The 243,793-nt window shown below is 26.0% G+C and overlaps 1 protein-coding gene, 1 long non-coding RNA gene and 1 pseudogene across 4 annotated transcripts; 2 read left to right on the top strand and 1 right to left on the bottom strand.

The window, feature by feature from the left end:
• Positions 1–297: 297 nt before the first annotated feature.
• On the bottom strand, positions 298–36,722 carry LOC136975129 (uncharacterized). 2 transcript variants are annotated; one of them, XR_010880748.1, is made up of 5 exons: positions 36,483–36,722; positions 35,256–35,372; positions 21,757–21,896; positions 13,470–13,638; positions 298–617 (listed from the first exon to the last, which is right to left on the bottom strand). It is a non-coding gene; the product is annotated as an uncharacterized lncRNA (long non-coding RNA). The 2 variants fall into 2 exon arrangements; XR_010880747.1 differs by having other exon boundaries at positions 21,757–21,876.
• Positions 7,545–126,351, top strand: LOC136975127 (carbonic anhydrase-related protein 10-like). 2 transcript variants are annotated; one of them, XM_067270148.1, is made up of 11 exons: positions 7,545–7,993; positions 15,424–15,474; positions 75,661–75,797; positions 78,442–78,633; positions 93,486–93,581; positions 96,887–96,953; positions 100,966–101,120; positions 106,219–106,353; positions 111,993–112,035; positions 122,172–122,342; positions 125,293–126,351. In XM_067270148.1, the coding sequence occupies exons 1-10, from the start codon at positions 7,942–7,944 to the stop codon at positions 122,195–122,197; spliced, it is 954 nt and encodes a 317-aa protein (XP_067126249.1). In that variant the 5' UTR covers positions 7,545–7,941; the 3' UTR covers positions 122,198–122,342; positions 125,293–126,351. The 2 variants fall into 2 exon arrangements, with proteins under 2 accessions (XP_067126249.1, XP_067126250.1); XM_067270149.1 differs by lacking the exons at positions 7,545–7,993; positions 15,424–15,474 and adding an exon at positions 20,998–21,082.
• A 42,029-nt stretch (positions 126,352–168,380) lies between these two features.
• Positions 168,381–170,644, top strand: LOC136975210 (iduronate 2-sulfatase pseudogene; annotated as a pseudogene).
• The last annotated feature ends 73,149 nt before the right edge of the window (positions 170,645–243,793 follow it).

Raw genomic sequence — 243,793 nt, 5'->3', positions numbered from 1 at the left:
CCTGTTTTTTTTATTGTTATTAATTATCGTAATTATTTAAACCTTTTGTTTTTCTTTCTCCTTTTTATTTAAAAATTCGTATAAAAATTATTGCAAAAATTAATAATAATAAAATTCAATTACTCTTTTGAATATTTATATTTTAATTTATTTTTTTGGCACTTATTTATTTTTAGAAAAAGTTTAGTTAATGTTATGAAAAATGGAGTAGAGGATTATGATGTAAGTATGATAATAAAAAAAATAATAATAAGTTGATATCGTAATAAAACCCTTTAAAAAATAATATTAAAATAGCATAAAATTATTAAATAAAATTAATAACAGTATTATATTTAAATTCTATTCGTGTGTGAAATTTTTTCATTATTTCAGCTCATTCTTTATCATTAATTTAACTAAAGTCTTTGTAATGTTTCAAGCATTCGCCTCTAATTTAAATAAACGGTTGTTGCAGACTTAGCTTTTCAATTTGTTTTCTGTTTTGGATTTTTGTATATTAACCAGATGGCCAACTTGGCAAGAAAGCTTAAAGCTTTGTTAACTTCCATGATACGGATCTATTATAACTCTCAAGTTACCAACATTTCACGAAAAAAGCAGTTGTTGAGCATTATCTGTAAATAAAGAAACGAATTTGTTAAGATGTCAAGATTTGAAAAATTATTTGTGTAAGAAATTTTTATTAAACGTTGGTTTATATCGATACTTAGACAGTTTCCTTTGTTATATTGATCAATATTTCTAACCATTTTTAAAGAGATATTAATTATAAAAACAGTTAAATTTAACATAAATAAGATCATAGTATATTTGTACTGTATTTTTTCGATCACTTCAATATTTACTTTATAAATATATTAAATTAAATTTCATATTTGGTTTATGAATAATTAATGCTTATTTTAATATTTATATTGTGATATTTTTGACACTAATTTTCTTTCATTTACTTATTTTAGCGAATTTTACTTGTTTTATTTATTTATTTATTACTTCATACTTTTACATTAATTCTACTTTATATATTTGCTTTGACAAAATTTAGTAAATCAAATAAATTTTTAATATCCATAAAAAATATTTATTTTTTTATTAATAAATATTTTATAACTAATAACAACAACTTTTATAGTATAAAAAACAACATAAACATTATATAATACAGGTTATTATTTTTTGAAAAAGAAAATTATTATAATTTGAATGACAAAAAACGGATGTAATTGATCTAAAAAAAGTTTTATTTATTTTTTTTACATTAATTTTTTAATAGTAAATGCTATTTTAGGAAAGTGAAGAATTGGCATCAAGGCATTGAAAATTGAATTTTATATAATTAAGACTTTCCTTTTCAAATAAGTAATTAGGCCTATAATTACATTATGTTTCTATAAAATTAATTCTCTTTACTGTATTTATTCAAATATAGATATAATTTTTAAAAAAACATTTAATAAAACTTCTTTTGTTTTTGCATATTATAAAATCACTTAATTTACCTTCGATTCCTTTGAGATTTTACAGCCAATTTTTAAGATTAAAAAATACAAAAAAGTTTAAGATAAAAGGAAACTACTTATACTAAATTTTAAATGCAATTTAGTTTTTTTTATAAAAATTTTAAAGTATAAAGTTAATAAAAATTAACGTTAAATAAACTAAATTGTATTTTATAAAAAGAAACAAACTTATTTTATTTTATAATCTACATATTAATATTAATATTATATAAATTAGATTTAAGGAAAAAATTATATTTAAAATATTAATAAATGATACTATATAAGTCATTAAGTTTGATAAATTGGGGATTTAATCTGGTGTTGACCAGCTGTGAGGACCTGTTGCTTATTTTTTTTAAATAAAAATATACAAAAAAATAAAATTTTAAGTTTTGTATTTTTATCAAAATACAAAAATTAAATTTTATTACTTTTATGTTTTTTTTTTTTTTTTGTATTTTTATATAGAAAATGTACTTAAAAGCAATATTTATCTGTACTATTATGGCACCAGATCATCACAGTTTGGTCACTGGTTTTTGTTTATTTAATAATTGTATATTGTAAATTTAATTTAATTATTTGAATTTTGTATATAATTCTATTTTGATGTAATCCTATTCTATTATTTTGTACCCTGTATAAAGAGTGAAAAAACTTTGTAGTAATTTAAATAAATAAAATAATAAGTCAATAAATTTTTGAAAACTTATTCATATATGTAAACAGAATGTCTCTGTGTTCTCTGTACACTCCTAAACTCTCTGACTGATTTGCACTAAAATTTTCTCTCTAAGGAAAATATAGGCTATCATAAAGTTAAAAACCTCACTTTTTTCCCTGATTTCACCCTTCTATTAACTCCTAAACTCTGACCAACCTGGACCAAGTTTTTCAGAGTTACTCTCTAAGACCTTGTGGAAAATAAAGGCTATCATAAAACCTAAACATCCAACCCCTTCCCTGTACCCCTTGACACTTTGTGATAAACATAACAATGATAGGCTAAAATAATAATATAAAATAATTTCGTTTGTTTGTTCTTATTACTTTTTACCCCAGATAGCGCCTGGTGTATCTACCAGTTATTAATGATTAATAGACAAATATTATATTAACAGAACTGCAATAATAATAATAGTAATAGAGTAATAAATATTTTATATAACAGATAACTATTTAAAATTATAATATAAGATAAATTCTAATTAATGGACGTTTTGGAATTTAGAAATTTAAAATTGTCTATTAAAATAATAATACTACATTAAAAATCCATAAACATTTGTAAATATATAATACATCACAATTATGATTCATTTAGTAATACTAAACTTTATATTTTCATTGAAATTTAATTGCAAATTTATTAAATTTGCTTTAGGTTAATATTCCGGGTTAATTAATCAATCTCAAAAATTCATTTATAATTGATGTAAATGAATCAAATTCAAAACTGTAGATATCTGTTTAATAAGTAGTTTATAATGTTTCACTTCAGTTTCTGGATAATTTAAATGCAAACAGATACTTTTATCAACAATAAATTCGTCGGAAACATTATAAAGATACAGTAATTTTTTTCATTTTATTCATGTTTTGTATAGTATAAGGCTGTTCAATGAATAAAATTACTGAAAAGTATAATAAATTTCTAATTATATAATATAAAATGTAATTTAAAAATTAAGTCTCTAAGAAGAGAAATAATCAGTAATTATACCGGTATTTAAAAACTATGCATAAAAAGTTTAGTATAATCTAACTATAAATTGAGATTAATAATAAGAGTAGTTTAATATTTTCGTCGATTTTAATCTTTTTATTTTCCTTTACTTATGTGGAAATCAATTGGAAGTGATTTTTGTATGTTATAATCCATAAAAACACACAACTGATTGATGTTAGATGAACCATCCTATCAATGTAATGTTGAAATTGCTTAATTTTCTTGAGTAACGAGATGATGTTTTGTGATTTTGAAATTCTTTACACGTTTTATAAAATACAAAAAATAAATTTTGGTAATATAAATAAATTTCTGATAGATAAAATAAGCATTAAGAGAAATAAATCTGTGATAAATAGTCAAATGAATCTGCTTCAAACTGGCACTTATCCCGCCGAAGAGACCTGTTCTTAAGTACAGGTCTGTGTTCGTGATAGAAATACTATAGTTATCAATCAATCACGCTACTAGGTGAAGATATCACGTTTCGACTTTCCACCTTCTTGATAAAAACGGAAACTTAGCGGAAATATTTTCATCTTAAGAAGAACCTCGGAGTAGTTTCTGTAAATTTAATAACATTTTTTACTTTCATAAAAATTGAAAGTTAAGAATAGTAAGAGAGGAAATCGAGTTTTCGTCTAGATTGACAGAATTAATTTTCCTTTTGTTAAATTCTGAAATAGCTTTGTTGATGATGTTCAACCATTTGGAAGAATGAAGCGCTCTTCAAGAACTAACAATCCCGAAATTTCTATATTAGGAAAGTAAATCGAAAAACATTGTTGTGAGGAAATTAATGATGATTTTATATAGTCCGTATTAATACATTAAAATGAAATTATAAGCTTTTGTATACAGGATAATTTATTTATTCTATTAACTTTATGAAGTAAGCAGCAAAATTTTTTATCATCAATTTTTTAAAATCAATAAATTTTTATTGTTAAAGAAAAAATGTAAAGCTATTTCTACTTTGTTGATTTTGTCACGAATCGCTTTTTATACTATTAGTTTAGAGTATTGGCTTCCACAGCCGGAAGGTATTTCCGTGACTTTCATCTTTCACTTGGTGACCAGTTCTGACTAAAAATCCCAGAAACCTTGTTTTATATTGGCAGAATAGGCAATAATACATCCTTTTCTTCCGTATTATATAATGCAAAGACATATATTTTTTCTACGGATGATCGGAATCGATCTTATTGCGAATTTTTCTTATTATATTACGTTGTTTAGATGCAATGCCAGCGCTGATCTTTGCAAGCCTTTGATAAACTTGTAATAATAATAATATATATTACCAAGAAATTTTTCAAAAAGAACAAAGAAAAGACTATGTTAAAATACATTTCGGTCCAGTTACTTTTTTACCAAAAACGAAATGTTTCTATGAATCCAAACAATAAAAATATTGTTAATGATATATACAACAATTTGCATTGTATTGTGTACTAATCCCGGACGCCTTTATTTTTATCAATGTACATAAAAATTTAATTAAAGATGTTTATTTATCTTCCTGGTTATAGAAATATTGATAAATTTAAATACGAATGTTAGTGAATACTTCAATGAAGAATTTCAATAACAATATCATTGGAAGGAAAATTTATCAAAGTTTAATTAGCTTTATATTATGTTTCGTTAGTTTTAGTTAATGAGATATTTGAAACTACGGTACATGAATCTCGATAACAAATGATAAATATGCAACTATTATTTACAGACATCCACAAAAGCTGGAAGCTGTGAGTAAAGTACTCGAAAATCATTCTTTCTTCATTCATTACTATTATTGTTTAACGAAACTTTAATGAGAAGCTATGAAAGTAAACGTTTTTAATTGGATTATTCATTAAATGCAACAAATTTCCGCGTCACTTAACTAGAGATAAAAATGTTACCAATCTTTCAATCTGTTACCAAAGTAAACTCTACGACAAGATGACATTGTATCCTCGTCAATAGTAAGAACATTGTAGTGTTTTTTTCACTCCAGTTGATTCTGCTGACAAAATTAATATCCTTTCTCACGTCTCACTCCGTTCATTTCGACATCGTTTTTAAGAAAGAAAAGACAGCAACCAACATTATACAACAAACAGTCTTCGAAGCTCTGCAAACGACGACCTCAGGATGAACAAGGCCTCCAACTGGCGTGTAATGAATTCAGCCGAGTGCAAAATTGGTTCATCTTTGCTCAGTCGCTTGGACAGCAAAGAATGATAAAAGAAAAAAAAATCTTAAGTTACGCGTTCGTTCTTTTTCCCTTCTTAATTGGAAACTGGTTCGCATAGTCTTTACCTGCATCGAAAAACAAGTCTGTCAGATAATAAAGATTGGAATTCCCTTCATTTTCAGTTATTCACTGTGCATATTGATTAATCAGTCAATCGATTTAATTGTCATTCAAATATTAAAACAACTAAAATTATTTGACATAAGTAAATTTGCATTTTAATAATAATACGATATGTTTATTTATATAAATGGGATACATCGTTTTACCCCATACAGAAAAAAATGTTAAAGAAATTTCTTTTTTTTATATAATTAAACGCGGAATAAGGAAAATATTTTTTATAAAAATTAATATAGGAAGTTAAAATTATTTTAGCATATTAAACGATAAACACGCGATGACTTGCTACAGGCAACAGATTACAGTTAGCGTTATCTTAAATTTCTCATTTAACTATCCTTTTCTGAAGTTTGCACTCATATTTTTTAACGTTTCTACGTTCTTTAAGACAGCAAACTTATAGAATAATATATCGAAATTATATATTTCTTAAATCATTGGCATTTTTAACAAATGATATAAGTTTTCTATATACAGAAATATTAATATAAATGCTCTATTTTGATTTAAATCGACTAAGCCTAAGAAATTGTAATGATGTTATAGTGTGTTAAATTCATTTTATTTATATTTGATTTCAAATTAAAGTTATTACGAATAAAACATTTCTTAAAACATAAATTTAAATTTGTTTTTCATTATTTTCATAGCAGGAAATAATCTTTCAACAAACTGCAGGAGCATATTCATTCGTGACAGTTTGCTCTAAGTGAAGGTTACAGAATATTTTGAGGATTGAGAAGGCTTTACCTGATAATCCAGCATCAAATCTTATCACTAGAACGCTATCCAGGTACCTTAATAGTGTACGTTTAACAGACGATAAAAAGTAAAAGTGACATAGTCATATTGCTAGACGGAGTAATTAACGTCTCATGCTGCATTAATCTCAACGACATGTGCACATGTCAGATATGACAGTGCACAGATCATCTTACTTGCGGAACACATTGAACGTTCTGCTCTATTTTATCGCATTTGAGAGGATAGTGTTAAGATAGTTATCATTTTTGTGATGTTTTATTTTATGATTATGGAATTTTTACGATGAAAAAAAAAGCTTTGTCACTTCTCATAAAAGTTTAAACAGATGGAAGAAATTTAAAAGGTTCTGAAGTCAAGTAGCTTTTAAATGAATTTCTTTAAAAACAAAAATAAAAAAATATTAAAATAATATTTGTATTTTCTCGATTATTATTATTTTTCCATTACCTTTTCACAAATTGCGTATGATATTTTTATTGAAATAAGTCCTATGTAGATATCAAAATTTATATATATAAATATTTTTAAAAAACGATAGTATGACCAGATTCAATTTATCTGAACTGAATTTCAATTAAAGCAGAAGATAGAAAATATGGAAAGTATTACACATGTTATCGTGTTTCTCGAAACGAATTGGTTATAAAATCTAAACACAACTTATATCAAAATATATAGAATTTAAAATAGTATCCAAAAATATAGATTATTAAAAATATATTATGTAAATATAGATAACATAAATAAATCCATTATAAGCATAATGCAATATTAGTATGTCCTTATGTAAATATACTTCATTGCTTATTTACCCCATACTACTAATTCACGTAATAAAATCCAATACAAACTACATCTGATACTAACGTAGCTCAATACTAATAAAATCCATACAAATTTAGCCTATCATAAACATATTTCAATCCTAATAAATCCTATACAAATACACTCCTTTGCAAGTATACCCCGAGCAAACATACTTTCTTACATACGAACCCAAACATTGCCAGTATATTGAACTCAAATGAACGGAGCCAGTACAAAAGTATATTGATTTTTATAAGCGCAATATACCGTTTTTAGTAAAATGCATATTAGAAATTGCAGTTTGCACGTCTGGAGAAAAATTAATCCAAGAACTGAAGAGATCGAAACGGTTATTGGTTGTGACGTAGTAAACGGGTATCAATCGGAAGAGGACGTCCGAACGGAAGAGTTCTGATAGCCTTCGGCACCTTCGCCTGAATGGAGTCGATTGACCAACATATCCTCTTTATAACGGACTAAGAGAGGGCGCTGTGGGTATAGTCCAGGTATGCTGACTCTATCGATTCCCTGACGGGACTTGGTTGCCGACGTGTAAGCAGTTGTGTCACAATCGCTTCGTCGTTAGGATCGTACGGTACGGACTATGGCCAGACTAACCCTCGATACACACACTGTCCGTCGATGTCAACCCTTCGTAATGTAGCATACGGTCTAAACCATCTATTGGAATCCCATTGAATCGTATAGGGGATTACATTACCGCACAGACTTTGCAAGGAAACTTTATAAAAGAGATTTAGTACGGGAACATGAATGGTTTGCTGAGACTTATCGGCTTGCTTGTGTTTCTTCATATATTAGGTAAGCGGTTTGTAGTATTTTATTTTATCTTTTATATAGGAAAAAAAATATATACGTGTGATTTACGAGGAAGCTTCAAAAACACGAAAAAATACAGAAAGAAAAATTGAACAATTTTTACTTTACTACATCAGTTGAAAAATTACCGTCAATAACAAACTTACTTTTTAATTCTATAAAAATTTTAATCGAAAAAATTTTCTAATCACAGAAATTCCAATTGAAATTTTAATGTTTTGAAATATTTATTAAATACTTCTTTAATATTTATTTAAATATAAAAATTAGTAAAAAAATTTAAATCAAATTTCCTTTTTAGTTATTAGGAATTGAAAATTCTAATTAGCTTAACCTACAGAAGTATTTGAAAATTTTATTCTACAATAAAGTAGTTCATCTTATAGGTAACATACCCTCTCTAGCCATTCCCTATTCTTTCTTTTATTTTTCATTTTATAAGGTTTTCTAATTATTTAAATTATACATATATATGCAAAAGCGTATTACAATTAACCACATGGAGGGTTGACCGCATTTTATTAATTAACCATCAACAAAGAAGAACACAACTGACTAACAAATTTCCTGCAGTCAAAAAACATTAAAAATTTATAAAAAAAACTTCAGAATAAATTATATTTTAAGGAAATATAAATCTTTTTTATTCAAAACAATAAAAAAAATTTCCTGTATGAATTTATAAACAAGTCAACACGTTATATTAAAAAAAAATTAAAAAGTTTTGTAGCGAATAAGCCATCAAATACAACATTTTAAAATTGTTAGCAATGATATATTTTGTATATAGAAGTATTTCTTTGATAGTATAAAATTAGTTATACCGAACTAAAGAGAATTTTCAGGATAATCCAAACTTTTCTCTGCACCAGATCAATCAGAAATTGTGACAAAAACTCTTGGGCTTGCATTTATTCAGAGAATCGTTGAAAAGAGATAAATATGTGAAGGAAACGGTCGATTGTTTTGATTGTCCGATTCGTGACCTGCCAGTTTACATTAGATGCCACTTTGGATGTTGTATTTATCTCCTAGAAGTGCACAAGACGATTGTGTAAAGCGTTTACAGACTGATTTTGTGTTAGAGAAAATTCAATTTAGTGAAACTTTTTTCTATTACTTTTGATCTTTCAATTAAAAATTTACTAAAAATAATTGTTAAAAATAGTATAAATAGAAAAAATATTTTTCAATTCTGTTATAAATTTACATTGAAAATTAACTAATTAAATTGAACATAATAGATCCTTACAAATTTATCCCTTTTTTTTTAAATTTCTCTTATTATAACGTCAATGGAGAGAAGGAATATTGCTGTTTCGCTCGACATGCTTTAAACAAAATGATATAAAATTAACTTTCTTACAATAAAAAATAATCATTTTAATAAATTAAAATATAACAGAGCCAATTTATGCAATATCATATTTTATAATTAGAAAAGATTTTAAATTTTATATAAATATATTCGTAAACTTCTTCGAATCATTTTTAATAAGAACTCATGCATTTTTTATGTTTACTTTCTCGAATGCAACAATTAGTGTAATTATAAGAAGATTAATTAATATAAGATACGTAACGTTGCATTTATTGTAAAAATCATAACATTAACAACGTAATCTTCTTCATAATGTTACGTAAATTATGCAACATTAAATGAGACACGTATTGGATAAGCAGATAAATAAAGAAAAATGATTGTAGAATATTATAAAATATTCAAAATTTTATACCGTATACGGAAATAATACGGGTATTTATCTTCCGTTTTCACCTGAACTAGAAAATATTTATTCTTTACGCGAATTAACATTTTTCTACAAGTTTAAATTAGATAAAGTATATGATACTTGATTGTATGTGTGGGTTTTTACAATGCGTGCACCAGATATTCGGTTAACGCCCAGTTTTTAGAAGTGCATTCTTTTATCTTGGAAGAATACTATTTACTTGATTCATATCTATAACATTAATTATAGGGATTCTCAACCAGAAAAATCTTTGTTGATCGTTATCATTATTTATTTAATCTAGTATAGGAAATATATTTAAAAGAACGATAAAATTGCAGAAAATTTGAGTTAAATATCGGATTTTTGGCTAGAGGAAACGGCGTAAAAAGTTTCTTTTATATCTGACTACCGTTGGGTAACTATAAACAATAATTATTATATTCATGATTCCTCACAGATAACAAACCAAGAATATCCAAAAAGTTTATTTTAAAATTCTGGCGTGCAAAAAATGGGATATTGCCATGCGATAATATCTAATCAAATTTTGCGTGCATAATGCAAGCAAATTATAATCTAACTTCACGAAATGTGATTATAATATAATAGAAAACTTAAATCTAATTTCGTTACATATTGAATATTATATATCATAAAGAGATTATCTGATAATTGTCTTTAAAAATCATTATAAAATCGAAATTTTCCAATTATTATTATTATTTTTTTTCTATCTTTCCTAGAAAATTATTATTATTATTATTGCCATTTAAATTACGTTTTATAATATGAAATTTAAAATAATAATGCTATTGTATAACAGTCTAAATACTTATAAACTATTTTAATTTTTGTCTAACGAGACGTAATTTATAACTTTGTATATATTTAGTATGTATTTCCTTAAAAAGTGCAATTGAAAACGTTATCATGCTGCTTAAATCAGTTGAATAATCGAAATAATCTCTCGGTTAGCATCATTTTTTCGCAAATAAATGTTGTTTTTAGCTATTTTTGTTTTCCTTAATTATAGGAAATAGCTTACACTATTACTATAATTTTAAGAAAAGCATTATCACCATCTCCACGTTCTTTGTAATTACAAAAGTAGAAAGTTTACCCACTCAAAAACCTACACTTTTGCTTCTAAGTGTTTAGTTTTGTTTATAATTGCACAATTATTTAAAAAAGGAAACAAAACGAAATCGTTATGAAAACAAAGTTTATAATATTTACAAATGAGAGATCATTTTTTAAATTTGTTTATTGAATATAATATATATATATATAAAGTTGAGTTAAACATGGATAGACATAAATGAAAGTTTAATCATATGGTTAATAATATATTATATTTGTACAAGATAAAGAAAAAAAAAATAGCACTCAAAAAGTGCATTTAAAAATAAACGATTTATAAAATATTAATCAAACCTTTTGATTTTTTTGTTTGTACAATTTTTTATAGTTACGAAAAAAAATAATAATTTATATTTTTCAAACAAATTAGCTAATGAAACGTGTGTAACTCGAATATCGGTCAAAACTTCATGAGTTTTATTATTGATAAATGTTCCGATTTTCGACATTTTATCATCAAAAATATTTATATTTGTTATTTCGACATAAAGTAATTTATCCAGTAGATATTTCTGTAAGATTGACAACAACAATGTTTTGCTTTCAGTGCAGAGAAGAGTCTAGTAAATTGGAATGGTTCGTTGCTCGATCACTTACTTCTTTGCTTTATTAATTATTTTATTCATCAAACGAAAGAGGAAGCCAAGTTTTATTTTTTATTTTTTTTTCGGTTAGAAACTCTATGAATTTTAATACAGGTTGCATTTAACTTACCTTATCAAAACATACAAAAAGAAAGTTTTTGTAGATTCCATGTTATTTTACTGCTGTTTCTATATGTTCTAAAGGAAGAGATCTTACTTCTTAGACAGAATATTAAATAGTTTATATAATTTTTATGGAGATATGAGACGAAAATACATCGTGAACAAATTATTAGACTGATTAATTATTGCTTATGATTGTTATTAACTCCTTTATATCACATAATTACAGAAAATATTCAAATATTTAGTTTGGCTAAAGATATAAGAAAAAAATTATAATTATATTTCTTATATATAAATTCAAATATTTTCTATACAACTTACCAAATTATTATTGGAATTTTAAGCATTACTCAACTTCAATTTATATGATTTGTATCATTGAAAAAATTTTCCACGGTTTAAGGAAATTTTAATTAGATTCTGTAAATAAATAAATTTTTATTGTTTTTTTTTATATTCAACTAAAAATATATATTGTAAAGATAATGACTTTAATAGTTAATTAGTTTAAATTTGGCAACTTTCCTTGTAGGTTTAAACCATTAAAAAATCTTAATTTTTCTTTTTTATTTTATATTTTTAAGCGAAATAATTTCACTTTTTACAGCGAATAAATCATACTTTAGATATCGCATGAATTAATAAAAATAACTTCATTTGGATTAAATGTAACCTACGTTAAATATAATTTAGCCGTATGTCTTCCTGGTATTGACGTAAATAAATCTTTTAGCTATATTTAATTATGCTTGTAACATATTTTTGGTAATTTTTATTGCATTTTAACCTTTCGCTACAATTAGCATGCAGAAAGCATTTTCTAAAAATCAGCCATTTACTTATTTTACAGGTTTATTTAAAGGACTACTTGTGAAATCGCAGATGTTCTTTTTAAACAGTTAACAACCTTTAAAATTAATTTTCCTTTAAAGAAAAAAAATATATATATTTTTCTTTTTAGCACTATTAACTAAATTAATGAATATAATTAATTCACTTAAGTGTAATATATTAGTGATTTTTTATAAAATAAAATTTAGAAACAATGTAAAAAATAAGGTTTTATGTATGTATATATATATACACACAAAAGTAATATATATATATATATAAAACAGCTAAACAATAATTTAGGTGTTAAATTTCCGTGTTAAAGTATTGATTATTGTAGTTTATATATGACAATTAATAGTGTATAAAAAGTTAAATTAAATAAATTTTTCGAAAAATATATAGTAATTATAAAATGAAGCATTTTTTCCTTTAGATTTTAAAAATTTAATCCTCTGTGCTTTTTTTTTTGTTCAATCCAAAGAAATCTTTAAAAAATCTTTATTAAATTAACTCTGTAAATAAAATATTATAAGAGTATCGTCATCAAAAATTAAGCAACAGATTTTCTTTCTATTTTTTTCTTTACTCTATATAAAAGTTTTATAATTGAAATTTCGTTAGATCTTTATAAATATTTTAAATTACTTTCTCCGTTCAAATCCTTAATTGATTTAAAATGTTGCTTTTTAACAATTTAATAATACCTAAAAGACACATTTTATCTGTATAGAAATCTACCAAATTAATAATTATCTGTTATAGAAAATTTACAGGCAAAATTTATCTTCTTATTATTAAAAAATATTATTATTATTATTAAAATAATATAATAAAAGTTTAAAATATTAATAGACAAATAATCACTTGGATAAGAAAAAATAATTTCTTCTTTTTTTTTTTCCTGTTGAAAAATTAATAGATAAAGCGTTGATATATTTTTAATGAGTAAATTTTTATTTCTGAAATTTCTTAAATTAACTACAATGTGTACATTGATGTAGCACTTTGCGTGACTTACCGTATTTTAGTTCAACTTACCGTAAAAAAGATCGATTTATTGCTGATAGCATCTCGTATCCTGTCTGTATGAGAGAAGGTAAATAACGAGAGTTTGGTTTGGCGTCCATCCACTAATACTAACAAAGGAAATTTAGGGTCATGCAGTCAGATTGATTCTTCTCATATCATGCTACCGACTGGAATTTTTCTGGAATGAAGTAAAATATTCAGAATAGAAAATATAACATATCTGTATCAATATTATAATTTATTCTTCTTAGACACTACACAGGAATATTTTGAACTTTGAATCAAGAAGAGAATTGAAGTTAGAAATTTTCTTTAGTCGTGTTTCAGCTAAAGGAAAATTAAATTATAGTAGAAAAGATAAGAAATTGAATTTTATTTAAGACTTTTAACACTTAGGAAATAAAATAATAATAATAATAATAATATTTCTAAGTAATATTAGAAGGTGTTTAAATGTTATCGAGATTATCTATTTTTAAATTTATCATTGTGCCGTATCAATAACTACAAAGTGGGTTTTTAAGACGACAATGTATCGCTGACTATAGCAACAAAAGGTTTCAAAGGGAGATCACAACTACCCGTCAATAGTTAGCCAACAACGATAAAATGGGAACCAGTCGGCCATTGTCGCGCTGGCTACAACCCTCTTGTTTCGTACTTTAATCTCGTTTCCAAAGTGGCTAGCCACTTGGCTGAGACACTACAATTGATGGAATTGCAAGTACGCTCTATAAGCGCCAACTGGGTATATCCTTAACGCTCTTTTTCACTCTTTCGTCGCTTCTGTGATTTGCCAGACTGATTTTGGAGCCAATAATGGTCTAGTGGCACTTCAACAAAGTTTTGTGTGCAAAGTTTTCGTTATAAGATCTAATGCGTATCTTTACTAATCACTCATCCGAAATCTTTTTAGATTCTGTATCCTGTATCCTTTTCTCTCTATAGGCCTATTTATATACTTACACGTTTACCTTTTTTTTATTATTCTTAAATTTAACAAATTGAAATTCACAAATGACAAAATTTTTTATGGTCTAATTATATTATATTAGTAGCAAATCTACGACAGAATCCGTTAAAAAAACCCCAGACATTATAATAAATGACAACTCATTATTGAACAACTTTATTCGGTAACGAACACCTGAAACTTCCATATATTACCGTATGATGCATGATGCTTAATATTCCAATAAAGTAGGAAATATTATACAGTATAGATAGTTACTGTGTTATTTTGTAGACCAATAAACTGTTCAAATTTCAGCATTTGTATATTAGTAAATGTTTATTCAGCACATATATATATAATTACTATAATTGAATAATTCTGTCTCTACTATCAAATTAAGAATAAATTTAGAATACAGTAAATACTTTATAAATAGATGGCATAGAGTTCAATAGGAAAGCTGAATTTACGCAATACTCCTTTGATAATATACAATTCCCTGTTGTATAAATATTAAAATATTTTAGAACATTAATTTTATTACTAATATATATGTTTTCAATTTATTAGTTTACTAATTAATGTTATTCTATTCTGTAATATAGTGTATAAACTTATCCATTGTATTATAGAACTTTATCTTTCCCAACATCTCTTATTCTGAACAGCAATTTAAACAAATAACTTAGAATAAGGTTAATTTTCGTAGAAAGTTTCAGCTAATTTATTTTGCATTCTATTTCTTTCAGGCTATTTTATATTTAATACGAAAGAGCGCAAGAACTCATATTTCAGATGTAGTTTGAATATTTTATTATTGTTAGAAAATCATACATAAAATGTAACCTGTCTTTGTTTTAAGCCAGTGGAATGTTTACACAATTTAAATCTAAGACTACTTTTATATTTTTATAAGTCTATATTTGTTGTTAATATTTAGTTCTGTCTGATATATTTTATTTTATTTTTCTGATTAGATATATATATATATATATTTTTCTAATATAGGAAGTTCTTTTGGAAACTGGGAAGAATGGTGGACATATGAAGGTATTTCAGGTGAGGTATTTTATTTTTGCATATGACGCTTAATAATTCTGCATTCAATTATATAATCACACGATATTTAGCTGTGTTAATATGTTTTTAGTAGTAAAATAATGAATTTTTAAATAAATCAATATAAATTTAATTAATATTAAGAATAACTCAATTATTTCCTAGGGATAATTATTAATTTTTAAGAATTATTATTATTATTTTTAATTAGGAAGTAAAAATTCGGTCGATTTTATGTTATTTATTTATTTTTTTTACGTAAAAAATTTTAAATTTAAATATTTTTAGTAACGATTCTCAATAAATTATCAATTAATGGAATTAAATTTACATAACTTAAATTTTGTAATTTAATAATTAATGAAAAGAAATAAAAATATTAATTTATAAAACTATACATGCTAAAAAATGTTATTTTTATTTAAGTTTAATATTTAATTTACGCAACAATGTTAATCATTTTTGATTTTAGCAAACCTCACTGTTTTTACATGATAATTTAAAGAATTTATATTCATTTTAAATAAATAAATATCAAAATTTAATATACATATCTCTCATTGTTTTAAAAATCAGTAATAGTGGAAATATTTACAAATATTCAATAAATTAATTCAAAAGAATGCTCGAGATTCATCCTTACGAATGTATACGTATACATATTTAATACATTGAGAAACACAAACAATCATTACAAAAGTTTAAGCTAATTTTACTTAATTTTTAATATAATTTATACAAATATTTATAATAGAGACTATAAGTTACATAAGATAATTTATTTTAATTAATTAATTAAAATGGAGTATCCTAAAATTGATAAATATTTATAATTTGTAATAATTATCGCTACATTGAAGTATATAATACATAATTGAATATAATTTGGAGATTTACAAATACTTTAGATGTATTTGTATTTCTAGATTGTATGCACTTAATAATCGAGTGATAATAATTTAATTGATTATGATAATTTTATAATTCACACACGAATGAAAACATGAATTAAATAAAAAGACAGAAAAAAAAACTAAAAATTTTTGAAGTAATTTATAAAATAAATCGAAGAAACCATATATTTTAAGTGTGTAAGATGATTTAAATTGAGAACAGATGGTGAAAATGTATTAATTTTATATATAAAAAATTACTAAATTATAGTAAAGTGTTCTTTAATTATTATATAGAAGACTACACTTTAGTTTTTCAGGAATCATTTGGTCTATTTATATCAGAACCTTGTCGTTATAGATAAAGCTTACAGATTCTTCAATGATAACTTTCCTTTGATACCATTCATCTTAACTTCTCGTGTAGCAATTGTCATTATGACATTTATGTCAAAATAATATGATTGATTTTATATGTAATACCATTATAGACTTTATATTGCTATTATAATATTTAAAATTTACAATGATTCTTTAGATTTGTGACACATATTTTGTAAAATGCCCCTTTAGGAGCAATACAATTCCTTAGAAATACTATGCAATTTGTGTGAAGAGTAATCGGTTATAAGTATTATTTTCGCTTTTATTGTTGTAGAATTTCCTATATCTTATTCTTGAATTATGTAGTATAACATTAACATTAGAAAATTTAATAATATTACATTTGAAGAGTAAGGGATGACCAGTACGAATAATTAACTTGTTATATTAAAACTTATACCCGTAAATAATATGTTAGGGCTTATCAAACACAAGCAATCCAATAATATACCCAATGTGTATATGTGTATTTAAATATAAGGACAAAATGTTACCACGAGAAAGTGATCTCGTTGAACTGAAAACATATCACTTTAACAGCAACAGCGACCGATTATGCACCCCCGCATGAAATATATTCCCGTGTAAAGTCGATTAGTTAGAACGGAATTTTTTTTATATAACCTATTAAGCATAGTCTCTTTCGTCCGGTTGTACCTAACAACAAAACCTTCCAAAGATTAAAGTCAGGATATGGGAACCGGACACCGCTCGAGGTCAAGATCAGTTGACATTATCCGGAGACGACGGGACGTAGAAACCTAACATATCGAATTCAGAATTAAAAACTTTAGCTCCTTTAAACTGTAAAATAATTTGATTAATTTCAGTCCTGTAGCCAGGAATAAATCTTTTGGAGACTAAATTTATAAACGAAGGACAAACTGAAAAAGTAATGACTAGTATTTTTCTCTTTTCCTGCCTGCATTATGCCTATTAGCTACAGTCCACGTGTAAAAAAGTAAAAGTAGTCTAAGTTTATGTGATGAAAGAGAAATCATATATTATGTATACTGCATACGAAGACAGCTGAGTAAGCTGAGGGGGTTTAGCTATCTCATAGCTCCCATAGCTGCAGCTACGATTAATTTAAGATAAATTGTGTTCTAGAAAGTGAAACAACTTGTTAATACATAACTTCTCATTTAAAAGCCAAACTATTCTCGCATAATAATAAAAGTCAACCAAAGAACTGCTTCCGGTATCTATAATAAGCACATTTAATAATTATTTTAATGTTATGAATCAGAATTAGTTATGATAATTATATTTGTGATTTCCATAATATATTTTATTTTTAGAGTAAATAGTTTCTGAGAATTAGTTGGCTTTTCGATAAATTTGTTTAAATACTTTATTTTAAACATATTATTAGATCCACGAATATAAAACTTTAATCTAGACAGAGTTATAATTATAATTTTCTTTTACAGGCTATAAAATACATATGATATTCTATAATTTTACAGAAATATAATAATTATATAAAATTACTATTCTATAAATATAATTTAACTAAAATTTTAAGAATGAAACAAAGCAAAAAAATATATTTCAATTAAATATCGTCTTGATAGAAAAACCTGTTATATGTATATAAAATGTATACAAATGTATACAAAATATTTACATATAACCGGTTTTTTAATTATAATAATGATAATATATATATATATTAAGATTTGCTTTATTTTTATCTGAAAAATCCTAGTTAAGATCTGAGAATATTACGAAAAAAACCGGTTCACACAGAGATTTTTCACAAATGACCAAAATTATGATATTTGACCGATGCAACATTCAGAAATCTGATCCGAAAATCCATCATTGGCGCCACTCGATGCTTCTGAGAAGAGAAAATTAGAAAAAGAAGGGAAAAAACTGCCGTTCAAATAACAGGAAGTTGAGTCTATGATTTTTTTCCTACGAAAATTGAGAGTCTGATAAGTCAGCGTATTGGTCCATCCAAAATATATCAAAAATGAATTTCCTACTTGCTACGAACAGCAATGTTCCATTTTGCTTATCTAAATGGCGAAAAATCTCTAGCGATGTTATTTTCCTGTGATTTTTATATTTCATTCCTTTTCTGATAATCAGATCCGAAAGTAGGATAAGTGAAAAAAATTACGATATGTTTATAAAGAATTATTGTTTTATAATTTAAACATTAACGTAGAAGATGGCATTAAAATAATTTTGGAAGAAAATTTTAATTATTTATCAATTAATAAATGAAATTATTATTATTATAAAGTACATTTTAAAATTATGGAAATAAATGCTTATTTTGAGTTTTATATAGAAAATCTATTAATTATTGTCGTAACGGTAAATAATTAAAACTGTTTAATTGTAAAATACAAATATTTATCTTCTCTGTTGTTAGCCTTTGCTAATGGTTTAAAACAAATAAGATTAATTAGACTATGCTAAATTTGACCACTGTCAATTTTTCTTAGACTGTAACTTTAGGCTAAATTTTTGTACAATTTTAATGCTTTTCTATCAAATTAAAAGTTTAAAATTATACAAATGACTACATAAAAATTTTTATTTGTACAGTACATAATTTCGTAAACGAAACTCATTTTCTGATGCATTTTATCATTAAGATTTAAAAATACAGTAAAAATATTCAGACATAAGAATATTAGAAATTAGGAAATATTGCTTCGGAGAGGGGAAAAAATCTTTTGCTTATCAGTTTGTAGTAATTTCTCTGCTAATTATTATTATAACAACACGAAATTCTTTTAATTCTTCTGAAACTGTCGCAAATGTAAGGGCAGACAAATTTCAATTATAACGAGCATGTTCTTAACTCGTAATTAACTTTTCAAATGTAGGAATGACTACATTAGAAAATTATTCTTAATGTCAAGATCAAAATGAATGTTGTCACCCTGAAGATATTTACTAGCATGCAACTGCAAAAGACAAAATCTCTTATATCCGTAAACATTGACAGAAAGTATTATCTTCATGTAAATATTTCAACATTATAGGATTTATTGAGCAAACGTTTCCCAACACGCCTTAAACGGACAGATAAACAAGTATTAAAACATTATTGTTCGAATTGGCACCGTGCACATGTGTAGGAGGGAATGAAAAAAGAATTTTTACCATCCAAGACATTGGTAAGGATTTACTTTTATGGTGCCGAAGTGCATCGACTTGGACTATACTTTCTTTACGACGTTTATTAAATACGAAAGAAGATTCCTATTCTCTGTTGAGGTATCTTTATTTGTCGTTGAGACGAGTATCGAACAAAGCCAACAATAAATTACATAGACAAGTGACGGTATTCGGTTAGTCACATTCTTCATAAAACAGAAGCAATAAGACATGAAACAACAAATGCCCCCAAGCTCGCTTCTCTTGTCATATAAAACAAATTCGTAAGAATGTATCTCTTGGATTTAATGGCAGATTCAATTGATTCAGAAAGTAAAAGTACCTAGTCGATTTATGGAAGAACTTTCTGACATAACTGGAAGGAATAAAAGTTATATACGAACTTTATGCAAATTCCTATTCATTATTTTGATTTACAATAAAAGTTATTAAGCTTTCTGTGTAGGAAGAATTGTTCAAGAGAAAAAGAAGGATAAAGGAAAAGAATTAGAAATCGAGCACAGATTTATATATCAGAACGACTGGTCCATTAAATAAATGTAGAGTCAGGAACAAAAGTATATTTATAGTTCATGGAAATCTGATTCGATGCGCTAATGTTAACGATAGATTTCATATAAATTATGCAAATTACTAAATTAAACGATAAAAATTAAATTAATGAAATATTTATTTTAATACATCTCCCGACATTCTTTACGTCTCGGGCTAATAATAATAACAATATTTTATTCCATTTTTAATTTTATTTCGCCTATTTTTTTGTTTTTGCATTGTAAAATTCTTCACTCTCTTTAAGTTAATGTTTAATATTACGTAACATTCAGGAAGTCAAATTTTGGCAAAGGTCCATAAAAGAACAACATTTATCGATATTGGAAATTTGAAAATCCCAATTCGCTCTCATGAATATTTGTAAAAATTATCAATTAAATAAAATTAATTTTACCTTTTAAAAATGCAAATTTTACATTTAAATATATATATATATATATATATATTTTTATATTTTTTACAATAGAAATTATATTATTCTAGTGTTTTATTTCAACGTCTAACATGAGTTGAATCAGAACATTAGAAACATTCCTGTCATTTGTTAGTGCATTTGTCATTTATAGGATCGATGATTCTGAAGTCATCCGTGATTGATTAGGACAATGTTATCAATAGACAGATGTTGCAAGGTGTTCTAGATAAGTGTTATTATTATTATTTTTTTTTATTTTAACGTTTACGGCTAAAATCGAATAAAATTGATTTATAGAATTACATCTTGTATATAATATAGATAATAAAAACAATTTTAAATCTATTAAAACATCAAAATAATTGAATGTATGAGGACAAAATATACAATCTGATCGTATATATTAAATTTTAAAAAATATTTTAAAAATATATATATATATATTATAATGTTGCGCAAAGACTAAATTTTATTTACTGATGCTTTATTATATTTAAATTTATTTGATTTATAAATAAAATAAAATTTAAGATATCGTAAACAAATATAAGTGAAGGAGGAGTTTAAAAAAAAAAAATAGAAACATTTTATTTAAATCCAAAGCTGATGATTTTATTCAAGAATTTCTTTGAGTTCGAAAATTTCCAACGTCGTAAATGTATTCATATTATTGATTTTCCTAGGCCCGAATAATATTTTTATTGTAAGAAATGGAGACGGGTCTGAGGGGATTATAGTTGTCCAAGTAATCGATCTATGGTAATTTTTATCCAATGAATTTATTCTAGAAACGATTTTTTGCTTCGTCTGCATCTATTATATTAAAGATTTTGAATTGGCAGAGTTACCTTAACTTTCTGCACACAACAAGAAGCACAGGAGGAGAGTTACCTTCGGATTTCCACCTTAAGATGGTCGATAACTTCACGTCCGTAGAAGTATGTTCACTAGTACATCTTACCATGATCTGATTAGCGAGACGAGTTTTCTTTACTCTTCTTATTTCAGTTTCTGTAAGTCAAGAGTCCGATCTATAATAACGTATAGTGAAAAGGAATCAATAATATTACATTCAGCTACATTAGAAATTAACTGTATGATTTCAACAGCAGTTTTAGTTTCGACTCATTAAAATTAACTAATGAATTTTGCATAAAGTCTCTGTTCGGAAATTCATTAAAACTAGATAAATTACTTTATTCTAACTTTTTTTATCGTATAAATGCAAATAAAATTCTTAATTTTACATTGTGTTTTTCTTTTTAAAGTTCGTTAAACAATATTTATCTAGAGATCGATTATTTTGAAAGCTAATGATCCTATGGGTCTTTAACACCGTAAGAATCCAAAAATCTGTTAATGCAGCTAATTTTAAACGTGATTGGTTTTTCTAATATGCGTGATAAATATATACATAAAAAATAGTGTTAGCATAAAAATAAATGATTTATTCTGATTGAAACTTATCTGATAACGACAAAGCATTTAATCTTTCGAAGTAATACATAAGTATACCTTACGATACATCAGATAACAAAGAGTATGAAGCTGATAGTGTAGAAAATAATTTTGATATAATTCCAGTATATTTTTTACTAAACTATTTTAATTTAATTAAAATATTTTAACGAGTTTGTGTAAAAATTTTATATAAGACATATTCTTGTCAATCGTCAAAATATGTATTCATTCACATATATAAACTTTAATAAAATGTAAACAAAAGACATTTTGTGAATAAATTAAAACGTTACAGACTAAATTTAAATCTTAAACTAAAGTTAGATTTAATAAAGAAGTTTCGATCATTTATGTTAATGAATATCCGTCATATGAATGAATAATACAATATAAAGAGCTATTTTTGATCATTTATAAATCCCTCGAGTTTTGTATATTAGACGGCATTAGCATTCTGATTCATTAAGAATACTGCTTAATGATTATAGGCATGTTTCCCTATAGTGAATTAAATTTAATTTAAATCTCTCACTCACAAAACGCTACAACGTAGATTCAGGATTAGTTTCTGTTTAAGAAATTAAAATCCTTCTCAGTATAAAATTTTAACACGAACAGAGGATGAATTATTGCAGAAGGGAAAGAATAGTTCAGAAAAGCATAAGGTATAGCCACTGAAAATAATTGCATCGGATCAGCAATCAATTTTGTAACAATTTCCGCATGGAAAATTTCACTCAAATTGGCTCTTAGATTTAAAAAAAAAAATTCGAGAAGATGTACTAAAAAATGCATTCTCTACATTCTTAACGTTATTATATAAAAAATTTAAGGATAGATATTGGAAGTTGAAATAAGTGTGCATCGTTTAAGAAAATAAAATCATAAACAGATACTGTGTATTTGTAAATATAGTATCTACAAGACAGAAAATATAATTTAACGGCTATGTAATATAACGAAAAATATACGGATTATATCTATTTTTCCGTTGATAATATCTAGTAGGCTAATGTGTTCCATTTTCTAAGTTTCTCACGTCAACATTCAGAATTATATTATCTGTGAAGACAGTGTATACACATTTAAACAGTCGTTAAACTGATTTAATATGAAAATTGTAGTTTGAATTGGATTTTTGGCTGGTTTATTAGTTCATATTTCATAAAAATTGCGAAAAAACAGATTTAATACTACTACAGTAATATCTCATTATGTTATCGATTTTTCGGATGTAGAAATTTGATATTAGTAAAGTTTTGTATGATTACGGACGTTTAAGATAAAAATAGTATAATCACATAAAATTTAATGGAAAAACGTAATATATAAACATTAAAATTAATATTTATGGTTTTATGTTATAGATAAATAGGCACATTGTATTTGATCATGAATTATATACTGTTTACAAAATTAAAAGAATATAAATCTGAATGAAATCTAAATATCCAAAAATATATTTCGTGTAGTTAAGAATTCCAACGCAACTTATTCGATAGAATTTTTCAAAAATAAAACTTGCTCAAAACAAGAAGGAGAAATGATATGAATATAAATATATTTATTTTTGCGCGAAACTTTACATATAACTCACGAAAAAATTGAATTTTTATATTTACATAAGGTGAAAATATAAAAAATGTTGAATACATACAATGAAAAATATCTTAAAAATGTATACGTAATAATTATATATTATAAATATAAATATTGTATAAAATATATACATAAACATTTTATAAAGATGAATTTTTTCTGATATTATTGATCCTATTTAATGTCTTTAGAATAATAATGATAGATCTTTGTGCCTATTTATAATATGTCAAATGTTTCAGGAAAACTTTATAAACAGTTTCAGTTACAATAGGCACAATAGTATAAGTTTCTAACAAGTTGCACGCATATTGATGATGCCCTTGAATTTATGTATTGTTTGACTGGCATTGTATGCTATGCACACAAGTTTACAATAAACCTTTTTTTAAATCCACAGATCAATATATGTATTTATTTTCTATTTTTTAACCTGGTAAAATTTTAAATAAATAAATATATGATTTATATTAAGGGTTATATAAATATTAAAATTTTATTTAACTCGCTATATAATTTAAATATTTACGTAGCCTTTAATCTTTCTGGATTTTTGTATCGAATGTTCGAAAACAACATTTATTATTATAAATATTTATATGTATACTCCTACTATAGCAAGATATTTTATTCAGATTACACGAATCCAGTTTCTTCGCCTGCTATAATCAGTTATTGCACTTTAATAAAGTAAGGAAGACTGACCACAATAGCGATAAAAGACTAGCTAACAATACATTTAAACTTAATGCTTTCAACATTGCTACACTTTCATTCTATTTTTATTTGATTTAGCTGGACAGAGTTTCTGTTGATTAGTTCCAAGGCTGTAAGAAAAACGATAAAAAATCACCAATCCCACGGACATGTCCTTTCATCATTAGATCCTGCGTGACCATTCTAGTTTCTTCTGAACCAATCATCCCGTATGAACGTCAATAAAAATAAACGTTTGCACCTTGTACAGTAGACTCTTTGCACTCGTATCTAGAGATTGCTTCAGAAATTGGCATCTTTAAGAGCAGCATTGGACGATATGTCGTCTGCCATAATTTATTGACAGAGTATAGGGTTAGTATTGTTGCTTGTGTTCTGTTACCATTTCGGGAGATAAGTTACTCCTATTGATCCACAAAAAGAATATATCGACTAGAAAGTTTTTGTTTGATACTATACTTTGAAAATATTGATTTCACTATGAAAGGTATATCATGGCTGGTGATATTGCATTGTGAAACTTCGTATAAGCAGAAAAAAAGAAACTGGAACATTGCTTAATATCGGTTTTTCTTTATTTTGAGAGTTTTACATAAAAAGAATTCGTGTATGCTTGCGTTTTTGTTTATTAATTGTCTAAAATAAATGATAAATCATTAGTAAGATAATTCTTACAATATTCTATCTTTCATTTTATTAAAAAAAACTTATTATTATTACAAGTTATATAGTTTAAATAATTAAATAAAATAAGAAATAACATTAAAAATTTGGTAAATAATATTATTAATGTATATAATTTATTTTTTTAATTTTATATATTATCTAAAATAGTAATTTTTAAACAATAAATAAACTAAATTTTAAGTCTTAAATAACTATCATTTTTTTTATTAAATAAAAAGAGGAAAAAATACGTCGATGAAATAAATATAAGGACGAAAGATTGAATTTAAAAAATTCGAAAAATATAAAATAAAAACTCGGAATAAATCCGTTTAGTATGTTCGATTTGATAATACCAAATATCCATTTTATTCTAAAACTAGATCTGAAAATATTCCACAAACACATTCATAATGTGTTTGCAAAATATTAACAATCGTCTTTCTAAGTGTGAACTATCATTTAGAGATTTCTGTATCGTCTCTATGGATTTCCAGCTATTTTAGGAATCTCTAGAGATTTGAATGATGTAGTATGCAGATATTGTCCAGTCTATTATTCAAACTCGCTTCTGAATTTGTTTTACTCTAGAAAATGGAATTTTCTGTAGCGCAGTTACTATTTTTAAACGATACAGTATGTCTGAATTATTGAGATTTAAATTTTATTCGCTTTAATATTTACTAAATATATCATAAAATAAGAGATTTGAACGTATTTTCCTAATTATTCTTTATCGTTTATATAACTAATTGTTCTCTAGTTACACTTAATGATTGCATCTCTCTCCACTTAATTATTCTAAGGTTTCTTTACAACTAATAATTACTTGGTACTGTACAGTACCTAACTAATTGTTCTATAATTAGGAAAATGAACTGATATTTTTTTTATGCTATGTTAAATATATAATATCGCATAGTGAATATCAAAACGTTAATCTTTCTTTATTAAAATAAATTTGGAAAATTGATGAATGCGACTAGCTTTAATGCAATCAATCATTGTGACGAGTACAGCTACTATCTGATGGAATGCTATCTTTTTTCATTTTCCAATACATAGATTAAGAATTCGATTACATTTAAAATATGGAAGGAAACTTTTCTTGATTATAAAACATAGTCACGATTTTCAATAACATTATGCCTATCCCATCAAAACAGTCTTTATACCACAGACATTGATAAATATCGTTTAAATAAGTTATTTTTAGTAATATATTTAAAAAAAAACAATGTTAATAAAGCATTCCATTTTATGAAATATATTGGTAACCTCATATTTTCTACGTCTATTAAATTCGTTTTTCAATAATAATTTCTATTAAAAAAACATTTTTTTTAAAACTCTATTTATATTAAAGCCCTATATTAAAATATTAAAATGCAATCGTTCATACTTCATTTATTATTCAATAAACTTCTCAAGTTTTAAGTAAATTTTAAACTTTTTCATATTTAAATTTGCAATAAAAATTAAACATTTTAAATAAACTTTATAATATCTATTCATAAATATTTATTAAATTATAAGATATCAACTTTAGTCTACAAAGAATTCTATTTGAAATTTGCAATAATAACAAATAAGATTGAGTTACAAATTATAATTACAAATTTTTCTATTTTTTCAGATATTTTTTTTTCTCTTTTTTTGCTAGAAATTTTTCGAATATTTATAATTTATAAATATTTAATAATTCAATAAGAAGTATTTTGTAAGAGAAATAATGATATCAGCAAATTGTATTACATATGCATAGATGCAACCAACCGCGATCAGTTGTGACATACGTGTGGCGTGTAGTTCTTATACTTCTTATAATAAAGATCAATTTCTCTTTTTTCCTCTACAAAAAAATTAAAAATTTGTTTTCCTTTTCTCATTCAAAAATAGCAAAATAAGAAAGAAAAAAACTAACGTCGATACTATCGTAGATTATATTGTATTCACGGAGTAAGGAGTAATAAAATACTTTTAAAATTATGATTTATATATTTATAACGTTATAAACTAACGATATCACCTAATTTTTCATTTATAAAAAATTAAAAACGGTTATTTAATGCCTTTCTTACTTTTTTTTTATTAATAAAATGGGATATTAGCCGTTTGCAAATGATCAAGCATCGTATTTAACTTCTATAAAAAATAAAATAAATTATCTAGATACATAAATTATATCAAGAAAGTCAGTTTTAAACTCTCAGTATTAAAAATAATAAGTGAATAGCTGTTTAAATTTCAGATTTTATTAAATTTTTTACGAGAATAATAGAGTAATTGTTAAATTTATCGTAAAAGTAAAAACAAAAGTTTTAGTAAATAGCAAAATTATTATTTTTTCCCATTTGTTTTGTGTCAAAATCACCAAATATAAATATACAAAACAAATAAATCTATATTTAAATCTGTATAAAGCAACTCATTATGCATAACAACAAACGTTATTTGCATCATAAGGAGAATATCAAAGGATCTCATTAGCATCAGCTATTAACATCAGAAATATTACTTTGGGCTAATGTATGAGAAAAGAAAGTATTGGACCATACAAACGTTCATTTTCGCGTAAAATAATTTGAATAGAAGTAAAGTCATGGAGTGACAAATATTTATATTCTTAGTGAATTCAAATTGAATTCAATGCTGTTTGCAACATACCCGAGGCTAAATTATTATGTAAAAATGGTTTTAATATTATTAAGTAAACAGTATTCCATTATTGAAGTTATTTTTCTTCAAAACAGTTTTGTTTATGAAAATATTTTCCTCAAAAAAAAAAATTACATAATAAAAAATTGTTACTTTTTCTTCAATCTGGTTTCTAATGTACATAAAATAATGCATTGTTCGAAAATATTGAGATAATAACAGTAATAATAATAATAAATTTAAAATGATGATGAATATTTTTGAATTTTTCCAGTTTGTTAATTTAAGAGTATCTTAGTTTATTTTTACTTTGGTTATCTCTAAGGCAACCGTATTTTTTACTTTATCTTTTTCAACACTGAAAGGGCGTTCCTAAGACACGATAGGTAAAACTGAAAATAAACAGACATTCCTGTAACTGGGTGACAATAGAAATTGTTGGTCTATTGCGTGTTCAGTTCAATTAACTTTTTGGCTTAGAAATTCCACTAGTCTCTACATCTTCTTAATTTATAGTTCTGATACTTTTTCTATCTTTGTAAAAAGTAAAGAAAATTATCAATATATATATATATATGAAAAATAATATTTACATAGGTTTAATATATTATTTGAAAATATTTTATTATTAGTAATGAAAAACTAGATACAAAAACAACTTTTTTTAATTTTAAAATTCCTGTAAAGCTTGCTTAGTTAGTAATTAATGCTATGTCTATGTAAAAAATAAATTAATAAACATTTCTTATGTAAGAATTTCTATAATTGAAATAAATATCTACTAAATAAAAAAAAATTATGTTTATAAAATTTAAATTTATTAACATTTTAACTCTTTACTAATCAAAAAATAACTTACCTGATTTCCATTAATATTAAAATACAAATAAAATGAAACATTTAGATATACATTTTATTTCCTTTATCAACCTATGAATTTCTTTTCAATTTATTCTCTATAAAATTTTATCTCGGCGTTAGATTAGAATTATTAATTATGATTCGATTATTTTGTATAGGTATATGAAATTACCTTTTGATAATTCTTTTCGTATATTTCTCTGTTGTATGCCCTCCTAATTGACTATAAGAAGAGATACAAGCTTGGAACAAGCAACCACGCCTCACTAAAGATAGATCGGCTGCAATGCCCAATATGACAGTTAATGACATGAATAATAAAATACGGAATCTGTTTAACTTTGAAAATAGTCAAGGTTAACAAAATTGTTGATAATTATAATTTATATAGTGATGCTTTTTCTATTAATGTCAAATTTTTACGATCATGCAATAGAGCGTTTTATTACATTACTATTTGGAAATTTTGACGCTATCCTGTTTGCATTCCAGAAAAATTAGCTATAAAAGAACTTTCGTATTAAATTCTAAAAGTAAATAAATAAATTTCCTATAGAAAATCTGTATTGGATATAGAGCGAACTTTATATATATATATATATATATATTTTTTTTTTTCAATATAAAAAGTATTTGCATTTTATTGCTTTCTGTAACTATATAAAATTTCTTATCCCAGTTTAAAATTAATCGAGATGATCCAAATTATTTAAAAATTTCATTATATTAAAATATCAATATCTATCGAGTTTTCCCATTTATTATGCTTTAGAAAATAGCGTAACCCGGTATAACGACCACCTATTGCTTCTGATAAAAAATGGTCGTTTTTGCAGATACTTTTTCAAGAAAATAGAGATAAACTTTGCTAAAGTCCATTTACGCTTATATTGAAGAAGATTTTATATATTTTTCTCTTTCTCTTGAGAATTCTTAGAATTTCATAGAGCAGAGTATGTCAAACAGTGAGGATTAATAAAATAGTATTATTTATGCAAATACAATGGAAATTAAATTTAAGAAATGATTAACGTGTATTTAAAATGTGGGCTTTTTTAGCGTTAAATTAACAGCTAAATTTCTGAAATATAAAATATCGCCTCAAAATGTTACTTGAAGTTACGATCATAAAAAGAAAAACATAAAATTTGGATACTTTCAATTTAATCGTTATCCAGGGAAATCTGCTTTAAAATTTATGTTTAATCAATAATATTTAAAAATTAGTAGATCATTACTGTAGTTTTGCTTGAAGATTTAAAAATTTTTTAATGGGTGACAGTCTTATAAACCTAATTAACGGATAAAGTAATATTAAAATATATTACTCATAATTTGAAATTCTTTCTTGTAACAAGTATGCATTTTTTAAGTAATGCGTGAGATTTCCTAATATTAAAGAGACCATCAAATACTTCTTTAACTAAAGCTAAAAACACGAGTCAATGGAGATTATCATCATCTGGTTCTTCTTGAAAAAGAATAATCGATGATATACGATGCAATAACGATAATTAATCGAAGTAAGAAACATCACAGTTGACGCCCAATGTATGCAGTTTGTCATGTAATAACGTTGAAAGCTATTTATGCCGTGACTCCATTTATGCTACATTATGTCAGCTAAACTGAACTTCTAAAGCACTCTTATAAACTAATGTAATATTGATGATTTAGTTGTATAATTAAGTAACAAATTTTAATAAAAATTATTACATTTTAAACAAAGTAAGTAATAAAGAATAGCATAATCCAGATGAAGTCATTAATTGAATTGTTTGAATGCTTTTATTTTAATTGTGCTTTAAGAAGATTAGAAAATTTTCTCATATGAATCATTCTGTTAAATTACTGAGACTCAAAACTAAGTCAAGTAAGATTAAATTATACAACAGGTTTGAATATTCTTGGCAGTTCGATAAATCCAACTTCGCTATTAATCCTTAGTAATGATCAAGTGCTTTTAATTACAGAACCAATCAACCCGACTCTTTACCAACTTCTAGTTGCATCTTTTCAAACCTGTTAAATGCGCGAAATCCTGACTAATCAATGTTATTGAACAGCGAAAGATAATTGCTCGCCATATGCATTTGACAACGGTTCGAGGTACAAGAGTACTTGCAAAACTTCTTTACATTGTAAAAATTTAAATATCTCGAGATTAGAAAGTGAAATCCGGGATTTCTAGTTTAAGAACTGAACCTTTTCATTTTCATTTATTTTTAGAAAATGTCAATGATTTATGCTAATTATCTTTTTGTTAAAAGTCTTTTATATTTTGCTACTAATTTCAATTAGACTTTTGTTAAAATAATGAAAAATATCAAAGGTCTAATAAAGTACAAAGCGTAAATCATTAAAATTAGTTATTAGACTTGTTAAAAAATAACTTTTCGGGATTAATTATACCAATTTCTTGAAAAAATCTAAATAATTATTTTACAAAAATTGCAGTTACAGAGAGCAATAAAAAGTATTTTAAAAAAATTAGTAAAAATGACAATTAGTTTCTTAAAGAAAATGAAGTCGTTCAATGAATTATTTTCATACAATAATTCCAATTAATTTTTCTTCGAGAATTAAAAAATGCTATAATGATATTCGAAGTAATTAAATCATTTCTGTAGAACTATTTATTCTCTTTCTTTCTAAAGTTATTTTATTCAAATCTAGCTCAAAAGATTATGGAGCTGAGATTAAGATCTTATCAAGAATAATTCCAGGATTAAATTTGGATAATGTCGAAGTATGAGGATTTATAAATTACGGATTTAATATTTTAATTGGATTAATACGAAGACATTTAAAGTAATATGGAAGATAATCTCTAATATTTTTAGAGAAAAGGACATTTATTAGTTTTGTGTAATATTCTTCTATAAAATTGCTTTAAAGTAATAGCTACGTTAAAAATTAATATCAGAGATAAGAGATACAAAGAATAAAAATTTGTAATTTTCTTTATCTGCCGCTTTCTACTTATCATTCAAAGAATGATAAATGTTGAAAGTATTAGAAAACTCACCAAAGGAAGATAGGTGGGAGGAAATGGGGCCAGAACTTACGTCCTCATAAATCCCCTTCCGAGTGCTAACTACATGCCATCTGGCCACTGAAGAGAATCTCTACAACTCTATAATTATCTTAAATTTAGGTTTTAAAAATTAATTTTTGAAGATTTATGAAGTTTAATAATTTTTTATTACATTAAATTTAATAATCCAATTTATTTTTCTATCCGATTATAATATTAAAATCAAACTTGTAATCCTGTTGTAAAGATTAAATTAATTCTATAAACTATATAAAGTTTTATTTTATTTTTTTTAACTTTTAAATAGTATATAATCCATTTACGTTTAAATTTATTGAAGGAATAAAAGAAATTCGTTTTATATATTCAAAATTTAAAAATAAACCGACTAAAAATTGCAATTTCAAAATGTATACGCCTGTTATATTTCTTTTATGATTTCGTATATCTTAAGCAAACTTTTCATGTATTATGTTTTTAAAAAAGGTAAATCCTATGTAGATTAAAGTGCATTTTTTATAATCGAAAACAATAATAAATACTTTCTTTTACTCATTTATAAATTCTTGATAGAAATTCTTTTATATTAAATTACTTTTTCCTCTTGAAAGAATTTTCATAGTTTCAACGAAATCCCATATCATACTCGAAAACAAACTTTACAAAGAATTTTTGCTACAATTAAACTTAAATCCATACTTAATTCTACTATAAAATATTTTATTAAAAGTTGTCTTATATATTTTGTTATTTCTTTAAAGAAACAATAATTTTTTAAAAATTTTTCTTCTTTTTTAATTGTTTTTATTAGTGTTTAATTCTAAAAAAAGTGTATATAGTTAAAATTTATTAAACAGAACTTTCAACATTTTATCTCAAAAGCAGCTTGTGATTCTTCATGGTATCGGTCAATAAGGGAATTTGTGTATCTCTCCACCTGTGTCCCTATACTGGAAGCACTCTCTCTCCAGTAAAGGGTTTTTGGATTCAATTTCATTTGCCCTCGTCAAAAATCAATGGAGTCTTCCAAGCTTACGGCAAAAATGTATCTAGAATTGAATTGAAATGCAAAATTATTCTTTAACTTGACGGCTAAGGTATAGTTAAGAGAAAATGGAATCACTTCTTTTTTCACTATCTGTTTTCTATTTCGAAATGTTGATAAGAGAGATGAATGTTTGCCAAAGTTTGAAGCATAGTTTTGCATTAATTCTTTTATTAGTTTTTTGTGTGTGTGTGTGTGTATGTGTGTAAGGAATGCATTTATTTGTTTTATTTACTTTATACAAGAACTTGAAGATACAAACTTTGATCAGAAAATAAAAATTTTAACATCTAACGAACATATTAATACACGTTATAAATATTCGTATTATTTTCTATATATAACATTCTAACAAAAATATCTTCCAGTATATCAAATATTTGTTATGCATATCTTTACTTTTGCATAAAATAATGCAGTATGATCTTTCATCCACAAAATAAAAATTGGATTGAATTATTTTATGCAAAATAGCATAATTTAAATTTAATATATTGTAAGAATAGAGGCTTGAATTGAAATAAATAAAATATTTATGACATTTAAATAATTTTTATAAAATTTTGAACAAAATTAAAAGTTATTTTGAAATTTTTATCTTATTTCATCTGTAATAAATATTAGCATTAAAAACTTACTTAGTTTCAGATCATGTTTAATGGAATTTGAATTTTACTTTTATATATCAACCCTAAATTTAATATTAAATAAATATATTTAACGTTTTTACAATAAACTAAAGCAACTAGGCTATATATAATAAAGCTGATATTGATTGAACTTACTATTTTTTATTCTAATATTTTAAATGTATATCTTTAAAATGTTTGCAAATTCTTTGTCTAGCTTATGTTAATTACTTAATACTGTATAATTTTGTAATTACAGTATAACATTTTGTATTTCTAATCTTTCGTTTTTATTCTTTCTACGCCTTTATTGTTAAAGTTAATATTAAAAATTTTGTTTATATTTTTAAATTCGATACAATAGAAACAAATTGTAAAAAAAGTAAAGCATAATTAATAGTTTCTTTTATTTTCTTTAACATTTATTTTATACATTTTTCTAAACATCAAACACGTTGTTAAGTGAAGATAAACTAAAATAGCAAAGGAATGTCATTTAACATATATAACTATTCTTATTATTTTTAAGAACTTCGTAAATGTCAAAATAAACGAATGTCATAGTAAAAGACAATAAAAACGAATAAATGCTTTAAACTAAATAAATAGTTTAAATTTAGAAATATCCATTAAAAGCCAAATTTTCTGTTGTTGCTTGGGGAAGAATTCAATTGTTTGCCTAAAGGAGATAATAAAGCATATTTTTAACTAAAATCTTAGTAGAAAATATGGAAATTCTGTACTGAATCTTTTGGAAATTTTACCGGATTTTCCACTAACTTTACCATAGAGTATCTTAATTGATCCGGTTGTCAACTGATATATAATTAAAGGATATAATATTAGTCTTGATGTTTGATGGTGAATTTCTCTTTAGCGCGTATGGCACGTCCCCTTGATATATTACAGAAGAAATATTACTCCATAAGTTTATATAAATAGTAATATTCAATCTCCCAACTATGTAAGGCCATTATCCATAAGTGGCAAGTTGTGCATAAGTTGTTTAATACAAAATGGCTTAAATTTATAGCTTTGATGGATGCTGTTATTGGGTAAATTTTATCCCTAGATACGTGGAAATTTCAGACAAGTATAAACTTAAATATTGGGATATACTAGTTAATTTTATCCAAAATATAGGCCTACCAGTTTTTGTTACGCAATTTGTTTTACATATTTCAAATTGTTTGTATTAAATTGTCCGAATTTCATATTTTAATAATAATTTCATCGTAAAATATTAGCTCTGGGTATTTTAAATTCGTGATAGAAAACACCAATTTTTTTAACGAAAAGGTTTATTATTCATATCAGTTTTTTCGTGCTTTTTTCAAACATTAATGTATTTTAAATATTCATCATTTCTATTGCATTTAACAAGTTATATGTACTAATTGTGTTGTCATGTATTCGATTGACCACGTTAACATTAAATCTGGCGAAATATACTCGTAATAAAAGAAATTTTACCACTATTTTCAATACTTAATTCTGTGCAAGTAAATGAATATTTGAAATTCCAATAAAATTAAATTTAAAGAAAATTTTTTAAATTAAAAAAAAATAATAATAAAAATGTTTATCATCATCTGAATAATCTGGGAATAACGTAAACTGTATGTTATTTTTCAAATAACTTCCTACCAGTTATTCAGTTTACGAATAACTCAAGTGAAAATAAATAATTTTTATAATGATACAACAGCATATTTACTTTGGAGAATTAAATTTTTACATTTACATTCCGCCAGAAAGCTCTTCAAAGATCTCAAAGATCTATTTATGTTCGCATTCTTAGAGATAATATAAACTTCTTACCATTATATTCGAACTAGAAATTTGCAGTAAATAATTTATTTTAATAATTAAAAATATGAGATACAATTTTAAAATGAATGCAATAATAGATTTTTTTTAAACTGAACTGATTAAATGTTTAATCCATATACTTATTCATTATTGTTTTAATTTAATAATGAGAGAGAAATCCCTTATCAAACTAATATTACTTAGAATTTGAATCTTTTCTGATTTGGAAATCATCTTATTCTTTCTACTTGTCTCATATTATATGTCGCCGCTTAATAAGATTAATGGAAAGCAAAGCAAACCAAAAGCACTATTTAATAGACTGGAACGTCGAAGAGAGAGATTAGAGGGAAATCACCCCACCGTAGCGATTTTGAAAACTTCAAATACATTCGACTGATGGATGCTGTCTCAGATAAGATAATTTATTAACGATGGTTGTAAATGAAGCGGATTTTCCTGTCTACAATTGCTTGATGGTAATTAGAAAGAATTCGCTATAGCACTGAACCTACCGCATTTGATTAGTCGTACTGACTTCAAGAAGGAAGAAGTGATCAAAGAGAAACAACTACCTGTACATTGACATATTCTAATTGTACTGGCTTATCATAGGGGGAAAAAAGGCATATAAAGAAAGATATAAAAAAGTGTTTTTGTAAATAAAATAATTTAAATTCAAATATTAGAAAGAATTATTTTAAAAGTTATGCAGTTTTTTTTTTTATTATTTTTAAGAACTTCGTAAATGTCAAAATAAACGAATGTCATAGTAAAAGACAATAAAAACGAATAAATGCTTTAAACTAAATAAATAGTTTAAATTTAGAAATATCCATTAAAAGCCAAATTTTCTGTTGTTGCTTGGGGAAGAATTCAATTGTTTATACATTATTTCTTTTCCTATCCTTATTTAAATAAAGAAGTATTAAACCGAGATTATTTAATCGTGTCAATATTTATTAACAAAAATTAAAAAATAAAATATAAACGTTTTCAGAATCTGTAAAGGTATAACCCATTAAATATTTTCAAAATTATGTTAATGGTTTTTCTCAAGTATATGTACTAAAAGTCATTAAGCATTAATGGAAAAAATATATATATATATATATATATATATATATATTACTTCGTTTATTTTAAAGATGAATTCCAAAGAATAAACGAATAAATTCCATCAATTTTCAAATTATTCAAAAATTTGTGAAAGTGGATAGATGCAGAAGCATGTCAGTTTGCATTTGGAAGAATGAAAGGATTCTATTTGTGCAATTTCATATTGAATCTCATCAAAGCGAAAATAAGAGTAAAGGATTTATGCATAACTTATCTGAAATACAAAATAGAAAAAACAAAAAATTTTTTTATTCCTAAAAGTGATTTGATAAAACTCTAGCCATTGCTCGTACCATAAAGTGGGAATATCGATAATTGCATCAATGAATGTAAATGCAACAGTTGGAGAAAAATTCAAATAATAATAATAATAAAAAATTTTGAATAAATTTCAATTTTTTTATTTATAAAAAATATTTCTTAATGTTAAGAGATCAGCTTTTATGTTGTTACTTACATTCATTTAAATTAACGGAAGAAAATTGAATTACTTGTAAATTAAACAAGGAAAATGTTTATTAAAATTTAAAAATTACTTTTATTCGAATATTTTTATCACAAATATTGATTATAGAAAAATATATTAAAAACTTTAACAATGTAATGTAACTTATTTGGCTAAAACAGAAGAGAAATATCATGTAAAATTATATTTATATTTATTGTTATTATGATATGTGATACAGTTAATTAATTAATTATTAAGTTTTAATTGAAAAATTTAATTTTTGAACTTATAAAAATCAATTATTACAATAATACTTAACAGTTGTTTAGAGATCCTTACTTTATACTACAATTTATCGTAATACTTTATCAATTGTTTTAATTTAATACGATGATACTAAACTTTAACTATTATTTAAAATTACATTTATATTAATTAATCTGAACAATTTATAACTTATTTTTTATGATATATTTTAAATTCTCCACTTTCTAATTATCTGATTATCGATTCATAAGAAATTTTGTTTCTGTTTATATATTCAAATTAGATATTAATTATTTGAAAGCGAATATTCATTTAAACAAAATAAAATTTAGTATTTAGCGTTGGAAAATTTTAGGTAATAGAATAAATATGAGTTTATTTTAAAAAATAAGCATAAAAATTTTAAAAAATTTTAAAAATAACTTCATATATTAATATTATTACTTAAGAGTATAAGTGAAATTTTTTATAATGAGATTAATAAAAAGTTTTTTAAAAAAATATATTTAATTTCTTTCAAAATTGAAATTATATTTTTATACGAAAAACTTAAACTGTTTGTCAATGTATATATATGCATTTAAGCAAATTTATTCGCTGAATAAAATGAATAAAAATTATTAAACAAGACTTTTGTAATATTTACTCATTAAGAAAAATAATTTAAGATTCAAAATTTTTTAATCATATTTAATTTTATTATTTAAGTGTTACGTATAATTTAACGAACACTTTTATCACAAAAATCATTACTGTTAAAATCGTATAATTAATTGAATTTAACAGATCAAAACTTAATTCTTTTTAGTAGAATTTTGAAAATTTTGGTCAAATTTACTAAAAAGGCTTTATATATTTTTTAAACTCTGAAATGTTCCTTAAACCAAAAAGAATGTTGTATTTTATTTTACAAAAATGCTGCAGTTGTACTGTATAAGTTAATTCAATTAATTAAATGGTTGTTTGATTCATATTTCAATCATTTCTCTGGAATTATTTCAATGTTCATAGTTATTATAATGGTCATTCTATTCAATTATAATAGAAAAGTATATGCTATTACATTCGAACAATTTTGAATAATGTTTGTATACATTATTTCCTTTCCTATCCTTATTTAAATAAAAAAGTATTAAACCCACATTCTTTAATCATGTCAATATTTATTAATAAAAATTAAAAAATAAAATATAAACGTTCTCAGAATCTGTTTAAAAGATTTTATATTTATAATAGTTAGAGAATTTATATATTTTAATCTTCCCAAGAAAAATTTTTGATTAAATATTTTATTAAATTTTTATTAAATTATTATTTTATGACCAGATGGAAGTTTTCATTCTTAATAAACTAGCAAGCGCCCGGTGCAATCACGCCGCTAATATAGACATGGTACAGTCTGTATTAAACTCTTTCTGTTGCAATATGGATTCTATTTCTTTTCATTACGGTCTTACTTTGTGTGTTGTTCCTTGAGCTGAACACCTACAACTGCCCACGTGTAAATACAGTACTTAACTATGTAATAATATCGCTATGCAACCAAACGTTTGTCCCTGACTCTTATTTATAGACACTGTAAAGGCTAAGATCATTGGAAACTGAGAGCATTTTATTTGTAATACGAGTTCGTTATCTTTTGCAGAGATAGATCTAAATTTCCGAGAGCTTTTGCATGAAATTTTTGGGCCTCCCTTTAAAAGTTGGGGGCCCTGAGCAGCTCGAGCAAGCTGTATTAGCTCTTATATAGAACTGCCTCTGATCTTCTACCAATGTTATATCTACGGAATAGCTTTCAGCTCGAACAACTAAATAAGAAAGTAATTAGGAAAGAATTTAATAAATATATAACTGCTATCAAAATATTACGCGGATTATGACGATATTTTAAATGAAAATTTGCTGTATATACTTGAAATCCACCATCAAATCTTCGAAGCGTGAGAAATAATGGCGGCATTTCCGGTTTGCTGGGATGCGATGTTAAACTTGTACGATTGGCAAAATATAGATCACATGTCACAGACGAAACTCTTATTCTGATTGGCTATGTGCAATGCGTATTCCTTTAGATACAGTGTATTTAGAAAATAGAAATAGAATAGATGTATACTTTATAATTTAAAGCAGCATTTATAGCATGCTTAATATCTTTTAATAAAATTCAGTTTAATAATCATTAGGAGCTGATGTTTAATATGGTTACGTATATACAGTAGTGATACCGTAATTTTTACGAGTCATTAAGTATCGATGTTTAACCAAGCATTTAAAGTCCAACAGATCGCTCCCTTCTCGATATCCAACGACTTCCTGTAGGTTTGCTTGGATGAAGCATTGGATACAGTGAACTAGCAATCAATCAATCGCATAGACATGGCCGCAAATACGCCCACTGCTCTAGTTAGTCAGCTGTTGTTCAGGAATTTCACTGGGTTGAAGTTAAATCAGTGTAAATCGATTTGTCTCTTTTTTTTCCCCCTGCATACAGAACGAATCATTTTTATACAAGTATGAATGAACTTTTCCTATTTGTAGTTCTCAAATATATGTTTGATTTCTTTCATACAAAATTTTTTATATATAAGTTTTTTTTTAAGAAATTACAACAATATTGATTTAATTTTTTTAAAATTTTAAACGTAAAAATATATATTTTAAATAATAAACAAAAGTATTTAATACATAGAATAATTAAAATGAACTAATGAAACTACAATTTAAAATGTGTTTAAAGAAAGACAATTTTTGTCTTTCTCTACGTGATTAATAATTTATGATTATATGTAATATAATATATCATCTTTTTTTCTCTAAACTGAAAGCATTATCTAGCGGAACATTTGTTTTACTTGATAATGTCTTGGTTAAAAGATAATTGCCTTGGTTTCAAGATAAATTTCGTTGGATCGAAACCGAGCGGGAATGCTCGACTTCCACATAGTCTACTATAGAAAATGCCTTTAAGGTTACATTATCGAGTCAATTTTGATATATTATACCAAAAAAATCGGATACAGAAAATCTGATAAGCATTTAGATAGGAAATCTATCTATATAGTGTTTCATGATAATGGAAAAAATGACATATGACATGGATTCTTTAGTTTTTTAAAATTGGATGAAGTTATTAAAATAAAATTAGCAAACTAATTAAATAATTAAAGTAGCATGTAAAGTCAAGGATAACGACGAATTAAATAAAATAATTACCCAGTAAAAAATTATATATAATTATCACTAAAGCTATTAAATTAGAGCAACCACGCATAAAATCATATAGAAGCAACATAAATCATTTTCTACGTACATTATAACAGACATTCGATTTATTAAACGAAAGAAATTTACAATTGCTTTTTAATTTTTATCCATATGCTTCAATGCTCATCTAATCAACACTCTTTATATTAAAAGATCGTCTTTTATATAATCAATAATTTTAAAATAGAATACTTTTAAGATCCCAGAGGGGATCCTCCCCAAAATTCAATTGAATAAAGTGCGTTTTATATCAATTTTATTTATTTATTTATTTATTTTTATCGAACAAACCGTATTGACTACATTTACGAAAATTGATGTAACGAGTTCGCTTTGCAACACAAAACTCTTAATTGAATTGGAAAAAATTCAAGTAAAACTTAACTAGTTAATGTTTAAAATCAATAACGTAAATGAATTTTACTCCTTGCCAGATTTAATTATAAATTTAATAATAACTACTCTATAGATTCACAGTGTTCAAATTTTAAAGGCTTTAATAGCACGCACGTCTACACAATTCTGTTTATATAACTATATATATATATTGAGAAATTATTTCAACAGTTTAACTTGCCATAAAAATATATGATAAATGTAAAATATATACATAAATATACGTATTAAATCATTCACAAAAATACTGTTTCTATAATAAACAGTATTAAGATCTTTTAAAGGAAGCTTTTCCCAATTAAACTCTTTCGCATAATAAATTATTTATGCTTTAAATAAGTTACAACTTTCTCCCATTAAAAAGTTTAATTTTTAATAAAAATTGATTTTCTTAAAATAGCTTATATACGTGGAAAAAATAACCGTAGGAAAGATAAATATATATAAATAAATTATTTTAAAAATAACGAGTTGATTGTACTTTTATTACCGTTTTCACAGAATAAATATTATGTTTTTGTGTATATATACACACACACATGATTTTACTCATGTAATAAGCTTTTTTTCTTTGTTGTTTGATTGATCTTAACACGTAGATTTAATTTGTTGTAAAATAATTTTATTATTTATTAAATTATCTTTAAAAATAAATTTTAATTGAACGCTATGAATAATTTAATAACACGAGTTAAATTTATTTAAAAGATTATCTATATAAATAATATAATTGCATTTCCTAAAATTAAACATGAAATTAATGATATTATACGAAGCTTTCAAATTTCTAAATTTTAATAATATACGAATACATATAATCTTAATAACATACTCGCCTATTATTAAAATTTGGAAATTGTACTGTTGAAATTAGAAACTTGGAAACTATGCTTTATATGGTACTGTATATGTTTATATAATTCATATATTTATATTTGTCCGCGTGTGTCTGTGTTTGTTTGTATATCAGCAATCAACATAAAAAAACATAAAGTAAAATGGAAAAAGAGAAAATAAAAATAACAAAATATATTTTCTAAATATTAAATTGAAAATTTCAAATCAAGAATATGGTTTCTGGAAAAGTTAATATAAACGCAACTCTTTTCTTATTCAAAAATAATATTCTTCTAAATGTATAGAACAGAAGTTTTATTCTCATACTCAGAATTTAAAAGACTCCATATAAAGTTTCAATTTGTAAATATCTATAAAGATTGTCAAACGCTTGCTTTTTCTAATGTAAAATTTAAAACTTGGAGAAATTTTTCTTAATAGTTGTAGTATCTAATTCTATATAAATGAAGTGATTTTATAGCAATTGTTAACAATGAATGTACTTTATTATAGATAAATTGCCTGATAAAATATAGTTAGAAATTTTAAAATTTGAAGAAAAAGAAATAAAATATCTGAAAAGTTTTGATTTAATTAAATCTCTACTGGAATAAATATAGCAAAGGTCTATTTTACATCAAAGCATATAACGTTAGTTTTACTATTAAAAATAATCATTTTAAAAGCGTTTTAACATTAAAACATGGTAAATATTTGAACAGATAATTTAAATAGAGAATTTTTTAATGTTCTAATACAAACATTAATTCACATTATTGAATATAATTAAAAATCTTATAATTCTACATTATTTTTCTTCGATTCAGAGCTTGGAGAGAGAAATAATTTCTTATAAAATTTTATCATAAAATAGTCATTTAAATAATTAAATAAGATATAGCATAACGTCTAAATGTAACCGTCAAAATAGAAAAATTTAATCTTCTTACAGTATATTTATAGAAACGAGTTGGATTTTGACATATTTAATTCATACCATCATTATTTATTAAATAGCCTATATCTCGAAGATTAATTTAATTGTAAATGTGTATATTTTAATTTTGTTAGCAAAACATAGCACAATTAGACTTCCAGCTTATTTACATTAATATAACAAAAGAAATTGTTATTTATACTATACAAATTGTTAAAATATAAAAATGAGATAATGGGACGGTTTTATTCTTCATATACGGTGCTGCGATGCATCAAATACTTATTATCCTGGTGATTTGACAGAATTTCATCTACAGGTGTTGCTAGATTCTATTGTAAGTCGGGCAGGCTCACTCATAATGGATAAACAGATATCATTCACAAACCATATTATACGTTGGAACCTTGCAATAAAACTCAATCAAACGTTAATTAAATAAGCTATAGCGTAACGTCTAAAAAATTTCTTCTCTGTTAAATGTTTTAATTAATTATATCAAGAATGTCATTAAGATAACTTACGGAATAGGATCCTCTTATTATTATATCAGTTTATATTGATAAATATTCAATCTTCGAAGCGAAAATAAAATTAAGTATTTATGAATACATTAATAAAGAATACATTTTATAAATAATTCAAGTGTATTTTTTTTCTATTGCTTTTATTCTCATAGAAACTTTGTTTTTTTATTTGTAAAACAAGTGCGAAACACGTTTTTAATACAAAAACACATCTCACAATGTAAAATTTATGAAATTATTTATATATTAATACAATTTATATAAAATTCATTCACTCTGCGAATATTTCTCGGAGACATACTCAAATTTAACAGATCTCAACCTATATAACAATAAATCTTGGATAATTCATTATATCAAAAGCATTTCAACTTCAAAAATACATTCAGTTTCAAGCATTAAGATTATATTGCTTTACAAGTTTTAGCAAAATCTTTTCATTTCTTCTTTGAATTGATAGAATCCATTTATAAATTAAATTATCAGCAAGCGAATAATATATCTGATATATATATATATTTTTTTTATCTTAATTAACGTTAAGCTAACGTTTCACTCTAATTTTTTGTAAAATTTTATTAGTAATTGTTTAACAATTGACTATTATATTTTTATAAACTTTAGAAAATAATATAATAATTGTATAACTTATAATTTAGTATTTTAGCAATATATTTTATTTTGTTATTTATATATATATATATAATTATTATTATTATTATTATTTCAGAAGATATCAAGAATAAATATAATTAATTTTAAAATGGCAAATTACTTAGAGGCGCAGTAAAATAAAATAACTTCCATAATATTATTAAATTTAAAATTTAAACAATAAACTAATTATGTATATTGTTTAACATTACAAATATTTATCACAAATTGATGTAGATATCATTCTTATATATAATTCAAGGACTTGCATATAAGGATTTTGGGTTTTAACCCTTCTCGTTAAGCAATTCAAACAGGAAAATTTATTAATTAATAAAACAGTATATTATATATAACTTATACTGTGTGTTTGATCAATTTCTCCTGTTAGTTTACTGTATTGTATGCTTACATTGTAAAAATTAACAAACTAGATTACGTAAAACTAATGTGTTATTTAAAACTGCACCCTTTTGAAAATTCTGATAATTTTAAAATGAACAAATAAAGCACTCGCTCAAGCAATGCCAAAAATTTAAATAAGTAATACATAGTATCTGTACTATGCGGAATTGAAATTAATAAACAGTACGCTTAATGCATTAATTATATCACTATAAAGTGGCCTTAGATAAACATGTCGTAAGTCGTATATAATTAATTTATTCGGTTTGAATGTCATATATTATTAAATAACTTTTAGATAATAAAAACATCAAATTGTTCTTTATGTAAATATGTAGAAAGATAAAAATTAAAGCAGAAACGTGTTATTTCTCGCGTATAATCTGAGGTTTAACGTCGTAACACCATTTTACCAGATTATAGACCAGAAATAACACTCAAATTCTTAATAGACCTCTATTTTTTTTTAATTAATAGTTTCTTTTTAAAATTATAATTGTAATAAACTTATTTATTTTATTTTAAATTAATTAATAACATAGTACAAACTAATAACCAGGTGTTATATCTCTGCTTAATATTACATGCAAATTGTAAAATTATTCATTAAGACATTCCATCGTTATAGTATTTAAAATTTCAAATAAAAACTTATCGTTTATGAAGATAAGTAGATATTAATTGAAATTTTGGGGGCATATTTATATAAATGTTAATAATTTTAATGACGAATGAATAGATGAGTTAAAGAAAAATAAATAGCTTGTACATAATTCCTAAGAAAATTATCATTTAATTTATATTCTTTCAAAAAAATAGTGTTTTATAAAGAATAATAATAATAATGATAAATAAATGTATCAATCGATTTTAGAAGCAATTTAAATCAATTAACTATGCATAAGACTGAAGTTTTGATGTTTATTTAATTATGGTGAATGGATGAAGGAAATAAAAGCATAAGAAAGAATGAATATATTCTCATTCTCTTACAGACAACCTGAAATATATGTACAGATATGCCTAAGATGTCTACAGCTATTTTCCTGTTGCTTTTACAAACGATTAAGAAAATTCTGAAGAAGTTTTAACAAAAAACTACGACCATAACTATCATAGTTTTATTATTTATACGTAGTTATTATTATTCATCTTGTTGTTGATTACCAATCTCAACTCAGTTGTAATATTAAATATATTTTTGCTTGATCTTTTATTATTCGCTATCGATTTACCTAAAATTATTTAATATGCTAATAAAACTAATCTGTAATGTTTATTTTATTATTATTTTTTAATGAAGTAATATTTATCCAGTTATACAAACTGATTTATAAATTAATAATGAAGTTTATAAAACCAAAGAAATTCTTGTTTTAGATCGTTTTTATATTTAATAATTTTTAGTAATAAAGTATTAATTTTTTATAAGTTTTTCGTTGAATATTTACAGACTTAATATAATTTTTCACGTATACGATTATTAGAATTTTATTAAAAATTTAAAATACTAATTTTAATAGATGCAATATTAATTCCTTTTTAATAGAGTAAAAAAAAAAAATATATATATATATATAAATTAAAGAAAGTAAAAATTAATTTATTATTCTAATTTTCTTTAAGCACACAGCACAGAGCACAGTTTAAGATTAGAAAAAAATACTTTAAAAAATTTAATAATTTAGTTTTTTTTAGAATATGTAAATCATCAAATGAAGTATTAAGAAGAAGTAAAATCTTTGATTTTTTTAAAAATTTAAATATGTTAATCCATCTAATATTTCTTGAATTAATTAATGTTAAATAATTCTTTCTTTAAAATGCAACTAATCTTGTCTATTAAAAAATATTTAAAAATTAATTAAAAAAAAGTTAATAAAATATTCAAAACTTTGAAAATATCTAACATCCGCAATAAATGTTAATTTTAATTTAAGGCATGTAAAAACAAATAATAAAATAAATTTAAGAATTTTGTTAAATTGAATTTTATTTGAATATATTCTGTAGTATTTGTCTGGAGAACACTGGATAATAAAATTAAGAAAAAGTACATGTATAGTTTTAAATAGAAAACTTGATGATAATTTTGAATTAATGAGTTTTGTTTATATTTTCTACCGATAAATACGAGTGGAACGTTCGAATTTCAACAGCTTATAAAGTTTATTGATTGAAAATTTTCAAAGCTTTTATTTTTTTTTTATCACTTTTCTTTCTGGTTTGTGCTTAGACCTTTTTGTCCTAAGTCTTCGACCCGAAATAAGGAGTCAGCTTCTTAACTTCATGATGCTTTTATCTTTAACAAGCTCTATTGTAAAGTAGACTAAGTGGACCTTAGAGCCCTACTAAAACTTCTAGTGTTTAGATCGAAATCGAAATTTTAGAAAAGATCTATGGATGAAACTAGAAATAAGCCTATTCCAGAAGTACACCACATCATGTGCATAATTAAAAATGTAAAAACTTTAAAATAAAATACAACAAATAGACTAAAATATGCTTAATTAAAACGCAAAGTTAACATTCATACTTTTGTTAAATTACGCCGAAATATTCTGCATTGGAATTGTCCATTAATCATAAAATGGATCGGTGGATTTGTTCCATGTAATTGGAGCTAATTCATATATAAATTAAAATAAATATCATTAATTTTCTCTGATTTGTATTTAATATAGATAAAGAAAGTTTATGCAATAACATATAATCATTAACGAGCGATAAGTAGATTATAAAATGTTCTTAGAGGTTGTAAAATCGCTATGGTAAACCTACTTATTTGCTTTATGAGTAAATGACAGTTCAAAGTAAATGGTGCAGTAGCAATTTGTTTTAAGCTGTCTTAGAATGAGGGTAATGATCTGATAAAGTAATAATTCAGAATGAAGTTTATGCGGTCGTATACGGGATACGGGAATATATTATTGACAAATTTAACTTTATATTTCTCAACCATCTTTCTGAAATAGGCTCGTTTTATATTAGTATAAAATTATATTGGATGCAGTAATTAAAGATGTGATTTTTAATAAATTTATTGTATTTTTATGTTTACAAACACTTATAAATATTTCTTGTTTTTACTTATTGCGTAAAGATTCTGGACAATTTGGAAGGAACATTAAATTAAAATAAGTATATTTAGTTTATATGTTTATGTGTTTTAAGAAATTTATTTATTAAAGTATTATAATTTCGAAGTAAATAATATTACTTTTTTAAAATCTAGAATATAAAAAAAAACTATTTTAAACGTTATTTTTATTTTTTGGACAATGCATTCATGACAAAGTACACTTAGATGAAAAAATTTGAATATTTGTAAAAATTCTCTTGAAATATTCCACGACGTACTTTCTTTAAAAATGAGGAGTAAACACGATCCTTTTATAGAAATTTCATAATTCATAACGTTGAATAGAGAAACTTTACATGAAGAGATGAGATGGTGTCAAGTTTCTCTTTAAATCACTCTTCAACGAGTTTGTCTATTGTTTTAAGAAGATTCAATTTGTAAGATAACAGTTCAGATTTTTACAGAACCTTAAATCATTTTTAGCATAATGTACAGTACAGTACAGTACGTTCCATACGTGTTTTTTTCTCCTTTCCTAAGTAATGCGAGCTGAGATTTATAAATATTTACTACTATAAATAACTACTTTAATATAAAAATAATATTCTGTTTTCATGTGAATTTCGCAATCAATTCATAAAAAACACAACACGGGAAAGAAAACTTGAAAGTAGTCACGCTAATCAAACTTTATTTTTGTAGCGATTTTTCGATAGGGAGTAGTAAAAATATAGACGCATTTTCATGTTCATGTTCATGAGAACAGTCGAAGTAATTTATTTTAAATGTATTTCATCCCTTCGTAAAGAGTTTAAATGCATTAACATAAGAAATACAGATATAAATCTACGCGAATAATCAATTCTTGAATTGGTTATATATTAATCAATCTGGATTTATTAATTATTAAAGCTCCTTGTGACAATAATGTTATAGACTACTTTATGATAATTAGAAGTTAATTGATTACACAAATTTAGTATTGCTATAGTTATTAACATCGCTGTAATTTTAAATTTAGGTTAAATGCCTGAATACTATTAACGTTATCAATGATAAATTTTTTAAAATATAACAAGGCAGTGGGAATATTTAATTATCGTTAAATTATTCATTTTAGGAATTTTTGCTTGTCTTAGTTTTAACATAATAGAAGGCATATATATAGAAATTCATGAAAACACGCCCGTAATTGGAATTTATCTACGGAAGCATGACTGTAATAGAGAAGATATAAATGTGATTGATAAATTACGTAAAATCTATAGTGGGAGATAATAATTTATTGTGAAAAAATATTTGATGATAAAAGATAAAACGGTATAATTTTTTACCGTTTAATTTCCAAATAATTAAATATATGCAGAAAATATTTGAAAATTAATGTCGTTAGTTTGAATATTTTAAACATTAGGGCGGATCAGCTCCACCTGATCCCTCAGTTGTGGTCATGCATAAAAACCACAGATCATAAAATTGAATTTCATAGAAATAATTAATAACGTTCCTAACTCACTCGATATGAATATTAATCGGAAAAAAAACTATTCCTATAAGTTATTCGCAAACTTTATTTTCGGGAATGTAAACAAAATTTAAAGATAAATAAAAATATTATCGAATATGTTTATAAATTTATTCTGATTCATGCAAAAGTGGTGATATTTAAATTGTTTTTTTTTTAGTTCAATTCAAAATTCACGCAGCATGAAGTTTTTGAAAACTTGCACGTAAATTTATGTTAGGGTCAGATAATTCCTCGCAACTGTTTCACTGCTCAAAAGATTTGCACGAATGCTACTTCAGTTTAAAAAAAAAGAAATAAATAAACTGAATTAGTTTTTCTACTAGAAAGCACCACTATTGAAATATTTGAATGAGCGTGCTCTCTTCTAGGAATTTTTGAAAGCGGCTAAAATATGTAAATTGTTATTGTATATTTGTAGATATTCGAATAAGTTAATGAGTTCTTTAAAAACGAAAAAGTTATGATAATATTAAGATACGGTCATAAACATAATTGTTCATATAATGCAAATTAAACAAACAAAAAAAAAATATAATGGCTAGATCATTAAAATACAGAAGAAACAAATTTTTAAAGACACTTGCTGATGCCAAAAATGAAAAAAAACTTAAACGTTTTCTGTCTCTCCCACTATCTGACATTTCTAAATCCATTTATGTGATCACGGCAACAATCTAGTCTCTTCTTTCATTCTTAACCGCAAGACCAAAGACACGTAGTCACTAGTCACGCGTCCAAGTCACGTCACATTTTAGCACATGATCTTACAGGAAATGACGTCACGCGAGTACTGTTTATTACTAGCGGCTGTATTAAGATGAAGTCCAGTTTAAATGCTTGTTACGTGAATTTTTCTCGTGAAAAACTCAGTGGAAAACTTATTAATCTTTCAATTATCAGAGTTTTACACGTACATTTTAATTTCAAACGAAATTATTATTATTTTTTAATTGAAAATTTTCTCAGTAATTGATTCTATAATAATCTTATTGACAACGTGTAGAAATCGTAAACAACTTACTTTTACCTGGCAACGCTATTAACTTATGATTCAAATATTTTTAGTCAACATATTTATTATTGTATACCGTATTATTTATGTTTCTCTAGCTAAAAATTTCAGTTATTATTATAATATAATAAAGTATCTATATATATATTATTTTATTTTATTGAATTATTACTTGCTATGATTGGGAATAAACACTTCTAAATCAAATAAAACATAAGTCAGTATTCATTCAATTAATTTAGATTTACTATTTTATATCTCATTCAATCCTAATGTCAGTTCTAATGTTTCTTTCAGTAACTTTATGGTTTCTTCAAATTAGAAAGCATATAAGTTAAGCATATAAAAAATTGCAATTACATATGAAATTAATCTTCTCTGTAATTAAATAGTTATAATTATTATACTATTAGTTTTATAAATACAAGAAAAATCGTTCTTTATGAAAATAATAATAGTAATTAATCTCTAAAAGTGAATATTTTAATATTGGATTTAATTATTATTATTAACACTACTTTTGCTTTTGTACTTATTGATTGCTAATGCTATTCTGTTATGGTTATTTTGGTTTTATCGCAATAAATTTAAATAATAAAATAATTATCAGCACATATTATCATTGATTACTGTTTATTCTATTCATGTCTTATTTCTATTTATTCTTCCACTGTTTATATTATTACTATTATCATCATTTTATTATTATTCTGTGAATCTTTCATTATCTCATAATATTAAGGAATTATTTAAATGTGTGATTAAATAATGTCAAGAAATTAATTGTTGAATGAATTTACAGTTGTTATAGATGTAACGTAATGTTTATTTGAACATTAAATTTAAAAAATTAATGCTACTGTTATTAATAATGCTTTTACTTTTTAGTATTATTATTGCTATTATTAGTGTATTTACACTGTATTACAACTGAGTTATAATAATTTAAATTTTATAATAGCATTTTAATATTTAAAATATAATTAAAACAATAAACCTTTAATTTGTTTTAAGTTTATTCCCTTTAAATTTAATATGTTTTATTGTAGAAGTTCAATAATTTGATTCTTTTTTTAAAATGAATTATCTAGTACATGAAGTTATACATTTAATTAAATAAATTTAAACTTTTATGCGTTTTAAAGTAAATAATTTATTACATAAAAATTATATAACTTAAATATTTTTACATTTTGAAACAAGATTTGTAATTAACTTGTTTAATTAAAACAAGTTAATTAACATTATTTATTTAACATTGAATATATATACATTTTGAAAAAGATTTATAATTAAATTTTATATTTTAGTACATAAATAGGTTTTGAATTTAAAATACAAATTTTTTCTGAAGTTAAGACAATAGTTTTATCGAATTTTGATAAAATGTAATATAAAGAATTTTCGTTATATAAACATAAAAATTTATAATAAAAGTTTAAAAAAATACTTATACAAATTATTTAAATAGAAATATTTATAGAGGGGATTGCCCTTAAAATAATTGTATAAATTTTTCAAATTAAATTTATCAATATTACAATTTTTAGTGATAAAAATAGTTCATTTTGACAGATTATCTGCGATAATTACAATTATTACACGATATGATAAATATTTTTTATATTGCATTAAGAAATTTTTATGTAATATTTTCAGATATTAACATTTCTAATTTATTTGGAGCAAGAATTAGCTGAGTTTATAATTGAAATTTATCACCAATATAACTGTTTAAAAAGGGAATTTAATATTATTAAAGGAAGAAACCATTGATTTTGACGCATTTAAATTAAGAGGTGACAGTTACGTTTCGAAGTCGATATATTGATGACACGCTACTGTAGTCTATATAAAAATTTTGATTATGAATAATTACTAGAAGACAAGAGAAGACAGTGATATTATTCAACCTTTTAAGAAACTGTTGTATTTCGAGATGTCATAATCTGTTCGGGACCAACCACCAAGAAAGCTTCGAACCATTTGAATAAGTAGAGATAATTAAACCTCAACCAGTAGGAAACCTGTAACTTCCTTTAATGACTCACACTTTCCTGTCAGACTTCCAATTACAGATGCCATTTACATTCATAGTCAACAAGACAAATATAGCTTTGTATAATTGTACTCTCTACAAATATATTGTCTTTAGATAGATGTGTTGAGTAAAGGTTTATTTAGCAGGATTAATGGACTCTTTTAACGTTATTCAACACTAGAAATGTTCTATTTGTTTACGAAGATCTTTTAATAGAGAGAGAATAAAGTTACTATAATAAATTACGTGTGAGCAATCACTCTATATTCTACTATAAGTCATAAAGTTAACGATCTAATCAGCGTTATAATACAGTAAAATAGTAATAAGGCAGAGAATTTTAACTGCTGTTATAATAATTATCATTGAAAACCATTATATCGTTTTTAGTTTTATTAATTTACAACTCATTTTATATCTGTGTTGTAATTCTAATTTTCAATATAAATTAAAAGTATTTGTTGTGTGTATATACAGTATAAATATGGGGCTATTTAAAGCGTATAATAATCTTTCTAATTATACAAATATATATATTTTTATCTTGTAATTCTTTTAAAAATTCTTTATTCTTTTGGTTTCTTGGAATTATTTTCTTTTAAAAAGAAGGAAATAATAAGAAATAAAGCAGAAACGACAAGTGACATTGGGCATATACTTAATTACCGAAAGAAAAGTCAAGAAGGATTAGAGAAAACGATGAAGGATATAAAACTGTCAACTATTACGACATGAATCTGAACATAACGCATTTATATATATTTTTTCTGGTTATTTCTTCGATCGACGAAAGTTTCAGGTCTAAGAACGAAAAGCAATTTTTGGAACGCTTTGGGCTTATAATCTCCTTTAGTATCTTTCATTCACAGAAAGACATTAATTGGAAAGTGCAAGGGAGGAGGGAAGAAGAAAAAAAAAAGAAACTAGAATCCTAAAACCATTGTAGTGAAGTAAAGATCGGAAGAAAAACCTTTTTCGGTATTTACTATTAATCTCCTTTTCAACCGCAGACTAATTACATTTCTTCTGTAGACAGTGACAGAATTTCGTGAGCAAACTGTCATTATATAACAATTACTCAAAATGAAAATTTTCTTCGTCTTGGGAAATTATTAAAAGTAATTGCCATTTATTCTTTTCAAAAATCTTAAACTTTGCCTCCGTAGAATTGTTTACATTATCTTTATGTTCTATTCTCATTATTGATGATGAAAGGGAATTTAAATTTTTAATATAAACTTTCTCAATAAGATCGAATAAGCTCATTTTTTCCCTTCTTCCTCTTCCTTCAAAAAAGTATAAAAATAATCGCGACTTATAAAGAGAGATTAACTTTTATATGGACTGGATTTTAAGAAGCTTTAGAAGTTAACTAGATGGATTTAAATATGCCATAAAATAAAGATTACGAAATAATAAGAAAACACTAACAATTCCACTTAATTGAATACAATTCTCTAAATAACTATAAATAAGTTTCGTGTTCGTTAATTGATATTCTAGTTTCTTTAGATATGTTGAATGTCACGTAATTTAATTTCATGCAAAATTGTGTTAAAATAATAGTTAAATTTTTAAATATTCTCCTTCAAAATTTGAAATAAATATAAAACAAATTATTATTTAATAATATTTATTTTGAAATAGTAAACAATTTTCTCGAAAAATTATTTAAAGATAAGCAAATTCTATAATAAATAATAAAAATAATGTTTTAATTAAAAATATATTTCAAACTTCATAAAAGTTTTGATTTCGTCACATAAAATTTTTACTGCAATGAAAGTTTCTATTAAATGTATTTTTAATATTTTTCTGCTATAAGTATTTTAGATAGTGTCACTTTTGTTTGTACAGAAAAAGAAACGTAAGAAAATTGAGAAGTAACATAAGAATGACAGTTAGCGAATGTCTTTTCTGAGAAACTTCATATTTTTCCTTTATAAAAATCATCGTAAAAAAGAAAAAAAGATAAAGGAATGAGATGTTTCAGAAGAAAGTCTAAACATCTCAGGATTGACGGTTAGACTATAATACATCGTTTGGGATGACGTTGGACAGGCCCCATGACGAAACATGCTCCATTAACTGGAATGACTTTTCCTACATTGAACTGTCAGCCAAATCATCTCCCCAAATAAAATAATGCATGTTGTAATTTAACTGTACTGAAACAATACAAAAATGTTTTGTATTGGTTTCTTCTAGAATTTTATTGTATTTTCCAATAGAATTTCATCCTGAATATTTAAAAAATTGAAAATTATGAATTCATTTTCGTAAATTTTATACATTTCATTTATTAAATAATAAAATATTTGCTATATTTTACAAATAATCCAGCAGATAAAATAAATTTGCATTAACAAAGTAGTTTTATAATCGATATTCTTTAGGATCCAATAAATCTGGAAGTTTAAACTACTTATTATGATATCCTATAAAGTTCTAGATCTTTTTTCTTGATATCGTACTTATCAATATAACCTATTGACTTACACTATAAATGCAGCTTAATCAGAATCAATAGATTCTATAAAACTTATACTTTTATTCAGCTAACGAGATAAATATTTCGCATTTATTGAATGCTCATTGCATTATTTTAACGTCTAGACATAGAACAACAAAAACAATTTTTTTTTAGTATTATGGAAGCACAGATAAATGTTAATATTTATACAGTGAACATGATCTCACGAAAAATTTCGTTCGATCAGATGGAAACATCCAATCGTTGATCGCACAGACTGATAATATATATCATGTACTCTTGTCACGAAATATTCAGGAAAGATTTTTAAAAAGAAGAAGTCCTGCTATTTATTCTAGTCAGTATAGAATATATGAAGTGTTTTCGGGTGGAGTTGCTCGAATTTCTTCATACATGGCTTTATCAGTCATCCTAGTCAGTTCTTCAATGACAACCTTCGATGATTTGATATTCAATAATATGCAGATGTATTCATGGAACGAATTCAATTGCATGGAATTGCACAGAAAGAAAAAAAAATTAGGGATGCCTAAGCTAAGCATCACTTTAAAATTTTTCCTAGCTTTTCTAGACTTAACAATACTTTTTTAAACATAAATATTTTAAATTCCTTTTAACTTCAAAATCATACTTAAAATAAAATAAGTAAAATATATTTTTTCTTATCGGAGAAGACAGAGACATTTTTTTTAAATTAATGGAATGAACGTATACTGGGCATTTAAATATTTATCTATAATTTATCTCGATGTTGTTTTTTTTTGACAAACATTAAGGTTGCTTTTGGAAAATATTCTTTTATTTCTACTCAAAAGTTATACACTGTAATATTTTTGTCAATTTGTAAATCAATCGTAAATAGCTTTCGTGCTTAAACAGTTCATTTAGAGGCGTAGTAGCACGCTCAATAGCTGTTTTCACTCTACTTCAGGAAACATTTTATTCAATGTTTGTCAGTGCGTGATTGAATTTGAGATTTTGTTCCATTATTTTCCTATTAGAATACAGTAGTTATGATAATATAGACATTCCGAAATATTGAAAATTACACTAATTTTAGCTTAAAGATAAAAAATTTCATTTCTGTCTTTCAAATATTGGAACTTCTGTTTGAAATTGTAACATATTTTACTGATTACTTCGAGGAAATGTGCAAGTATTTTAAATTGTATAGGTTAAAATGAGAAACAAATAGCAAATTCCGAGATAGTAAAAAGAAACAATGGTAACCTATTGGCCATCTGTTCTTTGATGGACACGGTATTGGGAAGACAAATGATTTGTTCAGTCGGACATCAGCTTAGCAGACAATAGATCGTAGCCACTTGTCGAAGTTGACACCTACAATCTGTCCAACAGCTGGAGCAATCAATTGTTTCTGACATCACATCATCCACTTCCTGGCCTGCCTAAATGCTTTATAGATCCGCTTTATTCCTTGAGATATACGCAACTTTTGTGATATTTGTCATTTGTTGCTCTTGTAGTTTTTATGGTTGTTATTTGTCGCAAAGTCTGTTTATATCAATATATTCCGAAAACTTGAAGGTTTAGTAGAAATCTTATGTTACAAATTAAATAAATATATATTTCATTACTCATATTTGCAAAAACTAACTATTCATCTGAGGATCTTTCTACTATATTAGATATTTTTAAATAGATCTAATATAATAGAAAGATATATAAATCGTTTTCATACATAAAGTATGGCATTTTGATATTGAATTTCAATATTTATTCAATCTGTATGTTAATAAAATTATTAGCAATCGATCATTTTTTATTATAAAATGCTTATATTACTGTACTTCAAATTCGAATTAGTTTATTAAATATATTAGACATTTAACCATTGAATATATTTTAAATTCAATTATAGAATAAAAGCAATTTTCGTAATATATTAAAAATTATTTTAAATTCAAGTAAATATTATATTTAAAACGTTGAAACGTACAGTACATAACTCCTTTAGAGATATTATTAAACATTTATGCAAAACAAATTTATATTCAGTGAAATTTATATTCATCTAGTAAAGAAAAAAATATATAATTTTTTAAGCTACAAAATAGGTAATAAACTCTTAGTTTTTACTTTATGAAAGAAAAATGTCATATTTTCAATTTAAAGCAATCGAAGATCTCGGAATTAAGTCAAGTCAAGAGAAAAACATTTTAAATTGTTAGAGTAACAAAACAAACTTTATTACAACCCAATTTAATTTGAAGTTCACCGACTGTTTTAGATTAAAAAAAAGAAGAAGCTTTAACTTTTGAAAATTCCATTCTGATTATTTTACCGAATGAAATATTTTATACTGTTACTACAATATTTATTTAATGTAGCACCTCATTATTGTAGAGCGGTAGAGATTTAGGAAAAGTAATAAAAAGAGGCTTTTCTACCCGTATTTAATTTTGTTTTGATAGTTGAAATGACATTTAATTTTTAAAAAGTATCTTTTATGGAGCTGCATAAAGGTATTTTAAAAATTGATGAGTTTATAATAATCAATACATTTGGAGAATGAGTAATTACGCTTTGAGTAATAGTAATATCTAAATACGATTAGTCAACGTTAAAAAGAAAACTGTAGTAGATACGTCATTATAACAGTATCCCCACTAGACATTTTATGGCGTGACCTCCTCACTCATAACTCTTACTACAGTGTGCAATGAACTTCCATCTATTTATAATTCAATATGCATTCTCTGAATAAAACTAGTAACTATCGTGTCCATGTCGTATGGGATTAGTTGATGTATAGACGTTGTCTTTAATCACAACCATTGTCATCTAATTACGAATAGCTACTGCACTTCATCAAACAAACCTTTTCGACTCATTTTTGATTATTTTTTGCTATATTTACCTCCAGTCATTAATAAATTCATAATGTGTTAGATGAGTTCTTGAAAATCTCTAAAGTTATGGTTTATCTGTTTAAGAATCTGCTATATGCTATTTCAGTTTTAAAGATTTCTGTAAAATTCATTAAGAGAAACAGTGTAAAATTAAATTATAATACAGTATTTAGTTTTATTATTCTGTTAAAATTCGTATATACTTTCATAAAAATTTGTAAAATATTGATTTAAAAAATACAGTACTCATTTTTTGTTTTTCAAAAATTGTTGAATAACAATGTGCAGTACATGTTCTCTGCATAATAATATATTTGGCTTGTATTAAAAATGACAATCTGAAGCAAAATAAGGATCGTTTCCATGCTTCACACAATCTTTACAGGGACATAAAGTGTTTCGCATCCCTAAGAGAATTTTTGAATGTAGAAAAAGAAGCACTATTCTAATAACATACAAAGCGATTTGTCTAAACCTCATATATTATAAAAACTCTTTAGCATAAGCATTATTTCAAATAGTAAACCTTATCGGATAGCACTCACAAAATCCATTTTCTCTTATGAACAAAATTTTCTGCTTTTTGATCACTTCAACTTTCTCTCTTTATCATGAGCATCACGCGTAGTAAATGCGTTAATTCTCTATTTTTTGATTACTAAAATTCATTTTATTTAAATATTTAAAAACATCAAGACTAGAAGATAATTATTTCTTTATTTTTTAATCGTTTTGAATGCTATATTTCATGTGTTTACGGAGCAATATCTATATTTTCAATATTTTACTGAACATTTCGTGTAATGAGGTTTTAAAAATGACTTAATATTGCATGTCGTGACAGCAATGTTTCATTCTAAGTAACTTTTCCGACGTTATAAGTTACATTAGTAGTCCAAGTGAGCTCCATCTCCATTTTTATAAATTGATGTATGTAACAACGGCGCTCCCTTAAGCATGTACTACTATTACATTTGCGTCCTTTAACCTTTTGTTTGAAGTTAAAATAAATGATTTTTTTTCTTTTTGACCGATTCCCACTAAGATATATCAAACAATATACTCCAATATCGAACTTAAATTTAATATTTTATAGCTGTAAAATGCCTATATTTTACCAGAAGAATGTATAGAATGTGGGTTACAATGAAAAATAACTTAGTAAGTTACTTTTTGATATAAATAAAACTTTTCATAAATGAAAATAGTAATTATAATTAAAATTTGGTAAGGTTTAGAACACTAAAACAAAAAAAAATAATTTTAAAAATCATTAATCATTAAAATTACTTTTAAAAATAATTTGTAGGCACACTTTTGATTAAATTTTTTGTTGTAAACTTCTCAATAATTTAATTAATTTCTGAAATTTTCTAAATATTTATATATATATATAAGATGCTATAAGCATTATTGCAATATTTTATCAAAAATAATTAAATTTCGCTCATGTTTAGATATTGATATAAACATAGTTTAATGATTAGACGATATATTATGGAAAAGTGAATATATTTTATTATCTATTTCTTACTTTATATAAATTAATAATAGATTCATTCCTTTATATCTACAGAGTTATTCAGATTTATATTAAATAGTTTATATATAACTTGTAATAGTTTGGGAAATTTTTATATTCTCTATAGATAATAACATTTTTGATATTAATTATGCTTAAAGATACAAGGATTGAAAGTCTCATAATTTCAATCTACTACACCATCGTCACTATTTCACTGGATGTGATGCAGTGAGTAGAAGCATACATTCCAAAACGTGCTGTAAGATAAGTATCAAAACTCCCCGAGGAACTTTACTAGGAAATAAGACAAGCAGGTTGGGGGCTATATCTTTCTGGTTTTATTTGTTTAATAGCTTCTTCTTCGATGTTCGTAGTCAAAAAGTCAAGTAGAAAAAAAGAAAAAAAAAAAAAAAAACGTTTTCATCTAAAGTTGGAAATAAATTTCGATCTAAAAGAATATGCTTTTGATATTAGTTTTTTAAATTCTGATTTTAAATAAAGGTGATTTTGGTCTTTCTTGTAATTTTCTTGAATGCATTTCAATATCGAAGTTATTTAAATCGATGGATTCCACTTGGAAGGACTAATTTTCTTTGCGTGTATTTTAAAGAAAACAGTCGAATTATGCTTTTTCAATTTATTAATTTTATGAGATAAATAGCTTAATGATAATAATGTATTGTACTTTTTCATTAAAAAGGACTTTATATCGCATTTATTAATGTATCTTTGAACGACTAAATTCATAATTGAAAAAATTAGAGAAAGATTATATGTTATATTTACCAATATCTCATTTATGTACAATGTTAACACATTTTAATGTTATGCAGTACATAATCATAGCGTTATTATTAATGCTATCTACATATTAAATTAATTATCATTACTTATATTATTGTGTGTTAATATTGAATATAAACATATAGATAAATATTCTTCTTGCATATCTTGTATTTACATAAACGTATAATACAGTTGTACAATTTATACAATAATACAATAGTCATAAAGAAGCTATAGGCTAGACTATACAAAATGACTATTTTCTTTTATTTTAACATTAAGAATTAAAGTATTAAAACATAAAAATCCTTGAAAGAAATGAAATTTACTAATTTTAATATTTTGATAATGTATATAATATAATAAAAATTATAATAATGTATACATTATTATAATTTTTAATTTATTTATTCCCAAAAATGATATAATGTTTAACAAATAATAAAGATTTTCGTATATTTTTTCGTGAGTTTTAAAAATATGAATTAATAATATCATTATATATTTCTAAACTTTTATAATATATTAAAATAAAATTTATATCTATAAAATATTTTAAGTTAAAATAATTTTTACTTTAAGAAAAGCTATTTTTTGTTTCTTGATCAATTACACATGATCATCTGTACTATTTCCACTAAAGAAGCAAGGAGTTTCTTATAGTTTGCTTTTCATGATTGGATATGAAAATACAGTAGTTTTTATTATTTTTTTATAAAGAAAAACTTTCAGATTTATTCTTATATTCACAATCAATATTCTTTGACTTCTAATCGGACCAGTGAACAATTCTGTTGACGTTTGCAAAGTATTTCATTCGCCTCCTCTATTTTCCTATATTTAAAAATCTTCTTAGATGAGTTCTTTTCTATCCTTTCAAATCCAAAGATTAATTTCTTCTAAGCGTAAAATAAATATTTATATTAATATTAATTATTTAATATTATATAATAAAGGTTTATGTTAGAAAATACGAAACTTTCTGAATTATATTTTTATAACACATTTTCGAATAATTCTTTTTCTTGTGTAGGCCTACTTCAATCGCTGTAAGTACACAATAAAAATTTTATTGTAAACTTACATTGATCTAACTCAACATAAACAGTATATTCTACTCCATATTTATTATTAGAAACAATTGAAATAGTAATATTAATTAAAATAATTTTCTGCTATTCGAGACGATAAATGCCTACTATATTTCTAATTTATGTTTGTAGTTTTAGCTTGGCGATATAGAGAATGGGATGTTTTCACTTGATGTTGAGAGTGATGTTAGACGTTTCAGTGCTCGTGCAGAAAATAAATTACAAGGATCCAAACATATCGATTCTATGGAAGGTTGTGATAGGATCGATCCTTTAGTCACATTGAACCCTAAAGGAGAATAACAAGGTTGAACTAAAAGCATTGCGCCTTCTGATAAAATAGAAACATACAGGTCAGAGAAATCAGTCTGATAACTTCCATATGGTGAAGAGCAAATGGGACCGTTGGGAACTTGTCATCTCTGAGGAAATGCAATAGGCTCTACAACAAAAATGAAATAAAATGATAATGATCACGATCAGTAGCAGCTGATTTTGTCGCGTACGAGAATCAAATGGGTCTTGGGATAAGACAGTTTCGTGATAGTTTCCAAGAGAATAGTTTAATTTATTTATAATACAAAGATTAGTGGGTTTACTACGTATTCATACATTTTTAAATCTTTGTCAGATATATTTAAGTATATTTTACTCTAAATAACATAAATATAGCTTAATCAGATTACAACTTGTACAAATTATTAATGCGTATAGTTAATTATATAGCCTATTATTATCAAAACTTTGATTTGTACGTTTTAAACAATGCTACGTCAAAAATATTATTTAAATATCTTAATTTTTACTTCACTGTTTTAAATCTTCTTTTACATATTTACTAGTATTATTTTTTATTAATTATTTATAAATTTGTCATCATTATTAATGATAATATTTTTATATATAATAATTAGGGAATATTTTCAAAAGACAGTTATTAAGCTCTACTGGGAATGTATCGAATTTATGAAATATCGAACTTATCTGTTTATTCAAAATAACCATAATTTTATTACAAATTTTCCATAAAATCACTAAAAACTTTTGTCATAATAATTAGTCACTCTAATAAAAATCAAAATAATTAATATATATTAATAAATACTCATCAAAATTAGAGAAAAAAGCTAACGAATGTCTATTAAATAAAATGATAAATGGTCCTAAGTTAGATTTTTGTTTTAAAGACTATTTTGATTACTGAAAAATATCGTAATCTGTATACCTATATATAAAATTGAATTCACGTCTACCTTACTGTCTTCTGTCTGTTCTCTTTGTTAGAGTATCACGTGTAAACGACTGAACCGATTTCTATGAAACTTTGTACATACATTCAGGATAGACCTGGGAAGGATATAGGCTACTTTTGAATTCACGTCTCTCTGTCTGTCTATTCGAATATCACGTGAGAACGACTGAATGCTTCTCAGGCTATAGAATGTATTTACAGTAAATTTCGAAGTAAAATTGTTTTTGCTCACATCTATTATAAGTTTATTATAGGCTAAGTATATATTATTTTTACTTATATAAAGATACATACATATATAAATGTATATAAGTATATTACCTTTACTTAATATATCATTTTACTGAGTAAAACAGTACTTCAGCTTGTGATTTATAAACTGGAGATGAAAAATCTCTTTCATTTCCAGTTTATACATATTGTATTTGTAATAAATATACTTTACAAAAAGTTATGGAAAAATAATATAAAAGGTTAAAAGCTTTAAAAAAAAAGAATAAAAGAAAAAAATTCTGAACTTTTACTGACGAATCTTTTGCAACTAGTTTTATTGTCAAACGATACTCGGAATTTAAATAATAAGAAAAGAGATGCAAAAATATATTCTATTAAAATACAAATCATTTAATCGTAAATTCAATATCAGTTATTTGAAATTGTATTGAAGACACGTTAATAAATTATTATTATTCAACAAATAGTGAACAATTTTAATAAGTTTTTATGAACTTTATCCAAAAGAAGCAACTTTTTTTTTTTAAATTTGCGAAGATATTCTTTTTTATATCTAATTTAATAATCTTTAATTAATTATCGAAGCTAAATTCAAATTAAGGATATTTATCGAATGTGAGAAACAAATTATAAAGTTTATTAAGTGAATGCATTTCAATAAATTGTTTATTTTTGTGAAAAAGTTAATGCTGTTTCCTGAAAAAAGAAATAATCTTTCTAGTAAAAGTAGGAATTTTGAAATATTAAAAAAAAAATTTTTAAATATGTTATATTGCATTTTTAAATGAGGTAATGAAGCATAACTACAAATTTATTTCGATCAATTGTGATGATTAGATGTTATTTCCAACTTATAAATCATTTCTGGAAAATCATCGATTGAGCTTTGAATTCACAATTAAATGTTTTACCATATGATATGTAACCAGAAAAAATTCTATATTGAATTTATAAAATAAATATTTATTCTCTAATTAATTATATTTAAAAGTTAAATGAAACCTAAAATTAATAAAATATTTACCTAAGTTTTATTACTTGATAATAATTCATAATTTTCATATTATTTCGTGAGATATTTTACTACAGTTTTTATCTGTTTTTGAGTAAAATAATTAGTTTTAGAATGATTTTTTACAAGTTTATGTAAATTATATCTTTATGTTTATAGATAACAAAAATTAAATAAATATAATTTTCCATGCTTATTATTTTTTTTATTAATGAAATAATAAACATTACATATTTCGTATGTAAGCATACATTTATTTTTAAGCGTATTACATATATATATATTTCTATTTTAGTAAATCAAATCAGGCTTCAAACAATTTACGAATATTTTTTTAAAATTAAGAATACATCGGGTTACAGTTATAATTATGCAGAAAGGAAATATTATGAGAGTAAACATTTATAGAACTGATTAAATTAAGAATTAGACATTTGATTTAACAAGAGAAAGATAAAGAAAAACATCTTAAAGATATTTACTCTAAACAAAAAAAAAAAAAAAAAGAATTCAAACAACCAATAGATCAAGGAGTGGGTGCTAAACCTAAAACAAGTTCAGTAACATCTGTTGTAAAAGCTGGTTAGTGAAGATATTGATTATCTTTAATGTTTTATATATTTCTAATCTTTTTTTCCAGTAAAAATAGAAAAATAGCAAACAAATATAGATAGAAATAAACCTAGCAAAAGGATTAGTTCGAAATACCATTTCTTCGAAAGCATACATCAGTATTACACTAAAGAATAGGACGTCAGAAATATCTACTTTCTATTAGATATAATCTTTATCTTAACAACAATTTCAGGAGCTTTTCTGTGTTCGATGCCGAGGAAAGATCGAAAAGGTGTCGTCGACGCGAGTCTATGTAGACGAAAAGACATATGACCAGACACGAAGTCGAATGCATTGCTGCTATGTCGGTACACCGTTCGAACGGATCACTCGTGATGTATTGTAGAAACCTTTCTCTGAAAAGAGAATGGAATGTCAAGGTTTATTCTATTAAGGGACTTGGAATGTTTCTTTTGCAGATCATGCAACGGGTCAGTTAAAGTCAGATTATTATTTATTATTGTCGTTGAATAATATAATAACGCATTGATATGAGAGCTCGAATGATATACGTAATGTAAATAAAAATAGTGTTTTTTTTTTTTACCATTATCAGGTGAAATGAGAAATCAGTTTTTCGAGAATTTATCTTTCTTTGCTATGATTTTAGAAGGACACTTTGATCTACTTCAACACGAATACTTCAGCTCTGTTACTTTTTCTTCCTCGCTTCCTTCTTTATATAAACGGTACAATATTATACACAAGAATCGAAATTTCTGTTATACAACTTTGATATAATTATTTTGCATATTATCGTCTAAATGGATTGCCAATAATCTATTATAATTGTAAATTATTTGAGAAGAACTTAAGCTAGCTTTAAATAAAATTCACTCGAGACCTCAATTCTTCTTGTCTAGCAATCGCATAAAGAACTGGCATTATATGATAATCCATAACTTATTAGACCTTATAGTAAGTTTTACATTGAAATAGTCGTAAATGGAGGTGCAATTTATTCATTTAGATTAAGAATAAAATTGATTTTGAAATTTCATTCATTTCTAAAATTGTTTCTGAATAACCATAATTTTGATAATAACAATAAGAATATTTTTTCTATATAATTTTTATTATTAACATTTCGTTTTAAAAATACATTAAGTGTAGAAATTTAAGTCTATTTATGATAATATTAGTCCTTAGTTATTAACTTAATAAATAATAAGCGAAATATTTTAAACATTAACAAAATAAATACACAGAATTTATTTCAATTTTTAATACATTTTAAATTTAAAATATTTATTTAATCTGTGAAAGATTTTATTAAAAAGTTAATAAATATTTAATTTTAAAAACGTATATATAACATTCAAATGTTTTTAAACAAAATATTAGCAACTGAATAAGAGTTATACATATAAACATTGCTTTACTTGTTAATAAAGAAAATGTTTCTGAAGTATTTTAAATTTAAATTATCCCATTATAAATATTTTATTCTTTAAATTATGTATACTGTATATATAATTTAATTTATTCGATTTTATAATTTGATTAAATCATCGAAAATTTTTATTTTAAAATAATATATTAGCTAAGAAAACCTGATAAAAAGTTAATAAATTTAAATGAAAAACAAATAAAAAAGCATCAAAGTTATTTCAATATTAAATACAAGGAGAACACTTTCCGTATATTATTTTAAAATAAAAGTTAATTACTGTATTATAATAATTAATTTTAATGAAAAATATTACTTTTGGTATAATGAGGTTTTGAAATTTTTTATAATTAAATATAATTATAAAAAATTTTATACAATTATATATAATTAAACATTTGAATATTGAACAACTATATATTATTAGTTGAAAATTATAAAGGACTGAATTGCATTTAACCATTTTTATTTCCTTATTTAATTACTATTTACTATCATTTGCCTTAGTTTCATCATTTTACCTTCACTTAATGTACCTATTCCAGAATCTAGCATAATAAACTGAAGTTTTAAATCAATTTTTGTATTAGTTTACATTATTCTGATATTTAATTAGTTATTTCTCTTAGTATAAAAATAAATTATAAATTTATCTAGCTTAATCAAATCGACAATAACATCAATATTAACTGAAAAAATTTAATAAAATGAAAGTATTTATATAAAGAATTCTTTTAGAAATTACAATATTGATAAATTATTCATGTATTCTTGAAATTGTTATTAAAATATTTTTAATGCAGTTCGATCATTCGTGTTGGAAAAGTTCGGATAATTACTCGTATATCGTATGGAATACCGAAGGTAATAAATCTTCATCGTGTGATATAATCTAAAGATGAAAATATTATGTGATACATTAGTTAATCCTTGAAATGTGCACAGAATTCTATTCGGAGTTCAAATTAGTTAAACTACTTAAACAATAGAAGGGAAAGCGCAGAATGACCTACAATGGCAGAAAGTGCTTATTACAAACGGTGAGAAGGAATTACGTTTGAAACGCTTTGCAGTTAAATTAGTGAGTAATTTCATTTCATTAAGACACATAACGATGAGTAAAATGAAAATGATAGAGCACACTCGAATCCTTACCTTCACGGAATGCAAAGATGCCTCGGATTTATGGCATAGTTAATGAAATCTTTATATATTTAAACATCCTATGAGTAATAAATGTAAAGAATAAATATATTATATAATTTATTATTTTGATTGTAAAGAATGCAATTTTAAGTTGTTTAACAGTTGTCACAAACCTTGTCATACCAGTAAAATTTAAAGAAAAATAGAAAGCTGTTAGCAATTTTAAGAAAGAAAAAAATAATAAAATTAATAGTATTACAATCTTCTTACAATATTTAATTTTACTGTTGTTTTATTAGCTAAAAACAACAATGAAATTCGATGTTGTAAGAAGAGCTCTGTACAGTACATCAAGATGCAAAGAGTATCGAAAAATAAAATTAATTTGATTTACAATACGGGTAATGATTTTAAAAATAATGAAATTTAACTATTAAGATTTTAATGATGTAAGTTAAAATAAAAATAAAAATTTTAATACTGTAATAAAAGCAAAAAAAGAAAAAAAGTTAAATTTTCGATATTAACCTTGTTGTGATGTCGACACAAACAACGTTGCCTTACTATAACATAATTGTGTTAGTGGATATGAATAATAAATTTACCCTAAACATAACATTTAGCTTATTTTTAATTTAGAAAATTAATAATGGTTTTAAATACAGGCAACGAATAAATTTTCATTAAATTTTACACTATATTTAATGGAAGTAGAAAATTAAAATATAAGCCATACATTTTTGTGGGTTTTTAAATAATTTTATTTTATTCTTATCATAATTTCATATTTTTTGTTATGGAATTTTATTTTATAAATATAATAAATAGCCTTTATATATATATATTCAATTTACTTTTATTAATCTTTGAATATTGATTTTATAAAAATAAATGTAAATACGCATTTATATTTTAAATCCTTCGTAAAATAAAAGTAAGATTGATCCGAATTTACATTCCTTTATCCAGATGTTCAAATTAATTATCAGAAAAAATAAATCTTATTAGTATTCTTACCAATTTATTTTATATTAAAAAATTAATTACTCTGCAATCTTAGATGTCATAGTCGAATAAATTAATTATTTATAAATAAAGAAAAATAAGCATTAAATGAGATTTTATTATTGAAAACGTTTTACTTTATCGCTTCAATCACTTAATTTTAAAATCCAATTTATTTACATCCGTTGAAAAATAAGAAAAGAATAATTTACTAGTTTGGAATCTGATTACTCGAGAGGTTGCTTCTCGAATTACTTATGATTCTTGAAGGACTCATATATAACAGTTTCATGACATTTTGCTGTTTTACATTTAAAAAAATTACTGCTAAAATTGTTATTTTCCATGTTTTAGTATTAAATTTTTATCTTTTCGCAGTTTGTAAAATTAACTTCAAAATTTTCCTCAAGGAGCTTAAATTTCTTTCTCTGAATAAAAATTATTTTAAATTTTATTCAAAAAATAATAATTTTGTTTATGTCATAACAGGATATAAACAGTAAAAAATTCATTTCAATTTACTGTTTTTTTAAAAAAAAATTCACTAATTTCTTTCCACTGCTATTTAAGTCGCAAACGTTATGCTACGAGCTCTGATTGAACTTACGTGCTAATATTTGCCATTCACGGAATTTTAAGCAAAATTGAATAATTTAATTTACAGATGATCATTTTTCACGATGTTTTGGTTAGGAAAGAGGAAATACTTCCTGTAAGCATTAAATTTAATGAGAGCGTGGAGTAGCTAAGGAGAGAGAAATGATATTATTAATTAAATTAACATTCATGACATCTTATTAAATATGAAAAATTATAATATAATGATATCTAAAGTAATTAATATTCTTTTATTAAGTAATAAATTCTAATTTAGATCAATCAATTTAAATCATTAATAATTAATTATTTATAATCCCATCTTAAAATCTAAAAATTAACAAGATTTAAATACAAAATAAATCGTTTTCATTTATAAAAAATTCACTTTCGTATTTAAATTTAAACAATGCGAAATTACAGTTGAAGTGTATCGTGATATCACAAAATAAAATTAACACAAGTGATAATGTTTTAGGAATAATTTATATATAAGTGAATCCGTGACATTAGTAAATAAATTAACAATTTATGCGTTACATTGTAACTGGTAAACTGTTGCACAGTAACAACTACATTTATATAGACAATATTTTATTTAATATAACGAATAATAATAGTTTAAGCGAGTGAAAATCGATTATAGTGAAGTTATTCAAGTATTCTCAAATCGGCTGTCACTTCCTGTTGGGACTAATATTACATCTTAATTACCTGGTGGTAACAGATTACCTGCTATTCTCCCATGCTTGATTGACGGCAGACACAGTAGCGGTTAATATATGATTACTTAAACAATTTGGTTTTAAAACCCATTATCTGAAATGATTAGTGGTTTAAAATCTGAGTAGAAGTATTGCCAGTTCTTAGAATTTAATCTTGTTCGTTACGTATAATTCAGTTACGACTTATAATAAATAATTATAGAATTTTATTAGATTTAAATTTTCATTGTCACTTTTAAAATATCCTCTTAATAGTTTTATTTTTATATATTGAAATTTGTTGCTGACTTATTCTTCAAGGATAAATTGCTGACAGATTTTATAATGTATTAATATTATAAATAAATAAAATTATAAAAATATTAAGTATATTTCGTATTTAAATTGTCTTTGCTAATGTTAAATTTTATGAATAGGGAAAAGTTTTACTTGGTAAAAGCGTCTTGGAAGCATCTTATAATCTTGAAGTTTTGAATGTCTTGTGATATTCACATCAAGAGTCTTATCAACAGAAACAGCTGGTTCATATGTTTAAAGAATAAACGAGTCATGTAATTAATCTAAATATACAGTAATAATTAAGTGGGTCAGAAGTTGGGAAATGATCTCAGGCAATTTATGTCGTGACAATCCCTAACTTTCCAATGTTATTGCCAGGCAACAATATGAAAACATAATAATTCTCTAACACGTGTTCTATTTTCAGAAAGTAATTAATTTATTTTATGAAAAAGATAATCATTTTTATATTATTAATTATCGAAATAAATTAATCGATAATTAATTAAAACATAATCCATAACATTCAAATTAAAGTATTTTATTCAAAAGAGGATTAATTTATTGAAATTTTAACAATACGACAATTAAATTTTCTACTTTTAATTATATTTTGACTCTTGTTTACGAGAGAACTGCGACTAGAAAATTAGTTAAATTGATATTCCTAGCTTACAAAACGGCATAAAAATTTCTAAACTAGTTTAACTTTCAGTTTAATTGCATTTTGAATAATGAAACGGCTGGTAACTATTAATATAAAGATATATATGAATTTAATAACCAGAACAGGCATCCGGATAACCTATTAAATAATTACATAACATGATTTCTGACCTCTTATCAGGAGAGAAATCGCGTGAATATCTAGTGATGAAATAGTTGGGGACGTCGATTTGGTATCTCCCTTGGGGTGCCTCCAAAACTGTCCGAATACGACAATTAGTGATGACGACCAGTAAATCAGACGAGCAATTAAGGCCATTAATGGAGAGGACTCGAGTTAGCTACTGAAACACAAGGGACATATAAACAGAGTCTCGCCATACATCAACCGCTAGATAAGTATGAAGGAAAGTGACGTCACGGACTAATTGTATTTAGCGGACTTCCGGTGCTTGTGAGTTGATTTAGTACTAAAGGATTTCTCCCGTCATTGTTAACATTTCACTTCAAATGAATATATTCAACTGTTTCAATTAAAAATGATCAACGAATGAAATATCTTAAAGTGAGGTTAAAATAAATATTTTCCATTAAGAAAGATAGTAAAATTTTTATTTTTTCATCCTCTCTAGCTTGAAATAATTGTGATTTCTTTAAGGAATACTGATTCTTCTTAACACTCTCTGAACTTCCGGAAAATGGGAAGAAGTTTTCAAGCTAAAACCTCTTTGTAGCAGCGCAATAAAATTTTATAACCATTTTTTTCTATAAATTTAAGACTTTTATTATTTTAATACCATCTCAAATATGTGACGAAAATCTTTATACATCTTTTACAATTTTTATCAGATGGCGGGTCTATTATTTGACGCTAGAATCCCGTTATTTGCAGATGTATTATTCTTCTTAAATTAGCACACTTTTGGGAATTGTTAAATTAAATACGGGATTAAATGTAAGGAGGATAATGCAAATTTATTTCTAAAACAACTATTTCGAATAGGTTTAATCATAGAGAAAGTTGACTATCCATTAAACTTTAAGAATTGATGGTAAATCTATTGAATACAAACTTTTAGAACTATTGACAATGCAAATATATAGATAACTTTGCATATTGATCTAACATTCTTCTCTACAGTTGTAAGATTGTTTATTTAAAGAATTTAAATCACGAATGGTTTCTTGTGATACTTGAAATATTTTTAGAAAGTCAGTTTTATAAATGTTGTATATAAACAAATTATATTTCTTGTTAGACGTAAATAATTATACGAGTAATATCTATACAAATATATTACATAACTTGTAAGTTCTAACATATGGAAAATATCAAGAGAATCAATAAATTTCTTTTTCCTAATCTAAACAGTAGGAAGGATTAACGTAATGATAAACTGGTAGAATCCTCTTACTAATTGGACCTAATAAGAGATACTTTTCCATTTGTTGATTCTTTTCTGAAACTTATACTTAATAAAAAAAGAAAGAAAATGATTACATGGAACTTTCATAAATAAACTCTGAAACACATAAAATGTTTAACTCTTTTATGTGAATATCTCTAGAAAACTGCAAAAAAACTTACATAACTACAAAAAAAACTATATATTGATCATCATCTTTACAGTACTACCTTCTAAATATATAATATTTTCTTTATAACCTTATAGAAAGATAGTTTTTATGTCGTACACAAAACATTTCGTTTGACATCAGATAACCCTAAAATTAAATTTTGTTAATAATATAAATTTATTTTTATTCTTACCCGTAATAAATATTAAACATTTGCTACTCTACAGAATCAAAGTTTAAGGGAAATTAAATAGGAAAAAGCTTTAATGTATTTTAAGTTCATATAAAAAGTTGGCCCTAAAGAGATTGATAAAATGAGAAAAAATGGTAGAAAGAAAAAAAAATTGTTGGCATTTCACCAGATTTTTGTGACGTCATGAAGAGAGTGAAGCGGAAGAGTTTTGGGTAATTGCGCGTGGAAAATTGGGTGGAATGCTCAAAGTGAGTGAAGCCAGAAAAAAATGAGATTCGGAAGCGACCTAGTGTTTTTTTTATCGGTCAACCGCGGTGACCCTTGCCAACACCTCTCACAAATCGAGGGTGATTGATGATCCATGGTCTCTAGATGTCTTGAGCTAGCAGCCAGTTAGAGTTTTGTCTTTGGCATGACACGGGAATGTGTTCCAACTAGCTCGACAAGAATTGTTAGACCGAACAAAGTGGATATTGATAGTAACGTACTACATTCAATATATATATATATACATAGATATATTAAAACCATTAATAATCTTCGATTGGAATGCTCATAAAAAACTTTATAAAAATCTCTTTAAAATTGCATAATAATAAATTTAATAGTTGGCAGAATTTAATTTTGTTTAGTAAAATTTTTTATAGTTACATTAAAGTAAAAAAAACCGCTCATAAGCATTTTTCATAACGGTTCAACAAGCAAAATATTATGAATGAACTGAGTATCTTTATGTTAGAAAAACTTGTAAATTGAGCAAGAGTGAAACTTATTTACATAGTCGAGGATGGAAAAGAAATAAAGCTAAATTTGCAAACTAGACATGTGTTGCTAGGAATTTTACGTATCACTTAACACAGAAACGATTTTGTTATGTTCTTTCCTTAAGAGAATCCATATTTATTAGGAGTATCGATAGGTGGTTGGTGATAATTTGCAAATGTTGTATCCTCGCATGCAAATCTCTCCATCTATCATAACTTTCGATGTATCCATGTTATATACATGAGAATAGCAATATAGGAGAGAACAGTCACAGATGATTTGTATCCCTCTGTTAGAAACTACAAGAAAGATGTTTAGACTTTCTTGTAAATTGATTCAATAATGAAATCATTTTTCACTTTGAATTCTTTTTATAAAGTTAGTTTTAATATTTTTCGATGTTAAATTATATTTATATTTTTTACGTAGAACGAAGTAAACAGTAAACCGATTTATAACAGTAAATAATGTATAAAACTTGTTATAATAAATTTATTACATTTAATAAATTATATGTTCAGATTCATAACAAAAAAATAAATAACAACACAAAGATTGAATGTACAAAGTTCAAAGATGGCCGAGTATAAATTTAAAATAATTGATCAATTTTCGGGTCACATGTAGCGATAAATTACTAAAACATTGAAAGAATTTATCTTTTGAAAAATGTTTAATAATTTTAAGTAACTTCAAAGTAACAATACTAATATAAATAAGTAAAGAATTAATAATTTCCTCTTCAAAATTTGATATTTACATTTAAAAGAATAATTTATTAATACTTTACATGTTTATTACAGGTTTTATATTATGTTTATTATCTGGTTTTATATTTGACTTATTTTATTATTATTATTAAAATAAATTATTAAATAAATTGTTTGTTGATGATAAGAACATAATTGAATATATTAGAGTAAGATATTAAAATGTATTTAATATTAATGTAATTATTAAATAACATGATATGAATAAAATATGTGTAATTAATAGAATTTAGTTTGTCTTGGTGTCAACAAAATAGTTACCTTTATTCAATGATTGATGATACTGTAAAATTTTTTTACACAACATTGCTTAACATGATCTACAATCTATGTAGAGTTTAGTGAAAATGATATATTGCCACAAATAAATTCTTATATCTCTCTTGTTTATATTTTCTTCAAGAAATTGCATGACGTTTAAATTATTGGCATTGCTAACTGAGAAGAAATAATTTTTTTTTTAATAGTGTGACTTCGAAGTCTAGTATATAATAACACGAAAATATTTTATTCTTTTCTAGCTATTTATGTCTTTATAGAGAAAAACAATTTTGAATAATTTAGTGTCAAAGAATAAATCTAATTAACTTGTTTGAGACTTTATTATCACAAAATGATAGCTGATAATTAAGAAATCTGAGTAGACTTATTACTAAGATGAATAGAAATATGTTGTTATTATTATTTGCGTTATTTTGCATTAATTTTATTAAAAGGCGAAAAATTTGTTATCTTTTGACGATAATTGATGTTTAAAAAATTATATAAATAATCTAAAAATATAATTTTTATTAAATTTGAATTTTCTATAATCAATTCTTTATTATTTTTCCCTTTTTGTTTTTATAAAAATTAATAAATTTGATTTATTGCAACAGTTATTTCTTAAAAGTAATATCTTAAGGGTTTAAGTGCTTGATTTTCGTTCATTCGATTAAACATAATTAATCAATATTTGTAATGAAATATAATATAAATCTACTAAGCGATATTAATAGTAGTGAATAGTCCATTAATCTTTATTCTCATCCCGAGGAACCAAAATCCTATTTCGGAATGAAATAGTAATCGAGATTCTATTTTATGTATGAAGGTATTTCGTTGAGAAGATTTAAAAAATTATAACTTGTTATTAAATAGATTTAATAGTAAAGTAATTTACATTTGATGGTGATTGTTAATAAGGAGTTCCAGAAAGAAATTATAAACGTCATGTTATAAAATAATAATTATTATGTAAATTAATATAAAAATTTATTTATATATTTATCGAAATGAATTTTAAAAATTATAAAGGCTTGCTTATATATATCAAATATAACGTACTATATAAATTTACTATAAACATGTTATGATTAATTTAATTATAACTTAACATCCCAGTTTTATGAGATGAAAATTAATTTAGTTAAATATAATTAATTTATATAGCTTATAATTAAAATCATTGGTAATTAATAGAGAAAATTTACGTTTTATATTTGATTCAAAATAGCAGAAATTAATCACACCGCGATATTAATATAGGTACAATACAAATGTTCTGAACCATGTTACTCTGCTACTCCTTATAGTAATGCAGTTAGGACTTAGTATATATTTTTATTGTAAAATGTAGTTCGTCGCGGAGAACAAGTATAGTATTTTCCCTCTTTTCCAATAAATCTTTCGAAAAAGATTTCTAACAAACAAATACTTTTGGTGCCGGTAAATTTGCAACTGGTGTTCCCCATGGGTCAAAAGACTGAAGTCTGATTGATACAAGCTACGTACTTTTCTTGGAGAAAACAAGTCATTAATTTCCTACCGATCCCAGGGGAGTTTCACTTCTACTTTCTGATCGAACGTTTAGTTTAGACAGTGCAACTTAAAGCTCACACACATTTTATATTTGGAGTAACGAATAGTTTTATATAATCTATGCTACATTTTAGTTTCTATTTTTTTAAAAATAATATTAAAACATATATCCAAATAGAAAATCATTTAAATATATATTTTATTTTGATTTTACAGGAGTTATTACTCTAAACATTTAACGAAATATCTTGACAGGCATAAACTTACCGAATTATCCACAACAATACTTTACAATGACAATTATTAATATGCTTTAATTTAATAGACTAGACAATAGAGCACATTACAATAACCATAACTAAACTTACTAAAACAATATATCTCAATTGTGCTTATATTATGTATTAATTTCAACGTTGTCGCAGTGACTAAAATGACAAGAGATACTCCGAAATCGAACGCTATTCATCAAAATCTAATATCCCAATCGGGTAATTAAGTTAGACTTTAGTTTCCCTGGTAAGTTTGCTGCACGCTAGGAACTTAGCTGCGTGACATTATCTGATCCCAAGTAATAACAGGTGAGTACCGATATGGTGAATGGTTATTAGTTCAACAGCAATCATTAGACGAGTGTAGTGTGCCAATTATGATATAGTGTGAGCCATTACACTTTGTAACATGTATCAAAAAGAAGTTGACAGAAAACAAATTAACTAATTGTTCTACTTTATTATAACAATTTTTCTTAAATTACATAATTTTAAATTCGTATAAATTCAAAGGACAATGATTAATATTTGATAAATAACAATAAAACAAAGCAAAAAGTTCTTTGAGAATTTAACACACTCACATTTGATGATGGTAATAATTCATTAAGATATGATGCCAAATATATTTTCTTGTATTTTATTTTAAAAATTCAAAATATAATATTGACTGTTTTTCATAGTTTACAAATATTTGTTTTAAAAAAATCAAATATTATTTATAGGACCAGATTTTTGGGGACTTCTAAATCCCGATTGGAGTATGTGTAGTAAAGGTAGAAGACAATCACCTGTAAACATCAATCCTAATACACTTTTGTTTGATCCTAATCTCAGAGCTATACAGGTCGATAAACAGAGGGTAAGTTATGGCATTTAAATAATTTAATAATTTAATTTTGTACTTGTTTATGATTAATCTCAATAGACTACAAACTTTTTAAATTTGATAAATTAAATATTTAACGGTTATAATATAATTTACTACTTTAGACTAATAAAAAACTTCAAAAATTACTTATTAAATTTTAAATTTTAATTGATAAGATTTAAAAGATAATGTAAAGAATCAATCCAAAATAATCAGATAATATAATTACGATAAATGATAAAATAAGTAATATGTTTTTTTATTAACTGACCATATTTAAACACCGAATTCATTTATCTTTCACATAATATTGACTCAATTATAGATAATGTGATATAAAGGATACTTAATTTTTCCACTCAATTATTTTTAATTTATAAAACAAAATTTTAATAAAAATAAACTTAAAAAAATCAGAATAAAATGAACTTAGTTAAATAATTTATTAAGTAAAATATAGATGATTGAATTGACAAATATAATTTAATTTGAACGTTATTTTAATGTATAAAAGTGGATTTATATATTCGAGTTTTTTACTTAAAATTATTCCAAACTTATTAATGTAGAGTATAAATCAATTATAGTTATAAAAATATATAAACTACAGTAATTATTTAATGTAAATAATAATATTTTATTTATTTAATTGTTATATATATATATACATATAACGTACAGTACATATATATATTACGAATTAAGACATAATATCAATAACATTGTATCCTATTATTTTTATTACTTTAAAATTTAAAAAAATTTATTTATCTAATTATAAATTTCAGAAAAATCTAATTATAAAGTTATCGGATTCTTTTATTTTTTGCAATAAATTATTTCAAAACATTAATTTCTTCAATAAATCCAACTTGTCATAAATTATTTAATGATGCCACTAAAAAAATCCAAAAAAGTATATAATTTTGACAATTTTATGACAACTTGTTTAATTATATAATTAAAATCACATATTATATGTCAATTAATGAATATATAATTTTTTTACTGATTAAAATTAAATCAAGTTTTACATTTTAATAATCTTTATGAAATTATTGAAGAAATCGCTATCAATAAGAATTTCATAAGTGTTTAGTAGAGGTAAACTATTTAATTGCTAATAAATTTTTATTTTAGTATTTATTGTGAAAAAAATAAAATTTAAGATAAATATTTGCTATTACAAATGTATTTTATATATATATATATATATATATATATATATATATATATATATATATAAAACGTTCTTATAAACTTTATTGTTTTTTTTTATAATACAAACTTATAATTTTTAAATTGTTTTAATTTCATTAATATTTAAGCGTAAATAAAATTTTCAATCAGAATAGTAAACGATTCTATCCTTTTAAAATACAAGAGCACTTAATTTCAATAATAAATATCTTCTTGACTTCTGCTATGTTTTCTGGTTTCATGTATTATATATATAGTTGATTGGATACAAGCCATGCTGCAATTCAATTTGTGCTGCATTTGTGGCCATGAAACATAGGTTGTTGATCCCAAGAGAACCCGAAACAGTTTTCTTAAGAAACTTTCTCTCACTTTGCAGCTACAGAATTTACAGAAAATTGATCCATAAAATGACAATTTAGAAACATTGCTTTCGGTATATGGAAAGAATTTTGTTTAAAAAAGTACTTTTTATATTACATAAATGCAAATATAATTTATTAGGTAAATATTACTTTTAAAAGAATATATATCAAACACGTAATTTAATAAAATATAAAATTATTTATTACAAAAAGTTTGTTTTATTAAAATAAATTGAATAGCGTGTAAGTTGGTATGTTTAACATAAATCTTCTCGTAAAGCTGGTAGCCTTTTATAAATTTAAAATAATGGCGTATATAGTTTAAGTATTTATGTTAACAAATACTTTTCAGGTGTAAAAATAGTTCTTTTATGAATGTATTATTCGTCAATTAATAAATATATAATGAAAATATTAGATCAATAATATCTTTTAATATATATATATATATATATATATATATATATATATATATATTATTTAAAGTATGTCAATCAATATTGAAAATTTTCTCACTTATTTTATTTTAAAATAAAACTTTCATTCTAAAACATCTTTTTAAAATTCGAAAAAGATAAATAAGAGATTTGTTTGTACTGGAACATTGCTTATTTTATCCAAGAACAACTCAACAGACAATCTGACATTCTTTATACTGATTAAATGTTCTTTTCCCAGAAGAAAACATATCAAGTTTTTTTTTTTTTCCTCCTGTCCTCAATGCTAGAAAAAATATTTGTGTTTACATCATGCCAGAGGTGGAACGGTTCTAACAATTAAGGTAAAAGTGAAGATTCGACAACAGCTGTAATTTCGTCAATACATCTAGGCATTTACACACACCTGCGCCCTATACAGTGAATTTAACCATTGATATTCTATTGGCTCATCTTTTCAACTCTCGTGGTTTGTCCTTCTTCGAATATTATATTACTAGTATTATTTAAGGTATATATCAATATCTTAGCTGAGTTATTGTATAAATTACAAAGCATCAAGAGCTAATTTATTCAATACGAGAACAATTGCTAGCGCTTAATATATACTTTTTTTTTTTTTCCTCCCCGAAGGTAAATGGTGTAATCACCAACACGGGACACAGTGTCATCTTTAATGTTAATACAGAATTTTCTTCCGTCGTCAACATCAGTGGCGGTCCTTTATCGTATACCTATCGTTTTCAAGAGATTCATCTACATTACGGAAGGACTGATACTTACGGTTCGGAGCACACAGTTGGAGGGGATTCATTTCCAGCAGAGGTAAAGTAATATTATTATTATCTAACATTTTATCTAAATAGAATTTAAAGAAGCAAAAGTAACTACTTTTTTTTTGAGAAATTAGTTTGAAAGTAGATAGTGATCTTCTATAACAATTTAAGAATCGTTTCTGATGTATCGGCTTATATGATAAAATCCAGATGGTTGTACTCTGATGCCTTGAAAATTATTGCTAAAAGTACATTTTTCCTCTGAAAAATTGATTAGAAGGAAAATTAAAAATTGCAATTTTCTTAATAAACGAGCAATTAATTTTATCGGTTTACATTAAAATTGTTTAATGTTGAAGATAAATAAAGAAATATATATATATATTGTTTTGCTTTTAAATATCTTTTAAATAACCTTTTTACTAAATAAATTATTACAAATTTTTAAGATATTCTAATAAATAATTTATATTTAAAAGTTTTTATTAAATTTTTGAATAATATTTTCATTTATAAAAATTTTTTGAAAGCTACTTTAAATATTTTAAAAACAATTTAGTACAAATGTTAATTATTATCTTTTAAATAGATTATTTTTTCGTTAAAAAATCATAACTTTGTGATCATCGAACGAACAGAATTCCTTTATGTTAAATACAAGCAAAAGTATTTAAATGATAATTGCAGGTTTCTCTTTGAAGCATGATTTTTTGCGTAGGATCGTGGTGTAATAATAATAATATATATATATATATAAAACAGGAAAATTAGATAAGATTACCATTTTTTAAAAATTCATTTATAAGAGAGCAATCGCAAATTGGAAGCTCCTCTTTCTAATCAAAGAATCTATAATTTTTCATTTTAAAATAATTTATTTCTCTGCCAGATCCGGAGATCAAAACAATTTAAATTCGACTGCGTTATACTTCCTTCGTTAATCGTCATTCCGAATTAAATCGGATGAGTATAAACTTCTTAATGTCTTATTCACGGGTAATAACTTTCAAAGAACTTTATTAACCTTCTGATAATAAATTATGACAACAGAAAACATCTGTTCAGATCCTACTGTTTTACATCATTAGTTTTGCCTTTTTTTCATTCACTTTTACTAATTATACATAGATTACGAGTTTCTTTCTACGGTTTGTTATATGAAAAAAATTAATAAAAATCATAAATAACTTTGAATAATAAATTAAAAAGTAATGCAAAATCGAATTAAAATCATTGTGTAACGTTTTTCTGATGTAGATCTAAGAGCATTTCGGATATGCGAGAGTTTCGATTTCTTGAAAGCTTTCTCTGTGAAAGTTTCCATAGGTTTCTCTTTAAACTGGTCAATCGATTTGGTTGAATAATCTCTGATGTGACTGTAGATATTCGATTTTGTAGATCCGAGACCAAAATCGAACAACATAGCGGAATATGCTGAGAATTTTTATGTATATAGATTGAACATATTGTTAAGCGCACTTTGAACTCTAAATGACAAAATAAAAGAACAAATTGCAACGGAAAAGTTTGAAATAATATAAAATTAATAAAATAACATGCTTCATTGTTATATTTTAGATTAATTGTCATTTTAATTAAAATACAAGCATTTTATTTGATCTTGGAATTACTGAAACTCGATGAGGAAACTTAATACAAATTGTTTCCAGTCGATAGACTGAGGTAGATGACATGTTTCCATGACGACCAAAGGGGGAAGGAACTTACATCACCGGAAACGGAAATCGTACCGGAAGCGAGGCAGGAACACTCCCTCCTGTCCAATAGGGTGCAATTAGGTCAAGATTTACTTGCAACTAACGTATGTTCCTCGATATAGTTAATGGCAATCCAGGATATTGAAGGAAGTTTTCTAGAGTTTCCGGATCTTAATTCAAATATTTTAACAATGTTTCTTTTATGATTACGCTAATATTGATAGAATAACGGCAAGAATCGCTGAAAAGTATTATTCAAACTATATTCAGAAGACTGTATTTCGCAAAGCTAACAGAATAGATTTACTATAGTCATTGAAAGAGAGTTCTATGTCGTGGGTATATATATGAAAGCGGTCCTGAGATCATCAATCTATTTACAGAAACTTTTGACATTCCGATTTTCCGATATCATCGAACATTACATTATTGAGAGAGAAAAAAGATGATTTCAGGTTTTATACTGTCAGTTTATGATTTTTATTCCAATGAAAAATTGAAGAAATATTAGTCAATGTTATCACGGTATTGCAATGGATGCAGTTTACTGATAAAATGTTATGAGGTTTATGCTATATTTTATATGATTTATTGGAAGAATTTATTATTTTTAACCATAAAGAAGATCACGTAACGCATAAGCACAGTAATGGAGCCAACTTAACTTTGCTCAGCTATTTTCGTAAATCTATTTTCTCCGAATTATTATCTGCTTTATATTCTCTATTTTGTTTACATTTTATTTTTAGCTTCTTATATAAAAACTTTATATATTGCTACTAAGAATACTTTTGACTTAAAATATTTACTAGATTGAATTTTCCTTTTAAAATATACACAAACCTAGAATAATTTATTGAAGTATATTCTAATAAAATGTGCACAAAAGCATTATAAATGAATCAATCATAATAAAATTTAATAATTTAATATACTTTTTATATCTATTTAGTATTTAAATAATTAACATTTTAAATTATTTTTATGTTATAACTCATTCGAACGACAGAATATATAATTTACACGTAGAAAAATAATTTCTTTATTTCTAGCTTTCACAATCTAACGTGAAAGTTCTGTCTGTCTGTGTTGAAATAAAGATTAATCTTAGACTACAACTTTTAGAAAGAATTGACCTGGTAGTCTATCCAATCCTTTGGACAAGTACAGCTCACAAGAGCTTATCTTCAAAACACGATCTTTAGTCCTAGTGCAGTAGAATGGATAAAGGAATCCTAAAGTAGACCAACATGATCGCTTCATTTTGGCAAGGCAAAAAATTAGTTTCCTTATTCCTTTATCCACGATCTAAGACGGTTAATGTACAGAGCTCAAATGTCCAAGAAGCGCGCATTGAAGGTTAAATCTAATCCTGTAAAAGAACATCACACAAATATGTTTTATCTTATGTAACAAATAGCTAAAAAAATCATCAAATGTTTGTAATTTCTATCGGAATTATGTTTATATACAACCTTTTCAAAAATTCAAGTGTTAAGTTTATTTTTGTATGATCTTAAGTTTAGTAGATTGAATAGTTTTTTTTCCAATAATCTTTATTGAATAATATAAAATTTTAAAATACGTCACATGTAAGTTTTTATTTAATACTAAATATAACATTCCTGAAAAACTAAGACATTATTTTATCAAATACAAAGGAATACAAAAAATAGTAGAAGATATATTAGTTTATGAAATAAATTCGAAGATTTAAATTATTAAAACATTAAAACTTTTATTGAGACTAATTTAAAATTCTTATAAATTTATATTCAAAACATTTCTCGCTATAGACTATAAGCATTTTAAAAATATCAATAATGCAAAACATGGTTCTAAGAAAGAAAATTACAGAAAAATTATGAAAATTTCTAAAAATTTTCTAATTTTTACAATATTTTATAATTTATATAATCATATATTTTTATCCATTATATTTTGTTCATTTACGGTGTTTTATTATAATTATTATTTTTTAAATTTACTTCCTGTTTTTACTTACGCAGATATTATCTGTAATTTATATTATAAACTTCTTCCACGATTTTAATTAATAATTTTTAAATTTTTAACTCAATTGTTTGAATATTTTAGATAATTATTTGTAGAATAATATTTTTTACTTATTATTATTATTACATAACTATGTTTATGTTAAAATATATCTATAATAATTCACCACACCATGAATGAGAAAAAGCAAATGTAACACCTGAATTTTGTTGTTATTTTTCAACTTTATATCATGTTAGAACCAAATATCAGCTGTCAGGCTGTAAATATCATGATCTGGGTCTTATCACTGTTGAAGTTTAGGAGATTTTTCAGGATAATATTCTGCCGAATTTATGAGAAACCATAGAAATATTTATAATTTACTTGATAAAATTTTATATAAGGAGAAAAAAGATATCAAAATTTTATCATTTCTTCAAGTATAAATTCTCATAAAATGCATTAAATATTATACATTTAAAATAATTTACGTAACACGAAAAAACATTTTTCAAACATTTTTCTTTTGAATTTATTCATATTGATACATTTTAAATGATTTAAAGAAATAATTCAAGAATACTGAATATAATGCCAAAAGAAATGTAAACTTGTAACAGAAATTTATATGTATTTTCTCAGGATTTAACCTCTAATATGCAGATTTATACTTTTATGAGTTAAATTACAAACTTGTGTATTACAAGATAATTTAAATAGTGCTTTTTCGCATCATTTTCTTTTAAAAAGTTTTGAGAACGTTATTAATTACTTGAAATCTGTAGATTTAGAATACGATGACAAAAATAAACTTAATGTTTATGATGTTATCATTTTTAACTTTTAAGTTGGTCTAATTAAGCTGTTTTTCTAGATTTAGAAGGTTATTTCTCATCATCTATTTAGTGTTAAACGATTTCATTAAAAATCTCATCGTAACGGAGGTGGGATCTAAATCTTAAGACATTTCTTTTATTTTGATAATTTCCATGCAGTTTACTTGCCTTGAAAGGTATTATGCATAATAATTTTGGATTTAATCGAAATTTTCTCGCATCCTTTATGCTAACTTACAATGTATTGCTATATGAATTTTTTAAAGTAACATAGTTTCGAATACTAATATTCTGACGCTAATTTTTAGTAATGAATATTAATTAAATAAATTTTTGTAGATTTCATGAAAATAGATAAAAAGTAAATAGCAATTAACTGCAACATGAACGTCTATATGCTTTGAAATTTGCCTTGCAACTTAACACTTTACGTTATATAATACCATACAGATATGGTATATGATACTATACATAACCAGGATCGCGTAATAAATGATTTTTAAATCTATAACTGTATTAGAAAGTTAGGGAGCGATGAGTAAGGGAATAAATAAATGATGAAAAATAATTACTGTATATAATTGATAAGATTTATTAATTAAGCAAACTACAAACTGTACAAAATAAAAGTTACAAATTGTTATATTGTATTGTAACCCTTTACATTTAGTCTATATTGAAAAATCAAATGATATACAAATATCTTCAAAATTTTCAGCTTTTATTGTACAGTACAAATAGCTTCGTTAGATTTAGTCTACTAAGTTTTATTGAGGAATAATAATCATTACAGTAATAATATGTGATTACAATATGACGCTTAACTACATAGTTGTTGTAGATTACATATTACAATTATGATTTTCTTACGCTTGATGAGCTATTACTCGATTGTATTTTTCTACAAATTAAGATACATTTTTATATTTAAGAGTTTTCCTAATATCAAAGATTTTATTACCGGTTTTACTGATGCGAATATAAAATTCTATAACCGCTATTTGTTCAAATTTCAAATTTATGATCTATATAAACAGTATTGAGAAAATGTCAGTTAATGGACAGCTCAACAGTGTTAGATTCACACAAATTTATCTTCACACGCACAATGACCGAGCTAAAGCTTCAAACCATCAAAGCAGCAGATAGCAATTTGCGACTCTTCAAAGTGACGTCATTAATCCCATTACTTTAGGTATATTTCTCCTATGTTTAGAATATATACAATAGTTTATTCATGCATATATATATATGCAGAGCAAATATAATTACATTGATTATAACATTTTAACCTAAGGAATATCTCTTTATATTTTATTATAATCTCGGCTTGCACTTTCAATAAAGTATAGATAATAAATAAACACTAATGGCAACAATTATATAAAATAATAAACATTAAATAAATTTTACAATTTTTTTTCTTATACGATAGATAATATAATCACTACATAAATAGTATATATAAAGCAAACAACCATTCAAAATATAAATAAATGTATTTTAAAAAATGCATAAGTGCAACAGTATCATCTAATGAATTTATCTTCTCATTTTAAAGAATAAAGAGGGAAGTCTTTGATGTAATTAGTATTGTAATGTAATTATTGGAGCACTTATAGTTTAAGATATCTTTTTTTTTGTAATTTTACATGAAAACTGACCAGCAATTTCATACAAGTTAATAATACTCATACATCTATTATTAAAAAACATAATTTAATTTAAGTTTCACTGATGCAGATTATAGATTTTTCTCGGCATTGATCTTACTCATACTTTTTTAAGTAAAAAATACATAATAAAAATTTTACTTAACAAAATAATGAAAAGACTAGCAACAGGCATACTTAAAATATTAAATGTAATATATTGTTTAGATGAATCATTACAAATTGCTTATAATCCTTATTTTTGGCAAGTGAATTTTTTTTATATCTATATAAAGGAATTTTTTAGAATAACTAAACTAAATATTTTCTCAGATGATGTCAGGAATACAAACTTTTTTTAATAACATCGTTCGAGAACTACATTGTTTACCGAAAGATAACAAAAATGAGCTAAAACTAATGTTATATTTAGCTGATTTTTTTGCGCTTTTGATTTTAAAATTTTATGATTTCTAAATTTAAAATTCCTTAATCAAACAACTTTTCTTTCAGATATAATTTATTTCCATCTATTTTATTTAAAAATATTAAATAGTATTTGATTTTGCATACAACGCAATTATGAACCAAAAGCAGTAACGTTTTAGTTGATGCCAATCAATAAAATATCCTATCGTTTCCGTGAGAATTCAGGTTCGAATCAGATGTAAACCTTATCGATTTTTCATGTTATATTCGAATCCAGACACGTTATCCATTTCTCATCCTTGCTATTCGACCTCATTGCAGTTTAAGCGCTTGAAGCGCAAGTGAGACTAGTTACATAACCTATTAGGCTATGCATTAGTGTCGCATTACAAAACTGCTCAATATTAACCATACATACGATAGTATCTGCATGAGAGATTATCTCACATATTAAGATGAGATTTCATTTCTCAGATGCTGTATACACTTCAATCTCAAGAAACCTGTCATAGTAATTGCCGAACGGAATTGATAGTAATGTGTACTGTACAATTGTATGCAGTTATTATTAATGATGATGACGTATAGCGATTAATAGCAAAATGAAGCGATTATTAACTTTTGAGACAACTTTCGAAGCAAATAAATATGAAATATTTTGAATTTTGAACTTGACATTTTTGATGATTTTTAGCACAAAGTACCTGTTGGTTTGCTAATTAAAATGTTTATTGGGTTACAGAAGAATTGTAATTATATTTTTGATTCCAAATAAAACGAAAATTATTTTTTACTATTAATCAAAATCGAAGAATAGATTTTATAGATTTATAATAGATTTTCCGAAAAGACAATTTAGTCGAAGTAATTTTATAACTTTTTCTGAAATATAAAATATTCCAGGATATTTATTATAATATTAAAATTTGCATTACATATTTTAAAATTCTATACCACGTCTGTATAAGTCACCAAATATATTCCTATAACTGAATAATGCATTTTTAAAAAATGAATAATATGTATTATTCGTACTTAACTCGAGTTTTTAGCTTTCAATTAGAAACTATTTATGATTTTTATTTTATAAAATCTAAAATACAGTTTGAAAAATCTAACTTAATACTATAACACTAGTCTTTCAAGTAAAATTCTTTAAACTAGGTGTGCGCTCCTTCAAGGATTCTTCAACTCTCTTCCTTTTTTCTTTTGATAATACAGTCAATAATACTAATAATTAATTAATTAAATCCGTACACGTTTCCATAACGAAGATCTTAGTGTGAAAATTTACATCCTGATGCCCAATCGCCTCCCCAACTAATTTTTAACCCCCTGAAAATACCTTGATACCTTATTATACACTTTTTTGGAGCCTCCTGCTTTAAACAGTTAGGCTATACATAAAATTGTAATCAATTTGAATTTACTATAAAACAATTCTTCATGAATAAATTTTGGAAAAAATTTAGAAAGATACAATTTGTTATAAAATATGGTTTCAGAAGTGAGCAAAGTATTACACTACGTTGATCTATTACTATTCTACTTATAAAGAAACTTTGTATTTTATATGTAGGCTACTAAATATATAAAAATTAAATTAAATTTCTTTATTTAGATTTAATTTTTTACGCGCATTATAAACTCTGTAGCTGACATTAATTTTGTCGTTACGACGAACATAACCCGCAATGGAGACGGCGATGAAGGATTAGAATGAAGTTATAAACCAAATTACCCATGAAAAATCGCGAGAGTCAAGATCGAATTCAGATCTGATCCTAATAGGAGAATCTATTATTGTGAATTCACCTAATCGACTAACATGGAATTGAAATTTACATCCTGGATTATATTAATAAATGATTTGTTATATAATTCATTTAATTAGTTGAGAAGTTATGAATATTTTTCATTTAAAAATAAGGGAAAATAATTATTAATGATCAAGTAATAAATATATGTATGGCATTTCTCATTTCAGAATTATCTGCATTTAGTTTTCGAGTTATCTGATTTTATCAATTTTTAAAAATAAAGTGAAGATGTGTATATTTATTATACCATAATTTACACAATATCTATTATTAAATAGGAGTCTACAAATTTTATTAATATATACAGAGTAGCATCTTTACGGTATATGTTTTTTTTTTTTTTCATTTCATTTACAGCATCACATCCTCATTATCAACGGAAGTCGTTACGAGTTTCATCTACTATCTCCACCCCAAATCCAAGGCACACCCAAGTCTAAATATCTTTTAATGTCGTCAATATGGCCGCCTGGTCCCTTATGTATCTAAAGTATTTTGAATGAAAGGAAATGAAGATCTCTTGCTTCCTAAGCTAATGATCGTCTTAATAAATGCTTGCACGAGAAATATTTCGTTATTAGACCTATATTATTGCTACGATTGTGTAGTAATGGACACGTTACACAAAGATCCTTACTAAAATTTAATTGCTTCTGCTCAACAACAACTCGAACATTTAAATGATTAATTAATCACGATTTTCCGAGAAAGGTCTTTAACAAAGATCTTCCATATTTCCATGTTATGTTTGAATTACAGATTTTTATTTTTATATTCTAAAATATAGAAAATATATTTAAACGCATTAAATATAGTCTTGGTTTTTTCTCGGAGTATATCTTCTTTGCAAATCAACATCGATCATTTAAAAGTAAAAATGAGAAAATTTTCCACCTGCAAGAAACAGAAGTATCATAAACAATTTTAGAATACTTATCAATAATTAAGTAGAAAGAAAATTACTAGACTGATCTCAGCGTGCTCTTTACAGTTCGGATAGCGTAATGTGTAGAATTCGAGAAAACAGAAAATAGCAGTTGTACGTCAGATGCAGACTCCGATCTCCTAAAAGCCACTTTGTGCTCCGTACAGTCTCATTAATGTTTCAATACTCAATTAGCGAGTGTATAGAAGAGATGGTAGATTAGAGAGACGAAGGGTCGATCGTAGCAGGTGTTCGCATGACGTCATTCCAAAAGCTTATGATACCGAACAGGATCAGTCACGTGCTCAACGACTCTCTTCCAAAAAGACTTTTCTCGTATTAACGATAATCTTTGCAATATCCAAGAAAAAATGAAATCAGAATTGCTTAATTTGACAATTTTTTTTAAGATAAATCCGGTTAATAGTTCCAAAAATAAATGGCAAAAATCCATTTTTGTTTAATTATTAAGATACAACAATCGTCCTAGAAGTTTTTATTAAGAGTACGAAACTTTTAAAAAATATATTATTTTAAAAAAGCACTTAATCTGAAATGTAGAAATGATTAAAATAATATTCAGATTACGCTAATTTTTAATTCTTTATGTTCTGGTAAGAAAAGAGAACGCAGAAATTGTATATTTTTGTTAGAAGAATTAAAAATTAAACATGTTATCGCCATAGTAATAATAAATAGTTAAATAAAATTTCAGATTAATACGTAATGATAAATTTCGAGTGTGTTGGTTAGAAATAACATTATCGATTGTGCAACATAGACTTCAGAAAAAGATGTAATACAGGTATGCTTCTTGGAATTAGAGAGGAGAAATTACATGGTTCTAACGGAGTAATTTTATCGTGTCCTATATCCTATATTACATCATTATGTACTGTACGTTGTTTATTAATTATAAAAATCAATGTAGGAAATATTGTTGTAATTCGTATTAGAAATGCGATTAAATGGAGAAAATAATTCGGTTCGTATAAAATAAATCTTATCAAATCTGTAATTATTAAGTTATAAAGCAAATTTATAGATAATTACCGCAAAAGGTTGAAAAATATTTTAAAATACAAAAGATATGATAATCAGATTTTAAAATAGATGTGTTTCATCGGATTATTTACTAAATTTCATAAGTGAATTAGATTTTAGTTAAATTGATCATGCATATAATAAAGTCAAAATGCATAAAGTAAACGGATATAAGTAAGAATTTACATAGATACCCGCTGATTGTCGTTTATAATGTAGACTTACCCATTTACTTTAATTATTATTAAAGTAAATAATAGTTTATTAAAAAAGAATAACGTTTATTTAATATAATTATATTCTTTTTATCTGTAGAAAATGTAAGTTGAGGCTTACGTTTTTTAAAATCAATTTAATGAAAAATGAACTTTATTTAATTGGATTATTAATAAAATGTTATATGATCCTTAGGAATCGTATATAGTTTCTTCCAATGACTAAATTCAACGTTGAATCTTTCCAGTTGCTGCACAACATAACAATAATAATGATAGGAATTATATAATATATAAAAGTACATGTAGGAATATATAAATTTTGTTATTTTTATAATACATATATATATATTCAAATTAAGTCTCTACTGTCAATAATAAAAACATAATATACATGAAATATTTATTATCGACCAATTTGTATAATAAATAGCAAATTCACAATATTTCTTACGATTTTTTTAAGGTTAAAGTTATCTCTACATAAACATTTCTTTATAATTTGATCGAAATGCCTAATTTAATAAGTTTATCAATAAATTAAAGTAACAAATAAAAATGGAAATTTCAAAGATGAGCATAATAACTAGTAGAAGTTCTATCAAAAATTTTTCTATTTTGCTACAGTTAAGTCACATTAAAATAGCTTTATTTTACACAGAAGTAACAAAAAACTCTATGAATTTTAAAAGATAGTAAGAGTTTTTTTTTCTTAATTTTTGGCTTAGATTAGGTTAAAGTTGAACTTATTTTTATTTCTCCCCATCTGTCTTCACCCTCTATGACATCTTCCTAACAATGCAAAGAATTCTGGTTCAAATTCGATTTGATCTTTTGTGATTTTTCATAAACAGTTCGGGTCGAATGTGATTCTCATTTCTCTGCTATCTTATTGCAGACGGTGTGAGTTAGAATACGGGTGAGGTTACTACAATGGACAAAATCGAGATAGGATATAAAGCCTGTAGGGAGCTAGTGTCTCGCATCAACAAATTTAAATGTAATCGATACCTATCTCATAATTCTTTTTTCACATATATTATTTAAGAGAAACTTTTCCATTCGAATAGAATAGCACGTCTCAAAAGGATATTTCTTTTTGTATTATCTATATAGAAAATTAACCAAAAGTTTCATTTTTCCATTTTTATCTTCGACTAGCACTCCTCCTATTTATCTTATTTTTTTTTTAAATATCTGGTTCGTCATAAAATTGACATAACATTATTCTTTGCATGAAATTATCTCAATGTTCTATGTTATCAATCTAATATTTAAACTAGACTTGTTAGAAAATTTTCCTGTAAATAGGAGAAATGCTGAGCAGAAAATGGATAAAACACCGAGAAAAAGACAAAACTATAACATGAAATGTAAATAGATAATATTACAGAATATAACAATACGTTTAATAAAGTTGAGAGTTTTACATGGATAAAGTAAAAAGATTTTATAGACTACGTGAAGAGAGTTTGAATACTTGAAGTACTCATTCAAAGAAAAGTTGTATGTGAAGAATGGCAAAATAAACACAAATCAGAAGTTATTACGATTGATTTAGATGGACATCTAATAGAGAGAAATTGTTTAACTCTCAATTGCCTAATGTTGAATTTCAAATTATAATTGAAGTTAGTATATAATAGTAATGTTAAGCTATGAAAAATACTTTATCGTTTGTTATAGAAAGTTCTTATCCGTAATTGTTTATTCTTGTACGGTTTTCTTTATGATGAGATTATATTTTAAACTTCAAGCTATATTTAGCTAATAATAGAAAGATATTTATCATTTCTTCAAATATTTGAAGATAGCAACGACAGAAAGAAACCGAGTAATGTTTACTGTAAAGTTTTAAAAAGGTCATCGCTTTATTTAATTTCTTCTTGTTATTATTAACAAGAAAGTAACCAAGTTTTAAGTAATTGGGCTTCAATTTGAAAAAAAAATAGACCTATAAATTCCCGCTGCCTGTCCTTCCTTAATCTCGAGAACAGTCTTAGATAGATTAAAGTCGAGACCATATATAGAAAGCTTAGGGCAAAAGGCCCTAGACCAGAAGTTACGTGATTTTAATTAAAAAATTTTCTCCAGAATGTAGTTACATAAATGAGCGGCATCACTCTGTTGTTATGAGGAAAAGTATGATGTTCAGGGGCAAAGCCACTACTAATTTGAGGTAGAGGGCATATATTTTAAATTAAATTAATTAAAAATATGATTAAAAATTGCAGCCCGGCATTCTGACGATGTCACAATAATGTTTGCTCATTTCTCTTTCAATTTGTTTAGTAATTAAAGAAAATTGATAAGTAAATCTTAATTTCCATTCAAAACTTACATCGAGACATAAAATTAGCTAATTTTTTAAAAATTGTTGGACCTTGAATATTTTATTTCAGAAAAAAAATTCAAATTAGAATATCTTTCAATACAAAATTTATGTCTATTGAATGGAATAGTTTCTAAGCCATCTTGAAGTTTGACAGCTATGTTTTGTGGAAATAAGATAATCTCCATTTAATAATATAGAATATAGATAATCTCCATTTTATAGTATTAAGTTTCTTTGACATAGATATTGAATAAACCATTAAATGTGATATAAACTGTAGGTACAGTACTTATTTTGTAAAAAAAAATCCTATAACCTACCACGTAAAATTATTTTTAAAAATGTCAATTTTGTATCTACTTTGATACTAAATTGTTAAATATAGATAAATTTTATTAGCTATTTAAAAAAAAAGAATTTTAAATGGGATAATATCATAACTGGAATATTGTCTAATAAATTTGATAATTCGATAAGAATGACAGAGTAGCACTTTAAATGCAAAAAATAAAACCTGAAGTTATATTAAGGAACAATGAACATATTTATTTAATGACAGAGCTAAATAGATTATTCTGATACTTATAATTTTAAATGTTTGGAGTAGGCAGATTCAAATGTGAACAGATGGGATTTTCTCAGAGAAGATCAGAGAATATTTGTTCCTTGTTACAACACTTATTTATCAAATAATTTGTTGAAATAGTATAACAGATATTAAAATTCAAATCAGATGAAAATTTATAACGAAATAAATTATTGTAATTTTATTACTTTCCATTTATTAAATTTTCTCGTTAAAAATTTTCTCGTGTATGATTTAGAAATGGTTTTATAAAATAAAATTAGGCAATTAAGCGGGTAATTTTTGTTTAAATGTTTATATCTTTCTAGAACAGTAATATTTTCTTGGTACTTTTTTACAACTAAACTATATTGATATGGTTAAAAAAATATAAAATGCTTTGTAAATTAAATTAAATTTTGTTTCTATGCATTTAAAAATAAAAATAATTATAAAAATTCACTTTAATTCTTCATAATTTTCATTTAAATGTTCTTAATGAATACAGAGTAAGCGTTAATAATTTTGAATATTGAAAAATAGGCAAAAATCCTTCATTTTTCAAGTTTAATCCTTGGAAGTTTCCCTTAAAGGTTCTAAAAAAATTAATGAGAATAATGTTATCAGAAAAATATTTTTCGTTGTGATATAAGGAAAAGAATAGATCAGTATAGAGATAAAAGAACTTACAAATGATTGGTTTGATAATAAAAGACCATCCGATGACCATCTTGATCCATACGGTTGAAGATAATGGAATTGTTTGGTAAATCTTTTTGTCTGACCTTAATCACTTTGATGCCGCCCCAGGTGTGCCATGACGTCAAATTCTTGATATCTATCTTTACTTGTTTTATTTTTTTCCATTACTTTTTATTGAAAAAAGAAAGATAATTTGTCTCCAATCTTTGCAATATTCGTTATCGAATTATATAAGTTAGAGTTTACATCGTTGAAACTTACTTTATAAGTCTCATTAAATACAAAAATGCTTTACTCGATATGTATAATAATGCATCAAAGGTAAACCCAATTGAATTTCACCATGAATTTATTCAGTCCAATTATATTTTATCGATTTTATCTTCAAATCTGTTATCTTTTTGATAAACAAAAGAGTATTTTTTTAACATTTAAAACTAATTTTACGGATATTACTTGATTTTTAACGATTAATTTTATAGCAATTATAATAAAGTAAACTTTTGAAAAGTTAATTTTTAATAAACTTCCCTGAAAGAGAAAATAATTTAACTTTTAATTGATTTTCTGTTAATACTACATAATGCTATTTTAATTTCACATTTTCCTATTTTATTTTATACAAGTTAAGATAATTATATGCTATTTTTTACGCTATACAGATTCAAATTTTTGGATATAATTCCGATTTATATAATAATTTTACCGAAGCCATGTACAAAGCTCAAGGATTAGTTGGAATAGCTCTGTTAATCCAGGTAAGATGTATTATTTTTCTAAGTTTTCAAAATTAATCATTATATATTTAAACTGTTAATTTCCATTTATCAACCACTAGATAAAACGATTAAAATTGATTTGTGAATCGTTTCAGATTAAGTTTAGTTAATGGATGGATAATCAAACGTTAAATTATCCAAATCGTAAATCTCTATTGGATTAATAGAATTTACTGCGGTTTATGGTATTATTTGTAGAATAGATTTATACGTCTAATGTAAATAAAATATTAGTTTGAAAGTTATAAGAGTTTTTTTTTAAATAATTGAAAAGTTTTCAAGTTTTTTTTATTTATTTTTTAATGTAAATGCTACTACACTTTCTAGTATCAAAACATTACTAAAGAAAGCTTTTGAATTGTTATCATCAAATATAATCTTATGGAAAATTTACTTTTCACGAATAAAATTAAAAATGTTATTTAAAATTCCGGTAAAATCGAGTAGTGTTTAGTGAATGAAATGTTCATTAAACATTCATTTTCCTTCGATTGAACATACTTCAATCGAATGTTTGGCTTCAATGTTTGGCTTCAATGTTTAATCAATTAAAAAAAATACTGTATTGTAGAAAATGTTTATGAAAAGTAAGATTTAATATTAAATAAAAATTCAGGAAGACAATTACAATTAAAATTCACAAGTTCAGAAGAAACACTAAAATAAAGTAAAAGTGTCTTCACGATTCGTTCTATTTTACACCTCGGGATTAGAAAATGTAGTCTTATGAAATATACGGTGGTGTCGAACATTATTTGGAGGCTCTCGTCCTTCTCAATATGCAAAAGACACGTTAAAAATCCCTCTGGTGACGGCACAATTGTAAAATTATACAATAAATAATTTTACAATTGTGCCGTCACCAGAGGGATTTTTAACGTGTCTTTTGCATATTGAGAAGGACGAGAGCCTCCAAATAATGTTCGACACCACCGTATATTTCATAAGACTACATTTTCTAATCCCGAGGTGTAAAATAGAACGAATCGTGAAGACACTTTTACTTTATTTTAGTGTTTCTTCTGAACTTGTGAATTTTATTTAATAAAATTTAAAGTATTGCTAGTAAATTCGGTCCGAGAAACAAGAAAATTGTCATTTATTAACTACAATTTATTAAAAGTATTGAATAAATAATTATTTTAATATTAAAGTTCTAGATTAAACTTTAGTAATCGTCGACAAAATATACATACAGTAGAGCGTCGATAAGTGGAACGTCGGTAAGTGGAATGGCCGGAAAGTGGAACGATTTTCAGTCGGACTGTGTCGTGCTGAATCGAATGTTTTTGATACTAAATTTACTTCTAAAGTATAATTTTCATGTTTTTTATATTCTTTAATATATTTATTTTGTTTGTACAAAATGCAGAAATAATTTTTAACGATACGATAGCCTCGATGATTATTATAAAAATTTTCGTTAGGCTTAAAATCGACGAAAATTCAACAGGAAGCGACACGCAACGGAGAAAAATTTGAACATCGGACAGGTTAATGTATTTTTTCGTACAAAGTCGGAAACTGGAACAAATCATTAACTGGAAGGACCCCAGTCCCCAATTGGTTCCACTTATCGGCGCTCTACTGTATTCGTATTTTTTATCTATATTTTTATTCCAAATATTTATGATTGTACTTTACATTATCCACCTAAAAGTTACTTTAGAAAAGCTGAAAGTGTTATTATTAAGCCGTATTCAAACTGAGTTCAAGAAAACAATCAGATGCAATAATAAAAGTATCTTTATTCAATAAATGGTCAAAATTTTCTTTAAATTTATAACGTAAAATTCGATACAAAGACACACATTTTTTTCTATTAAAAGTTTTAAACTAAGAACACTTTAAGTATGAAACATAAATTTCACTTATAAATAGCATGTGAATTAAGTTGTTAAAAAATATCCACATTAGAAAGTATTCAGAAATCTTTCTAGAGTTTTGTCATAGATTGAATTACTAGAAGTTTTAATGGCCGATATAAAACTTTATTATCTTCTCAAAATGCAAAAGTATCAACTAAAGAGTTTTGTTAATGCATTTCGTAACAGAAGGAGCACGATAATAGTTTCCGTAAAACAGTATATAATGATGATGTCTTGATTACGAAATAAACCATCATTAATGTTCTAACGAAATAATGTAAGGACATATCTTTAATAACTAAAAAGCCTTTATCACGATAAACCAGCAAAATCTTAATAAATTGTAGGCTATATTAGTAACCGCAATTTGTTAAGATACCGTTTTAAGAATGTGAGAAGCTTTTAGAATAAGAAAATAATTCTTATAAAATACACTCTTTTTTTTAAATTGTCGTTTACTTCTGTTTTAAATATCTTTTATAAATAATTTTTTGTTTACTTTAACTTAATTAATATATTTAATTGTTTATTACTTATGAGTAATTGCAGAAAAATGAAAAAAAAAATATATTTCAAAAATCGAATAATTCTAACAAAATAATTGAATCTAATCTATTTAAAATCTGCCTAAAAACTCAATTTTAAGAGAAATTATTGCTTGCATAATAGGTTCATTTTGCTTAATCAATACTTTTGAGAGCCGTTATCAATGTATAAAAGTATTTACAATTGATAAAATAAGAAAAATATTCACTTTTAAGCTTTGTCTTTATAAAATAACATTTAAACAAATATAATTAATTTAAAAAAGTAATTAATTTGTAATAGTTTTATTAAGAATTTTATAAACTTAAGAAGTTTATTAATTTACTTTTTATGAATATATTATTTTTCCCATTTAAAATAGCCGAGAAGAAAAATTTAAAAATAGTGAAAAATTCGAAAGAAATATTTAATATGAAATTACACGTAATTTATTTTAAAAGAAATAAGTAATTTTAGCTTTAAGTATTTTTCATGAATCGATTTTTCGAGAGTTTTATGTAATTAATGGATATTGATTTTCGCATCATGATAATTATTTTATGATGATGTTAAAATGTAATATTCAGAAAGGAACGACTAATAATTACTATCAATAAGGCAAAATAAAAATAGGCCCGGTAAAGTAAAAAATAAAGAAAGAAAATTAGATCAGATATTGTATTAAAGTTTTTATTTTTTCTAAATTTAATATCACACTAATGATTCCCTTCAGTTTCTTTCCATCTTTTAAAATTAATAGGTTTATTATTATTAACACGTAATCTTTTAATTTTATTAACATCTTTTAAAATCTTTTATTAAAAAAAAATTCAATTAAATATAATTAACTATAAATGTTAATTAGGTATTACGTTTTATGGTTGTTTACAGATAGGAGAAATGACAAATATAGAACTTCGACTGCTCACCAGCCAACTACATCAAATCCTGTACAAAGGTGAGAGTCATTTGGGATTTATCAGATGGTGTGTAAAGTCCGATCTCAATTCCCATCTATGCAGTATTTGTTCTTGCTGGTCATTTAGCCAGAATAACAAAAGTTACTGCTCTTTTGAAATGTTTCCAGGAGAAACATTTAAGCAACCAACTTGTTAAATAATGGACGAAAGAACTTTCCCTTACACTGATATATGTTTGTGATGGGTTCAATTACTTTTTAAAGGAGGTGAAGAAGAATGAGTTGAGTGCTTTGGGATTTCCTATTCACTTTTGTGTTCATGAAGTAATCTGTGTTCAGCCGAAACAGAAGCGAATATAAATTGAATACGACATCGGCCGTAATGAATCATTTATGGATTAGTGATTATGGTGCGAAATGACTGATGGTTATAATTAATGTTGTTACAAACATATATGATTAAGTAAAGGCGAATGACCAAGTTGAACTATAAGGTTATATATTAAATCGATGATGGAAAATATTGGTAAATTATACTCAAATAATAAACTGGAAAGGTATTCAAAAGAAACTGTTTCTTCTTCTCGTCGTAATAAAAATAACTTTTAATGATTTGCTTACAATTTAAGTTAATTTTTAATTGATTGGCAGACTGTTAAATAAAGTTGCATAAGATATGCTGGCTATATGAATACAGTACTTCAAATAAATCAGAATACAATTTAGTAATGTAAAAATCAGAAAATAATTTTCTTTCTAGTTTTTTTCCTTCATGTTCAAATATTTAAACTGGTCAAAAGGCAAAGAACAATAATATTATGTAATAAACTTAAGTTCTAAATCAATAAATGCAGTTAAATCTACATTGAAAGTGAATTATAATTGAAATTCAATCTTTTATTCTCCTTTGTCTGTAATGCTTTAAAAATATTATTTTGTCAAACTTATATTGAAATTTAGAAATTAAACTTTTATTATTTTCTGAAAATAGTGATAAGTAGATTTTATGATCCAATAGATTCCGATTTATTTATCTTTTAAATGGGAGAATATCCAGTAAAGTACTAAGAGAAGGTCTATCTGATCGATAGAAAATTTATGTGAAAGAAAAATCGAATAAAAGGAGAATAGAAAGAAAATTGAGAAAAATAATACTTAAATGAAAACTGCAATTTTAATTTATTTATGTAAGAAGTAGACAATTTATCTGAACGTTTTCTCTTTCAATATTTATTATTTTAATATTAAATTTTAAATATATATATTTTTAAAACTTGCTTAAAACATTTCTATAAATTAACTAATAAAATTACTATTTAGTAAATGGTTTTACTGGTTAAAAATAAAAACTTATACATTCTATTCAATTTATCTTTAAATATTAAATTAGAAGTATGTATTTATATTCGTGAAAAGAAATTTATTATATATACATATAATTTTTTCATTGTGTGTGGTGTATATCAAACACTATATTATTCACAACAAATGCAAATTTATGGTAAAGAAAGCCTCTTAAGTGCTCCATCCCTAAGGAGAGAATGTGTTTAGGTGGTATTTGTGGTTACTTGAACCTCTGCGTATCTAAAACGTTCTGTTATAATTACAGTAGTTTCGCTTCATAAATTTCCTGAATTCTGTTGTAAAAGATTCTTAGTCACCTGACAGATTTATTATTTCGTTCCACTAATTATCGTTACTTCATTTCTCCAATACTGTCACGTTGCGTTTGCACCCGATTAGGATACACCCAATAGTCGTAAATTCTTCTCATCTAGTAACGTATTCATTGCTAACGAGCTAATAATGGAGTCAAAGAAGGGTGGAGATAGCTGCATATCTAAGATATTAAAATGTCTAGACAATGTCAATGCAGTCTACTTAAAGAAAAAAGGACACTTTTGTCTGTCGCCTTTTTTTTTCTTTTGTTCTGACACCCCTACTGTAGACTAAATTTTCGTACTGCCAACTTGCTGCTTATCAGGCGAAATTTGTATGCTATACAAGCTTGCCTTTTAAATCTATTAAAGTATAATATATTCGTGACAATTTTCTATGCTTAAAATAATTTTTTGAAAAGTTTTCCATAACTAATTTTCTAGGCAGTAATTTATTAAATGCTTAAAATAAACAAATTAAAATAACTTTATAACAAAAATAAATGGTCTAAATCACTTTTCATGTTGTCGAAACGTGAAATTCTTCAAAATATAAGATCTAAATTTACAAAATACTACTAAATAACGTGATTAAAAATTCATATAATAATCAATTTAATTTCCTTAAATATAAAAATATAATTGAATTAATTGTTATGTTTTGCCTTTTATTAAAGTCTAGAATATCAATATAAAAATTTAAAATATAATTAATTTTTTAATATTTAAAATAGAATAAAAAAATTAAATGACTTATAGCTATTTTATTTATATAAATTAACAATATTTTTTTTTCAAAATTCTTAAATATAGAAAATTAATAAATTTCATTATGCAATTTTAAGCAAAGAGCGATTTTCAAATTGATTAATTCATTATAAAGCAGTTCATTTAAAAATCCTTAAGGCATTTAGATTTAATCGTCTTATCGGTTAGAATAATGTTTGGTATAATTGAAATAATTTTCTAGACATCTATGTAATTGCTTAATGTCTTTTTGAATAAAATTTAAGAAAATTAATTTCCTTTGATATTACTATTTAATGTAAAACACATCCAATATTAAATATTCAATGAATTAATGCATCATTAGTGCATTAGTTAGTGGAATTTTCAATTTTCTATTCAAATGAATATATTATTACGTCTCTCATTTTTATGAAGTTGCAAAATTCAAAACCGTCCAAACATATGCATTCGCATTAAAATATGAAACAGCATTTAATTATACATATAAATCTAAGTTCATTTTGTCAAATTTCTAGCATTCATCTAGCATTGAATTTGTAAACATTTTTACTATTGTATGACACAAATTCTTAATTATAAAACAAAAATATAGGTATTAATTAATAAATTTCATTGAAAATTTAGTGTTCGATTATATAATATCTTAAAATATTTATTTCTGATTTATTTGCTTCTATTTGTTTCAAAAAGTATGAAAGAAAAATGTTTCATTATTTATTTTTATTAATAATAAGTATTAACTTTTATAAAAATCCGTATTATTTATTGAGTTCATTATTTAAACAAGTTTATTGTTAAAGTGTAAATTTAACTTTATATGGATACAGTTGTTATTGATCAGAATATTGATCGGTTGTGTGGTCGATTCCTCTTATCAATTGACTCGCATTTATTACAGTTAATATTTGAAATAGTATAACTTATAAATTAAATCGATTATACAATGAGTTATAATTTGAAATAATCATTATCTAATCACTGAAATTTGCCCAGCATAAAAAATATTATAATATAATATAATATATTTTATAATAGGAAAATATATATTACATCAATTCTTTGTTGTTTGTCGTGTTATGAAATTAATTTAGAATTAATTGCAACTACTTGAATTAATGAACGTACTAATTTGTAATTTAGAACGTTCGTAATTCAAATATAGTACAATAGTAAACTTGCCTCACTAACTCAAGATATTATAAATGATTTATATAATAAACAAACATCTTCAGGATTATTATTACAGCTTGATAATAAATCATTGTATTACGATTAAGCTTTAAAAAGTTATATCCTGCGGCGTCGTAACAATAATTTAATAATATAAAATTTTTTTACAACACACTTTATAAAATTTTAATCCACGTGGCGATAAAATAGGATCTGCTATTATAAATCATATTTTCCAAGTACTCATTTGAGAATGCTTTACTTTTACTGTGTAAATAATTAAACATGCGTATGTGAAAGTTTCTTCGTTAAGCAAGTGCATTAAATATTATTAATGAACTACGTGAGTTTAATATGAGACTCTTTCAATTTTTATAAGGTCAAAAATATTTTACAAAATAGTTTGAAGATTTTTGTCTATTAATTAATTTAGAATAAATATAATTAATTATTTTTTCCCGTGCCCGTTGCAGGGCAGGATGCATTTCTAAAGTCACTCTCTGTAAAAGAATTACTGCCAGATACTGAACATTATATGACATACGAAGGATCAACAACAATGCCTGGATGTCATGAAACAGTCTCCTGGATAGTAATGAATAGACCCCTTTATATAACAAGGCAGCAGGTAAGTCCTTCAAAACGAATAAATACAAATCAGTAGAAGAGAGTGTTTCTGATTTAACCCTTAACATTATTAACTCCTAATGAGATTATAAATATTTAGCTAAACTATAAAATATTATAAATAATTTTCTGTAGTTTTAATAAATAATAGCTTCGATAAATAAATTTTAATCAAACTTTCTGGGATTAATTTAACGTTTAATCATTCGGGAGAGTTTTTTCATTACTACTAATGAAACCATTTGTTGTAATGATTGATGTAAAATTAAACAATTTAAACTTCATTCTTAAGTGTTTAAATTTTAAATTCGAAGATTATATATTGAGAAGGAAATAGGAGATTTAATTTACTTATAAAAGAATTCTCTGTAAGAGAATGTTTTATTTAACATGTCATTCTAGAAATTTATATAAATTACAGAAGTAGAACGCTTATAGTTTATACAGATTAATTATAAATATAATCATGATTACTTTATTAAATGAAAATTAATAATTAAATTATGCATAGTAAATTAAGTAATAAAACTCAGTAGAAAATATCGACATTAAAAACAATTCTTATTAACAATATCAGTCATTTTTAAAATTTTAATTTAAAAAATTATCAGAAAAAGTTTTTAAAAATGTAAAAATTTAAAAATAATACTATGTAAGGTACTGTAAGACTATATAAACAATATATCGTTCATACAGTACCTTACAAATGAGCTTAAACTTATATAAAATGTTTCCAATTAAAGGATTATAAATATTTAAAACTTGTTTTAATATTTTCATAAAATAGCTTCTTAAACTCCATTACCATTTAAAAATATTTATTAATTATTTATTTATTTCAAGTAAAGATTTCTTGAAAGATTTTAATATTAAATATATTATTCTTAAGAATTTTAATTTATTTTTCATATTTTCCATAAATAATAATTTATTTTGCTGTAATTTATATAGATCATCCTAAAATGTTATTGCAAATTATAATTTAGATAATCGAATTAATTATAGTGTCGCTTCATAAAAAATAATATAATATATATATACCGATAAAGTGTTATTTATCTTATTCGTTTCATTATTTTAAAAAATATTAAAACAAATTTATTTTGATAAATTACTGTAGAAAATATATTTATGCTTATTTCTTTTCTTATGTTATTTTATATCTTTTTCTATTTCTGTCTTCGATTGCCATTCTTTTCTTTGTACTGTTTTATCCTTTGTGAGTAGTAAGAAGGGCAAACAGTTACTTATTGTTAGAATATTGATATTGGCCAGATTTGTGATAAGAATCGATCGACATAAATGAGGATTGAGAACCAAAATTTCGGTTCGTAATCATCATTGAAGAATTCGGAGATTTGGAGTAGATTCTTATCGTTTAACCATTCCATTAATATTCTGAATATCACAGAAATTACTGATAAATTCAATAATAATAAATAGATCTAAATTATTCTTACAAAAGTCATACATTAGAATGTACTGTACGATAATTAAATAAATCAATAACATTAAATTCTCGAATTTATTTCCTTTAAAATTAGAGACTTTGTCAATAATTATACAGTGTCAAAGCAGATGTCAATAGATTGATTAACCTGATACTATTTATACAGTATGCTTTATATAGAATAAATGAGCTCCAGCAAAGAGTAATCCAGACTGTCAAGGTATTAAGTTCTACTAAACATTGTAAATAACATTTGTAACTTTTAATAGACATGAAATATAAATTAGTTTCTAAGGTAAATTTAAGGTTACTTAAGTACATATTCCACCATCCTTAAATAATTTTTAGATAATTTTTTTCGCACTTTATATAATATATTTTAACTGAAAATGTATATTTTGTTCGGAGCAAAATTTATTTAACAGCAAAACTGTCTTTAAAAATTTATACATTTCCTGTAATGTTTCGAAAAAAATATTCTACCAAAGTTATTGCAAAAAAATTCCTTAAAATAATAAATATATTTAAATATTTTTCTTGAAAATTGTATATATTTTTTACATTCCTCCATTATAATATTCGAGGCTTATTTTCCAGGGGTATCCATAAAAAGAATTGATTTCACGGTTCCTTTCATACACACAAGAAAAATATTTTTATCTTTTGCCAAGGATTCTAAATATTTTATCATATATCGTGCTATATATGTGTATTTATTACATGATTTATAAATTATTAGTTACATTTCTTTAATAAAAAAAATTAAAATAAGAATAATTTTACCGATTTCTTTAGATTAAAAATTAAAACGTATAATGGACTGTTAATAAATAGTTGTAAGCAAATGGAGCATTTTTTTCATTAATCACTCGTAATAAAAATTCAGCCTTGTAATTTTAAGAAAGATTTACTAGTTAAAGAACTGTTATTTATACACATCATTACAAACTGCTTTAAATAATTATGTCGCAGCATGAAATGATAATTTTGACTCTATCTTAGCGAGAATTCAGCAATTAACAAGTTCTTTTGACGCTTATATCTACGTCCGATTATTCATCTTGTCACGAAAAACATTAAAGTGCTAATTTCTTCAACCTCCACATAGTTAATTACATCGAATTAGTTCGTTTGTCATTCAACTTCTATTAACTATTCTCTCTATTCGCTGAATCGGATACTTTGAAGAAGAAATATTGCTAAAATTGCGACTGCAAACTAATAATTGAAGCCATTTAAATCTTTAAAATATTCAAATGGTTCTCTTAAAAAAGAGGAACAATTTTAACTTTTAATTTTGAGTTTGCAGTTTCTTTTTTCCCCTTAATAAATACTTTCATTAAATAAGCCAGCAGATGATCTATTTATAACAGTTTTTCAGCGTTAAACTTTAAAGTAATGAATTAACAGAATTTCATAACGATTTCAGTCATTAAACATTAGAAAATTTTGTACTTAGTTTATATTCAATTTAATTAACGGTGATAAAATAATTTCAGAAATAAAATATTTCAGAAATGAAATAAAACAATTTCGTCATTAAACATCTTATCAATAATTTATTTATTATAATGTTTTATTATTACTTGTGTAAAACTAATTAGTTGATAGTAGAACATAATATATATGTACAATTGTTATGTTTGCAACGATTGGATATAAAAAAATAAAATAAATAAGTTTAATAATTACTTTTCATTCATCCATCTCTAGAGTTTTGAAAAGAAAGTATTTAATCAGTTGGAATATTTAATTAACAATAATTATTTAATATCTGAATACAGAGAATAATCAATTATTTAAAACTAAATAATTAAATTTAGATCAAAAGGGATAGATTTTTTCAATTTTTAATTTAAATGTGAAAAGATAAAGAGTAATGGTTTGTTGCCTTACATAGGAAATATATTTAATAAATTAAATCAATGTAAAGCAATTGCATTATGTAAAGTTTCATTATTAAAAGTTTGAATTTTAACTAGTAAAATATAAGAATCTAAACAAAAACATCTGAGATGTATAAAATTTCACCAAATAAAAACTTGGTGTAATTTAGATGACAGTCGAATATTTTTTTTGGTAAAGATAAGCTTGGTTCTTTAAACTGAAATGTAAAAAAACAATAATACAGGTAAGAATCTTGTGGGTATCACTTCAAAGCATCATCAAGCTTATCTTTACCAAAGAAAAACTTCTAAGAAAAAATTTGACTCTCATCTAAATTGTCATATGTTTTAACTTGGCGCAATTTCTTTACATTTCAAATGATTTTGTTTTGATATCAATTGTTTTTGTTAATGATTGCATTATTACATCAGGACACGTTCGGTCGGTGGCGTTTGCTGACCGAACGTTTTCAATACGCCGTTTAATAAAATCGTTATAAAAAAGTTTTAATTGGCATAAATTTGAGCTTTTTATTATTCTGGATAACATTTCGAATAAAAATTATTTGTTTAAGTGTAATTTTATCCTTACAAGCATAAAATTAAGCGATAAAAGTAAAATAGCTTTATGGGTAACTCCGTGAACTTTGACTTATCGATCTGGAAGTTTCGCCGGTACCTCACTAATAACAAGAAACGATTAAGTTTAGAATTTGACCTTTCTAAACCCAGTAGTTTTTTCTCTAGGACCGGATGAAGAAAAGAAAATACAGCTCTTTTGGAGAGTTTTGCACTTTTCGATTGCTTATATTTCAGCAATTTTTTAATAGAAACCTTGAACTTTTGCATACTACCTAAGAAAACAATTATCTTTCAAATGAGTTATTCAAAATTACTTTAGGCGTTTGGAGAATAGAGAAATAGACCACCGAAAACTTCTGACTCCTGTATATATATCTTTCTTATAGTCAATCAGTGACTTTTTACTTCATATTTTATAGAATGTATGCAATATATATAGTTTGAATAAGATAAACAATGTGATTTATTGAGAAAATATTTTAATATAATAATAATTAAATAAGATTTAAGTATCAGTTGAAATTAAATTCCAGAAAACGTTTAGTAAAATATAGAACCTAAATTATAAGTAGAGATTTTCAATAAACTGTTAAGAATCATCTTTAAGGATATTAAAGATTTAAATAAATATATGCTTATTTGTGATCACAAAAAATAAGAAAACTCAAAAAAAATTATTGTTTTTGCTTTAATTAATTAGTTAATTTTTATTAGCTATAAATACATATCAATTTACACCGGAGATCATTAAACTAAGTAATAAATAGAGTGTATTAATTACGATAGGCAAAATGTGTTTTTTAAAATAAAACTAAGTTTATCAAATTTGTATATAGAATTATTTAAAATCGAATAATAATAAATTTTCATTAGAATTTGTATAAAAAATCAAAGAAATAATCCGTAAAAAAACAATCGGTAAAAATAATAAAAATGCTTAAAAGAACGACTTTAAAATATTTTTAAAAAATGAGATGTAAATAAAAGATAACTTTAAATGTATATTTTTATATTTTTCTCCTCATTAAATATATGTAAGAATTTTTAAATACTGTTGCACGATTTCTATATTAACTTTAACATATTAAAGTAAAATTTCGAAGCTGACTAATTTGAATTAATAGGTTTATTTATTAAATTTATTTATTATTACACAATTAACTTATTTATGACGTTTTCAGTTATACGCCTTAAGGAAGCTAATGCAAGGAGATGTTGATTCACCAAAGGCCCCTTTAGGTAATAATTTCCGACCAGTACAACCTGTTCATCATAGAGCCATACGAACCAATATAGAACTTAACATTCGTGAACCGGTAAAAAAATTTTTCTCCTCATTAATTTTCTACAGTATTTTTCTTAAATAATTATTTAACATATTTATATCTTCAATTCTATTCAGTTTAAATTTTCCGTATAAAATTTCGGTGACGATAATGTATATTTTTATTATGTAAGTACAAGTGAAAGAAAACGAGAACAATTCAAAAAATTGCTATAGTTTAATGTTAGAATATGTTCTATATTTATTAGTAATTTTATTAAAAGTATATAAAGTAATGTATTAAAATTCTAGAAAATAATAGAAATATATTAGAATGAAAAAATAATATTTCTCACACAACACTATAAAATAAATTCCAGTAAATTTTGGTATTAAAGACAATTTCTCTGACAACGAAAGAAAATTTATCTGTCTTTATTCTCAGATTATCGCAAGAAATGACATTATTTCAACACTTAAATGAAATTTGGAAGGTTTTATTATTTATAAAGAAAAGAAATAAAATAATAGAAATACCCGAATTTCATTTAAGAAAGAAAAAATAATAATAATGAAGCGCTTCAATGTTTCTGTAACTTTTACGACTTTTTTCCGTTCGAATGCAGTCTAAAAATATTACATTTTTAAAGTCGTACATAATGTTTCTACGTTACAATCTTTACGTTATTATTTTTCTTTTCTTTTTTTCTTACTATTTTCTTTTGCTTTAATATTGGAAGAAAAAAAATTGAACGAAAAATTTCTCGAAAGATTATCAAAATTCAGTAAATGTCCCGAAAAGTAAGTTTATTGACAACATTATTTCTCGTTTACAACCTTAAATAGCCTAACGGACATTATATTATGCACTATAGTAATTCCATATTTCTGTCGATGACAGTAAAATTGCTAAGGCGATAGTAGCAAAGTTATAGTGTTTAAATGCGTGTGCTAATGGAAAACGTGCTGCGTGTGAGCAACCACAAGCACAAATTTCGGAGAAACACACTGCCTTGATGACTTAGTGCCAAGATTTCTAAATAATGTTTATAGACACAAATTCACCTCTTTTGTACAGTTCACTACTTATTGGGTCTATTTCTAAGAAATAAGAGTTTTCTGATGGTTATAACATGACCTATATTTCTCTTGTAAGTTATAATAGAAAACTATTTAGAAGTTTCTTTTCTGATACAGATTATAGTAGAATCGATTGTAGTAGCTGCTTTTTTTATGGAACTTTGTTTCAAAGAAGGGATAATACGAGCTCCATACCTTTATGTTTCCTCTTCGCTGCACTATGAAAATGATATCAAAGCATAACAAAAAAGCATCACCGAAATGGCTTTGTGTAACGTAAGACCATACAAAAGAGACATTGAATAATACAATATTGAATGTATCTATATGCATATTAATATTTAAAAAAGGTCTTCTTTTATAAAAAGAAAGTATACTCTTTTTAATTTTTAGAAATTATAAAAAAAATGTGGAAAATACTTTATGGCTATTATTATTATTATTATTTTCTTCTTTAGTTGGAAGATAAACTTTTATAACCCAGACATAAACCATTTTATCTATAAATCATAGTATTTTCTATAAACCGATATTTTGGTGGCATTTTCTACTAAAATCTAAAATATATCTAATTTTTTTTTAACTTGTTGTCGATTAAATTATAGATATAAAACGTTACAATCGAAAACACTTAAAGAAAATTAAACAAATGATAAATTCGCTTAAAAGGAAACGTAAAGGAACAAAAGGGAAGATAAAATATAAGGAAAATAATATTAAATTTCATTTTTCTTTTATACATGAAGCAGGCTTATTAAATTCAGAATTATAAAACAAGTTTTAAAATATAATCGAAATTATTATGCTTATTTAAAATTTTTATTTAAATAATAAACATATATTTTAATTACAATTTCAATTGAATTTAATTAAAGTAGAAAATATGTAAACTAGAAAGAATTTTAGATGATTATAATTAATATAATACCATATTATATATTTTATTATTATTTTAAATAGAATAAAAGTGTCTACGATGAAAATATTAAGATTGTTAAATAATAAAGTTATTATAACACGTTAGTTGCTCTTAAAACACATTAAGTTTTTTTTTTTTAACTTAAATTTATTATGAGTATTAAATTTGCTTATCCTTAATTAATTACAATTAATTGAATTAATAATGCTCAAATGTTAGAATTAGTTTACTAACAGCAATCTCATTTTTTAAAATTAAAATAAGCCTTTAATTTCATTTGAAGATTTTAATTAAAGTTTTACTTAAAAAGTTATAAATAAGCATGAATTGAATTAGGAATATATGGCAAATACCACAGTTCTTGTGAAGTTTTGTTTTAATTAAAGTGTTCAATTAAGTTTTTTTAATCGTTCTAATCTCTGAAATGAGTATTTTTACATACATCCAGAACTTTAGTCATTCTTTTATTAATTACTGTAGTAACAGAATTCTAATTTATCTCACTGTCAAATAATTATTAAAAAAAAATAATAATAACTATACGATAACTAATCTATGAATATTTTTAAAATGCTTTATTATACTTTACGAAAGAAATTTTCAAGACAAAAATTTATTCGAAGATAAACAAAACTCAATTACCTGCTTTTTTTAATTAAATCATTTTATAATGTAAATAATCTATTAATTAAAAAACAAATATTATTAAATAGTTTTATATTACTAATTAACTGTCATAAAAAGATTTATTTTAATTATTTAAAATTTTGATTTTATATACATTTAATTTAAATGTATATAAAATGTGCTGATTCTGTTTTATAATTTAATTATTTTATTTATTTCTTATTTCGCTGGTTAAAAATATTAAAAATGTAAATGTGACTTGCTTTTCTAAACGATAAATGGTTTATTTTTAAACGTCCTCTTAACAATTTTCTTTTTAAATTATTGTTTAGGTTAAATTCTATTCATTTTAAATTATTGATTTATAAATTTTACATCATATTTTTAGAAGATAAATTATTAAAGTTAAACGACTTCCCGCTCACATGATTTATTTTCTAAAATTACTTTGCTTTTTTTTATTTATTTATTATTCTTTTATAATGAAATCGCGTCATCTATTTTAATTTTCATAAATATTTAAAATTGAATGTGGTAATTTTTATTGACAAACTTCAGAATGTCAATAAAAAAAACAAGCCTTCGATATATTGTATCTTCTAAAAATAATCGAGTTACTTAATCTATATTCTCCTCTTGTATTTTAATAATATTTTCTCAAAACAGTCCACTGATGTTTATACGTTGTTTTACGAGATATTTTTTTTTTAATCATACTCTCTTGAACTATTCGAACGATTAATTTTATATGCTAATAATGCTTTACTCTTATAACCTATATTAAATATTTTCACAAGCACATTTATAATATTCCATAAATATATTTAAAATTAATTTAAATATTTTATTAGATATTAAAAAAAGATATAAATTTATTGAACATTTAATTTAATAAAATATATTGTAGGATTTTTTTACAGATTTATACAATTTTTATTAATTTTATACTTTTAAGAAGAGCCGCGGTATTTTTAATCATCGTCACACAAAGAGCATCATTATGACGAACACTTCTTAAAAAATAACAATTTACTTTTATTTTTTGTTAAAAATTGAACCACGTCAGTGTGTAAAAACTTATTTTATTTAAAAAAAAATAAAGAAAATTGCCGGTAAATTATTATTTTTGTGGGTTATATACGCGCATTAAAAGTGCACTCGATAACTCTTGAATATAAATGGTTGTTATTTTAAAATGATTAAATCATGATTAAATAAATAAAGACCGTAAATTAAATTGTTTTATTGATGCTTTATTGTAAATAAATGAATAAAACGAATAACAAATTTAAATACGTTTAAATTTAACTTTAAAAAGTGATAGTAAAGGTACGCTATATAATAAGAAATATTAATAATTCTAAAGAATTCAAGAAGTTGTTATAAATTCATAGTTGTAAATAAATGAGATATTAAATCCAAATTTTAATACTTGAAATTTAGTAGAGAGATGTCATCAAAAGAATGTGTCGAAGTATAAAAGAATCATGTTTAATCATCCAATGGCAATAACTCTTCGGTTCATCGAACATTTAAAAAAAATAATAATAAAAATAAAAAGAAGCGGCATGTTCATCCTTCAGGCTAAATTCGCCGTGAATAACTAGAAAACTACAGTTCATTTGCATAAGAAAGAACTAGAACTAAAGAATCGTTTCTTCAATATCTCAGTTGCTTCGAGCAATCCTACTAAAGATATTCAACCGGTATTGTTAACAGCAGAATTCGGTAAAGATCTGGAAAATTGAATTTTGCTTTAATGATGAGAATTTATTGAAATGTAAATTAACAGTTATATTTCCCATCTTTATCGAAACGTAAGTTTTTATTTTCTAGAATTTTTAAATAATATGTTCTGGATATAAATGCTTACACCTACATTATATTACTAGGGAGAAATCCCTAAAGTTTATAATAGAATAGCTACTTTGTAAAGCTAATTAAAATTAAAACGGCGAATGGACAATCTTTATTATACTACAAAATATGAAAATTTTACACGTAGTCGTAAATGCAAAGAATAACATTACCAAGTTTTATAATGTATAGTAAAAGGAAAGAAAATTTTGTTTGGTAGCGTATGGGTAAATACTCCCTTTACGATCCTATTCATCAGGTTGTCTTTAAAAAGCTTTAGCACTTACGTAGATTCTAGCAACATGCTCAATCTCGCTGTTAAGCAAAAGAGATTGAAGGATATATCCTCCATTATTCTACTTTGTCTTGTCTTCCAAACATCTACATCTCTACGACTCATTCTTTATCAGCCAAGCTATCTTGACGAATGATATTTTAAGCCAGAGATCATTACTGAAAGAAAAGAACTTGGAACAAAAGATAATATGTTAATAATGTCTCTACTAGGAACCATATAACTTGTTAAATTTAAATACTGTGGCGTGTGATGTCTATTTCCAAAGAGGCACTGAAGGGCTGTAAATATTTAATAATCGAAAATATATTTTCCCACGCTTTAATTTAAAGGTTACAAATCAACAATTTTACTTTATATTGGAATTTTCTACTATATTTTGAAGTGAAGAATTTTTAAATTTTATCATCTTTTGTCTGCGTATGTATGAAATTAAAAAAACAATATAAAAGTAAATTTTTCAATAAAATTTTTCATAAAAACTTGGTTTTAATAAATACGATCACTATTAATGCGCTTACTTGTTAAAAATGCAAAGTAATGCTGTTTATTGCTTTAATACATTATCATCCTTTTTCCAGTTAAACCATTATAAAGTTTAGTTATTTTCATCCCTATAAAAAATAAGTTTTTTTATATCAATTATAAAAATAACTGCAGGAGAAATTATTTTATATAGAGTCTAGACTAATAAATACAATTATTGCTTACAGTATTTATATTAATATTTTATAATAAAATATACTTTAAAGAAAATTGAATTTTGTTGTCGGGATAAAAGTAAATAATATTGAAGCGAAAAAATTGAAAATATTGATATAAAAATCTTATTATGAATAGAAAAGATAATAATTTATAAATATTTTTTGTACATTAGCAAATAGAATATTTTTGACACTGTATTTTCTTTCAGGGAGAAAATTGTCCTTCTATGCATAGAAAAATGTTTTATAAAGGTAAATATTTATTATAAATAATATAAATATGTATTCGAAATTTCAATAACAAGTTATTATTATTATTATTTTTTTATTTAAACAGATATCTAAAAGTAAATAGTTCAGATTTTTTATTTTATTATTTATACATCTACCTAGAAATTGGTATAACAAAAGCGTAATCATACATTGGAAATTTTTTCTTAGTAGTTTATATCAATTTTGCTATCAAATTGTTTTTTTTTCTATAAAAGTATACCAATATCTTAGACTAACATAATACTATAGGGAACAAGAATTTTCAGAATTGATACTACATTGGTAGAAGAAACCAGCAAATAGTGTATACATAGCGTATATCCTATAAGATGTTGGACATATAAGAGAGTTTCCATGCCATACGAATTGAATGACAAGCAGCAGAAAAGACAACATAGACTTTAAAGATGGAATCGAAACCACTTTTCTATATCTGCAGTGAACGCAAAAGAGGGTTAGAAAAAAGAATAAAGTTGTTTCCGGTCACGTGATTTAAAATAAAAATCAACGTTGCAACATGGAAAAGTTTCCCCCCATTTAAACAGTTATTGCTATTTTTCCTTCATCGGTTCGGAACGAGTAAAATTGTTTTTACTAGTTGGAAAGCATACGAAAGGTTTACTAAATTCATATATTATACATTTTACCCTAAAGCATATTTGGTAATTTAAGTTTAATGCTGATATAACTTATATATGGATACAGATACAGTAGTAAGCTTAAAGTAATAAACTTTAAGACAATGCTGTTATTATTTTTATAGTCTATAAATAAATATAACTTATGATAAGTATTAAGATTACTTTATGTGTTATTTGTAATCTTATTTTATTTCTGTTTCAATTACATTAATTATTATTATGTATTAAGAAAAACAATATTTTTTCACGAAAATTTTTTGTTTTATTAAAATACTTTTTTCCAGTAACGTTAATAATGAATGTTATTGAGAAAATAAAGTATTAATAAAATAGGATGTAAAAATTTTTTTTCTAGAAGTCAAAATTGATACAGCAATAAAAATAGAAAATTATTAAGTATAAAAATTTATTTCAGAAAAGATATATATTGAATTTTTTGTGTTTTAAATCTTTTCTTCGTAAAGGACAGTAAAATAAATATCTTCGTTTATCATTCTGAAGAGGAAAAATATTGAAGAAAAGATATATATATATAGTTCTTCGAATGGCTAGAGAAAAATTAAATAATAGTAAAAAAACAATAGAAAATTATGAACGTTTTTTTTATTTATATAATTTTATATTATTAATATTTCATATTCCTGCTGATTAAGTTATCCCTGCTTATATAATATTTTTTCTACACATTAAAAACATTTATTACAATGAAAAAATATAACCTTCGTTAAAGTAAATAGAACTCATTCCGTTTCTAAAAGTGAAGAATAGTAAGATGATATTGGTGTTGTAGGTAGATAAAAGTTAGAAAAGTGATAGTGCGAAGTTTGCGACACATAAAATGACAGGTGTAACTGTTCTCAGGTTAAGTCTACATAATTTTTGGATAGTTAATTTGTATGAAAATTATATAAAAAAGTAAAATAATGCTATAATAAAAAACACTATTAAAGCAATATTTCAATAATCTGTACCATTTTAATTTATTAAATTCTTTTCATATTAAATTTTTTACATACAAACCTATTGTATTTTGAAATTTCAATGCGACATTTTTCACAATATAATTTCACAATAAAGAAATATTGCTTTAAGATAAGTAATTAAATCATTTCTTATCGATTACTAGATTTTGAAGCTGAAAATCATAAGTGATGCGCTTTATTAGCATTAACCAATAAAATGAATTACTTAATAATGTTATATGAATGCTTAAAAATTATGTGAATTTAATTCAAAAAGATTCAAGTTATATTTACATACTTCATTATTAAATGTATATGAAAATAAAGATGCAAATATAAATGGCTTCAAAACAGTGTGCCATAGATCTTACGTTGATGGATAAAAAGAATTTTGACTGAGAAATTTATTATGTATACAAAACTTCGTTTAGAAACTTTAAAGTAATGAAAGTCAGTCCAGTAAAATAATCCAAAAGCCTCTTATGAAACTGATGCATCATATTACCCAATTTTATTTAAATTCGCCTTATTCTTTTGGTTTCAAGAAAATTATACATTTTTAATATATAAGATAGTCAGATAGTATGAAATATCAGAAACAATTTAAATAAACATTCTCAAATAAAGTAAAAATCTATATTTAAGTATACCTAATATATATATATAGGCATATATATATGAACTAGCAATATTTAAGCTATAATTTATACTTGATAGTCTACTCAAACAAAAAATAATCTGTACAAGAGAAAACAAGTTATATATAAATCTAGCAAACTAAATATTAATAATTTTAATCTTATTATTTTTTTCTTTTATAAAACAAACTTCCATATTAATGTTGAAAAATGGGAATTTTACTATACAATTTTTACTTTCAAAGTCTCCTGTTGTTTGTAGATTTACAGCTTCTACTGTGATTATATTGATAGATGTTTCAGCCATCTCAAACTTTTCAATAATAGATTAACACAGATCTACAAATGCATTCAATTTGAAAGCTTAGAAAATTTATCATCAATATTTATTATAACAGGAATATATTCATAGGTATCATTCAAATTTTCCAATATACAATTATATGACAAATAAGACCGAAAATAGATTTATAAAGCAGAAATTAGTATCTCATTTCATCATTAGCATTAATCAAATTGTCATAATCTTTAGATAGCTTTTATTTTTTTATTTAATAGAATAAATATCCCAAATGTGTTAGTTAAAATTTTTCTGCTTATTTAGCAGATATCAAAAATAAGGCTCATTATATTAAATATTGAAACAAAATAATTAATTGTAATTACGATAAAGCTACAGTTATCGAAATAATTCTGTTAATGATTACCGTTAACATTTTTATTTATATATATTTTAATAATATCGTACTGTAATAAGGAGCATGGATAGAAAAAAAATGTTTAGATTTTAATAAATATAGAATTGCAAATTTGAAAATGTGTGTATATCCATGTATTTAATGAATAATCTAATCTAGAAATATTACCTCAATAAATTTTGACTTAATTTCTAAAATAGGCAATTAACTTTGAACCGTTGAAAATAGGGAGAAATTTAAACTATAAAATTCTGTAGTGAAGTCAGTTATGCATAAAACAAATCTATAGAAACGATCGAGAAATTCAAACGAAAAGTACTTAGAAATAATTATGAATTTTTATTTCCTACTCACAACACAATGCCGACACGATTGATGTGTCGCCACCAAATTTACATTCTCCTTCAATTTAATTCTCATTTAGAATAATAATTGTAAATACTGTTCTGCATCACTTATATCTTAGTGAAACGGAGATTGTAAATAATAACTGTCGTTTAGGATATTTTAGTTTCATCCATATTGCACTTCGTCGCACAAGAAAAAAGTACAACATACGACACTATTATTTTCTTGCTCACTGAAACAGCGCATTGCGATACGTTAGTTGCGCCAATGTTATACTTGTCGCAGAAGATAAAATACGCCATTTCTCCACAGTTTTTGTCCTTAGATTTGAAACGAGAGCATAAAATACTTTTCTTCTACAACATTTTTAATTTGAATTTTCTAGCTTTAGTTATTACAAACTGTTACCAGCTTGACTTTCAAAAATTAAATTAAATTAATATGGATAATCATTATCGGATTAGGCTCTATTGATTTACAGTAATATATAGACAAACTCATATTTATACAGCTGTTTTTCTTAACATGATGGCTTCAAATAAATTTTTGATATAATTCTATAAATGCTAGTTTATATTACACAAAAATAAAATTGTAGATTATACGTGGGTTTATTTTTATCAATATTTATTTTCATTTTATTATTTATTAAAACAAAAATATAATTTAAACAGTTTCGTCCTTACCACCGTAACCGAGTTGCTACACGACCGGCAGTAGATACTAAATTCAATTATTTTTATTTTTTTATAATAGTTTTTCTAGTATTTCAATTTGTAAAGGGAACTGTAATAAATGTAAAATCATTTATTACGGAGTGCCCCACATGTGAATTGCTTTTATGAAGCCATTTTTACAATTTTTTCATTCAATTCAATTTATTCTTGTATTTTTTTTAATATTTTTTCCTTTTTACGTATTACTTATTGTTAAAATTTTCATTATTTTTTTATCAATCGAATTAAATCCCAAATAAATTTATTGTTTAAGGCTACTTTTTAGAATGCTTCTTGATTTTTAAATCGTTAAACATAATATCCTTATGTACTTTTTATTATTGATATCAAAATTTAACTATTTTCTATGCTGAAATAATAGGGGATGATTTTATTATATTATAGTTTAAAACAAAGTCTGATTTTTTTATTATTATAGATCATTGAAAGCTTAGTATTTTTTTCAATATCTAGAGCGGGGGTGGGGAATCTGTGGCCTTAAGGCCACATTCGGCATCGAACACGGCCTGATAAAATATAAAATGGTAAAATTCATGGCAGTAAAATTAAACGTATTTATTATGAAAATATGTATTCGGTCCATTTTCTCAATAAAGATATACTTCTAAGTACAATTTATATGTATTATTGATGCATATATACAAAATGCATAAATTTATTCAACTTGCAATATGCGGTCTTTCGAGTTTCTTCTGAAATTGGATGTTGTCTTTCGATTAATCGTCCCTCACCCTTTGGCGTAGAGAATAATAAATTAAGTATTAAGTAATTTAATAAATAAAACAAAAATCTTATAGTTTTATTATTTAATAATATTAAATTAGGTTATAATCTTGTTTTAATGCAAACATGTAAAATAATTTAATTTTTACACATATAATATTACTAAAAAATTAAAATTTTTATTAGTTTATTTATTTATTTCTTATAAACGATATACAGGACCAGATCTAACAATAAATCCGTGTCTTATAACATTAACATTTAACATTTTAACATTATTTGTAAATATATAAAACTTGACTGCAGAATGCATTCATATTATAATTTAAACTGTTTTCTTAAGGTCATTCTACTTTATTTTTTTCGAAAGAAAGTAATTTTAAATTTAAATATCTGTAGATTTATCAATCATCTTTCATTATTAAAGACATGAAGTAGTTTACATTATTAAATTTTGTAATTTAAATTAACTTGTATGTTTGACTTTACTTAATGTTTCATTAGAATGAATTGAATAAAAAAAATTCTTATCGAAGAATTGACAAATTGATTATATCAAAGTGTTCAAACAACAATGATTTTACTCTGAAAAGTTATTTTAAAATGTATTTGAGGAAAAATAATAACAATTTTGTTTTCTTTTACATCATAAAAATTGGATAAAGAATGAATGTTTAAAATTTTTAAATTTATAAATGTTGTAGACTTTTATATATTGTATAAATAGATTTTATATTTATAAAGTATTTACATACATACAATAATATTTACACATTTAACATTTTCTTTAAAACTCCTTCAAAACTTTAAAATTAAGGAAACACTTCATAATTCAAATTATTATAATATTTTCTTTTATTTTTATGTGAAAATCTCATTAAAATTTGTTATATAAATTTGTATTTTTATTTTCAAAATAACTCTTTAAAAAGAAAACACAACTCGTTTAAATTTAATATATTTTATATATTAAATAAAACTATATGTTATATAACATGTATCTATATATATATATTATAAATAAAATTTTTCATACATACATGAAAAAATCTTATCTACAAAATTCATACAATTTCTGATATTTTAAAATTTAAAATGACGTTAAAGTCACTATTCAATACAGTTTTGTGAATCTTATTATAAAATAATAAGCTTACTACGAGTATACTCCTACTATGATGCCTTTTATAAATCAAAATATTTTAATTGATTATTTATTATTATTATTATTCGAGTTTGTTTAGCAAGCGTTTTCCTTTAACTAAATATAATAAAAAACCAGGATAAATTCACAAGTTAGCGTTTTGAAATAAGGTGACTGTCATAGTGGTTATAAGACTATGATTAATTATAAATATACAAATTTCTATTCTTTACTATTTCGTTAATATTACATTATTGTGCTATAAAAATGACTAAAAAATATATTAATTTTTTTCATATTACACGCGAATCTCTAAATAAAATGAATAAATGTCTGCAAGAAATATTTTATCATCAAAAGTTACATATAAAAATCATTAAATTCATCTGAATATATGCAATTGTCGCAATTTTTACTCGTATATATCGAATAATTAGATACAGTTTTTATAACATCAATTTTATTTATGTAATTAATACTAGAATTATTTTATTTTTTACAATTATTTGTATTTAATTTTTAGTTCAAGAATACAGTTTTAATTATAGTCTGAGAATATATCTTTATTTAAATCTTGCTCTGATATAAGTATTTATATCTTCCTCTTACATTGAGGTGTGTATTATTTAATGAATGGTTAACTAATTGGAACGTTCCTGCTTTAAAAACAGGTATACCAAAATACCAAACAACACACAATAGCAGTTTACCTTATAAACAAACTAAATAGAGACTTTGAACTTAAAGTATCTCAAATACAAATAATTTTATTTATAGATATTAAATGAAACATTCAAGAGGCCCCGTATTACTCAGTACTTCAAATGTCCAAATAATATAGTTAGCCACTGAAAATACACGCTAAAATCTGAACAATGAGATACAGTATACACTTTCGATGTTAAAGTATAGTTCATAGGCCTATATAGAATTAATCTATTATTTTAAATATTATATATTTTTATGTTTCTTGATTATTTTGATAAATAATAAGTTTGCTAATTTCTAATTTACTATCTTAAATATATTTTTTGAAAACTGTGATACAAAAAATTTGATTATATTATCGTTCGAAAAGCATTACATTATCTAAAAAGTTACCTGAAAACGAGCAATTATTTATTGTGGCATCGTTACAATGCCGGGCTGTATTTTTTAAATCATATTTTTAATTTATTTAATTTAAAATATATTCTCTTCGCCTGAAATTAGTAGTGACTTGCCCCTGTAAATCATACTTTTTCGTTAGCAGTGGAGTCGTGCCGGTCATCTATTTTACTCCTTCCAGGGGAAACTTTTTGAATTGAAATAACGTGACTTCTGATTTGCATCGGAAGTTTGTATATAGTTAATTTCCTTTCCCTAAGCTTTCTATATCTGGTCTTGAATTTCATTTATCTAACATTGTTCTCGAGATTAAGGAAAGACAACAGACGAACGACAGGTGGAGAGCATATATTTTAAATTAAATAGATTTAAAATATAATTGAAAATTGCAGCCCTGCATTGTGACGATGTCACAATAAATAATTTCTCGTGTTTTTTTCCGGCTTTTATGTAGAGTTTTTTATGCTGTGAATTTTCAAAGCCATGTTACAATAAGGCATAGCATCTTGTTTCTTCAACTAAGAATCACAAAGTGTTAATACCATGAAATAAGAATATACATGAAGTTATTCAAAAATCTCAAATAATCCAATGCAATAAAAACAGATTTCTTTCCTCTAAACATTAAAGTATGTATTTCAGAAAAATATTTTTCAAAAAATGAAGGAAAAGTTTCATAAATGGATGTTGTTAGAAAATAAATCTAACAAATTTTAAAGTTCTATATGTAACATTATTTTTGTGGATATGCTTTAATGCAACTGATTTTTTATGATAGGCCTATATATGACAATTTACAATCTACCTCTTTTCGAATCAAATTAATAAAAAAACTTTAAATACATTTTACTCTTCAGCTTTCTTTTAGTGAAAACTTTAGTCCTTAATAGTGCTTGTATTGTGAATAATACGCCTTACGACTTAAACTTTCCTTTGGTTTTCATGTATCCCTTTACTTATAATATGCATTCAAAATTTGTTTAGATTAAAATATATAATAAAAACAATTTAACTCTAAGATGTTAGATCTATTTCAGGCAGAAAAGTTTAAGCCTTTTATTACTTTTATCAAACTTTTCATCAGCTGTATGTCGTCAGGCGTTTGTTCTTTCCTTTTCTATTTCTTCTCTCCTCTGCTTCTTGCTTCCAATCTTCTATTTTAAGGTCTTTGGGTCTTAGAAATCGCATAATGCGGAATTGGGTCAAGAATTCTATTTCAGGTCTGTTTTAATTGGACGTTACAAAAATCGTTTGTATTTCTCAATTCCCTAACATCTCTAGAGATAAAAGTTACTTTGTTTTATATAAATCATAAAGTTTAGTTTAAAACTAAGTCAATATTAGAAAATTTTGAAAAAAGTTTGTCATAAAATAATTTGAAATTAAAATCATTGGTGGTTCTTATTTTGTCGCAACGGTATATGTCAAATGTTAGGCCTATGTAGATTAAAATTCCTCAACTGTTTAAACGTGTAGTTATAATGTAAAAAAATTAATAATTAGCAAATAATAAAAGATAAGTGCCATAAAGTACTGTACATAAATTATATAAATATTAGCAAGGATGTGAAACACTATTTCAAAGATAAAGGACTTTATTTGTTATCATGCTATTTATTCCTCATTTTTTCTTTATCAAGCTGTTATTTTAAACAAAATTATGTCAAACTAACTTTTAATTTTTATAAAATAAAATAAGTTTATCATCATTAGGTTAAGATTAGCGTATAAATGTTTACATAATATTAAAGATACGTAAACTATACACGTAGTCTATATAAATTTCCATTCATTTAATTAATTTTTTAAAATAAACGTATAAAATAAATCTTACTTTAAATATTTTTCAGTTTTCTGAAGTAATTCTTATATTTTTAAAAGATAAATAAATTATAATTTCTTTTTTGTAAATAAATAGGCGACAATTTATATTAATCTTAAATGATTAACATTTGAATAGAGCTTTAAATCATTTAAAAATTTAGTTGTTTCAGTAAAATTGTTATTTATAACGCAAATATATATATGTATATATAAATATAAAATATTTGGATTATTAATGTTGTAACTTGGAAAAATTTACCAAAAAAAATCTCAAGGAATGCATATAATATTTTATTAAAAACTCTAGAACATATTTAAACAAGATGAAAGCAACAATATGAAAATAAATTTTCCTTTGGAATGAATCTTTAAAGTAAAATGATAGTCTACAGTAAAAAATAAGAAATAAAATAAAACTACTTCCCGACTTTATGAAGTTTTGTAATGAGTAAGAATTTTTGCAATTTCTAAATATTTTATATTATATTTAAAATGTATATTAATAAATAATGAATATGAATATTTATCAAAATATTTGTTAAATTTACAAAAATTCTTCGAACAAAATGATGATTAAAACAATGAAAATTATTTTATTATTCGTATTATATGTTTTTTTTAGTGAGCTATGTATGGTTTAATTATTAAATTTCATAAAATATTAAAATATTTTATGAAGTAATGGCAAGTATAATATTAAATATCAAAATATTTGAAAAATAATCTGAAAAATATTAATAAAATTCGATAATATGATGTATAATATAAAATTAAAAAGTTTATTAAAGTTTTAATGATGTATTAAATATTAAGTGTAATTTAATTGCATTTAATAACTTGTTTGCTATTATAGATAAATTTAATAAAATAATTAGACAATATTCAGAATTATTGCATTACTGTTTATATTGATAGATCTACACAAGGGTAAGTTTACGAAACAATCAAATAGTTGTTCTGATAAATTATAAACACATTAATTTCATAATAATGAATATTAATTACAATCTATCAATTGGAAATCGATGGGTAAAAAATAACTAACATTCTAAACAGGGAAACATTATTTGACTTCAATAGAATCGAATTTACTGCTATTTTTACGGTAGGATTAAACTTTCTTCTATTGAGCATTGTATATTCTTCTATTAAAAATGTTTGATATTTTTTACAGATATTCACAAATATTTAAAAAAATAATATTATTAATTTCAATTATTTGTATCGTAGGCTAAGTAATTATGCATGTAAGAAAAGGATTATAAATAGTTACTTTACAATTATTATTTTTAGCAAATACTTCAAACCGTCGTCTTTGACTGCAAGAGTTGCCTATATTTCATGGTTTTCAGTGCCTTCGATTGGGCATTGTACGTTCCAACGGCACAACCTCTTCAGTTCAGTTAGAGATTGTACTGTATTCGTCTTCCCTGCCAGCATTTGCCAGACATAACTCTCATCAAGGTAAATTACTAATTACGAAATTGCAAAAACACTACTTCGGCAGATAAATTATATTAACTTTTTAATCAATTTTAACAAGACTTAAATTCTAAACATAACGTTAAGACTATATTAGCTCGTCCGATATACACACATTCTGTGTGCGTATATATACAATTATATTTAGTATATTTTCATTATTTTCCTCTTTTAGAATAATTACATCAATAGTTTATTTATTTTTATCCTAAGGTATTAATTTTGCAAATAGAAACGTGAATATTAAATTAATAAAATATAATGCTTAGTGTATGATAATGTCTCTTTGGTATTTTTTGAACATTACTCATCACTCCCTAGAGGTCTTGAAAAGTTATAAAATTTAATAACTGGACCATTATTTTTTGTATAATTATTTTTTATAGATGTATATTCAAATATATTTTATATTATTAATTTATATATGTTTTAATTCCTTTTGAATTTTTCTTATTAAAATATTTTTTAAAAATTATAATAAAAACGATAATTATTATTACAAAAAAATTATAATTTTCTTAAAATAAATAAATAAATATATATATATTTTTATAGAATATGATTATCTTTCTAGCCAGTTCAATATTAAACCTGTTAATTTGTAACTTATATAATTAGTCCCACTAAAAATTCTGATAAGAAAATTACCGTATGAATATTAATTTAATTTAGGTTAAATTTTATACAGTTATTAAATCGAGACGGTAATAACATTAGATTTTTTAATACTTTTATTAAAGTCTACAGAACTATTAATGCAATAGAAAACTACTCAGCTATAGTAGCTGTTACATATTAATGTATTCACTAATTATCGAAAGATAAATATCTGCAATGCTACTGTCTAGTATATCAGATATTACTTTAACTTAATTGCGAAAATGAAAAAAAAAAGACAGAAAATTGCTAACCAATGCCATCAATTTTGTAAATAAATACAGTATAAGGAACTTTCTTTGAAAGATTTATCTTTAAAAAAAGTGTTAAATCAAAATAACAGTCGGGGATTTGAACAGTATTTGAACATTAAAAACAATAAAGTTTATAAAAAATTGGAAGTGTAAAAAATATCGAATCAAAGAAAAAGCTGAGAGATAGATGTTCCAATAGGGAACTTTAACTGTGTCTCCTTTTTCTAACAATAGATAGCACTTGGGATACTAAAGAGGAACGTGAAAAAAGCAGAATATATCACCCTTGGGGTCTACACTAGTGTGAACTGTAACTCTATTGGTAGACGAAATGCAGCCGTCTGAATTCAACAAAATAAGCAACTTTCCATCAAACAAACAGTTTTATTGATATAGTATTTTTAAAACTACACCATATTAATTTTTATTTTAATATTTTAATAATAGAATATATTACAAAATAATATTTAAAAAAATTTTCTGATAGAGGTAACAAGAATTCAATAAATTATAAACAAAATAATATTCATACATTAAACACTAATAATTTTATTTTATATTATTTTTAAGCTGTATTAAATTGCAAGATATTTTGATTTATTAATGAATGCTGTTTTTTATTTTAAAGCTGGCAATATAAATATATTTTATTTTCTATGTTAAATGATTAGAAAAAAAAAATATCTTGAAAAATATTTAAAATAATCGAAATAATATATTTTAAATGTAATTTTATTTTTTTTTTAAATATATGTAAAAATACCGCAGTTGCTAATTTTTACCATCTTCTATTATTTATGAAGAAAGTTACTAGTGCTTTAACCATAAAATTGAATAAAGAGTAATATTATTTGATAGAAAGTACTTAAAATACAATACTTATTAAAATTTCAGGTGAAATGTCTTCAAATATTTATAATAAAAGTGAATTACGATAAATATAGATAAGCTATTTCATATAGAAAACTCGAAAGTATCATAAATTCTAAAAAAGAGTTTAAAGTGACGTTTTTAAAATTTTAAGGAAATGATTTAGAACTTTCAAAAAAGGAAAAAAAATCATCACCGAAAATATTACCGATATTTGGAACTTCAAAAAGAATGCAGAAGCAAAATCTTAAAAGGAAAAATTTGTGTCGAAGAATGACGTCATTGCGCTTAAGTTGGTCACGTAATAAAACCGCAAAAAACTACTCTCTTGGAATACTAAAATATTTTTGGTATAAGGAGCAGTTTGTTTGTAGAGTTTAAATTTTTTTTAACTCTTTGGATAGAGTTTTAGCGACGAATACCGAAAAATCTGAAACGCCAGTTGGTTTATTCATAATTGCAAGTAATAAAAGTTTTTATAGCACTACCAGAGAATGCAGTAAGTTACATACATGTTATAAATATTACACGTTTTATATTTTTACATTTTATACACTCGCATTAACATTTGGAACGTCTTACATTTAATATTTTAATCTTTTTTTTATATATATAAAATTAATTTAAATGAACCTTTTCAAGAAGTATCATTTAATTTTTTTTTTTTTTTTAATCGAGTTTCATATTCGCGATTGTAAAATTTTATCTTAAACTTAAAACACTAAAAATAATGATAATAATAGAGAAAAATTAAGATGTGTTATAACATTTATTTATTATTATATTTAATTTATCTGAAGATTTTAACAATTATTGCATAAATTAAATCTAGTTACATATATTTGCAATTAATATTACCATAAATTTTGGAAGGGTTAACAAGACACTGTATTTTGTTATATTTCAATTTATATTATAGGCTAGAAAATATTGATTTATAGATCAAACATTTAAATTTTTATGTAAGGACTAAAGTTAACTAATATTCAGAAAAGTGCAAGGTTGAGACACTATGCCAACGCACGTATACTGAGTTTTCATATGCTCAACTTAAAAAAATATTTGGAGTACTTTTACTTTTTTTGTTTAACACTTACGTATCCTTTATACCAATAACTTAATTTATAATTTATATATATTTTTTATTCCAGTGACGTCAGAAAGTCACATGACACGCATGAAGAAGGAATCCAAGTAATGCCTCGCCATGTTGGAAATGTATCCTCGGCGCTGATGTATGTGGCTTTGCTACCTTCCTCGTCTAATTGCTTTGTGTCAGCTGGTGTCGTCACAAGAATTATCTTTCCATTGATCATCATAGAAGGACTACTTTGTTTAAATAAGAGTTAAGTTCATATTATATGTTGAATTTGATTGATGTTTATTTTTATTGAAATCTAAGAGCATCTTTGTTTGATGATGATTCTTTTGTAACAAGGGTTAAAGTGAAATGATTTCTACCAAAGGAAGCCAAGACAGATTTTTAAGCGTTATTTCTTTTATATAAAATGTTACACGAGTGAAAAGTTTCTTATTAAGAAAAACTCTTTAAAAAAACCAGATTTTAACAATTACTCTCACCGTCAATCATTGTTTATTGTTTAAAAATCAGCAGGGATTAAGAGTGGTACAAAAATACTCAAAGTACTTTAAGATATTGTGACGTAAGGAATGTCGTCCAATCAGAATACAGTATTACATTTATCTTATGAAGGAAGAGCCACATCAGGATGTTATATATTGAGACATTCAGGAATTCATCCATTCTTGAGGCTTACACATATCCATAAGAAGCACAGGTTTTGTAGTATAAGAAAAGAACTTACGTAGTATTTGATATATATATATATATCTTAAGATGAATCATATCAGCTATATGCTTCCAAATGATCCAGTACATAGTATACTAAATGCCTACTTCCACTTTCGTATAAATCATTGTTAATCAGGATATGCTGTAACTGTATTCGGGATACTGGTATTCAAAACGAATTTGTGTTAATATGCATATCGAAATTTTATGGTGAAAAGTTACAAAACGAAATAAGCATTGCATACTTGAGAGTTATAACATTTAAATACATATCCGATTCATTTAATTTATAGAATTATAAAATAAAGTAAACGCGTTTACAAAAAGAAGAACGAACGTCTCGACGATGATTTTAGAAAATATAAATGTTATAAAGATTAATAAAAAACACATAAAATTTATCTTAATGAAAATTTAATCGTACCGTGTAGTAAATAAAAAGGTTTATGAGAGCTTTTTCATGATTCTGATAAATAATCCTTGCCTGTCTCCCATCAAAACTATTCAAATTAATTAGAAATTATAAAATAGTTTTAAAAAATGCTAATTAAATTATTTACTTACAAATTTAATTAATATCATTATAATTAAGTTTCAAAATAATTTTTAATTTTCTGAGACAAAAACTTGATTGAAACGTTACGAAAAAATGAGATAAAAACAAGAGAATAAGACAAAATAATATCAAGATTTCAAGATAATAGTTCTTTTATAGAGAAACTTTTTAAAAACTTTGTTATTAGAAAGTTGTTTGGTCCTTTCCTACAATCACTTTAGATGATTGAAAGTAATAATTAAAAGACTTTCTATCAATCGTTATACTCAGTACTGAATTATTTCTATGAGATACTATCTTGAAGTGATGTGTTAATAATCAGCAAAAATTATATCACTGAACTATCCGAAACTACTCATTCCTCCATTGAAAACTTAAAGAGTGGGATACATAGAGAAGATTAAAAAAGAATACTTCAACAACCGAGTGCTTTTCTCCTTTCGATTATCCTTTGAAGTAAGACCGATATTGAATTTGGAAAACGGTTTAGACGTTTTTTATTTAGTAGAAATTGTAAAAAACACGTAGATAATTTTTGATTTCTGATATTTCCACACCGGGAAAAAGAACTTAAGTGTGTATATTATATTACTGTAATTGTAGTGTTATCTTGCTACCGATTATGTACTCACTTCCCGGTCTTAGGGAATATTTGAAGAATAAAATAAACGTATTTTCTGATAAAAAACAATTAAGTATCGTATATCTTTATTTAATGAAATTTACAATAGCGGTTATAGACTGCTATACACGATATACATATAATACAGTAATTATATATATAGTACGCTTTAATCTAAGTTATATACATTATATAAATCCTACATATTATATATATGCAATTAATTATACTCTTATCTAGATTTATACGATTTAATTAATAATAAATTTATTGCATTGTAAAAAGACTGAACATTAAATTTACCATTATAAGTTTATTTTGATTTATTATTAAAAAAATTAATCTAATAATTGCAATATTCAAACAGTTACTTAATATTGTAGGAAATTAAAAATATTATTTGTTAAAATTATAAATTAGTATTTTAAAATAATTATTCCATGTATTTACAAAAAATTCATGTTAATGTAACTAACTCAAGTTGTCTTCTGTCTACATATATACACATATTATTAAAGTAGATTATGGTAGATTAGCGTGCGAAAGTCAATATTCATTTTTCATAAAAATTTTTATAAGTTTAATGAAATATGATTCTTTATTTTTGTTAGATATATAAATATTTATAAATTATATATTTTTCAGACGCGAAATATATTCAGTTAATGCATTTTAGCGCAATCTTTTATTTTTTTATAACCTATAAATTTTATAAAAAAGAAGAAAAAAAATCTAAAAATTGCAAAGAATTATTAATAGGATCAGTAGAAGAGCAACAACAATACTAACATTCATTCTTTTCCGGGTTAAGACTGTAGACAAATTCCCTCTGTCATCAGGTTACCTTTAAGAAAGACAAGAAATCCGGGAGAATCAAACAACAAAACAGACCGCACAGAGCACAATCCGGACGTTGCCCCAAGGGAGAAAACAACGAATCGGATTTACGAAAATCTGCCATCGTTCGTAGTGGAAACGACCATTGAAATAAAAAAAGATGGTGTGAAATCACAGTGCGGTCAATCCTCCTATCACTAAGCATCTTTTATCAGTAAGGTCACGTCAAATCTTTAAGTCTTCCTCCATCAACTTACAATAGAGATCGACTATTCCGTTCTCCGATCTCCTAAAGTCAAAATCCAGTCCTTACAAATAAAGCAAATATAGTTTTTTTTTTCTTTATTTAATAATTTTTATAAATATTCATTCTAGATTAAAGCATAATTCTCATCTTTAATCTAAAGCAATAGCAATTGAATCTACAGTAGATTATGTGTAATATTACAATTAAGTAAAGAATAATTGAGATTTACTTTACACACAAATATTTCGTACGGTTTTTTTATAACACAAATGACAAAATTGTAGTCTTTAATTTTTTCGAATTAAAAATAAAATCTTTAGTTACATTTACAATAAAAAAATCAAAGAAATGTTTAAAAAAATATATACATATATATATATAAATTACAGATGTAAGAAAAGTGTGTTTTAGAAAATATTCTTCTATTGAACGATTCTTATCTGTATGCAGGAAATTTTCGATTTACTTAACAGTTCTTTAAATAACTGAAAAGAAGGTTTTTTAAAAAAATAATTCTATTTATCTGTCTATTATATTGTTTGGTATTCATAAAAAAACAGTTATCGGCTATAAAGTTGGTTCTAAAGGAAATGAAATTGAGATTTTAGTGATAACTAGACGACGAAATGTTGTCAGGAGTAAAGTGTTGGTGAAGTGGGGGACATAAATCAAGTCTTGAGTCAAGCAACTGTTTATTTGTTTCCCGTTTCATCTGACGGAAGAGGAAACGGATAAGACCTCACCCATTTCACAATAACGAAGCAAGATGGTTAGGAAAACGGACGTCTACATCATAAGTGAGCTTTTGAATAATTAGTGGAAAGGGTTGTTATATATCTAGCTAACACTCAATTAGTTTACTTTGTATAGATCACGAAAGGAAATGTTAGCTACTGTTGAAATATTCTTATCGATTTCTTAAGAATTTCTTGCCGCCTTAATGACGTTGATAATCGAAGTCACTATTGTTTCAGTAATTATAATTGATAGCTAATTTATAATTGTAAATTTTAAGTATTTTTATACCGGTAAAGAAAACAAATATTGCCTGGCCAAGATATTGATCTTTCCTATTAGAAGTTATGTATTCTTATACGTGTGAATATATATCTTTAATTTACATAAAATGGCATAAAGATCTATAAGAAAACTTTGATATTTTTAAAAAGCTTGAATATATTCACGATAATACAAATGAAGTAATCACAGAATGAATGATTGTTAGCTATATGCGTACGTTGTGAATACTAAGTTTTACGCAATATTATTTCCTGAATTTAATATATTAGGCTACTGCATGTGAATGATAATATGGGATGTAAAATACACTTCGATAGACATTTATTATTGTATTTCATCATATTAAAATTGAAGATTTTAAAAATAATTTAAGCTTTAAATCTATTCAACTGGATGATTGTTATGTAATGCTGTAAAGGCAATATTTATATATTAAATAATTCATATATAAGTGTTAAGAAGTAAGTTACTATACGCGTAATTTCAAACGTACAGTACTGTACGGTACTTTTTAATGTTTTTAAATTATAATAAAATTCATTAATTGAAAAGTTAATTTTGATAAAATAGACTTTTTTTTATTGAAAGTGGAAAAATGTTACTAAAACTATCTGTCAGAAATCCGTTTTAAAGTTTCAACTGGACGTCAGCACCTCTGATCACAAACCCATTATTCTATCTGAAAGGACAGAGGTTAGAAGAACTGTCCATTTTCTCAGTGACAACAAGACGACAGTTGCAGCACAGCATAGGGAATCTGTCACCAGCTGAGTGGATGCTTATGTCATACACATATGACATTGGATATTTTACTATCTGTCAGTTGAAGTTGCTAAGTTTGCTGTTATGGAGTAAAGATCATTCAATTTAACAGATTGTCTTCTTTAAATAATGCAAAAAGTTATGGCCGTTCAAGTTTGATCGATAATGATAACTTTTTTACTTTAATCTTAATAATATTAACACAACGTGTCAAAGTATTTAAATAATTCATCGATATATTCACTATCATCAACTATAAGAAAACATATATTTAAATTTTATTGCGAATTTTGAATTTATATATTAACTGTATGATTTAAGTAATCAAATAAATGGATTTTTTTAAAAATATACGCAAGAACTTGCAGATAAAATGAAATTATTTTAATTCTTTCAAATATAATTTTTGTTTGATATAAACTTAAATAAGCGCTAATTTCTATTTTAAAATATAAATAAACAACAAAATTTTAAATATTCTTAAAACCTTAAAAAAGAAATCAAAATTTAAAGATAGCTTTTAACGTAGATTTCTCTTTTAATATCCTATTTTTACATAAATAATTAATTTGTTTTGAACTTTTAACCAATGTTTTGAAATAGTTATTTTTATTAAATTAAATTTTTATATGAACTAACATAAATTTTCATTTTTATCTGAAACTCTTGATTTATTTTCTTGGCAAAGAAAACAAAATGGAAGAGAATTATTTAAAAATTCTTTTGATACAAAACTATGTAATAAACTTAAATTAAATTTTTAAAAATGCATTATGTCTGATTAAAAATCTTTAAACAAAATTAAAATTTAGCATCTTAATAAATTTTATCGTCATAATATATAAATCATCGTAGTGATGAAGTAATTTTTATTCGATTTAGTCTTCAATTATAGATAATTCATAAAGTAGAAACAAGAAAATAATTTATTTTAGCAAAAATACTGATCATCAGCATAAAATTAAAGCATAAATGCAATTTTTATAAGGCTTATATTATGATAAATTCTTATTAAAATATTTTAAAAAATGGAACGATTGATTTAAAAATTAATTACTTCTGCCAAAATTTTATAATACATAATTCTAAATAATTAAATAATAATTTATATCTGAAACTGTATAATTAATACTATTTTAAAATACCTAAATTTCAATTTTAAAATATTTAATTATGAATGTAAAGAAGTTAAAGATTTTTTTTTCTTTTAATTAATTTTGTTAGAATAAAAACTTAATTTACATTCAATTATTCTAATAAATTAAATTAGAATAATGCTAATTCTTTAAATTTCTTGGAAATGATTACAGAACTTATTCTCCACGTTGGAATTTATACATGGAGTATTTAATGATAATTATATCAATTTATCACTGTTTTAAGCAGTAACGCTTTCTCACATGAAATATTATTTAAGAGAAGACGTTAGGTGTAATGAGATTTTATACATTAAAAAAAATTCTACAAAGACTAATCTGAAAGGTGCAATATCAGCAAATAAATATTATGAGTTAGCAAAATTACTGATTTTACAATAATCTTGTTTTATTTCCTTTCAATATCTTTTAATTTCCCTTAAGTAAGGTTTTGTGGTCTTGTCCTCAGAATGAACTTCACAAATGTTACTTAACCTTGGGAATTGCTTAAAGCGTCAAAATAGCAGGAAAAGTCGTCATTCTTTTCTCGCTGAGTCCAGTTACTTCGAAACCAAGGAGATTAGTTCATTTAATGCAGTTTGTTAAGTGAATAGGGAAAAGGAAAAACTCTTTCGAGACAGTCGTTTTACTTAAATTGCTTCTGCTGTAATGAAATTATGCGAAGACTGTGATCTCCTCTTGTCCCTTGGGAGGATGAATGTGGAAGTCAAAGAAAACAAAAACTAATTTTTATTTTGTTTAAACACAGGGAGAGCTTTTTCCTATTTTTATATTTGTTGTAAAGTCAACTAAGTTATAAAATTTTCTCTTTTCGAGGTAATAAAAACGAAATAAATTCACAAAATATGGTTTCTGGTATCATTAAATTGCAAAACAGCGGACAGAGAAAGAAATATATATTTATCTCTCTTTCGTAATGAATTTTAAATGCTTCGTATTACACGCATAAGTGATGTACAGCTTTAATAATGACACGTGATACACAAGCCGTAATTATTCAAATACCGTCAATAATCTTTGTACATCGAAAGTGTTTAAGTCAAAGAACCTTCAATTGATTGTTCATACATCCTCAGGTAGTTGTCTATATAATAAAACATTCCCTTTGCCTCCAGGTGAGAAGTCTGTACATTTAGTTTGTCGGACGAAAACTTTAAACTCGATTGTTTACATAGAACAGTCTAAGATGTTGTTTGAGCTAAGTCAACATAGCAAACGTTTCGTGTTGGCCTGATTAGCGTGTACTTGCTTTCAGTGCCAAGAGGGTTTTTTGGCTTTTCCCTCGTTTCACTCAGTTACAGTATTAAAACTTTCGAACGGCGAGTTGATTCATTCGCTAGTTTGAGTTTTGTTCTATCTGCACAAATCTGATTTTCTAAAGACTACAGAAAGCAATTTAAAACAAAATGTAAGGATTTCGCTGAAACAATGTTTCTATTGATAAACGCAATCGAATTTAAATTTTATAATTGGAAACTAATTACAAGGAAAATTAATTCCAATTATAAGCATTAACGAATCTTAAAAGTTTAAAAAGAATATTTTTTTACGTAAAATTAGAAAGATTTTTACTACTTTTCATTGTATTGTGATGAAAAATACAATATTTATTTTTTTATGTTTTTAGAATCGTCTTCTTATATTAGAAATGTTAAAATATTCGATTCAATATCGTTACTTTAACACTATTAAAAAATTTAAAAAGGTGCATTTGTACAATTGAAGAAAGTATAAGTAGAAATTCAGCGTATGAATGTGTTAAAAAATATATTTTTTAAAATAAAATCACCTGTATATACAAACATTATAAAATACATAATGTTTAAAGAGAAATAATTGTTAAAATAAACTTTTTATTTAATTAAAATTTTATAAATTTCATAAAAGAACATATATATAAATATTTTGAACATTACATAAAACAGATTTAATATGCTTATTTAATAATAATTGTCTTGTTTTTGTTCAATTTAAAAAGACGAATGCCGTTTAAAAGTGTTTTCTAAGTTCAAAAATAGAATAAACAGGGCAATTAATCCAAATATATTAGGAAATAATATAGGAAAATAATTTATATAAGAAGGGTTTCTATGAAGAAAATGATCTTTTATCAAATGTACAAGTAAAAAGTGCAAAAGAATTTATAGAAAAGTGACTAGACTTACATATCTAAGCGAGAATTGATTAGAGAGTAGGCTAGGAGTAGGTGTATCTGTCATTTCTATTTCATTAACCAATCCTAGTCAACACATGTCTAACAATTTTTTGTTAAATTCCTTTAGATCACCTGTTTATAGCAATCTGTTACTTAATATATCAACAAGAATATTTTAATTAATTTTATTTTTATCATTCATAAAAGTGACGATATCTGTAAACAGTTTACCTGAATATATCTAAGTAATAAATAAAAAATTTATATATTAACAAATTAATATTTATAAGTAATCGTTTCAACATGCATAATTTATTACATACAAATCTCAATAGAATGGTTATATAATATATGAATATACCTTAATACGAAGGCGTATTATAATGAATTAAAATAATTTCATAACTATAATATTTGTAAATCATGATTTATAATTGCAAAATAATTGTTCTCAATACGTGAATATCGATTAGATATTATGAGATGTCCTATAAAATTAGTAAATTTTGATTATGTAAGTATATTTATATATATATATCTAATAAATTTTATTGGAACTGAGAATATTTTTCCCAATTTATCTTATAATTTTATTGATTAAGGCATTTCCTTATAAAATCCATACCATGGATCCTGTTTTATCCAATACGAATTGTAACGTTACATTCCCCCTTTTCTTTTATATATATCCTGTTATATAGTACAATTTCATATATATTCAAGAAAGAACTATCGTCAGATAAAATATTTTTTTAAACATAACATTATTTTCTTTATATTTTAGTGTTTTTCGCAGTTTTTAATTAAATTCTTTGTCTTAAATCTTATTCATCTATTTACATAATAAAAGTAATGCCCTAAGGCAAGAAAAACCTCCCTCATATATAACAAAAATAATAAACCAAAATTGATGAGTACTATACGACAATAATATAATTATTTGTCTATATAAATTATATGTTATACAAATTTTATTTATTTATTTTAAAATATTCGAAAATCGCATTTGATTTACTTAAAAATATTTCCGGATTTCTATTGTACGAAGTAAATATAACAGAACATTCCAGAGTAGGTTGAAAAGATAAAATTGGATCAATAATTTATATAATCTTCAAATTTTTATATTACTGTAATATAATTTATAAAAGAATTTAAATTTTTATATAATAAAAATTTTTATATGAGTGATTTTTTTTTGTAGTTTTTAAAATACTTTATTTTATAAATTCCATTCTTTAAAATAACACGAGAAAGAGGTTAAATCATAATAGCATACTTTTGACAGAGTACCTATTGAATCTTCTAATAATCCGATTTAACGAAGTCATTATACGACTTTAGAACTTTATAAATGAATTGTAGCTTAATCTATTGAATCAGTAAAATCGAAATTTCTACTTCTATTTGAAACTAATTCTCTCAAGAGAATAAAGTCATTTCCTTCTAATATCAGACGTGATAACTTTTATCTTTTAAAAGTACCTTTAAATTTTTGAAGTTTTTCATATTAAATAATGCCACATTAATTATTGAAAATAGAAATTAATTATACTTATTTATTCAAACATCATATTCATTCAATAGAAAACATATTCAAATATTTACATATGATAATTAAAATTTTATTTTCTCTTATAATAATAATAGAGAAGAATATTAAAAATTTCTTTTAAAATGTAACGAATATTTTGTATTAATCACGAAATATAATTGAAAAATTTTGTAATATAAGACAAATTTTCTCTTCCATTTTTCTATAACCAAATTGCACGCTGCCATGTCATTATTTCTTATAAATGAATATATATATATATAAAAAAAAAATGTCTCAAAAGATGGTTTTATAATCTCTTAAAGACAGTCTTAATGAGTTACTGTGGTATATTAAAGTTTAAAATTTTGTTTATCATAGTTTTCTCCACATGATTTTATGACATTAACGAGTCAGATTTTTGTAAAATATTCCTTACATTCGATGCAGATAGGTTGTAGTTTTACCATCTTGATTTTGTTATTTCCTATTTACCCAGTGTTCCGTGAATTGCTGCTAAACAGACATACCATTAGTTATCTAACTAACGACTATCATTCATGAACATGAACCAAGATGCTTACGCCGAAACGACTTTGTTATAAATGACAACAAACTTTTCACCAACATCGAAAAAGTTTGTAAAATCACCGATAATATATAAGGCATAATTTACTAAACACAAAATTTATCGTAAAAGTAGTATAAAGATTTTTTTTCATAATATTTAATACGTATAATGCACGAATATTAGCTCGAATTTATTGATGTCTAGTTAGGATTTTTTTAAATAACTTATCAATAAATAATTCTATTATAAAGAATTCGCATTTTAAATATAAATAATTAAGTATTATTTATTGCATAGAAGGTTTTTCTTTAAAAAAAAAAATTTTGTTTGTCGAATACATATCCGAGAATCATTACTTGTACAATGACGCCGTTATACCATTCTAGATAATAAAATTTACTTTAAGAATAGTAGAATTCCCACTTTGCAATTGACTCACTTCTATCCCATAATACAGGTATCAGGAAGAAGGAAAAGAAAAAAGAATTCTGTCACGCACAAATCTCATCACTACATGATCGATGTTAGTTTTGAATGTTTCGTGTTTGTTCACATCATTGAGAACTGGCGTGAATTTTTCTCTCGCTTCATTTTTCCCTATTTAATTAATATAGTAAACTTTTGGCATAACGATTATAACTGGTAATTGTGATTAAAACGAATATTTAAATTAGAAAAAAAAATGTTTAGAGCTTCTTATCTCTTGATAATAATCTTTCATGTGTTTAAAATATCGATTTTAATTAAATCTTGAAGATTTTTAAAAAATTTATATTGATTTTTTCACGTAATGTTATTTTTAGCATTTTTACAGCAAAATCTATAAAGAAAAATTAATAAGAATCTTAAATTGATGATAATAATAAGAGAGAAGAAGTCACATAAAAAATTATTTAATTTTTTGATTAAATCAAAATAATTTATGTAAAAAATAAATAATTCATTTTCACTTTTATGTCAATGAATTGTTTGATAGGATAAAATAAAAAAACAAAAAATTTCTTAATAAAAAACTCAATTAATTTAAATATTAATTCATTTCTATTAACTCGTTATGTTTAAACGATGTTTTTCAATTTCTCGCGAGGAAAAAGTAAAATAAGCGTAAATAATTCATTATAATAATAATAATTATTTTTCAAAAGTATATTTATTTTTAATTGATGTTTCTTAGAAGTTTATTTATTATGCGTGATATAGAACCCAAGAGATTTTTCACTCGAAAAGTGCCGTTGAAAATTAAAATATTAAGAAAAAAAAATTGTAAACTTCACGTAAAATGCTAACAAATAATAAACATTTTTATTATGTACACAACTTTATATAATTTAATTATTTTCCATATTTTTCTTTTATATTTTTATTGTTCCCAGTTCTCATTAGGTGTTTATTATTAAAGCTCTTGATCAAACAAGACCTGATGCATTGTTAATTAAAATATATACAGGAGTATTAATAACATTACTGGTGTATTTCCTTTATTTGTAAATATTTAAAACCGATAAATAATAACAATATTAATTTGCTTTATAAGCATTTAACTGGTAATAATTATATTTCTATTAACTTATGTATATGTAATTATTTCTTTTATTCCATTCTCATATATATATATATATATCCTTGAATGCTTATAATATTTCTTGCAATTCTGTATTCTTTTTAATGTGGTGAGGTGATAATATATCAAATTAAAGCACTAAAATTAAAACTAAATTTAAAGATAAGGTATATGTGTATGTAAATACATGCATACATATACCTTATTCTTTAACCTTACATACACAAAGAAATTTGTGCACGCACACACACAAACTTTATCGTACAAAATCACATTATTTATATAATAAAATTTTAAACTGTAAATCGAATTTAAAGAACATTACTTCTAAAAAATCAGAGACATTTTCTATAATACCTTTCAGACAGCTAACAAACAATTCAAATATAAATAAAAGCTTTATAAATATTTGTTGAGCTTTTATTGCTAATACATTTTAAATGTATTAACTTACTTTAAAGGCAGTATTTTCAATAATACAAATTCTTATACGGATAAAACTTATTTATAATACATCATTTATTTATTAATTTGTATATAAACCATGTACAATTTAATACAATGTGCATAAATAATCAGAATTTATGTACATTGTATTAATCAAAATAAAATAATATCATATTTATTCACGATTGAAATTCAAATGGATAAATTCATTTTTTGATTAAACATTTTTTCGAGTTAAGATGAGAAAGTTACCTCAACATTATCTTTATTTTTCTATTTTTTAGGATATTAAAATAATCGTAAGTTTTTAATGATTATTATAATAAATAATGCATAATACGTCTATTTTTTTAAAAAAAATTCTTCTACTTTAAATGTGAAGAGTATTCCTACCGCTCCGAGGGATCTGAGATTGAATCTGGGAATGTCAACTCTTCAGGAAATTTTTATATGCGCTCTATCCCGAATATATTGGACTCAGTTTATCACCACTCGCCACTCCGTTGTGGGCCTGGCCAAACCCATGATAGGTATATATATTATGTATGTATATACATTCAAAATTAATACTCATATATATATATGAGTATTAATTTCTCATATATATATATATATATATATATATATATATATATATATATGAGTGTTAATATGAATATGAGTATTAATATTATATGAATATATATTTCTCATATATATATATGGCTGCTACAATCAAAATTTTAATAACAAAATTAAAAATAATGATCTAGGCCCATACATAAATAGCGCTTAACATATTTAACAAATGCATAAGAAAAAGACAAAATAATTTTATATATTTTAAATTCTGAAAAATATTTATACAAGAAATAGATTTATATCAGGTTATTTTCGAAATAATATAAATAATTCTAAATATTAGAATAAAACGCCAAAAATAAATTTTTGAATACATTTTTCTGTATTAATAAAGGATGAATAAAGATGCAAATGATATTTGAAATATACAAATGAGCGCTATATAAATCGAAAAAAGCTCTGCTTGAAGCTGTTAAAATATAAAAATAATTTGTAATAAATATGTAGAAAGATCATCAATATTATATATTAATACTTTGGATGAAGAAAATTAATATTTGTCCTAGTATTAATAAAAATTGCCAGTATCAAAGTACTGGATGAAAATGGCTTTTCTTTCGAAATTTTCCCTTGCCCTTTAAATACTGAATATACTTTTTAACGTAAATAACCTTTTATATATTTAATTATTAATTAAATTTTAAAAAATTATCTCTTCGTAACCAAAATAGATATTAATAAAAATATCCAATGGTGGAATGTAAAATTTTTTATTTAACACAGTTTACACCATTATCTAGAGAAAATTACGAGTATAAAAATTTTTATACTATAATCATTTTTGCATAGGGTATGATATTATCAGCCTTCGAGACAGAATAAATGAAAAAGTAATTTCCAAAAAGCTTATCGTATAATCTAATCAGATTTTCTGTTGTCATTACATTTTATCTGATTTTCAACAACGATTTTTTAAGCGATTTCCGGTTTAATTTACTGCCTTTTTTAACATAGAAAATGGCGATGAATTGATCTTAGCATTAATTCTGTTTTAACATTCGAAAAGGCATCAATCCTATTATCCGAGTAGGATTTAAATCAAGAATAAAATGTAACAGTTATTGTATGTTATTTCAAGAATGTTTACAATTAGAGAGACTGTTTGAATTTGAAATAGTTGGAAAGTAGTGAGATGTAAATTAGACGTTTAATCAGGTCTTGCATCACCATTCATTTCTTAATTCGACAAAGATGTTTACTAAAATTGAGACTTAAAGCCATTAAAAGTTCGAAATTCATTCGTGAATTGGATTTAAATGCTTTACAAATAGTATTATCTTTAGCATTTATATCAAATTTTCTAAACTAAGATAAATAGAAAAACTTTGTTAAACTCCGTGTAAAAGTTCTATACGATAGAAAAAATAATAAATTATTTTTATATATTGTTTTTATTTTCAAATAAAAAAATATTAATTTTCTATTTTGATGATTGAAATCACTGAAGGATCACTTAAGATCTTGTAGAGATTTCTTACTTTGAGAGTGGAAAGTGTAAAAATTTTATTTTCGTGCTTTACTTAGTTATTCTCTTCTTATATTTTCATATACAGCATGAATCACGGTCCTAAAATAAATTTAGAAAACGCTTTGCGTTCTTCTTTATAAACAGAAAAGATCTAGAAACGATCAGAGTCGCTTAGGGAACGATCAATCACAAGAAACCCGAAATGCAGGAGTGACATTTATCTCTAAGGACAAATAGGAATGCAATTTGAATACAAATAAGGCGTTTATTTACTAGCGATGTAATAAAATAGAAGGATGACCACACAAATCATAAACAGTGTCGGAGCAAAAAGTTGACTTTTCGAATGAAAATAGTATTATGAAGGACAAGTGAGGACATCAAAATCAAAACTCATTCGGTACTGAACGAGATCTTCAATGTCTTTACTATTCAATGTCAGACTTTTATGCTTTTGCAATTGTTGCTTCTGATATATATGGTACGGTACATTACAGAATTTAGAATGTAAAATGCGTAACAAAAATGTAATTGTGATTGTAAAACCAAGAATATAAAATTATTTTATTAATTTATGTGATTGCAAGCACTTAATGATCACGAATAACACGCAAATTTATTCTTGAATGCCATTTTATGAGCCACTTTTATCGATATAACTTTAGGAAACTTATGAGAGTGGAGCAAAATGCTCTTATCCTTCATTTTTGAATGAGTAAATAAATGCATAAAAAATTTAGTTAAAAAATGATGTACAGAAAGTAATATTAAAATATTTTAAATTCGAAACTAATTAATAGAAAATATTAAAAGAATGCTGTTTTCTTCAGGTTTAATCATTTAATGGCCATTGGAAAATTATGTCCTGTACAGGGGGAAAAACTATTTTAAAAAATAAGAAATCGCATTAAGGCATATTTTAAGATTAAAAATTTCAATTTATCATAATTAAAAATTAAATCACTTTGAAGACAGAAATAAGTTAAAATTATTTTTACATTGATCCTGAAAATATACATTAAAGCATGGAAAATGATAAATATTTCAGCTCTAAAGATGCAACTACAAAAAATAAAATGTAACGTTTCAAATTAGAATATTCAAATATATACTTAAGGGATAAGTGAGATTTTTCTCTCGTATAGAAAAAACATTATATAATATAACAATAATATCACTTATTGAGTTGTTAACCATTTAAAATAAATTATTAATGTTAACAATAATAGAAAATTTATTTTAGAAAAACTCTACGGTTGTATATTTTATTTCTGCGCTTAAATTTGACTAAATAGTGCAATTAATTAATTTCATTTCAAATTATTGAAAATTTAATAACTCTAATTAAGATATTAAATGTTAATTAAAACAAAATTGATATATAAATTCGAGTGAATTGGATTGAATTTCTGAATTAAAATGAGCATGCATCTCATAAAATAATCGAAATAAACTTATTTTTGTTCACTAAAGGAAAGCCTGTTCATAAAAGGAGTGATAAGAGATGCCCCGAATGAACTATTTATGTCGAGTTTCAATCATATTCCAATCTAGATACTCTAGTAACGACCAAGAATACTTGAAAGCTTTTATCACAGAATTATTGATATTTGCATTTTAAAGAGTATTTTATTTTAAAATTATTTACGCTTGAAATAAAAATTAGAATAAAATTATTATGAAATATTCATAAATCCTACAAACTTCTATACCTCTTATGAATTTCATAGACTAATATTTTGACACAAAGTGTTAGAGAGTTAAGTTATTTTTAATATAATTAATTCTATCAATATTTAATTATGTTAAGTTCTTAAATTATGTACGTGGAGAAGTTTATAAAATTATCCATATAAAATACATTTTTATAAATTTTAATTGGATGTTTTTATTGTTAATGTGAGGAATGACTTATTTCCCTCGTTGTATCTTTTGTATAAAGAATTCATTTAGTGCATTCATTTAATCGCCATTTTAAAATATTATAATGCAATGTTTATACTCATAATGAAATTTGTCTCTATATATCATAAGAAAGACATTATTGGTTAAACTATTGTAGGTCTATACAGTATAACACGTTTGAAATCTCACATAAATTAAATTAAGGTTATGAAACTAGGCATTGTAAGTGCGGGAATAACGAAATTATGCCTCTCACGATATTTCTCTTTAAAGATCGATGTTTAAACTGTGAAAACTGAAAACTAAAGTTTGAGTATCAAGTTATTCTCTCGACAGCTAGTGAATTATTTTGTTAATTATATCAAAGTTACATATGTATGAAGCAGATGACAGTTTAAAACTTCACTTTGCAATTAAGATTTTATTGAATGAAACAAAATAATTCGCTAATTACTGGTAAAACGAGCTTCTTATATTCGAATCTATAACATAGTTTAATAATTTTGAATTTAAAAAATACCAAAATAAATTATAGAATATTTATCGTTGGATACTCCTTCATTTTTCCAGCAAAATAAATCTGAAATATAATTTTTTGTTGCTAAATAAGAATTTATTGCAATGGGTAATTTTTAATTATTAATTTGACTGAATATATGAATATCTTAACTTTGATATCTAAATTAAATTCTCTACATAGTAAAGAAAGTTTTCGACGGAGAACGACACAAGTATTATTATTTTACAGTAAATGTACAAAATAATCCAAATAAGAGTTACAATTAATTATGCACAAACACTAATTCTAACAACAACCGACTATTCCCGTACAAATTCGTCGAAAGAACTCCTTACGAACAAACAGACTTGTAATTAACAAAACCTCCGAGTCAGGAACAAGTTCATACACAAACACGTAACTTCCCACGAGAGAGTTAGTTAGCACCTCGATAACGACGATCTCCCTTGATCCGATCCGATCCGATCACCTCCGATACGATCACACCCCGATCCGAACTCCCGATACGAGCTCGATCCGAGCTTAAATAGTCGACGGCGTTCGAACCCTGCTCCAATCAAATTTGAATGTTCCCGCAACGGCCGCCAACGGTCACTTCCCGCCGGCCAATCGTCCGATGGTTGACGATTCGAAACTTAACGGTTCTTCCCACGGAAGTTCCTAACGGTCGTTTCCAACGGCCGATCCTAACGACTTTTCCGTTATGACAGTTCGTTATAACAAACAGGTGGGAATCGCGCGTCTTGGCGATTCCATACCTTACACCTCCGCGGCCAAGGATCAAACTGAGCTTAGCCCAAGCCTGTTTGATCCAACAACACTCAGCAATTTTACACATGTCCGTTGGTGCGGACTGACCCTTACCTCCGGTACAACCGGGCAAACTCGCTATAACCCGCGCACAGAGATGCCTCGCGATAGTGTAGGACCCCTTGGATCCCCGAGACCTATCCGCGCGGGTCCCCCTACGAGGAGGTCGTCCCCGTCGCCTTCGGCGCGTCATCCGGTTTTGTTGGTCACCAGATGTCGCTCGGCCCTTCTCACGGAATTTGGGTTTCTTACCGCGAGCTCGGTTGTGACCGTTGTCCGTCGTTTTCCGGACCGGCGATATGCCTCCCTCCGGACTTAGCACGTGTGTGGGTGGTTCCGATTGGCCACTGGCCGCGCCCGCCGTGGCCCGAGACCTCCGGGTCTCTTCACCGCTGTGTTTTCTTTGAACCCGAGTGACGGTCGCCAAGATCACGTTCGCCTGTTGCCCAATCAATCCGGCCAAGTCGTCCACGGAATGACACTCCTTCGTAGCATCCAGAGGCTCATCCCGTGTCGTATTCGGTAACCCTAGCAGCGGTTCGCTAGTTTCCCCGATCGCTCGTCTTTGGTCATCGGCGTGTTGCGCCAACTGCGTCGCGGGTTCCCGGCCGATATCTCCCAAGTCGATTATTTCCCCGACGCCACAATTTTGACCCTGAGGCGTCCCAGCTACCCCATTCTTTACTGCTCTGACTCCCGGCCTCCCTTCATCAGCGTCCTCGCCCTCCAGTTTCCTGTTCGCGGCGGGTCGTTCGCTTCGGCTATCCGATTCGCTACCGGAATATCTCCTCGCAATAGGAGTCGCGTCCCCTGCTTTATTTTGCTCAGACTGCGCCCTCCGCTCACACTGGGCCGTGCGCTGCCGCTCTTGTGTCTGGTCAAGCGGTCCTATGACCATCCCCCGGTTTTTGTCGTCGGGCGGCTCTCGTTTAACCGCCTCGCTCGCTTCCACGAACATCCCCGCTACCGCACTTAATATACTCTGCTCCTCAGCTAATTCCCTTTTTCTTGCCTCGGAATCCGCTTTCTCTCTCGCTTCTACCAGCGCTCGGAAGTCCCTTTCCGTTAAGAGAGCGTCTGTCGCTTTCCCTAACCTATTGGTGATCGCACACGTCACCCGTGCCGATCCTGGCGTTTCTTCGCGTCCTTCCTCCCACAATCCAAGCGGTACTGACGCTAAACCTGCCTCTACCTGGTGACCGAAGGCTCCCACTAACCGTGTCTTCCCCCTCGTTTCTGTCACCGCTGGTACCCTTGACTTCCTCAAAACTGAAATTTCGGCTCCCGAGTCGACTATAGCTGACAAACAACTTCCGCCACAGGCCAACTTAACTCTGCGTAGCGAATCGTCGGCTTCCGGTTGGTCGTACGTTGTCACTCTTGCCACTAAACGTTCGTTCGGTCGGGATGGCTCGTTTGCAGGTGCTAACCTCGCCCGGTCCGGCTCGCTGGACCGCTTCCGCTTGGGGCAGTCCCTCCTCCAGTGCCCCATTTTACCGCAAACGTGACAACTATTCCTCGTGTGTTGCTCGGGCGCGCCCCGTGTCACGGGCTTCGATTCCCTTGACGGTTTCCCCTGTTGTTCCCGCTGCCGTCCAGATTCCCTGTCTAACGTTAGTTCGCCGCCCGTCGCTTCTGCAAATTTCTCTATATGCTTAGCTAGAACCGCGGGTTTGCTCCACCCGTTCCCTTCTTGCAGTATGACGTATTTCCTCGCCTCGGGGGGCAATAGCGTCTTTAGGTGGTCCGCCACAGTCAATTCTACCAGGTCCTCTACCGTCCGCACCTCCCTACTGTCTACGTAGTAACCGTATAAATCCTTCAGGCGCGACGCAAACTGCGGCCACGTTTCTTCTGGGAAGCGCGCTGCCCGCCTAAACCCCTTTAAGTATTCCGCGGGGGAGAGCCTCAGCTCCTCAAGGACGAACTCCTTCAGGGAAGGGTAATGTTTAATTTTCTCCGCTGCTAATCTAGCCAGCGACGCTCTACATTTCTCAGACAATGCGCCCAACACTATCTGCCCCTGTACTTCTGCCGGAACCTCGTAGGTCTCTAAGATTACCTCTACCAAGCGGAACCACGAAGGCACTGCCTCTTCTTCCTCCGGCATCTTCGGTAGAGCCCCCCTTACTCTACGGGCGTAATCGTCAAAACTCGCTTTGCCGAGACCGTCCTCACTATTCCGGGACCCGTGTGCTAACCTATCCCGTTCTAACTGTATTTCTGCGATTCTCTCTTTGCTTGTTGCCTCGATTTCCGCTCTTTTTGTCTCTGCCTCGGACCTGATTCTCTCGATCTCGAGCTGTATCTTAAGCGCTTCGAGGTCGTCTCCCGACCCGCTTGTCCTACGCGATGAACTCGGCTCGTCATCCTCCCAGTCCCTAGCCTCTAGCTGCCGCGATTTCGCGCGTCTAGGCATCTCTGTGTGCTAGCGAGAAACAAAAAATTTACCTGGGTCTAATTGCTGGTGATGCTCTGTACGTACGTCTGCTTCTCTGTCGTAGCTCAGTTCTTCCGATTCTTTGAAGTGTAATCCAGGATAATCCAACGTAATCCAAACTATCCAAAATATCCTGTCGAGACTGCGCCAGTAATGTTCAAAATAACCACTCAGTCGGTTTGACGAAAAACACAAATTTTATATTTACAGTAAATGTACAAAATAATCCAAATTAGAGTTACAATTAATTATGCACAAACACTAATTCTAACAACAACCGACTATTCCCGTACAAATTCGTCGAAAGAACTCCTTACGAACAAACAGACTTGTAATTAACAAAACCTCCGAGTCAGGAACAAGTTCATACACCAACACGTAACTTCCCACGAGAGAGTTAGTTAGCACCTCGATAACGACGATCTCCCTTGATCCGATCCGATCCGATCACCTCCGATACGATCACACCCCGATCCGAACTCCCGATACGAGCTCGATCCGAGCTTAAATAGTCGACGGCGTTCGAACCCTGCTCCAATCAAATTTGAATGTTCCCGCAACGGCCGCCAACGGTCACTTCCCGCCGGCCAATCGTCCGATGGTTGACGATTCGAAACTTAACGGTTCTTCCCACGGAAGTTCCTAACGGTCGTTTCCAACGGCCGATCCTAACGACTTTTCCGTTATGACAGTTCGTTATAACAAACAGGTGGGAATCGCGCGTCTTGGCGAATATATGAATATCTTAACTTTGATATCTAAATTAAATTCTCTACATAGTAAAGAAAGTTTTCGACCGGAGAACGAACAAGTATTATTATTTTGTGGTGTTGCACAATTATCTGGTCCTGAAAAAAGAAAAAAAATATATTCTATTTAATTCAAACCTGAGAAATTTCCTTTCAATCACAAAAGTGTCCCTTGAAGCAACGCCAAGGCAAGAAATAGGAAAAAGAAATTCTGAGATTAGCTGACACGTGACACTATCTATTTTCTGGCAGTGCACGACTTTGACAACTTTCGAATGGGAGGAGGAGAATTGTTATTTATGAGAACATAGCCACTCTCTGTAGACTTAAATTAAACTTATAAAAATGTATTTTTCACATTATAAAATATATCAAATGAATTATTTTATTATAAATTAACTATTTATACAAGTTAAAATACGATAAACTTAATAAGTAATAGTGATAACGATTACATAATATCAAATTTAAACAGATTTAAAATGAATTATGATATTAAGTTTTCGTCATTGAAGCTATTTTATATCTTTTATTAACTATTTAAAAATGAAAAGGATATGTTTAATGTTTTTGCGATCTTAGCAATGTGTTGAAAGTCATCCACAGCTGTAAGTTGACAACTACAAATCACGCCTAGTCCTTGAAGATCTAATCTAAGTTGTCTCCACCTTCTAACTCCATCATACGTTCATTTGAAATATTGCCCGCAGCTCTACTAGGGCGGAATTGCAGCATTCTCTAAATGTATTTGTCACAGTCACAGATGATACCAAGTACCTCGACTAGTCTTATTCATTTGCTTCGAACCTTTAGACTCTTTTATATTAATACATCTATATAAATTTTTTTATTTTTATACTTACTATGAGAATTACATGAAGAATTTTAGTGAGTAAAGTAAATTTTAAACCCATCATCTAATACAGATAAAGCAGAATGGGAAAGAATATATCAGTTAAAATTTTATAGTTTCATTTAAAAAAAACATCTCCTCTAAAGTCAGAGTTAATATCATTGAAATAGGTGTTAACTTGACAGCATATTCCGGTAATTAAAAATTCTTGTTTCCTGTCAAGGGGCGACAGACAATGCGAAGAATTCAAAAGATATACTATCAACACTCAAAAGAGAAAATTGCGGGTGGCTGTAAAATTCGAGACAGCGACTTTCAAAGCGATAAAAACAAAGTTCAAATGTAGAAAAATATCCAAAGTTTAAGAACTTATTTCAGTTCTTTAGTTTCATACGAAGGAAAGTAATTCTTTATTTTTTTATAGTCTCTTTTAATATTGTTTTTTCCAATTTTGAATTTTACGCATTATTTCTTTACACTGTTATGCATTATTTCCAATATAATTTACTGCATTGAAGTAATATATTTTAAAAATATCTTCTTAGATAAATTCATAAATTACGAGAAAAATATTTAACTTATAGTTTAGTTATTAAAATTTTTAGTATATATACTTATTTACATTGCAAAATACTATTTCATTTAGTGAAAATTTAATATTTTATATTAAATTTTAACTGTATTAATCGGTTTATATTAAATTGTTTAGAGAATCACGGGACATGACAATTAAAACGAAAAAAATATTTAATAATGTCATTGTTTAATAATGCAAAGTTACAATATAAATATTAACATATTTATATACTTATAAAATTTAAATATTATTGAGATAATGGAGTCACATTATCTTTATATTGAAAAAGTATATTGATATTATATCATAACGGATAGGCAATTTCTTCATCCAAAATTTCACGTAGAAGGAAAGTTTTCATACGTTGAGTTTTCATAATTTCTTCCTTCAAGAGAAATTCATTATAAAATGAGAGAACTTTATTCTTTTTAACAGTTAATTTCTGTTATAATAAGAAGGAATTTCTGAATACCTGGATATTTTCGCGAGTGTTAAAAATTTAAAAAGGACTATATAATAAGAGCAGATTATTCAATACATACCTTAAAATTATTTAAAAATTAATTCCAAGTTTTAATAAAATGACTGAAATATTGTTACATATTTTTCTACGTGGAGTTTTACGACATTTTCCCTGGTTTTAATTCAGGTATGTACAACTATAATGAAAAAAAATATGCAACAAACAAAGTTAATTACAAATTTATTTTATTTTTTATATAAAATATGTAAATAAATTTTAATTCGAAACAATATTTATTTAAAAATTAAAAATAAACTTAATTGAATTAGGTGAAAGGCAATCAACTAATTTAATAAAAAATAATTGCCATTCTTAAACGTACTGTATTTGCAACCCAAGAGGATGAAAGTTATTCAAATTATAATGGCATTGACGAATTCTTATGTGAACTTTTTTCTTCTTTTATCAAAAAATATCCCATCAGAAAACATATTCGTCATCTTACCTTGGGTCTAGACTAGATGATAAATTCTATATCTTTTGCTTTTGGTCATTTTTCTCCATGACGTTAGATTAGAAAAATGATATAAGATTTTAATAAAAAAATAAAAACCGTACTTTTATAATTAATAATAGTCTATTCATTATTATAGTTTTTGATGAAATTTTTAAAAAGTCAACCTCGTAAACTTGTACTTTTTCTTTTTATTCATACAGAAACTAATCACAATTTAATCGATGCTTTTTTCATTAAAATTTTTTAATCACTCAATTTTATTAAAAAAATTCCTTAATTATAGCAAATACGTATTTTAAAATAATAATAATAAATAGTTTCAACTGCACATTTTAGTAATTAAATATAAATATTTTTAATATATTAATTATAAAAATTTATTCCTATCGTATTTATGCGTATTCCCCGAGAAGCAATTTTTGCTTTTGTTTTCTTCTTTAATTAATTGTCATTAATAATAAAAAAAACGATAATAAAATAGAAATTTGTACAAATTAAAACCATAAAAACTAATTCCTATTCTAAGTAAATAATTACAATCGTATTTTTTCCTGGTGTTAATCATAATTTACACGTCTTTGTACGTAAAAATTAACGGAATAAAAGAAGTGAAAGAACTTAATTTACTCAACAAGTACAGTTTTTATGAAGAATAATATTTATTCCATTTACAAAATTAAACTTTAACGAGAAACAGTTTTATTTACTCATAAAAAGTCGAACAATTAACTAATAACAATCTTCTTGATACGTGGTATAGTTATATGTCATCATAAACTCTATTAATTTCTTTCATTCCGAAGAAAGAAAAAAAAATTCTAAGTACTTTTACTAAAAACTAAAGACTATATTAGAATAATTAGACATGTTTTAAGATAATTTTGTTTTCATTGTCATTTTCAAACCTTGCTTTCTTGGTAGCTGTTATTATTTATGTCCCCAGACTTTCAGGTTATTCTTATGTAAGTCGCTTCTGCTAATTAATGTACTTAGATTTAGTCACTATACTTCCGTGCCAGTTATGTGAGAGTAATTCAAAGCGGGGATATAAAGTGGTGATTTATTTATTGCTTAATCTCCGGTCACCAACAGAAACGAACATTTTCAAGCCGCATTGATCTTCAGGAAGGGAATACGCATCCTAATTAGTTGAATAACGATGCAAGACTTTATGAGAATACTTTTAGTATTTTAATCTACTCTTATACTTTCTTTCTTTTTTTTAATATTAAAAAATATATTCTTGTCCGTTGTAGTATAAATCATTTTTTATCGCTGACACGTTTTATCCCGTTATAAAAATTTCTTTTTATAATATACGAAATTAAATCTTTCTGGCATAGTTGTAGTGAGGTAATTAAAGAAGGCTATTAATTAGTTAAAAGAAAAATAGTCGTTGTTGAGTTAAGCAATATAGAACACCTGCTGAATGTTTCCTAATTGTGTTAAAATTTTTCCTTTATTCTCAGGTAATTATAACTAAAGTTTAAAAGAAATTTCAATCTTCACTTTTAAACATGAAGAACGACGAATATTCTTATTAAACCAAATATATTTAGCGAAATTTTCTCAAATAAACTTTACTCTCAAAGTTAATTTAATTTAAAAAAAAAAACATATACACTAGAGCGTCGATAAGTGGAACCAATTGGGGACTGGGGTCCTTCCAGTTAATGATTTGTTCCAGTTTCCGACTTTGTACGAAAAAATACATTAACCTGTCCGATGTTCAAATTTTTCTCCGTTGCGTGTCGCTTCGCGTTGAATTTTCGTCGATTTTAAGCCTAACGAAAATTTTTATAATAATCATCGAGGCTATCGTATCGTTAAAAATTATTTCTGCATTTTGTACAAACAAAATAAATATATTAAAGAATATAAAAAACATGAAAATTATACTTTAGAAGTAAATTTAGTATCAAAAACATTCGATTCAGCACGACACAGTCCGACTGAAAATCGTTCCACTTTCCGGCCATTCCACTTACCGACGTTCCACTTATCGACGCTCTACTGTAATAATATACATTTTAATAGGTGTAATCTCTTCATACTTTAGTTGAAGAGAGTATAAATACAATTTTATAAAATTATACTCGAAAAGAATTATACGAGTAAAACAATTAACTTATAAACTTTTTATATAAGTTGTTATATTTTCAAAAGTGTGCAAATTTCTTTTTCCACATTAATATTAAATGACAATTATATATTACTTTTTCTGTGAATGTTGGTAGAGCATTTACTATGTTATTTTTTAATTTCGAATTCTCTAATGATTAACATTTTGTCACTTAGAAATTGTTGTTATCAAACTAAAAGTTTTATTAAAAACTCGTTTATATTTTCTGAACAATGAACTGTTTCCTAAAATTTATTTAACAATATCAGATTATTGCTGATAATCAAATGACTATGATTTTCGTAATGATAATGTATTCAATTTAATACATTAATCTATATATTCGCAATTGATTCAAGGGTAGCAATTATGAGTCAACATGAAAAGTCTGATTCATAATCGTTTTCCAATGAATCATTTGAGAACTTATTGGGCCGCAATTTTCAAATTGCAGACCTATACATTCCCACTATCGTCCGTCCGTCCGTCCGTCCTTTGTTAATCTCTAGAATGGAGTTAGATGAAAATCGAGGTCAGATATGGAAATTTTAAAGGCTGGAGACCACGATTAAGTACATAAAAACTTCCGGCCTAAACCGGAAGTCGTGTGATTTTGCGACGAAATTAGAATTTGGAATTTCATAAATTATATAAAATGTAAAGTTTTTAACATTAACAATAAAATATACTCGTACTTTTATTGTAATTTATTTGAATAAAACGCCTTGTGTTACGGTTATAATTTTTAAACTTCGAAACATTTTTTTAGGCATGATTTAGTAGTGTGAAAGAAAAGATTGACTCCATTTCTTAGTATATTCTTTGTGTTTAACATATTTTTGAGCTGTTTTATTGTTTTTCAAATGTTTAATTACAAATAGGTCTAAATATTAACGAATTCTTAGATTTTTAAAAGAATTAGAACATATAATAATATATTTTAAAAATAGTGACTCAATATCAATAAAACGGGCAATTATTTATTGTGACATCGTCACAATGCCGGGCTTTAAGTTTCAATCATTTTTTAATTTAGAACAAAAATCACGTAATTTCCGATCTGGGCCGGAAGTTAGTATATACGTAATCGGTGTCTCCGAGCTTTCTATATCTGTTGTAAATTTTAGTGGTGTCTCCCCTTGTACATCATACTTCTACTGATAACAATCGAGTCATGCCAGTCATCTATCTAACCAAGACCGAAAGTTCGTATAAAGTACATTTTAATAATAATAATTATTATTATAAAAACAAAACAACCGAAAGTCCGTTTGAGACGTCTGTTATAATGGCAAATCCAACATGGCCGCCACGGAATACAAGAGCATAAAGTACACGAGATGAAAAAATAAAGAAAATATAAATATTGGCAACTGGACAATTTATGAAATAATAGTCATTTGTATAATCTGTAGAACATTGTTACGTTTTGAAAACTTTTAGTTTATAATTATTATACTAGTATTATCTCGTAATCATTAATTTTACTCTTCGCTGTATTTAAATTATAAATTTGATTCAAACCGAAATAAAATATTTTCTAAAATATCTTACTAAATTAAAATGCATCTTTAAGATTAATATTTTGTGATATTCATTTTGTTTTCGGTTTTATACAAGATAAAACATATGAAAGAAGGATAATTTTTGCCAGAACCGAGAAACTCCGGAATATACAAGTTAAACTTTGTTTCAATATTAAAAAAATCACAGGCTTCTTAAATAACAGTTTTGTTTTAATAATTAACGAGTGCTAACACCTAATTAATCAGCTGCTTATGTTTTCATTTAATTTTATATGCAGTATTGAACAATAGATTTTATTCAATATCCAATTAGTCATCAGTTTTGTGTATCTATTAAAAAGAATTTTAGCACGTGATTTTTAATACTTACCTAATTATATATTTTTATATATTTTACATCACAGAATTCATTTTGATCGAGTTTTTAAATATAATTTTAGTTCATTAAACTTTTTTGACAAAATTTGAGCATATCCAATAAGAATTTGTAAGCCTACTCAACGTTTCAAGTTGGCATCTACTGTAAACAAACACCGTGTAGGTTGCTCGTGATATTTAAGATTTCCTTTTACATGTATATCTAATAAATGACTGTGTAATGTGCAAGCAATAAGAAAGCTTTACTGATTACGTAAATCTAGTAATATTTTTATATTGTTTAGTATTTTATTTAAAAAAATATGTGCCCCTGCAGTTTGGTCAACTGACTTCACTACAGGACAACCTAGAGCTGATTTCCCGCTGGACAACTAGCAGATGTTCTTAATTTCTAATCTTGATTTAATATTAAGAAAATTAATTTATAAACTTAAAAATATATTATTAAAAAGACAACATTAAAAATAAAGGGGAATAATAATAACAAATTCTGTACCAAACAACTACCTACACGAATTTTAATACATATTTTTTTTTTATTCGTTACAAATAATTTACAATTGATTTTAAAAATATAAAAATATAATAATTATGTCTAATTTCTAAAATTAATAGAATTTTTTCAATAATAAAATATATCTGTACTTACTCCCAACTGACGTTGTTTGTTGTGGAGTCGTATTATTGATATGTTGTCATTGTTAGAAGGTTTATGAAATATTGCACAAGCTTCTATTGTACTTCAAGAGTTAAGTATCATATTTCAACAATTTCTTATAATAAAAGTTTTTCTGAAGATTATTATTTTTAATCAAAACTCCTGCAAAGAACCACTAATGTCAGTTGCTTTATTATGTTATAAATAATACAATAAAACACACTTATAAAAAAGATAATAGATCATGTAAATAAAATATATTTAAAAATAGAGTTTTTATTATTAAAAAGTATCATTAAATAGTACATATTTAATTCATTTTTGCGCTGAAAATTCACAACATTTATATATATTCGAAGGTGTGCAATGTGAAGTGATGCTCTTTGGTTTAAACACGCATCCTGCATGAGATTTTCGCATTAGTTTCAAAGTGATAATGAACATTAATCATTAGATAAATGAAGCCAATAGATCCTTTTGTAATTTCCTAGGAAGTTTTAAAGACTAGATCTGAATGACGTTTGTCTCTTTTTCTTTATATACATTTATGACTGTCGATTTAAAACACAAAATATCTGTAACTTCTATTAATTTCACTATATCTCAATTCTCGTATATCATTATCTTCATAAAATAATATAGTAATAATTATTTGAAATCTTTTTAAACGAGAAAAATTCATTATTTTCAACATCGAATGCCGAGATTTATTAATTATTCAAAAAACTCCAGAAATTTTATTTTTAAAAAAGAATATAAGAGTCGTTAAAAAACGAAAAAAAAAGAGTTTGTTTATGAGTTTGCATTAGCTGTATATTCATTCAGATATTCTTTATTGTACACGTGTCATTCAAACGAGTTTCTGAGAACAGTGATAATCAATGTTTGTTTTAATGAGAATACAGTAGACTCCAATTCCTGTTTAAAACAATCGATACCTCGTTTCTTTTAGAATTGCAAACGCCTTAATGACCGTCGATGGCTACGAAGTAATGAAACGGTTTGCTGTTTGTCTCACATAACAATTCTGCTATGATTTTTTGTGTTGTATCAATCGATTGCTAGTCATAAATGAGTTTTCGGATGAATAATGATGTTTAAATGCGATCAAACGGTCTTAGTTTATTAATTGCTTAAAACATGAACATGTTTCTTTAGTAAAAACTGTATACGAAGAAAAAAAAATTATAAGTATAATTACATGTTAAATATGTATAAATCTGAATTAACTATATCGTTTCGTCGCTGGTATAATTTCAACCAGGATTCCGTTTGCAGTTAACTAATGCACATTTAATGGATTGGGGATTTATAGTTCGACAAATTTTCTTTACTTTTCGTCTCGCGTGATTCAACAAGATTACATCAAATAGCTGGTGGTATTCAGAACAGATTAGCGAACTGTAGACAAAGTTCTGCTTGGATGAAGAAACCTTGTTGTATAGAACCACATTTACTCAATCTTAACTTGGTGATCTCAGATGTAGAGTTTAAAGCAGGAGCTTAAAACCACACCTATTCTTGGTATTTGGATAGGAACACTAAAGAAAAGTCATACAACTTATCTCTAAGTTTGTACAAAGTATCGAGAATGATAAATGATAGTGGTTTACAATGTATAAGCTCTAATTTCTGATGAAGATGAATCTTATTAATACTTTACAATTTAAAATCGTGACTATCTGTAAAGCAAACTAGGTTAGTTATTTTAATAGTTAAATTGTACATTGTCCTGTCATATTATAAAACATAAAAATGAGTTATTTTACAGATAAAAATATAAATAATTCATTAATAATAAGAGAATACGTTAAAGTATATTTCTTAATTGCAATTTAAAACTATGCACAATAATAAAATAATGTTTTAAGACTTGTAAATGTTTATATAATATATCATGTTTTCAATAATCAGAAAACCAATAAAGGAATGTAGTAAAGAAAATTTAACAGCTATGATAAAGTAAAAGTTCAAATTATTTATTTTCAAAAATATTTTATAAAAATTTACATAAATTAGATGATAAAAAGTATAAAAATGTGAAAAGAATTTTAAAACAAAACAGTATTTGTATTAAAAGTAAATTTTTAAAATACAAATAAAGATAATACTAGAAAATTTAATTTAAATAAAGTAAAAACCAATACTGTTGCTCATTAAAAATTAAAGTACTGGTTTGTATTTAATTAAGTTGTTTGTTTTGTTAATTCTTGTTTCTTTAATTAAGTTAAGCAAAGAAATAGAATCAGATTGAATATTAATATTTTACATGTTTTAATTGATCGGATAATTAAATTTTTTTTAGTATGTATATATTTTCTTTTAATGTTTTGTTAAACGATATTTATTTTGGAACAATTGGACTGCAAAATTTTCTTCCTAACCAAATTCTCAGTTAATGAGATTTAAACATTTAAAAAAAGCATCATTTTAAATTTAATAATATAAATGTATATCGAGAAAGGGCGGAAGTTAAATACATTAACGATATAATTATATTAATTAAAATTTTCTCTTAAAAATTGATCTTAGATACTGCATAGTAATTAATAGACGAAGGAATTTCTTTCAAAAAGAAAGAAATAATAACAAATTATTGTTATTTATTTATTTTTTCTGTCAATTAGTGTCTCAAGTTTATGAAAAACGGAAAATGTAATTACTTCAAAAACATTAATGTTATCTTTCATAATCTAGCCCCTTTAATTGCCCTTTACGCATTTTAAGCTAACTACATTAATAATACTTGCAGACAGTTAACAAATCGGAGTTATAAATAATTTATATTAACTTTTGTCCGTTTCTAGATTATTGTTAACTAATTAATTCATTTAGGAGAACTTTATATTTATTAACAATGAATTCAGTTTATTATCTTACTAAATAATTAGTTAAATAAAAATATTCATTTCAATATTGCTTTTACGCTTACAGAATTCACTGCGTAAAAGTTTATTGCGAAATTTATATTTAACGCATCGTTAATTTGTATAATAATTATTACATTTGAAAAATTTCTTTTCATTGTTTTCAATTAGGAGATATGATAATAAAATACTCTCTTATTGATTATTTCTTTAAATCTTTATTTTATGATTTCGTGCTCATTATTATTAGTTGACGTTAATATATTAGTATTCTGCCATAAAAGTAAAATCAATTTTATTTTAATTAATAATGGTTACTTAGTGTTAGCTGTTTTTTTTTAACGAAAACGTTTAAAAATTTATTCTTCTAGGTATCAGAAGAACTAATAGAATCTTAGTCTTAATTTTTATTTTAAATAGTTATTCTTTATACAAGTATTTATAACCAAAAATATAGCAGAAATAAATAAATAAATAAATAAGAAAGAAAGAGAAAAAAATAAATTTAATGAATTTTTCTCAAATTTTTCAATTCGAGAAGAAAGAAATAAAGATTTTTATTTTTATTTTTATTTTTTCCTGAAGTTTGTCATTAAATTTTCTTTAAATGTTAAACAAAATCTTTTAAAATTTTTTCTTTACAAATTTGACAAATATCGTTTATATTAATATTTACATGCATTTTTATTTAAAGATATTTCGTATCTTTACCAAAATATATTTGCAAATAGTTTTTATGTGTAGATAACAACTCCAATACAAACCTTGACGGCCGGAATACCGAGTGGTTAAGGTGTCAGCCTATCGCTCTGGGGGATCCGGAAACGAATCCTATCGGGTCGAAATGCCCTAAGAATTTTTTCGGGGTGATTCGTTCTGTTATGTCGTTCCTGCCTCTCACCAACCGGCCGCTCCATTCGTTGTGATCCTGGACGAACCTAGAATAGGCTTGATAAAAAGACCTTCTGTTATCCAAAGAGCAGAAAGAATAAATAAATATATATAACCCTAGAAGTAAAAAGATTTTATGTAAGCTTTATATGTATTTTATTAAAAGATAATTAATTCTTCGAATATAATTTAAACAAAATAGATTTTAGAGACATCAACTACATTATCCATTATGTACAGTACATATTCCATACTAATTTACTACGCTTTTCTTAATTCATAAACTTTTTATTATAATTTTTTATTTCAAATGTAAATAAGCAAAGAAATCATTCATTTTAAATATATTCATTAATATTTGTATACACGTTTTCAAAGCAAACTCTTGCATGAAAATATATATTTTTTAAATCAGACAATTTTTGACATTATTAGTATTAAGTAACATCAGAAAACACAATTAATTTATTTAAGAAAAATTCATATTTTATTTTTAGAATTTTAATATAGTTTATAATAGTTTCATGAAAAAGAAACAACAAAAAACTTTCAAATTAATTCTCTATAATATTTTTAAATGGTAATAGTTTGCTTCGATTCTCCCATTCATTAACTCTTAATAGTTGGTATTATTGAAACATTATCAATAATATAGTGAATTTCAATTTGAGGAATCAAAATCCAATGTACCTCTAACAAAAGCTAATTTTAAATGCTGTCCTGCTCTGTAAATTCAAGACTAATGAAATTCTCATGAGAGCCATGTATGTTAAACATGCTGATTTTAGGTAACAGAACTGAAAATTATTGTAAGCTAATTGAAAATTATAATGGTTTCAGTTTACATCTTTTAATAAAATAAATAGCGCTAATTAATTCTAGCGAAAAAGATATTAAAATGATTTAAAATTTTAAAAATTAATTTCGTCTTTCAAATGTAATTTTACTGTATAATATCTTTAAATTGCGTTAATTTTTATTAATTTATTATAATCATTATCATTCAACATTTATTAATACAACGAGACGAAAACTATTTTAAACTTCCTTCAGTTAAAATGTTCCTGAATACATCTACATTAAATAGAATTGTAGAAATATGTAAGAGGAGATTTTTTTTACATGATAAATTAAAATTTTTAAATAAAACATAACTGTAAATACCGTAAAAACTCGTAAGATTTAACGAAAAGTATATATATATATATAATATTATAGTGTTTTTTTCGCATAGATATAGTAAAAAATAAATTTTACAAGGTCTCTTATCGTAATATCTTACACATGTTTTGTATATCAGTTACCGTTAGTAATAAATAATACATATCTATCCATGAAAAGTCAGTGACTCAAAAAAATGGTTAGGAAAATCCACCCTTACAAAGCATTTTATCTTCCTATCCGGATATTCCGAAAATGTCTTATGCCGGATTCTGTATATCCAACCAGGATTTTACATGCTACAGGTCCATCCTGTTCAAATCAAATCATGTTTTCTAATAAGAAGAATACTACAGAATTGGAAAATTATTTTCCTGAAGTGTAGGCTCTTTAACATTTTATACAATTTTATACAAAATTATTACGATAAATAAATCAAAGAATTTAATCTATTATTAACTATTAATATGTTATTAATATTGATGTAATGCTTTTAAATATATAAAAGAATGTAAATAAGAATAAACTCTGTAAAGAATTCTGATGTCGAGTAAAATATTGAAAAATATTAAAATAAAAATTTATTATTATTATTATTATTATTATTCAGTTGAATAATTTAAAATGTATAGAAATATAACAGTAAAAACAAATAAAAATTAATAATTTAATAAAGTTTTTTCAATAAAATCTACTGGCTTTTGATGCAGTATTTTTCTCTAATAAAACAGTATAAAAGCTTACAGAAAACATCGGATATGTTTTATTACTTAAAATATCAGACCATAAAATTCCAAATCTGTTATATTTCATATAAAATCTGTTCATTGTCTCCATAATTTGAGATATTCGGATATAAAAATCTTTATTTTATTTATTTATTTTAAAATTGTTATCATAATGATTTATAAAAATATTCATAATGCATTACTCTTATTAATAATTTCGTTTTGATTCTTCTGTTAAAATATTCAAAATAATGTTATACAAGTATGTGTACACGAAGTAATTTACGATGTAAAATATTTGGTTTACACATTTAAGAAGCTTCATATAATTTTCATAAAAGCTGCGATTATACAATGAATATATTATATGTAATAAATAAGCATTTTTCCGAAAGAAAGTCTAAAAATATTCGTATTATTGAATTATATAGATGCGGAAAACAACAGCAATTTGCATCTGATAATTGTAACAATGGAAGGGTTTTACATTAATATTTAACTTAGTTATAGAAATTGTATTTGTCTAAAATATAAAATAATAATTCATAGTTAAAAATCTAAATTTTTAACTATGAATTATTATTATAGCCTGAACTTTTAACAACAATTTCCTGCACTTTCGTGATTAATTTCAAAATATTTATTATCAGCATGAATGCTTTGGAAGAATTTTGATAAAAAAATTTTTATACTCAAGATTTTATTATAAAAAATAGTTAAAAAATTAATTTAATATTTTTCTACTAACAATGAATATAATGTTGATATTAATAAATATAGAAATTATTCAAATCAATATCTAAAATACCACGTAAAAACACATGAAATATCAAGTTTATTTTGTCACTAAATCAGTATTATCATAATAAAATAGTAATAAAATCTATTTTAATTACTTGCCTTATAATTAGACACAGTTTTAAACACACAATAGTGATTAATGATATCAAGTATTTAAGGATAAATTCGCTGTTTTAGACTTTTTAGACACTGTCTAAACACTGTTCTACACACACAAAAGCGTCTAAAACAGTGTAATTGCAAGTTTATCCTCAAATACTTATTATAAAATACTTGTAGTGTAACGTATTGGCTCTATCTGAATCCATTCAGCATCTATCTTATAGATGGATATTGGAATAAATTACAAAAATGTTGATAATTTGTATAGTACGACAGACTGGCTTAGACACTTAATGAATTGTAATATTCATTGAGTAATTTTAAATGATATAAGTCTATGAACAGTAGAAATTATTATTAATAAATCTAAAATATTAAATTAGTATAAATTAAATAAACTATATACTATAAACTGATAATGATATATAATAATGATAATAAATTGATAACCATATAATAATATATACTGCTATAAATTATTGATAGTATAAATCATAGAATTTAAATACAGTTATTAGTTTATAATATCAATTTATCATTAAATATGATTTTATTAAAATAACATAAAGACCAATATAAAACAATAGTACACAACTGTCGACACCATCAAAAATCAAAGAAATACTTGCGAATTCCAATATATATATATATATGTATGTTTGTGTGTATGTATGTAGCTTCGTTATATAAAAAGATATTTAAAAATTTAACGTATGAAATAACTCAACTTAATCTTATTTTACGTAGGTTTATAACAACTTTATTTAGCATCATTCTGCTATATATATTGATTCACATGCGTATAAGTAGTGTAAACATGAGTTAGTAGTGAGGATTGAATATGACTTCTAAATGCATTAATCGTATCAAAATAAATAATTTTCTATAAAGAAACTCTTTAGGATTCTATTAATAGATCTTTTTTAGAAAATTTCGTAAACTTTTATCATTTTGTGGATCTTGGAACTGGTCTGAGAACACAGGAAGTTCGCGGGCGCCAGTTTGGAAAACACTGAATTGGACCAAAGAATTGGTTATTAATGCTCTTATTTAGTAAAAAAAAAGCTTATATATTTCTTTTCAATTTTAAGTAAAAATTAAAACTTATTTTATTTTGTAAAATAAATAGAAGTTGAACAGTTTAAGTAGTATTAAATCATTTTCAGAAATTCACTTTTAGTATAAGATTTTCTTTTAAAATATTTCTCGAATCATTATAATTATTCTTTTTACAGAATCTTTAAAATTGTTTCACATTTTAAAAATTTTTTTATGCTTTATAAAAGTTAAAATCATAACAGACATTTTTAATTCTTGATTTATATGGAGAAAATTATATTAAACAAATATGATTTAAGAGATTTAAAAAAAAAACTAAAATGTTAATCTAAAATGATTATATAATCTAACAATTTTTAGCTATAATTGAAATATTAAATTTCTACAAATTAAGTTTGTAAGTAACTTTTTAATTAATATTAATTATGTTTGTTAGTAAATGTTTTGAACTTTTGTAAAATGTATTATTGATTAAATTATTAATGAAATTTGTCCATTACTTTCAGCAATTGGTTAACATTTTACATAGAAGAGAGAGAGAGAGAGAGAGAGAGAAATGAAAAAGTCAATTCAATATAATGCTAATAAGAAAAAAGAAATAAAAATTAAATATTGCAGTAAAAGAAAATTTAAAATAAACAAAAATATCTGCAGGAAATGCAATGTAAAATTGTTATTGTATGATTTTTTTGTCGATTTCATTTATCGTAATTATATACAATTTAGATCATAAAATTACGTTATTGGTTTTTGGCATCATTATTTTTTTCACTTCATTGTCATTATATTTGTATAAAAAATTAAATTTATCTTAATATAATTATCGCCTGTCTAATTTTGTTATTCAAATCCATTAAAATAAGGCATGTAGCATAAAATTTTTTTATTAATTTTCAAGTCTAAATAAATAGTCATTCTCCTTCATAACAAATTAGTTAGTAATACTTTCAATATCACAAATTAAAACTATTTTTTTTTTGACAAAAAAAGTAAAATTAATTTAACAACAGATTTCATATGACCCGTACTTCCTCTTTATTAATAGTTTTGCTTATGATTCGGCGATATTTCCTAGCTAAAAATAAAGTTTAATATCTAAATATTTAACAATTGGCAGCATTTTTAACTCCCTCATTTTTAACCACAATTGCTTGAAACGAAATAACCCATCTTCACATATAAGTAGCTAACTGAATACTCCGTGGATAAAATTATTTGTATTCTACTTATTTAATGATGAATTTTAAGAAAATTTCCTCAATAATATTGTAGTAAGCACTAAACAGTTTGTAAACTTTAAAACCCTAATGTAATTTAACAATACTCTGATCCGTGAACTGCAATTATAGATAACAATAGATAGAACAATACTTAACACGTAAGTTAATAAATCAGAATAATAGATAGAAATATGTTAAAACTAGTAGCTTTTATAAATAATTTTGGACGAGTAAATTAAATTGTGCATCAAATTTAGATTTAAACATCCTACGGTTAGCCTCTACACGTGCCAAGAATAAAAATGTCCTTCATTTCTTTAGTAAATCTGACCATGTGAATAAAGTGAACGTCATAGTAAGAAACTTCTCTTATTACCTAGATTTCTGCAGTAAATTTTTCTCGTGTAAAAGAAGAGATTTATTTAACTTCGTTTTTCAATCCAATTTCATTGAATATTTTTTTTAAAAAAAATATTTATATTTTCCGTTTCTTCTACAATTATTTTCTATTTTATCTGGTCTGAAAAACATTATTCAGCACTACTACAATATTTCTAATTGGCTTATTATTTTAAATGTAAATTTGTATCACACTTAATTTATTTAATAAAGTTACTGCGTTTTACTTCTTGTATATAGTTAAATAAACATATCAAAAAATAAGATAAAGATGTTAGTAAATCTGAAGAAAATTATCTTATGGAAGCGACAGATAAAAATTGTTTTTAATTTCTGGCTTAAAATTAAAATCTTCCACGAGTTCGTTTTTCTATGTTCTGTGAAATGCTTGGTTAAAAAAACTTAACACGCAGCCAATAATGGTGTAACAATATTTAATTTTCTTTTATTAAAAACAGATTCTGCTCTTACTTAAATAGCTCGAAATTAACAATTAACAAGTTTATTTCTTAGTTAGTTTAATAAATTAACTAAGCCAACAAACTATTCTAGAAATTGAAGTTACTTTGCTAAACACTAATGCTACAACAGACCTCCAAAGTAAATAACAACTTCAGGATAGATCATGCTTTCTTTCGGGAACTTCATTCCTGAAAAAAAATCATTACTACTTGATAATTTTAAGTGTTAAAATACTTATTACAAAACATAAAATCATAATAGTAATTAGAATTTAATATATGTTATGTAAGCTTGATAAACAAAAATATTTTACTTCTTTATAAGGATTTTAAATATTTCTAAAGATCAATAAAATGGACAAATTCAGAGAATGGCTGTTTTTTTTTTCATTTAGCTTTTAATCATTAGGTGTTTTTAATGTTTGTTTTTATGACGAACAATAACAATAAAATCGTTAAATATAATTAATTGTTATTTTATTGTGTCCACATTACGAAGCTGCAATTTGAATTTGCCCTGCTAATTTCAAGTTTGCTGATTCGTGTTTAAAACTAAAAACCAAGTAAACTAAAATTTTATTTATATATTTCATATAATTATTGTTGTCTGTAACCATTAATTAGTGATTATAAATAATTTTGTGCAGAATGTGCAGAAAACTTTACCGAATATAAAAGTATTTTATAAAAAAAATGAAAGAATAAATAGGTTCCCGAAAATATTCTCTTTTATAATATACAGTATATATTTATATATAAAATATAGACTATTTTTTAAAATATGCTACTTGAACAAAATTATTTTTTTTAACCCTTCAAATGTTTTAGAAAATTGAGGAGAAAGAATTTTCTTTCTCTCGAGAGCTTTGCTGTTCTTATGGGAACTGTAAAATTTCAAAAGTTTAAATTTTTATAAGTTCTTAGAAATGTTATATAAACAAAATAAATATTTCAATCTATGCAGAACTTTCCTACACATTCATATAAAATTGCTATTTTACATACTTACTATATATATATAAAATTGGCGATATTCTATGAATTTATTTAATCGTCAATAAATAATGATTCTAGTCAAAATTTCACTTAATTCATAAATTAACCGGTATTAAAATTCTAGAAAAGTACTGAATCATTCAATTCTTATTATATTTAATACTGTTTACATTTAAAATACTCTTAAAATATTTAATTATTAACAATTTTAAAATAATTAGACAGAAGTTTACTTTAAAGTTTATTCGAATTTAATTATTTATTAATGGAAAATACAATAATAATTCTGGGAAAAGGGCAAAAGGGGTTAGAAAACATACTAAATAATATCATGATAATAACTAAAATTGAATTAATAATTATAATTTATGACTGTAGTGAGATTTGAATTTGATAAAATTACGATGTAGCATCTTTCCTTGTGATAATTCAGAAACTCTCATTAAATCTAGTAGTCAGTGAAAGATGGTCAGACAAAGTTTCATAAATCATTCGTTCTTTTTATTTTTAAACGTTAAGTCCTAAATAGTTTGTTGAATCACGTTAAAATCACAAGATTTCCATACATACTAAGCAGTTACACTTAGTTTGATTGACAAATGAGCAAACATTTAAAGTTTCTCCGCCAGACGTTAGCAGTTAACAATATACTTTAATTGAACATCACAGTTAATCTTATTCAGCTCAATTTCCTCACTTATGTTTGCCATAACAGTATATTATTTATACGAAGTTTGCGCTTTATTTGAAAATTGTAAAAAAAAGTACAATTTAAGAAATTCTATAACGAATGAAATAAAATGTTATAATTAATTCGAAACTTAGTATCAAATTTGTTCTAGTCTTAAGTGCATAAATCGTTTAATTTTAATTAAAATTATTTGTAAAAACAAATCAGTGAATGGCCATTTTTGTATCTTTTTATACTTTCGTTAATATTATCCGAAAGTATAAACGAGTGGGAGAATATACTCTTTCTATTCGATGATCGGATTTCACGCTTTCGTCGAGTTCCTCTCACGCATGACGTGTTTCTTGACACACCGGAGATAAGTCTAGGATTTTAAACGCGGAGACCAATATCTTCTTCCTTTCTGGCTAACATGACGTCGCATTGAGAACTTTTACTTCGTACCGAGTCTTATCGGGTTTACACAGAGTGAGAGAGTAGTTCTTTCGATGTTGGCTGTACTGTGAATGTCGAGAAATAGTCTCTTTGCGTTCTGATAAGTTTGTCACTACTCTCCCTGCCCTTGATAATGTGTCTTCACCTTTGCACTGCATAGCGATTCACAAAGGCTTCGACGTACTGTAAATAATTTTCCTATTTTCTTTTATTGTTAAAATAACAAAAGGCAACAATTAACTACACAAACAAGAAAGATAAACATTTAATTAATTTGAAATTAGTAACTTTGTTATTAAATTCTATATTTATTTACCACTCTAAAAGGTGATATATATTCCGCATGACGAGAACTTAACATTGAAAGAAAGCCGACTGTTATGTTAGAAAATTGAATTATTTGTAAACGATCCCAAATTCTACATACGATCTCCATTAATTTCTCGCTTGTTTAGTTTTAAATCCCCAGATTACGATGTTACTATCTGAGTATTAAACGCATTTTACTATAAAGTACATCTTTTATGTAATAGGAAACTTAAGTCTCAGACACTTTAATTACAGAACGAAGACAGTTATAAGAGGATGCATCATTACGTCTGTAATCGATGAACAGGTGAGTTTTAATGAGAAGTGCTGAGTCTAAAACACCACGTTGCTAATTAGCAAGAGGCAGAACGAAGCATCAAAGGAAAATACGGCGTCTCTGTAATCAGAGTAACGTGTCTAGATGTTAGGCATGGGCTTCATCTTTTCGTCTGCAATTACTCTTTCATATAGAGACCTTATTATAAAGTGGAATCGGTGGTTCGTCACATCCACCTCGCCTCATACAATTTTTTCTTCTTAACATTTATTTTGCACGAACTACACAAATTATCAATATTTCTACTTGAACTGTGTTGTTTCTCATTATAAATCGTAATTAGAAATAGTTTCGTCGCCAATCAAAAAGATTTCTAACATTTCTTCACTTTTCATTATTATTTCTGTACAAGATTACACTTTTTATTAAAATAAAACATGCAATTAAAACTTAAAATTACATTTATAATAAAATTTTTACGTAGTTTAGTCATATATTATTGTTTTATACCTTTATTTTTAAATTTTTCACGTGTCAAATACACGTGTATCAATATGTTTAAATATTTATATTTTTATTTTGTTCAACCGTCCATATTCGTTAAATAAGAGATTCGCATCGTGAAAAATATAGCATCAAAATGTTTAAAATTTTTTTGGACAGATAAAAGTAATATAGGCGGCAGTATCTAAGAACATAAGAATGAGAATCCGAGAATGTAATTTACTAGAATATATACCAGATATATATATATAATAAATAGACAAATAAAAAAGAAAATCAACTGTAAGACCAAAAAAAAATAAATAAATAAAACAAAAATAGAGAAAGTTTTGGACCGCAGTCAAAAACCTTCGAACCACTTCCCTGCAATCTCTTCAATCTTCTAGCATTGGTGTTTCCTCAACTTCTTCAACCATTCCCGCCTACTGCTCAAAAATGCTTCAACCGAATTCCTGGTAACTAATAAATGAATGTAAACAATTGCTCATCGTTTCGTTCCGGCGAAAAAAGGAACTTTCCTTTTCATAATTAAAGCAAATTTTATAGCATAACATTATATTTAAACCCATTAATATATTATAGAAATTTTGGTAATAACCGGATAAGCGGTAGAACCTTTTCATCGCCAAAATGTGTCCATTGTCGTTTCGGATGATTTCGAGATAGAAAAGTAAAAGGTGGAGTTTAAGTCGTGTTATTTCATTTGTTAAGACTTCTACTATATTGATTAACTTCTCTTGTGTATATAATTCGAATCAATAGATTTTTATAAAAGTAATATTTAAAAAAAACTAGAAAAAGATATGAAATATAATTATACATAACTTACACTTTTAATTGTATTTAATGTTGTATTTATTTATAAATAGTTTGTTATGTTTAGAGGAAAGTATAACGTTTCATGTTTATTAAATTAATTAATCAGATATAAAACTTTATGTTTTATTTTTTTATATATAACTATTACCGTATTGAATCCAAACTATCATATTTTAAGTTTAAATTAAGAAAGAAAATAATAAATTATATTTTTAAAATAAAGATGTAATAGTATAATTCTTTTATAATAATGTAGTTATTTTTGTAATAAGAAAATATAAAAAATATGGGATATAAAAGAACAAGTTTTTATGCATCGTTAATTATACATTTGTACTGTAGTTTTGTATGAAATATATATAAACACGATACGTACAGTACCTATGTTCAGCTGTTTCTAAACAAAATTTATATTTCTTATTTATTTTATATCGATCTCTTTTAATAAATTACATAGATGAATAAAAAATCTATTTACCATAACAACTATTTTCTAGTTATCATGAACGAAAAGTAAATAAATAAAAAATACCAAAATTTCTTCTGTTTAGGTTAAAACATTTTAATTTGCTTAAACATTTCTATGTAAATATTAAAAATAAATAAAACGAAAATTAGGCATACATATTTTTAATAATGTGACAGTTCGGTTTCTTATCTTCCGTATTATAATGTTAAATAAAATATATAAGAATTTCATAAATAAAAATGGAGATCTTTATTTTAATGTATTTTGATTGTCGTTATACAATTAAAAACTAAAATTAATAATTTCCAGCAGTTTACAGCAAAAAGTCTAGGTAAAAATAAAGTTGTATGATTATATATAACAGATGTTAGTGCTGTTTAATTTTTCTTGAATGTATATATATTTTTATTTTATTTTTTTGTTAAATAAGTTATTTTGGTAACCTTTATAATAAATGTTACATTAAATTAAATGTTAAGTTAAATTGGATGCGCAATAATTTTATTTTAACTTTTTAAAAAATGAAAAATGAATTTTTAGTTTACGAATAAAAACAATCAATTTTTTTATATAAATAAAGAAATTTTATCCTTAAAAACATTGTAATTCAAATTTAAACCATACCATACCCTTTAAAAAATAATGACTTTGTTGACAAATTTTTATCTATAATTAAGCTTATATGATATTTATATATGAATTACTGTTTATAAAAAATATTAATTTAAAAAAGTTACTAGAAAATGAAATTTTTTAACAGCTCAATATTATAAAAGTCTGTTTTTTAGTTTTATTCTGATTTTAGAACTTTTAAATTGAATTCAAAAAATATGAATTACTAAAACTAAGCAAAACTTTTATTTATTTATTTTTTTTTTTTACACTAAATTTCATGCAGCATACTGATTTGAGGTTATTTTTATTTGTCATTTTTCAGAATAATCCTTGTTTTCGAAGAAATTTCAATGATTCAAATATGCTTCATTACGTATTTTGTATTTCTTGTACATTTATTTTTGTTTTCTTCTTCTTTTTGAATCAAATTATATTAATTATAATTATATTGCTCTACGGGGCGTGTGTCGTGTATCCTGTACAATGGGAAGAGCAGACTATGATTGTTGCTTGCAGGAGAGAGTGAAAGTAGAGAAAATATAAATTATGACGGTTTCTGATAGAAAAACTTTAAAAAATAGTAGTATTTACCTATGTGTTGCTATCGTAATATTAGTTGTAGCAACTGGAACTGTTATGTTGGAGTAATGTTCAAAATAACCACTCAGTCGGTTTAACGAACCACAAAGTTTATATTTACAATATGAATGTACAAAATAATACAAATTAGAGTTACAATTAATTATGCACAAACACTAATCCCACGACAACCGACTATATCCGTACAAGTTCGTCGGAAAAACTCCTTACGATCAAACAGACTTGTAATTAACACCTCCCAGTCAGGAACAAGTTCGTAGTAACCCACTGGAGTTTACTTTCCCCAGATTTCCGTAGCGTCCAACGAGAGAGCTAGTTAGAACTCGATAACAACGATCCTAATCCGATCCGATCCGATCTTAAATAGTCGACGGCGTTCGAACCCTACTCCAATCAAATTCGAATGTTTCCACAACGTCCGGCCAACGGTCACTTTCCGCCAGCCAATCGTCCGTCTGTCGTCGATTTGAAACTCAACGGTTCTTCTAACGGATCTTTCTAACGGTCCTTCTAACGGTTCTTCCGTTATGAAAGTTCGTTATATTAAAACAGGGCGGGAATCGCTTGCCTAGGTGATTCCATACCCTGCAGTTGGGATTGCATTTTACTCTTAGGAAAACAAAACAGATTATTGCACCAACTAACGTACTGTTAATTATTGTGGATGATTTAAACCAACATTAAATTGCTATAATGATAAGGTAGCTATTACCCCTAATATTGACCAGTTGTCACAACATAGCATAAAATTTAACAAAGCATATGTTCAGCAAGCACTTTGTGCACCTAGCAGAAATTCTTTTCTTATTGGTCGAAGACCAGACACCATTCATCTTTATGATACGCATAATTATTGGAGGAAGACTGTAGGAGATTTTATAACACTACCTCAATATTTTAAAAATTAGGGGTTCCATACTGTAAGTATGGGAAAAGTTTTTCATTCTGGCACATCTTCAGGAGACACTGATGATTACCCATATAGTTGGTCAGATAACTTTGGCATACAGAAAAGACTGTTACACATCTACTGGGAAATTTAACAACTTATATTGTCCCGTTAATGTAAATGAACAACCAATGGAACCTTACCAGATTTGCAAATAATAAATCAAGCTCAAAAGTTTATAGAAAATTATTCTAAAGAAAAATCTGAAAACTATAAACTATTTTTTCTAGCTGTTGGTCTACATAAACCTCACATTTCATTTAAATTTCCTAAAGAATATGCAAATTTATATCCTCATATTGATCTTGCTCCAAATAGACAAATTTCTAAAGGTATGCCTGATGTTGCTTGGAATCCCTGGATGGATATTAGATCTCGGCATGATGTTGAAACACTAAACATCAGTTTTCCTTACGGACCAATACCTGATGATTTTCAAGAATTTATTAAGAAGGGTTATTATGCTTCAATATCATATATGGGTGATTTGATAAGAAAATTATTTTCTACATTAGAAGAAAATAATTTTGTTGAAAATACAATGATTATGTTTGCTGGAGATCATGGTTGGACTCTTGGTGAACGTCAAGAATGGGCAAAATATAGCAATTTTGAAAATGCATTAAGAGTTCCTTTGTTGATTTACATTCCTAAAGTATTAGAAGAAACAAATAGAAGGATTTTTGAATATAAACCTCTGCAAGATTATATTAAAGGAAGAAAATTTAAAAATGAAACACATCTAGAAAAAAGAATGGAATCAGATGAATTAGTTAAACTAGTTGATATATTTCCAACTGTCTGTGATATAATGGAATTGGAAACACCACGTATTTGCCCCCAAAATTTAACACCAGTCAAGTTTGTACAGAAGGTATTAGTCTGAAATCGTTGATAGAAAATATAATTCATCAACAAAAATATATCAATGTTAAAGCTATTTCTTGGAAGACAGCAGCCTTTAGTCAATATCCCAGACCTTCTCAACATTCTCAAAAAATAGCGATCAATCAGACCTAAATGATATTAAAGTTATGGGATATACTATAAGAACTAAAGAATATCGATATACCGAATGGATAAAATTTCCTCCGCAAACATTTTCACAAGATTGGTCAGTTGTTTATGCAAAGGAATTATATAATCATACTTCTCATCCACAGGAGAATAACAATGAAGCCAATAATCCCAACTATGAAAATATTATGAAGAAATTAAGTGAGCAACTAAGAAATGGTTGGAATTCCAGTCTTCCATCCCATAATGTCAGTATGTAGCACATTTTGTGCAATGTTCACAAATGTGCCACAATAGGATTCAAAGAATTTTCATTAAAGTTGCATGCTTGATTCATTTTGAAATTGATCTGTTACAGAAGTATATCAATATAAACTGTTAAATAATAATAATAATAATAATAATAAAATAGATAATAATAATAATAACAACAACAACTCTCCCGTGGTCACCACCTGGGCGTGGTGGGAGAGCCCAGTAATTTTACTGATCCATAGGGCAATGCAGGCTGGAGCACAAGCTCCTGGTAGGAACACCCATGCCAGTAAGGCCTATGGGGAGAAATGAAGCTAAGAGTGACCACACCCACATTCTGTGGAGATATTTATTATGGTGATAACTAGATCAAAGTGTGATACCGGCTCGGACGTCGCCCGGGTTAACAAGGTCCGCGTTCGTGGGTTAGGCAGAGGCTCACGTTCGAAAAATAGGCCACAGTCTCCCTTGGTTACCGGTGGCGAAAGCAGCACCGGCCCAAGCATGGCTACTGCAATGCCCTCAACAGATATGAGGAACCAACCTAGCCTTGGTGTTTCTGTGGCAATGCATCCACAGACCACAAAGGCTGGAAAACCACGCCAACGGATGAAATGGACAGTAGAAATGAACGAGTTTATCATCCGTACTTATTACACGATCACAAAACTTGAAACAAACATGACAGCATACAGACAACAACTACACCATAAATTCACACAACAATATCCTCACCTCACTGTCACTGAACAAAGGGTTGTTGATCAAAAAAGAACAATTATACACAACAACCTTATTCCACAAACAACACTTGAACTTATCAAACAACAGGTTGCTGATCAAATACATCAACAGACAGAAACATCTAACATTAATGAAGATCATGTAACCTGTCAGGATAATCCAGCAACAAGCATTGATAATAACACACATACAACAATTACCACTAATGATACTACAGACACTTCCTCGTCCATCACTGATAACATAGACATGGATTTAGTTAATACACTCTCACTTATATTTCAGGAAACACTCACTAAATATACAGGCACAGATCCCACACAACGACCACGAATACCAAAAATCAACACGTCAAAGGAAGTAGGAAAAACACTAAATTATGTAAACACTCACTTAATACCACACTACATTCATTCAATTTCTACACTCGCAGACATTCATACATTAGTTTATGCTGGGGCAGTCACAGTAGTGACACACCATGGACTGAAAGTACAGTCACAGACAAATACACAGAAAACACAATACTATCACAAGCCTGCCTGGCAGAGAAGAATAGAAATACAAATAAATGACATTAGACAGCAATTAGGCAGGCTGACACAATACACTAAAAGCAACATAACACCCAAATTAAGGAAACAGCTCAAAAACATTTTCAAGAAAATAAAAACGCATACAAAACATGAACATCACAACACACACATTACAGAATACATTGATACACTAAAACAAAAACTTGCTGCCAAAGCACGTAGACTCAAACGTTACAAAACATGTACACTACGAAAACAACAAAATAAATTATTTACAAACAATGAAAAACTCTTTTACAGACAAATTAATAACAAAGCAAACACTGATACACAGCACAGTGGCACACCAACAGAAGAAGAACTCACAACATATTGGTCTTCTCTTTGGTCCAGTGCTGTCACGCATAATGCTGATGCAGGCTGGATCGAGGAGGAGAACAGAAACTTGCACAACATACCAACTATGCCCTGTGCTGAAATAAACATACATGATTTCCAATACACTGTTAACAGAACACACAACTGGAAGACACCTGGTGTAGACAACATTCACAATTTCTGGTACAAAAAGTTCACATCACTGCACCAGGAACTAGCTAAACACCTAACACACATCATCATCAATCCACAGGACATGCCAAATTTTCTTACTCAGGGCATCACCTACATGAAACCTAAAAACAACAATACCACAGACCCCACACAATACAGACCAATTACATGTCTTCCAACACTCTACAAATTATTGACATCCTGTATCGCAAACAAAATATACAAACATGATTGAAGAACACGACATTCTAACAGAACAACAAAAAGGTTGCCGTAGAAATCACAAGGGATGCAAAGAACAGTTACTCATAGATTCAGTCATTCTACGGCAAGCACACAAACAACACAGAAACATACACATGGCATATATAGACTACAGAAAAGCATTCGACAGTGTTCCACACAGTTGGCTGCTACATATTCTACACATGTACAAAATACATCCATCACTCATTGCATTCTTTCAAAACACTATGCAGCACTGGAGAACAACACTACATCTCAGGGTTAGTAACACTTCCATACAAACAAACCAAATTTTTATTAGGCGAGGAATTTTTCAAGGAGATTCCTTGAGTCCTCTCTGGTTCTGCTTAGCCCTGAACCCATTATCCAACATGTTAAACAACACGCAATATGGTTACAATATCAGACATGAAAAAACAACACAGTTTACACTGTCACATCTCATGTACATGGATGACATAAAACTTTATGCATCCACACAAAAACAACTTCATCAACTCCTACAAATCACACATTCATACACCAAGGACATACAAATGGAATTTGGCCTAGATAAATGCAAAACACTTCACATAGAAAAAGGAATCCTGAAGAAAGAAGATTTTGCACTTGGAAATGGAGACATTATTGAATCCATGGAAGAGGGCGAGTTCTACAAGTATTTAGGATTCCAACAGGCCAAACTAACAGAACATACACAAATAAAGCAAAGATTAATTAAAGAATACCAAAGTAGGTTAAATGCTATTCTCAGAACACAGTTAAAGCAATAAACACATATGTCATCCCAGTACTCACATATTCTTTTGGAGTTATACATTGGACTCACACAGATCTTGAGCAACTCCAAAGGAAAACAAGAACAACACTTACTAAGCATAAACAACATCATCCTAAATCTGCCACAGAAAGATTAACCCTTCCACGTAAAGATGGCGGACGTGGCCTGATTGACATAGTTAACCTTCACTACAAACAAATACAGTCACTGCGAGAGTTTTTCTACAAAAAACAAGAAACATCACAATTACATAAAGCAGTAACTCTAGCAGACTCGAATAACACACCATTAAACTTACACTCACATCATATGGACACAACGCAACATATAAAAAGCATAGACACCATTAAGCAATCGTGGGCTCGAAAGGCACTCCATGGCAGGCATCCTTATGATCTGGCCCAGGATTTTGTTGACAAAACTGCGTCAAACAGCTGGTTAGCTCGGGGATTCCTCTTTGGGGAGACGGAAGGATTCATGATTGCCATACAGGATCAGGTCATAAATACTAAAAACTACAGAAAACACATACTCAAAGATGCAACACTCACAAATGACACATGCAGAAAATGTCACATCATGCCAGAAACTATACAACACATCACTTCTGGTTGCAAGCTCTTGGCACAGACAGATTATTTACACAGACATAATCAAGTAGCAAATATAATACACCAAGAGCTTGCAAAGAAACACAAATTAGTAGACATCCACGAACCATACTACAAATACATTCCGCAGACAGTATTGGAAAACAACATGCACAAAATGTACTACGACAGAGCCATAATCACAGATAAAACAATTTATCACAACAGACCAGACATCACACTCATTGACAAACACAATAAAATCACATACATTATAGACATATCCATTCCAAACACTCACAATATACAAAACGCATGCACTGAAAAAATTAGCAAGTACACAGAACTCGCCCAGGAAATAAGGCATCTGTGGAGGATGGATAGGGTGCTTATTGTACCTGTTGTTCTCTCCTCTACAGGTGTCATACCACACACACTACACAAAAGCCTGGGCACATTACAATTGAATAGAAACATATACATCACACTACAGAAGGCCACTATATTGAATACATGTCATATTGTGAGAAAATTCCTGAATACAGACACACACACTGATACACTTCTTTAATTTCTGTTTTGGTTACTATGCCTTGACTTTGGTCCGGCATAGTACACAGCCACCGGTGTTAACCGAGTATATCTCACTTAACCCAACATAATAATAATAAATATTTGTAGAAAACATAATTTGTATTATTAAAAATGTAAATGATAAAGATAAAAATTTGGATATTCTATAATTTAATCCATCACTCAACATTTTAACGAAGAAATAAATATAATTAGTTTCTCGTTATCTCTAATCTTGCGTAATGAATCGACAAAACTGAATTTTGCTCAATTTATAACAAATTTTCGTTTTCTGATCTTAGTAACAATTAAAAAATCAAAAATTTTCGTTCCTGCGTCGGAAAACTGGACAATTTTAGACTAGAACTAGACAAATTTGTGCAATATTGGTATCTATACTTTTTCTATGAATACTCCCGATATTAACTGGCATTACATGCCACGTCAATAGGTAAATGATCATAAACAATTTTCATTTTGCTTGCTTAATTACATTATAGCATTGTGAAATTGTTCTGAATGTTTGAAACTTTGTATCCATCATGTTGTTTAATTTCAAATTGAATGGAGGTCGAATGTTATGAATACAATAAACAATCTTTTATTCTGCATCTTTCACTCTGATTTTCTTTAAGTGTTTTTGATGTTACGACGATGCAGTATTGTTTCGATAATTTTCTTATTCTTAATTAATGCATTTTGTAATTGCATTAAGAAAATTTTCTTGTTTTCACATTTTGTTTGGATGTAACATTCATTTTATTTAAGTCTATGATTGTTTATCATAAAATTTTTAACTTTTCTGGTGAAAGTTTTTTAAATTTTCACAACAGAATAACAATATATTTCATAACTAATTAATGTTATTTTGAGAACCACAGAAATCACTGAAATATAAGTTTTTTTTTTTTTTTTTTTTTTTTTTGTTACTGTTTTACAAATATAATGAAATATTCTGTGATGTGCTATATTTACAATTTCTACCATAATTTGCTGCTGGGCACAAATCTGTATTAAGTTTCTCAACTGATATGTCAGCTCTATTATTAAACACATTTGTGCAATATTAGTATCTATACTTTTTCTATGAATACTCCCGATATTAACTGGCATTACATGCCACGTCAATAGGTAAATGATCATAAACTATTTGACTGGCAAAATAAATGTGATCGTACATGAAGTCCACGCTTTATACTATATGATAAATGACATGTCCACACTAGTTTATAACACTATGCTAATGTTAGCTTGACTAGATGTTTTGTGTCAGAAAAAAATGTTACCTAGTCAATGGTAACTATTTAGCACTATGTTTCTTATAATGTCAGTTTGTTGGCAGTAACAATTTCTCTGAGCATGGACCACTGTTGTGAAGTGCTGCAAGATTTAATCGTTTGCATTTAGCACGACGATTTTTGAACCAAAACTGTATATTTTTTGGTTCTAATTTTTGGAATTTCTGACGATATGGCATACCATTGAGCTCCTGTGTATAACGAACAATTTGACTATGGGCAGGATGAGTGTTTATAGAAAACCATTGTTCCAGCCTGGGCACTTCTGTCACTGGATCAATAAATGTACGGTTTCTTTTTCGTCTCTCTGCTAAATTACCAACAGTTCCGGATTCAAAAGCAGAAAATTCTTCTCTTCTCTGTGACAATGGAGAATTGCTACGTTAGTAGCTTTGACTACAAAAACATCGATATCACAACGTGGTACGAGATCAATAGGGAAATATATAATATATAATTGTATATTTTTTCCATCGTTTCCGGCTGCAAAAATTCGCTTTTGTACAAATATGTCTTCAAAAAGAAAACAAAAATACTGAATTCCTTTATATAAATACTACCTTGCTCCAAGTTTGCGTGAATATTGTTTTGTCTCTCAATATTATATAATAATCGACTAGGTAAGAGAAGAGCAATACTGTCACATCAATTTTCAAGCGTGAGGTAATTGGGTGTGACTTTATCTCTATTGGTTGAGCAAAAGTCCAACAGGAAATTTCTTTGGCATGCTACTTGGCTACTCCCGGGGGTCACGTGTCACTCTGCAAGTAAGATCGCGAACGTCGCGATCTAGTTTGTAAGAGAAGACTTAATCCCGAAGCCGATCTCATCGATCTTTCGAAGTCGTTGCTAAGTCTTCTCAGTCTCCGACCAACTTCTGCTATATTAGACGTATCCAAGCTACCGACAGGAAGAGATACAGAAGCCGATCTTGCACGTTCCACGTGACCAGACCTACTGCCATTGTGTTGCACAACATCTGGTAATGGAGCACGGACGGGCGCTAACCTGGGTTCGTCATCGACTGTGTCCCGATCTCGGTCGGAGCATGTTTGTGTAGAAACGTGTCTCATAACCCTAACCAGTCCGGTATTTAAAATCTGCGGGCAGGATAATCTTCTAAACGGCGAATGAGTTATAGAATATCCTAATCTGGGTGTAGAGTTACTTAGAAGCATCTGTCGACCTGGAAACGGTATGGGTATGGGCGAACTGGTCGAGTGCTCTGTGATGCGGCTTCGAAAATCCTCATCACTGTCGTCTTCGGAGGGAGAATAAAGATTAAACATGTCATCGGGTTCACTACAACTGTCCTCTTCTTCGAAGTTAAACATCGAATTTGGCCCGGAGGTACTCGACGGCGACGGTTCGTATCCACTATCGGCTTCGTTCGGAGGTGCCGAAGTTGTCGAAGTGCTGGGAAATGGGTCCAAACCGCAATATTCTATCATCGCGATTACAGCGAATATTTCGAAAACAAATTAAATTATAGAAGAGCAATATAAATATAGATGTATAAACAGTAAAAGTCGAAAACACCAGGAGCAGATAAAAGGGAAAAGTTGACTGGTGTATGATGCAACAGCTTAAACGGGTCACGGTCGAAACTGATTGATATCGCCAAGATTACTACAAAACAAGATTAAATAACAACCGTTTAACGTTAAAATAGCTAATTAGCTGTATTATTATTACGCAACCGAAAGAATTAGCAATCAATGTTTTTATTTATACTGTTTATTTTAGTTATTTTAGTAATATTATTGTTAATTTAGCAAAATTTCTAAAACTAGAATTTACAAAAGAATAATTTCATTTTTTTTGTAATAAAACAGATGAATATTTAAACGAATTATATTTAATCCAGACCAAAATCAATGTGAATGCTTAAATAATAAATCATTTACAGGCTATAATTTCGAAGTAAGGAATGAATTTAATCTGAAAGTGTACCTAATAGTGTTTCTAATTTAAATTTTTACATTTATCAATGCTCAGTATCAGTATTGATTTTATTGCATATAATATTATTTAGAAAATAATTTTAATGTTTTTCAACACATTGTACTCACAGGAAATATTAATTAATTATAAAGTTTTAAAAGAAATTTTCTAAAAATTCCTTTTAAAACTTTGGTTAATGTGTTACCCTTGGTGCCAAGATGGCGGCCTGTCTCCGATTCCAGCAAGGAAACAGTGGGACGCACGTTCTAACCTAACCTAACCTATTCTAATAATTTGGTTGCTAATAATTATGGTAATTTATTAGAATAGGTTAGGTTAGGTTGGAACGTGCGTCCCACTGTTTCCTTGCTGGAATCGGAGACAGGCCGCCATCTTGGCACCAAGGGTAACATTAACCAAAACTTTTTACATGTTTTTTCTGAATTAATCAAAAATTGTAATCATAACTCGGATTATCCGAGTTAATTTGGGCCGAAAATGCAGATTAAACGAAGTGCCGCAGCCATTTTGGATTAGAAATTATAAATAAGTTCTAAAAGATTTATATGGTATCACTTTTAAGCTTCTTTTTGTATCATAGTGACTTTATTCACAAGAACAATATTTTTTACATCATTTATTAATAGATACAACAGTTTAATATGAATACTTGTCTCATATTGAAGTTAAAATGTAAAAAGAAAACAGAACAGAAACAGATCATTTTGTAATACATGTTATCGCTTTAAACATTTTTAAGAAGTCCTTTAGAGTTAAAAAAAATAGTATAATCACTTATACGTTCGCATCGGATAATGCAGAACCACGGATAATTGGGATTCAACTGTATTTGGACATAGTATTATTTACTGTACTGTACCTATACTATATAGTACAATTTCTTATACATTTATAGGAGATTCTTCATCGCCAGTTAAAAAGAAACTATAAAACTATTGAATACTTTTTATTCTTATTTTCTTGTAGTTTCTATTTCTCATAAATCAAATTATGAATTGTAAGAGAATGTAAACACAAATGAATAAGAACAATTTAATATATTATAAAATATTATTTTATATTTAAATAATAATTTATTTATTGGATAAATATCCGAAAAGTTTCCTAACATTTTTTAAATTCCGTTGATAACTTTAAGTCATAAACAAAAAAATATTTTCTTATTTTTATTTAAAATTCGAACATAAAAATCTAGTTGCTTATACATGCCATTTATGTACCGCATTGAGAAAGTATTGTCGCACTTCATTAATCTTAAAATATTTCTCTCTTTTATTCGAATATTCAAAAATGTAAATACTGCATGTACAATTTATTTCTTCTTTTTATCATAAATATATATTTCGTTTAAAGATAAACGCTTTTTACAAGAACCGAAATATTTTTTTTTCTTTTTCTTTATTTTTCTTTTAACAGTCAGCAAATTCGAATGTCAAAAGTAATCAAGAAAATGTTTTATCAGCAAAACAGCTTTTCTGATAAAATATCTATGTTTTTCTTTATAAATTTTCGAATTTATTATATTATTATGCATTCTATAAATTTAAATAAAAAACATTACACCAAATTCGATTTTTGTATAGACCTAACGAACGTCGTGTTATTATTTTATTTACTTTAAAAAATTATTCAGAATTTTAACAGATAATCAAGCAGTAAGCAGTATAAATTAAGGAAATATAAATTATATTTATAATAAACAGGAAAAAAATATTAATTCGTTAATTAATGGAAGTGGATTATTAAGTCGTTACGCATTTCTCATATTCTTTCTATGAAAAGAGTAATGAATATAAATTATCTGGGATTATTTTCATCAGTATAATAATATTTGCTTAATAAAATGCTTTATTTGGAGAACGAAAATTCAAGAGAAACAATACAAGGCTAATTGAACAGATTATCAAAGATAGCAAAAGTTACAGGACACTAATGAATGAAAGCCAGAAGATTATAGCCACTCAAAGGAAATGATGGTATTATTATAACACGTGAACTTTATCCGTACTTTGCTAAAGCTGCTAAACTACTAATTAAGTCGAGTACATACAAACTCGAATGCAAAAACAAAATTATTTATAAATCTGACTGACTGAAAAGTTGATAAGTGGAAAATTATAAAAGTATTTTATTAAAAATTCTGATTTCGATAAATTAATTTCATTAGAGAGATTCGTTAAATCTCGAATACGATATCTGAGATAAAACTGAATATTGTATCGAAAACTATTAAATATCAATTAAATGCTAAGTGAAAAATTCTTATTTTTTGATTTTGTCTTTAATGAAATCATATTTATTTTTATAATGTATAATATAGAGAATAAATAAAAGTATTAGGCTAATTAATTAGTAAGTACTAAGTTGAAAATACAGTTTCCAAACGTGATATATAAGAAATTTGGAAGATAGTATTATTGGGTTTCAATTTGAAAAAACTGTAAACCTATGAATTCCCACTGTCTTCCTTCCGTCTGTCCTTCTTTAATCTCGAGAACGGAGTTATACAGATGAAAGAGGAGACCATATATGGAAAGATTGTGGAAAGGAGGCCCTAATTAATTATACATGATTGAATTGAAATCACGTAACTTCCGATCCATATCGGAAGTTACGTGATTTCAATTTAGATAGTTTTTTCAGAACGACTTACATAGATGACCGGCATGACTGTTGTTATCAGGAAAAGTATGATGTACAGGTGCAAGACACTAATAATTTGAGATCCAGAGCACATATTTTAAATTAAATAAGTTAAAAATATGATTAAAAATTGAAGCCTGGCATTGTGATGATGTCACAATAATTTTTGCTTGTGAATTTATAGATTCTTATTATGCAAATTAAAAAATGCTACATTTATAAAATATAATTTTAATGTAGTATTAATTTATATTCATTTAGCTAATCTTTATTTATTTTTAAAAATATAGCAAACTGCAAGAAATAATGTAGTGAAATATAGACATAAAAATAATATGAAAAACATGCATAAGAAACATAAAAGATAAATTTAAGACTTAAAAATAATTTATAGAACATCTTTAAACTTTGAGTCGAAAATGAACGTCAATTTTAATTGCTGACTTCACTTTGAAAAGGTTAGTGTATGAAATTAATTTTTTGATTCAATAATCCATCAAACTGTCAGTTTTTCTTTGTTCAATTCTTCACGAATAATCACAGATTTCAGTAAAACATTTCGAACATGAAAACAGGACTATTTCTGCAGTCATTCGGTCAGAGTATGAGGTCGGCAATAAATATTTGATAGAAAGGCTGTACCTAGACTTCATTTTACAGGCAGCTTGTCACAACCAACACTAACAGCAAGGACAGGTGGAGGTGGCAAGAACTTTTCCCATAACGTTTTCTTAGAATCTATGCTATAAAATTGATTCTATTTAATAAAAAACTAGATTATTTAAGAAGAAAATAATAATATGCAGTATATCGATTTTTTCTGACTTTATATAAATTTCATTTATCGCATACACTTACGCAGTATATTAAGTTTAAAACTTATACGTTTATGACGACGTGTTAATTCATTTTTTTTTTATTCTCTTAAGAAATGCTTCGTATGAGATTTTCGCTTTAAAATAGAAGACACGTGGTCTTCGTCAGTGATTAAGATAATACTTTTTGATAAAATCTTCTATGCATTTGAACGTAAACTAAATTCAATAAATCATCTCTTACGTGTACGAAAATTATGATTGCGTGCTTGTCTGTTATGTTTGCTATTGAAAACTACAGTTCGAATCCTACTTGAATTCATTTATTTCTTCTTTTTTAAAATATAGGCCTATTAACTAAATTATTTAAGTAATTTCGATTAAAAATACAATTTATTGAAGATATTTTAAAATTCAAATTTGAATTCTTTATAATAATTACTAGTAAATTGTTAAAATTATTATTATTATTATTTCACTAATTGCCTGTTGATTTAACATATTTTTTATACCTAGGTCTGGCTATACATAAAATATCGTTTTGTACAGTACATCCTTCAGAGCTTGTATAGAAAAGTATTGTACAGAACCTAGACAAGAATTCTCAAGATTGATGAATGTCATTGACAAATCGGAGTTGGTCGACTAATATAAGACGTCACTCTGTTGGGCTCTACCACCCACGACTAGACTTGAGATAACAGTTGTAGCATTTAGTAATATGTCAAGGTGCAGTACATACTATGAGAAAATTAATAAAGTATTTAAATTCAGTATATAAGTTTTTAAGTATTTTATATTCGTATTAAAAATTTTATTTTACTATTCTGTAATCAAATTAAATATCCAAAAGAAAGAAATTTTTAACAATTTTTTATGAATTATTTTATAAATTAGAAGTATGTTTCAGTATATTTCTCACGAGTTATAAATAACTAGAATCCTGAATTGATTTAAACTATAGATTTTTATTTATACACGACGTTAACTTACTTAAAAATATCACTAACATTATATTTCTACTATAAATAAATACTGTAGGTAGAAAGTTTCCAAGATAAGTGTTTTTAATAATTCGAAGAAAGATATAATTTTAGTGATGTAATTTATTACACGATAGAACCTGCAGAGATTATGAATGTTTATAAATATTAAAACATAAACACAGTCAATCCCAAGTGGTTTAATTGTCGAATATAGATACCTAATCCAAAATTCCATTTTACTAATATCCATTCATAATCAATATATTGTAAGATACCATTATTCATTTTCAGCTTTTAACTAGATATCCAGCTTAAGCCAGATTGACCCTTGGGACATCTGACCCTCCTCGTGACATCGTTTCGAGGATGCTTCCTGTTCCCAGTCACATGATTGAAATGTAATTACCTTCAGAATCGGATTACGAGATTGCTCCGCCTCTAGGGGTACGTATTGATGGGATTAAAATATCGGAGCACGAATATAGTTTAATGTGTAGACATTTTCGATGCTATGTACACTAGTTGAGCGCATTATTAACTGTGAAGATTACTGTTACAGGTAAAGTTATTTGGGAATTGCAGCGAGATGCTCTCGACTGCATGCTGTTGCTGATGCCATTCATTTTCCACCTGAATTATTAATGATGATAATAGATTATTATGGTCTTAACAGATGGTGTAAATATTTTAAATTTAATATTAATGTCATTTAACTATACAAACGTATCAGATTATAAGTGAATTATTTTGCAAATTTTAAAGCAAAAATTCGTAAATAAAGTCAAGTGATTATATCACTCTTATTTTATTCTGGGATTAATTTAATAATTACATTTATATGATAATTTTATTATATAATATTTTTCACAAGCTAATTTACAAAACAAATTGAGGATATATGAGTATTTTACATAGCGTAACTTTTAATTAGTTATATATAAGTCTGAATCTCCTTTAAAACGTAGGAATAACTCTAACGAATAAAAATAGCTAAAAATGTGTTTAGTCTAGACAGAGATTAGGAAAGAATTAAATAAATTCATATATATTTCACGCGAAAGATATTTATATAGAAAACTATTTACTAAATAAAAATAAATATATATGAAACTACTTTTCAAAATTAAATTAGGCATACACGATAATCCTTCAAGATAACAATTTAATATTTACAATATTTTCGTATATTTTTATAAATGAAAAGAAGAAAAAAAAACACATAGATATATACGAACAACTTGATAATTATAATATTTATTATTCATATTTCAAGACTTGTTTAAGATCTTAAGTCAATTTCCATATAAACATATGCAAATGGTTGCTTGGATCAAGGTCATTTGCAGCTTGGAGTATCAGATAACAGTTTTAAACACTAGAGAGAGCTAAATTGAAGTTTATCTGCGGCACTTAATTAAAAAGGCGATGCAGTCTTTTTCTTTCTTCATTCAGTACTAAGTTTTAGTTTTATTACACACTTGGGAACGGCAAGGCAGTAAAACCGATTTAAACCTGTAAAACTTTAGTCATTTCTCAACACCGCCTGGTGGAAACTGAGCATACTAAAAATCAGCCCATATAATAGTATCGGAATAACTATAGATATTTCTTCTGTACAGCTATAAATGTTAGGGATCATTATGTTAAGGAATAAACTACAGCAAACAAATAGCTTAGTCGAATACTAAAATAAGAATAAAGAATGAATCGATGAAGTTACAGAAAGATACTTTCTTTAATATCTCATTACGGTTACATTTTATCGACAGAACTAAATATTTAATGCGGATTTTTGTATTTCCTGTTGTTAAGAATGTGGGTCTATACCCGAGTTGATTAAATGGATAAAAATGTGTGCCAGACAGTAGCGTATTTATTTTAAAACTTTAAACCGATAATAGTAATAAAATACAAGCCGATAAAGATGGTTGACTTATCTTTCTCAGTCTAAAAGCCTTCTTAAATAGGACGAGAGACTGCACGACTCATCTGGATCTTCCAGTATCAAAATGCTTTGACACAAATTAACTATCTGTAAGCGGACAGAGACTGAAATATTTTGGTAATCCCTCAAAGACTATCTTTAATACTTAAAAATATTTGAAAAGTTTGTCATTATTCTTTTGTTATATTGTTAGTTCGAGATAATATAAGTATAAAAATAATTCGGTCTGTGATGTATAGAAAAAGGTGTAGAATAAGTCTGTATTTTTCATAAATTTTATATTATTTCATGACATACACAGAAACATATTATAGCTTTTAAATGATAAAAAAGTAATCGATATTTATTTATTTCTCTAAGAAAAGTATCATCGTATATTGCAAAGAGAAATTTTGAAATTCGGATGTTGCTTATTTTTAAAAATATTTTAGGTAGCTTTTGAGTCTTTCCAGAAGCTTTTAGATCAACTTTTCGGTAGAAATCCCTACATTGCAGTAAGAAAATCTTTTCAAACTAATGCTGGATATCCCTTACTTCAAATCCAACCTATGTCCATCTCCAGATGGTATGTAAATTTTATTGTGCATCCTTGATAAATTTTTAAATATATGTGTCTAAACTTTTCGTTATTTTTATAAAATACAATTTAATGACATTTTAATTTCTAAATATTTCATGCATTTAAAGTTAACCTTAATATACCGAAGGATCTTAAACACAACTTAGTCAATCTATAAATAAATTAACTTACTACACCGATATAAAAATATGAATAAAATATTGCTAACAAATTAATAAATATGTTTTTAAATTTAAATTATTTAAAAGATATATATATATATATATATATATATATATATATATATATATCAACTGTCTATGAACTTAAGTTATTATCATTTCACGTTGCATATGAAGGATATATTCCTTGTATATATATACATATTTTTTTTATTTCGTGATATTATTTTATTCATATTTAAGTACTTTAAATAAATCCAGTACTTTAAATAATTCAAACTGTTTGAATTATTTAAAATACTGGATTATTAACATTTTTAGATAACAACAACGATAAGGAGAAATCTATTTTTGCATTTGTTATTAGGTTTAAAATTTTATTTACTGTGTTCTAAATGGACACAGTAAATAAAAATAAAGTTAAATATCTTATAAAATTAAAGATATAAAAAAATCTAAGTTATGATGAAATAAATTTTTTAAAGCTAAATATTTTGATAAATTATCGTACTGAGACAAATTTTTAACATTGTCTTAGAAACTTATGAAAAAATAATTTATAACTTTTATAGTATTGAATGTAGAATACAGAAAGTAACTTGATTAGATTATTTCGGTATGAGGTAACTTAGCACATTCAGCAAAACTATTTTCTTCTGTGCTCAACTCAATGCGCTATATAGGTTAATTCTTACTTACTTTACTTACTATGTTATTTAGATGATTGATGACAACGTGGTATTCATGACAATCTGATACTAATGGTAACTTAGTGAAATAAATACAATTTTCTAACTTTATTTTTGTCAACATACTTGTTTTTTAAATCGAGAATTATATTTCGGATGTATTAAAATTAGATAAAGTTTACGGAAAAATTTCGTTTTAACAGACAGAAAAATATTTAGGACATCATAACATAACAATCAAATTAGGTTGAAAAATAATCTGTTCGTTCTGTAGATATTAAGAAAATTTTTCATGTCCATCATAGATTCAGTCAGGCTTGAAGTGGGGTAGAATCCGGCATATCCCGATTACATTATTCTTAAAAATTTATGAGGTTTTGACCAATTCAAATCAGAGTCAGACTGATATTTTTATTGCTTCGGCCCAATGAGTCACATGTAATTTTTGAATAATCTTAAATAGCGTGACAGCATGAAACGTAAAGTGCAACAAATTGGATGTAATTGTTTTCGGACTGAATTTTAAGGACGTTCAATATAATCTTACTTATTGATAGTTTGAACTTAAAAATTATGAATGTGTTGTTTTGGGATTACTGATTACAATTACTTATTATCTGACTAATATTGAAATATATACGATGAAGAAACTTAACGAGTGTTTTTATAAGTTGGAAGGAGATAATGATCAGGTATGAAGACTATTTTGTCTAGGAGGCAATGATAAACAAATTATGGATCCCGACTTTCGAAGGGGCCACAAGAGAAATCTTGTCTGTCGCGAAAAAAATTTTAAAATAATAAAACATGATATAATTGCAGGAAAAAATAAACCGACCAAGCTCACTCCCACCAAGATCTACTATTGAAAAATTAGAACTAAACCTTCCTAAATAAACAATTCATACCTATAAAAGAACCCTCGCAGATGAAATGAGATAAGAGGTTTAGTTTGGCTACTTGTATCGAATATAGAATATGGCAAAATCTTGGAAAAAAAAGAAAAAATAATTTCTAAATTTGCCTTCTTTTTAAAAATACAGGTTAGTTAATTCTCTCAACACAGCCACTTTAGGTGTAAAATAAAACTTATAAGAAACAAAATAATTGAAATGCGATTAGTCTAGATATGATAATTAATTGTTATCGATATCGAAATTAGATTTTAAACGTGCTTCATCTGAACAATGCGTTTAAAGTTTTCAATAATCTTTCATGCAACTACAGTATTTGACAAAGTTAAGTCGTTACAATTTTCATTTTTAGTGCCATAATATTTAAATTTTAATTTAATTTTTAGTGCCAAAAAGAAAAATAAATAATACTTTCGACATTTTTTAATGGCTGAAACTTGTTTCTCGAATCTTTAGAGTTATCTTTTATAGAGATTTATTCATTGGGTGCCATGTTGATCTCATAGCACACAAATCGAAAGACAAGTATCATAATAATCATTCAAACTTAATACCTATTTTGCTTAATTGCTTAGATTAAACTATTTTAGAACAAATAATTTATGATCAAGTTTTAAAAAAGAATTGTTTTTCTTGATCTAAAAAGCAAAATAGTTAATCGTTTCGTCTTCTCTCATCGTTTGCTAGTTTTGATCACATGTAAAATTCTAGTTTACAAGCTTATAATAATATATAACACAGAGGTAAAAATTACGTATTCTTGGCCTATTTTATTTTTAAAAATTGGATAAAGACAAACACAATAAAAATATTTTATTTATACTCACAATTGCTTGCGTGCTTGTTTATAAACAGAAACCTTTTAAAAAATTCTTCCTTTCTTTCCCTTTTTTATATGGAAGTTTCTGATCCTCAATTTTCTCTTTCAAATAAGAATTACATTTGAAACTGTTTCAAATAGAAGAGATATTGGTCACCAAAAAAAAATAAGCAAAGCTTCTGATGTTTCCACGCGTATCAAATAAATAAGAACATAAAATGAAAACTAACAGAAACTAGGACATTTGAATGATACGCAGAACCACAACATAAAAGTCATCACATTGACGTGGACAATGGTTACTTCAACACTTAATGTCCGTATTTACAATCACGTATTCAGAAATTAACCTATTAGCAATCGTTTTATTTTAGGTACGTGAATGAGGAGTTAAAATACTTGCAACACAACTTTTTATTATAAACTTTAAGCCCAATTTTAAGTCACGATAAATTAAAAATGTCTTCTAGTGTCCGGAGATTGTAATTTGTAAAAACGAACCTAAAATAAAAAGTAGTGTCACAAATCTTTTAATTGTTCCAATGTATATTTAAGTGTGTTCTTCATTGTCTTTGTTTTTATGAAATTTATTATATTTGATATAATATAGGAACTGAATTTCACAAGAAAAATGTTTAGAGTTTTGTAATGAATGCTAGTAAATATAACGTTATTTTTGGTTTTATAGTACATTAACTGAACGATTAGGTCTTTAACATTAAACAAAAAATAAATACGAATAATTGAAAATAAATAAATAAATAAATAAATAAAAATATTAAATGTATAAATTTCTACTAAAGAGTTTCTTTTTATATATATTGTTAATTGTTTTTTTCGTCAAATATTTAATATATTTTTAAGAAATAAATATTATTAAATTATTTATTATTACGAAGAATAGAATTTTCGTTTTTAAAAACGCCTATATTTTATGAAATAAATTTCACAAGGGACATTGAAAATAACTTCTTCCGTGTTCCTTTCTTTTTGTGAAAAAAGATAAGAAAAAACAAAAGGTTTTTACAAAAAGCAGGAAGCCCTAGAGATCCTGTCGAAATGGCTAATATTTTAAATATCTGCTGTTTTTAAGAGTGTCGAGAGGCTTCTAGTAGGTCCCTCTGAAAATTGGGGTCCAAATGGTGCAATAAGTTTTGAAATTTTCAGTAAAATTATTTATACAGACTTAAAGAGGCCCAATAGAAATCCCTTGTCTCCTCTTAACTAAAAGAGCTTCATACATTGAGAAAAGGCAGTAGAATTTTATACTTTTTCCGAAGAGACTCCATAAAAATATAGATCAGAATACCCAATAAAGTATGTTTCTCCTACAAGGAATTAAAATCAGTGTAAAATTTTGTTATACTTTAGATAATAACATTATAATTTTTGAGACTGGAGAGATATTAATTATTGAATTTGTTATTTTACAATTTGGTTCAATAGGAATTATTTTTCAGGAATCTGTGAATTTTTTCTAGTTTAGAGACAACGACTAATATATGTATAATTTCGCAGCAAAATTAACAAATATTTGCCTATTAAAAAGTCTGTGAAGAATAAGGAGGCAGAAGAAAAAGGAATTTACTTGAAATTCTGTTTTTCTTTGATTTAAAGATTACAAGAATTATTCCTTGTATGTTTCCAGATGAAGTTTTTAATTTTTACGATAAAGAATTGTTTTTTCTTTCTTCTGAGAATACCATGCACTTTTTCTAATTTTGCATGTCAGAGATATAGTATTTTTTTATTATTTTTTAAACTCTTTCCGCACTGTGGGCACTAAGAGGATCTTTTGGGAAATGCCATCATGGCTTCGACCAGATCCCTACAGTAGCAATATTTTATTATTCATTCCCGAGTTATGTAAAATTCGACTAACGGGAGAAGTCTTGGAAGATATTTCTAGCTTAAGCCGAGTCGCATTATAAACGTTATTTACACTTCGTAACTTGAATGAATTTCGAGAAATTTATTGATTAAATACAGAAAATGTTTAAACATAACGTAAAATAACAACGTATACTAGAATTTGTCTGTGGGATAAAAACTGTGAAAGAATTAAGTCTTTTAAATTATATCCATCATGAGTTCGGCAAGATCCATATTGGAGATGGCCGGATGGTAAGGAACAGAACATACTCCAAAAACTCCTTGACGAATTAATGTCTGGGCCATTCGACCGTCCATTATATTAATGTTAATAAGTATTATTAATAATATAATAAAATATTGTCTATATTATTTTCAGTAATTCATATTTAATAATATTTAATTATATTATAAAATAAACAATAATCATTCATTTTAACTTAGGTATTAATTACTTCAAGGGTGAGTCTGAATTTATGATTGAATAAGCCGGGTGTATAAAAAAATTCTTATTTAATGAACGATTCGGATTTAAATCGAATTTAAATCCTAGTGATATTTCATGTGTAGTTCAGCTCAAAATTTCTTTCTCCATCTTCTTGCCCACGTTGTCAACCAATTTGATGCGAGTACTCGGCTGTAGGATTAACAGTCCGAATGACAAATAGGAGAATAGCTTATAAGAATTCATCTATTCATATAACGAAATAGAAAAAGAGAAGAGAGAGAGGAGAAAAAATGTGATATTTAAACAGAAAAATTGAACGTTTTCCGTTCTTATAAAGAGTAGAACAATCTCATTTCTATATATAACCCTCCGTATAGTTGTCTTCATTTTTGGCGATTTGTATAATTATGAATTTTGATAATGGTCAAGGATTATATAGACCTAACGCTTTAAATTTCAACAGGGAAGTTAATGAATTTTTATCAACTTATAATTTTTTATCAACTAAGATACATCTTCCTGAAAATGCTACTTATCAGAGGAAGTAACGACCGAAAATTTTAGGAATTACGTCGAGATGACAAAATTTGGTCAAATGCCGATGCTTCTTAAGAATGGAAAGATATAAAAGGAGAGACCATATCTAACGCACGGTTCCTTCACCCTAGTATTCCAGGGTTACTCCTCGAAAAACCTCTTATGTACTGTACGACTCCTTACGGAAAGTCATTTAATTTGTTCATCAAAAGGGACTCTTTCTGATATTCCAAGGACTATTCGAAAAATAAAGATTTAATGATTCGTTCAGCATGGGAATTCCTCAAGTCTTAGAACCAATCTTCTTGCAAACCGATTGTAGCTGTCTCTCTCTGCGTTTAGATAGATGCGAACGAAAATGCGCATCAGTGTTTCGATAGATTTGTTAGTTATTTGTTTATCCTTTTTATTTTAGCTTTAACAAATTTCTTTATTAATATAAATTTCTAAATTTTGAGCGATTCGCTTCCGTGTCGTCTCTCGTCAAATTCCTCCTCCATTCTCTTACCTCGAGTTTCCATATGAAACCATGAAACCACTAGAAATCGAAAGGATTTTTGCCAGCCAGCAATTGCAAGTAGTGGCAGAAAACTAAATGGCAATCGCACGTAATCGGACATCATGTCATTCATCATCACGCGATACTCCCCATTCACAGTCACATGACTTCACACACTGTATATATATATATATATATATGAAAATGAGATATATATAGTGAAGTTTTTCGACTTTTTCATTTTCATTTGGTAGTGTGTATTTGCAGAATAGAGTAGTGTCTATTGGTAAGGAACGATTATGTACCGTACAGTATCTCCGTGATACTTTACTTTGACTAGAGTCATAAAGTGCACTTTACAGACTTTTAAAAGATATTTATTTACTATGTATAGGTAAAACAAAAAGAAAACTATTCAAATAAAAATTAATAGTCCCGGCGATGTGAGACGGCAGTCTGGGGACACCCACTTTAATATCCAGACTACTCGAGAACACATCTTCACGGTCGCTCTCTTTTCAGTCCTGGCACGAGACTGTTTCTTTTTTCTTGTTTTCCCCTCTTCTCCTTCTCTTTTTCATCATAGTAGCCCATTCTTCCACATCTATTTCCCCGTCTCCTCCGTGTTCCTTCCTTGCATCCTGTTGGCTTCTGAGGAAACGGACCTATACGTTTATCCTTCTGACTCAGATGGGGAGATAATATGGCTAGTTGATTACAGATCTTATAGGTACACATACACACACGATATTAATTATAGATTATTTATGTAATATTTTTCTATGCTTTAACGATTTTGATCTTTGATTTGTATATATACGAATATATAAGAAAGTAATTCGTGTTTTCCTATACAAATGTTAGTTTTTGATTGTATGATTCGAAATATCCTTAAGCGATTTAAAAAAGCATTACGTTTTTTCATAACTATTACAAAAGGAATTTTTCAATTTTGTTTTGCTTTGTAAGAAGTATTTTTAAAACTTAAATTGTTGATGGAATTGATTTAGCATTATATTTATTTTTGCAAATGAAGTAAAGAAGTCAATAAGTTTTCAGCTCGTAGCTTTAAACAGTCCGACACAATATTGCTTAATTACGCTTAATTACTTCAGTTTAAAGGGTCATTCAACTTTGCAGAAATATAAATGGAACGAATATTTTAATAATCGTTTTCTAGGCGAAATTTCATAAATTTAATATGTTATTAAGGTTCTATTTAACAATTATATATAAAAAGGAAAAAATTGAAATGTTTGATAACCAAAGGTTTAACGAAATTTCATTTGTGATTATTCTTTTCTGCCTAACAAAGTTTTGAAAATCGTTATTGTTAGGCTGCAATTTGAAAAAATTGTAGACAAATTCCCACCGTTGTCCGTCCGTCTGTCTTTCCTTAATCTCGAGAATAGAGGCAGGTGAATAATGAGATAAGGAAGGAAACCTTAGGAGAAGGAGGCCCCGATGAACTTTGTAAGAAAGTCTGATACAAACTGAAAGCCATGTTATTTCAATTCAAATATTTTCTCCTGAAAGGTGTTGGCTGGCACGACTCTGTTATTAAAGGAAAAGTATAATGTACAGGTGCAAACCACTACTAATTTGAGGTGGAGAGCATATATTTTAAATTAAATAAATTTAAAATATGATTAAAAATTGTGATGATGTCACAATAAATAATTGCTCGTTAACTATTACATTATTAAACGAATTATTTAAAATATTTAACATAACGGAGCAACACAAAACGAAAACGAAATGAAGATATATATATGTTGACTGTTGACTAATAATATAATTTATAAATACAACATCTTTCAATTATTAAAATTACTTAGAGAACCGCCTACACTGACAATAATAACCCACTAGTGACATTAAACGAATTGTAAATAGTATTATAAATAGTCGAAATTCTGGTTTTGTTGACTCTGACATTAAAGGAACAAGTTAAATAATTTAAAAATAATAAAACTTGAAGTTTGATTATAATTGCTATTAACTGATACTAAAATATTAGCTTTGTTTACCTGTTTTTTGCACGTTATTGCAGGCATATCCATGCTGATAAAGACAACTAAAAATACTATTTTATCTAAAGATAATGATAACTATAACAGGATTTCTGATTTCAATAAGTAAAGTTTTATAAATATATCTAAAATTATTTGTTTTGAGATATACTAATTACATTAAACGACTGATAACAATATTCGTGATTACAATAAGCGGATTCAGTTGTATTAGAGTAAGGATGTTCCTTTTAAGACAAGCTTTACAAATAAGAATTTAATAGATAAACATCTCATAGTTTTGAATATACGAAAAATATTTTGTTTTTCTTCATTGACCTTAAATTGAACTTTTAATTATAGACATATATTACGTAAAATGTTTATCTTTATATTTAATTGTTTTTATAAAACTTTAATGCAAAAGATTAAAAATGCAGTTTTTATTTTACTTTTTTTTCAAATTTTAATTTGAAAAAGTAAGATAAAAGGAAAGTAATTTGCAAAGTAAGAGACTTATTGGTTGTAAAATGACTGTATTGGAAAGATTACCTTTTTTTTATTCTTATCGATTATTTTAAAAGAAAAAACAGTATTTTTATTTAACCTTAAAGCAAAAATTTCTGGACCACATTGAATTTATCATGCCAAAGGCTATATGAAACTGCCTAACCAATTGTATAAAGTAATTTCTCGCTAAAAATAATTTGTCCAAGTGCAAGTTAACATTTTATTTTAGATTTAATTGATCATTTAGAGTACATTGAAATATTCAAATACAGTACATTACTCTGAATAAAACTAATGGAATATGATTATTTTTTAGATCTAAAGAAAGATAATCGACAAAAATCAAAATACATTTTCCTATTACAATATTTAAATAGGATTTACTTACCTTTATCATTTCAGTATGGTCCTTAATAAGTATTTTATTAAATGTATTTTATATTTTTTCCAACAGAAAATATAAAATATATCGAAAGTTTGCATTAGTCTCATTCTGCTTAAATGAGCAAGACTCAAAATATATTTGACATTTCTTTAAGAATGTTCTGCTTGTTTTCGTGTTATTTGCTACTTAAATCTCGAGGTATTGCTTCTAACTAAATTTTATCAAATAAATTCATCACCAAACTTTGTTTTTAACGACAAAATGTACAATCAATAACTTAAAATCTCACATTTACCGATGAATTATATTTACATAGAAACGAATAACACAGATTCAATAATAAAATATAAAAAATCTTTCGTACTTATGACTATAATTCAGCATAATATCTTTGAAATAAAATGATAATTTCTTAAATTAATATCATTAAGAAACAGCAAATTAAACTATAAACACAATCTAGTGTATTGGATTATAAAGAAACTTCAAACTCAGAATAAAACAAAGTAAAAACACAACAAAGATCTGAAAGTTAATTCTTCTTTATTTGTTTTACTATCCGATAAGGATTTTACCTGGATTTAAGGGACAATCGCTTTTTCTAATATAGAGTCTGCCTGGTCGTCTCATGAGGGCGGTTCGATATGTGATTGGGAAAGTTCCAATACTTTCGGAGGTCGGTATTAAAAAAAAAATACCTACATTCTTTCAATTGAACTATTCTGCCATTCTAGCTGATTAAGAAAACAGGCACGTCAGGAATTCTTTGCCCTAGACAAAGAAAGGTGTCTGATGTTGATAGAATCGAGATTTCAAGCTGATTAAATACTTCTTATAGGCCTATTGTAAGTAACATTATGCTTAGATATTAAAAACATTCTTTTACTGAAATGATGAATTGCTAATCTTTAATATTATTTTATAAAATTTGGAATAGAACATGATAAATTAAAAATTACAGTTATTAGTTTTTAACGTGCAACTTTATCATTTCTGGAGTGCACCAAAGTTTGCACTCCAGAAATTATACTTGTTCATCGTGTTTATCTTTAATTAAACGACAAAAAACTATAACTAATTCATAAAACAAAACTTAAATTGCTTAAAGTTATCGTTTTTTTCTATATTTTTTACTGATATATCTATCTCTTAAACTATTATTATTGAAATAAAAATCTGATTACGTCCTACCTGAAGTTTTCTCACAATGGAACTATATTATGAATTAATTAAATTAAAAGCTGAGTTTGATAGTAGTAAGTTCATCATCATTATGAATGCAGTAAATAAAAAATTGGAAACTAACTGATATATATGTTATCTGACGACTGGATGGGTAAGGTGATTATGGGGGCAATTTACCAATTCAGGAGAGCAACTCCAGAGATTTTTCATGGGTGGTCTTTCTCGAATATGTTCCCGCCCCTCAACACCTTAATTGTAGGCCTGACCGAATCTACGATGGGCTGGAATAAAGGCCTCTTACCGCTTACAGGGTAAAAAATCATATACAGTTTATACATATATAAGTTGTCTAGATATGTGAAGATAAAAACGAAGTTTTAAGTCAAAATATTCTGAAATGTCTTAGAAATTATTAAATTTTAGAAGAGAGAAATAATTGTGGAAGGGTTATTTGCTATCCAATTGAGACTTGACGGCTTATCCTATTTAACTATGTTTAACTTTAAACCAAATTATGGAATTTTTAAGCTGGTTCAGTTGAACTAACCCAATTTACACTTCAACTGTCAGACTAATTGAACGATTTAAATCAGTTTAACTTTACTAATACCGCATAAATATAGTATTAGGAATCTAATAGTTATGTAACGCTGAGTTAAGTAATATAAATTCACTCAATTAGTTTAATGTTCACTAAAGTACATTATGTCTAGGGTCATAAAAATCAACAAATCTTATCAACGAATCAAGTAAATGCGTGAACAGACAGATTACTTAAGTATTTATCAAATAGATAGTAGTGCTCTAAAAGATTATCTGACCTCTAAAAAGAAGAATTCTTCAAAAAATATCTCACAACCTTTTTTTAGATTGAATTTTAATTCAAAAAATTATAAAATAGTAAATAAAAACATTTTAGTACAAGTTGTGTAAAAGAACACAACATAGAAATCTCTTAAACATAATTTTATGTAATTTTTAATTTTCCGGCTCTGTTATATACAGTATAACAGGGAAAATATGGCAATCGGTCAAAAATGACCCCGAAATTTTTTTCAATTTTGGACTTAGGACACATTGAAACGTCGAAAAATGCAAAAATTTAAAATTAAAATTAAAAATAAAATCGGAGTTTTTTTCTGTATGTTAGTCTGTGTTTAGGTGTGTGGCACGACATTGTTTACCCTCTTTGAAGCTTAATAACTCCTGTGCCCTTTGGCGAAAGTTTCTGAAATTTTGCAGGAAGGTTCGTGTATTAGGGTGATTGATGCGATTAAATTTTGGTGGTTAAAGATCGACGGGTAGGGGAAATAATGGGGGTCGTGTCTCATATCTCGAGACTTAATGCCAATTTTACTCGCTTTTAGTATTTAAAATTTTTTTATGAAACCCATCCCTGCCCTCAAAATTAAGCTTTTTGCCATTTTATAATAATTCAAAATATAAAAAGTTTTTAAAATAAAAATATCATAACAGATGGCGCCACTAAAATTTTAAATGTTGCCGGGAAAGTTAAACAACTCGTTGCTGAATTTTTCAATCATTGCATACATTAGAATTAAAAGTCCACACAATTAACATCAGCTTACTTACAAACATTAATATGTTATAAGAGACTACAGTATTTAATAATTCATATTTATAAACTACATACAGAAAATAGCTAAAAAATTTAGAAATTTCGTGTTATGTGTTTTAAAAAATAAAAATAAAGACATATTTATAAAAGTGAATTTCCAGAGTAATATTTTTATACATGTACAGTACTGTACATCTTGCATACGTAAAAATAACTTATAACTTCAATTCATTTTAAAACATTTGATTAAAAATATACGAATCATTTATAAGAATATAAATTAAAAATTTCATACGAGTATAAAGCAAAATGCACTGCGTAATACATTTAAAACAATTTAAAAGACTAATCTTGGTAGCCAAGATCTTGTCTTTCCTGTTTTTATGTATAGGCAAGGAGGGAGCTCGTGGGGATAAAGATTCCTAGAATTTCGGTAGTAGCTTACTGAGAGTAGCAAAATGACAATAAAATCTGAGGTGGTTAAAGTGTCAGTCATGGCTACTGACGAATAAAATTCGCGAAATGAGCCTTTCCGAAAGAAAATTCTGACCACTGGCCTTGTCTTAGCCGGATGACTATGCGATAAAATATCACTCTACTTGCCTCGAAAGATACGGTTTCGAATCTAATCCGAGTCCTTTAAATTTATCATAGATAAGCTTTAAATAGGAATTATCTATACGGCTTATCCTAATCTAGACCGCTGTATTACTATAGTCGTAGATTGCTGGTGCTTCCGTCAACAAAATCATATCTAAAAGTCTTCGATATAAAATGCATTTTAGTAGTATCACCACTAATCAAGTTGTACTTGCTTTTAAAATGTCTTTGTTTTATATTATGATATTAATGATAACATGCTATCATTTTTGTGATGTTAAGAAAGTGATTAAGACTGAAATAGAAAACAGCAAGAGAGGTGACGTAGTTACTTAAACTCCATTTTATTTAAATTTTTAAAAAAGCATTCAATGATAAATACTTTTATAAAAAATCGATCGAAGTTTATTTAAATATATAAAATTTTATGGAAAATGTAACTCATTTTGTAAAAAGTATACAAATAATAAGTTTATTTGAAATCTTTGTAGACTTATAAATTCCCACTGTAGATGAAAGCCGAAACCGATTTGAAAAGTTTATGGGCAGGAGACCCCGATTAACTATATATGAACGTCTGATTCAAACTGAAAGGCACGTTATTTCAATTAAAAATTTCCCCTGAAAGGAGTTAGATAGATGACTGGCATGACTCTGTTGCTAGCAGCGAAAGTATCATGTACAGGAGCAAGACACTACTAATTTGATGTGGCGAGCATATATTTTAAATTAAATAAATTTAAAAAATATGCTTAAAAATTTCAGTCCGGAATTGTGACAATGTCACAACGAACAGATGCTCTGTTTTATATATTTTTTCCCATAAAGATTGAAAATATGCATTGTCAATTTCTAAATGTATGGTATTAACCTTCTTTAAGTTTAGTTCATAGAATATTTTTTAAGAATTTGAAATTATAAAATAAAATCCGAAGTTTTTATTCTGTTCTATTCCTCGTAGTTCCGTTGCTTAGCTATTGCGACGGAGTGATATACATTTAAAATCCAATACATTCTTATTATGAAAAATACTATAAATTAATATAATACAATTCCCTGATATTCATTCTATAAACCTATGTTAAACAATATATTTTTAAAATAGAAATAAGACATATGACCATACTAAGTTATGAAGAATTCGGATTCTTATGGTTTTTAGTGAGTATAGGTGTGTAAACTAAAAATATGCACAATTTTAGCAGGTATATTTGATAATTTTTAAAAAATACTTTCAAAACTTTCTGGCGTAGATTGTTGCTCGTACTCCATGAATTTAAATTTATATTGTCATGGAAACAATATTTCAAACGTAAACGAAATGGAGCAATTTAATGAAGAGAAAAGAAGAATTGTAGTTGACGAATTTTCAAGCATAAGGAACTTCACAGTTAAGCAAGCATTTTGCGTATATGGAAATGGCAAGAAGGACAATTTACAGCATCATAGAAAGGTTGGAAAGTAGTAGGCCGTTGCTACATGTCCAGGGAGTGGGTGGAAGAGAATTAAAATGAAAACTAGCAAAAGAGAGTGTCATTGGAAAGAGGCGGTCGGAAAAGTTGAACAGGCACTAAGAGAACTTGAAAATAAAGTTCAAAATATCTCATAAATATGTTAAAAACATACTAATCCAGCAAAATGTTGTCTTTCGGAAGCGAAAATCAGCCAAAAAATATAGAAAATAAGAACTGAAATTGCAAAAGATTCTGCTGCGAAAAGTGCGTGAGAGCGATTTCAAAGACTCAAATAGATTGGACGTTGTTGTGGATAATGAGTTGTATTTTATCTTTGATGGATGTGACTGCACCGAAAACAAAACGTAATATTGTAAAGATGGAATTGAAGTTTATCCATAGGTAAAATTTAAACGCCATGCAGAATTTCCTCAAAAGTGTTAGTTTGGGTTGCAGTCCAAGTTTCAAGCATTCGTAGTATCCTCTCCCCTCTACGTAAACAAAGAAGTGTACTTAAAGGAGTATATTAAGAAGCTGATCTCATTCCTCCAGAAATACCACTCAGAAAACCTGCATATATGTCTTCGGACTAGACCTCGCAGATGCGCATTACGCATCAAATACAGTTACTGTGCTGGAGGAATGTGGAGTCTTTCCTCGTCAGCAAAGAGAACAACGTTGCAAATGTTGCAAATGCCCAATTGAACGAACTCTGATAGCCAGCGTGAAGACTAAAATCAGAAAAGCCGTTGAAAAGCCATAATTTAGAGACAGAAGAAACTTCGTCCATTTTATTTTCCTGTAAATTCATATCGTAAAATAAGAAAGTTTAATTTTTGTGCAAATTTTCTGTTTTCACATCTTCACAAAAATCTTGGAATTTATAGCCTATTTTCTTTTGTAGATCGAATACTACAAATAAAATTATTTGAAATAAAAGTATCGATTTTATTTACTTATTATTCTAATAATAGATGCAAATATTTTATCAGCATTCAAAACATTTTAAAATTTTACTTATCGAACACGAAAATATTATATAATATCAGGTTATCAAATAAATAATGTCGTTTATTGAAATTGAATTTTGAAATGTTTATTTTAAATAATTTTATTCATCAAAACATTCAACTTCACATTCAATTACACTTCCCAATGGAAAGGCAGTTTGACAGAAAGGCAATGGAAAGGCAGAAAGGCAATGGAAAATATTTTTAGCATTAAAAATTGAGTTATTTCTTTTTTTATAACTGGTGATTTATAAATTGTTTTCGACGTATATGATTATGATCCAAAGATAGAAAAATGTGGTAATACAACGAATTTCAGTCAGTAGAATAGGGAGAATGAGGTAAAAGTTCCCATTCCTATTGCAATATTTTTTTCTTGTAATTTCTGCAATGTGTGGATGAGCGTTATAGTAAATATTTTACTGGCGCACACAAAAGCGTGAAGGAACTGCATATAACGGAGCAAAAATCTGCGAAAACAGTTTTATACAACCATTATGCTGTGTCCATTTGAATGGGATATTGTATCACTCACAAGCCGCTATGTGTTCGTAGAGGCCGATAAGTGTCTCTCGATGCAAATTGGGAAGGACAGCCCACGTGTGATATGGGCAAATTGCAACATTTTCACTCATTTCAGATGTCAAACGTAAATGTGAAGAAGCATTTGCAGCGAGAAAGCTTTAAACGTTGCTATTGATGCCATCACCCGTGCATAAAATACATTCTCTGTAAGGAAAGCAGCATACGAGCATAACATTCCAGAGAAAACACTCGAAAGACGAGTAAAACTTGATAACAGAGTTAAGGGGTTTCATGGGACCAGGTTCAAATTTTGTTCAAGTAGTTTTATTACTACCCATGAGCATGGCCATTTCTCATTGATAGCTGTGGTCACCATACCCGTACTGTTTGGGTTATAAGGCCGATTTTCTATTAGTGATTTAAATGTTTTCTAAGTAAACTTCAGCCTTCCCAACATATGTTAAAATAAAAAATAAATTTTTCTTCTGATTTTTAACAAATACCATTTATATACACTTAAAAACCATGGTCATTAACCTGGAATTATTTTAATCTATTTTAATTTGATTAATTACTCTTCAATAAAAGACATTTTTATAAATACCGTTCAGGATTTCTTACATCTGGTTTTCCTGTATCTATTAAATTAAAATTAAAAAAATAAATGGACACATTTTAATGAGATAAAGTAAATTTTTAGTTTCAATACCCAACATATTGATATGTAATCAATATTATTGATACAAGTAAAACCAGTATTTGTTGTCGGTTTAATCACAGATTTAACAGAACCAGTTAGAAAGATTAATAATAGCTGATTTCATACATAAAATTTCTGATCTAGATTATTCTCAATCTAATCTAAAATAATGTATAACTTACGTACTACTACTGAAAGGTAATTATGTAAACATGAAAAAAATTCATTGTCAATTCCACTTCTCGGCACTTCGGAAGTTCAAGATGCAGTTCAAGATATGCTTGTGTTATGTACTGTTTTTAATAAGAAAATTACGATTTTAGAGTTTATTGGAGATTTCAATTTTTTCAATCGATAACATGCTTGAATATCGACGATGTAAGAATATAAGTACTGTACACAGTGTAAAAGTGCTTATAAAAATTGTAAATTCCATAGATATGATAGAATTTAATTCTATAGTTTGTCAAGAAATATTAAATGTAGTGCAAAGAGTAACTAAACGGTCCGCTCGAGTAGTTATTTCACTATTTCAATATGCAAACAAAGAAAAATTATTACTCTGATTCACATTTTGGAATGGACAAACGGATTATTACAAAAATAAAACGCTAGGAATTAAAATCAAGATAATACATCAGTAATTCGATTTTCAAATCTTAAATAGACAAAAATTATTAATTTATTTATTTGGTTAACGTAAGGATGGAGGTGGATGCTGGTAATTAAATCATCCAGTTCTGCGGAATTGACTTAGTTATTTTTTATAATATTTCAACTAGATAGCTGTTGATAAACTACTTGAAATTTAGTCTGTATAAACTTACTGAAAATATTTAAAAGGGGCTAAATGACATAATTACTAGTTTCTTACGTCTCTTTAACTTACAATTTACATTTTGGAATGGAAAAACGGATTAAAACAATATATTCACAACGATATTAACAAATTTCGTCTATGCTTTTTTATATTCGTTGCTGTATGACATCTTCCAGAAATTAAATAGATTAATTTCGCGATAAAATTTATTTGATGTCTATCTGTTGTTTTAGTTTTTCTTCCTTATTTAATTATATATAACGGTTTAACAGGTCTTTCCATAAATAACACTTTTAATTAATAGATAGTTTTAGCAAGTTTTTTTCACTTCATATTCTCCGGTAGGTTTCAAATTTTAATCATAATTTTAATAAAGGGAATAAAAAGGTGAAAAAAGAAAACGTCGACGGTGTCATTCACATAGCAGCAACGCTTACCTCAATATATAGAATAATTATGAAAGTAATTATTTCTGGTAAATAAAAATCGAAATTATTTATAATTAACTTGATGAAAAAAAAATATGTCATTAACGTATATTATAAGTTATATATAGAATTGGACAGATACTGTCATTAAATTATAAATTTTATCATCGAAGTACGTGACTAGATACGACGTTATCGTAAAATTCACTTAATATAAATATTCGTTTATGTTAATTAGTGGTTCTGAGGCTGTGACGTTAATTACCGAATTAGTTTTTCTAAAACAGTAAAGGATAGTTATAATTTCTTAATTTCTTAATCAGTTAATTTATTAACCAATAAGAACTTCTGAAACATTAAGATAACAAAACTAAAATTAACATAAAAATTTGTAACAATTAAATAATACTTATACTAGTACTTATGTTAATACTTATTTAGTGTACAGTAAGTAGCAACATATAAATAAACACATGGAATCACAAAACTTCGTATTATTGTACATAAATGCTTTAAAGTAACATAAAATACAGTTGCAGATAAAATGAATACAAAGTAATTGATCTACTAATGATGAAAAAATATATTAGAAAAATTAAATCTAAAAGTAGGCCTATATGTATAACAATCATTTAAACATTCTTACGCACTGGCAATCAAAATCACGACCCAGTGCAGGTCCTAATTTACAGATTACATTTTATTTTTATAAAGAAGTGGCAATATGTATGTATGTAGAGAGTAGTTTTGTAGTGTATGTATGTAGTTTTGTATGTAGAGAGCACAGTACCTCGTCTTTATAAAAATATAATAAAATCAGTAGATTATGATCTTTACTAAGACAATTTGACAATCAATTTTGCTAGTACATTTAAAAACACAAATACATTTTATATGATTTTTTCATCATATTAAGAATAAATTATAAGTAACAGTAAAATTGTTCATTAACAACATCAAATATATAAAGATAATTTGAAAATACCGAAGACCCACCAGTGGCCAAGCAGTTTTCGTACCCTGAACACTGGAAGTTCGGTCGTGGGTTCGCGCCTCGCTCGGACGGGCTGGCCATATGAAGTTTTCCAGGTTTTCTCTACGTTTTTAACGCCTAAATAGGGGCCAGTTTCTCTTAAAAGACCTTCCGGAAGGCACTCCTAGGCAGATCGCCCAAGTATTGCGTTGTCATACCTTAACGAACGAAAATACCGAAGAGTCTATAAGTTATCTTGTAAATATTTTCATTAACAAAAATAATCGGGATGCCAATTTTTACACAATGTGAAATTATAATTAATTTCATAGAAATGAAAATAAGTTATTAACATTCAATAAAATTACCGTTTTACTTTGTTTAATATCATTTAATAATTCGCATAATGAACAGGAATATGAAACTCTCATTCAATATATATTGAAAATTAATATATTGTTTACTGGGCAATAATTTTTGATTGTACAGCTTAATCAGTTAAACTGTATATTTAAAAATATTATGCATGTTTGTTTCATATATCTTAAATGCATTTATCAAATGACCCATATACAATGTACTGTACTTTAATTTATATATAGAAATCATTCAAATACTATCATTTGAGTTACATCTACAGAGATTAACACAATGTTCGTTTAATAGTAATTTTCCGAAAATAATAAACTAGATACTTTAAAATATACAATACATTTATACAAAAACCTCTGTCTATCGAAATTTATACACAAAAGCCCCTCTACCTATCAAAATGTATTGTGTATAAATTTGTTTCACATAGAATAAATATCAATCTTATACGAAACTATATCTATTATGTTTCAAATTAGACTGAAAACATTTAATTTACGTTATAAAAATAAATTAATTCTTTTATATCCAACTACTTGCGAGACCTGTCCAAGAACCAAATTCAATTGTGCATCTTCTCCTAACTTGTAACTAAAACATTCAACATTTACTTCATAAATTTTTTGATACGACTTATCTTCCTGCAAATGATTGTTACGAAATTCTTTCAAAGTTTACTGCGTATAAATATTTAAATTTTGTTAAAGCAATTTTTGTAGATCTAAATTGATTTTGTGGCAAGTAGCCTGTTTATTGAATAACTTAATTGATCATTATTTAAATTGTGTTACTGTTGAATAACTTATTTTGTTTCATTCATTTTTTCTTTTTTCACCCCAGATAGGGGATTTATATTCTGCTTCAATAAAATATCCATTGGTTGATTGATCGTACATCGATCTTGTACATTAACCTTAAATTTAAATCGTATATTTAAAAAATCCAGCAACGAATTTTAACAATTTTAAATTTTTTGCCAGAAAGTTTACATTGTGATGACACCGTCTGCTTTGATATTTTATTTAAAAGTTTTTTTATATTATTAATTGTTAAAAAATGACAAAAAGCTTAATTTTGAAGGTACAAATACGCTTTATATAAATGGTAATAATGAATAAAATGTTTATTAAGACCGATCCCACTCGAGATTTGACACATGACACCCCTCTATCTCCGCACCATCTTGACCTTTAACCACCAAAATTTAACAGCATCAATTTCCCTAATACCCAAACTACCTTACAAAATTTCAGACATTTTCGACAAAAGACACAGGCGTTATTAATCTTCAAAATGGGTGAACAAATCGTGTCCCTCACACAAACACTGACATCCATATATATAACAAAACACCCGAATTTTATTCATTTCACGACGTCTCAAGGTCCCGAGTCTAAAAATGTAAAAATCTTTTTGACCGTCGCCATATTTTCTCTCTGTTATGTATAACAGCCAGAAAAGTATAATCATATTAATATACAAGATAAATACTATACGTTTCTGTTATAAAATTCATTATAATTAGACCTATAACAAAAAATCCTAAATAAAAATAAAATATATTTTGAATATAATTAATCTCTCTTTACAACATTTTCTAAATCATCCAATAAAATAATAATTGTTTCTCATTTAAGTAGAAAAAGAACCTATCGTAAAAAGTGAGTTTGAAGAAGAAGTAATTTCTTATAATTATTTAATTTGTGTCTCAGTTTATAAATAGTTTTAAATTAGTTTTATGAGAAAAAGATATAATAAGCAAATTACCAACATATAATAAATGCGTGGAATAAGTACAGTACATACTATACAAACAGACACACTATTGACACATCGCATATACAATTGAACCTGTCTATCTCGAGAACCTTTATCTTAAAATTTATTTTTTATCCTGCATTTGCAGCCTAAATTCAATATATTTTCCATGTTTATCTCGAATAATTTTTCCCCAAAACCTCTATACCTCAAATTATAGACTCAAATTCAAAGCACGGAGAATACATTTTGATATCAAAAATTGTAGTTGAGAAACGTCTCTCGCAATACAGTACATAGTTGCAATTAATCCTGCTTTCTCTGATTGGCTACGAGTTTGACTTTTGCCTTACTGGTTATTATTCCAGGTGACGTGTTATAACGGATTTTCAACGAACTTTCCTTGACCAACGGATTTTTTTACATCATTTAAGTTTGTGACTGCGATATTAAGAGAAGCAAATGACTGGTATGAGAAGAAATTAAATATCCATTCAATTAAAGAAAAACCGAAGATTTTAAAATTTTTGGAAGGAAATCCTCAGATGAGAAAGAATGAAATTTCCACCAAGTTTGGTATTACATCGAGTAATTTTCAACGATAATAAAGAACAGAGATTGAGTAGAGATAAACTTCGAAAACAACAAGAAAGTGAAAAGAAATAGAAAATGTTCTTTTCCAGAAATAGACGAATGTGTAAGAAAATAGTTTGTGCAATATTGTGACTAAGGAGCTTCCCTTAGCAGAATGATATTACAAAGGAAAGCTGAGAGTTTTACCAAAAGACTTGGCCGTAGTGAAAAGACTATGCTTGGGGGAATGTTACAGAAAAGACAATCAAGAACAGTTTTCTAAGAGCAGGCTTTAAGCAAAGAAACAATGAGGAAGAGGAACAACAACTAAATACCATTGCCACGGTGAAAGACACAGAAACCAATAAAGTAAATTCAGAAGAGTTGGTAATCAAGGATATACTTAATCTAGACATTTCATTTGAAGAATTATACTTATAGATATAGATACCTTAAGAAAAGTTTCGATGATCTAAAAGTGTAAACTGGTATGGGAGGTATAGTATTCCTACTATAAATATATGCTTTCAGATTTTATATTAATGATTTTTATTAAAATTATTAATATAAAATCTATTAATATATAAACTTTATATTAATAATTGTAATAAAAATCATTAATATAAACTTACCTTAAAAAATCTCGATGATACAAGATTTTGCGTCGATGATGTAGTGTCTAGAGCTATACAGGTATTGTAATGCATAGTAGCATCTTTTATTTGGATGTAATAGCAATAATTATGTATCAAGAGCTGAACACAAAATAGAATCATTAATCTCAAACAAAACATTAGAAATATTTCAGTAATTTTTCTGTTTTTAATGTTAAAAAGTGTTACTGATGTTCAATTCTCATATATATATTTGTTATTTAATTTTCAACTTTTTAAACATTTTTAATGTGAAATTTATTTATTCCCCATAGTTTCCAAAGGAGCTCAGATGCAATATGTTCACAGAGAAAAATGTTACACATTGCTTAGATTTTACTTAAATCTATGCTCTAGATATGTTACTATTTTCATTGAACCATCATATTTTGTAACCTGAAGATCAAATATAACATCTGTTGTATTTTTGGTAAATTATAATTTAATGTCTTTTATAGTATTTTTTTGCCTACTTGAGCCTTTTTCCCTAATCAGAACTTATTATACTTGTAGTGTGAAGAAAAGAAAAACTTCTAGGTTGTTTTTGTTTTTATGGGCGTAATAAAAAAAATGAAAACAACCTAGTTTTTCTTCCGTTCATACTATAAGTGTAATAAGTCCTGATTAGGAAAAAAAGGCCGAATTAGACAAATAATACATTAAAAATAATTAATTAAGGACAAGAAGCTAACTTTACAAATCTAATTTAATGACCTAAATGCCATTTTTTTAATCACAGAGAAGTTTTTTACTTCAATTTTTTAATAGACATATTACCTTTGAACTCCTCAAGTACAGTACTTGAAATGCATTTCAAGGCACAAAAAATTTCACTGCATGAAGTCATGTGTTAATTCAAAATCTTCAGCCAAAAGAAGGAAGATGTGTATTTTATCAGATTCATTACTGACATAATCATCACTATCTCCATTATCATGTGTATGCCACACATTCAGCTTGTAGCTTGTAAAACACAGGACAAATGTCTTATAAGCAATTATAAAGTTAGTGCAGATTTTATAAAACACATCATTTATGAAATTATATGCTTTACTTATTGTATGTTGACTTCACCATCCCTTGCTGTAAAGCCAATCACCAATCATCTCCTATATATTGCAAAAACTTTTTTAAAAGAAAATAAAAAATAGTACAGTAAAACCAGTCTTAGTTCATTGAAAACCAGACTTTGAAAATGTCATAAGCTGTTATGTTATTTGATTCTCATATAAGTGAACATCTCTTTTAAGTGACCAATTCCCATAACTGAACATTCCAATTTTCCCTAGTTGGTCTTGTACCCCTTTTAAGTGACCAGTTGTAATTCCTCTAATTGTTCCCTAGACAATAATAAGTGCTTGGCTAATTTTCTGTTCTCAAATTTTACTCCTGGAGGCAAAGTTAATGTGAACAAAACTAGCACGAATTCAGAAATTTCTAAAAATACTGAAACTGAAATAAAAAACATGTTGGTGTTTGTCACATTATAGCAGCAGTCAACTTGCTATTTATACTTATGAACAAAATAAATGTTATTTAGCATATATAAAAGAAATCAAGAAGCCATGACTTGTCAACAGAATGACAATTTCTTGATGATTTACAAGAAAAAAATCTTATCATTATCATTGTCTTGATAGCATTGTAAGTCTTTGAGGTCCTATACTGCAGATACAATCTTTCTCCACTTCATTTTTTCTGCCGCATGATTTTTTAATTGAATATTCTTAATAGTTTTTAGGTCTTCTGTTTCGTCCAACCATCTTTTTCTGTGACTGTCTTCGAGGTAACACTTTTTCCATTGTTTGGATGTAGACGAATTTTGAATCCAGTCTGGGTGTATTCTTTTAACATAATCCAGTAATCTAATTTAACTTGCTTTAAGATTCCCATTATGTACGATGTATTTCTGTAAGATGTGGACAAACTAAATGAAAACACCTATAGAATTTTGAAAACAGGTCTACAAAAAATTTTCGACCTAATTTAGAATAATGAATGGCCAAAAAATAAACGTATATTTATTCAAAATTTTACACTCAGAAAGTAGGAAAAATAGTGCAAACCGCATTATAATAGAAAGTAGGACAAAAAAACAAAGCCATTTTAACAAAAAATAGGACAATTAGGGTCTCTGCAATTGGTTCCCACCAATATATAAGGTATTAGAATCAATATAGCATGTTTATTTTGAATATAATGAAGATTTTGTTGACGTTGATCGGTGGAAATATAAAAATAAGCGTGTTTTGTTTGCATTTGCAAAAATCTCAATGGTTAAATATCATTTTCATAAAATTTCGAATTTATTTGTATCTTTTATAATATTCGAATATGATGAATATGATTACAATCATAAGAAATATATTCTGACGAGTGATTTTACAATATATGCCATAATGATTCGAACACATTTATCGATTATTTCGTTAACCTTCGTTTCGTTTAAGGAGACTTTTCGTGGATATCATTTATTTTAAGTAAAAATCATTTATCTTAGGTATTTGATAACTCTTTCATTAAATAAGTTTTTTTATTTCAAAAAGTCCATTGCAATACATTATCCACAAAATAATGTGAAAACGCTTCCCATATATATATATATATATATATATATATATATATACCAAATCTAAAAGCGGATTTAAAACATTAACTACATCGAAATATTTGATTCATCTGTATACTAATTACTTAAAATCCATAATTAAATAGTGACAATATAAATATTTCAGTTATGTACTTGCAAATTTTATATTAGATATACTTTTTACAAATGTTATTTTTACAATCTCTTCATCATAATTCAAGTATCTTATTTATTTTTAGATGAATTCAAGTTATCTCTGGTGACATTAATGTTTGTTAATATAAAAAATTTCATTGAACATTCTAAAACAATCTCTAAATAATAATTAAATGATTACAATACTTAATTATTAATAGAAGGCATATAATAGTCTATAAAGTATGAAACTTAAAAATAAAATTTTAGATAATGAAAATTGCTTCAGAATTCTACTAAAAGGTAATTTGATTTGAATATAACTTTTTATTTTAAGCTTTAATTCTGTATTCTTTTCCTTTTTTTTGCATTAATTAATGATGAGAAGGAGATAATTGAAATAAAAATACGATTTTAAACAAAATTAAAATTTTAATTATAGACTTTTCGAATAGAAAATAAAACGAGAAAATACAATCTTCTGATTCGAATTTTAAAATAAACGAAAATTCAAAATATAAAATTGATTCGGAATTTAATATTTAACGCTAGTAAACTTCATTTTACAGAGAGAAATAAGTATTAAAATATATGATATGTTTCTTGTTTTGTTTTCAAACTTTAATTAAATGCTATTAATCTCTTATATTATATGAAGTAATCATGTCGATAAAACAACGTATTTTGTTTATTATATACAGTATATTCTTAAATAAAACTGAAAATATGTCATGCAGTCATTTTAAAATGTCTGTATTTTTTCATCCTATTAAATCATTAAAAACATATTTTACTGCTTGCCATTGGCTCAGTAGATACAAACCACCTGATTGTTAATCATGTGTTCGCTTTTGCTCAACAGGATGAACGTGAAGTTTTCTGGGTTTTCTTCACGTTTCTAACATCTAAATAGGACCAGTTTCCCATACAAAGTCCTCCTGGGAGGCATCTCCCCTTGGCAGAACGTCTAGTATTGTGTTGCCTTATTCCATCAATGTTATTAGTTAGAAATCCATTTTAAAGTTATATATATATAATTCATTTATTGTCAGCTTTATAAAGCGTTTCAATCATTTTGTCCAAATAAATTGCTTTAAAATTTACAATAAAATAATTTAAAAGTTGAAATCTAAATGGGATGTACTGTACACGTATAGTACTTAGAGCCGAAGGACCTGAAGATAATATTTTAAATATAGGAAATAAATATTAAGGCTTAGTTTACTAAGTTAACATTATTATGAAGTATTCAGAAATTATAAAATTGATAGTAATCAGTTCAAAAATAGATATTTGTCAAAATTCTTTCAAATATTAATTATTTATGAATAAATTTACTTTTGTCAAAAAAATATTTTTATAAATGTAAAAAGCACATTAAAGCAAATTTAAATGCTGAGTTTGTTTTTTTTTATGAAATTCTAATTTATATTTCAATAAAAATGCAAATTAAGCTAAAGTTGAAAATTAAGAATTTGTTCGTCGTTATGTAAAATTTATTTAACGATTTTATAGAAAAAGTTACAATAAAAAATAGTAGTATCTCTTATTTATAATTTTAAAAAAAGTAATTATTAAATAATGAATATATATAATTATTATGCCTTTGTGTCCTTTTTAACTCTATTTAAAATTTATTTTGTACACTAGTACTTTCTATATATTAAATTATTTTGTATTACTAGTATACAAAAATTATTTTGTATACTAGTACTTTCTATATTTTAAACGATTATCCAAAATGTATAATAAAACAATGGCTTGAAAAACTAGATAATGACAAACAACCAAAATCAATAGATAAAGAGAAAAAAAATTATTAAATTAAAATATGTTTCAAAATTATTTGAAAGAATTAAAAATAGAATCAACTTAATACCGGAAAAAATAAATTCAACTAGAAAACAATTATGTTACAGAAAAGAAGAAAAATATGATATAACAGAGGAGAAAGGAATAGTATATTCATTTGATTGTAATTGTAATCCAAAGAAAACATATATAGGAGAAACTAAAAAAAAAAATTAAAAATAAGATTAAGTGAACATATCAGAGCAATCAAAGGAAACTATGCAAATTCAGCAGTAGCTGACCATTGTAATACAGAAGGTTGTGCAATTGATCTAAATACGGTAAAAATCAAGAAAAAGGAAAAAACACTTATAAAAGACAACTGTATGAGCATTTAAATATAATTAGGCAAACTAATAAAACGAATAACAACAATGGTAGAGAGATCCACCAACCATGGTTAAGCATTATAAGAAGGGGGAAGAAGAGGTATAAAAGATGTGATGAGAACGTATTAGAATCGAAATTAGGTAGAAACGAATAAACAAAAAGAAGTAAGTTAATTGAAATAATAACATTTTAGACAATAATTAAATTTATCGTTTTAAACTGATTTTAATGTATAAAAATTAGGAATGTGTAAAATTGTATGGTTGCTGTGGATCGTGAGTTTAAGTGGAAATGTAGAGAAGATCGGAAATACAGAAATTGTAAGAATTTTTTAAATTTATTGTCGGGAAATGTTTGTGTTTTAACTAATTTTAGTTATAATTGTACCAAGAAATGTTTTTTATTGTTAATTGTAGAAAGTGTCGTTTAAAGGCCTGCTGAGGAGGGACGAACAAGTCCGAAACACATGTTTAAAGTGTATGTGTTCGGGTGAACTAAATAAAGAACATTATTTTTGATCTGTAAGACTAAATATCTGCATCCATAATTTCCAGTTTAATAAGTCCTGTTAATATATAGAAAGTACGAGTATACAAAATAAATTTTAAATAGAATGAATATATATTTTATCCATGAAATTATAAAGAAAAATTCTGATATACAGTATTATATATTCTATTTCTTGTAATGAAATTTGAATATATAATCAGAAACTCAGTTTTTCTTTAAAATGTTTCAGAAATATCCCTTAGCAAAATCTTTAAAAGAGTCGGGTTTAAAAAACATATTATGTTTATAGTGTATTTTATTCATTTTTAAAATATACTGCAGATACAAGTATATAGAATAACACGATACAGTATAGAGTAAGGAGAAAGTGAACGATACATATACAATATATAATATAAGCTTTATATACAATATACTGTTTTATTAACGTAGTAATATTGTTATTGTTCGAATTGCCAGGGTTAAAGTTCAAAACCTTCCGTGTATTCTGACTTGCCATGTAGTATACAGTTACAATGAGGAAATTATATGAAAGTTAAAATATAAATAAATATATGTTTAAAGATAATGTAGATTTGAATACATAAATTTCTCGTATATTAAATGTCAGTCGTTTGATGTTAGAATTTTGTTTTCATTTCGCATGTTTTTGTTACATAGCAAAAGCATAATTTCTAGAATAGTAGTCACTTTAATAAAGCAAAATTCATGTTATGAAATAAAATAATATAAAACATTGAAAAAATTCCATTTTGGATTATACACTGTGTATATTCATTTTCATATAGTTTTTATTCTACGCATATACGTTTGTTTACACGAAATCTAAAAAATTCAATACAGATTCAACTTTCCTTTCAAATAAAATGGATCAAGTTGTGTAACTCAGATTACAACTATCAGTCTCAATGCATACAAGATGGCGGTATACACCTACACACTGTTAGATTTTGAGTATATTATTAAGCGCCGGTCAAATATTATTTTTTAGTTACAAGTTAAGAGAGATTTTTCTCTCTCATTATAATTAAAATATAATGTTTGGTTGTTTTTAAAAAATTATAGTTTTTACACTTCACCCCTGACTAAAATATTTGAATAACGTACAAAATGAGAACAATTCCGGTTTAATATTTAATTTCGCAACCATTTTGAATAGATATAAAATGTCACGGTAAAACATTTCGTAACATTTATTTCTAAAAGATTCTTTCCACAGTCATCAGGATAGTAATTTAAAAATCGTATATGAAATTTGAGAGGCTTATATTGAAACTTGATGGCTTATAGAATTCTAAAAATAGATTAATTTAGTAAAAAGCGTAATAAAAAAAAATTAGTTTTTAGTTCTTAATTAAAATTTTGTTTATAGAAACTGATTTATAATCCTACATCTTAGATTAATAAGTATGAAAATTTCATTTTTTAGACTAAATTTCAAAAACTGAAATCTGTACAAAGCCATAAAATTTATTTGTCCATCCTACAGTATGCAGGCTAGATATGTGGCTATGTAAAAAAGTAATTAATAACTAATATCATAATAGATATTTTATAAAACAGTATCCTATTATGTATAGTTTAATATATCTATTAAGATGTATTAAATTATATTAGATTTTTCTCGATAAGATACTAAAATAGGAACAAAAATCTGAATAAAAAAATTGATGCAAGTTATGTTGTGAAAAAAAGATATTTGTTTTGATTTATGAGAATCTGCGAACATTTCTACTGAAGATCGGATGAATCAATACAAAGAGCCATATCTTTGTTCAATGCATTATTGAATGGAAAAAGTAATACGTTGCTTGAATGTGATGGAGCGTCACTACTTAATCTACTTTAAATATTGTACATATTATTGTGCATTATAAGAAATAATATCTGCTTAAAATCATACAAAACTCTGTTTAATTAAAATTAACAGATAAATGGTAGAATAGTCTTCGTATAAGTTAAGACGTATGACTGTAGATATATTTACGGGGATAACTTATATCATAGAGACTTATGATAACTGCATTCGTACTCTTTGTTTTCCTAAAGCATTCGAAATGCTCACGAATCGTTGAGAGATCAGAATTTCGAATACATTTACATGCACAAAATAATCGTATATTCAAAACCAGAACCAAGTTTTTTTCTCGTTTTGGTTTGTCTGTAGGGACTTGTAAAAGGCCTAATGACCATAGTATCTTTTCTTTATAAAAATAAATAAATAAGCATATTTCAAAAAGTTATAAATCGTATATGCTATGAATTTTTTATAAATTATATAAAGCAATGATCTATTAGGAAGCGAATCGTCTTAAATTGTGATATAATCCTTTAATGATTATTTTTGCACTTATTTGAACAAGCAATTTCAGTAATCCTTTCGCTTCCTACGCACAGATTTTACTGAGATTTCGATCTCTATTCGCACTAAAAATATTCAAATACAGTAGAGCATCGATTATCCGACCCCCGATTAACCGACTTATCGGTTAACCGACCGCGTTCTAGTCGGCAAATTCAAATGTCCGCTAGTGGTGTGACGCTACAATATTTGGTTATGTCTTGGCTACTTTAATATTATTTTTGTTAAATTTTTGCATGTTTTAGCTGGCAGCACTGGCTCGACCATGAAAGGGAGGATAGTATTTAAACCAGGCCTAATACACTATACTAATGATGTATTTTTTCATACTTTTCAGTTATCCGACCAACCCCAGTTCCCAATTAAGTCGGATAATCGATGCTCTACTGTATATATATACAGTAGAGCGTCGATAAGTGGAACCAATTGGGGACTGGGGTCCTTCCAGTTAATGATTTGTTCCAGTTTCCGACTTTGTACGAAAAAATACATTAACCTGTCCGATGTTCAAATTTTTCTCCGTTGCGTATCGCTTCCTGTTGAATTTTTCTCCGTTGCGTGTCGCTTCGTGTTGAATTTTCGTCGATTTTAAGCCTAACGAAAATTTTTATAATAATCATCGAGGCTATCGTATCGTTAAAAATTATTTCTGCATTTTGTACAAACAAAATAAATATATTAAAGAATATAAAAAACATGAAAATTATACTTTAGAAGTAAATTTAGTATCAAAAACATTCGATTCAGCACGACACAGTCCGACTGAAAAATCGTTCTACTTTCCGGCCATTCCACTTACCGACGTTCCACTTATCGACGCTCTACTGTATTACTAATATATATATTAGATCTAGATTCGATTCAGAGACTTGCCATAATGTTAAGACGGCCGAACGACCGAACGTTAAGATGTCAGTCTATTCCAGAAACTCCAAGATGTCGAAAAATTCCAGAAATTTTTTGGTGGTAGTCCGTCCCGGATATGTCGGGTTCCGTCCCTCATCGTCTGGCCGCCCCATTGTGGGCCTGACCAAACCAACAATGGATTTGATTAAAAGATACTCTTACGTCCCTATTCACAACCAAGGAACAAGAGGTAAAGTTAGAAGGTAACCAATTATCATTCATATTACTTTTTTGAACGTGAACGCTTATTGGTTAACTTTTTACTCTACCTCTTGGTTCTTGGTTTTAAATACGGTTGTTAGTGTATTCAGAGTAAAAAGAGTGAAAGATAAAAAATGTTAGGACATCCGGCCGATTGATTAAAGTTATTAAATAACTTTCTTTTGTATTTCTAAAAATAAATACAAAAAAAACTATTGATTCCAAATAACGTGTGGACAGTCTGGATCTCAATTTATTGTCCAGCCTATTCAGATACTACTGCTTTTATTTTATTTTATTGTAGTCTACTAAGGTGAATTGACATTTAATAGCACAATTCAAATCAATTGGCTCACTTTGCAGTATTTTTCCGGCTGTGGTTATTTCTGTACTTGAAACTACGTAAAGACAGCTTAATTCTTGGACAGGGTTCTCGGGTACTTGAGGGTAAAATCCCGGACAAAATTAATTCTTTCAGAAAGACATTGTGCTTCAATTTCAGGATTTGTAAGATGTGTTATTTTTACTCAGTCAGTGACAGAAATACATTTAAAGTATGGAAAAAGAGAAAGATACTTCATTGTAGGAGCATAAAGTCCTCATGTCGCTAGATGGTAAGCGGAAAAATTCGGGACAATCCTGGAAAACTGGGACATTTGGCAACCTTAACCTAGGAATCTAGATATGGAAAAATAGGAACGAGGTGACAAAAATAGTAGAGTGAACGATAAATTGATAACAGTAGACGCCATATGAAAGTTGCAGACATAACTTTCCTATGAATAGAGAAAAGGAGACATGGGTTATTCTTATACGTATCATATATATATATTAATACGCGAATAAATATCAATAGTTATCTAAAACAGATATAGGTTTGTATGGTTCAGGGACAGCATTTTGATATTACAATTGAGCGTCATTATGACAGATATTTCCATGCCGTCGATAGGCGATTAGCATTTCTGTAGTTAATGCATTGGTGGTTCTTGGCATGCTTTTAGGCAGTAATTTTCTCAATTATTTTTTATTCCCGTGAATTTGTGCCAGTGTGTAGTTTAGTCTTATCAAAATGCGGAGTATTAGATTTACGAACAATACACTCAAATCTTTTGGAAACTCATAGACCGCGTTACTTGATTCACCAGTTTATTACTATAATTTTCTATTATTTTTTGAATTATAATTAAAAAAATACATATTTAAATAAAACGTGAATGTAGGGTATGGAATCGCCTAGGCGCGCGATTTCCGCCCTGGTTTAAGTTAACGAACTTTCGTAACGGGAAAACCGTTAGAAGAACCGTTGAGTTTTAAATCGACGATAGACAGACGATTGGCTGGCGGGAAATGACCGTTGGCCGGACGTGTGGAAACATTCAAATTTGATTGGCGGACGATTCAAACGCCGGACACTATTTAAGCAGTAGTTTCGGCGGGAATAGAAGTTCGTATCGGGAGGATCGGATCGGATCGGATCGGATTAGATTAGGATCGTTGTTACCGAAGTTCTAACTGTCTCTCTCGTTGGACGCTACGGAAATCTGGGGAAAGTAAACTCCAGTGGTTTAGTACGAACTTGTTCCTGACTCGGAGGTGTTGTTAATTACAAGTCTGTTTGATCGTAAGGAGTTCTTTCGACGAATTTGTACGGGTATAGTCGGTTGTGGTTTGGACTAGTGTTTGTGCATAATTAATTGTAACGCTACTTTGTATCATTTTGTACATTTGTATTGTAAATATAAACTTTATGTTTCGTTAACCGACTGAGTGGTTATTTTGAACATTACTGTGAAAATATTAAATATAATAGAAAAAATTTTCTGTTTTTTCTTATATGATGATAACTATAAACCTATATAATAATTACTTTTTCGAATAACTATATGAATTTTCAAATTATAAAAACAAATAAATTCAAACTATCATATGATTTAATATACAAACATAAATCTGATATGCTATTTATATTGTTTATAAAAAGTATTTAATTGCTGTCTTATCTTTTAATTTAATATATTTAATTTTTTTTCATCTGTTGTAACATTTTGCGAAAAAATAAAATAAAGATAATGGACTCTTTACTCTGGGTTAATGTTAAATTAATATTAACTATTATTGTTATTAATATCCTTTTCAGAATATTTCGTAAGAAAAAACTGTTAAATGGTTAGTTTTTAAACACTTACTGCCTTGTGGGCATTAAGAGGGCCGTTTTTTTCATATTCATGGTTGGTTCAAACAGATTCAATGAGGAAGATCAACCGGTGAGGGACGAGACCCAACATATTCGAGACAGTCCATGAAAGATTTTGGAGTTTTTCTACTGTTCGGATTCGATTCCGGATCCGTCAGAGCGATACGTTGACGCCTTAATATCGTGGCCACTCTGACAGTTAGCTTTATATCTAAATATGCAATTTGGATTTATATCCTCCATTATTATTAATTTCCTTTTGTTACTAAATATAGACGACCTTCTCATTCTTTGCGTTGCTTCCTTCACACAACCTGAATAAGTATTATTTATTAGATTTGCTTTTGATACAGCCAACTAATTCATAAACAAAAACACTAAAACTGATAAAACTGCTTCAGGATCAATGCAATTTTTATTGAAATTAATTCATTCTTTTTGAATTTTAAAGTTATATTTTTAAGAAATTATATTAGGAAATCTGCTGTTTCTTATCAATAAAAAGAGGTTCAGGTAAATAAGATAAAAAAAAATTTTTGAAAATAAAAATGCGCAATTTAATTTATAAACGTAATTCTAATCATAACAAAAAAATAAAATAATAATAAATAAATGCAATCATAAAATTAAAAAATTATAATTCATTTTTTGTTTTCATTTATGTACGATAATTTTTTATATAAATTTTAACTGCGAATGTAAATAATATAAGTAAACTAATTAATAAATTGAAGTTTCAATTTTAAATATCTAATTTTTTCTTGACATTTCAGTTTTTATAGTGGACGATATCAAAGTAATATTCCTTTAGAAGTTTAGATCATGTACCTTGTCTAAATATACATACAGCCTACTTATAATTTGAATTTTAACTAACTTTCTTCTTGTATTATTTCAAGAAAACATATCTAATTTTAAGTAGATATACTGCTTATATTTTCCTTTTTTTTATTAATAAAGAAATAAAAGCAAACATGTCCAGAAAATTGTTCAATTGTACAACTTTACAATTAATTTCTAATATAAGATTTCACAACTATACACAGAACATTCGATAAGAATAAAATATAATTAATTAATTTTCATGATTTATAAAGTGATAATAACTTAAAAATTGATAAAATGCAGTTGGTTCCTATAATGTATTAGATTTTTAAGGTACTTGAAAATTATAATCAAACATAATTTAAACGCATCATGTAACAAGTACATTTTAATCGATACAAATGGCTTTTATAATATATTATTATTATCAACGATGAATTCATGTGTTCAAGTTACTTGACAATAAGTCTTACACTTTAATTTTTCTTATATCTAACGCTTTTAATCGTTTATAAATAAATAAGTATTCTAATTATAAAATAATATAAAATTAATAATTTTAGGGAAAATATTTTCAATAGCATTTCTTCAAATATTTTTTCGTTAAAAAAATAAAATTTTACAGGAAAAAAAATTATCTTTTGTTAAAAATTAATTTCTTCATTCACTTATGATAATCTATTATATTTTTTAAAATTTAAATCAGCAAGAGTCCTTAAACTAATTTATTAATTAAATTATAAATTTAATTTCCTAATTTAATTTTATCAAATTGGAAGTATTGAATATTTTATCAGCACTAATTTGAATTTTGATTATATATTAAGTCATAAATTAGTATTCTTCTTTTAAAAGTTAAACATTAACGTACTTATATAAACAAATTTCATTTACTGTAAACTCGTAAATTTCAATTATACAAAATGGAATACATATTTTTTATTTGTTAAATCAGAAAGATGTCAAACAAAAGCATCGCATGAAAATATCTCGTTAAAGACATTTTCTTGTAGCATTTTTTAAAACGAACTTTCATATTAAAAAATTTAACGCATTAAAGTGCTTGTAGAATTAATAATATGCGAATTAATAAAGAATTTATCCCGTGTTACATTAAAAGTTGACAATATATTATTATTATTCACTATTACAAAATTTTTTTCTAAATGATATTCATCCTATAGGAAAATATTTCTTGACGAGTAAAATCTGCAAAACATAATGTTTGCAATCTAGCAACATTATTTGCCAAGTACTTTTGACAATATAATGACAAACATATAAAATATAACCACAATACTTCTTTTAGGAGATAGTGATACTTTTTGAGGGATTTTTGCAACGTTACACAGTAAGGCAATTCCAATAACTTTTCTGAACTTCAATGACAGATACGAAGACAACCGAGTCCCATGCCAAACACGTCGTCTTCTATAATCTCTGGTGGGTTGACCGGAAGCCACCAGACTAGATTAGAAAGAAAAAGGAATATGATGGTTCCCAAGCAAGAACTATCGAAGACCACCGAAAAGGATTTCCTTGTAAATCTGGACAGATTACTGTCAGCTTGACGCGAAAAATTGACCTCCAGTCTTGATGCACCATTAGCTCTGAATAATATAATCCTTTTTTCGAAAAATTCAATTTTTCATTCGGTATAGAGCATTATGTGATTCGATAAACATCGCTTTGTCATTTTAAATCTTTTATGATACTTTTTGCATCTCAAACGGATGAGATACACAACAAATTAAAATTAAAGAAAATAATAATTTGATTTTAAAGGAGTGATATTATCAATACATTTAAGATAATTACACTTGTCCATAAATGAAATTATTCATACAGATATGATTTTAATATTTTAAAATTATATAAAGTAGTCAGCCAAGAAAAACATCAACAACAATAACAAAATCTTGAAATCAAATCATAGATGAAATCCTCGAATAAATTACAATAGATTCGTTCAAGATATTCTTCAATGCCTAGAGGCTAATAATGCTTACTAATTAAATTGTTTTAAATATCCGAAATGCAGAAATTTGCAACGATATTTAATTAGCTTTGAGGAGAGATAATTCTCCTATCACTCAAATATGTTAAAATAATTAAATTTTCTAAAGATCCTCTCATAAATATAATTTTAAAAATTACACGTTAATATTATATTGATTACTTTTGTTTCAATTAACTTACTGTAATTAGTAATTTAAAATATACATAGAAATAAATATTAAAGTTTAATATATGTTATGAGTCATGAATAAAATCTCGTTAATATGAAAATTATTCAACTAAGTTTCAAGAAAAAATTAATTACGATAATTTCATATGTTTTAATGCACTTATTTATTCATGAATTTGTAATAAAATAATTTTCATTTTAAGAATAATATTTATTAATTAAAATGTTAAATTATAATTATTAAAATATGTTTGTTAATCATGTATCTAAATTATCGTATAGATTTCTTTTATATTTATTTAATTAAAATTTTTTAAATAATTAATCTACATAATTCTGTCTATTGATGATAAAGTATAAAATAATTTACATCCTTTAATAATTTATTCTTCTGACAAAAGATTTTAATCACTTCAGAAAAAACTTAAAGAACAAAAAATCTAGTTTTTTATTTTATGTATAATTGCTCTCATTTAAGAAAAAATATCTTTTCTTTTTTTATAATTTAGAGTTTATTGAACTAGTAGATGCATTATTCATAAAGCAGTACTTTCAGTTTTTTACATTAATCTTGGATTTGAAATAATGAATTTTATAATTCTGAAAAAAAATTCCCTTGTTATCCATTTCATTCATACTGTAACATTTAAAAAATGACAGGAAAATGTTGTTACAATCTATTCTAAATAAATACATTGTGTTATATTTCATATTAATTTTTAGTAAAAATTCTATAACTAAATATTTAAATTAGTGAATACTTTATTTTAAAATATTTTTGTACATTTAAATTTCTTTCTTCAGTTAAGAAGTATAAAGATACATCATAACTTTAAAAATTTACATTTTTATATGACAAATTTGCAAAAGACTTTGAAGTAGAAAACTTTAAATCATTAATAAATTCTCGTAGATTCTCTGGCTTACTCTGAAAAATTCGTTTACGGTGGTAAATTGTCGATATATCAATATCGATATCCGTGATATTGCGAATACTTTTTTGGAGAATGCATAATGTGAAGACATAATTCGATGATCATAAACGAGTTTAAAATGATAATGAAAAAAAATTCGGAATAAATGGAATCAATATCTTTAAATAAGCAAAATCCTCTGGGAAGTACCCATTACCATTCGTAGCTTAAAACGATAATTCGCTCGAGGAGAAAATCATTATTCAGCATCCTTGAACCAGATGCGATTGTCAGACTTTTATAGATCTGTAGTAATTAATGGCCGAATAAAATAATAAGTGTATTGGAAATTTTACTATTTTTATAATAGATAAATTTACATTTGTAGTAATGGCAAAACTGTCAGAAATATGTAACAGTTAATTAGAATAGTTGGTTAAAAAGTATTTATTTCTCTAGTAATGGAAATAAATGTATTTATTGTATTAAAATTGACTGCTAGAAGCATCGATTTAAATATAGAAATAACTGCAAACTTTTAATGTTTAGGGATACCATTCTGAAAGTTACAACTGATCCTATGCAGTTAATCATTCTATACGTGTATTATCAATTAATTTATAATTATTAAAGATATGATTACACTCAGAAATTTCGAGCTGAGACAAAAATTAATAAAAGAAAAAAAATAGAGATAAATAATTATATACCACCGGTTATATAATTTAGCATTTTGATATATCATTTCTAAGAAAATCTTTATGCATATGTGATGATGTTTTTATCTCTGGTACTAATCAAAAATTAATTTATTTATGAAACATATAAAATATTTAATTATAAAATCAAGAATAATAAAATAATTTAAAATATTTTTGAATATTTGTTCTTTCTTGTAAAATTGTCAATAACAAATTAATTATTCAGTAATACCGTGAAAATAATTGTATTTAGGCTACGACGAATTATATTTATTCAAATATCTCTTATCGAGACTATATTTTATCGCATAAGATGGTAGAAAAATAAATATAAAAATTAGATTTATTTTCTTTTAAATTTTAATTTAAAATAATAATTATTATTTAAAATTCTAATTTGGAAAAAATACTGCATTATCATATTCGAATAAAATCAAAATGAAGATTACTTGTAGGTATTCATGTTATAATTATCGAATATTTAAATAACGACAAAGAAAATAAAATCATAAATTAGTATAGGCTAATTTTAATGCTTTATATTATTGCAATATAAAGATAGAAATCTATTATATTCTAAGCAAAATATTTCAGAAATTTAAGTCGTTTATTTAATAAATGTTTTAAATATAAATTACTTAGAATATATAAGATAAATAAAAGTAATGAATTATATAAGCTTTCATATTTATTGCTGTTTGTTATGTAAAATTTATTGTAAAGATAATGTATATTATTATCGAATTATTATAATTAATTTAAAATTTTTATAACAAAAGTTGTTTAATGTCAACTTAGCCTTGAATATTACAAAGAGAATAGATAATGAATGTATAAAAATAAAATTCGCTTCTTTAAATGTCATGAGTAAATATAATATATTAAGATCTGACAGAAATTACTGCATCACAATTTTATTTAAAAGTGTTTTAAATCGAAAAATTAATGAGTTTACTATTACTGATCGAACTTTTTTATATGTTACAAGATTCTTGATGTTTATTTTCTATGTATTTTAACTCATTGAAAATATTTAATTATGTTTAAAGTGCCATTCGAAAAATACTGCTTGCTTACTTTTCTCTGATGTTTTGAAGCTTAGATTTTGTCTTTTAAATATATAGTTTAGTATGAATTATTTCTGAGATAGACACTGCTATGGATCATTATTTCCGTAGGGAAATTTTGAAATGTTTAAAATAAATAGATAAATATAAAGCTTTAATTTTTGATTCGATGAAGATATAAATAAGTAATTTTTACTCAAACTTTTAAAACAAAGTCATCGTTTAGAAAATAATGCAATTAATCATAGTTATATTTAAATATGATACCATAGTAAATATGGTATCATATTTAAATAAAAGTTTTCAGAAGTTTCAATCGTATGAAATTTATCAATAAGTTTACAAATAAAATATTTTAATTATTTATTAAAAACTCCTTTACAAAACATATATTTTTTCATCTAAATGAGATTTTCAAACATGTAGTTCGGGAAAGTACTGCCTATAGAAAGCGATTCTTTTTGATGGAAGAGAACTGATGCGTTTTTCTTGGATCTTTACGAAATTTCACTACGGCTAATTTTATCGTTCATTAAATAATATTATCTGAGTTTAGACTGAGTTTTATCCTGTATTTTCCTGAGTTTGAAAGCTTTGTATAACAGTTTAATTAACTGAAGGAACTTCAGTTAATTAAACTCTTGTTTTCGTTACGAAACTGTATTAAGGAATAGATTTAAAATTTGAATAACGGTACAGAATTGTTGAGCTTAATCGAGTTAAGGAAATACCTGAATCGACAAATCAGATATTATATATCCTAGATACATTAACATCTTTCATTCCCTTAATATCATAAAATTCGATCTGCAATTTATTTTGTGGATATTTTAAAAATTATTAAAAACAGAATTAGAAATCAGTTCATTATAAAATCAATACTAATACAAAACTTCAGAAATATGAAGAAATTAATGTTTTTAATTTGTCAAATAAAGAAAAAGAATTTGAAAATATAACAGGCAGAATTTATGATTTTTCATTTATTTATTTTTTTTAATCTTCTTTTTTTAATAAGAATGCTTAAAATAGCTGATTTTAAATATAAAAAAATTGATTAAAAAATTTACAAAACTCTTTTCTTTTTATCTTCAATTAAATATAAAGAAAATTTTTGACTTTAGACACGTTTTTAAAATAAATTTTTAAATTTTATGATTGATGATAAAGTTTATTTAAAATTTTATATAATTTATTAAAATTATAAATTCAAAAGACTTTATAAAATCTATTAGAAAAGTGTAGAATCAAAATTCTAAAAGTAAAAATAAAAAGAGGAAAAAATTGTTAAATTCATTGATTAAATAATAAAGCATCCAGAATTAAAATTTTAGTACATGTGTTAGTAAAAAGAAAAAAAAAATATTATTTCTCCTTTCAAGATAAATAATATAACTCAAGTGACTGACTTTTCAAGGAAGAATTTTCACTTTATGAAGTTTGTTTCTAAATAATTTAGTTTAGAGTTGTTGAAGATGTTTGCAGAAACTGCATTTGGTCAACAAATCTCTACGGGATTATTTTCTATCGTCAAAAAAATAAAAATAAAAATAAAAAATAAAAAAAACATGGGATATTTTTGAATGAAAGTATTGCAAATTTACTCAAATATGTTTGTATATTTATCAATTTAAAAAAGTTAGATAAAGAGAAAAATATTTTCAGAACTTTTTAGAGCAATTTGGTACATAAATAAACTAGCAGACTATTCATAAAATGAAACTTTCAAGATAACAGAATATATTGGTATTGATAGAAATTCCAATCAATATTTTTTATGAAGGTAAATGGAAACATAAATCTATTATTCACATAATATTTTATAAATAAATTGCCTTAAAAATTAAATATTAAGTAAACAAAAATTACATTTTAATGAAAATTTATATATTTTTTTTTTATTTATATTTCGTTTCTATTGAAATTTGTTATCAATGAATCTAGTTTAGTCGTAGATCAATATAAAACTGTAAAAATTTTCTGAGTAATTACTATCTAAAATCTTCGAAAAGAAAATAAATTATTGTATTTTTTATAGTTAATAGTCAAAAATATATTTGAAATGTTTAATAAGATGTGATAATGAAAATACCACACAAAATTATTACGGTTAATTACAATTTTAAAATGTTTTTTATATGATAAAGAATATAGACATTTTTTATCTTTTAATATACTAAAATATTTATATTATTCCATAAAACAGAATAAATATTGTAAATATTTCGTTTTGATCGTTTCGACTGTTTTTGTTGCCCTTATTTAAGGTTCTGTTATCGGTGTTGTTTTTTTCTTGTTTATTGGGCATTACTTGTATTAATTAAATAAAATAAGTAAATAAATAATAAATTTTAAAATCCGAATATTCTGGATTGAATTAAATTGGTGGTGCCCCATGAAATGTTCATGCAACTCAAAACTTGGGCAATCTGCCAAGGGGATGCTTGCCGGAAGGAAACTGGTCCCTGTTTAAGTGCTATACACGTTAAGAAAAACAGTAAACTATACGTGGCAAGTGCGTGTAAATTATGTAACTTATTGTGACCGTCATAATGCCTGGAAGCATATTTTAAAAATCACGTGACTTCCCGTCTAGAACAGAAAGTTCGTGTATAGTTAATTGGAGACTCCGGCCCCTCAACTTTCCATAGCTTGACTCGATTTTCATCTATCTTACTCCATTCTCGAGATTAACGAAAGACGGACGGACAGAGGACAGGAGGACGACAATGGGAATTTATATGTCTGCAATTTGAAAATTGCAACCCAATAAATATATTTTATACATTCATTCCGTTTTCTAGTATCTGAATTTAATTCTTGTAAAATCGAATGATCATAAGATAAAATATTTTTGTAGAAGAATTTAAATCTCCCGTTCAAGATTTTCATGTGTCTAGTTGTTTTCAAATTGTACTCAGATGGATGCAAGTTATTGTAACTGTACCCATCGTGATATTACTATGGATTAAATCCATATAAATAAAATTGAAAACACGACTCTCATTAAATGCATAAATAAACGAAAGCTTTGCATATAAATTTAACATTTTTAATATTTTATATACAATAGACCTACTATTAAAAATAAAATCTCAATTTTTGCTAATTAATCAGAGTGAATTTCCGATCTTACAAGAAATTACAGCAATATTCTATCAGAATTATGCATTTTTTTAATCCTGTCATCATGCTTTTAAGTCGTTTCCAGTGATAATAATGGTTATTGTTTCACTCGTTTTTCAAATAAGTTTTATATTCTAAAATATAATGAAATTAATTATTGATACGCAAATAACTATTCATATAATTTGCTGTTTTTATTTTTAATAAAGCAAAATATGTATATTTTAATACTATTTTTTTAATTATTTCTATGAAGAAATTTATGTTTCAAAAAATTTAAATAATAATAATGATAAATTTCATTAATCGAATTTCATTTGAAACATTCAAAAATCGAATTTAATATTTCAAATCAAATCCTAATTAACCATTAATTCCACTTAATCGTACAAATAGTTTAAATAACAAGCTCATATTTACAGGTTTATAATAATATATTTCACTGGTATCTTAGAAATGATTATATTGGATTATTGATTGATTATGATAAACCTAAACATAGGAGAGAAATTATAACATAAATAAGAATGTTTTGCAAAGAATCTAGGCCGAGGATCACATGGCCAAGCCGGTTAAAGTTTCAGCCTACCGTTCTGAAGAACTCGTTATCGAATCCTGACGAACACCCCAGGAATTTTTAAATGGGCGGTCCGTCCTGGATATATTGGGTCTTTCTATTATCACCAAATCGTCTTTGGAGAATCCAGCAAACCCGTGATGAGCATGGAAAAAAGACATCCTAGTGCCAAGGGTAGGGGAAAAATACTTTGGAAGTCTTAATTATGAAGCAAAGTTATACTTCAGAGTATTAAATTTTGCCTGCAGAATGGACCAGTTGTAAAGATAATGCTTCGAGGGATCCTGGATCGAATTCAAATCATAAATATCAAAAAGTTTTTATGGGTTGATTAAAAGGCATGCTTAATTTCCCAAGTGTAGAAAGAATTTTAAAATGTGTATATATTTTTTTCATATTTTCCTGATATTGATATATTAACGTATATAAACAAACACATTAATTATAAGTTTCTCTGAATCTATTCTATATATATACGAGTTCGTATAATACTTAAAATCGCACAAACGTTTTTTCTTCACCAAAAAACAAAACAAATTCAGCAACAAGTTGCTTAACTCTCCCGTCAACTTTTCGTGGCGCCATCTGTTATCATATTTTATTAAAAAACTTTTTATATTTTTAACTATTATAATATGGCAAAAATGTTAATAACAAGTAAAATCGTTATTAAGTCTCAGTAATGTTAAAAATAACACTCAGTCGGTTGAATAAATCACAAAGTTTATATTTACAATACAAATGTACAAAATAATACAAAGTAACGTTACAATTAATTATGCACAAACACTAATCCAAGCGACAACCGACTATATCCGAACAAGTTCGTCGGAAAAACTCCTTACGATCTCCGCAAACAGACTTATAATTAGCAACACCTCCGAGTCAGGAACAAGTTCGTAATAAACCACTGGAATTCACTTTCACCAGATTTCCGTAACGTCCGACGAGAGAGACAGAACTTCGATAACAACGATCCGAATCCGATCCGATCCCGCCGAAACTACTGCTTATATAGCGGCCGGTGTTTGAATCCCCCGCCAATCAAATTCGAATGTTTCCACAACGTCCGGCCAACGGTCACTTTCCGCCGGCCAATCGTCCGTCTATCGTCGATTTGAAACACAACGGATCTTTCCAACGGACATTTCTAACGGCCGTTTCTAACGGTTTTTCCGTCAAGAAAGTCGTTATCTTAAACCAGGGCGGGAATCGCGCACCTAGGCGAATCGATACCCTACAGTCTCTATTGAAAGATCTCTATTTAACCGTCTCTATTGAAGATACATACGACACTCTTTATCTCCCACCCCTTCGACCTTTAATCACCAAAATTTAATAGCATCAATCCCTCTAATAAGCAAACCTTCCTGGAAAATTTCAGAAATTTTCGACAAAAAGCACAGGAGTTATTAAGCTTCAAACGGGTTGAACAAAATCGTGCCCCCACACACATACCAACATCCATACATACAGAAAAACCCCCCGAATTATTTTGTTTTGCATTTCTCGACGTTTCAAGGTGACCTGAGTGCAAACATGTAAAAATCATGGGGGGTCACTTCTTGACCAATCGTCATACTTTCCCTCTGTTATATATAACAACCAGGAAAGTAAAAAACCGTGGCACTGGGAATCGATGAATCATCACAAAAATTTCGTTTCTAAATTTGTTTTGCAATAATTCGATTAATTAATTCAAATAAAATTTGGAATTTTGTGATCACAAGTAATTGCATTATTAAAAACACCGCAACGTATCTACGATAAATTAATGTATTTATGTGTTAAGAAAATAATACATAAATAGATCTATATTTCATTCTATTTCTTTTAATATAATTATTGAAAATAAAGCAATTATTAAAATTAAACAGATTATTAAAATACTTTAATTAATTAACACCGATGTTTTTCCTTACTTATGAAAATTTCTTTGTATAATAATTGAATTATTATACGTGGAAATGTATCACGTGTCGTCATTTCTCTAAAATTAGGATTAATTTTTCAAATTAAACATTAATTTAAATACGATAAACAGCTTCGCATTAATGTTCTCATTTTCTTAACTAACACGGTAACATTTTCATTAGAAAAATACTTTGAGTAAAAATGACAAGTAAAAGTCTACATTGTGTTAGAATATTTTAATTTTAGTTGATTTTAATATTCTTTTTTCAAATAATTTTTCAAAAATCTTTATTGATTCTTTGCCATTATTTAGTTGAAACCTTGCATTAATAATCATTTCTAAAAATATTTCATAAGTAATGAATAAGTTAATTAAACAATGTAATAAAGGACTAATATATTGCACAACTTTCATTAATTTTCACAAGTAACAAATAGAATAAATCAAAAATTTATCTTACGCAAGTGTTGTTGTAATTGTTCCAAATGAAGAATTGTGGATTGAATAAGTAATTAATAAGTTACTTGTATTGTTACACTTTTAGTTGTGATTTATAGAATGAAATTTTATAAAAATAATTTCAACTATTCATAAAGTTTAAGCGAATTTTATTATTTAATGATAATCATTTAGTTTTAAAAATTAGTATATTTTAAATTATAATTAGTTATTACAGAAACATTGATTTTATGATCTTTCTCATTGTTTTTTATTATATAATTTCAAAGAAATTTTCAGTTCTTTCAATCAAAATAGTTTATCTTTTAACAGTTTCGAATGCTATTAGATTTTTTAAAAGTTTTTGCAGTTTTCTATATAAAATTTACGTGAAGTTAAATATTAAGTTCAAATTGATTTTACTTGCTCATTATACAGGATGATCCAATATCTATCTAACAAGTTTAGTGCCTTATTGCAGCCGAACGAGGTATACAAATCTTACTCAAACACCATTCAAAATCAGAATTTGAAGCCATTAAAATGGGTTCAATTGGGTTTACCTTCAACTTCAATCTCGATTTTCCTCAATCTTAAAGTTTGACATCACATTTTGAAGAATGCCTTTCAAAATAGTGTATATTTTGCACTCAATAGATGACTGGAACTCTCAAGTCTTGGGTTATTTCTAAAATATTTCCATAAGAAGAAGTTTCAAGAATTCACATATAGATAATATGCAGGTCAATTCCCTTCCATATTCCTGTCTATGGTCGTTGACCTGATGACAAACATATAGATATATTTGTAATATATATGGTTTCAAATGCTAGTGATACGTGAGTAAAATTTATATATCTCCCCGTTCAAATTATAATAAAGCAATAAATTTAATAAACAAGTTTAGGGTCAATCTATATTTTTAATACTGAATAATTTCGACGTTTTTTCAGTAGTTTTATTTTTAAAGTTTGTACTGGATTGCCTTTTATTCTTGTTGTAGTTGTTATGAGTAAGCATAAAATTGCTTGAGAGAACGAATCATACAGGAAAACTACATGATACAATCAAACAAAGAATGTATTTCCATCTTAGTGGTGTTCCAGTATGATTCGTTTTCTCGAGTAATTTTTATGCTTACTCATAACCATATTTTAAGTTTTTTATTTCAAGTAAACTTAATAGATTTAAAAATTCAAACTTTCTGTTATGTAGTTTAACAGAAATTTTTCTCAAAATATTTGAAATATATGTAATATATCTATAACCATTCCATGTAGATTCATCCCATTTATAGATTGTCACAGAAAAACTATAGAAGAAAGGAAAAACTTTTCGCGATGTCTTCTGAATTCAAATAATCAGCAATAATTATTTTTATAGCATAGAATAATTATCAACTTCATTGCCTATCTTTAAATATTTTAAGATTAATAAATAGTAACGTTTTTAATTAAATTATTTAATAATTTGAAATGAGTTCTTCGTGAGTTGCAATTGCGTTTGTTGTTCGCTTTTATTAACACAAATTCGCATACATTTCTGAACTTTTCTAGAATATTTTGTATAATATTAGCTATGGCATTGTTTCCTTCTGGCTATGAAATGTCATTACATAAAAATGTTATTTTACCTCAAATTTCTTCAAAAATCGGTTTTTAATTGATGATAACTTAGCCTATACAAAGGAAAGAAATTTAATCAATAACATAAACTGCAAATATCATAACATCTTTAGAAAAACTTCATCTAATCTTTTGAATAAATATAATTGTGTAAATGACATTTTCATTCTTCTAAACGTAGCTTCTATATTTAAAATCTTATTATCTAACATCTTTAAATCAGTGTGTACAAATGACGAAAAAAAAACTATTTTGTTAAAAATGTTTGCTTCATCTTCTTGAAAGAAAATGCGTTTATAAAAACTAATGTATTCGATTTTAATAGGTTGATATTTTAGAAACGATTCGAATTGTTATCAGAAACGCAAACAGAAAGAAAATTAGGTAATTGTATTCTGGTTTGATCGTTATCATTTAAGCAAAAAATTATCTCCTTAGAGGCCCGACTTAATCGAGGATAATTTACACAAGAGAGAAAAATCTTGTTAAGAGATCTCTCTTTAACGTTTTTGAATCCATAGAACTTGTATGATTCATTCAAAAAATAATATAGTTATTTATGCGATATTTTCGAAAATAAATTTTAAAGAACAACCCAATTAAATAACAATAAAGTTATTAAATTTGAATAAATGTTTAATAGAATATTATAGAAAGACTAGATACATCTCTGTCTACATTGTGTTGCGGCATGATGACTTATCGTTTCATAAATTTTTTTTTTATATTTCTTTGAAATTTGTCTCCTTCCGATACCAAGACCTACTTAGGTTTCTTTCAAATGAGTATAAGATTTAATTCTGATAGACAGAGAGATGGTATTGTCTACAAATCATCTGTTTTCTTACAATTGACTAAATCGTTCAGTTTGTGCACACAAAACTCCTATAAGATAAAGAAAACAGTGCAAGTTTCTTGATTATTTTATATTTGAATAGTTAATAATTTAAAATTGCATAATAAAAAATTAACCTCGGTCTATTTACTTGATATAAAAACTGTAACTCTTTTGCTTAAACCATTCTCTTTTACATTTAAATTTACTTTTACTGGAAACAATTTAAGAAATATATATATATTTTTTTTAATTCCGGAAATTTCTAAAGAATTCGTTTCATATTTTTTATTGTTTTATATTTGACTTTAATATCGAAAATAAAATATTTGGCAATTAAACTGAAAAAACTTGGAAAATTTAAAGAAAACAATATAGAATAAAAAAAAGGTTTTAATATTGTTCAAAGTAATATCGAAATGCTGCCCACTTTTATTCTCGCTTATACAACAATTGGAAACATTTTTAAAACTCATTTAAATTCATCACTCCCATTTCCTTTGCCACATTACGGTTAATGCTTTCTGTACCCTAATCTCCGGCGTCGATTTGATTTTTGGGAAAGAAGAAACAGTTTCTAGGAGATAAATCAACGAAATAAGAGTGTTATTTTATTCTATTATTCCTTGCTTTACCAAAAACGTAATCATTACTACACAATAAAGTATCGTATGTTATGCTAAAGAACCGACTACCATTTTCCGAAAAGGATTTTTATTGCCAGGTATTTAATTATTATCATACAATTCTATTAATGTATGTGTTTCGTTCTTATTTTCACAAAACTTGTAACAAAATTTAATGTTTCTCTTCGACAACAATTTACAAATATACACAATCTTAAAAATTCTGTATTGAATGTCCACTTTCGTGTAATGCAATCATACAAACATTACAATTACAAATTACCAATAAATTTTTTTTGAATATTTAATTGGATATCTGAGAAAAATTCCGTACATATGGAATTTTTATATCTTAATTTACTTAATACAACTGATAGACAATAGCGGTGGGTTAATCGATATCGCGAGGGGTTAGATTTTATTTCTGCATGGTTTTACATATTTTTAATGACTCAGTTATGAATCTTATTTGTAAAATTATGGCAATAAAGATAGGTATAACTTTAATTCAATATGTTATAATTTGCCTACAACATTAGCTTCTGTAATATTTATTACAATTCTATATTTTGTTGTATGATCACGTCGCACTTATAAGTAAAACATTCTTTTGAGAATTAAGTAATTTACTTGGATAGTCTTCTATGTTCTAGGAGAACACTTGATGTAAAACAATATTTTAAATATTCTATTTTACAGAATAAAGACTAAATACTCTTATATACATAAAGTCGTTATCGAAGAATGAATAATGAAAAATCATGGATCATTTAATTGAAAAAAAAACTAATTAAACTGGCTTTATTTAAGTTTATCTTAATTCTTATACTAATTAAATTCTTCTTTTTTAAATAAAAAAGATTTCTCCTTTTATATCAAATAATGATTTTCGATTACAAGGTTTGATGTACGACATTAACTGTCGTACATCAATTGAAATCTATATGTTTTCTAGAAGCGATGAAATGATTATGTCATCTCCTACACTGTTATATACAAAATAATAATAATATTAAAGGTACGAATAAAAATTGGAAACTCATTAGTTTAAACTATAAAATCTCAAGAGTAACCAATAATTTATTCATCTCCAACTCTACTTGCTTGTTAGTTTGCCTCAAGACATATCTTAACTCCATCGTTTTTATTTTTTTATTAGTAATCGATTTTAACTTTCATACTATAAAGACATTTACAAGATAATACATCTAATTTTCGTTGTCTTTATTGATGTCAATCAACGATATTATGGCTAACTCTTGATTTCGTAATCATTTATCTGCTTTCTCCTTATCCTAATTTTATTGTTTAAATAACAGTCTTGAAAATATAATTTGAAATATTACATTTCGTAAATCATTAGGAAATTTTATCTTGTAATATTTAGAGTATGTTTATTTATTTATTTATTGCTGTAAATAGTTTTCATTTTAATGCAGTAACTTAACGATGTAAAACAAACTAGTTTTTATTTTAAAAGAAAATAAATTATTTTTTCATGATTTTTTTTCATTAAAATTAAGCTATCAGCGACAATTTATTTGCCCTATTTTATTAATAATTTCTTTGGAGTAGATTGATTTAATAAATAATAAAAAATATAAGAACATTTTTTAATTAAGAAAATTTATCTAATTTTTATTTCTATTACTTTCCCGGCTCTGTTATATATAAGAGGGAAAGTATGGCGAAAGATTAAAAAATGACTACCCCAAGATTTTTACATTTTTTGACTCGAGATTTTGAAACGTCGAGAAATGCAAAAAAAAAAAATTAGAGTTTTTTCTGTATGAATGTTAGTGTTTGTGTTTGTAACGATTTTGTTCACCATCTTTGAAGCTTAATAACTCCTGTGCTTTTCGTCGAAAATTTCTGAAATTTTTCGAGAAGATTTATGTATTTTGGGGGTTGATGTTGTTAAATTTTGGTGGTTAAAGATCGACGGGTTGAGGAGATAAAAGAGATCATGTGTCATATCTCGAGTAGGATCGGACTTTACAATTTTTTATAAAACCCATACCTACTCTGAAAATTAAGCTTTTTGCCATATTATAATAATTTAAAGTATAAAAAGCGTTTTAATAAACTATCATAGTTGTTGGCGCCACACACGCAGTTTTAAGTGTTGTCGGGAAAGTTAAGCAACTTTATTGATGTCAATCAACGATATTATGGCTAACTCTTGATTTCGTAATCATTTATCTGCTTTCTAATCTTATCCTAATTTTATCATTAATCCTACAAATTAAGTTAATATAGCCGTTTCCAGCCCGATAATTTCGGCTTTGGTTGGTGGTAGCTTTATATGTTACGGGTTGGCTGTTGTTGATTATTTGTTAAGCAACTCGCTTTTTTTTTTTTTTGAGAAATAAGTCTTAATCTTCTATGTATTTCAAATGTGAATTATACTAAAAGACACTTTATAATAAAAACTTTACTTTAAATTCAATACACACGGTCAAATGAGATTAAAATTTATTTAAAAAATATTTAGATTACATTAATTACAGTTATTATAATGTCAATATTAGATATTACATATTAACATTTTTATGTGATGTGTAAAGGATTCGAGTAAGTTTAAAATGTATTATAAATTTAGAAACTTTTTACACTTTTCGAATATTCTAAAATATCACAACTGGAAAAAAAATTATAATACATAAAATATGTTCAAGAAGAAAAGATAAAATTTATGATTAAATTTAGATAGGTTGGTTTTTCTCTCAATTGATTAATGAAAAATAATGCTAAAGAAATTTTATTGTCAAAAAACATCAAGTAGAGAATTGATTACTACTGAATGATGCTTTCTATATGATAAAAAGAAAGATGCAATTGAAAACAATATATTCAGAAATGATTAATTTAACTTATCTTACGCATATAATTCAAATACTCATCTTAGAGATGCTAAAAGCAATTTGTATTTTAATCGAATCCCGAAAAAGTTATTATTGTTAAATATTATTCATTTCTAGAATATAATTGAAGTTGAATAATTTAAGTTGTCCATATTTTTAAACTTATCAAATGTTTTTTGGTATTTTAGTAAATTGCGTAAATAACGCCATACAATTATTAAGCATAATATAAGGCAAACGCCTTTATTTCACTATTAATATGTTAAAAATTCTTATAGTTTTTGAAATTAAATAACTTCGTTATATCTTGATGAAAAATTATATTATAATGTTTAAAATAATATGGTTAATTTCCATAGAAAAGTTCCAAAAAATACGAAAAATACTATCAACAAATGTTTCCTTGTAGGCAACTGCAAGAAAACATTCTCCATGTTTCTTTAGTTTATTATATAATTTTCATCAAGATATGGTGAACCTATTTTATTTTATTTTTCCCCATTATGTAAATGTGTTTATAATGATAATTCTGGCGAAAGTATCACTATAGGGAAAATAAAATTCCGGATCTAGCAGCTGTCTACATGAAAATAATTGTTAAGAGTTAAAGTTTTTAGTGTTTATTATTAACGAAAATGCCCAAAAAATACATTTTAAACATTAATGCATAATTTCGTATTTGTTTTCCAGAACATAAACAAGAATTAAATCTTGCTCATAACATTTTTAATTAAAAATTATAAAATTACAATATATAATTTAAATATTACCATATATTTTTAATGATCGATTATTTCAATTTATTTAAGTATAATTAAATTGAACGAGACCATACCTAAAACTTGTAACACTTGTCAACAGAACTTATGCAAAAATGATTTTTAAAAATATATAAAATAATATCAAAAATTAGTATAATTTTAAGCTATAAATAATGTATATTTTTACTTATTTACTAGCTGTAACTCATTAAAATTGCCGGAGAAAAGTTGTAGTTTGATTTGTTGGGATACGGCAACGCAACATGTGGGTGATCTGTCAAAGAGGGGTGCCTCCTTCTGTGGAAAAGTGACTCCTATTTAGGTGTTAGATAGGTGGAGAAAACCCGAAGAACTCGACGTGACCAGCCCGTTGGTGTGACGTGAACCCTGACTAACTACCAGTGTTCAGTGGTTTTATCCACTCGCTCACTAGAGGTAAAGTAATAAAAAAAAACTCAATTTTTTCATTTCTTTTCTCTCCGGTGGCCGAAGGAAAAGAAAGGAAATAACTTCACATTAAGACAGACTAAGAATAGGCGACAATATTTCGATATTGTTGAGAATAAAATATTAAATCTGACGGAAATTTTAATCCCGGAATCAACTCTTCGGGAGTTGGCAAACTGAGTACACCATCCAGTAAAATTGGTACATTTAAACGTTGCAGAAAATATAGGTGCCACGGATGATATTAGCTAATGAATTTTGTCAATGCCATATTCATATGCATAATTTTATAATGATTTTAAATTTCAATTCACTTACATTCGAGAAAGTCAATTACTTACGATGCAATGGACAGGATAAAATTAACTGAAGTACAGTACATGTACATTTCAAAAAGTTCTGTTAAGTAAGATTATTGTTGCCAACTTAGCTGTTTTGTATCTCGATCTAGCTATTTTACTTTTGAGTTTAAAAGAATTAAGAATAAAAGAACTATAAAAGAATTATAATTTTTCTATTGTTTATTTTTATATTTCCTCTAGCTATAAAAACAAACATTTTTTGATGTTAATAGAGAACTTTAGCTACTTTTGCATTACGATTCAACTATTTTTATTTGACTGCTGTTGGCAACATTGGTTAAGATCTATCAAACGATAAGAAAAATAATAAAAATTCGTTTTTACTGCAACTGCATTCGAATTCAAATTTTTCTTAGAACCGTTAGTTAAATTTTAACGGTTCGAGTAGCGCCACAGATGTACTGTACAGACATAGGATAATGTGGAAGGTGTATTCAAATTAATTTGAAAATCACTTAGGCAAAAAATGGATAAAATATTTTAATAAGTCTATATATTGAACAATGAGACGTGAGAAGAAATGAAACCCGTCAATTTTAAGCTTAGCCATAGCATTGGAAGTAATTTATTTTCTTGAATGCCAGTGAATTGAGAAAATTATTGTAAATTTAACGATTAATCACTTAACCGTTAAAGTTTAATGAATTATTCTAAGGGAAATTTGAATTTGAATGTGGTTGCCTTAGAAAAGCATGTTTGACCAATGAAAAGCAATTCGCTTAGAGATAACAACGATAGATATAAGATAGATTTTTTTTTTTTTTAATTGATAATCGTGTTGCAGGAGGCAGTGATTTTTACTTCTGTGTAACAATTATAAATAAAATCATACAAAATGTAAATAACAAGATACAATATATAAAAAAACTTAAGTAATAGAATATAAAAAGCATAATAATAAATAACACATTAAGCATGATCAGTTCGCTTAATGTATTTTGAAAAATAGTTATACAATTTGAATAACTATGATTTAGAATTATTATTTAACATCACAAAGAAACCATTTTTGGATTTAATACATACAAATATCTAACATGGACTTAGTACTATTGCATTTTGCGTAGCAGGGCAAAGCCTGGTTACAGGCATATATATATATACCTTAATGATAAGAGTGAACTTATACAGTATTTCTGTACAGTATACTGTATATTAATGTTTTTAAGGATTTAGTGTTACTTATCATAAATATAGTAAAATGATTCACTAGATTTAATTCTAACCTGAAGGCATAAAGCATGTTCAGGCGTATAATTGCTGTATGGTATTCAAAAAGATCTGTCTTCCAAAATAAGGACATCTTCCTTTTAGTCATATTTGAACATGTTCTTCCTTTTTAAAGTTAAAAGGAGGCCGTATCCTTTACTTAAAAATGTTCTTTCTCTATTTAAATACACATCGGTTATGTCCTGTTTCAATATAATTTGCTTCACTTAAAAGTTTTTATTCGGCAATTCTACAGAGAAAAATTTCTTAATACTGTATGCACAACAGGCCTGGGCCTACAGCGACAGATTTTGAGGGCAGCAAAATTTCTGGGCATAGTATAAGAATTTCATACAAAAGTAAACAATTTCAAATATGATAATAGTTATAATTAATTATTAAGTCGTCTACATAAACAAATAAAATAATTAGATTATTTAAATAATTTTTATCAGATTGCTTTGATCAAGTATTTTACTAATGGATTAAATAAAGCTGAAAATGTATGGAATTTAACGTAATTTGACGATAGCCCCTTAAATTTAGTATTTGCTTTTTTCTTAAAATGGATGAATGAAATGCTACAAGTTAGTAAAAGCTAACGTAGAATAATCCAAATTTCAAAAATAAGAAATTAGATTTACACTTGCAATTTATGATTATTCATAGAAAACGTTTCTAAACAATGCATATTATTTATATCTATTATTTTTTCGTTAAAAAATTTTAATAAGAATATGAAACAGCTGATAAAGATATGTTATTTAAAAATTGAATTATATTTTCAGGAGAATAAAAAAATTTAATATTGTAATAAAAATTATTTTTCTATAAAAGATTGGATTTAGTTTGTTGAGTAATGTCTTATGAGCAAACCAAAATAGGCTATACAGGTACACTACCTGTATAACAAAAAATGTATTAGTTATTTTATTATTTAAATATCAAATCTGGCTCCGGTTCACTTTAAAAATGTTTGGAAGATTCTGCAGAATGTCTTAAAAATGACTAAATAAAGCTCATCAAGTTTTTGTGCATAAAAGATATTCATTCAGCTTATAACGTTCACAAATTTTACGATTATATATGATTTATTGATGATTTATTGTAACGCTAGAAATTTTAATAATACGAAGATGGTTACGATCAAATTAAATATTAAAATCAGTCTGTACTTTATAAATATTATAAAGATTTTTAAACTTAGTTTTCTGTGTATTTGAATTTAAAATATAATAATTTAAACAAAACTTCTTAAATACTAAAATGGATACATTTTAATATTTTAATCAAGAAAGTTATTTATAATATTTTACACTGATATTGTTCATATTTAATCTCATTTCTCCATAAAGGTAATTGTATATTATAGTCGTTTATAATTCACGTATCATTCATTTTAGTTTTAAATAGCCGTATAACTTATCTGTTTACATGACGTATCGAAAATGACAATTTTTATAATTAAAAGTAGTAGCACTTCTACTGTTTAAAAATATTATACAGTTAAACCTCTGAACGACGACCACCAACGGGAAAGTAAAACAAAAATTTGATGGCGATTGCTGTTTTTCTTGTGTTTTGTTCGTTTTTCGCACCTACTTTTCGTTAGGCACACGTAATACTGTTTTTATTTTTGATCCCCAGGCCTAAATTCCGTTAGGTGCGCTCGTACATAGGTATTACAGTGACAATGTCCATGCTCTCTCAGAGCATAGGTATTAGATATTTGTACATAGATATTAGATATTCGTACATAGATATTACAGTGACAATTGTCACTGTAATATCTATGTACGAATGTCTAATACCTATCTATGTATATTGAATGTCACTGTCACTGTAATACCTATGTATATCGAAAACGAAATCATGGATTCCTATTTTTACTTCCCTGGCTCTGTTATACATAACAGAGGGAATATATGGCAATCAGGCAAAAAATGACCCCCCAAGACTTTTGCATTTTTGGACTTAGGGGACCTTGAAACGTCAAGAAATGAAAAAACATTCAGAGTTTTTTTTTCTCTATGTATGGATATTAATGTGTTGTGTTTGTGTGTAGCACAATTTTGTTTACCCTCTTTGAAGCTTAATAACTGCTATGCTTTCGAAAATTTCTGAAATTTTGCAGGAAGGTTTGTTTATTAGAAAGATTCATCTTCAAAATTAAGCTTTTTGCCATTTTATAATAATTAAAAATGTAAAGTTTTTCGTATGAAATATTGTATCAAATAGCGCCACCGGAATTTTACATGTTGCCAGGAAAGTTAAGCGATTCGTTGCTGGATTTTTTACATTTAAATGAACCCACATTACATTTCTGGATTTCTCGTCTCAATTAATGGAAAATGGCAAAGTTTATCGAAATCTATCGAATGAATTTTGAGAACGGATACAATTCTATAAGCCTCATAGAAAAAGCTTCGCAAACGCTCCTCTTCAATTATTATAATTATAATTAAACAAATAAACTTATCAAAATATATTACAAAACTCTGAAATGCAACATTTCTTAAATAGTTTCAAGTGAACAGTGGCGGATTATCCTATAGGCAAAAAAAGCATTTGCCTGATCTGAAAAGATTTTCCCAAAACATTCTCTCGAAGAAAATGTCCGAAATCAACACTGTACATGGGGGCCTCCTAATTCAAATTTGCTTGGGCGCCATGAAGTTATAACGCCCTACTGTGCGTGAATTACATCCTATTAAATGTTTCATGGATTTTAATTCAGTGAAATAATTTTTTTCATAATTTTACACAAGCCCATCTTGGCTTTTATAGGAATAATAAAATTTAAGATCATAACAATTTCAATATTGTTTTTCCTTGTTCATTTTTATTCATAATTCCATTAAGAATTTATTCGTTTTTAGATTTATGTTTCATACTATTTCCTCATACTATCCGTCTAAACCCCGTCTAAACCCATAGAATCCGTCTAAACAATTTAAAAATATATATTTAACTTTTTATTATGTATTTTAAATTTGTATAATGACAATTTACTTTTGTGAAAAGTTCAAAAAAATATTGTTAAACAGTTAATCTAATCCATAAATATTTTGTATTTAATAAATAAAACGAATTTCACGGTAGACGGAAAACGTTATATTAAATTCGATATAATATAAATAAATAAAAAATTTGATTTATCTTAATCTAAGAAAAGCAATATTATTTTATATTTGTTGAATTTTTCTGTTATGAAATCAAGTGTATTGAAAGTAACATGAAATCTATTTTCTTCTGGAAATTATATAGTTTTATTGCTAACTTGACAAATTTTATAGGTACATTTGCTAGATTTTTATTGTATTTTTCATGGAAACAGTTAGCAGTATTTTCGCTTGAATTTTATTTTGATTTCTGTATCAAAAAAGTGAGTTGGAAATGGTTTTGCTACTTCTGTTTATTGCCAATAGTCCTGATGCTTTTACAAAGTTTAACAGAAGTTGCAACAGTTTACAGAATTAAGTTGTGAAAAATATGATTTATAAAAACATTTTAAAACAAGCTAATATCTGTTTTCCGGTGCTATATTACTTTTTTTCTTATATTTTGTGTAGATATATGTTGCTGAATAACAAATCAGAATATTTCAAATGTTACGATATAACCACAAGATCTACTAAACGAAAATGTTATAATGGATAAAAACAAAATACAAAATGGATAATAACGCTAGAAAACTTTCTTATCTGAAATTTTTATCTATATTTTATTATTTAAAATGTGAATTTGCTATTAAAATTTGCAAAAATTATTTAAAAAATAAGTGCCTAAGTATTTAAAACACTCTAATGAAATCAAATTATATGTTATATAGGCTATAATAGCAAATAAAATATTAAATTATTTTTTAATAATTTAAGTAATATGCATCCAGTATTTACAAATTTTAATATTCATTATTAAATTACATATATAAAATTATCTGATAGACTATTTCGTTCATTTTAAATGAAGTTTAACTAACTTAAAGTAGACGATTACGTGTAATATCCTTACATTCTGTCCTTGTCTTCAATATAATCAAATTAGCAATGTAATGAATTCGACAATCTAATTTAATTGATAATGCAGCCAATAAAAATATATATAAATTGGTAACAGAATTTTGTAAATTTGTAGGATTAACTTTATTATTTTCGTTGTTTATTACTAACCAGTAATTTATCTTAGAATAATTCTTTAAATAAGAGGATAAGAATGACTTTTTTATCGTCATATTATACGTGATGTATTCTCTAGTATGCATCTTATATTTTTTGAGTATAAGATGTATTAATTTAATTTAAAAGATATTATAAATTGTTAATTATTAAATGATTATTCATTAAAATGAAGCAGAATTATATGAAAAAAATCTATGATATTGAAATAGAACCTTGAATAATTTAGAAAAATATTACAATAAAAGTATTTTTATCGTCCTATTCGATTTATAAAAATAAAATGTTATTTGAATTTAGTCTCATTTGAAAACTGAGTAGAAAATTTTGTATAAATAAAATAAAAAAATACGATTTAGAATATTATGTTACGATACGTTATAAAAACTGTACAGGAAGAAAAATGGTTGAAGGAATTCGATGAATGTATAAATAGATTTCGAAGTTTGTCATTTCTTAGAATATTTTACTACGAATTATTGATATCCGATAATATAAAATAAACGAGTTTTCTTTGTTGTTTCCAGAATAAATTTTGGCATTTACCAATAAGATTTATTATAATATCGTTTTTAATAAAAGCGATACGAAATTAATTTTCACTTTTCTTATCGAATTTAATTAATGAAACGTAGATATTTATCTAGTTTATGGATATTTACGTTTGCAAGCCTGGAAATTCCTAAGCTCTTTGTAAAATATATTTCGTAAATTAATGTATTAGAATGTGTTTATGAATTCTATGAAATATTTCAAACATTTTTATGTAATTCGATAAACTTTTTACTTTGTACTATTGCATAAAATTTCTTGGTTTGTATCATTTTCTCTCTAATAGGATAGCTGTATATAGGGTAAACAGTTTACTCCTAATTTATTCTAAATAGAGTAGAAGTAATAATAATATAAATTTATATAAAGATTGTTAATAAATATAAAAAAAAACTAATAGATATGTGTAAAATTATAAAATAATAAAAGGAAAAAATGCAATAACTGTATTGCATTGACCCAAGTATATATTGGGTAATAGCCGAATTTGCTCTAGTCTTAAATTACATTATCTCTCATTTAAGTAATTCGAGTTTCAAAAAACATGCCAAACGATTTAGTTCAATGAGAGCAAGAATAGGACTTAAATATTTTTGTGCATACTAGTCACGTTCAGTTCAGTTAATCTAGTAAAATTCAGAAAACTGACGTCACTGCGAGTAGTCTGAGAGATTTATTTAGTTAATTTCCTCTAGACAACAACTACAATTCGGGCTATCTCTGAAAAAGAGACATTACCGTCACACAGAAAAGGAAATACTCGTTAAGTACAAATATACAGCTATACTTTACGTCTTCGGGTCAATAGAGCGATGGCCATCATCTATTCTCTTTCACTCACCTATCTAATAATATCACCCATCTGCTACAAGAACTGCAATAGTTGTTGAAAGCAAATAGTTTATTTGCACATCATGACCACTTGCGGGTAATTTGCTGTGAAATATCTTACTGAACATTGCACCATCTTCGAGTAACTAATAGAAATTCTTCATAAATATTAATGAGCTTGAAAGCAAGTTGAGTACTTAAAGAGTTTTAACGATCGATCTTGGATGGACAGAAGATTATCTGTCGCTACTTTCGAGTTCCTTTTAAAAACATCATATGATACA

Source organism: Centruroides vittatus, unplaced genomic scaffold (genome assembly GCF_030686945.1).
Source record: "Centruroides vittatus isolate TY-2023 unplaced genomic scaffold, ASM3068694v2 contig_364, whole genome shotgun sequence".
Lineage (NCBI taxonomy): Eukaryota > Metazoa > Arthropoda > Arachnida > Scorpiones > Buthidae > Centruroides > Centruroides vittatus.
Note: the sequence above shows the minus strand (reverse complement) of the source record. Positions and strands in the feature narration are given on the sequence as shown.

Bases quoted from the DNA above. Each gene is read 5' to 3' on its own strand.
- LOC136975127 (XM_067270148.1), top strand. From the start codon at position 7,942: ATGAATGGTTTGCTGAGACTTATCGGCTTGCTTGTGTTTCTTCATATA. The intron at 7,994-15,423 runs GTAAGCGGTTTG...TTTCTAATATAG, and splicing joins TGTGTTTCTTCATATATTAG to GAAGTTCTTTTGGAAACTGG. The intron at 93,582-96,886 runs GTAAGATGTATT...GGTTGTTTACAG, and splicing joins GAATAGCTCTGTTAATCCAG to ATAGGAGAAATGACAAATAT.